General features: G+C 41.8%; 1 protein-coding gene across 2 annotated transcripts; it reads left to right on the forward strand.

The window, feature by feature from the left end:
* Positions 1-39,474: 39,474 nt before the first annotated feature.
* BRINP3 (BMP/retinoic acid inducible neural specific 3) lies at positions 39,475-231,099 on the forward strand (the record flags this gene model as incomplete). Of its 2 annotated transcripts, XM_082287579.1 has the most annotated exons (7): positions 39,475-39,710; positions 136,036-136,226; positions 146,513-146,703; positions 164,511-164,616; positions 167,781-168,017; positions 190,180-190,402; positions 229,983-231,099. In XM_082287579.1, the coding sequence occupies 7 exons, from the start codon at positions 39,475-39,477 to the stop codon at positions 231,097-231,099; spliced, it is 2,301 nt and encodes a 766-aa protein (XP_082143705.1). The 2 variants fall into 2 exon arrangements, with proteins under 2 accessions (XP_082143705.1, XP_082143706.1); XM_082287580.1 differs by lacking the exon at positions 136,036-136,226 and having other exon boundaries at positions 39,590-39,710.
* Positions 231,100-288,358: the final 57,259 nt, after the last annotated feature.

Consider the following 288,358-nt stretch of genomic DNA (forward strand, 5'->3'; position numbering starts at 1 on the left):
ACGTCCCAAACTCATTTTTTTGACCCTCTGACTGAAGGGGTAGGCAGGAAGCAAGAGCAGCTCAAGCACCAAAAAAAAAAAGGGAAACCAAGTGAATCTTCCCGTTTGAATCGCAGCTCACTGATTTGTACCTCCCTTGCCTAAGCACCGCCATCACCGGCAGAAATCTTCATTTCCACTTGAGTTCCGAGGGAACAAAACAAACCATTTAGGAACAGCATGTGAATTGGTGAGCTGTCAGGTCGCAATGAGTGTTTTGTTTGCTAAACATCCATTCAGAATCTCATTACCCCAAATGAGCTCCACCTGCACTCCATTATAGCAGCTTTATTCTTTTGGGTTTTTTTGAAGTGTAGGAAAATTTCACCTTATCTAGAATCGAGTCTGTGAAACTGTGGGCGATGGTGTTAGATGGGCCAGCTTAAATGAAGGTTTAGCTCGGTGGATGAAACATGTAACAGGAGTAAAAAAGCCATACATGAAATACTGAATGATTATAAGTAATAGGTCAGAGGCACTTTTGTTGTCAAGTGTCTCCTGACCTTGCTCAGCTCTCAGGCTGTAGAGACTTTCATAAGCTCACTGTATTATTCAAGGTTTTGCCAGGAAACAAAACAACTTTGTCGGTTTTGTTTCATGAGAAGCTGACTAATTTCCTTAGATTCCTTAAAAAAATATCAGGATAGTGGAAGAGGTCACTGAAGGTAAAGAGAGGAGCCCCAAGGGGTGAGCATGATTCCCTCTTTGAACAGGCCATATTCATCCTAGAAGTTTTGAAATATCGAAAGTTGGTGTTTTCAATTTTAACAAATAATTATGTGGCAAGAACTGTCAACTCTCCTCTTATTCCACCTTATTTTCTAAACAGTTGTAGAGATGCTTAAGAGGCTGAAGCATTTTCATCTGTGCCTTGTCCTCCCATTAGATGTTTCCCAATCAGATTTTCTTCCAATCAGCTGTTCAGACCCTAATGACTGTTTTAATGTTCTACCTGGAGAGTATTATTTTCTTTCAATTTTCCACTTGTTTCTTACCCTTGGGGTATTTGTCCTCTCACTAGACCTATTGCAGTGTTTTAGTCCTAAAACATGGCTCTGTTGAAAGGTTCAGAACAGTACCTACACCCTGCTAGGCTGAAGTGTCCTTCTGGAGGGTTTTTCAGTGCGTTACCACGTTTTCTTCCAAATCTTAAAGAAATGCCCCAGGATATTGTTGATATAATTTCCTACAGCCTTGGTGACTCTCCAGCTGCCAAATAATTAATTACTCCCTGATCATAAAGTCATAAAGAAAGCTCTCTCAGATCATTCTCTCTGGTAGTTTGGTCAGAGACAGTACATTCCCAGTAAGGTATTTTAGTCTTGGATAAATAAAGGTTATATAGGAGCCAGCATCACCATTGTGACGCAGGATTCCTGTGCAGCTCAGCTTGAGTGCAATCAAATCTGAAGGGCTTGTGTAAGCCAAGGAAAGAGACTGCTCTCAGAGACCCTGTATAGGCTCTGGCTAGTCAGCTTAACAACTACTTTTGATTATTAATAAGAATATTTGAATTGTTTTCTTTAAACCTGCAGTCATACCCAACTTTTAGAATCTTCCAGTGCAGAAGAAATGAAATTTTTGTTCATCCAAATGCAGCTTTCCCTATACTTTGCTAATAAGATTTTTGCCCTAATCTGTCTGGATCACTTATATTACATATGCAAAAATTCATTAATACAGGTTAGCTTTACACCTGCCAATCAATGCAAATTATATTAAATGACAGGCGGCGGCTTATATATTTGAATTATTGCCACCACCAAAATGAAAAAATATGCTACTTCAAAACAGAGAGAGGACCCATGGCATAGAATAATAGAAAAAGAGCCAAAGGGTTTATTAAATTTGACACCTAATCTTTCCATCAAGCTTATAAAAATGCGACTGCTCTCCAGCAGTGACCTAGAGCATTGCAGCAGCACTACTGCAAGGTGTCGTGTTCTCAGCCACTGCTCTAAAAATGTTATTTTAATAGAAATGGTGAGCAGGTCATTCTTATTTGTTTTGCCATACAACCACATCGCTGCCCTGGACCATCCTGAAAGGCTGCTGCCCTTCAGAGTGTGAAGCACTGGGATAACTCTGGGAAGATGGCCACAATTATAATTAGAAGGCACTCCACCTAATGTCAGGAGGCTAATCCTGTGGTGTCAAGCATTGTGTCCCTGATTTAGCATTGTAGCAGCAAAAGGTACAATCCCACAGCACACCAAGCTCATGAAACCTTGTCAAAAACCTGTTGTACACGTAAAGACCCGGCAATGACTTCTGGGTTTAGTCACATTAATCTCTGAACTGTGTAAAAGCTCAAATTTTGCACTTGCTACAGACAACCCTCATTAGTAATACAGTCAAAATTGTTATATAAAAAAAGACATTGCTGGCACCTCCCGTTTTCTTCAGCACTAGGCCTGCCCTCCCAATGTTCCTCTGTATCCCAAGGCTGGCAGCTTTGGTCTCCTCCAAGGTTTTGGGGAAGGGGGGATTAAGCATGTGCAATTACCACCTCAGACTTTTTCTGGGAATATTGTGATGACTGTGGTGACAGATTTGTTCTCAGTCTCGGAATCTGCCTGAGACTTTCACTAATAATAGTTCTTGGGGTTTTTTACTAGTAGTTGTAAAAATCATGTACCTTGGGTGGCCAGCTGGTTTGTCTAGTTTCAGTGTGTGTAACTTTCCTACAAAAAGCTGATTTTTCCCCATTGTGCTCAGCACAGTGATCATGTGCTAATCTAAACATTTTGGTGAATTTAAATTAGTGTGTTCTTCAAGATTTTAATTTCAGCATCTAAAGTGGGCCAGGTGCTTAGTTGCTTTAATCCATCTACTTCTGTCAAAATCAATTATTCTGATACAATTCCAATGCAGGATTGTATCCACTACAATTTTATCAACCTGTGGTCAGCAAAAAAAAACCTCAGCTATTTTTGCTGAGGGTGGAGATAAGACATTTATTTCAAAGGCTTTCTATTTTTAACTGTGGCCCTCTTGTTTTCTTACCTCTTCATGGATGAGTTTTACGAGCTGCTGGATCTGTGAGCTGAAATGACAAATTTCTACTACAATCTCTGTTAAGTTTTGAGATAGCTGAATGTATAAAATAGTGCACATAAGTACACAGATTACAGACATAATGAGTTTGATTGCTGTGCTTTTCCAATTCCTTTTTCTTTTCTTTTTCTACCATTCCTACAGCATGCATGTGCTACATATTAATTTTCAAACCCTTTAACAGTTACTGCATGACCTTAAAGTTAACATCTAATAGAGAATCTATTTACCTATGTTCCTTACCAAACCCTTCATTAGAATTGACAATTTGGACTCTTCATCATTTTTTAATTAAGCTGCAGGTTTAAAATAAATAAACAGCTGTGTTTTTTCCCATGGAATGGTTGATGACAGAGATAAGAGCTTATGTGACTTTGTACATTGTGCTGATTTAAAAGGTCTCCCTGGTAGTAGCTGTGGTTTTTTTCTCCACTATAAGGTCACGACACAAATATGTTTTAACTTTTTACCATGAAGAGACCCTATTAATGCTAAAGCAACCACCATGAAAGAAGAGCTGGGTTAATACACAGTGGTGTGTGTCAAAGATATACTTGCAGTGCCAAGGAGAATTTGTATTACCGATATTTCTAATTTTTCCTTTGAAAAAACTATGGGATAAATGAATTTATTGTGTTCTTTATCTGTTAAGATGGGTGTTAACAGGTATACACAGACCTTTCTGGTTTGGAAAAGCAGCATAAATATTTCAGATCAGAAGGGAAATCTGAGTAGTTACACCTTTGCTGAAGGTGAGACAAGACACCCATTGCAACAAAACTCTTATTGTTTGTGGCTCGTTTACTTCTCTTATTTTATAAGTATTTCCTATACAACTGGCTCGCCACAACAAGCCTCAGCTTCTACTCTGCTGTCCCATTTCCTCCTAAAGCACCTAATCTGTATGGATAACTTACTCATGGCAGAAATGCTTGGACAAGAACCATGAAGGAACTTAACTTATTCAAGGTGAGATATGGTTCTCATGGTGTAACACAGGGCAAACTATAGGATTACTTATGGGTATTATTTGTCAAGTTATACCAATGAAAAGAAGAGGGGAAAAAAACCCTTTAAGATTGAAACTTATCCAACCAACCCGTTTGTGAGAAATGAGACAACTCTTAAAAAGATTAATTTATTGAAAACAGAAAAATTGAAAAATTACAGAAATCAGAAAAACATAAAAATTTGGGATCCTATGGCTCAGTAGATGGTATGCCCCAGGAGCGCAGGGATATGAGATCTTCTGGCTGAGACAGCACTAGACCTCAGGTAGAGAAAAAAAACTTGCAGTGCTGGGTTGACTTAAAAAAATTACTAAAAGCCCCTTAAAAGGGGTAAGGCTTTTAATGCCCAGCACTGATGTCTCCCACAGGTAGTCTGGAGAGAGCAAGAGGGGAAGAGAGAAGAAGGCCCCTCTCGGCTTCGTCCTTTTTATAGCTTTTGCTCCACCCAGAGCCCGCCCACAGCCCACCCCTTCAGTCCAAGGCGATTGGTGCTTTCCCTTTGATGGATCATCTCCATCCACCAATGGCTCATCGTTGTCAAGGGGGGGGTGGTATCAGTTAGAGATAAGGGAATACAATGCCTTCATTAAAATTCAGGTATTCAGGTTGCCATGGAACTTGCCTGCAGAGTAATGGCTGTGGCTAAAAATAACTGCTGGCTATTAAGACTGGGTGGGGTTTTGGCCTTGGAATCAAAATGCAAGTGAAACACTTACAAAAAGTATTAAAATACATCCAACACACCTCAAAACACTTGTAAAAGTATACAGTAAACACAGGAAAGGTAACTCTTATGGTGTACCAGTGGTTTGTAGCTTGAAAAGGGGCAAGTTTGTGATTTTTAACTGGGAAAATTTTAACTGGGAAGGGTGCAACTCTATTAATAAACTTTAAACAAATGGAAACACTGATAATGGAACTGGATTTTTGTACCTGGGCTGATGGGTTAATTGTAACATTCAATTTAAAAATAATTAACTCAAAATTAATTACTTAAAGCACTTAATATGCAAAGACCAAGCACAAATAAGGATTTCATGTATGACACCGTTTGAAAATTATATTTATGTTACAAACAACACCTTTTTGAAGTTCTGTGCAAACTGAGGTATAGACTTCATTAGATGTCCTAAACCCTGGGCTAAGAAATTGTCTCCAACAAAACTGAAAGACTGAAGGAAATGGGGACAGCAGGCTTATATGGGTCTCCCGAAGGATAAAACCCATTCTGGATGGAGATGAGAAGTGAAGTGCTTAAAGTATTTCCATAGCTTCCAGAAAATATCTCTGCATTTCGAAAGATGACATAGCTGACTAAAAAGAAGGAAAAGACTTTGGAAAACACATTTATTAGGAAAATAAAAATACAGAGAGTGAAATTAAAATGGTGAGCATCACAGTAACTCCTGTCATTTTGGTCAGCTCCTTGCTTGTTTCCCAGAGCCTCAGGCTCCTGACAGCCAATGCTCCTTACCTGCTCTTCTTCACCTGCTGCCTTGCAGAGGGAACAATTTTGCTAAACCCTACCAGAAGGAACATGGCTATAAGTGACGCAGGTCTGAGTCAGGTGAGTGCAAACTCTATCAACCTTATTTCCTACAACCCAGGCAGCCAGCACAGACACTGCTGGGGGTCTCTCCATACATGTTTTGCTGGCATATCCCATTAGCTCACAGACCTGCTGAATGCCATGCTGTTATTTTATGTCATTGCCATGAACTGTACCATTGGCCTCTGATAGTACTGGGTGTTCTGGACTAGAAAAGCTCAAAATAATAGCATGATACAGCCAAAGCTGGGGCTCCAAGGAAATTCTGGGTAAAAGCTGTGGGTCATGCAGTCAGGAAAAGCCAAATACTTGGCAGTGCGAATGAGGCACTTGGTGGATCTGAAAAGACAGATAAAGACATGCTGTTAATCACCAGTCATATCATTATCTGGAATATCATTTAAATGGAGATTCTAAAAGACCAAAGCATGTTCCAGAGAGGCTGCTTTCTGAATCATGTTTGAGCCAATCAGTGGAGGAAAAAACCCCCCAAAACCAACAAAAAACCCCAAGCCCAACCAAAAGAAGCATAAAGAGCAAAAATTTTGACTATTTGTCTCATAAATTTTTGTCTCTAAAGGTTTTCATGTATCTTGCATATTATTTACACTCAGTCCAACACTGGAAAGCACCAAGTAGATAATCATGGAGGAACCCTTTCTGCAAAGTGTTTTCTCAGAGCATCAGAGGCCTTCCAGTCATTAGATGCCCATCAGGATCACCAGACCTCTTAATGACATGGGCCTGGCTTTAAGTTTCTCTGCAGAAACCAGCCCAGCACATTTCTGAACAGACCCTATCAAGTTCCTGAGGGTCTGCACCCTGCCATTACAGCTCCTGTATGGCACACTGCTGCTCCTAAGGTAATCTAAAAACCCCAAGAAGTCGGGAAGGCAGAATGCCAGCAGCTATAAGATATGGAAAAGTGGTAACGACACTGGGATTGATTGTGAAAAAGCCAGAGGTAAATCAAGCCCAGACAGGACTGACAGCAAACTCTGGTATTTGTCTGTCAGTATAAGATTCTTGCATACACAGTGCATTGAGGAAACATTTTGTGAAGAATACTATAAACATAAACCTATTCTCATGAACATGCATTATTATTCCTAGAAGGAAAAAAAGAAGATAAATAAAATTAGGAGACGTTGAGCAACCATAGATTTGGGAGAAAATAGTGAAAGATATTTGTGGTTTCAAAGGTTAGGTTTCTCTGACCCATCTGTGCTGATTGTGTCTCCCAGGACTGGAATTTCTGATGGTCAGGCTCTCTTGGTTCATGCCATTTTTACTGACACTTAGATGCAATGAGTAGGTGCCCTAACTGCTTTTTATGCTCCAGCTAAATAAAATAAGGAAATAGAATTTGAATTCAAAAGAGGAGTGGGCTTTTAAAGTGCACCTGGTCATCACCATCACTTATTGCACTTTCGATTTTCATTGTTGAGCCATCCTGAAGCTCCCAAACTGGAATCCTCATTAATAAAATTAAACAAAGAGACTCATTGTAAGTGTTAGCAGGCTGGCAGTCTACAGTTTTAATCTGTCTAAAGTAACCTCATCTCTCTTCCTGAAGCACTCACGGTGAGGTTTCCACGTCCTTAACACTTTTGCTGCACAGATCCTCTCTGGCCACGCCACACCTTCTGGGAACACGGGACTTTCCAATCCTCAGTGGGCATTATGGAGTCATTATGGTTGGCAAAGACCTCAAACACCACTGAGCCCATTAACCTAGTTTGGGATTCAGATGTCTCTAATCCACAAGTCCAGTAGACAACTCAAAGGAGATTGGAAGACAGGTTCAATGCCTTTGCTGGCTGTGATATGCCAGTTACCAGTGTGACTATAAAATTATATTATAACATGCTCTATATAGCTGAAGGAAGTCTGTCCTGCATCTCTAAATCTTGCCTGCACTAGAAGCTCAGAAATAGTTGTCATTTTAAGGCTCTCTTCAGATCCAGGTTTCCACAGACAGTTATGCTTGCAACCCCTCCAGTGGAGAGAAGCTGCACCACGTGGTGCTTGAAAACTGACGTTTTCAACCCAAACCAGGCTTGGGCTCTTCTGGGTCTAAACTCTGTGTGAAGACAGAGACCATCTTGTTCTTTCCTTTGGAGTAACAATTCCCAAACTAGAAATCATGCTTCTGGAAATGTGATTGCAAGTGGTGTTATGAATCCAGCCACAAAGATAGTATGAGAACCTGCTATCCCCAAAATCCTGCTTGCATGAAATGTGAAAAATGTGAAGTCTTACTAAGAGGGTTCTAAACCCTCAAAGACAGGCTCCTTACCGTGGAGGAAATATGTTGAAGTAAAGGCACAATTTCCTGTTTTGTGTGGCCCGTGTATACAAAAGAAGACAATCAACTGCATGGGTACCAGGCCCTCTATTTGTCTCCTCTCTTTTGAAGGCTCCATTTTTTGGCAGAGTTTGGACTTTTTTAAAAAAGGGAGTGAAAGTTGCTCTTCAGTCTGAAATTAAAACAATATTAACTACCACCTCCCCAAACACCCCAACTCCCCAAACTGCTGTGATTTGCATGGAGAGGGAAAATATTAGATGATCACCTCATGTGCTCTCTGGTGCACCTCCTTCCCTCAAAATCACACTTGGAGAGAAGCTTAGAGTGCTTTGTAAATTTTCAGCCTATCACTGTGCAGGTGGTGTCATTAGGATTTCAGACTAGAGGCAAATTATCAAAGCTAATAAAGTCCTAGGGAATATTCTACTGTAGTTCTCTCAGTGAGAGCTGAAGAAGCTGCCATACAAAGAACAGAGGACCTCTTCTCTCTTGTCTTTGTATTTAGTTCATTACCTCCATTGAAAGCTTATGAAATGTACTTGCCAGAGTTTTGGGTTTTTTTTCCCCCAATAATACCTTTAAAATATAGTAGAACAGACTCTCTTTACATATTACAGGCTCTCTAGTTGCACATAGATTTTGGCTATGCCTCAGAAAGAACTCAGGCATATTTTTTGATCCATTTCTCTTCAAGAAAGCATATAAGCACCTGAGCAAAGGCAAAAACACAGGTAAGTTTTATAAGAAGAATTAGGCAAACTCAAAACGTGAACTGAGCAAAGGTGTCTTTTCATGCAGTGACGAGTTCATTGGGAAAGTCAATTCTCCTTCTGCTTCACTCTTCCCTCTTCCTTCAGAGAAAAGGTGCAGACAAAGCTGCCCATCAGCAACGTTGGTGGTGCCTCCGTGAAAATGTATTTAAGAAAGGGAAAAGCTTCTGGACAGGCAGAGGAGTGAGGGAAAAGATTATGAGAGACAGCCCAGCAGACACTGAGGTCGGTGGAGAAGGAGACAGAGGAGGTGTTCCAGGTGACTGAGATGAGAAGACAACAGTAGAGCAGGGAAAAAGTGTGAGGCAGAAGGAGCAGCAGAAAGGAGCTATTAGGGACCGACCACAACCCCCAGTGTGGTCACAGCATCCCCCTGTGCTGCTCAGCAATGCAGGAGGAGGTAGAGGGGCTGGGAATGATGGAGTGAGGTCCAGCATGGGAAAAAGCAGGAGGAGAAGGTGCTGTTTTAATTTTTTTGTCTTCCTTTCTGATTTATCAACTCTTATTTTTAACTGGCAATAAATTAAATTAAGTTTTCCCAAGTTGAGTATGCTTGGCCCATGAGAGTAACTCATAAATGGTCTCCCTACCCTTATCTCAACCCATCCAGCTTTTTAATCTGATTTTATCTGCCTGCCCTGTTGAGGGGACGTCCCCTCCGAGGGGCAGTACCAATGCATCTCTGATCTCTGCTCTCTGTGACAGTGACAGGACTCAGGGAATGGCTGGAGCTGTGTCAGGGGAGGGTTAAGTTGGAGATCAGGAAAAGGTTCTTCCCCCAGAGGGTGCTGGGCACTGCCCAGGCTCCCCAGGGAATGGGCACAGCCCCAAGGCTGCCAGAGCTCCAGGAGCGTTTGGACACTGCTGCCAGGGATGCACAGGGTGGGATTGTTGGGGTGTCTGTGCAGGGCCAGGGGTTGGACTGGATGATCCTTGTTGGTCCCTTCCCACTCGGGCTATTCTGTGATTCTGTGAGTGGAGTTGGCAGGGTGGACATCTGGCAGTTGGTCAAAGCCAACTCACCACTAGTATAAATTATTCCTGGGACAGGAGGCACACGGAGCAATTTCTGTGTGGTTTGTGTGTCATTACTACCGGCTGCCGTGCTGAAGGGCTAGGTCATTGTGGATGTAGGTACAGACCTTGCCTTTATGATGATGGATTACCAAAAGATGTTTTAAAGAAATCTTTCTCAAGCTACTTACAGAGTAGGTTTAATATTTGTTGAGAAGAGGGAGAGTTTGTCTCCAGGAAAAGTTCTCTGTGACCAAATAAGCCTGTGTTTAACGCTGGCCAGAGACATCAGTCATTACAGTGATGTGTTTCAGGAGAGGAATCTTTAAATAACAGTGGACCATATCTGAGTAGGATGAGAAGAATTTTGGATGTAGAGGTAAATTTTCATGGAGGAGCTAGCAGGATCAATGTGCATGTCCTTTAGCTAACTTGAATGAAAAATCCTGTAGAAAACTTGTCAGGAAAATGGTTTTCATTTTCCAGCACTGCAAGATGTTGCAGGTGATGATGCAGTAATCACTGTGCAATAAGCACATTCAGAAACAGCATAACTTCAAATTACTGCATTGTTCCAAGTGCTGATTTGCAAATGGAAAATACTCCCAGTACTATTATAAACAGCAGACTCACTGGCAGACTATGCAGAAGAGTTCTTCTTTGCTGCTTGCCAACTTTACAGCCCCACAGGAAGAGAAATTGGCTAAATCACTGTAAAGTGCACCACAATTACCTGTGACAAACGTAAAACATTTCTTTATTTATTAGTGTTGTGGTTTAACCTCAGCTAGCAACTAAGAACCACTCAGCTGCTCACTCACTCCCCAAACCCTCCTGTGGGACAGGGAGAAGAATTGGAGAAAGGTAAAACCTGTGGGTTGAGATAAGAACAGTTTAATAACTGAAATAAATTAAATAATAATATAAGGAAAAGTCCTTGACTTAGGGTAAGGGTCGCTGAGCAAGAACCAAGCCATCAGTGGGTGATTCACATTGTTCTCATTCCAAAGACAAAACACAGCACTGTACCAGCTACTAAGAAGAAAATTAACTCTATCCCAGCTGAAACCAGGACAATTAAACACTTTTTTATTAGCTGCTGTATGTGGTACCTTGCAGAATAAGACCATCTACATGCAAACATGAACAAAATGAAATGCAAAAGAATGTCTGAAGGACATTTATCTTGTATTTCTATAGAAATTGTTAACATTTAAAAAAATACCCTAATATCTGGTGGCCATCAGTCCATATTGTTAAGTTCATTTCTTCACAGGCTTCTGAAAATGAAGGGGACTTTTTATTTTAGGAATTCTGCAGTTTGGAAGAAGTGGAAGATTTGAGTAGTCTTGGGTTGTGGTTTTATTTCTTTTTTTTTTTTTTCAGTTTAATGGCAGGTTTATGTTAAGTACAGTTAAAATGAAATCCTTGAATGTATTTACAGCTGAAGTTGTAAATTGCATTTACAATTGAAGTCAACTGATTACAGTTGAATGATTTCAAGTTGGCAGGGAAATGCCTGGTAAAATCTGTCAGAGATTGGCCAATAGAACATGAACATGAACATGAACACAAACATGAACATGAACATAAGGAGTTTTCCTCTGACCTAGAATTAAACTTCTGGTTATCAGGCTTAATTCAGGCAGCCAGCAATCTGCAAGGCTGGGTTCAGAGGATCTGATTCAGCAACAAGGTTCTGTCTACCCAATGTGGTTCTGGAAAAGAAATATTGAGAAACCCAAATATTCACTGACAACTGAGACTACTCGCTAATGTTCTGAATGAAAAGGTGTCTATGATAAATGCTGTTACCCATCTCCTGAAGCTGCTCTGCCAACCCCTCCCCAGTTCACCAGCCCCACCCAGACTTCTTAGCAAAACTGCAGCAAATGAGGACAGCTGGGCCTCCCTGTTTCTGTGAAAGGCTTCTTTTTGTGTGTGTTCAGCCACAGGCAGAGTAGCAGGAGATGTACAAACTGTGCTCAGTTATCAAGGAAATAAATGACCAAAGGAAAGGGCAAACACAAACAAACAGAACTCACCAAGCAGAGGAACATGGTGGTGATTGGCAGCTACTCAGAGATTGAAACACTGCAGCAAACCTCAGCTTAATATCAGATCTTTTTGCATGAGAATGTACTCCCACCTTCCTAAGGGTTTGTTCTCATTTTCTGTGTTTTACTACATTTATTAGGAACATAGAAAACCATTTATTTAACAGACGTTGAGATTGGTGAGAAAGGAAAGCTTCATGGAGCTGCAGTATTTGGCAGACAAGACCATTCTGTGCCAAAAACTCCACAACTGCTAAGGCAGATCGGCTTCTCCATCCCCAAAGCTGATCCTGGGGCCTGTGGAGAGTTAACTGGGTTAACAGCTCCCCCAGCTGCTCCTTCACTCCTCCTCACCTCCCTCCCCACCCCAAAGCAGGATGGGAGAACAGGAAAGGCAAAAGTGAAAAAACCTCATGGATTGAGACGAAAAGAGTTTAACAACTGTAAAAAAACTACCCCAAAACAACAACAACAAAACTAAACCAAAACCCCCCGCTGATGCCAAGGCAATCCCTGACCACCTCCCACTGTCAGACTGATGCCAAGCCAGGCTATGAGCAATGGCTGCTTGGGAAATTGGGGATGTCTACTTTTGTTAGGAGTGACTTGTTTTGAAGGTGTGGCAGTAGAGGGGTTTTTTAATACTCCACTGCTCTTTTTTTCCTCCTTTTGTGAAAGGAAAATTCATTTCTGAGAATTCTTTTAATTTTTTTGCTGTAGAACAAGATGAATATCCTTGCCTTTGGCTTTCTTATTTTAATTGTACAGAAAAAAATGGGGTTTTTTTGCTAATTCACACATCAGAGAAACTGTAAATGTTTTCTTCCTTTACTTGTGGCAGCAATTTTTTTTTTTTTTTTGCTATTATGCAAGTCTTTTCATTAAAAACACAATAGTGCTGACTATTGACTTTGGAAAGGGATCATGCTAAGGTTATTTCTTAAGAGTAGAAAATGATTGGAGCACTAACAGTAAGGTACAGTTGTAGAGTATAGACTGGTTAAACCACACCAACCACATTTGGATTAATACACATACCATCTTCTAGCTCCAAAGTCAATTCAGACTCTCTAAAAAAAGCAATTGCCAATATATATGCTGGCAATTAAATAGATACATACTGCCAATTATACACTGACAATTAATTGCATGGTAACTTCCACGTTGAGAAGACCTTCAATTTCCTCTAGACAGTCCAAATGGTGCTCAGTGAGAATGTCTCCTCAAAGTTGTTTAGTTGTTATCCTGTAGGGTTTTTTTTTTTACTCAGCCCTTTAAAGTGCACAACTAATGGGAACACTGAGATTATCCCATTTTAATACATTTTGTCAGTGTTACTTTTCATGTCTTTATCTGAAAAAAAAACCAAGCAAGAGACCAGATGTCTGCTTTCTTAGTGCCCAAACAGGAACAAGACAGTGTTCTGCTGTGTCAGAGTTATGCCAAAAAGTGAATGTTATTTCTAGGGTTGAGCACAATCAAGACAGCTATCTCGAAATGGAACGTATGGCTTTTCTGAACCAGGTTCCGAGATTTCATTTACTTTCTCTCCGATCTCCTTTAAAGAAATGCAACTGGAACGTGGCTCTCTGGTAAAGGCACTTTGCAACACTTTAGAAGTACAAATTCCTGCTGGTGTGTGATTCTGCAAAAGGCATGCTAAAGACACGAAGCCATCCTTGTCTGCTGAAGTTTTAAATGCGTGCTTACAAGCCAGCCGATTCCAGAGTGCTTCACAAAATCCACGTGGGCTTTGTGCTCTACTGCTTTGACGAATGGAGACCGTAATCAAATAAATGATGGAAGAGGCTTTTTTTTTACTGCCTCCTTTCCTTTGTGACTGAGAAGAGAAGCTGACATCTGCCTACTCTCAGCGCCCAGCAGCTGGGAGGCAGTAGAAATGTCAAAAGGGTGATGGCTTCTGCTGACAGCACACATACCTGTTGTGTGCCATAATGACTCAACCCAGACTGCTGCAAGACAAGAACTGTGGAAAGCAAAAAAAGAGGAACACACAGTTTTATACAAATATTGCTTATTTTTCATGCTGTTATGTTTGAGTTGGAAATTAAGCAAATGGAGTTCATCCGTACAAATTCTTCATGCTTTTTCTATCTCATTAACTCCATAGCCTGGGCAAATGACAAATGCCTGTAAAATTGCTGTATTTTGAGTGCAGGCTAGAGACTGGAAACACATGGAACAGAATGTGCAAGGAACTTTATTGTTCTTGTTCACTGTCATTAGTGGCCATGTAGTTTGATTCTTATGAGTTAATGACACATAATAACAAAGGTTATTTTCAAATCTTACTACAGATCTCTTGCTCAGCTCATTTCTGTGGGAGATAACCAGATTTATTGAGATAAGGCAGCAGATGTTATTCAGGGAATGACTATCAAATGGAACCAATATCTGTAAAATAATCTATTTTCCAAATGCAAATTGTATTGTCTACAAGTTTTTCTTCACAGCACAGCCACTTTGTAAAACTCTACCTTTCTATTGTGCAATTCCTTGACACTGCAAAGCATCAACTGAACTTCACTTGACTCCATCACCCTTCCAAAAACTCAATTTTTTCTGAACGTGGGTCTTGTTCTTTTACATGTGCCACAGAAAATTCATTGAGGGGTCTTCTACTCATTTCAACTCTTCTTCTGTCCTACACTGTTAATTCAAACACATTTTAGATCCAAACTCTCCAGGAAGAAACTTTTTGTGTTAATACCTTGCCTAGTCTGGAAGGGACTCCTTTCTGACTGCACAGAAGTAACACAGCACCAGCTGGTAGGATTTTTTGCTAAGTCTGTGTGCCAACACCAAGGTCAGGTGGGACTAAAACCCAATAGAAGATGCACAACTTCTTTATTTAAACACAAGCGCACTAAAATTGCACCTCGATTCCTCTATGAATCTGCTGAGGTCGGTGCTTCTCACACTGCTTGTAGAGTCAATGCTTGTGGGACAGAGGCCTCCATTCTGTGCCCATCATATCAGCTACTGGAAGTACAGATTATACTTCTTTCAGAGGGCAGTCCTCCCTGTACTGGGCTACTACAGAAACTGAATAGATTTTTCTTAAGAAAAACAAGCATTTGATGCACAGGAATCTCCACCACAACACTTCAACATGGTTTAAAATGCATCTCCTCCTTTGCCTTTTTCTCCACAAGTATTTCTTGAAATTAGCAGAGACTTTTGTGATTTTTCTAAAGTCCAGTTAGCAAGAAGAAATACCTGAACACATCAGAGGATATTTTAAAAATGGCAAACCCATATTTTTTGCCTGCATGGCCGTTCGTCATTGAAACATGGCCAAGATATGCCTGAACTGAAAAAAACAGTGATAGAGTCAGCAGCATCTTGCAGCACATTGCTATTGTCACTGTCCCATGGATTTGAAGAAAATTCATTTTCTGTTGACCTTTTTCTTAAAGTGCTGGGAACATTTCAAAGTCACCTGATTTTGCCTCTCACACTGTTTGATGGCAGTCATCACTTGCCTTATGTGCTAAGAATTAACAGCTATAAACAAAGGCCATCAGAGGACAGCCATGAAATCCCTCCATTCCTTCTTAGACGTAGTTACTTCTTCAGGCTGCTGCGCGTATCTGCAGTGCAAGGGGAGAACCTCGCAGCACCCTACCTGGCACAGATGACAGCAGCTGTGAAGATTCAACAGACTGGCCTCAAATCTTTCAAGGATAGGGGTCAGGAAGTTGGCAGCCCCTGGAGATGTTCATGCCTCCACATCTCATGTGCTATTGTATCCCTCCTAGATGTATGTGTCTGGCTGTGTCTGCTGAGTTCACATCAGCTGACAGGCCTTGCAATTAATACCTTCTGAAAGCAGTAGAGAAATACCACCTCTTCAAAGAGGTTATTCTGTCTCACAAAACTGGTCCTTCAATGACAGCAAGAGCCTGGAAAAAGCCCCAGCCTTTAGGTCTGTTCCCTGCTGCCAAAGGAGAGGGCAAGTGAATAAGCAAAAATGGTTTATTTCTTTGAGATTTGAGGAAAAAAATAAAGAAATTCTACAGAACTAGTTCATTTTTTGTAAGTGAAATGCTGGGAGATCCTAAAAATAATCTCCTCTGCAAGTGAGGAAAAACTCAGCGGGTATAATTTTATTCAAGTGAATCATATATCTGTAAAAGCAAAAATACATGGGTGGAAATATGTTGGTGGACAACAAGCTGACCATGAGTCAGATGCACCTTGCTGGCAGCAACAGCAAAGTGGGCCTGGACAGGGATGGACCCTCACATTGTGCTCATCATGCTGCAGCCACGTTCACAGAACGGTTTGGGTTGGAAGGGACCTTAAAGGCCATCTATTTCCAACTCCCCTGCCATGGGCAGGGACACCTTCCACTAGAGCCTGTGGAAGAAACGTGGAGCGCTGTGTCCAGCTGTGGTCCTCACAATTTGAGAAAGAAGCAGAAAGATGGGAGAGGGACCAAAGCAAGGCCATGAAGATGATCAAAGGGCTGGAGAACCTGTGAGGAAGCATGAAGGACTTAAGCCTTCTTTCCTTGAAGAAGAGAAGGCTTGGGCAGACCTTACCACAGCCACTGAAGTGAGTGGATCGAGTGGCACCACAGCAAAGTGCAGAACACAGCACGGGGAGTGTCCTGATCTGGGGGGACCTTGGAGCTCTGCGAGGAGGTGAGTGGGCTGAGCAGTATCAGGCAGTAAGAGAGAGAGCAGCTGCTGGAATCACTCCCCACATTCCCTGGCACAGGCCCAACATGCAAACCGGACACAGGATTTGGGGGATTCCTGGTCCCTTCCCGACCTGTCTGAATACAGTGACTTGAGGGATTGGGGCAATGGTACTAAGTTCCTGCCTGACTGTGGTGATTTGACCTTGGCTGTACACCAGATGCCCACCAAGCTGCTCTAGCCACTCCCCCTTTTGATACCTTTTCCTGGTCTTAAAATCAAGAGTCATACACGGTTAGAAGGGGAAAAGGGATTTTACCTTGGTATTTATTTTAAGGATCCTTAGGTGCACACGTCCAGGTCATATACATTGAGATGCACCCCTCTGAGAGTGTCCCCAAAGATCTGGTGTAACATTATAGGTGTTACTAATTAGCAGATCTATCAAAGATTCCCCAATGAGAGGCTCGAGTGAGCCCCACCCCCCCCTCCCCAGGGAACCTTCTCCTGGATGGTTCTATCTTGGTTTACAGAATGTGTTCTGGAGAGGACCTTGGGGTCTGGAGCACACTGATCCCTGGCTACAAAGCTTCTAAAATGTTGAGTCTCTCAGCTTGACAAACAAGTCCAAGAATGTAGGGAAAAAGCACTAAGAATACAGAAGTTGTAAAAAGGTATAACAGGGGTATAAAAGAAAAGGCAAAAAAATCTTCATGGCATCACTTCCAGCTGGACAGTGGAGAGAAAATGAGATGGGAAACAACTCATAGGTTGAGATAAGGCAGTTCCCAAAGCAAAAGTGAAAGGTCATGTGTTCTCAAGGAAAGAGAAATCCCAAAGATTTTATTCTCTACTTCCCATCAGCTAGCAAGGTCTGGCCTCCTCCTGGGAAGCAGGACTCCAGCACATGGAGCTGTTGCTCTGGAAGGTACATGGTGTAAACAACACATCCTCCTCCCCAGCCTTCCTCCCCCACTTAGCTTTTATCTCTGAGCCGATGTCATATGGTCTGGAATATCCTTTCGGTCAGTTTGGGTCAGCTGGCCTAGTTGTGTCCCCTCCCAGGATCTTGGCCACTCCCATTTCCAGGTGGCAGGGAATCTTGAGAGACAGTGCTTAGGCTGTGCCAGCCCAGCAGTAGCCAAAACTGGTGTGTTATCTGCACCTTTCCAGCTCCCAAAGCAAAGCACAGCACTGAGGGCTGCTCTGGGAGCACAAACTCCAGCTCAGCCAGACCCACTACACCAGTGGAGTAGAAGCATCTCCTCTGTGACCGGGTGTCCCTGATAGGATTATAAAGCAAAATTCAAAATGTGGCATGTTTGTTTCTATAATGAGCAAATACAGGGCTTGTTTAGATATGCAGGTCAATTTATGGGTGCAAACAGTAGCTAGAAATGAAATTCATGAATATGTGAAATGTTGGTTCCCAAGCAAAATAAGAACTCCGGACCCAGGCAATTAAGCATTCCCTATGTTTTCTGGATAAATATGCAAATTTGACATTCAACTCAGACTTCTAAAAAAAATTTCACCCAAGTTAAAACACTGAGAACACAAGCGGTCCAAAGCTTAAATCTTTTTGCTCTAACTTTAATTACTTACCATAATTTCAGTTAAGGGCAAGGCACTTTAGTAGGTTATCATTTTTGCTCCTCCCAACTGTTTCAAAAGTCAAGTACAGTTTCCCCTGACAAATCACATAGTGGATGGAATTTTTAGATGGAGAATTTACAGCAGAGTAGCATGCAGGGAATTCATTATAGCAGGGAGAAGGAAGTCACTGCAAGAAGGTGTCGGTATTGTTTGCATAATAGGTTTGCCTGTTGCAAACTAAGGATAACTACTGAGCTGCCTTAATAAATTACATGCATTTCTCAGTAGCTAAAGAGAAGCACTTAGAAGGTTCTGGAAGAAGGAGGACCAAAAGGCTGATCATATGAAGTAGAAAAAAAATGTTAAGGGATAAGTTCTTAAAATGTGTTTATCAACACAGACACACACTGCTGTTAAATGCAGATTTACAGGATAAAGGACTCTAATGACCCATAATTCGGGGCCACAAGGCTTTTGGGAAGGGACAGTTTGATGTGCCACTCCCCCCTCACACGATGCTGCTGCAGACAGGGTCCCAATCTGGATTTAGCAATTTTGGTGGTGATGTAAGTTTCTGCCTCGTTCAAGTACAGTTTGTTCCACTGTTTGTGGCTTCGGTGTACTGCCCTAAGATGAGATTTTATAATATCATATTTTAAGGCCATAGATTATTAACACCACTGAACAAAAGGCATCCTGGTCCTCTACAACCCTTTAACTCTGCTTCAGAATGATTTTAAGGGCTCAAGTCAAACTGTGGTGGCAATTAAGTCTTGGAGTTGACCACGGGGAAATAACTGTGTTGTAATTCCAAAGTAACTTTTTTAACCTTTAGGTAATGAGATTTATCTCTTCTGAGCAGCCTCTTCTAGTGGAATGTGTCCCCACCTGTGGCAAGGGGCTGGAATTAGATAATTTTTAAGGTCCCTTCCCAACTGAACTATTCCATAATTCTATGAGTTTATGAAGTGAAGAATATCAGAACATTCTTATTAAATTTAATGTGGAAAAGAACCATAAGAGTTGATACTAGCTGAGGTAACCAAGTTGTCCTGCTCTGTAGGTGAAAGAAGGTGGCAGGGAGGGAAAGGGAGCACAGTGAAATAAAGACCAGACAATGTCCACTGCACCTCTGGATGCTATGAAATAGGAACTCCGCCTTATTGTGAAGTGTCTGAACCAAAGGCTAATGAAGTCAATCTCTTTTATTGGGAGGGTGAGGTTGGTCAGACTCAAAATCCTCCTTGGCTGATTTAAGCTACCTTTGGTGTGAAGGTGCTGCAAAGAAAGTTCAGCCTAGGACACCACTAGAGAGAAGAAGAAACCTGAAGGGAAGAGCAGAAAGGCATTAACATACCAGCAAATCTCTTTTTATACCTTTTTGTGTGTCTCTCTCACACACGTGCAATATAAAGGTCCAGAGGATGCTGCAGTACCAAACACTGCCATGAAGGTGCTGCTGTCCATGTGGACCCCCCCCGGCGCTGTTGATCTATCCCAGCCACACGCTACCTCTGTCCTTTGTTTTCTCTGAGATTTTATCAGTCATAGAAAATGGACAGTACCCTTATTGAATGTCTTGAATCCCAAGTCTATTTGACAGTCATTGCAGGCTTGATGTGCAGCAGTCTCTGTTAAGAAACACAAGCTTTACATAAACAGGCTGACCTTTTTAACCGGCATTTTGTCAGGAGGAGCTGAAGGGGAGGAGATAAGGCAAGAGAAGGGGGCAGAGGAGTCTTTGCTACCTGTTGCTGTAAGAGAAATCACATCCTGAAGGAAAGAGACCTTTTGTTTTTGTAACTGCATGAAGAATCGTATTTATCTCTACATATTTAGCAGCGACTACACCTGCAATGTACACTGCATTTTTTTCGTTACAAACCGTATCATCTTTCCTTCACTCCTTTTCTTGCATCCTCGCTAAAGAAAAAAGTCAAAAAAGCCCCAAGCAGGGTAAATCATTGCTAAGATCAGCTCACTCCACAGTTCTTTAGCATAAAAACGATTAAATATGCTGACAGGAAGAAAGCAATGTGATGCCAGAGGAATCTCGGGTTTCTGCGGTTTCCGAGTTTTCCCCAACAGATTCTGGAAACATAAAACTGCTTACAGAAATAACTGAAAGAAGACAAAGAGCCTCTTAACCAAACCCCAGAAATTACCATCTCTTTAAAAGACCACATGGAGCACAGCAGAGAAGTGCTGGTGATCACTCCACATTGCCCAACACACACGTCACGTACCCTGTGTGGCTACTGTGCCTATTGATCCTGCTAAGCGTGGGGAGAACACAGCCATGCTACATTGCAGGGGTGCCAAAGCTCCGTGCTGATCTGCACGCTGCTCCCTGACACGGGCTGGCTCTCAGTTTACTCGCGCTGAGCTCTCAGCCCAGCTACAGCCAGGGAAAAGCATTTTTATTAGCCATGGACGCGTGTCTGCTTACAGCACGGGTGTAGAAGAGGGACCAGCAGAGGGGAGGGGGACATACATCAAGCTCCATAAATGCTGGCCCTGCCTCCCTCTCCCCCACACACCTTCAAATTCCGCGCACATTCCGGAGCCACTGTGCGAGGAAAAGGGTGATTTTTCCACCGAGCCAGGTTGTTATTTCCATACCAAGAGCCTGGAAGCATCGAGAAGCGGGGGGGATGGAGGGGAGATGCTCCGCTTACCCGGGGCAGGAGAGGGACACGGGTGATGAGCAGGGACATTTCCGCCCATCGTCTCTCCCCTCTCCCCCGCAGAGGTTCCTGCGTCCCCGCGCAGCTCCCAGCAGCCGGTTCCCCGCTCAAGGATCTCTGCAGCCCTTCCGTGCCGGGCTCGGAGGGAGAGAGGCGCCGGCCGGCGAGGATGCGGGGCGCCGGCGGGGAGCAGGGCTGCAGAACATATAAAATAAAAAGATGTGAAACAAAGAGCTGGCCGAGGGTGGTACGTCCTTACCCGCTCCGTATCGCCGCCGTGGCTCGCTGGATTGCGGGTGCAGGAGGAGGAGGAGGAGGCGGAGGAGGAGGCGGAGGAGGAGAGGCTGGTGCCGCGCCACCCGCAGCCCGCGGGCGCGCCGAGCCCTGTCCCCGCCGTGCCCCGGCCCCGGGAGCTGCCCCCGGCCCTGTCGCCGCCTCCCCCGCGGTCTCGGCTCCCCGCACCCCCTCCGCCGCTCGCCCCCGCTCCGAGGGAGGTCGCGGAGCCCGGCAAAGCCCCGGCCAGCGTGGCTCCCCGGCCCCCGGCCGCGGATGCCGGGATGAGCCCCCGGCGCTCTCTGGCCCTCCCGGCTCGCTCCGGCCTCCCGCTCCTCGGTGCGGTCTTGTCTGTGTTCCACCCGCCTGGGCAAAGCCCCTGTCCTCCTGCCTGCGGCTGAGATCCCGCAATTTGTTATTCTTTCCTCGAGAATCGCTTCCATCACCACCAAAAAACCCCACATCTACCCCAGCAAATCCCATCCCTCTTCGCAACTCCTCTTGCTATTCGGGTTTGCTTCCCTCTCTCCTCCTCCTCCTTCTCCCCTCCCTCTTTCCCCCCTTTTGGGTTTGGAGCCTCTCTCTGCCCTGCACACACACACAGACAGGCACGCACGGTGTAAATGGGTTGTCACACTCACAGAACCGCTGCTGGTTCCCAAAGTCCCCCCACCCTGCTCAGCCTTCCTCTAGCTTGAAGCCGCCGATCATGGACTATATGCTTGGAGCCGGGATGCGTTTTATTCACAGCCGCTTCGCCTCCTGCAATTTCACCCGGTGAGTAGGTTTGATCTCGCGTTCAGGTGGCGTGTTTCCAACAGGAAGGACACCAAAAACAACAGGGAAAAATTAAAAAAAAAAAAAAAAGGAAAAGAAAAAATAAATTTTAAAAAGTATTGCTCCCCCTTGTTCCTGAACGGGCTGGCTGCACTTTCTAAACTCGAAGGAATTAGGAAACACCAGTTCTCTGCCCACATTCATTCCCAGTCACCGCGCTCGGCGCTGATTGCAGCGCGCGCCGCAGCATCGCTTCCAGAGCCTTCATCGTTGCACTGCTTATTCATCACATTTTATTCATGTTTCCATCAGGCATGGTATCTGCTCCATTCCCTGGTTTAACCCTTGCAGACGAAGCCGCTGCCGTGGGCGCTGGAAGGGCTCAGTGCTTCTCCCCGTGTCGGGGAAAGGACAGGATTGCTGCTGGCAGAGGGAGCCGTGAGCGTGCCTGAGGAATGTCTGGGAATCTGCGGGGGGGAGATCAGGTGGAAAAGTTCATCGCTCTTTCCCCTCCCCTGAAGAACTTGGACAGGATTGGGGGTGGGGGAGGATTCTCCAGAAGAGATAGGAAAGGATTTCCAGACCTAATGTCCCGTCGCGTGTGCCGGGAGGTGGCAGTGGCCAGGCGGCAGCGGTGGGGGGGGCCGGGGGTGCGGGGGAGCAGCGGGGTCGGCGGCCGGAGCTTCTGTCCTGCTGCGGCCGGAGCTTCTGTCCTGCTGCGGCCGGAGCTTCTGTCCTGCTGCTGCCGGGGCTTCCATCCAGCCGCTGCCGCCGCTCGCCCCGCACCCTTTCCTCATTTCTCAATCCCATCGCTCCTGGTTTTAGTTATTACTATTTTCGGGCATGCCTGTATTTTCGGCTGGCCAGAAATTGGCTCTTGAGGAGATCAGGATAGGAGCGAGGCGTCTTCCTCACAGAACGTACGCCCACCTGTACATCTACCTGACGCAGAGGTAGATGGTAGAGGTAGGTCTCTTGAATCTTTTTCTTTGGAAGAAAAAGAGAGAAGAACCAAGGGAAATAAGCACCTTATGTTTAAGAAAAGGACAAGCGCCCTCAGAGTGCTAGTTGTGGGTGATACTTCCAGGGTTTCACTGTCTCTAATTAGAGGCAGAGATCCACCCACGGTCAATAGCAGAAGGTAGGGAGGAAACAGGTTATCTCTCGTGGGGAGGTATTGACGGGGCTCCGTGTAACTCTGGCGTTTGGGTGCAGGATAAGTGTGTGCGTGTGTCTGTGTGTGCGTGGTCATGTCTCCAGAGCAGTACATGAAGACATCACATGTGAGCAAGGTGCTAGAGGCTTGCAAGCAGGTAGAGACGCCAATGAGAAACAACAAGATCCGAATTTATTGCCTGGTGGCAAGCAGAAGTGGGAAAAGACCAATTCAGTGCCAGAGTGTGCTCCCCCCCTGTTCTTCCCTCCCTCCATCCTCCTCCTCCCCGCCCTATTGCCCCCCCAGCCGCCAAATTGCTGGCTGATGTCTGGACAGGAGTAGTGAAAAAGCCCTTCAAGCGTGGATCCAAAATCCACCCTTCCTCCAGATCCTCTCTTCTCCTCCCACCGGCTCGAAGCCCCCATGCCTACTTTTCTCCTTCCAGCAAAGCGTCCTTCCCCCGGAGCCTCTACTCCAGCAGGTTTTCCCATTCCCGCTGACTTGCCCCTCTGCCCCCACCTCCTCCTGCCCCGGCCCTTTCCATAAGACCGAGGTGATTAACCAAATCCCAGACATTTCTCCTGAATTACCCGCCTCTGGCGCTGCTGCTGCCGGGATCCTCCCGCACCAGGCTGCTCAGGAAAGTTTCCTTGCAGTCACATCCCCTTCCCTCCCTAGGAAGGGAGTGGGTTTCAAAACCTCTACCTGATTTTTAATCCTTTTTCCCCCCCTTAAACCTTTAAAAAAGAAAAAAGAAATAACCCAAAACAAACCAGCAACTCCTGAGGGATTTATGTAGTAGTGGGAATAGCTCAGCCAGTGAGCATCGCCTTGCCGTGCTGCTCAAATGCTACCGCTCTGCAGAAGAGATTTATGTGCCCATCAGCAGAATATTTCCCGGGTTTAAGAGCACTCGATATTCCCTCTGCTGACGGGGATGGGAGATGGTAGGACGCAGGATGAGGGCAGCGGAGTTGTTTAGCTCACAGGCACTGTGACGGATGGCAGTAAAACGGTGTCTAGGCAGTAAAAGTGACACAGGTTGGGCCGGGCGGCATTCCTACACTCAGCGGAAGGCGAGGGGACGCACATCAAACCCTTTGCATACAACACCAAATAAATCAATGCAAGTAACGCGGGCTTAATGGGCGATTGCAACAAGCGAGAGTCGGGCATGGCAAATAGAGAAGACTCCCGTTATCCTTGATTTCCAGCATTCCGCACTCCCAGCCCAGGGATACCTTCTGCTCGCATGGGGTTGGATGACTCAGAAAAAACAGAGGAATAGCGGGCAGCAGCCGGGCGGGTTTTGCTTTGCCGTAGTTGATTCTTCTGGTACCATAGATTGGCCGTGTGGACATACCGCCCGAGCCTCCTGAGAGAAGGCTCCCAAACATCTTTCTTCCCTGTATTTAGACGTCCAGGCTGCCTGCGTGCCCGTGTCTGGCTTCACCGCCAAGGATTACCTCCATCTGCCCTGAAGCTGCGTGGCTTTGGGACTCCCTTTTTGGCCGGGAGTTAATTTCCTAGTCTCCCGTACTGGCGGTGGCAGACGGACATCCAGGGAGGTGGCTCTGGCACAGGGAACACCTTTAGGGATGCGTGTCAGCATCCAGCCCGCCTTCTCAGCCGCCCGGGCTTCATCTGCCCCGCTCCCCCGAGCCGCGCGTGTCCCCCCCGGGGCAGGTCCCGGGGGCAGGGCCGGGAGGGGCCGCTGACAAGGCGGAGGTCGGGGGGAACACGCCGCCCTCCCCAGCAGCAGGAGGGGCTGCTCCGGCTCCGGGCGGAGCGAGCACCGGCAGCCGGGCGGCAGCGCCGGTCCCGGCTGCGGGACCCCCCTGCTCTCCCCCCGCCGCCCCTCTCCAGCCTCTCCTCATCCTCGGCAGCCGAGGGCAGCTCGTTTTGTGGGGGAAGGAGAAAACACGCCCCCCTTCCTCCCCCCCTCCCCGCCAGGGAGCGGTGCGTGCCCCGCAGCCGCCAGTCCGTGCGGGGCCGCCCGCAGAGGGAGCAGAGGCTTCACCGCAAAGAGTTAACGCAGGGCTGCAGGGTGCTCCAGGCTGGAGTCCTGTGTGCGCCTCTGAGATGCACCAGCCAATCCTAGAGACAGCAGCGAGCTAGATGTAGCATGCTGTACGGAGGGAGGTGAGGAAAATAGGGTCTAAACTGTCACCGTCCATCGCCAGGCAGACCTGCTTTTTGGGCTACGGTTTCTGTGCTACTTAGAGACCATCATGCATTTAAAAAGGTAAGGGCTTTGTTACCAACAGTCTGTGTTGTGATTCACTGCCGGATTCAAGTGCGTTTTCTGTGTAGCTTTCATTTAGTGCTAAATTGTGTAGCGCAGAGCGGGAAGAAAGTGGAATGTGGCATGATTTACTGTTCGGGAGACGTTTTGGGAGACTACGTCAGCTTCGAGTTGTAACGATTTCATGTAGAGATTAAGCAAGTGAATGCATGTGAAGTAAAGTGAATTCATGACTGGCAGAAAAATGAGATGTATGTGATAAGAGAAGGATGTTCTGTTTTAGCACCAAAATCAGTTATGGATCCGTATGAAATGAAGGCTAGTGTGAGATAGACCTACTTTTGAAAAAATGTGGAGAGTAATTCAGAGGCATGTATCTGACAAGCAAGTCTGACAGAAAAAAAGCAAAAATAACTTCTTTCCTAGGAAAAACCCCATGCCTAACTTTATTTAAATACAACATCACAAAAGAATGCTATAAAAAGAAGTGAAGTCAGAACCTTACAGAGTCTGTATGTTCAGAGATGAGTGACTCTGACACATTAAGTGTACAGAGATAAAGCTAGAGTGGCCCTGCTTACATTTACAAGATATAAGAAATAACTTCAGAGGAGCAATCCGTTTAGATATCAGACTTTACAGACTGCTGTCATTGCTCAACTCCATCCCTGTGAGGAGTTACTCATTTTAAATAGGTGCTCCATCAGCTTTGCCATAAGACCAGCTTTGGGAGCAGAAACATTTGACTGGATCTCTTCCTTTCTGTACCCGAGCATAGCAACAGACCCTCGGTCTCAGATGCTGTTGCAGTGCTAATCAGCCGAGTTCCATCAAGAAACTACCCACAAATTCTGGCCTCCAACCATTTTTCTCTCTAAGGCATGTACATGATTTAAGCAGGGGAGGAATGAAAAAAAGAGATCTGTGATATTTTCTGTAAGCTGATCCACCTCCAGTGAGAGCAAACCTCCCCAACAGACGCTGAGTTCACCAGAGTCGTGTTTGGGGTGCTTGTTCACGAAATGCTGAAACCCTGTGAGTGAAAACGTTAACTAAGAAACATGAAAACAAGCAGCTGAATGTTTTTACAGAGCTCAGTGCAGAAGGCAGCATTTGTACAACAAGCCAACAAAACAACTTGAGAATATTCAAGTGATGTAATCATCCCCACTTATCCTTTCCTATTTTTTCCTACAACTCTCCGAATGCCTCCGTGAAGAATTAATTACAGAAGTCAATTCATTGTTTACACCAACATGTCCAAAAATTAACTTTTTAGTCACATAGATTGCTGTGACTTTTCATTCCTCTCAGTCCCAGGCAATGATTTATGGGACTAAAATGTTTTTACTTCATTTGTATTAACTCAAAATTGAGCAATCATATCTGATTGTGATCAGTCTGAGTAATTTCTTGCTTGAGATGCAACAACCACTGAAAACAAAAGGAAGGTCTTTTTACCAGCATGCTTGCTTCTTCAGCAGTTCTTGAAAATCTAAATGGGAAATTGGATGATCAAACTACTCACCTAAGTTTTCCTCAGAAGAAAAAGAGTGGTGGGAAGTATTAGGTGATAGTTTCTGGCAACGTTATTTTCTAGCTCTCAGGCATAACTCGTGCAGCCCGTTCTTAATCCTCCCAAAGCTTCACCTCTCCTCAGAACCAGAGGCAGACATTTGTTTTTACTCTCCTGAAGCACTCGTAATCTCGTATGGGAGCAAGAACACCAGAAAGACACTTTGACAAACAGAGCCCAACTGCTCTTTGAGAAAGGTTGTGCTGAAACCACTGTCCTGTTAGAGCTGCAGGTAGTAGATTACAGCCAGTCATGCCATGGGGAAGGTGTCTAACTTCTTCTTGATCTCATCCCGTACCATCATAAGAGAACATTTTTTGAAAACAAATTTGCAACCACATTCTCTTCATAACATTGATTTCCTTTTTGCTCAATATGTGTGTGTTCAGTGAGGGCCTGATCTTGGACAGTTGAAGGAGATCAGGACATCCCTATTAACTTCAATAAAAGCAAGATCAGTTTCCAAAACAATGTTTTGGAGCGCAAAGTGAACTTCAGATTTAGAAGGAAAAAAAGTGAGCATCATGGAGTTACATGCTGCACACTGAGCAGTGGGAGGCTTTGCACACCTTGAGTCAAATTGTATTAAAATACTAAAGAGCTGAAGAATTTGTAACCTGATCTTACATTGGTCTAGGCCTCAGTGCTTTTTCATAATTGATAAAGCAACATTTTTCTGTATGAAGTTGAGGAACGCTGAGAGATCCCCACTGAGCTGCAGGTAATCAGCAGCTTGTGACTCAGGTCATCACCCTGCTGAAAACTGCAATGTGAATAATTTGGTCTTCTAGCTTTGAAGTTAATAATGGATATGTACCCCAGTTTGTGTGCATACACAGATCCAGTTTATAGATACATATGCATACATAGACATAAATATGCACGATATGCACTGCGCATCCCTCCACACCCACGGTCTGTATAATCCCTTTTTTTGCCCTGGCTCACACCACAGGAACGATTATTTAGCCCAGTCTATTTCCCATCTCCCACAGAAAGTCTGCCCCTGCTCTGTGTGCCACAGAATAACGTGCTGACGAGAGGGAAGGAGGACACTCTGCCACACCAGAGCTTTTCAACTTCAACTAATGAGCCTCTCACAAAGGCCACGGATTTTGTTCCACCTTCAGGAGAACATTGACCAAGCAATATATTTTGTTAGCTAAATTAAGACTATTAGACTGTAGTGGTTTCTCTTATAATGAGGTGGGAGCGTAAGGCTCGTGTGTCAGACACCTTTATTCTAACAGTTACGTTAATGGGGAAGAATTCTGCTCACTTGCAGTAACACCTTCACTGCCACATCCAGCAGCACTCAATTAATGAGGAAAGTGGTTTGTAAGGCAGTTATTGTACATTGGCAAGTAAAGGATGTAGATCTGGGCAATCAGAGCACTGCTCTACACCGTTAATCCCATATTATTCATGACTACTGAGAATTCTGTAGAGCTAATTTAGCTCTTTCAGTACTTACAAATCTACTGGAAGTAACAAAACCACCTGGTTAAGTGAACATGCATGACCACTCTGAAGTCAAACGGGATTATTAAAGTCCATTAGAAATGTTACTTTTTAATACCTTTTTTTTTTTTTCTTTTTTTCCTTTATTTGAAATCTGTTTCTAAGGAGGCTTACCATCGCTGGTGAAAAGCACTGTTAAATGCTGAAAAATGCTATCATGGATGGAGGTGGCAGCTCAAGTGGATATTTTTATTTCACTGTTTTTCACCTAAAACATTATTGATCCCTATTCATTGACAATTTGCTGGACAGAGAGAAACACATATAGGTTACAACAATTTTAATATTGAATAATTCTCTATGGTTTGTGCTTAATGTGCTGCCCTAAAGGTTAAAATTGCTGTATTTTAGGGCAGAGAAGATACAGACCTCTTCTTCTCCAGGATGTGTAGCTGCCCAGCATTTCTTGGATTAATCTCCTTATTCCTTTAGGTCTGTACCAACATTTCTAAGGAAGATGCTTGTTTAGATAAAGCAGGAACGTTTATGCAGGTCAAGACTCATCCTGCTGCCAGCCTCTGGGGACTGTGGATTTATTTCACAGAGAGCCATTAGTTGGTGATGTTCTCTTCTTAAGTCGCTGCTCCTGTGGGATGCAAATCTGACTCATTGGCTTAAAAAGTAGAAGCTTTAGTAACTACCTAAGCACCCTTTAAGCTCTCTGTTAGCTTGAGTTTATTAGATTGATTCACATTTGTTGAAGAGATGGTAGTGGCTTTTTTTTTTTTTGAAAAGTACTCTTATTCATAAACCAGCTTAACTTCTTCATACTGGCTTGTCTTGGCTGGGCCAAGTCTAGAACGTTTTCTCAGTCTTTCTGGAAAAAAAGAGGTTATAATAAAGAAAACTGATGATCCTCATACTCAAAAAGACTGCAGCGGTCTGTAATTCCTCATAAACTGTTGTGTGTCTCTCATTCAGCACTGCAAAGGTATTGCTGAAAGTTTAAAGCTCCTCAACATTAGCTGAACAAATTTCTGCGGAATAAGAACGTGTTTTGCTATGAGCTACAGCAAGAAATAGTGATCATTTTGTACTAAGGTGGTTTTAGACTGGCTCATATCTAAATTAAAACAGTGGAGAGATAGCAATTCCTGATGCAAACACAGACTTTCACCTCTTGTAGCATGGTGTTCGTAAGAAATACATCTTTTAGCAGACAGACTTTTTTTCTCCCCTCTAATTTTGCAATTTCTTCTAATCTTGTCTAAAATCAAGTCTTGCAAGGCAGCGCTGGTGTTAGATTTATGTAAGATAGCAGGCTGCCCAGTACACATAGCATAATTATTACTTGTACAATCAAGCTTTATCCATCCTCAGCTGCAATTAGACCCACACTGGCTTGTTGGAGCTTGAATCTTTGCTCAGTCAGCCATAAAGTCCCTACTCTTGCTATAAAAAATTAATAGCTGTAACATGAACATTTAAGAGGATCTGGCTACTGCCCATGCAGTGGCTACAGGCTTGGAATGCTGCGGGAAAGGGACGGTAGAGAAATCATGCAACAGTTTTGAGCAGGATCAGCTGTAGAACCATGGTCTCTTGAAGCTTCCATGAGTCCTGCCTTGGGAGCTGGCACAACAGGTGGTGTAAATTTGTTGTTTTTTTTCCTGCTGGAATAAATAGGTTGAAGATGAGGAACCTGAAGGGAGTTTTAACCACCCATTTATATCAGCTGAAAACCATCTACACCATCTGTGAAATCAGCTGTAAAATATGCTATGAGATCTGGAGTACTTTTCTCTGAAAGGCATAATAGAAGGGCAAAATAAAAACATTACCATTCTATTACATATCCCTGTTAAGAAATAAGATATATAAAATAATCCATTCTTCTTGCAATGCATCCAGAAAAGTGCATTGAAAGAAAAATTTCATGATGTTAGATCTTTATGGATGTTTTTCTTAACTACTGGTCTGAGTTGTAACCACTAATTTCCACGTGGAAAATAAAACCAAGAAGAGTGTAAATCCTCGATCAGATGCAGCCTTAGCTAAAATTAAAGGGCTACATCCCATGCTTGAGTCAGAGCCTCCAAACTGAGAAATTCATTCTTAGAAATAAAAGAATCTCCAGCCACATTATTTGTGGATTAGGTCAGGTAATATCTGAGGGGATGGAAGTACGTGAAACTAAGCTGGATTTTGTAAATGTGTCCCCATTGCAATCAGTACAGTTCATTGCTATTTTGGCCCTCTTCTTAAGTCCAGGGAACTGCTACACACCGTCACTTTCCCCCTTCATTATTGTACAAACAGTATTAGCACTCCAACAGCTTCAAAGAAACTTCTATTTTTGCCTGAGACTGACAATTCCTTTCCTCTCCATCCTTTTTCTGAGCATTTGTTGCAAAATCTCCAGGAACAGAAATTTTAAGCAGCAACAAAAATAGTCAGCCGCTCTGTTTGTGGAATAATCAACTTCCTTTTTATTTTATAACATTTTTTGCCATCCAATAATTTGAAAGCTTTCTATAAGCATTGGCTGTTCAGGCTTCACAACAGAAACTGTCATTGCAGAAGGTTAAGGGACTTGGCAGGGCTCATACAGTAAAATCAAAGTTGTGCTTTAAGGTAGCTCAGCTCCAAGCACTCTCCTTCCTCTCTGTAACCTGAATCTTCTTCAGTTCAACAATCTGTTGGCGAGCAAAGTTTCCTCCCACTCCATCCCATTTTAGCCCTTCTGCACTCATCAGTTATATTTGGATTTGTCCTCGGGCTCGAAAGCCTCTAGAACCAAAGCTTTGGTGTACAGTGTGTAAATAGCTGCTTCCTCCTGCTCTGGATGGCAGCAGCTGTAAGAGCCCTGGGTTTCAAAACCACTACAAGGATGAATTAAAAGAGGAAAGGGCTGTTTGTTACTCTGGAATGATTTACTGGGTACAGCTTATTTACATGTGTCTTAGTCTCTTCGTATCCTGCTGATACTTAGCTGTCAAATTGGGTCAGAAATCTTGTCTGGGGACTAAGAGTTATGAGTGAAAAGGAGATATGCTGGCACTAGTGTGTCATGACTGTTCAGTGCTCATTTATTACTTAATTTTAGGGTGTAGTCTTTACAGATCCTGAGAAGCAACTCGATTGCCATTAAAACACACTCAACGAGAACATCAGAGTAGAGAATACTGGATGATTAGAAGTTAAGCATTCCGTTTAAAAAAGAAATCCAGTAAGATGGAATGAAGGTTTCTAAATGTGTGTCTCCTGTTGAGATTTTCTTCAAACTTGAATGCTCCAGTATGAAAAAATCGTATGTCACAGCAATACATGTCATTCTGTGCCTGAGGAAATGCTGGACCAGAGCCTCTCCTAAAGCTGTTACTTTTCCATAGAGCCACTCCCAAACTTGTTCTGAGAGAGCTTGTTCTGTTTCCCTTCTAACACTTCTCACACCATCAGATGTTTTAGCTGAAAATTTTTGGACAGTTTGGGAGAATGTTTAGCATAACTTGTGTAGTGGAAGGGTGACTTAAGACTGAAATGTCATGCTGAGTTTTCATGCATAGAGATTTTGTCCATGTGCACTTGTGGACTTGCAAAGGTGAAGGTTTCATCCTCTGTGGACTTCTGTGATTGGAAAAGTGCAGTCATCAGCCTGGAGCAGACTTCCAGCTCTCAGAGCAGCAGGTTTTCTGTGCCTTCGTGGCATCCTGCCTGTTGGTCAGTTGAACCCCAGGGCTCAGCCAGGGTCCTGCTCATCCATTCCAGAAATCAGCTTCATTTAACTCCTCCTGTGACCGATACCTGTCATTTACCAAGAATTTTGGTGCTAGCCCACATTTAAAGATGAGGAACTTGAGACACTTGAGGACTTGGGTGGATTTTACAAGATCATGGAGTGAAAGGAAAATGGGGAATGGCTTTAAACTGAAAGAGAGTCAATTTAGAGATTTAGATTGAACATTGAGAAGAAATTCCACCCTGTGAGGGTGGGGAGGCCCTGGCACAGGGTGCCCAGAGCAGCTGTGGCAGCCCCTGGATCCCTGGCAGTGTCCAAGGCCAGGTTGGATGGGGCTTGGGGCAGCCTGGGCTAGTGGAAGGTGTCCCTGCCCGTGGCAAGGGGGGGCACTGGGTGGGCTTTAAGGTCCCTTCCAACCCAAATCTTTCTGTGGCTCAATAATTTCTCCCTTTCAGTTTTTCACCTACACAGCCCCACCAGCACCACACAAGCTGGGACTGGAGGTCCTGGAGCCCCTGGTCAGCCCCCAGAGATGGCAGGAGACCCAGATAAGGCTGGTCAAGGATATTGAGGCCTTTTTTGTGCTCTCAGAGCCTTGACAGGTAATATCTTCTCCTCAGCGGGCTCCTTGCAGAAACAGATTCACTCATTAAGGCTGAAAGACTGCAGCGACAATTTGGGGATGCTGCTTTACATCATCAACTAAAACACATAAGGGTCCATTTGCACAGGAGGATGAACTTAGATTAACAGATCTAGAAAGTGCCTGATGGAATTTATACATCATGATTTGGGCAGCAAAGGGAAAAATGAGGTCTTTTACAAATATCAGACATTGAAACAGTTACCTCGGTACGCCTGGCAGCCAGCACATACTTCTCAGGCTGAGGAGGCTGGCACTTGCTGCACTGGGAAGCAGCAGAAAGCACATGGGGACATCAGCTGAAGGCTCACAGGTACTTGCAGGAGTGAAATTCTGCAGGGACAGAGCAAATACCGAGGCACGCTCTGTGGGCAAGAGCTGTAGCACTCATCAACCAGCCCTCACAGACAGACCCGAGACGGCTGCAGAGGTCAGGCTGACATATATTCTCTCTTTCTGTGCATGCATTTTCTGTTCTTTTCTCTGAAGACAGGGATGAGGAAAAAATAGCAGGATGAGAAAAAAAGTAGCAGGATGAGGAAAAAAAAAATCAGACTCTTATTTGTTGTTTATTTCAGCTGTTGAGGACATAGTTACAGGGGTCTTGTGCTTGTCTTCAAGAGGGGAGAAGAAAGCTGAAATCTGGCAGTGGATGAAGCCCTATTCGAATAAAGGAAAGATGCTGATTTAGAGTACATGTAGTAAAAACTGCTACCAGGACCTGCTATGAAGACCACACTTAATCTTAAGCCTGAAATGTAAAACTCTCCTAAGCTTGTTAGACATAGAATTAATTTCTCCTTTCAGATTTCTTTTTGGATTATTGTAGCTCAGAATGAATACCAGAGAACAAGCTGATCCAATCCCCCTCCAGAAAATCATGTTGACAAACATGGCTTGTCTATCCAGGTGCCTTCTAATTTTTCCACAGTGTCACACACCGTCCCCTGCAGCTCACGTGTGTCAGATCTGATGGCAGGGAGAGCTCGCCATCCTCCACCCTGGTCCTTCTCAGCAACCTGGGCCAGCTGGCATTGGAAGGAGCTGAGCTTTAAGATCTCTTCCAGCCCAAACACTTGTGGCTCTATGGTTCGGTGATTCCAGTGCCCCAAATGCCTGTTCTGTTTCTTTGTTCTACCAAAGGCACCTGTTGGGTCTCTTGTTCCTGCCCCAGACATCTGGTGGGACTTCAAACTGGCAGCTGACTATGACCACAGGACAGAGCAGCCCACCTCAGCTCACAAGTCCTTTTGCTGTCCTTCAGGAAGTACAGCTTGGGAGATGTTTTTTCATGGATTTGAGTATCCTCCTTTGAAGAACAGAACCTAAGCCCAGAGCAGAGCACGACTGAGATACTTTTGGCTCTCTGCTCTACCCTCCTCCTCTGTAGCTGATACTGATTGCAGCACTTTCTGCTCTTTTCTTCCACAGCACATCATCAGCTTCGTGGCTGTTTCATTTACACTGGGCTGTGTGAGGATTCCATGGGCAGAAGCCTCCTCGGGTCTCACTCATTTAAAATTGTTAGCATGAGAAAAATTGCTTCTCAAAAAAAGAATAAGAACCGCTGATGATAACGCAGTAGGTCCTGTGGTGCTCTGCAAAGGTGGGCAATACGATCATCACACTTCAGATGGGGGAGTGAAAGCAGAGACACATGAAGTGATAAACCCAGGGTCTTGTAGCAGATAAGAGCAATCTCTGAGACACAGACTAGTGCTTTATTCTTTATGCAAAATGTCTTTCCATTTTTCAGTGTCAAAACACCTTTGAAAAAAAATGGTCTGGACTTATCTTGCATTCTCTGAGCTTCACTGTTTCCCATCCAGCTGCAGTGAATCAAATGTTGCTCCTTGCCATTGATTCAAAGTTGCAGCGTTCCTGAGAATTTTGTGTAATAGCTAGGAAACAAAGAGTTTGCTCCATTCCTGTTTTCCATGATGTGCAGTCTAAAAGAAATATGAGGAGTACTCTGCTACACCATGTATTGTACTTGATCAAAAGTAGTAACTTTGAAATCCCTAAGGCTTGTGAGGAATGGAGGCATGGAGTACCAAAACCCTCATAAACAGTAAAATTATGACCTGACTGAAATCCAACTGCCTACAAACAGAATTGGATATATTCCTCTCCATCTGTCACCAGATTTTGTCTTTTTTTTTTTTGTTTATTTTTAAAGGATATGTAAGTAATAGTTAATATTTTGATCAGTTCAAAGAAAGCCAAACTTTGTGTTTTGCAGAAAAAAACCACCATCTTAGATATGTTAATTTTCTAAAGGTTATAAAAAAATTATTTATTACTTTCCTTTGAAAGGAAATATCTGAGAATAACAGTCTTAAATTTTTATTTCATCATTATGGGAAGTTACAGCCAGGAGAACCCCAATTCAGCATAGAGGATTCTCAATTTCCATGGAGAGCTGGGACATATCAGCGTTTTCTTGGAATTCAAGTGAACATAAAAACCAAAGGACTTCAGAGAGACCCTGGTCTTCTTCATTTTCACTGACAGAAGGGGATCTCTGTGGGATCTCAGACCAAGGCCTCAGATGCATCTCTCAGATTGCAGGGTAGAGAGAAATATTAAAAAAAAACAAACCCAAACCCAGTCTTATTAAAAATGCCCGTAAATTTGTGCAGTTATTTTATTTTGATTCCTGAGAACTGCAGGTAGATGTGGCCCAAAAAAAGTTCCTGCTGATGCCTAACATCAACTTCATTGACCCTTATGTAAAAAGTTGCTCCACTACTGAACCAGTAATGACCAGTTTCGAAGCTATATCTCTACTGTATATTAACACATCTGTATTATACTTGACTCTCACCTCTTGGGAAATAAAAGATTACATGCACTGAGGTAACAATAGATTATTATTTTTTTCTTTTCCCTGAGAATTTTTTTCCCACAATTTCCATTTTAGAAAGGTTTTAAAATTACAGTTTTTTTTTTTTTTTTTTTCCTTGAGCATTGCTGTGCACACATCTGGGCTGGCTCTACATTATTCTGTGTATCTTGGTATACATTGTTTATTAATTAATGTTCTGCAAGCAAGAGAGCTCAGCCTGCAAATCAAGCAGACATTTCAACCTGCACTCTTTTAGCTTAGTATCTTAGTGACGTCATAAACTACCCAACGTAATTATATACAGTTTTAATCTTTTAAAAAATTACCTACAAAAGAAAGACTGAATTTGGTGGGTTCTGCCCTGAAATACCATGACAACAAAAAGACCACAGATGCCCTGTTCTTTTGTTTGCAGCTGAATCTTGATGAAATTTGTCCCGGTGGCCACAATGTTTGCACTGCTCTTGCCAGCTCTGTGTTCTCACGTGACATAAATACATGGATTTTGCCAGGCTCCAGAAGCTTTACATGTTCATGAGAGGTAGGACTTAGCTATGGTATTCCCAGAAGATGCTGAGTCAAATTCACTAATGCCAGTGAGGAAACAATAGGTTTCTAATAAAGAAGAATTTAGCCTGTTATGCTTCTCCAACCCACTTTAACCTCAGAATTTAGAAGAAGGACCAAAAGCTTCACAGCATTTGCAAATGGTAGCTGGGTGAAACCATGGGGATAACAGAAAATAGTTGTGCAGAGCATCTGCACCTGAGAATTGTCCTTTAAGCCAGCACCTCAAAGGGACAGTTGTTGACACGACAGTTTTAATCACAGAATAAATATTGCATTATTTGCTCTCTGTATAAGGTATCCTCTACTTGAAAATCCACCAGCTCTGTTACCTAACAGGTCTTTTAGTGGCCAAGCCCCACCCTTTGTCTACCACGAATTTAATACAGATTGTTCTTCCCTGGAGTTCTGTGATGGCTTTGCAGCTGCAAACTTTGTATGTTCCCTACGCCTGTAACAGTCTTTAGAAAATGTTTTCAGGGCATTTGCATTCATTAGAGAATTTGAATATTCAAGATTTTAAGGTATTTCTGATACTGTAAGCTTTGCAAAAATCCTTTGGCTAGAATTTTCTAAATTATCTTTTAATAGGAAACACACATTTAGATGCCTCTAAACAGCTTAACCCCTCCCTTAGCACTGTTTTTTTTTTTCAGGCTTCTGTCCCTTGTTTGTTAAAGTTTCCCTCTCAGGGGTGTTATGAGAATTAATGCAATGCAGAATGATTTTACAACGACTGGACAACAGATACAAGTGGATAAGTACCAGTTACAAATACACATGTGATTTTTCTCTCCTTATTTCTCTCCTGTATATTTACAGGAAAATACCTCCATAGATCTTTAAAACAAGGAGATCTTTAAAAGAAGATTATTTTCTTCTGTACCCTCACAGGTTCTCTGCAGGTGTTTTGCCAGTGGTTAATTTATGACACTCTATGAGGTGCAGCATTAAGCCAAAAATAAATTCCTGGCTCTTCACTATTCCTTTCCAACTGCTCGTTTAGTCTAGTTTTAGGAAGATGCTACATATACACAGTAATTCACTTTGCAATCCTATTATTACCATTTTGAATTCAAAAGGGCCTCAATTAGTCACCATTGCAGTTTAACAGCCTGAAACACTTAAGTGTTAACAAGTACCTGAAAAAGCAAACTCCTATCCCTTCTCATTTAATCAATTAAGCGAATTTTTCAAAAGAAAAGTTAGAAATTTTATAACAGCAGTAGGTATGAAAATTGAAATTCTCATTACACTCACTTTCTGTAGCTTCCACATAATGTCAGAAAATTATGCCCAGGATCTTCCCTGTCTATGCTAAGGATGATGGAAGGGAATGAATATGCTGTGCAATATATTTTCCCCCTATTAATGATAAGAAGAGACAAAAGCATTTGTGGATTTTTGCTCTGCTGTGATGCAGAGGCTGGTCTGGCCCATCTGGAAGTGACTGGAATGTTTTCTTCATTTACACTGAGGTAGTTTCTAGCAGGAAATGGGAACCAAATGATCATTGTGGCTTTTATGGGCCAGTAGAGCAATCTAAGGCATTTCAGTTTTGCTTCAGATCTGTGCAGACTTTCTCACACAGTGGGAGGAAGGTTATGCAGCAGTGTAACCTCAAATACATGAATTTCAACCTGTGAAGGAAAAAAAGAATCCACCAGTCTAGGAAGATGATGCTCAAACTTCATAGAGTAAACACAAATATGCAGACTGTTTTTGCATGGTATTGATGGCTTGGGAGTAGAAATAAAAGTTTGAGAGTTCTCCGTTGTAGACTCCTGGAATCTCATTTTGAAAGGATTTATAAAATTAATGCAATCTGTGTTTTATGGTCAGAAACTACTGCATGGCTGTAACTGTTTATGGTTACAAGTCAGTGTCTTGGTACATGCTCAGCATTAAATATGAGCAGGGTCGTTCTTTATACATTTACTGTTTGCACAATCACGTCCAAACCATGTTACAAACAATTACACCACACAAAGCCTGAGTATTTATCTGGTTGTGTAGACAGATTATTATATTCTTAGACTGCAAATTCCTGTTGGTTCACAAGAACCTCTGTGCTCTTCTGGAGGCAGTCAGCTTCCTGCAGACCCTTGACAATATTAATGTCTCACATACATGCACAGAGCATATTCATTCAGTGACACAATTTTCATTATAAAGGACGGGGGTGCTGAGTGTGCAGTTGCAGGACTGGTCTCTTGGAAGTATCCTTCTTGTAGGGTGCACTTACAGACCAAATTACTCATGGGAAGGAAAAATCTCCCACCAAGTTCCAAGAATCATTGCAAAGGGCATGGTAAAAATGTCATGATGAGTGCTGATTTGAGTGAATGTGGATCCAACATTTTGTTCCCTGTAAACTCATCAGCTAGAAAAATTAAAGCTCTCACATTCATATGTTTTAATTCATTCTGTGCTGTTTCACCTTAGACTGAAAACTGGAACTGATTGCTTGTATATATTTAGGAATCTGCATGAACTTTGTTATCTCTGGGAATCTCATGGTCTTGCAAAGATGTTTTAATGAAATCTCTACAGGATATTAGAAACATTAGCCCATTCCACAGGTATGGGGCTGAGGTACAGAGGGAAACTGTGGCTTGTCTTCACTGAGCTCCTACATGCTGCAATCAATACTTGATTTACGATTGGGCACCCAGAAAAAATTGTTTAGGCACCATTTAAAAAGAGTTTCTAGGCTGATCCATTGAGTTGGAGTGATTTGGACTGAAAGTAAAATGCTGCTGTCAGGGATACTAAAAATTTCGGTGTCTGGAGTTGGAGTAACTCACTTGAACTGATCAGTGTGGGCTCTTGGTCAGGACAGTCTCCTCTGTCCAGCCGTGCTGGTTTGGACAGAACAATGTGGGTCTGTTAACTACACTTTGCAGTGAAGACAAACCACAACGTAATTTTCCCAAGGACATTAAAAGAGAAAGCAGCCTGGGTTCTTCTGAATCTCACCTGTTTTCTGTCCAGTGTGTGAACTGTGAGCTTATGTACAGACATTGCTGAATGATTTTGTACTGCTGCTAACAGACAAGAATCTGATGTTGCATATTTTTCATTAATGACTAGCATGAATGGGAAAAAAAAAAAAAAAACAACAATCCCTCCCCTGATGATTTGTGAAGATTTCCCTTCAACAGTAAATATTATCGCTGATGATGTTAATGAAGACATTAGTTTCACAGCATTTGAAGTACTGAAACACTCCACTGTTAACTAGCCTAGTGGGGTTTATGCTAATGTAAAATATAATAAAATAGAGGCCACTATCTCTTTAAGCTGAAAGAAAGGAAACTTGTTTCTACTTCCAAGGGATGCCTAGTGTGTGCTTATCTAATTGACTGTGTATTTTGTCTAGGTGTTGAGGGAAAGCTAAGAGAATGAAGGCTCTAAGTCCCCAGTGGAAGCATGATATGGCGATGCAGTGCTGGTGCTGAATTGTTCTCTCTGATGGCTCTATGGGAGTGGATAGCACTGAGTCTTCATTGCTGGGTTTTAGCGGTTGCTGCTGTCTCGGATCAGCATGCCACAAGCCCCTTCGACTGGCTCCTCTCTGATAAGGGACCCTTCCATCGCTCACAGGAATACACAGATTTTGTGGACAGAAGTCGACAGGGATTTAGCACAAGATACAAGATTTACAGGTATGAAGCAAAGGGAAAGCAATTACAGAGGTGCCATCTTTAGAAGTTGTAAATTATCCATAAGGGTTTCCTTAAGGGAAAGTTTCAGTTGTGGGAACAAATCCATAGACACAAAACTCATTGCTGAAATATATGCAAGGCCATATGCAAGGCCACTGTGTGTTATGGAAATGCTGCTTGTGTTGTTTCTGTTTTGTTTGAAGAACTTTTGATAATTGATTTTGTTGCTCTGAAAAACGTTGTTGTTTACTACCCACCTTTACTCTGTCCTAGTGACATAGTCAAAAATGTTCTAGGGATTCAAACGCCACCTTTGGCTGCAGAGGGATCACCTTTGATCATGCATCAAGTTCAATTGCTTTCCATGGGGCTCATCAAGACTTAAGCTGAGGCTTTAAGAATGAAATTGTGCCTCTGCATATGCTGCTGACAGAAGAGACTTCATGGTACAAAGGAGGGCGTTTCAAAAGCGACTCAAAAATATTTAATGTGGTTTTATGCCAATGCTTTGAAAAGGGTGTTCTCTTCCCTCAGGAACTGAGGGATAAGAGCCACTGTGTATTTTAACAGAGGTTGCAGGTGTTTGGTCCATCACAAATCTCAGCATTAGGCTGGCCCAGTTCAGGCCAAGAAAAGAAAAAAATGGGGGAAGACTTCAAAAGTATAGGTCTGCTTGAGAATTTGGGCCTTGCTGTGGAATTGCCTCAATGATATATTTGTAACCTGTGAGTCTCTTTTGAGACAGTGCTGGTGAAATATCTGCTCAATCATTTGCAACGGGTGTAACTCAGTAGCATCCAATATTATCAAGGACGTAGGGAGGAAAAGGGGAGTTCAGTCTAATATGAGTGACCTAATGGCAAGTAGAGAGAAGGGGACAAATGAGAGACCAGGAGAGATTAAAGACTGGGAAAATAAATCTATAAGCAGAGATACTTTTCACTTCAAGTTGTGACAGACCCCTCCCAACAGCCAAAAGAAAGTGAGGCAGCAGAGCAGTACAGGGCAGATTTTCAGCTCACCTGACAGCTGCCCGTCCTACAAACACAGCCCATATTGGTATGGGAAGACACACACTGATGTCACTGAAAAGCACAGAAGAGTTTGTGCAAATGTCATACCTATTTCAGGTTATTATTCCCTAGTGATACCCAGTCCTTTAGAAGAAGGTAAGAGGGATATATGCCTGTATGTATATTTAGTTCACTGTCCAGTGGCCTGTGACAAAAGTGCTGGCCTAAGCGTGTAAAGAATTTATTTTTAAGGGGTTTGCTTTATTTTCCTTTCCCAAATGCATGCAGTAGAGGGCACTCTGTTGCAGGTCAATTTTGCAGTGGGCTCCTTTGCCATAGACAGAGAAATTAAACACATTTTGAAAATAAAGTGTGATTTGGAAATATGCTTGATGAAGTGGCTTGTCTTAACAGAACAGCATTGCCCAATATTTACTGCATTTTAAAAGCCAGCTGTCAGGACCAATAATGTAAAGCCAATAATGCAGAGACTGAGGCAGCATATTTTATTCCCATTATTCTGTATTAGTCAAAACTGAACCGAAATTATCTTGCTAAAACATGAACGATGGAATTGTATTTCATTTGAGCTCTTACAATCAGGTCCTTGAGAATTTTTCTCCTCTCAGCCATCATTACAGGAACATTGTTAAGTTTCACAGATCTCTAATCACATTGCTAATATTTATTTGGGTTTGTGCATAGGTTTCAATTGACTTTAATTTACACAATCCCACAGAAAATGTTTCTCATGTTTAGTTCCATTCTCTGCCTGTTGCCTTCAAGTAATGAGCCAGGAAGTCAAAAGAGGCACAAGCTGTACTTTTTTTTGATTTTGCCCTCCAAAAACAAATCTTATTGTAAAGTTTCCTCGTAAAATATGGTCCCATTAGTGAGCAGTGCAGAACACCGTGACCTTGTTACAAGCCACACACTGTAAATTTAATCCCTGTTGCTTTTCTATGAGCTTTCCCAGGCTATAGGACTTGGAACCTAATTGTCTGTTCATTCCCTCACCTGTCTTTTACCTAATGGAAGCAATCCCTCCGGGGCAGGTCCTTGTTTGAAGGGAGAGGTAAGGAAGAGGAAAGCACCTGCCTGCATGGACTCAGCCATATTAACAAGGGAGAAAGGTGCTGACAGAGCCCCTCCCAGTCCCTGAGCTCTTCACTTCAGCCCTTGAACCTCACACCTGACACCTGATATTTAAAGATTAAGGATGAAGGGAAGTCTTCTTCCTTCATTTTAGATCCATACCAGGTCGAAATCCACGGGGCTGAGGAAGAGTGGGATGCGTAGGGTGAGGGACTCCAGGGGATTGTGTCCCGTTTGAACCCTTCCTGGCAGGATGCTGGTAGCACAGTGGGGTCAGACAGAAAATTACTGAAGACCCTTTTTTTTAATGGCACAAATGTGGCAAGTGGGCTACCTGAAGGTAGGTCTCTCTTCTGGGGAAGGGGCTGGCTCCAGAAGGACTGATGGGGCTGCGAGCAGTCACTGCTCTCCTCCTGTGTCTCCAGACTGACAGCATCCAAGCCTTACACAAGAGATGACCATCACAAAAAACCCCATCAAGTCCTGTTGCCCATGGGAACCAATTTAGGATGACCAAGCTCACGCTGGGACTGTTTGTCTACAACTAACAGAAGTGAAGCGGCCTTAATAAAAATAAAATATTCCATGTTATAATTTAAGGTGTGTAGCAGGAGATTTCAGCACGAGACTGCCGCCTGATTTTTGCTTTCCAACAATGGAACAATTATTCAGTGACTAGAATGATATTTTGATTTCCCCTCCATTTGCAGTCTCAGGAGAGGCAGTAATGATGTGGAAAAAAAATAAGATCTCAACGGAATCTGTAATATCCTTAAGATTTTATTTCATTCCCTCATTAATAACATTCTCTATTTTAATCAAAAATGTATTAAAAAGCAGCGAATACATGTTATTCTGCTTTTGGTTATATCAGGCAATGCATTTTTCTGTAAATACCAAAGTTAGAGGTACAAAGGCCTTTGTCTTGTACCACTGTTTGACACTGGTTTGAATGGGACCAAGGTCACACACTGCAGGCCCATGAAAGATATAGAATGATTAAAATCAGATAATAGGACAGAGAACTGGAGAAGCAGCCAGTAGAGAGAACAACCAAGAGTATTAAAATGGAACTGGCTTGAAGGAAACATTGTCATTATTTCTCAGCTATTGAGTAAAACAATGTTGTGATAATTCTTCTATTTCTGTCACTTGCGTGGCAGGAGACAGACTGATTTTAAAGTTTAATTTCACATATGGCAATTGTTTTTAATAATACTCAGTAGGTTTACTTTTTTCAGTTCTTATTTTACATAACCTGTTTCCATTTAAAATAGATGTAGTCAAACTTTTAGCCTAAAACAAGAAAATTGATCACTCCATGGACTGTGTGCTAGCATTTCTATTTTCATGGAATCCCGGACTGGTTTGTTTTGGAAAGGACCTTAAAGATCACCCAGTTCCCATGGGCAGGGACACCTTCCACTAGCCCAGGCTGCTCCAAGCCCCATCCAAGCTGGCCTTGGACACTTCCAGGGATCCAGGGGCAGCCACAGCTTCTCTGGGCACCCTGTGCCAGGGCCTTCCAACCCTCACAGGGAAAAATATCCAATCTAAATTTACCCTTTTTCAGCTCAAAGCCAACCTCTCTGTTCGTATGTCAATGAGGCAAAAAGCAGCTGCTCTGTATCCACACCCTCTGGTCACTGTAAACCAGTGTTCATTTGACCATGAATCTGTTATAAATTGTAGGGATGAAGCCATAGATTTGCACCAAGGAACGCAGTGATTAACTGAGCCAAATTTCTAGTGAGAGGTCTTAACTTCAGCACATTTTTTTGAAGCATAAAAGTTATGCTTTCTTTTAATCTCCATATCTGGCTTTCGTAGCATGAAACCATCATGTGATAAAACCAACTGGTGCATCAATTGTGGGGATGTACCAGTAGGAGAATCATCTGCTACCCATATTTTATTCTATCTATTAAAGTTCAGTTATGTTCATGGGCAAACAAGCTGCCTCTCCCTAAGGCCAGGAGTTTTCAGTGTTACAGGACAGACCTGAAAGATGCAAATATATATGAAATAATGTTTTAATCTGGTATTGCAGAACACTAAATAATTACAAGTGGTGTTCTCGACATTGTTATAAGTTGGAAATGGTGGGCTGGTTGTGTGGATTATGTGGCAGTGTTCTATTCCCTCTAATGCTCCTGCAGGAAATTTGATAATTGCTGCAGTTTTTGGTGGTATTCATTGTCACTGATCTATGAAGAAAAACACCAAGAAAACACCCGGATGGCTGTTGAAAACCTCTACATTCATGGGAGTTCTATGTCAATATTTCATGGAAGGTGGCTCCTGTGGTTAGCATCAAAAAGTATTTTGGCAAGGAAAACCAAGTTTACAATTTGTCATTTAATACACAAAGGAAGTGCTGTGCCTCTTATGTAAATCAGCTACCCAGACAAAGGAATTTTAAATCCAAACAGAATGAGATGAGAGGTTACCAGGATGGAAAGAGTGATTGTGAAATTATGCAAAGTACCTACATTGTATCAGAAGAGGTAATTTCTACAGAGATAGGGAAGTATTCATGCTATCAAATAAGGTCTTGAGGAAATCTCCTCAGGGATACTGTGGAGTTTTGTTGAAGCAAAATGATTTAAAACCTGAAACAGATGTGAAAAATCAGGGGAAGAAAGAGCCTCGTTCTTTCTTTTAAGGTGGAAATACTTGGTAATACTTAGGGGGAAAATAAAGAGAGCTGAAAGAGGACACAATTCCTGTCAACAGAACACATATTACAGAGTGAGATGAGCTATCTAAACCAAAAGCCATCACTGTCTTAAAATCAAATTGGTATAAATAGGCTATGAATAAATTTTGGGTTGCTTCTTTAGAAAAGGTTCCTAATCATTAAAGAAATTCTGGGACATACAAAGTTGCAGAACCTTCCCAATCCTATGTCTAGGAGGAAAGGGTTATAAGCTATGATACACATGAAAGTGGTTGAAGTTTTAGTACCACTGACATCCCTTTGGGGCAACTGCACCTAACAAATGTCCAATACTACTCTGCAAAAGGATAAAAAAGGAATCTCCTGAAGAAGTGAGTACCTCTCAGCAGCATGGTATTCATGTGGCTTAAGAAGATCCCTTTAGAGGTGGTTTTAAAAGGGATTGTGTCCATGAACAGCTACAAAATTAGAAGCATTGGAAAATGCTATCAGGATAAAGACAAGAACACGTTGGGTTCCTCTCCTATGTTCTGAATCCTCTGGTGACTGAACCCATTGGGCAAAGTGAGCAAGACTCAGACTGTAACAGAACACTCATAAATACGTTTCAACTCCCATGTGTGAACTTAAGTAGGGCAAACATTAGTTGGTTTTGTCATTTTTTTATTCCCTATCAAAATATTTTAGCCCATGATTCTCACTAGACTTCTTGACACATGTGACAGACAGTGTTAATAAAACCCTAGGGGGTTCAGTTGTGCAGGTACACAATATGCCCTGAATTATAATTTTCACTCCAGTGTATGGTCTGGAATAACATTTCCTTGTGCTCTTCCTGAGGTTGATTTGAACAGGTTAATTTGGAATTTGAAAGCATGGAGAAGAACTAATAAAGGTCTTCTGATAATGGTTTTCAATACAAGTGCTTTGTGAAATGGAGATGTCTGTCATCACACCTTTTGAATGTCTAAGGGGGTGATTTCTTGGTGCTGCTATTTCCCATACATTTTGACCACACTTTAGAAATCAGCATCACTGACATTTTCCTGGAAGGGGCCATTTAGTACTGGTCAAGTATCGGAGCTTTTGCTTTTATCCAGTACAACCCTTTCTTTGGAAATTAAAATAGCAATGTCTCATTGCTCAGACATTTCTCAGGAGTGCAGTTTCCTTAACAAAAAGCATCACTCACAAAACCCATAAAAGGTGAGGGAGATGGAGCAGGCTGCATCAGGGAAAGGAGTGAGGCAGATTAGTACTGCAGAAGCTGAGGGAAGGAATGGGCTGTAGTCATCAAGCTGTAATGGATGACAGTGGGGTGGCCTCCAGCAGGTGGCTCAGCCAGCTGGTCAACCATTGCCTCCAGCTCCCCAGACCCTTCATGTGCACAGAGTTACTGCCAGGCTGTGGAGAACTGGGGTCACACCCAAGAGCAGCAAGTGTATCTTCCACAGCTGCCATACCAATAAGGAGTAAATAGCAGGAGGGGTTCTCTCTGCCTTTCCCAGAAATTCACTCCATCGGTACATTGCTTCCGGTCTGTGTTGTAATTGGTCAGCTTCCTTCAGGGAATATTCCATTCAACTTGGTGGATAAAATGCACAGAAGTCAGGTGAGTCATCATTCCCAGAATGTTTGCAAAAGGCTGGACTGGGGAATGCACGAAGGCTTCTTTTTAAATCCAGGGGCTCACAGGCTGGTAACAGGGAAGAGCAGCTCAAAGAGAGGTTTTGGGATGGTAAGTTGATAAATTTCCACTAGAAAAATAATATTTGTAGCCCAGTACATTTTTAAGAATGTCTGGATCTGAAAAACATCAATGAGTTTAATTTTGGATTGTGATACTCTTTAACAGCCTCTCTTATTCTAGTTAGCTGGGCATAAAAAACATGACACCAGTTAAATAACTAGGTTTGGTGAAACTGCTTGAATAAGGGCATACCTGAGCAAAATTAAAGCTTTAGATGACCACGTTTCCAGGTCTAGCAACACCTGGATAATGTCCTCCAAAATCATTGAGTTTCCATCCCTTTGTTCCAAACGCAAATCCCTTTCATAGGAAAGCATTTTTGTTTTAATTTTAGAGCCTAAGCACATATCAGGTCATGATGCTTTACAGTTAGCAATTCCTGTTATCAATATTATATTAGTTTCTTGGTCTTTACCCAGGGGATTCTCTGGAGGGTATGTTCTTGTGAAAAGGTGGAAATAAAGGAAGAGAAATTTCAAACTGAGAAGCCATGCATACAAACAAAAACCTTAAGAACATGTTTTCAAGTGAATTATAACCAGAGCCTAGTTTAGTTTAGCCAGAATATTAAGGGATTGACAAGTCCCTGGACTGGAGGTTCACAAAGGTGAAGGAGGGTTTGGCCATCTCCAGTAGCACTGGGAGAATCAGGGGACTGCTCAGATGGATACCAGAGACATGAGAGGTGCAGAAGATGAAGACTGGACACTTGTTTAGGTCTGTGCTCACAATCCCAGTTGTGTAAAATATTCCCAGCTGGGAATATCTCCATATGCATGGATAAATTATATCTCCATGGGCAATAATGAAAGAGTCTGAGCTCTTGTGGGTACTTGTGGCTCAGGAAAAGGCCAGACAGAAATGAAGGCTCAGAGATGGACAGGAAGATAGGTAGGCAGCTCTGATTCCCAAAATGACCCCGTCTTTCCAGCTCTCTTACATCTGTGAGCCAGCGTGGCAGAGAAGTCATCTGGTCTGGGTAAAGGACAGCACTTTTTACTCAAGAACAAAGGAGAAATCATTTTTGAGAATGATCCACAATACCAGCCCTCAGTCCATCTTTGAAGATCTTGGAAAAAAGGCCACATCCCTGGAAGTGTCCAAGGCCAAGTTCCACAGGGCTTGGAGCAGCCTGGGCTAGTGGAAGGTGTCCCTGCCCATGGCAGGGGGTGGAACAAGATGGGCTTTGAGTGAGTCTGTGAAAATCATGACAGCCCCTGAAGAAACAGTGTATATTTAAGTGACTCTGGCTTCCTACAGAATCTTGCAGAACGTTCAGAATACCACGAGTGATTTATCAGAGAGCCCAATTCTACAGGACTCAAAGGCCTCTAGGTTGTTTTGCCAAGGACCAGACTCAGACCTACCCTGCATCCCCTCACTCCACTTGGTTGGCTCAGTATCAGCCTCCTGGGCTTCGAAGCAAGGGTGGAGCTTCTCTTGGTGAGACACAGCAGCACTGGGCTGCGTGCTGGAGAACAGTGCTGGCTGTGCCAGCAGGATTAGGGGCGTTCTCAGGAGTCAGTTTGACAAGAACACAGGCGTGTTTCAGCTTGGCAACAGAGGGAAATATTGATGCCAAGATTGCCTTCTGTATAATATTTTTTTTCATAATACACTGCAGGAGTCTGTGTTTTGACAATCTCTCTTTGTATTTGTTCGGTGTATTTAATCAAAGATCCTGAAGAAACTCAAATGGCAAGGAGAAGAACAAATCTTATTTTTTTGTAAACACTATTATAATCTATTTCTGGAATATACCCTCTTTCAAAATCCAATATTTTAAGGATAATTATTAGATCAAACCTCCTACTGATATGTTTCCCAAGAACAAAGAACATTTATTTAGAGAATATGGTGTGTCATCATTTCAGTTAGTGAGTTCATGAATCATTTAAGTTGCCCTAAAAAAATTAGTATAATAGAGGCTGTAACTTAATGGTTTCATGCAATCACTGAAGTAGTGTAAAAGCTGTTTAACACTAATAACAGATACATTCTTCAGTCAGCAGGGTAGTCTGTCAGGATTTTGCACATGAAATCAGGTCATTTTCATTAATTCTTTGAAGATTTTTTGTTAATTTGGTCTTTCTTCTTTCATTTGCCCTTCCTTTTCATTTTTGTTTCAGTATCCCTGCTGGTACTATGAGTGATGCTCAAGATGTAGAGGATATCAGACGCTGATGACTTTCATAAAGGAGAAAACAATTACCAAGACTGCTTTTAGTTACTGAAAAAAAAGAGAAAGATTTTAATTTTTATTTCTTGAACCAAATTCTCTGTGCTTTTGTTTTAACCCCCATGTTGTTGTTTTCTCTTACTGCTGCTAGGGCAGTAGCTGTCTCCAAACAGAATGGCTTTCAGGTTTCTCTTTTTGACCATATGTTGAGTCTATACGGGTGGCATGTTGTACCTCACACAGAGAGAAATGACTGAGTAGCACAGAAACCTCCTCTGAATAAAAAGCCAGTGCTATTGATTGGAATGTGTGACTCTTTGTACAGAAGGGCATTTGTGCCTTTTCCACGCAGAAAAAGAACAACTGACACCGAATGTGCTCACTCAAGGATTCTTGTCATTTTCTTCTACTACCGTTAAGTTAAGGTCGTGGTCAATATCTCTGAATCCAAATCTTAGTTGTGCTCCAGCTTGGATTGATTGATTCTACAGGTTTTCACAGTCATTATGCTGGTTGTGAAGTTAGTTTTTGTAGCTGCAGATTCATTTCAGCAGAGACCCTTGTGAAGAAAAGCAATACTTCAAAATAATGTCTTGTTGCTCGATTCTGCCTAGAATCCCAATATGATTGTTATGGATAACAGTGTTCTTAAGGTCATTAATGGCTCTGTAGCTCAATTCATCTTCTGATGCTCTCAATTTCTACCTTATTTATGCAGCTTGAGAAGAGAAGATACTGTTACTGACCAGACAATTTGATATATACAGAGCTCTGCAAAATGCACACGCAGAGCCCACCAGCAGCTTAGAAGTTGTGTATGCTGGTCTCGAGAGCATCCAAGAGATAAAGTCTGGCTTTGGGGAGTGAATGCTAATTTCTCCAGGGAAAAGCACATCTAGAGGTTTTGCCTTATACGAGTAACATAATTTAAAATCAAAACAGAAGAGACACTCTACCAAATATTCAGAAAGATAGCAGAATCCAAGACCAGAGGAAATGTAATTGATTAACCTAAATTAAATGTGTTTCAGCTAATTCTGAACTGTATTCTTACAGTTCTTGAACTGTAACTAATATAGATTTCTTCCCTATATCCTGACTGCTAGCAGTAGGATTGGATGCTTTACTAGGAACTCAAATACAACATCATCTTTGCTTCTTGATAAATATGCTGTAATAATAGAAAATAAACAAAGACATCGCTTTATTATCAAGTCACATCTTATTGTATTTTATTTAAACTACATCTTTAGCCTTTTACATAAAATACTGGCTACAGATTATAATAATAATACTGAAGGCTAAACCTCACACAGCATAAACAATCTGATAACCTGCATTAACAAACAGAATGTAGCCTTCTGTCTACATTTCATGTATTTAACCACGCAAAATAAATTTTAAAAATAATTAGTAAATTCAAGTGGTTAAAAATGAAGGACTTTTAGTGAGGTCTCTTGTTATGAAGAACTGTTCATTTCCATTTTCCTTTTGTAAAACAAACACTCAGCTGGTGATGCTCAAGTGGCTGTGATTGAAGGAAAACTGGGGGTGAGATGAGGCTGTACAAGTTGTTCCTGAGTTCAGGAACCCATCCTGAGCCTCCTCACACTCCAGAAGCCCTTGGGAGCGATTTGACTCCCTCAAAGGCAGAACGGCACTGCAGAAAGTCCTCCACAAATTAGAGAGATGGACAATCACCAGCCATGTGGACTTTAACAAGGAAGGTGCTGCCCCTGGGACAGGGCAACCTTGGCTGTGTGTATGGACTGGGGAGCAAGAGGCTGCAGAGCAGCTGTGGAAAGAGTCCTGGTCCATGGCCAGTGGATCTGAGTCAGCAGTGCCCTGGTAGCCAGGAGGGACATCCCTGTCCTGGGGGGCACCAGGCCCAGCAGCGCTGGTCAAGTCAGGGGGGGATTGCCCCGCTCTGCTCTGCACTGGGGCGGCCTCACCTCCAGTGCTGGGGGCAGTTTTGGGTGCCACAAGATAAAAAAGATACTAAACTATTAGAGAGCATTCATCCTTGTGAGGAGTCACTGAGGCCACTTGGTCTGTTCACCTGGAGGAGACTGAGGGGAGATTCATCATGGTTACAACTTCCTTGTGAGGGGAAGAGGAGAGACAGACACTGATCTCTTGTCTCTCATGACCAGGGACAGGACTCACAGGTATGGCCTGAAGTTGTGTCAGGGGAGGTTTAGGTTGGATATCAGGAAAGGTTCTTCCCCCAGAGGGTGCTGGGGCACTGCCCAGGCTCTCCAGGGAATGGGCATGGCCCCGAGGCTGCCAGAGCTCCAGGAGCATTTGCACAATGCTCTCAGGGATGCACAGGGTGGGATCGTTGGGGTGTCCTGTGCAGGGCCTGGAGTTGGACTCAATGATCCTGGTGGGTCCCTTCCAAACTTCTAGATTCTGTGATTCTGTAATGATGCTTTTTGGTAGCAAATCACAAGGCTTGATAGATTAGAATAAGTGGAAAACATGTAGACTGTGGTGCTTGCTATTTTCCAGATGTCTAGAACCCAAATATTGGTGATTAATGTGAGAATGAATCAGTGCGAATATGAATGCATGTGTTTATATATATTCATGAGTATATATTTCATGTGTGTGCATGTGTGTGTGTGTAGAGGTCTGTGTATATGTACATACATAAATAGAAATAGATATGGATGAGTTAAATAAATCAGCCTAATGATTCATCTTTTCACAGTGAGAAGAACACAGTTCATTAGAAAGAAAAGATTGTATCCTCTGCAGTCTGGTGTCTGAGTAGGAGCCTTTGGCCAAGACATTAATGAAGTTTGCTATGGACACTTGCTCATGAATCAGTCATCCAGAAAATCTTTGTAACCCTGGTAGTGCCAAAAGATCTTTCCTGATTAGATCCTTGTATTAAGATGCCTCTGGCAGAAACATTCTGTCAGATCTTGCTGCATTTTCTCATGCTTTTGGTCAACTCTAGATTATGTCTTAAACTTATCCATTAAATTTTAGCTGTGGCTGCAATAGAAGACTTCTGAGAATCTGTAACTGAAACATATTAGCATGAAACTTCTTTTTCATACAGGGGCTACTATGACTTTGCTCCATTTTTTTCTCTGCCTTTCCATATGATTCTGGATATAGTTAATGAAATTAACCTTGACAATACAGAAAGAAAATAGGTATGTACGTGGCTACAGAAGCTCTTCATTTAAATCTCAGTTTTCCATAGATTCCTTGTGTGATAATGTCATGGAAAATTCATATGCTATAGATTTTCCACCTGTATCTTCATTTCTGGATCCAGTGTGTGCTCATGTGTTAGCAGTGCTAAGAGCTGTCAATATATGTTTGATAAATACTACAAGTGGTGCACAACTCCAAACTTCCAAAGAATCTGAAAGGAGTTGGTGTCGAGTTCAGTGCCTAGGCTGGGTGGCCAAGCTGTGAGTAACAGCATGTGAGTACAACTCACAACAAACCTGGACCCATCCTTTCACATGCTTCTCCAGAGGCTCCCTAGCCTCTGTTTCATTAGCAATTCCCACAAAATTCCCTCAAGGCCTGCTTTGTACCTTAGACACCTTTCCCATTTCTCTCTCTCTCTCTCTTTTTTTTTTTTTTTTTTTTTCATTTTAATTGCCGTGAAATTTGATTTTCCTTCTAGTAGAACTATTTCTCATGTGGTTGACTTCAAAGGTGCATCTGTTTATTTAGGATTTTGCTTGATGAAGTAATGGTTATGTCCATTTTTACTGTTGACTCCTTGGCCTGGATGAGCACAAGTGTGTTCTTGTTTACTGGTTCTGATGTAGCAGTTCTGTGTGACTCGGGTATGTGTTTCCTTGGCACCCAAACCATGAAGGAGTGTTAGAAATCAGTATAGTACATCAAACTCCCTGACACTTATTCTTTCAGAGAGACAAAAACAATCAAAAAACCGAAATCAAACTGTCCAAAGTTTTTTTTTACAGTGATGGTCATTTTCCCATTCTATGAGATTGGTAGAATATTAATAATTTAAAAAGGAATTTTAACCATAGTCATTCATTGGAATTTAGAGATTATTAACAAGAACATTTAAACTTAAAATGTTGTGAAGTAGGACATTAAAATGAAAGAAAAAGAATTGTACTTCTACTTTTAAAAAACATCTTCATGTACCAATTCTGCATTTATGGGGGGACAAAGATATACAATTTATAAGTGACACTCATTTCACTCTATTTCTCTTGTCTTCACAGTTAAACCATGAGAATTCCAAACCATGAGTGGGTTTGCAAGATGTTATATGGTTGTTGACAGCAATAAAACAGTCTTCATGTAGTATTTATGTTAAAACAAAGTGGAACTTGGCAGGTTTCTACACCAAAAAAACTGAGGTCACAGGACTCCTGTCTCTAAATCAGCTTAAATCTTTGGAAATTCCTGTGTAAGGCTGATATGCATGAGTTAACATTCCTCTCTCCCTCAGAAGCATTAGTTCTGTCATAGTAACTGGGAAAAACCAGTAGGGAAAGGTCAATTTTAGTTAAGTAAACTTGGTACTACCTCAGAATTTAGTCAGGGAGCAGAACTTTTGAGAGTGGGTAGGGTGGAAGAGAGAAAGATGCACCTACACATTACCAAATGAATCTGTGGCTGATAGCTCTGTGGGAACAGCCTTGTGCCTGAGATGAGGGGGTTTTATCCTTGCGAATTACGCACTTCCCAGTTGTGAAGAAAGGCTTGTGCTTTGCTTCCCTGTTGTGATGTGAGACCATCCTGAAACGTGGTAACCAATCAGTAATTTCAGAAGGAGCTAGCCTGTCAAGAAACATCCCTTAAAGCCAGAAAACAAAGGAAGATGGTGGTGGCCGTCCCATGAGTGGAAAGGCCGCTGGAGCAAATGCCTGCTAACACTACTGCAGAGTGCAGGGAGAGGAAAGGGGCTCCAGCTTAACACCCACAGGGAAAATCTGGGGAGCCAGCTGTTCTTTGAGTGCCAGAATGAATACAGGTGGCTTTTCCACGACTTCCTGTCCCCTGCTTGATGGCTGGGTCTGGCTGCAGCTTACCTTGCAGTCAAGGCATTTGTAAGATTTGTTTTGGCACTCACATTAAACTCTGCAGGGACATTTCTGGGTGTGCCTTTTGTGATAACATTATTTTGCCCGCTATGGCGTATGGTCATCAAATGTGAAAATAGTTTTAAAGTGATTTGTGGCTTAATATGTCTAGAAATGGGTGAAACTCATTTGAGGATGTACAGTAAGTTCAGAAATAGATACACTCATCTGCCTGTAACACCTCCCTGTATCTGTAACACCTGCTACCAAAATGCTGATTCATGACTACCACTTTTTAAGGAACCAGGTTAAATCAAATCGAGAATCAGACTACATGGGAAAGATGGTATTCTTGACTGTTGAGGACCACTAATTGCCATTGACTTGAAAAAGCACCACGGAATCATAAAAATCACAGAATGGTTTGGGTTGGAAGAATCTTAAAGTCTATCCCATTCCAACCCCCTGCCATAGGCAGGGACACCTTCCACTAGCCCAGGTTGCTCCAAGCCCTGTCCAACCTGGCCTTGGACACTTCCAGGGATCCAGGGGCAGCCACAGCTTCTCTGGGCACCCTGTGCCAGGGCTTCACCACCCTCATAGGAAAGAAGAATTTCCTTTTAACGTCTAATCTAAACATACTCTCTTTCAGGAGCTGGGACATTTGTGGGACATTTGTATTCTTGACAAGTAATGTCACAGCTGCATGGATTGAACTTTTTTTTTATGTATACAGCTCTAAATCTTCCCTCCTGCCCCTCTCAAAAAAAGACAGACTTATTTCTGTTTAGAGAAATGAAACCGAAATTTAGTGATATTTCATCATTTTTGCATGGGCACTGCTAACAGCACTATGAGCAGCTCACAGAAATAGACTACAAAGTACACAGGGCTTTTCGTTTGGTAAAAGCATTTCTATTAAAGTTTGGGACATTGGATATTGTATCCAGAATTCATATTACATTTTACTATTTTCTCGTGGAAGAACATCACTGTTACACCCTGTGTTGCTGCTGGGATGTACTACATTCATGGAATCATTTGTTCTTGCCAGATCAAAGCAACAAGGTCCATTCTCCCTCTAGTCTTTTCTCATGAGACCGCAGCTGGCACTACACTCTGGGGTCCTCAGCCTGAGAAAGACATGGACCTGCTAGAGCTGGTCCAGAGGAGGCCACGGAGATGCTCTAGGGGCTAGAGCCCTGCTGCTCTGGAGCCAGTCTGGGAGAGCTGGGCCTGTTCACCTGCAGAAGAGAAGGCTCCAGGAAGACCTTACAGCCCCTTCCAGTGCCTAAAGGGGCTCCAGAAGAGCTGGAGAGGGTCTTTGGAATCACAGGACAAGGAGGAATGGTTTCCCACTTCCAGAGGGCAGGGTTAGATGGGATATAGGGAAGAAATTGTTTCCTGTAAGGCTCTGGCACAGGTTGCCCAGAGAAGCTGTGGCTGCCCCTGGATTCCTGGAAGTGTCCAAGGCCAGGCTGGATGGGGCTTGAAGAACCCTGGGACAGTGAAAGGTGTCCCTGCCCATGGCAGGGGTTGGAACTGGATGAGCTCTAAAGGTTTTCCAACCCAAACCATTCTGTGATTTTTATGATTCTCAGAACAAATGCAAGAAGCTGGGGTGGCTTTAATTCTTCAAGCAATCAGACTATATCACCAGTTTTCCTCTGCACATTTAATACTAATCAATACAGTTCTCCACAGTTTATCATTCCATGAGATATATCACTGAATATCTCACCTGTCTGGTCTTTGCAAAATGCTCTATGGAAATTGGCCTACAACATGTAACTCAGAATCAAAACAGTCCCTATGTTTTCTGCTTGCTGAGTTAAATTATTCTCCTGCCACAAGGTTTGGTAATACCTTTTAGTCAATGCTGAAAAAGTAAGAAAGGAGCGAAATGAATGACTTCACATTACAAATGCCTTAGGCAAAGACACTCATGTTATTTACCCTTTGGCTATTACCAGGTCTTGAAAATCAGGAATCATTCTATCTCTGTAACGACATTACGCAAAAATGACATGACCTGTGAATTAGTCTTGTGGGGTATTAAACTATCTCAGATGAAGCAATCCACTTCTTGTTAAAGCAGGGGGGCTGAACTGACAACCTACAGAAATTTCTGGCTCTAGACTAGCATGAAGTGGTGTGTTGATCTCCATTGTAAATTGACGGGCATACACAGAGGGAAATATATAAATGTGTCCACTGTGGACTTCATGCTGAGACTAATCCAGCAAAAGGATTAGGATTTGGGATTTATTTAACTCCTTTCTAACATAAAGAGTGATGATATTTTTGTCACTGATAGCAAATGGTGGAATTTGGAACAGTAGTATGGAGATTTAATTCCCATGCTGTGAAATGAGGAACAGTCATGCTCCTCACAGGCAGAAGCAGAAGGTGAAGGCAGAAGCCTTCACAACCAGTGTGTTCAAGGACTGTACATTTACTTTTAATGAGATCAACTACCACTGAGTGCTGTAGAAAATTGTGGAGGTGCTGGAGGGTAGGAAGGCCCTGCAGAGGGACCCAAACAGGCTGGATGGATGGGCCAACACCAATGGTGTGAGGGTCAGCAAGGCCAAGTGCCAGATCCCTACACTTGGTCCACAGTAATCCCCTGTAGCTCCAGGCTGGGGCAGAGTGACTGGAAAGGCCCTGGGGGTGCTGGTGACAGAGGCTGGACAGGAGCCCAGGTGGGCAAGAGGCCAGTGGCCCCTGGACTGTGCCAGCCACGGTGTGGGCACAGCCCCAGGGCAGTGCCTGTCCCCTGTGCTGGCACTGCTGAGGGACCTCGAGTGCTGTGTCCAGTTCTGGGCCCTCATGGCCAGAGAGACCTGGAGGGGCTGGAGCATGTCCAGGGAAGGGAACGGAGCTGGGGAAGGGGCTGGAGCCCCAGGAGCGGCTGAGGGAGCTGGGAAAGGGGCTCAGCCTGGAGCAAAGGAGGCTCAGGGGGGACCTTGTGGCTCTGCACAAGTCCCTGACAGGAGGGGGCAGCCGGGGGGGTCGGGCTCTGCTCGCAGGGAACAGGGACAGGAGGAGAGGGAACGGCCTCAGGCTGGGCCAGGGGAGGCTCAGGGTGGATTTTAGGGAAAGTTTCTTTACTGAAAGGGTAGTCCAGCCCTGAAACAGGCTGCCCAAGGCAGTGGTGGAGTCCCCATCCCTGGAGGTGTTCACAAGGTGTGTAGGTGTGGTGCTTGAGGACATGGGTTAGAGGTGAACATGGTGCTGAGTTGATGATTGGACTTGATGGCCTGAGAAGTCTTTTCCACCATTAGCAATTTTATGATTATATGATTTCCCTAAGGTATTTCCAGGTTGGTTGAACGCCTTTTTCATACCAAACAAAATTTTAAAGCATCATTTTCACTGAAGTCAGTTATATAATTAACTGTTTACTAAAAGGAAATAAAACTTTGATAATAGGTGTGAATACATGTGTGCAGCTTTGGGAACCAATCTTGAGGCAGAGAGGATGTTAAACACACACACACTGTGTTCTCTCTGAAGTAGTTCATAGTCATTTCTGTTTTCAGCCATTTTTTAAATACTGATAAGCTTAAATGAGCAGTTTCACCTCCTTTTTGTAATTTTTTCTAATGTGCTCATGTCATGCTGTGTAAGTTTTCTCCAGGGTGGTGGTATTTGTGAAAGGATTAGGTTTATTCTGTATCTCTTCCCACTCTGGTGCCAGGTGTATTTGATGGTACAAAATGATTTTTTAAAATTTCAAATCGGGCAAAGCACAGAGTAACACATTCCTTGCTATCCAATGATACCCTGAAAAGCAAGTGAAAAGCAAATTCACCTTTGTCGTTTTACTGCAGTGCTTGTTCCCACTTTTTTAAAAATTATGTTTTATTTTAATTTTCCTCTGTGCTATGGCCATCCCACAGTTGCCGTTTGCAATGGGAAAAGTGATTGAATACTACAGGATGGGAACTGTCCAGTTCTGCTTTTGGAGAAGTTAGTCAGATGCGTCAGATGAATAGCACAAATTCTGATTTTCCAGTTATATATTTAACTGGTTTTGTAGGATGGGTGCTACTCAAGTGGAAATATTCTTGTATCTCACTGCTAAAGCACATGGCATTTTACGTTTTCACATGCTTTGATTTCGTGATAAAGTACTAATAAAGGTAAGGTAAAAAAGCTGGCTGTGGTTTTTGTATTAATTGCCAATAGAAAGTGGCCCATGTAATCTTTCCTATATGCTAAGCCACCTCTTGCTGTCAATATAGACACAATTCACCAATCAGCAGCAATGAAATTAATTGTGTATTTTTGTTGCAAATATTTCTAAGTAAGCATGTCCAAAGTATAAAAAGCACAATTAAAATCTATAATTCAACGATCTGGGTCCATTGGTAGAAGTACAGCCACATTTTAAATGAGCTTTAACAGTTTAATAGCTCTGTGCTTCAAAGAAAAGTAGATTAATACAAATAGCCTGCAAGGAAAGATAAAGGTTCAGATCTCAGCAATCTGTAAAACTTTGCATTTCTATGGAATCCAATTTCAGGCTGCACAAATAAAGTTAAGAGGATGAGTAAACTTACTGCACAGAATATTTTGTTATCCTAACTATTGTTGCTCATTGAATTAAATTTGATCATTCTGCTGAAGTTCCATTTTTGCTTCATATTCCTCATGACACAGATATGTTGTGTCTTTGATGTTCTCTAAATGTCATTGAGGCTAATGCCATATCAATTAAATATGCTGTTTAAGTACTATTTTTTTTCACTAGTCAATCACTGACATTTTCTCTACAGCTTAGCATTAGCATTCAGAAACAGATTTTCAAAAGAACCTCATCTTTTCAAAAGACTTCAGTCCTTGGTGTGACATTTGTTTATTTAGGTACCTAAGGAGGGTAATTGCTGTGCTGAAGAAGATGGCTTACCAGTCTCATATTAACTAGGATGGTTCCACTGTCATCAGTGGAAAGTTGTGTGAAGAGTTGATGTGTTTAACAGGATTATCCCTCCTGGTTTGGTTTAGTAGGTTCAGATCCTGACTGCAAAAACTTTGGGAGAGAGAACGAAAGAGGGACAAAATAAATAATGATGCGAGGCTGTGAAAATATAAGCAAAAAGCTCAGTCTGACAGGAGGAAAGCTTGAGGGTTTTGTGAATTAGAGGAGTTTAATACGTGGGACTGAATTACTTCCAGGAGGTGGTAAAGTGCTGTGGCTTTCATGATGGGGTAGCAGGAAAGGAGTTTGCAGAACAACAGCATTGATACAGGGTGGTGAAATTCCAAGGTTCTTAAACAGAAGTGAGGGAAAATTTACAGGTGATAAGTTCAGATGATAGATCTATAATTGAATTCAGAAGGTTTCTTGCTGTATATTTTTTTGCATAATATGAAGTGTATTGGTTCAACTTAATTTTATACAGTTTATGTCATCCTGCCTTAAGTAAATTTTGCCACCGGGTTGTGGTGCTGGATGACATTATATCTCTCACCTAAACCCAAACAATTTTCTTTTATAAGTTGCTAAAATGTTACTTTCTGTGTTGTCAATAACCAATAACCAAGCCTATGAACCCTTGGTGTTGGCTTCTGACAGTGGCACAGACAGTGATGCACCTGCCTTGCTTGCAAAGAGATTTCTTGACCCAATGTCAGGTGTGGAAGAAAGCAGAATTCCTATTCATTCTGGTTTCTAATGGCATACCCTACATTTCAGCAGCTGGAATTGCTGAAATTAACTGTTCTTTAAAGATATGAACTCATAGTTACTGTGGGTTTTGTTATTATATTACATATTACCTGTTATAGGTATTATGATTTGTACTTATTTTATTTTAAAAACCCCAATCCAAAACCAAAAGCACTCCAGTTGTGTGGTGATGTGTTTGTTTCCTTACTTTCTTTTGGGGGCTGTTTTTTTATTTCTCAAACATTCTGGACAGGTCAAGAAATATTTTGGAGAGGAGAAAAACATTTTGGCTGAAAATTTTCCTGTTATCTACTTACCAAACCTGTGCTTCCTTTAATTCCATGTTATAGATGGATCTCAGGAAAAATGTCATCGCTGAAAGGGTTGTAAAGCATTGGAACAGGCTGCTCAGGGAAGTGGCAGAGTCACCATCCCTGGAAGTGTTCAAAAAACATTAGATGTGGCACTTAGAGATATGGTTTAGTGGCAGGCCTGCCAGTGTTATCTTAATGGTTGCACTTGATTTTAGAGGGTTTTTCCAACCTTAATTGTTTCAGGATTCTATGATTCTGTATTTTAGGGGCTGTGCTCTGTAATGCATCTCGTACCAAGGGGGTAGGGAGCATTCTGCACTGACTGTGCAGGAGAACAAAGGCAGGAGAAAGTCCTGCACCTCTTGCTCTACTCCTTAGAAGAAATTGGCCCGTGGGAAAGAGGGATTAAAAACCCCCAAGAATAATGACAGCTAAAAGACAGCGTAACAATCTTTTCTATGTACATCAGTGAATATGTGTTCAGCTAGGGATTGTGTAGGCTTTGAGTTTTTGGCAAATGGGTTCTAGAGCTGGATTCAGCTGTTTTAGTTGTAGAGGGGACTGTGGATAGCCTGATTGGAGATCTCACAGTAAAGTTTCCTCATATGGTGTATTTTTCTTCCTCTGATTGGGTGTAATTGTCACTGAAAAGTCGATCTCTGTTCTTACACTGAGTGAAAGTGAGCTGGGCTATTCCTAACATAGACATTCATTTGTAAGTTAGATTAGAGATGAATTCGTAGCACAGCTAAATAACTGGGTGCATTAAAGGCAGATTTGTGGGTTGCCTGACACTGGAGCACAAGCAGATACAACAAACCTGTCCTCCTCTGCACAGGATGTGTCTCGTAAGGCCAACGTGGGCTATAAAGAGAGAGCTCTGCCAACATGCAACGCCTCATTAACTGAGACCAATCTTAAAAGATTTATCTTGAGCTTTCTTAAAATGAGTTTTGCAGGTCAGATCTTTTGGGAAGAGCAGACCTGAGGTGTCCCAGACTTTCGTTAAGAAGATGTGAGGACAAACAGTAGGTTTGTTTGATTTGTGTGAGATTGGTGCTGTGCTGGGGACTAACCAGGTCAAACAGAAATTTTGGTCAATTCAATCAAGCTTTAGAGGTGCAACTTTACTTTTTCAAGACAGTGGTTTTTTCACTGTTTATTGACAAGCTGTCATGGTTTTCCCTGTGAGAAGCATACCGACAGCTTCCTAGTCACGTGTACTTGTTCTGGAATTCATTTGCTGTTTTGAATGGATGTGTGTGTATCTGCATACACATACATATATTTTTCCAACATCCTCCCCTTGTAGGATGCTTTAGGTGGGCTTTGAGAGCATCCTGCCTTCATATTTACTGTTACAGTGTCCTTGGGTAAACGTAAGAAAGTTCTGGACTTCTCTGAAATTAGCTGAATACCTGAAATATTCCTGAACTACCCTTTGTAGTAAGCATGTTTGCATGTATTGACATCATGTTTCTGTGGCAGAGGGGTACAAAGGGAAGCAATTTCGAGGGATGCTTTACATGAACTTAGACTAGTGGCTTCATGTGATAACATCAGCAGCACGCTAAACACAACCAGATGAAATGCAAACTTTGGGAAGTTCCTGCTCTGGAAACATCTCAGAAAACAGTATTGATTCACATCTGTTTCATCTGTTTGCTTTAAAAAAGACATGTAGAATGGAAATATATGGTGTCATATCAGAGGCTGAAGCTGAGATGTTCCCCCTACGTGAAGAGTGAATGGTCAACCTGTGGATTTTTGCGTGTTCATCTGTTCTCAGTCTCCAAAAGTCCAAAAAATCATAGTGGGTCATTAGCCAAAGTAAAGAACTCCTCAACATTAATTCATAAATACCATCAGGTACTGTAAAGCATTTCCTCCAAAAAACCTGAAGTCAAAAACTGTGCCAATGTCACAGCTTTGTTGAACTGCTTTAGGTACTGTCAAGACTGACATTTCCTTTGGAAATCTGGAAAACATAATCAGCTCCCTGACTGCATCTCTCTCTTTATGGAACTGACTAAAATGCCGGGAATGATCTAATTCAGAATGTCAAATATTCAATGCTGATAATTCCAACAGTTATAGAGCTTTCCTCCAGTGTCCTTCTGCCATCTAAAAGCAAAGTTATACTGACAAAATGCTGAAATAAATGTATTAACGTTTCTATTTTCTTTGTTAAGTTAACTTCAAGTAAGAAGTTGAGACAGATAACACACAGACAGAAATAGTTACAGAAAATCCCAAAGAAACCAAGTTTATTAAAATTTTCTTTCTTCCAAATAGTCAAGCTGGTGGATGCCAACCACTGCATTATGCAATGGTTTTAGTTCTACCTGAAATGAAAAGGGAATATCACTATATAGCCACAACTTCAGAAGTGATGCTGCTGTAACCTGTTATTCTCCCCCAAATCCCTAGAAATAGATTCTTCTCTGTAACCATTTGGATGCAGCTTCCTGGAGGTTTTTCTAAAACATACTTTCACCTAACAGTTGAATTTAAATATAGCCCCTCTGTTGCAGGCTTGAGGGTTTAAGTGTCATTTCAGTGTAACAGTCAGCATATGGTGCCTGGCGCAGGGAGAAAGAAAATTGAAGTCGAAGCCAAGCTGTCAGGAAGCTGCTGCATGTCTCCAAGACAAACTGCAGAGTTTCTGCAGAGCTTCAGGGCTCCTTTCTGATATCTATATCTATATCTGGCACTTTTGGAGTGGTCGCAAGGTGTCCTTGGAGGGGAAAGATAAAATTACTCAAAAAATCTGGTGTGCTGGCATAGGTAATTAAAAAGTGGTTAAGGCTATTACTGCAACTAGTGAGCAACTCTTTTAAACTGCAAACTTGGATGGAGGAGAGGGTTTTGAGTAGAGGGATCCCTCTGAGCAAGGCTCATAGGTGTGCTTGCCTATCTAGCCTCCAGATTTCACAAATGTCTTAGCAACAACAGGTGAACGGCCAGATTTCACCCAAGATGTCCTTTGGTTTTTCATCTACCTTCTCTTCTAAGGCAGTCTTTTTCCTTATCTGCTTCTTAGCACTTTGGTTTACTTAAAAAACCTGGCTTTTAGCGGAGAGAGTAAATCCAGCAGAAGGGATGCAGCTCTTGTAAGGGAAACAGCATCCCTACAGCTTATCTCTTGTGCAGACTGGATGGCACGGGGTGCCCAGAGAAGCTGTGGCTGCCCCATCCCTGGAAGTGTCCAAGGCCAGGCTGGATGGGGCTTGGAGAAACCTGGGCTAGTGGAAGGGGCAAGGGGTGGAACTGGATGAGCTTTGAGATGCCTTCCAATCCAAACCATTCTCTTCACAAGTTTTAATTCTGAAACCACATGAAAATTTTCTCAAAATTATTTCATTTAGGCAATCATTTGAAACATTGTCTTGTTGAGAGAGAAATATTTCTGTATGAACTACTCATAACTCTCTCCTAAATATTTTTTTCCATTTCTCTTCCTGGTAGTTTTGAGAATTACCTAATTCACATCAAAAAGTGTGAACTTGATACGGTGTAATGACTAGCAAAAGCAAACATGTATATGAAAGATGTTCTGAGATTCTGTAGAGGTTTAGGTTGTGAGAAGTAGCCACAATTCTGATCAAAAAGTAATTAAAATCCTAATTTCAGCTACCCTCCAGAGAGACCAGTATTCTGCCTGCTTGTGTTAGTTCAGATTTTCATTCTGTAAAACTCCTGTAGTTTGATTTATTTAAGAATTTTAAAAATCACATCAACCAAATAATCTCTATTATTAATATCTACAGAGAAAAAAAAAAAATAACATTCAAGCTCTTCCCTCTTTTTTCTAAAGTTATATACTAATGAAATATGAAAGTGAAATGAAGTCTTACATGCTGAAAATGTCCTTCATTTTAGGGAAGCATTTTGCTATTAATTCTCGTGTTGTTGAAATATTAACACACTTCTTCTAACTGTTGTTGCACGAGTCAGTAATCGGCACTACTCAGTGCTATATTCACCCCTGTTGTTCCTGGGAATGAGGTAATTATGGTGATACTTGGGAATAAAAAAGGTGATTTTTGTAGGTCATTTCTGACTGAACTGCTCTACTCTAATCTGGTCTAATGAATTTGCTAGACAGACTTGCCTTGCCTTGCCTTGCCTTGCCTTCCCTCTCCCTCCACATGTTACTGCTGGGGGCTCAAGGACATGAAGAATGGGCTTTTCCTTAGAAGGAAAAAGGCTGGGGAATGATTGTGGGACCCTGAAGGTCAACACCTGTACTGACAACAGGGGTTTGTTGTTGACTATGGGGCCTTCTTTTTGGTAGAACAAGGAGCGCTAGAACACATCAAGAGATGGAATCCTCCACCCTCTTCCTTTCCCTCCTCTTCCCAGTCTCCCATTCACTCCTCACTTACCTCTGTGTTATGGTAGCTCTGATGCCAGAGCTCTGGCTTGGGATGGACAACACCTGGGCAACAGCTTTTGAGTCAGGATCACAGGAAAGATGGGCAGGGGATGACACTGCAGTGACAGTGACTTACAGACCTCCTGGTCAGGGTGAGGAGCGAATGAACTCTTCCTTAAGTGACTCAAGGACATCTGTGGGTGTGTCTGGATCACACACCCTGGTTCTCAAGGCATGCTTTAACCTTTCGGACATCTGCCAGCATGGTGGGACACAGGCAGTCGAGGAGACTTTTGGAGGCTGTCGGGAATAACTTTCTGTTAGAGGTACTGTGTGGATCAACAGATGTGGCTGCAGACAAAGCTGTTGGTTAATCAGGATGTGCTGTGTGGCAATGTGAGAATTTGTGGCTTTAAAGGCCACAAATATTCAGGTTCTGGAGGGGAATGAGAAAAGAGAATAGCTGAGTACAGACCTTGTGCTTTAGGAGAAGAGACTTTGGGTTATTCAGGGAACTGGAAAGATTGCTGGAAGACAGAGGAGCTCTGGAAAGTTGGAAAGGCTGAGAGAAGACCATCCTGTAGGCACAGTCAGGAAGATGAGTGGAGGTATCAGGGGACCAGCTTGGGCAAGCAGAACCGTGACAGAGCTTTAAAGCAAGCAGGCACTGCACAGGAGGTGGGAATAAGAACAAGCTGCCAGTGAGAAACTTAAAAACTTCCTTGAACATGCAACAATAGTGTTAGGAAAATGAAAGATTAGGTGGAATATAGACTTGCAAGGAAGGGACAACAAGGGCAAAAAAAAAAGAGCTCATTACAGGAGCAACAAAATGCTGCACAAGGCAAATTTGGACTCACTGCTGTATGGGACAAGTGATTTAGAAACAGAGGCACAGTAAGGCAGAGATACCCAGTCTGCATCTGTTGTTATCAACAAGTTTTTCTCTGCCCCTAAACTAAGTGAAGAGGTGCAAGGGGGGAGAAGAGCTACCAAGAGAGGATGAGGGTTGTCAGGAATTACATAAGAAAACCTGGATCATGCAAGCCCATAGGACCTAGCCTGGTCCTGAATGGGCTGGATGGTGTCCTTGTAAGGCCCCTTTCTTCTGCTCTTGAAAGATGGTGAGAACTGAGGAAGTTCCATGATGACTGGAGAAGTAAAAGTTGAACTCATCTTCCGAAATGGCTGAAAGAATTATCTAAGTAACTGATGACCTTGGTTGTGATCAGTGGGAAAATCATGGAGTGAGACCTCTATGAGCACATTTCTGGGGACATGATGGCCACATAAGGTGGCTGGGAATAACATGGATTGACCAAGGTTAAATCATGTCTGACCCACCTGATAACCCTGTAGGGAAGCGACTGGATGAGTGAATGAGGGCACTGACTGCCCTTTACCTCTGCTGTAGTGAGCCTTTGGTCAGCCAGCTTTCGATACTGCAGCCCAGATGGGAGGACAATCACATGGACAACAAACACAGCTTGACTGCTTTCAGAAGGTCAAGGATGAGGGGCCTCATCCTGTTACAGTCTGCTTGTTAATGGGCTCACGGTATTACTCCACTGTGAGCCCATTAATAACCAGGCAGTAACAGGGCTCTGCTGTGGAACCTGCCCTGTTTAACATCTTATCAATGACACAGAGGGTGAGACAGATAAGAGTACGAGAGCCAACAGCTATAAATTGAAACAAGAGTGGTTCAGATTATATGTGGGGACAAGCTTTTTCTCCATGAGGACAGTTAAGAACTGAAGAGGTTGCCCAAACAGACTGTGCATCTTTGTCTGATTTCAGCAGGAGAGTGGACCAGTAACCTTCTGAGGTCCCTTGCAGCCTTAAGCCTGTGATTCTATGACTCTTATAACATTGCTGAGCTAGTGACATGGCACTGACTGCCACTGCAAATGTTCAGAGGATATTTTTCTGTCAAATGTCAGCTTTTCAGTAAGACTGAAAACCTCAGCTGTTCCTTGTATGGCTTCCCCTCCAGACCTTTCACCATCTCCATGTCCCTCCATTGGGTGCTCTCTAAGAGCTCAAGATCTTAAAATGTTTGATGATTAGGCCAGTACAGTGCCATGATGGGGAGAGGTGAGGTATTCATCACCAGAGGACATTGAGTGTGAGGTGAGCACAGGGAATCCTTCAGCAAGATCCATGACACTGTTTTCAACAGAAAGCACTTTCAGTTTTGGGCAAACAACAGAGGAACTTCTCCCCTAACCCCTCCCAAAACACAACAAGCACCACTTCTGTCTTTACAAAAACAGAACTTTTCACGAAAGAAGGGAAAATGAAACTGTGAGGAAGATGTACATTCTGTCTATACTTCTAACTGATGAAAAGTGTTTTCCTATAGAAAAGAGTATAAAAGCAGAAAAACCCTTGTCCAGCTCCATTGTTCATTTCTCGCAGAGAAAGGATATTCCACTGTATTATCTTCAGGATATTCCATTGTGTTTTCTTTATGTATGGCTCAAATATATCTGCCTTCTGGGATGAAAAAATAGGCAGTGGTATATGTATGTATTCTGGGAGATTTAGCCCTGTGGGTATAAAAGAGTAGGCTCAGATCTTTCTGCATTCAGTTCTAGAAAAATGCTGATTTATACAGCTCATTAAGGGACTCAGAAGTAACTGCTAACTGAGAAAATATGGGTGACTAAGCTTATATACCTTTGTTTGAAATAGATTCAGAGTCCAGGGCTTAGAGTGCTTTTTGCAACTGAGAAAACTTATGCCCAAATCCCTGTTTCCTTATAGATTCATTGTGTGACCATGCACAAATCCTTTAGCCTGCTTTTCCACAGATAAAACCAATTTCCTGCCTCACAGGAATCTGTCACAAGGAATACATGTAAATGTGCCCAGGTACTATGACAAGGGTAGGGGGTGTGGAAATTAACTGAGCACCACTTTTGCTCAATCTGAACTTGTTTGGCCTTTCTCATTTTAAATTTAACTTTTATATAGGTGTAAGGGGATTGTTTCCAGCATGTGTGCATGTGTATCTTCTCATCTGAATCCTCTAGAAATGAAAAACATAGTAGGAGGCTGTAAAAGTGATTATAAATTGAGTTTATGATGAACAAGTTTCACTTCGGCTAGCACAGAGGGAGGAATTCCACTTTTTCAAAACCATACCAACCTTTCGTGGCTTAGTCCTTGGTTTTACAGCACTGTTGGGATTTTCAGTGTACTGCAGTGTCTTATGTGTGTTGTAGGTGTGATTTCTGCTCAAGGTGTTCTTTGCTCTTTGTTAGAAGGAAAAGCAAAGTGATGGATGAAAGATTTAAGGACAAATCATCCAATCCTTTCACCCACCAAGAGGTAGGATCTGGTTTCCACGTGATGTCCTTTTGAGATGTGAGCTGCAGATGTGTTTCTAAAACAGCCCCACACAGATCAAGATCTTGCAGCAGATGATGGTGAAGTACAGCATCAGAAGGCAAACACAAATATCAGAAAAGTCTGGTTAAAGTTTTCCCTGGACTAAAAGGGAGAAGAAGAAAGGTTTATCCCAAAAATTGGAAGCTTAAAGGAACAAAGGATTACTGTGGATTATCCAACAAATATGTTTCCAATGTACCTGGCCACAGAAGAATTTGTAGGCATTTACTGGACTCCATCACTACATTCAATGTCTTTTAGCTGCAAGGAAAAATTAGATTCAGAGTGCTAAATTTATGATTGGACGTACTTAAGAGAGAGCCTGCTGTTCAGCCATGGTTCCTGGGATAACATCGTTCACTCATAGGGGAAGGAGGAATCTTTAATGTTCAAATTGCGAGGCACCACTCACTGCCCTACACTGTACGAGGTCAGATCAGAGGAATTCCACAGTCCCTCTTCACCTTAAAACATATGGATATGAGAATCCCTGAAATAGTGGTGCTTCTTGCCTATAGATCATCCCCATGTCTCTAGAAATGAGGGGACAGTCTGTGCAATGAGAGCAGCTGCTGCACATTCCATATCTTATTATAAAGCATGTTGAACTTACCTTCCCTCCACTATTGACACTGCATTCCTCACTGGAAGCACCACACAGGTGTTCTCTGATTCTCATTTTTTCCCCATGAATCATTTGAGACTCTTCAAGACACCTGGGGGCTGCCACCATGTGTTTTTATTTCGGTGTGTTAAAATAGGGGAGTCAACAAATACGTATAAAGCACTAGAGGCAGGACAAATTTGGACAATTCACATCCAGTTCTTTCAGTGTGTTCACCTTTTGAATATCTGCTTGTTCGACCCAGCAAAGGTGATGACAACTGTAATAAAGTCACTCCAGGAAAGTTTCTCTCATTGATCTACTTGGACAACAAGGACCAAGATTTTGCAGCACAAGCTCTTAACGACTTTGGAGGCAGTCAGTGGAAGGGAAAAAATGTGAATAAGAGGTAAGATACAAATGCAGTTCTTCAGGAAGGTGGAGAAGATTGGCACGTGGCTTTTGTAATTGCCATCAAAATTTGGCTATTTCTTCAGCAAGCCTAGTAGATGTGCAGAAACAAAGCTGGGTAAGAAAATATTCTCCCATGTTAAAAAGAGATTTCAAATACTGGACTGAACAGTTTAAATATAAAAGTGTTTGTGAACAAACAATCCATTGAGGAATTATTCAGTTCAGCTGAAGGTCTTTATAGCTTTTTTAAAATGTTGAATTTTGACTTTTTCACCTCATTACTTGCACCGTTTTCCGGATGATTTAGGAATATGCTGAGCAAGAAAGATCCATGTGGGATGCAATAATCTTCTCCCTTGTGCACGACCCATCATTTTTTCCTCTATATTTGTTTCCTCTCTTTTAGCAATCCACTAATCCACTAGAGGATCTTCTCTCTTGTCCCATTGCACCATGGCTTCTTTAGGAGATTTTGGCTAGGAAACTTCTCTAATGCCTTTGGAAAGCTGAGTGCTCCAAGATGAAAGTGAAGCTGTTTCTGTTTGGATAGAGGAAAGAACACCCTTCCTCTGGTAATCCCTTCCAGAAGAGCTGTAACGGGACCAAGCACAGCCAGTGTCATTACTACAGCAAAATCATCAAAGCCTGCCCATTTTTCTCTCCATACTGCAGTGGTATCCTGGGACAAATCCTGCCACAGGCAGAGCAACTATTTGTGCCTCACCAGAGACCTTCTGCCTAGCACTCCCTGCTGCTGTTGCTCAGACCCTGTTCCTACTTTGCCAGTGCCTTTCATCACAGCTCGCATCCTAAGCAGTCATAAACCTTTATCAGCTGAACCCACACAATCCAGGTTCCTGGGTTTAAATCCTGAACCAAACCAAGGGGTCAGAGCTAGGTGAGCACATGTCCCCACAGCCCACTCTGATCACATCTGTCTCATTTAATTTGTAGCCTTATAAGATTTAAGCTGTAAATGAGAAGTGAAAATTGAATTTCTAGTGTTACTCAGTAGGCAGGCCAGGTTGCCTGTGGGCTTGGTAGCAGATGTAAAGTCAAACAGGCCTCAGCACCTCTCCAGTGCCATTTGTGGTGCACAGGAATCCACATGACCCTCAGAACACCAACAGTGGTACCAGCTGTGAACAGAGAAAGAAATCAGAAAAGCTTTCATGGAAGGTGGGGTGTCTTTCTACTCCAGGAAATTTCCTGGTAGTAGTCTTGGATAGTACAAAGAAACTACACTGAACAACTGCAAGAAGCTATAGTGGAAAACACCTAAATATTTTCTTATATAACCTTTGATCCCGGTTTAAAGCTGGTATGTGGGTTTTCCACAACACTGGGAAAAGATTGCCTTATGACAGTTTATACAGACTGTTTATAAAGGCTGAATTATTCTCATGTTTTTATGCAATTGATTTTGAAATGTCTTTTAAAAATGAGTCAACTAAACCCCAATTTTGATGCCAAATTCATCCTTGGGAGATCATGCATTTTTTCCAAAGCAAAGCATTTGCTTGTGTTGTATCAAAATGTCAGCTCATTTTTATTTTGCATGTTATCCTCAGTCAGAATATTATTTATACGGTACACAATGATCTCACTGGATAGAAATGTATTCCATCTCCTGGATTTGTAAATGAAAGCTGTAGTTTGGCATGAGCTGTGCCAAAATTCTTGTTGTTGCTGTCTTGTGCCTTTTGCTGCCTCCAAGGGGGTAATTGAGGCATTAAGTTAGTCATGTATTGTGGATAATAAAAAGCAAAGATCAGAGGAATTTTCCAGCTGCTGCAGCATCCTGTGAAGTTTTTCTTTCTCATGCAAGCTTGCTGAGAAACAGTTTTAGCTTTTTGTAAACCAAGGCTTTATCTCACAGCTGCAAACCTGTTGTCCAACTCTTGTTTTGGTATGTTGGAGAAAATATTTTGAATGGGCATTGTGAAGCCTCCACCTGTCATTCTAGAGGGTGGTTGATCGAGGGACCAATCGTATCATGCTCTCTTGCGGACCAAGTTATATAACCCAGCTTGTAATTAATAAAATAATTCCATTTCTCCTTGGACCCCTGTCGTGATTCTTGCCTCTTCTTGGTACAACAGAGACAATGTATTTAAGATATCATAGAGGCAGGAGAGAAGGCAAGAGTAAAGAAAGGTTAAAAAAATGAGACCCAGGGATTTCTTGGGAAATTAATATTTCATCTGAAAAGCAGCAGTGCTCTCCCAAGTTCAAGAATCTGATGTCTCCACTGGGAGTGGCCCTTTGATATTGTCTATTGTCTGTTAGCTTGCCAAAACTGATCAAATTATTCTTGAAGTATTCAAGGTCATATTGGACCAGACCCCAGGCAAGCTGGTCTGGTGGGAGGTGTCCCTCCCCATGGTAGGGGGTGGAACTGGACGGTCTTTGAGGTGTCTTCCACCCCAAACCATTGATGCTGAGATTCTGCATTGTGATTCTGTACAATAAGATGTTTGCATAGCTCTGGGGCACAGAATCAATGACAAAAATCGTAAGGAAGGAAGGAAGAGTCCTGGCTGCTTTGCTGAGCATAGAAAATGCTGCATAAATGCTCCGTCTGTCTATCAGCCTTCTGCCCGTCTTGCTTCGATGGGGAAGCGTTGCCGAATTCATTGGATCGTTCCACGTGCTTCTGGTGTACGTCACAGAATCGTACTGTAGAATCATCGAATGCTTTGGGGTGGAAGGGACCTAAAGCCCATCCTGTTCCACCCCCCTGCCATGGGCAGGGACACCTTCCACTAGACCAGGGTGCTCTAAGCCCCGTCCTTGGACACTTCCAGGATTCCAAGTCCTTCACTGGAAAAAGAAGGCAGGATATTTAATAGCACAAGAGATAACACACAACTAGATCTGTGGAATATGCTGTCACAAGGTAGTAGAAGGAGAAATACCTCTGTGAATATTTCTGAGTAACCATGACAGCTGTACGTTTTCCAGCATAGGCTTGACAAGGCTATGAGGGTTCATGTTTCGATTTTTAAACTGGTAACCAACTGGGCACTGAAGAAATTTGCTTCCAAGCATTGCACAATTAAGCCTTCTCGGTTGAGTGCTGAATGCCTTCAGCTTCCAGGGAAGCTGAATACCTCACAGGCTTGCATTCCCTGCCAGATGCTTTGTAGATGTTAATCCACCCATCTGTGAACCATCCACTCTGCCCCAGCTGGAGGTGGGATGCAGAAAACACAGGGAAAATAGCCTGTTAAACCACGGTCATTTCCTATACTTGCACTGAAATGTGTGGCAGGACAGAGCAAGGAAATACATTTAGCAGAGTAACACGTGTAATTTATTTCTGGTTTTTCTCCTAATATTAACATTATAAATTTACTGTCTATTCATTGATTTTATTTAGCTCACGCAGAACTTTTGAAAGTGACAGACTACTTAAAAAATCATTCTAAATCATCAAAAGAGCAAGCTTGGCAGCACATACAAACTCCCTCCTCTGGATCCAGTTGCTGTGTTTCAAGGGCACTGCCAAGAGAGGTGCTTTGGGGAATGAGAGAGGAGAGTACAAGGGAAGAGTACAAAGTCATCCTCAATTCCCAAAAAGCTTTCTGTCCCAGTAAGAATCCCAGCCAGAGGTAATCCAGGGCTCTTACTGAAAAACTGAAACTGAAGAGTCAGAAATAAAAAATTATTTGATTTTTTTGCCAACCTGAGCTTGGTTTCAAGTTGCAGCCTTGGGTGGGGTGAGTTTCACCTCACAGCTTTAGCTCCAGCAGGAGGAAAGCAGATAAAGGGTCTATCAGCGGCCAGTTTTCAGTAGAATATTTCACAGATAAAATATTTGGATTTTGAATTATCATCAACTTCCAACCTTTCACAAATATTAAGCTTCATTCAGACTACCTTATGACATGTCAGCAGGTGTGTTAAAGGAGCCCTTGACCTTGGAGGAATTAATGTATCACTAAAGCATATGACTTTCACTGCAACTGGTAATAGTTATCCTTTTTGCAGAAACCAGCTTTTAAGATATTTTTCATCTTTCCTTTCACTCTCTTCCTCTGAAGCTTTAGAATTTGATATCTGTCCTCCTCTAGCTAAACTTAATATTTTTTTCTGGGTGTTGAGATGAAAATATACAGATTTTAAATAAGAAAAAAAGCTGTTTACAAGTTTTTAGATTTCCCTTGGTTTCCAATCTGTGCTGCAAAAAGCAATGAAGCTTGCTCAAAATATAAAACACCATTTGCCTTGGACATCTCACCTCCATTTAAAGTAGTTTTGCACCTGTCAGTGAGGTCATGATTAAAAGCATATTCAAATTGCCTTTTACAGAGTACTGTCACAGCTCACTAATAATCCTCCCCAGTCAAGCAAGGAAATTCATATGATGTTTTCCTTTTTATTTCAGTAGAAATTGGGAAATGGTGTAATAGGTTATATACTTTAATGTCTGTAAGTCTTGCAGCTCATCACGGCTGTAAATAACTTCATTGTTTTTCCATTATTTTTCCATTCCATTTATTGCCCCTTCTGAGAACTGTACAACACACAAGTGCCCCTAGGAGTTTGTTGAATGCTTATCAGATATCAGGTAAAGTTGCTGCTCTACCCTTTCTGGCTGAGAGCTCTGATCCAGGCTGTTTGGAAGACTGTAGTAGGAAAACATTCCTGTAATGTTTACATGTGGGACACGGGGAAGAGAAAGAGGAGCCTTAGGACTGAGCAGAGCCATAGCTCAACACTCTCACTCCTTTGGTTTCCTTCCAAATAATGATGGACTAAAGGAAAGATCTCTCATGTTGCAGAACTGACCCCACGGTGGGAAGGGAGGAAAAGTGGTGTATCCCCTTATTCCATAAAATATTGATCTTGTTAGTGAAAACAAGCATCTGGATAGGCTGGAGAGCCTTTGGGAAATTATCAGTATCTGTCCATGAAAAATAGAAATAAACAAACTGATGAATAAGGACATTTGCACTAGAGGAATTTGAACAGGCTTTCAATTTCTTATCTTCATGGCAGATGATTTCTTTTCTTTGCCCTAAACATGTATACTTTTTTTTTTAAATCTGACCAGCCCTTTTTCCTTTTTCTAGCCTCTGGTAAACACAATTGTGAGCCTATAAAATCCCTTTCTCTTTATCTTTTATGGGGATGCAGCAGTCGTTTGCAGCAGCTCCACACATTTTCAAGTCGGTAAAAGTGACACTTGTTCTAATGTAATAAGCCTAGAAACTGCATTTATTTAAGCAGTTAATGACTCTTGCTACAGTAAGTTTTCATTAGCTTGTTTTTTATTTTCATTCTGTTTTCGAGTCCCCTCTATTGTGCAAGGAATAATGAAGCTTGCTACCACGGCAGAGGCTTTTGATTTGCTTGCAGGCAGCAGCAGTTCTTTGAATGGCCTAAAGTTGCACCAGGAGAGGTTTAGATAAGCTGTTAGGAAAAAAATTTCACAGAAGGTGTTGTAAGGCATTGGAATCGGCTGCCCAAGGAGATAGTGGAGTCACCATTGCTGGAAGTGTTCAAAAAGCACGTGGATATGTTCCCTGAGGAACGGTTAGTGGTAAATATGGTGGTTGGTGCTGGGCTGGTGGTTGGACTCTATTTTAAAGGTTTTTTCCAACCTGGGTGATTCCTTGCCTCTATGATTCCATGAACATCTAATTCTCTGAATCTTCTGCACCATAGTGCCTTTTCCAAGGTCCCATGAGTACGTCTGAGGTCAGCCAGGCACAGCCAACATTAAGAACCCCTTATATTCATGTAAAGGCCCTTGTTTTGCAGCTCCTTGGGAGATGATGACAGTCTGCAACATTCAAGGGCTTTGTCCATTGAAGCACAACCCTTCTTCTCATCTGAAAGCTATCACATTGCAGATAAATTGGGGCTTTTTTGCTCTTTTTTACTCTGTCTGCTTTAGCTGGGGTACTTAATGCAAAGGCTGGTGTTGTGACCCTCCTTTTCAGTCATCTCCTTGAACCTGACAGTGGCAGGTCCTGGCAGGGAGGCCTAACACCTTCCCTACTAACAGTTCCTCATGACCTCAGTGCCTCTGGTTTGAAGGCTTGTACATCACCAACAAGTCAAGCAAGCAAATGAAATCCAGGAAATATATAAATAGAGAGATGTGTAACCACAGTAATAATTTGTATGAGATGTAGAATTCAGCTGACTGTAACTCAGCTGCCTCTAAATCAGCCTCCCGTTCCCTGGAAGAAGATTTAACCAGCCTTTACCTACATACACTGCTGAAAAGTCTCGACAATTATGTAATGATTTTACTTTCTAGGCAGGTAGAGCTTTAGTTGCTGCTTGTCTTTATAAAACCTCATATACTTCAGGGCTTCCTGACAGTTCAAAGCAGAGCATTCTTCATTAAATGCTCTCTACTTGGGAAATGTCCTCCAAGCCACTCAGATTTTGTGTCTCTCAGAAGCATTTATGCATTTCTCTGTGCCTTTGTGGGATTAGATTGCAGGATAGAAATATGTCACGTCAGACTTTTAAAAGCATTTCTTTAGCTTTCAGGTGTCAAAGAAGACATTTGTTTAGGAAATGAACAGTGGACATAATAAGAAGTTTTCAGCAAGTATAGCCAAGAACCATATAAATACTGTTACAAAACGCAGTGTGAGCTGCACTGCAAGGTCTCAGCTTCAGTTTTAGCCATACTGTGTTTTCTCATCAAAACAAGGAGCAAGAAGTAGGTTGTGAATCAGCGACAGCGTTTCCTAAATTGACCTCGCCTTTGGTGCCAGTAATAGAACCGGGTCTTTATTAAACCACTGAGTGCTCATGCCTCTTAACGTGCCCAGCTGGACCATGTCTTTTTAGGCACTTATGCTATTTACATCACAGTGGCAGGACATGTGAAAAAAGTCCTGGGGCCATGCAGCTGCCATTTCTTTAAACTACCACAACTCTGGCATGTTTAAGACTTTAAACAAAATGTGTTTTATTAGGTTCCCTCTGTGTTCAGACTAAAAAAAATAAGCTGACACACCGGACTTGAGTGCAAAAGACTCCAGTGTACCTGCTGGGATGGAAGAATCTGGAATATAAGAGATGAAGGAAACACTTGACCGCCTGGGCAGTCCCAGCTGCCACTCCTGGGAAGAGCGAGCAGCGTGGACAACCCACTTCTTCCACATGCCAGCAGGGAGGAACATCTCCCAGGATTGCAGAGGAAGGACTTACTGCTTTTCTTGGTGAGAAAATGCCGTTCTCCAGTGGGCTAGAGGCTCTGAAGAGAACTGATATCTGAGACACCAGGAACTGAGAACGATTCAGCAAGTCACTCAATGTGGGTTTATGAATAAAGCTACCAATCAGCCAAATTGCAGAAGATGGGGCAAAAATCAATACTCAGTAGCATTGAACTATTGCTGTAATAGTTGTCAACACTGCAGTTATTTCTTATTATAGAGAGAGAAAAAAGTGTTTGTATAGTTGGAAAAATCATCCATAGAAATAATCACACATGACTGGAAGATAGATGACCTGTAATCTGAGTGTCTTGGCCAGAGGGTTCCTTGACACTGCTTGACCCAAAAGGCACAGAAATGTTAAAGGAAAGGGATGGGAGCCCCAAAGCCTGGCTCCCTCTCCATCCATGAAGCTTGTTTTCCCTTCAGCTCTGCACTGAGAAGCTGCTCTTCCTTTCTTTTCCTGCCGTGAACTGAAACACTTCTATTTCATGTCGGCAGCAGTTTCACTTTAGTGCTGGATGAAGTGATTCAGCCATGGGGCCTACATGCACCTTAAAATTTTTCCAAGACCTTAATGCTATTTTGTATTTTAAAAGCCACCACACAAATGAAAATTGTTTTTCCATATTAATCAAAGTCAAAATAGTTACTTACTTTCGTTGCTTTATTCTCAGTTGAGAAAACACAAACAGTGAAAACTTTAAATAGTGCTCTTCCTGAACCAAAAACATGGTGTCTATATCAAGATGTTCTGTTTTTCTTGTCTCTTTTCTTCACATTTCAAGGTACTATCCCATAATAACATCATCACTGTCTGTATTATTAAATTAGCTTGAGCCAAGACAGGGCAATAGGTAAGGGATGGTTCCCTCTGCCTCTAGTAACTAGAAAATTAGAAAAAAAATGCTGCTTTTGTTAAGAAATAATGAAAATTATTTTACTTTATAGTATAAATTAATTGAAAAAATAATACATAAGAAGGTTATAAGGTTAAATTGTACCTAGTACAGAAGGGGAAAAGAAGTCTCTTGATATTTCATATTAACAGAGCAGAAAAAGACTTGGTTTTCCTTTTCCTTTTAAGATCAACACAGATATTAAAGTGCATAGCTACAAGAAGTACACAGATGCAGGAAGTATCTTGGGTGTTACTAGAGTATTTCCAGTGTGTCTTGCAGCATGTGCAGCATATCTCACAATTCAGGTTAAACAGGATCACAGAAAGCAAGAAAAGCAGGCACAGCAGCCTGGAATCTGCCCTGACACGTGGGCTGTGTCTGCGAGAGTGTCTTGGACCGGCTGGGTTTCAGTCACCTTCCTGAGGGGATTCTCAGAATTAATTTTTGGGATCCTGGAATATTTCTGTTAACTTGGGATTTATCTCTAGGCCAATGAATAACTTTGGCTTCATGGCTAAAATTATTTTGATGAGACTGAATGAATTGAAACATTGAAGAAATGTGTGTAGCAACGTCCTTTATTTTAAAAAGCTGCGTACAGGTTTTATAAGTTCTGTCTTGCAATGTTGTTTCATTTTAAGAAGACAATGCCTATATCTGTGCATGTGGATTTTATTTTAAAACTGATTCTTATTTACTTGTATTAAAAAAAAAAAAGCAGGAAACATCTTTTTCCTCTCCACAGTTCCAGTAGAATCCCCAGACATTATACTGGACATTATAAATGACATTGTTTTCTGCTGTAGGACAAGTTTCAGCTGGGACAAAACCATAGGATTGCAGGGGCAGCTCTTTATAATGGAAATTTCTTTAGGTATGAGGAGGTTACAGAAAAGGTACACTATACAGCTATAATATACCATCCAAAATGTGTTCCAGGTAGTATAAAACAAAGAGAAGAAATTACTGGAGAGTGGATGAACAGGGATGTAAAATGCAAGGCCTGCAAGGACTGTTGCATGTTTTTTTCATTTAATTGCACTATGTCTTTAATTTCCTCATTCTCTGTTAGACTTTGGTTATTTTTATGGTTTAGTCTCACTGCAGTAACTAGTGGGTGATATTATAAAACTGGAGTGTTTAACAAGAAAAAAATGAATTATTATTATTTTAAATGTGCAGATAAGAGGAAAAAATGTGTTTAGTGACAATAGAAATTCAAAGGATTCTGGTTTTGGTGTTTGTTGTTATATAGATACTCTTGCAAAGAGAATTGCCATTTAGAAAAAAACACGAAAAAAAATCAGCAAAAGTCAATGTTATTGAAAATAGTTCTATTTTAATTGTATTCTCCTTAATGAAGCAATTTTCATTTCCAGAAAAGAAATTATGTTCTTAGAAAAATAATCTTTGCTATCCAATATTGGCAATATTGCAAAGCAAATTTTGGATATGTGATAATTTTTGGGGATACATCTTTGGATACAAATGTCTTCCCACAGTTTGTATGACCTTAATAATAAATGCCTGAAATTTAAAGACATTCTGAAACTGTGGCAGATACCTTCCTATAGAGAACAAAATGTAGCCTGTCATTTGTCCAGGATGAAAGATACCTTCTTGCTTTGGTACTGAAAGGCTTTGAAAATTAGCTGCGTTCCACCTTTGGAAGTGAAGAGCCTGTGCTGGTATTTTTTGGACTAATTACAGTAACATATTTATATTTAGATTAGATTATCTTAGAAATCTTTCCCTGTGAGGGTGGGGAGGCCCTGGCACAGGGTGCCCAGAGAAGCTGTGGCTGCCCCTGGATCCCTGGCAGTGTCCAAGGCCAGGTTGGACAGGGCTTGGAGCAGCCTGGGATAGTGGAAGGTGTCCCTGCCCATGGCAGGAGGTGGCACTGGATGGGCTTTAAGGTCCCTTCCAAACCAAAGCATTTTGTGAGTCTGTGGTTCTGTATTTCTGTTCATGGGCCTTCAGGTACAGTAGAATGCATCAAAAATGGAAATATATTTGGAAATGCCTTGTGGTTTCAGGGGAAGAAGGGCAGGAAGTGGTGACACACCAAGTCCTCTGGTGCCAGAAATCTGAATGCCCCTTGCCTTTGCTGCTACATCCTAGAGCCACGCTTGGTTCTCTGGTAGAAAGGTGTGAAAAGCACAATGTAGAGCTCTGTAGCAGAAACTCTGCTGTCACAAGCTGGGATGTCATCCTGTAGCACTCTGCATTCAAGTGAGATTTGATGGACTCATTAGGACTGGGTTCAGCTTCTGGAACCTGCATTGCATTTCAGCTTCTGGAACTTGAATGCCTCCAAGTCTGGAGGTTTTTTTGCTTGAGTGAATTTTACAGGGTTTTGCAAGGAACAGAATAAAGTCAGAAATGCTTTTATCAGTAAAACCTTCAGTAACAAATATTCGTTCCTTCTAAAATGCTTATTCTTTCCTTCTAAAATGCTGTGCCTTGGTCAGGGAGAGCCAACTGATCAATTTTGAAAGGTTTTCTTCCCTCCTGTGTTTGGACTACTGTCTGAACTCTCTGGAATGGTGCTCAGTGCTGGCACTGAGATTTCTGCCTGTGTAGCTCATTTCTGTGCACTGAGGTGACAACACAAACTTTACTGGGGTGCTCATTAATGCACAAATCCTTCTTGAATGCACATTAAATTTTCCATGAGACAAACATAGCACTTACCATCCCATATACAGTGACAAGGGTTTTTTCCTATACTTTGTGGCTGGCTCTATTAAACTCCAACATTTCTTGACTAATATTTTTATATTTGGAAGCAGAGAACTTTGTTATAAACTTCTCTGTGTAACAGTTGGTTACAAATTTGTTTAGTCTCCCTTGAGATTTCCAGTGATATGTCAAGCACATTTTGGATATTTTATTTGAAGGTTCTAAAGATTCAAAATTCTAAATATTAATTATGAGTTAATTCTGAAGATCTTTCTCATTGCTTTTGAGATAGATTCCAAAGTTTGCTCTTACTGGAGTCTGCCATGCTTTATTTTGAAGGTCCAGAGTCCTTAAAGCCATATCATGATTCTAGTCAAGACAAATTTATACAGATTTTATCTTTTGAAAGACTATTATTAAATAAGTTTCCTACCTTTTTTTTTTTTTCAATATTTCTTTTTAATTAGGAACCTTTTTTCTATACCAACACTGTGTTTCATCCTACTGCACCTGTAAGTAGAAAGACATTTGGCTTCTCTCTAAAAGATAGCCAAGACAAATCTCTGCTTTGTGGATGCTACTAGGATTCCCATCCCATGATGACGATGATGAATTTTCCTTTGTTTTATTCCCCAGCTCCCTCTTTGTGTTGTGCTTTTGTAGGAGAAATATATAAACGGAATCTTTGGAGTGAGGAAGAGACTGAGAAAGCCAGGAAAGAGTTACTTTCAGAGGGAACCAACAAGTGAGTTTCAGACTTTTATGACTCCAGGTGGAAGGCATCCCTGCCCGTGGCAGAGGTTGGATTGAGATGAGCTTTAAGGTCTCTTCCAACACAAGCCAGTCTGGGATTCTGTGATCCCATAGTGGGAAACTAGAAACATGAAGGAGACAGCCAGACTATGGAGGTGAGGGAAATCCCTTGAAGATCCTAGGGCATTTCTGGAGGGCTAGGACTCAGTGTATCCATGTATATCTGTTGAACTGGTAGAATTAAAGTCAGGAATCGATAGAAAGCAATGCGTAATTTTTAATTTCTATCTTACCTTTTCCAGCTGCTTAGAGTTTTTTGTATTTGAAAAGTTGGAGGGTCTAATATTATTTATTCATTTCTTAGATCTTGAGCTCGTCATTAGGAGCAGGAATTTGGTCCCTTGGGGTTGTTCAGTGGAAGAAGAGGCCAACACAGCTCAGTCACAGAGCTCTGTGCAGCTCGGGGTCCCGTGACACTTGGCTAATCCCACTATTGTGGGATGGCTTGCTCTGAAGGCAGGCTTGGGCTCAAGCAACTGCTTAGGCTCCTGCTGAAAGACATCATTAATTTTCAGGATGAATTGGAGCATTGCAGGGATTCTGGTTTTTTGGCAAGTGCAACTAACATCCCTTTCTAAATCCGAACAATATCACAGTGTGTGCTCGCACAGGCTGGACTGGCAGGGTATTCTTAATGGTGAAATAACAAAGAATGAAAAGTCATCCTGCAGCAAACTGTCAGGACAAGAGGAAATGGCCTAAAGTGGTGTCAAGGAAGGTTTAGATCAGATATTAGGTAAAATTTCCTCACAGAGAGGGTGGTCAGGCACTGTCACGGGCTGCCCAGGGTTCAAAACGTGTGGCACTCGAGGACATGGCTTAGTGGTGAACATGGTGGTGGTGCTGGGTAGATTTTCCAATCTTAACAATTCTCTGGTTCTATGAAATGTAAACATAAGAAAGAGAAGAAGAATTTAGCTGCTTTCAAGGCTTAAAGCAGCACCCAATCTACTTGTGTCATAAAGAGATAAAAAGGGGCATTTTCAGCAATGAGACATTGGTCTCATGTAATTTATATTCATTTTCTGTTTCTGCATGTACTTTGCCTGTGCTCCAGAAAACACGTGAGTTTTCCACAGGCAGCATTGATGGCAAGGTTTTATTTCAAGAACAGGCCCTATGCTATTTCCTTACCACTTTTTATGATAATCTCTGTTTTGATAAATGAATAAACACTAAACTCCCCAGTAGGCAACTTTCATCTGTTTGAAGGAAGTGTTGCTTGCAGGTTCACCATGTCTCTCTTTTCTGTACTATTTCAAGTACTTATCCTGAAAAGTTTTAATTATTTCTAGCAACATATATTCTCTGGACATTTATTGCTGTTAAATAGTTTTTAGAGGATATTCCTATCATTTTCCTTTCAGCCTGCATGAACAGTAAATATCCCTAGCAGAGCTGCTCTAAATCCCTTTTTTCTCCCCCTAAATATGTACTTTCTCCAGAGCAGCTGATCTGCTCTTACAACATCACTATTTTTATAAATTCAGCTCATGGGTGTCTAGTTTCAAACACTGCAGGGGTTTTGTTGACCACTCTACATTGCAAACAATTATTCTTTTCTATGGACTCATTTAGAAAGGATTTCTTGCTTTATATACACTTTTCACTTGATACCTTTGAAATTATTGTGATAATGTCCCTGGGTCTCCTTGAGAGCCAGATTTGATACCCTGAAACACAGTGAGTAGGACCTTGCTTAGCCATGGCCCACTGAATTATTCTGATACATCCCATGACTGGAAATCTTTCTGGGAAAATTGCTTTCCTTCATAGCCCTACAAGAACTCAAGAATCAAGGCAGATAAATCTGTTATCCCCATCCTTGGTGGTTTTCACCCCTCAGCTGAAAAAAGCTCTGAGCAATCTGGTCTGACCTCAGAGCTGCTCCTGGTGTGGGCAGGAGTTGGACTGGAGACGTCCTGAGCTTGCTGTGATCCTGCTGACACAATCAGCACCTGCTCATAAAAATAAGTTGTGGATTTGGGTTTTTTCTGGTTTTTTTTTCAGAAAAAAAAATGAAACCACAAATGCTCTGCAGGAGTTTAACCTTTGAGTTATTTTCATATTTTCACATCTATCTCTGTAACTAATTTTTTTTTGTAAGAATATTTTTTCCCCCCCAGTTTTTATAGACTGCATATCAGGGGCTTTATTTTACTTGGGTCTTTTCTTCAGTCTTTCATTCATGGATTATCCATGGTGCCAGTCACACCTGTATAAGAAGGTGTGATGAATTTAGCATTAAGCTTTCATTACAAATGTGGCAGCAAGTGTGTAGCGTGTTGATGACCTCCCCTTAGGTTTTCAATGCTCAAAATTGTTCCTAAGTCTTGCAAAATCCTCCCCTTTGAAAAATTTTAAGTTACACAGAGAAATGTAAATTGACCTTGTGACAAAAATAAAAAATTGATTGCAAAAAAATCACTGTAAAGCCAGGGTTGACCTGTGTTTGTTTAGAGGTTGTGTCATCAGCAGGGGTCTCAGACAGGGAACTCTCAGGTAGCCTGGGTAAGCTTCAGGATCTCTTCTCTGTAACTTGTCCACCCACCACTGATCACCTGGAAGCAGGATTCAGAATTAATGTGTAAAACACCTTTTGCTTTACAAGATTCACGAGTTTTGTACTGTGGTAATCAATTCTTTTTTCCTTTAATAGAATTTATTTTTCAAATTTATTTCTTCTATTTTATGTTTATCATTTTGGCCACATCCTTTTTCATCTGAGATTCTGAGTGTCTGTATTTTCAGGCTGTTTCAATTCCCATCTCATGAGTGGGTGTGAAGGGTCTGAGCACGTGGCAGCCATGTGGTGCCCTACTCTCAGAATCCCTGCTTCAGAATGGTGTCATTACACAATATTTACCTGCATGAAATTTAAAGGAATCTGTCTTTAGCAAAACACATTTGCAACTCTGGCACTGCCATTTCAAGGTTTTCATTGAGAGGAAACATGTCTTTGGGGAAAATTGCTGTTTCTCAAGTGTCTCTACTATCTTCAGTGCTCCAAGCAAGCCCAGTGTGGAATTTTGGGTCACAAAGCAAGTTCCACCAGGTGGTGATTTGCTTCCCAGCACATGGTTTAATTAGACTGCTTTAGTTTTGTGTTTGATTGATACTTTTCACAACTGGAATAAGGAGGAAAACTGCAATTTATTTATACCTAGCTGAAAGAAAAGTGGAACTCAGATTTAAGGTGTGAAAGGTCTGAACTTGGGAAAAGTCATTGTTCCAGTGCCTGACCACCCTCTGGGGGAAGAACCTTTTCCTAATATCCACCTTAACCTCCCCTGACACAGCTGCAAGCCCTTGTGCAGTTTTAAAGTTTTCCATTCAGGTATTTATTCCAGCATACATTTCCCATTTCAATGGTTTCAGAGTTCTGATGTTATAAAAATTAGATTATAAAAAATCCAAATATTTGATGTAATAAGTAACAAGAATCACAGTAATCATTAAGGTTGGAAAAGAGCTCTAAGATCATCTACTCCAACCTTTGACTGATCACCAGAGTCATGCTATGAGATAGATTAAATAAAAGCCAATAAGAGACAGATAAAAGATTGTGAAGATCGTAGATAGCAAAGTTGATTAGGTTTTCACATAACAAAAATGCACCAGATGAAGTAATGTATTTAATTTAATGAAAGTGGGGCTACAACCATTAGGAGACTGGGCTTGTAGTTTGGAGCTGATCTTTGCTTCTTAATATACTTCTAGTTGTCATGACAGAGGCTTTACCCACCATCCCTGGCTCAGCTGCAGCAGGTAAATACTGTTTTATTACCCCTGAAATTAAAAAAATATAACTTTGGATCTGTATTTTATCAAAGCAGCTGATTTCATATTCAGGATTTTTTTTTTTTTTAACCTTCAAATTTATGGACTTTCTAGTTTCTGAGGATTTAAATGTAATGAGTTTTAGAATCTGTTATTATAAACACAACAAATTATTCACAGGATAATGGATGGAAAGTGATGAATTACCGGAACATAAATCTGTAACATTCACTCATGGTGGGAAATAACAGAGGAACGGCAAGGCTGATTTATTACTTGCTGGTGTATCTATTCCTGTTCGTGAGTGTTAAAACTACAGTACATAGAAAAATTTAATTAAAGTTATTAAAATGAGAAAACTATTTTCTGTTTTCCATTCCATAGCTGTAAAAGTTTTTCATTTGCTCATAAATTTAGGAATAAGTGTAACATTCATCAAAGTGTAAAGAACGATGTTAGACATAGAGCTTATTGTAAATCTCATATTTCTTCAACAGAAAGGATAATATGTGTCAGAGAGTGCAAGAACTCTGAGCTTTAGAAAGCCTAGCATAGAAAGAAATCATTTTTCATAACTATCTGAAATCCTCATACAGACAAAATGCATTCAATCCATTTGGATGTTAAAATAATACATATAAAATTGGCATGATGATTTTATTACCTGCTTGAGCCATGGCTCTTCTGTACATTGGAGAAATTGCCTCACAATAAATTTCAGAACCTCTTTCTTTACTGTGTTCTAAATTCTCCCAAAAAGCAAGAAAAACCAACAGTGTTTACTGGGAAGGAACAAGATATCCTTTATTTGATGCTCCAACATGATCCAGATCTAGAGGAGGAAAGACACTTGCAACAAAATCTTTCCAAATCCACTACAATCACTTTTCTATCAGACTATCCGAAGAGATCGTGGGGGAAAAAAATGAGTTTAGAAATGAGTTTCTCTTTCCTTGATGAGACTTTATTCCCTGACACTTTATTTTATTGATTTCTAACCTTCAAGTAATTTGAATGGGTTTTGCAATGAACCAGTACAGAATCTCACTCAAAACAGCAATTCGTTTTGCTCAGGGAAGGGAAGTAAAATGGGCAGTTAGACCAGGTTTCAAAGTCTGAAGTAAAAGCCAGGCCAGTTAAGGTTCAGCTTCTCAGACAGAGCCCAGCTCTGATTGGTTATCCAGAGTTCAACTTCAGCTCAGACTTAGGGAATGTTTTGCCACTTCAGGAGTTTCCAGCTCTACTTAAGAGTTGGAGCTTTTGTTCTCAGAGAGGGAATTTTTCTGCTGAGCCAAGGACACAAACCAGAGTTTAAATTCAGAGCATTCTTAGGGCTGCCTGTACTCCTGGAAAGATTTATTAGCTTCTAGTAGCAGCAGATAGTTAGCCAGGCTGCATTGGCAGAGTTCCATGGGGAAATGCAACCGATGGACAGCCTGCAGAGGAAGAAAACCATGAAAAGCTTGACAAATCCAGGCAAGATCAGTGAGCTGAACAGATGAAATAAGATCCTAACGAGTGATCAAAAGGCAGTGTTAGCTCATACCTAAAGGAAGGCACTTGAACAATCTCCTGTATTTCCCGGGAATGTGTGTTCCTGTGGTGTCAGCTCCTTTACAGCTCATGAGAGATCAGGGTGGTTTCCTTAAAGCTGTCATTTTAACAGAGCAGAAGAGGAGAATTTGAATCCATCTGATCATTTCCCTTGAATCAATATACTCTTTTCTTTCCTTCTTATTTCCTTTTAGATGTTTCCTATAGTTTAACCTTCTAAAAAGTCTCTCGCTCTACACCAAAGACTCTCTTTGTGTTCAGGGAAGAAAAATTCTTCAGAGTGGGGTAAGGAGGAATAGCTCACATAGGCAGCCAAGAAGAAAAGGGGAAGAAAGTCGTGTGGGTTGACAATAGTAGAATAAAAATGGGGAAAGCATCTGGATTGATCCTCAGCATTTCTCATCTGATGAAGTGAAGGTTTTGTACAGACGGCACAGCTGTGAGAGCTGCCAAAAAACTTCACATATGTTGAGAAGGAACACTGAGACAACCACGTAGAGAGAACCTATGGATGCTTACTTATATATATATAAATATGTATATTTAAGTAATAAAATAGGAAGTTAAAAGGGAGTTGGAAAAAGATACGTTTATCATCCCTGTTCCTTGGACGGATGCAATGAAGCACAAAGGTCATATAAAAGCTCTCTGGGGATTAAAATACTGAGCTCCCATAGGCCATATGTTGAATCAAATGCTTTACTAACATGATACCTTTTCTTCAATTCAATAAAGATATTTAAAGCCTTTAAACCAGTGACAGCAACACACACCGGACAGGGAATCCCAAGAACCTCTCGGAGTACAATGCAATGTTTTAAACGGAGTGCTGTGCCTTGCATGCGTCCACCTGATTTAAATATGTTCATTTGAAGAGTATGCAAACAGCCTATTTAAATTTCCAAAATGCTCTACGGTTTTGCAGGCCATAAAAGCAGTTTTATTTAAGTACAGTTTTGCATCGTTTGCCAGAAATAATTCCTACCTGAATATCTGGGCACTTCTACATCATTAGATGCTTGAGGAAAATGGTTAGTTTAGAGCAGTAGGATAACAGAAATGGAAGTAAACTTGTATAGGAAGAAATGCTGACCAAGCTTTAGCTCAGTAAGAATATCTACATAAAATTCGGATAGTGCAAGTTGAGCACAAATGGCTCACTATCAACACAGAGATTAAGAATTGGGTTTTTTTCTTCCACAATAAGAATTCGAAAAATCTGAGATAAAATAGCAACAAAATCAGGAATTTGAGGCTTTAGGTAACTTAGAGTTGCATGAGTTCACGCAAATTTGTAATTAAAGATGAAAGAGAGAAATCATTAGTTTTGGTGTCATTTCTGTTCCATCAGATTTGCCATTTTCCAAGGATAATGAGGGATGGACATGCTCTCCTAATAGTTCTGAATTAAACACCTGAAAAGGCAAACAGAAAATGAGTCATGATGCTTTGCCAAATAACTGGAGCTTAAATGGTGAATTCACTTGGTCATAAAATAATCTGGGATAAAATATTCATACACAACCTTTTGGGATGCAAGTTACCTTAAAAACAAAATAATTGGTGTATCCAAATTTCTAAACCACTAATGATACCCTCAAGAACAACAGGGAAAAGCTGTAATTTTCACAGAAAGTTTCTTAAAAGGAATAATTATTTTCATTTCAGCATCATTTCTATTTTAGTATTGGCCCATTAAAAAAATTGAAAAATAAACCACTTTTAGACAAGCTACTGTTTGGTTTAGCTTTCCATCAGAGATTGTGATCAGGGATGTAATTCAGAAATAAATCATGAGCTTGCAGAGGGTATGATGACTTGGAAGTGTTCTGTGCTATAGCATTAATATGTAAATAAAAATATTTGTGAATATGTGGCAGTAGATTGGCCAACCTGGTGAGGTGGACTTTAAGCTAAAGGTCTTGAGGGGCAGGGTTCAAAGTGTCAACACTCCGGTCGTTGCATCCAAGTGGGAAATTAGCCAGGCCATCAAGAGCAGGAACAAATGTTCCTTCACTTCCTTCCAAGATGAGAACCAGGAGAGCTACACCTCGAGTGAATGTGTGCAGTGCATGAAGCCCGGGGAACCAAGAGGAGGAGCAGGAGCTCCATGCCCTGTTGGGAACTGATGGTGTCATTAACACTGTGGGACCACTCCCGTGAACAAAGGATGGCTGTGGATGGCTGTTGGGTGCTCCGTGAACACAGGGAGGGAAGAGAGGAGGAGGGATCGTGCTCCACGTTAGGCAGAAGCTTGAATGTGTAGAAGTCAGCTGTGGCAATTGTTGACTACCTCACAGTGCTGGTATCACCTTATTGCATGACTCTGGGTCAAGATCAGTGAGATGACCTCCAAGGAGGAATCTTGCAGTAGGCATCTGCCACTGACCTCTAAACCAAGATGAGAAGGCCAAAACAATATTGGGGTCACAAACCAGCTGGAGATTCCAAGTCAGAACTACAATTTAATAGGAAAATTAAGATAAAGGCAGAAAACACTGGCTTAAACAGACAGTCAGGATACAGCCTGACACCCTGTCGGTGAGGGTGGTGGTAGCAGTCCCATTAAATGGTGGCTGCAGTCCTGTTGAAGTGATAGATGTGATTCTGTTGAAGCAGTGATCCTGTAGAAGGGTCTGGTCTTCCTCTGAAGGTCCAATGGTGGTTACGTAGCTCTTGTACTCAGGGAATCCAGTAGGTCAGGGCTGCCTGTGGTGTTCCAAACCTCAGATTATATCCAGGTAGGAATGTTTGGTTCCTTCCCCTGGGCGGAGCATCTCACCAGGGGATGATGTAATTTTATGAGTCAGGCAGTGAGGCTTGATGGCCCATTAGCAGAAGATACCTCCTGGAGGGAGTTATCAGAGATGTATCATGGAAGAGATAACGAACACTGCCCCACTTATCTTAACATCTTACATAGATGGTGATAAAATACATACTTTTGGTTACATCTTACATTGTAACCTAAGACAGCCACTTAAACAAGTTTGGGTCAACAGGACCTGGTTCTTATGGGTGACTTCAACTATGCAGACATTTATTGGAAGTAAAATGCAGCAGCTCACATGTCAACTCATGTGACATGCAGTTCCTGGAATGCCTAGAGCACTGCTTCCTCCTACATTTTTTATTTTTGCCAGCCAGAATGAACTGCTGCTGGAATTGCTACTCCCTAACCAAGAAAACTTGCTTTGTAGTTCCTCAGTCAGTGATGACCTTGGCTGCAGTGATCACAGCATTGTGGAGTTTGGGATCCTGATGGCTTGTACTAAGACAGAGGATTTAGATTTTAGAAGAACAAAGTGCAGCTTGCTCAGAGCTCAGTTGGGAGGGATTCTGTGGGAAGATTCCCTGGAGGATAAAGGAACTAGTGCGTGCTGGGGTTATTCTGGAACATTCTCCTGGAAGCACAAAAACATTTATGTCTTTTAAAGGGAAGGGGAGCAGGCAGAAGAAGAGAATGCTCTTGGCTTTCTGTGAGCTTCTGGGTCTGCTCAAATCTAAAAGAAAGTACCAGAGATGGAAAAGCAGTCACATACCCACTGAGAACTTCAAGGGCATTGCCAGGGTGTGCAGACCTGCAGTTAGAAAAGCAAAAATCTCAACTCAAACTGACATTGGCCAGAGATGTCAAAAAACTACAAGAAAAGGTTAATCAGGTTCATCAAACACCAAAAAAAGCTGAAAAGATGGAGGTTCTCAACACCCCCTTCACCTGATTTCCACAGCACTGTTGGACCCCAGTCCTTGGAACACCAATCCAGGCTCATGCAAACACAGACCCACCACCAGTGAAGAGTTGGCATGTGAACTATTAGAGGAGCTTGACCCTCATAAATCCTGAGGATGTTAAAAGGGTTGGCTGATGTAATTGTGAGGCTGCTCCCCATAATCTTTGGGGAGTTGTGGAGGTCAGGGGATGTCCCAGAAGACTGGAAGAAAGTTAATGTCTACAGGGAGGGCTTAAAGGAGGGTTGAGGAAATTGCCTGTCCATCAGTCTTACCTCGTTCCCTGGGAAAGTTAAGGAAAACCCACATAGGTCAAGACAAGTCCATTTACTCAAGGAAAAGCCAAAGGCTGTGTGCAACGAAACAACAAGATTTTATTCTCTATTTCCCATCAGCAGCACACAGCCATAATTCTTTTTTCTGTGTACCATCCCAGAAATTTCTGCTAAGAGCTAGATTCTGATACCCAAGTTCATAACAATTCTATATTTCATAGGTGTTTCTCCCACCTACAAATACATATGTTACTTAAATCAAAACACTACTGAGACAAGTAGTATAAGTGTTATATATTTGATTGACAGTGAAAAAAAGCATCAGGAAGTGTCTACCAGCTTTCTGCAGAAACTTAAGCCTGTGATATCAGCACTGTTTTTATCACATATCTAAACACAACCCCATACCAGCTATAACGAGGCAATTAACCCCATCCCAGCCAAACTCAGTACAGAGAGGCACACGTCTTTTACAATGGTGAAAGGGCTATGGAAAACTTGTCCTTTCTGTTTTGACACACCCAGTTGCATGCCTTCTGTAGACCATCTAATTCAAAATATATATAGTATAGAGCAGCATCTGTTTCTGCCTTAAACAGACACATATTGAGTGGGCTCATGGTTGCATAAGGCTGCAGGAGAAGTGAGGTAGATCAATACATGGATTTGTGTGGGAAAACTATTCTGGTTTGGATTAAAAGCAAGCTGAAGTTATTGACAACATATAAAAAGTAAATAGGATATAGACTGGACACCATTTGTTTTCCCAGAGCAAGCTTACTAGAAGCTATATGAATTCCAGACTTGCTCAAATTACATTCATTTGGAGTTGTTTTCCATCTGGAAAGGAAACATTTGCTTTTAGGTGTTTTCCTCAGCATTTTAGGATTGGCTTTTGAGAGTAGTAGACCACTTTCCCCTCGCAGGGTTTAACTTAGCCCCTGATGGCATGGCTGTAGTGTAGTGCAGTGGGTCCTTGGGGCTGCTCAGCTGCAGTTATGGTCTCACACTGCCTAAATTGCTGGGGTCAACTAATGAAGTGTGTTTCGTTTTGATTGCCACTGTCATCCCCTTGGTGAGGAAAGAAACAGTGCTGGAATGCTCTGCTGAATTATCCAGAGTCTGCTTGTTCTCAGAAGTGATTAACACTGAGGTTTTTATAATCTCTTCACAAATTTTACTTGTGGGAGAAAAGTAGCTGAGAGAAGCTCTTCAGTGAGACAATGCTGATAAGTGGCCTCCTAGATAGTTTTGTCCTATTCTCCAAATTTGCTTTTAGCCATGCACCTGATTCCAGCAGGACTAGGCTTCAAATTGAGACTGGGATCGTGAACACTTGATCATGTTACACTTTTTGGTACAACCAGGTCTGTTCTCTCGCCTCGGGGCTGACGGGTGTTGCTGCTATGTCCGGAGTACCTAATCATGCCTTGGAAAATCATTAGCAATGAGTTCCTGATTAGTGACTGACCCATCTGTAACTTAGGAAACACGTAAAATTGGACATATCTTGAAAGCTGCTGCTGATGTCACAAGGCTGGGTACATCAATATGTTGGGTGCCATCAGGATTTATATTGTTTGTGCCAGAAGGATGTTTCCAGATTGAAAAATGTCCAAATGGTAATGAATTGGAGGCAGCAGATTTCATTCATTCCACTAAGAAAAAAAAAAGTAACTGAAGGGATGGACAAGGATTATTTTGATGAAATAGTCCTTTCTTGGCTTCTTTGCTAGAGAAAACTTGCCTGAAAGCTTGAGAAACAGATTAACTAAAAGTTAAAGGCTCTCCTCTGTTTTTGATTTTGCTTTTTATTGAATGACTTTTTAGTATGTTTTGAGACTCTGCTCAGACACAGAGTCACCTGGTGACAATCCAGTAAAGATTTACACTGCTGCAATTATTATTGAACCAGTTACTAAAGAACCCAATTATTGTAATCATTTTATTCTCGATTACTGGTGAGGCTGCTCCACTGAGTCAGAGTTAGTTCCAAAGACAGCGATATGATTACACGCATTTTTACAGGTAATTCAGCCCATTTCGTGTGCCTCAGGGTTGGCATCTATCAGTTGAAACTGCTGGCTTTGATTGTGAGAACTATGGAAGGTTTTGTTTAGGACTTTTCCACGTCTTTACCTCGTGCTCCTGTATCAACAGCTGAACATCCATGATACAAAGTCTGTGCTTCATGAGCTCACTGTTTTGGAAATAGATGTTCCCTGAAATCCAAAAAATTCATCTTGCTCTGCTTCTAAAAAAGTACTCACCATGATTTTTCCAGCTTACCACCTCACTAATTTTGTAGTCTCTTTCAGCTTTTTCTGATTTCTTTGCAGTTGTGATGATTTTAGAGTGTCACATTTAACAAATAATTTTATATTTGGTTGTTGTTATTCAGCATCTCACGTACAAGTACCTTATCAAGAGGGAGAAATATTAGCTCAGGTCTGTGTATAGACACAGCTGTTTTGTATTTTTGTTCAAGTTCTGAAGGTGAGGCTTTAACAAGTTCTTCTGAAAAGAAAAAGAAAATCCTCTGCAAGCAACAGGGTTTTCAAGAATAGCATATCTTTCTCCATTAAAGCATGTCAAGTCTTATCTCAAGTGTATTTCTGAGTTTGCCACTTTCCATTCTTGTTCTAGTGTCACTGAATTAACCTTCTATACACAGTATGATCTCAGAATCAAAAAGTTGTTAAGACCTTGAAGGTAAAACACTAAAGATGTCATATATCTTCAGAGAATTGCTTGTCTGAATGGACCTGTCTTCCTTTTTTTCTTTTAAAGAAAGGGAAAAGTACATTGTAAAAATACTGAGCTTCCTAGTGGTGAATCCTGTCGCTGCTCCATGCAGAAACCAAACGATCAGCTGTCCTGGAAAATGGGTTGTTCTCACATTAGCAGAAGTGTCCTGCTTCAGACTGAGTCCATGCTCAAAGACATTTGGAGTTGCCTTAACAACTACTAGTCTTGTTTTTAAATCTTTGCCTTGTGAAGGGGGTACAAAAAAATGAAGAATTAGTCCCCAAAGTTCTCTTTGTGCCCTCTCTCATTCTCTCTGCAGCTACTGCTACTACCCCAACTTAAGTAGTCTAAAGGAATGACTGGCTAAACCTTTCAATAATTTGGAGCTAAGTGTTCTGTCTGTGATAGAAATTAAAAGTGTGCCCATTACTGCAGCATCTCTCAGTCTTTAATGCAGGCAGCTGTGTATTACTCTGGCAGATTGGCTACTACTGGGAATGACTTACAAAGGCACAGGCAGTGGCTGAGTGGCACTATTATACTTGAGATACGTGAAATTGTTTATTGCTAAAATTAGCTAAAAACACCAAAAATAAAAAGAGAAAAGGACTACATCTCATAAGGCAACAAGGAATGTAGAAGGCTTGGTTCTCAAGACGGTTGAGGAAACACAGATAAGTCACATTTTTTGCTTTCTGTTTATATTTGAAGTTTGGATTGGCAGGAACTCTTTGACAGAATTGACAACTTTGGAATCTCATCACTTTGATTTCTATCACTTTTTCATTCCTATTTCCCTTCCACCCTGTAACAGGAACTTCAACACGAAGTGCCACTAATGTGATTGCCATGTTGGGTCACTAAATCCCAAAAACTGGGCTGAACAAAAGTTATTCCAAAGCTTTGTTTTTTTTCAAGTACGGCACTAAATATTACCATTCACTTGCTCAGAAGAGAGGGAAAACAGGAGAGGAACTCCAGCAGAAGACATAAGATCCCTGACAGAAACCAACTGTATGGAAGGCTGTACAAAGGCAAATAATTTGAAAACTTTGCCCCTTATATTAATATTTCCTTCATAGTTTTTCCTGAAACATCATAGATTTTGAAAGCTGATGCAAGGTTATTGAAATAAAGAAAAATGTGTGTAATACTTTTCTGTAAACTGCCAGCTAAAAAGAAAATTTCTGCCTCCATGAAAAGGGGACACAAAATTAATTACTTAAGCCCCATTATTCAAAAAGACTGAAGGGTGGTGAAAGCACACATTTAGAACAAGTTTTCTTTGAAAGGGTATTTCAGTGCCCAAGTTTGCCATTGCTGCTACGTTATGATTGAATATTAGCTGTACAAAATTAAAAGACTATCAAAAGGTGTCAGAAGTGCTATCACATCCCCTGGTGAATAGATATCTTACAGTTTTGGCCCTTTTTCAAACAGATGTCTAACAAAGTGATCCCAATATTGACTGCTCCAGCTAAGGCAAATGTTTGCAGAACTTTGAATCAGAAAGGAAGGATTACGGGTTTTCGTGCTCTGTGATAGGCACAGGAGATGACACATGCAGCAACAACCTCTTTTTCTCTGTATTTTGTCATCCTTGAATTCCTACAGTGAGTCATTAGCATTTATCACATGGTTTTCTTGACCTGGGCACCTCTATTCCAGTATTTGGTCTGTCTCCAAAAACACACAACTCACGTCTTGCAGCTGAAGGTTACTTTTGTAAAAAATCAATTTATATGTTGAGATCTTGCGTCCATAATAAAGGTTGGTCACAAGAATAGGAAAAATTCAATTGAGGATTAAAGCTGGCTAAAGTAAGCTCCATATTCCTGAGAAATTATATTATTGAGCATTCCCTTGCAGTCCAAAGAAAAAATCTGTAAGGCTGGGCATTCCTGTGGGCACAACACAGAAATATGGCACGAAGGTGAAAGGTGCAGCTGAGCCTTAGGGGTGGGTTTGGAGCAGGGTCAGACCACAGTGTCTTCCACAGTTCCTTCTCCAACACACGTAAGCCCAGGGCTGCACTCAACTGAAGGGCTTCAAGCAGTGGCTTCTTGCCAGTTTATTCTGCTTAACTAAATTCTTTCGCAGCTGACTTTCTTCTCCTGCCAGAAACGGTAGAAGGGAATTGAAACAGAATAGAAAAGAAGCTGATCCTGAATATTGTGGTTTATTTTATTATTGTGATTCATTGAAAGAGACAGAAAGCTTCAGTTTGGTTTAATTCTCCCTACTACGGATTTCTGTCAATGCACACACCTGCCCCCCCAGCCCAAAACACTTTTTCATTATTTACAAGTGACGGAGTGCACATCATAATTATCCCTTTATTTGTTAGAGATGTGACCTAGTTGAGTTGAAAAGCTGTTTCCACTTACACAGACAAGCAGAACTGCCCTGGAATGTTTATGGAAAAATCTGGTGTATAGAAATGTTCTCACTGTAAACATTTTTCTTCAAGAAACACCCAGATCAAAACTGTAGGCTTCTAAAAGATAAAACAGGCCCTTAATTCTTTCAACATAGTTGTTGTAAATCTGTGTGGTTACTTTTCCATACAGGACTACAACCACATTGAAAGGAATCTTCATGATATGGTTTAATGGTCATGGTGGGGTTCAGATGAAGACTGGACTTCATCATCTTGGAGGTCTTTTCTGGCCTTAATGCTTGTATGAAGTGTGGTAATGAAGCAGTTGTTTCTGGGAGTCAAAAATTAAAAGCCACCATAATTTTACTGCCACCATAAATTATTTCTTCCCTCCTGCAAAGTGCAGCATTATGCTGCAAAATGCAAACGTCATGAACATGGACTGAGCTGATGCTTTGGACAGGATAAAAGTGTTTCACCCCATTTAAAATTGATTATCATGTGCCTAAGGGTACAAAGATACAGATCCACAGTTTAGGATACAAGCAGGCAGCGTTCCTCCAAAGGGAGAATTCCATAAGTTCAAAGCTTTGTCCATCCAGCTGAACCAAGAGCAGCTTTCGTTTCCTCATTGCTGCATTGCCATGTTTTATTCCAGTCACACTTGCACAGAACTTTCACAGTATTCCCTTGTTGTCTGAGATAATTTACTTTCAGCTTGATCTTGAATAACTGGGCAGAGCTGGTTCTGTTCATCTGTGAAACAGAAGGTGTTACATCAGCGCTAAAAGTGCTTATGGAAGGCAAACACTGTGGAAATACCATCAGAAATATGCATGCAAGGGAGTATTAGCACTTTAATTTTCAGCTGCTGAAGAATCCCACGTGAGCTTTTCGGGTTTTTTGAGCAAGGGGAAGTTCTGCTTGCTTCCTAGGAAATTCCCAGATGCTCACAAATGAGACAGGGCTAAACTATATTGCAGAATATATAAGTTGTTGCTATTTTATACGGATGGAAATTTGAAATTGTAACTGTTCAGCATAGTCTGTAGGGAACTGGCTGGTGAAAGGGCTTTGTGGACTCCTTGCAGACCTGCCTAAGGCAGTAGGACACGTTAAATCATGTGTTTGGTTGTGGTTTTCTTTTTGTTAATATTTGAGCACAAACATGTGCTTTATTTACCTCAAGGGGTACCATGAAAATTCCCCAACAGTCCTTTTAATTTAAACTGATGAGAGAGGAGTGAAAAGACAGGTTTTTATGATGCCAAATTTCTGCTATGGATTTTGTCCTTTTTATTTTCTTTCCTCTGTTAACTGAGAGAGAGCAGATTTAGTTTAGGTATTGGGAAGGAATTGTTCCCTGTGAGGGGGAGGAGGCCCTGGCACAGGGTGCCCAGAGCAGCTGTGGCTGCCCCTGGATCCCTGGAAGTGTCCAAGGCCGGGTTGGATGGGGTTTGGAGCAGCCTGGGCTAGTGGAAGGTGTCCCTGCCCATGGCAGGGGTGGAACTGGAGGGGCTTTAAGGCCCCTCCCACCCCAAACCCTTCTGGGATTCTATGACACCAGTTTTATCCATTTCTACTTCCACTGCCTTCCTTCCTCACTGCCCACATCTCAGCTTATTTTATTTCTCAGTACAAAACTTTGCTACCTCTTCTTCTGTTGTCCTTCTTTCTAATTTTCATCTGCTTTGGTTCTTATCATCAGAGCCTTCCTCTCCAGTGCTTCATCTTAGATTGTGGCTTTCTTTGAACTTTGCTTCTGCCTTTGTTTCTCATAACAGAAGATTTGGGGTCATATTCATGCAAATGTTCCTGGCAGTGGGGGGCACAAGCTGATCTTCATTAGGAAGAGAAACTGGAGCCTATTTTTTTAATACATGGATAGATACCTGTTTGATATGGTATTGGAAAAGAGGGAAATGAGCCCCTGTTGATTTTGCAGAATTATATCTAAACTGAAATTCAAAAGGTACAAAAAGTTCCTGCAACTAAAGCAAGAGAGTTCCATATGTGAAACAACTTTCGGTGATGCAATTTTAAATAAAGTCTACCATATTAAAAAAAAACCAAAAAAAAACACCAAAAAACAAAACCCAAAACACCTCTTATTTGTTTCCCCCACAACTTTAACATTCTGAACAAAATATTTCATTGCAAAATTAGCAGCAGGGGTGTTCATAAGGAGTAGTTCTTTGGACATGTTTGAGTGGGTTGGTTATAAGTTACATAATTTTACCTCAGCCTTTTATGTGAATTCATGTGCATTCCAGCAAGCCATGCATGACACTCACACAGCACATGAGCAACAAGCTGTCCTGGAGTTTTGGGAAACTAACACTTGCAAGTTTGCACAGGGAGAGCCCAACTTTACTCCTCAGACAACACAGAGCTTAAAAAAAAGCCCTTCCACTCCTGCACACTTAGATGTAAATCTCAGCCATAACCTGGCCTTGCTTGGTATAAGAACGGGGCTGTTTCACAGCTGATTTTCTTCTAAACCCAGGGACTTTCCACTGAGTAGATCCTTACAGTTACATTTTGGAAGATACTGTGCAAAGGAAACTGCCTCAGCAATCATCCCAAATGATTTATGGGATGTTCAAATCCAACATGTCTCTCATTCACGCTCTGCCTTGATGCAGATCTGTCTGAGCAGAGTGCGTGCGAGCAAAGTCATTCCCATGCACTGTAATAAGGCTCCACATCCCTCCAGGAGCTTTGAAAAGATGAGGGATACTTATCCCATTTTTATTCATTGATCCATCCATTCTTGAAGCAAAAGATATTATATTTCACAGCCTCAGCCACAAGGACCTCCAGCCTTGCTGAGGAATTTTTGGAACCACTGACTCTCATTTCCATATGCTGGGGAGAACAGTAGAATGCATGAGATTAATATCTCAACTTAGCAAAGCATTTGATATCATAGTTCACAAGAATTATTCTTGAAAATAATCTGTCTTGGCTTGACTATGACCCTTTGGAGGAACTAGTACTTAAAAATGCTTAAAGGTGATTGTCTATGAGGATGTCGCTGACCTAGGGAGCAATCATGTCAACCTCAGCCCCCAGAACGAAAATAAAAACAGTGTCATTCGTGGAGTCCCTTATCCTACTCGAGGGAGGAAGTTTAGAGTCAGTAAATTGTTTGAAAAGTGCTTTGCTATGAGTGACTGGGATATTTTGGCTGACATTCTGCTTTTCAATATTATCCATTTTAGGCTTACTTGCATATAAATACACCCTGGCTTATTTTCCCAAAGAGGCCTCTGGGTGCATTTCACCAATTAAAAGAATATTTTATAAACCATTAACAATACTCTGCCAACAACTGGCAACACTTACTCAAAGCCCAACTGAAATTAAAGCTGCTGTGGTGCCACTAGTGAAGAGCAAATGCCACCCACACCCTTTTATTAAGTTTTGATCCTTCATTATCACTTAGAGGAAGAGAGACCAGCAGATGCCATTCTGATGGGCACTGATAAGTGCCTGGGTGAAACACAAATGCCATGGAAGTGTTAGATGGGTCATTTTTGTGGAGCAGAAAGAAGCAAGAATAGACTTAGATACTAGATTTGCTCCAACCCTGAAGTAAAAAGGTTTTGACCACTGAGAATTATTTATTTATACCTAGTTGCTAGCTTTTGGGTTTTCTGGCTTTTGTCTGTAGTGATGGAGAGAAAGGCATTCATAGCCATAAGGCTGATCATTTTCAGGAGCTTCTGTTTTCCAAGAATTTCCTCTTCCCAGAGTCACCTCTTCCCAAAATTCCCTATAGCCCATGTACAAGCTGGAGAATTCTGAACTTGAAACTTAAAATTTAGGCTGAGCGTGAATTTGCCTTTTCCTGGGGCAGTCGAGTTTGATGCTCTCTGGGCTGTTTTAGTGATTGAGATAAATTTTGTGCAGCTTGTGCCTTGAAAATGATAGGAACTATCAATTTAATGAGCAGTTGCACTTACTACAGTTCTTTGCTTTTTTTTTTTGTGTGTGTGCCATGATCAAGTACAGCACCAGGGTCACTAAACTGTATCTTTATACTTTAATTGCGTGTCCACATTTGTGATTGACTAAAAAATTGATAAATTGGACCTCGTAGAAAACAAATAGCTTTTAAAAAAATGCTCCAGATCACATTTTCTGTTTGTTGCCTTATTTTCCCCTGCAGCAAAACTCTGTGCAGCCCTGACAGCGAGAATACAAGGTCAGTGGAGATGCTGACATTTAATGCCTGTAGTAAACATTTCAGCATACAGAAAGCAATTATTTACAGCTTAAGCAGTGAGAAATTACAAAGCTTGTCTTTAGACCTTGTGGCTTCTTGGCTGGTATTTGCAGAGGTGATGTATACACAAAAGGATTTCTTTACTGCTGTATTTTCTTTATTGTATTCTCTCTAGATGTTATTGTGCTGAACTTTCTGAAGGCTAATAGCTCACAGAACACCATAAAAAGTGGTTATTTAGCAACACTTCTGTGGCTATAATACTTTTCTTTTTTACCCTCTAATGCACCTTTCTAATAACTTCCAGCTGAAAATACTGCCCTTATTTCCTAAGAGCTCCTCATGTTTACTAAATCACCAGTAGGTATTGTTGTTTTTACAAACCTCCTCACAAAAGCAGCCTGTAAAATATTATTATTTCAAGTAGCAGTTCATGGGAGCAGAGCAGTTCCTTGTACTGAGCAGAAGAAATCATGTAGTAGAATACAAACTTCTTATTCTTTTAAATAGTAAGGTTTTATTAGAAGCTTACATAGTTTGGGTTTTTTCTGTGAGTGGTGTGTGCTGTAGTAATATCTTACAATGCCTGCTGTGTTATGTGTATTTCACACTTTTAGAAATTATAATGCACTTAACTAATGCATTCTTTGTAAAATTTGAATTTAGAAATAATTTTCTCTACAAACTCAAATTATTATTGCTTATTATGCATTGCTATTATTATTATTATTATTATTATTATTATTACGTATTTTAATCCACGATATCATGGCAAGTACCAAAGATGAGCAAAATGTGAATTTAAAACTGTAGCAGTCTGCACAAGGAAAAAGACACAAAGGATAAATGACAACAGAAAGTGACAATAAAAAGCTGAGCACAGCAGGGATGTTGTGTGGTTACAGTGCCTGAGAACCCATCAGCGTGACACAGGCTGCTAAAATACAAGAAAACAGGAATTAAGGGAACTAAAACTTTTTCTAGGTAAGAAAGTGGTATCTAAAAAAAGCAGGAAGGGTTAGGGAAGCCAGGAAATTTGTGGCTCTCTTAAACACTCCATGTTAAATTCTCATTATGAATTTGGGGATTTTTTAGCGTTGTGGTTGTTGGATCTTTGTTGGCCATTCCCAGAGGCCCCCTCCTCAACAGGACATGAGAATGAGATGAAAAAGCTCGTGGGGTGAGAGACACACAGGGAGACCATGTACCAACTACCAGGCTAAATTAGGAAAATTAATTTCGTTTTTTGCCAATTAAAATAGAGTAGGAAAGTGAACACCAGAGACAAGAACTCTGAGACAGTTTTCTGAGAATATATTACTGTTTTGTTCAAAGAAACTGTGATTAATTCTTGTGTGTGGTCTGTTCCACTCCTTCTTTCTTTTCTCTCTGTCAAGCAACTCCACCATCCAAAAAAATAAAAACCCCTCCAACAGTTCCTTTCCTTCCAGCTCTTGAAAATTTTTGAGCAACCACAGTTGTTGGCATTCCCCTTTGGGGAAATAGAGGAGTTATCATCCTTCAGCTTCAAGCAAGACAATCTGGAAGTCTAGAAAACAGCTGAACTGCCCTTGGTACCTGTATTTGGATTCAGGCCTGGCTTCCCAAGAGTAGGTGACCCAAATGGTCAACTTGGGCCCTCAGTTAGCATCTTAGATGGGCAAGTCAGGCAATTTAGGTGAGGAGATAAAATATCTGAGCTCCTGTAAAGGTGTTGTGAGCAACTTTTAGTCCAGGTGCCTGGCTCAGTGATACTCTTGCAGCTCACAATACATTCTACTCCTCCAAGAGTTATGAGCTTCTCCTTCATATTTATTTGTACATGGAGTTATAAATTTCTGATCTTATTTCTTGCTCGTGGGATAAATTTTCTCCCTGTGCATTCTTATTCATGCAGGCTTTCATTTGATCCTGCTGTAAGATTCTTTCCTCCTCCTCATGTGCTCAAAAACTGTAGCCACAGCAGTTTCCATGGCCGTGGAATTATGCAGCTGCTTAACACTCCTGTCTTTATTGTTGTGCTTATTCTCCCTCCCAATGTAATCCCAGGGACAGGAGTTATGACACTGGAGTCTTTTAAATCAGCAGTGTTAACACAAGAACAGTTTGCTCTCCCTGCAGTCAGAGATCCAGAGGCAAAGGGTGCCCTGGAGCCGGGCATGCTCCTGTCTCGTGGGGCTGCTCTGCAGCTGATGGACAGAAACCACCTTCCATGCTGCATTTTGAGCATTGTGGAAGTGCAGTACTTTAAACTGCCACCTAAAAAAACCCAGCCAACAGACTGAGCAAGTTATTTCCACTGCCTTTAATTATGCATAACTGTTCCTAGAAAGTTGTCTTAAAACACATCCAGTGTGACCTGCAGATTGCTTTTCATTTTCTTGCTGTCATGGACGCTTCATTGTGCCATCCTCCATTCAGCTGGCTAAAAAGAATGGAAATAATGCTTTTGGATAAACAAAGATGCAATTTCACCCTCCATCCCTTTGTCCTGCCCTTGTTTTTCCCTTTTTGAGAAGCAGCTGATCTGATCTGTCGAGGTCACGCACCGGGAAGTACGAAATGCAGGTGCTGGGAGGTGTCCAGAAGCCTGGAAACATTTCTTTGTACCTCAGACAAATTGTTCATTTAGTCCTGGGACTGTTTAGCTCTCTGGCTCCTGACATTTTCAAATGACAGTAGTAAAAATGAATGTGGTGAGTGGAGTTGTAGCTGCTGGTTTATGTACTGCTTGAACAGGGGTTAATGAATCCCTTTTCTGCGTTGTGAGGTTATGAAGTAAAGCAGAGAAAAGGCTTGTGGAGGTGGAAGAACACTGAATAACACCAACATCATAAATAAATTCCTAAAGTAGGATTGGTTCTATCTTCTGAGCTAAATTTGATAGCATAGTACACTTCCTCCAATGTTAGGAGAAGGGGGAGGCACATCCAAAACAGTATTAAAGGACACTGAGAAAAGGCAGAAGTTGAGGAGGACTTGCTTCAACTCTCTTGTAGTAAACCTTAAAGAAAATCTTTGACAAAAATCCATGTCTAGTCCACCATAAGAAGTACTAGCCTTCCAACAGGAAAAAAAGAAAATCTACAACATTAAGAATTAAAAAATTACTGGGAGGAGGAAAGGAAGAAAAAATCCTGGGAGAAAGATTCTCCACTAGCTGCCATACTGATCTTTATTTTTACCCCATGTAACCAGCACCACGAGCTTCAGAGAACCTGGTGCACCAGAGACACAGACACCTCTTGTAAATCAAAGGTGGTTTAATGAGATTTAAATCAATTTGGAATTGAAAAAGTTCTTTAATGCTAAACAGTTGGCTGTCCGGGTACATCCAGGATCAGTACTGGTAATACAAGGGGTAAACAACAGTAGTAAATAAACAAATAATAAATGTACACCCCTAATTCCCTGGAACTCTTTTACAGCTGATCGAGGGAGCTTTAATCTGACACCAACAGACAGAAATATGTTCCTGTTCCTCAGCAAAAAGTGAAACAGCACCTACAGAAAGGAATGAGTGCTTGGGAGGAAAGTGCAGCCAAAGTGATAAATAGTAACATTGTGATTGCGGGATCTGGAGAATAAAAATAAGCCCCTGTATTAAAAAACATACTCAAGAGAGCAAACCAGATTTTAGGAGTTTATCCTGAATTTTTATATAAAATAGAAATAATCTTATAATAGAAAATATCTACAACTTCAAGGAAAGAACTGAGGAAATGAAGGGGGAGCCCTGTGGGGTTTTGTGTATGAAGAGGCAGAGAAATAACACTATTTAAATCGTCCCTTAATACCAGACTTACAAGGGTGTGGGGAGTTGTTCCTCTTTAAAAACAAGGGTAAAATAATGCATTTGTAGAAAAATTTGGTATTGCTGCTATGGTAAACACAGATCAATCAAAGCTTACTTGTCCTATTCATTAGACATATAGAAGAAAAAATCCCTACTACTCAAACTGCAAAAAAACCCCAAAATAAAAAGCTCTTTTTAAGTTGTATCTGTTTGATCCTTGCTTTTAGTCTCTTTAGATTTATTTTTTCTGGTTTATAAAACCATGCACACAGGTGACTGAGCAATTATTTGTATGACCAAGCTCCTATAAAGCTTGTAAAAGGACTGAAGAATAATTATTTATGCACCCCGCGAAGCGGAGCGGTAATCAGAGAAAAAGTGACTTCATATGCAGTCTGCATGGGTTATAAAGGGATTTCCGTGTTTCACCCTAAAAAGCAGAGATAAGTGATGATCTTTTCTAAATATGATAAAACATATGTTCCTGGTTTCTTTGTGAAAAATCCCCGGAAAAATATCAGGAGGTGCCATTTTCCTATGTTGTCATTAACACTGTGAAATGAGACAAGTGGTTTCTTAAGGAAAATATTGAGACTTTTTCAGTGAAATCTCAGTCTGTTGAAATTCTGTAGGAATACTGGGCTTCAGGGAGCGGGGGAGATCCCCTTCCCCCTCAGTGGCCACCCTGGTGGCTCAGCACCCATTCCAGGGGTGCAGTAGCTCTTGCACAACTGGGCACAAAACCTCCCAGACTCCTCTTTTAGCCCCTGCCCACCAGTTCCCCACGTTGGTTCTACCCCCAGTTACGTATTCTCTCCTTCTCTGTCTTGAGCTCCCCTTAAATTGATCACTTGTCCCTGGTTTCTTTTTCCCCACAGAAGTTGTTTTTCCTATACCAGCACACAAATTTAGAAGGTTTGACAGCATTTCCAGGGTAGTCCTGGTGTTGCTGGCACATTGCCCTGGGTGCTGCTGGCCTTTCAGACTGTCTCCACAAAATGTCCCCAGTGCTCCCTTCCAAATATTTCTAAAAAGTGCCTTTCTCTCCCATAAATCCCATTAAACTCCTGAAAATCTGGCCATTCCTAACATCATTGTCTGTAATTTCTTTTTTCTTATCACTGTGCTCTTTGTTACACCCAGCAATTTCTCATGTCATTCCTTGTAGTTTCCCAGGGTCTGTTCACTTCTCAGGTCAGGGCTTAGTCCTTTACCTGTGTGCCCAATTCTACAGATTCTTTGAAAATCTCAAGTTAAAAGAGCATTAAAACCAGAAAAAAAATTGAAAATTAGAATTATTATTAAATTTTAGTATCTTTTTCCTTTATTGCATAGTATTACACTTACAAAAAATATTTAATGGGTCTAATTTGATAATAAAGTTACCAGAAAATTTTTTCATAAGTCCAGTTTGATTTTCTTCCTTGTTACATCCTCATGCTGTAAGAAACCTCAGAACAAAGTGCTGCAGCAGGAGGCTGCATGTCTCCTAAGGATATAACCCAAAAGTAACCAAAAATTCATGAATCTGGTAAAATATTGATTTTATTACATGCAGTTGCCATCATATACACGACAAACTGATTTAAAAATGGACAAAGCCCTCCATGTGTGCTGTATATCCTGGCTGACATGGCAATAATAACCAAGTACACTTTTAGTGCAGCTAAATGTGATATTCCAGTGGTTCTACAAAAGCCACACACTTTGGCACAGCAGAAAAAACTGGACCCATGGCTCCCCAAACTCTGTTCTGTCACATCAATGCCGAAGAGTCAATGACCTCAGCGTGACCAAACACCTGATCAAAAGGGCTCAAATGTACAATTTGCAACTTCACAGACGCTGCACGATCAATAATTTGAAAACCACATGTGTGACCTTCAAGATGAACCCAGAAAGACAACGCCTTTGAGCTTCTTGGCACTGGATTCCCACAAGGACAGGGCTGGATTAATGAGCACGCTGTGCCTCGTGGCTTGTCACCTCTCAGCAGCAGTGCTTGAGCCATTAGCTTGCAAAACGTTCCCTGTCATCCCAGCAATCTATAGATGCTGTTCCCTTGACCCCACAGAAACCTGTGTGCGCTGATCATCCCATCAAGGACCAGTGCTGAGCCAGGGGTTTAATGCTGTCACCTCCATCCTGCACGCAGAGGCATCCCAGGGACCTTCACCCTGGTGCACCCTGCCAGGGATACACATCAGTCTTCCTTGGTGTTACAATGTCCCCAACATGCCCTACGTAGCAATCACGGGAGGTTTTGCAGCGAGCTTGTAACCAGTGACTTCAACAATGCCTGGTACGTGGGTGAACGTTGGAAATGTTCAACCACCACAGCAGATTTTGCCTTGAATTTTCCCCAACAAGCTAGGGAAAATGGAATATTGGTCTCTTCTTAGGCTATCAGACCAACAGGCATGAACTGCAGTGACAAACCTTGAGCTTTGGCTGATGTCCCTGTGGGGCCCTGTACCTGGATGCACAGACAGCAAGCCATGTCTCACAAGAGCTGGTTTTAACAATATTTCAACAAGTAAAAGCTGTTGAACTCAACGCCACAGAAAAGAGGTCTGGGCTTTTGAAAAGCTCCAAATCTGGGTTCTGCTCAGGCACCTTGTGCCTGGCAGTAAGCTCAGAAGGTAATGAAATGCCAAATCCCTAATGTGAGAAACAGGTAGTTACCATGTGAATGCTGCCCAGATGGTGACCATCCTTCTACCTGTGCTTTAGCCAATTTGTATCTGTGTATACAGCTCTGACAGCTATTAAGTTCTCTTAGCTTTAACACTGGTTTTAGAATGCATTTAATTTTCATACTAAGAGACCCAAATTGATGATGTGGGATGGAATCCAAAACGCACTGAACTCAGCAGAAAAAAAAAAAAAAAATCACAGCCTGACTGCATCTTGGAACTAGTAATTAGTGACTGAAAGTATTCTATAGCTGGCACCACACTCTTTAATAAATGCAGTAGAGTGCTGGAAGGAGAGACATGGACAGAACTGCACTGCCACGTGTGTGATTCTCCTCCATTTCTTGTCTTGGCTTATTGGGACTAAACATGATTGAATGTGAGGTGGAAGGGATTCTGGTAGGATAGCCTGCTTCAGACAGCTCATCACAGCAGGAGGTTTAACATCAATATACTGTGCAAATAAACACCTTTGTAAATGGAAAACAACCACATTTCCAGTCTTTTTGTTCTCCGGGGCCTCAGCTGACAGGCAGCACTTTGGCTTCCTTGATGTGGAGTAATTCATGCAGTGCAGCTATACTGCTCCTCATAACCAGGACGGTGCTTTCAAAAGGTGCCCAATACTGCAAAATTTCCCTTTTCACAGCCCCGGGAGCCAATAAAGGCTGCTCACAGTCATTGACAGCATTTTTTCGTATTATCACGTTGAAATACAGAGTCATAGAATCCTATAATCCCAGACTGGTTTGGGTTGGAAGGGACCTTAAAGCCCACCCAGTGCCACCCCCTGCCATGGGCAGGGACACCTTCCACTAGCCCAGGCTGCTCCAAGCCCCATCCAGCCTGGCCTTGGACACTTCCAGGGATCCAGGGGCAGCCACAGCTTCTCTGGGCACCCTGTGCCAGGGTGTCCCCACCCTCACAGGGTGGAATTTCTTCCTTGGAGCCTTCTCTTCTCCAAGCTGAACAGCCCCAACTCAGTCTGTCTCTGTAGTAGAAGTGCTCCAACCTCTCCCATAATTTTTTTTTAATAACTTATATTATTTTATTTTTAATGCTTGTGTGCAGCATATCCTGGTTCAAAAGTATTATTACATATATTGCAGGCTAACAGGCAAAGCTGCCCCGATTTCTTGGCCAAGTGGTATAAATCAGTTCTCTGAGTCACTGGGTGAGCTGGCCCTTGGAGGACTCTGGATCTCTCGGGCCAGGCCAGGCTTGGTTTAGTTTTCTGTATAAAATCCATTTCAATTAAAAGCCTTGCTGACAGTAGCACCATTATTCAAGCTGGGAAGAGTCATTCCATGCTGATAAAATTGGATTTCTTTGTCACAGTCTTTCAAACTCTATCTCCACAATGTGTAGCAATTTTGTACAGAAAAAAAAAAAAAAAGGTGATTTAATCCGCAGTGGTTATTGCAATTACAAATAGTGTTCACAAAACTGAACAGAATTCATAATTCTCCAAAGCTTCCCAGTGCCATTCAGCCACAGCACAGCTGGGGAAGAGAGAGTGCTGAAGAAGCTGAACAAAATAACTGATTGGGGTGATCACAATGGGAGTGGTTTAATGCTGCCACCCAGCAGAAATTACCCACTTCCTCCCCCTCGGGGTTTGCTGGGAAGTCCCAGCACAAGCCACTCAGCTCTCACCAAGCAGGCCCAGCAGTAGGAAGGGGAGAGTCTGTAAGGAAATATCAAGGTATCGCTTCCCATGCGTCCTCTGGAGCCTGGAAGTCTGAAAATGTCCGCAAAGTCTGTGCCAAAGCTAAAGGAATACAGATGGAAGAGTGACAGATTTGGGCATTTGAATAAATCTTGTAGATATTTGTGGCCATTCCTGGAATACTGATCTCAGAACTGTAACTATGTAATTTGCAATATCATGGAATCATGGAATAATTTGGGTTGGAAGGGACCTTAAAGCCCACCCAGTGCCACCCCCTGCCATGGGCAGGGACACCTTCCACTAGCCCAGGTTGCTCCAAGCCCCATCCAACCTGGCCTTGGACACTTCCAGGGATCCAGGGGCAGGCACAGCTTCTCTGGGCACCCTGTGCCAGGGCCTCCCCACCCCCACAGGGAAGAATTTTTTCCTAATATCCCATCTAAACCTGTGTCTTCCAGCTCAAAGCCATTCCCCCTTTTCCTGCCACTCCAAGCCCTTGTCCAAAGCTCTCCAGCTCTCTTGGAGCCCTGTTAGGTGCTGGAAGGCCTCAATAGCTTTACCCCAGGGTCTTCTCTCCTTTGGGCTGCCCAATCCCACCTCTGCCAGCCTTTTCTCACAGGAGAGGTGTTCCATCATTTCACAGCCATGGGTGCCCTTGCTAGTGGGGTTAGCTTTACATCTGGGCGTGAAGAACCTCCTTTGCTTCAATGAAATCAGAATCAAAATATGCTTCTAAGAACAAAGTAAGCATTCATTAGGATTTCTCTTACCTAACTGGCCCTTAGGAGAGCAAGGTGGGAGCAAGCAGGCTCTGCTGATGCTACTCCCAGCAAACGAACTCTGTGGGATGAGTTACCTCATAAACTCCATTTTTTGACGAATTTTTCACTCCTTACACAGATGGAGCAGTAAGCAGGGGCAGTGAGGAAATGCCTGTAACTTCTGAGAAGTACCAATTGTGTGCTGCTTTCTAAAGGAAGTCATTGAAACTGCGAGGGTTAGTATGCAAGGTGCAGAAGATGTTGAAGAGGAAAAGACATGCTTATTAATTATTATAATTATATTAATAAATCTTCCAGGAAGTTGTGCATAAATATCAATAAGTAGTATTATTTAACAGGATTATTTCTCTTTCTCTCATAACCTTATCTGGAAATGCAAACTGACAGAACAGAAAATGAAAAGACCAATTAGATGGGGGGAAAAATGCGTTGCCATCCAAACACTGAGCTCCTGTCATTTCTTAGCCTTCGTTAACGAGCTCCTCAGCTCACTTCCTCTCCCTGCTACTCCCACAAGTTCAGTTCAAGCTTTTTCAGAGTTGCAGAAGTTCTTCAAGCTCTGATTGATCTGCAACAAACATAAAAACAGGTCAGAACCTTGAGTGTCTCTGAAACATGCACTTCACATAAGCACAGTAATGCTACTAAAAATAAAACTTTTTGGGATCATAGCAGATATCTGAAAGATTTCTGTTTCTCTGAAGAGTTACAGAGACTTGAGCTCTTGTTCCAAACGTTTTAAACATTTGAGGGACTCTGAAAGCAGCCATTCTTCTAGAAAATAAAAACTTGTGCAGAAATGATGCTGGGATGATTTTTCCCTTTGTTGTAGCTGTGCCACAGCCCTGTGGCACACGAGCGCCTGAACACGAGCTGTGCACGCATGTGCACACAGAGGCACCTGTGTTACAGAGCCCCCACCCCACTGTGCAACAGCCTTCATCTCTCAACACAAGTACTTTAAAGTGCCTTCCTGAACACTTTTGCTGCTTTGAGTCTTTTTTTAGCTTACTGCAAACTTTGTTAGCACTGCTATTGAGTTTAGTGAGGCCAGAAACCACCTCCCTTCTCTTGGATACGTGGGGGATGAGGATCTGATGGATTCAGCTGTCTGGTTTGATCAGGGTTTCCACACTGAAGCTGAGCTATTTGCATTCAATGTCACGAGAACACCAGTCCTGCTTTTCCCCTCAGACATTGTGGAAACCTCAGTGTTACAAGTGAAATACCCACACCCCGACAGCTCACCAAACATGCTCTCCAAGAGTACAGGGCATATTTGTGTTCTCTAACCTTGTAACGCACTTTTGCCATTTCCATTTTTAGTTTTTGAATCGGCATTAGCGGTGGTGGAATTATCAGATGCTCTTCCCAGCCGTAGTGGTGTTAAGAAGAAGGAAGGAAAGGAGAATGAGAGAAAAAAACCCTTATTGGAAAGAGTTTTTGAGTTAACTCTGTCCTCCAACACTATTACAATGTGACAGGAATAAGTGTATATACAGTCCATGTGCCTAACACTAGGAGTGAAGGTCAAATTGTGAGAGTGGCACTTTCACCATCCTAACTTTTGCCACCTAAAGGGAAAAATAAGCCCCCACTAGGAGGGAATTTCAGACAGGTACAGGACACCTGGCTCCATGCTTGTGTCTGCCAGTGGATTCCTGAACAGTCATGGTCACTTCCCTTTATTAGTATCTCACCTTTTTTAAAGTGTGAGGTGCTGGTGTCACGAATACTAAATTGATTGGCCAAATAAGAATAAAAGCAGTTGAGGATGTGGGAGGAAGGTCAGGATTGATACTCACATTTGCGCTGAGGGGTTGTCTCATTCAATACTTACTGATTTCCTAGTAACTGAGCTTGGAAGCACTCTTCCTGGTGTCTGGTGTAACATCTCCAAAAAAACGTGTTAAACTTGTCGGCACCTCAATCCTGCAGAAGGAGAGTGACATAATTATAAGAACATAATTTTTATGAAAGAATATATCCCACCTGATATACCCTGCATAATTTCAAAAGCACCAGCTTTTCTGCTTCAGTATGTCAGCATTTCCATTGAAACCCTCATTTTAATGGGAATGCTGTTCATCTGCAAAAAGTGTGTTCTAAGCAGAAAACGGGAGCATCCAGGATCAAATACAAGCACACTGCCATTTAAATGAGTTTCAATAATTTTAAAGAGAGTCACTTGCCTTTTTTTTTGAAAAAACCATAACCATTGGAAATTTCATTTTAATTTTTAAAGATTTGTTAAATCTTGGCTGGAATTCCAAATGGTCCATAAACCTCTTTTCAGAGAAATATCTGCTACCAGGGAATGGAATGGGCTTGGGGAAAAGATTTATTAGACCTGCTTGATGTCGCTAACACAAATCAGGAAGTAGTGACACTCTGAAAATGCAGAATTCTGGGGGGGGGGGGGGGGGGGGAGGGCAGAAATATCTCCAAAATACAACCTAGTAAAAGGAATGAAGATAATTGTCTCTGATCCTGAGATGCCACTGGGAATTTCCGAATGGGCCCCAGGGGATGTAGGAGCACTGATCTTCAAAGGAAGTGCACATAGGGCTGTTACAAATTATGTAAGGTCTGATAAGGAAGTTACACGGTCTGATAAGGCAATTATCTGGGAAAATACCATCCTTAAATCCAAAGCAATCCAGAAAGGCACTTGCAGGCAGCTTTGGCAGTGTACTTTGGCCCGTCTCCATGCACTCCTAAGCAGGATGGGAGGAGGAGAGGGGGCTTGGTTCTGATTCTGGCATACAGGACTGTATAGACAGTACAGATTAATTCATTGCACTGTCACCTCGTGATTTCCAGCATGTGGCTGCCCTAGAGAGTGTGGATATTACAGTTGTACGTGACGGGCTTAGCTCAGAACTCTCACGTATTTGAGTGCTGGAGAGTCATGGTGGCATGGCAAGCCAGAGGAGTTCAAAGCTGAGGCAGCACCTCCAGCTGCACCTTGGTGTCACTGGATCCGCGTGATCCCGACCTGTGTGGGCTCCATCTCCGACCACGAGGCCAAGAATCACCTCGTGCACAGAATGGAAATGCTTCAGAGCCATCCCAGCTTGTGTCTCAGCACAAGCGTGCTCATACCTTAGGTATGCCCTTCAGAAGTGTATTTTCCCTTAGCTACAGCCATCCCAGAACAAGGGCTATGATTGCAAATTTAGTGGTTTCTTTAGCAGGAACTTTTCTCTGAAACGTACCCGTTAAGCGTCTTTCCTGTGATTTGTAGCAGCTGTTGTGTCTCCATGCCAACTGATGGGGGAACAGGGGAAGGACACGCTCAAAGTCATCTCTGAGCTCTGCAATATCTTATGAAGAAAAGCTCATGATTATAATGAGAAAAGTAATTCCTCGCCATGAAAGCTGACTGAGAGCAAATGGAGAAAAGTAAGACTTTCAAGTAAAGAAAACCTGAGTAGGATTATCACCCTACATGAAAAAGGTGGAATTGCTTTGGAGATGAGACCATCCTCCTGCCTCCTGAGATCAGCTCCTGGGAAGGGCTGAGAATTGGCTGTTGTGAGTAATCTTTGTGCCAGTGCTTGTGGGGTGATAAAAGGCACGAGGATTTAAAGTAAATTTCCTCGCCTGATAAATCCAAGCCTTTCACCTGGGGAGAACAGTTAATTTTTGTCAGAGGCATGTGTGTAATTGCCTCAGTGCTGAGGCGAGTGGGATCTGAGGCAATAACAGACGAGTCCTAATGGCGAGAGAGAGCAAGGAACTCTTCAATGTCTCCATGAAGGCACAAGTGTTTCAGAAGCGCAATCAATAAGGCACAAGTTCTCTGCCAAACTAGAAGTATTGTGACAAGATGGACAAAGAGAGCAAAACAAACCTGGGGGAGGACGAGCTCACATTGAAGCAATGACACGGTTGCTGCATATGCAGCAATCTCAGCACATTCTCAGCTGTGTCGCCGTTGTTATCCCAGACAATGCATTTAAGTATTTGCTGCAATGCTATTTAGCAGATGATAATGAAAGAGTGGGAAAATGTACATGAAAGAAGATGGAAATATCTTGTTCCTCCTCACAGGGAAGCTATCAAGCACAGAAACAGGGAAATGACACTCAGAGCTCTTCGCCGCTTTCCGTTGTAAATTGGGCACTGGGGGAAAAGGACAGAAATTCCACTGAAGTGTAACAGAGGGTAACGTTCACCACCATGTGTCAGCACTGCACCCAGGGAATGCAGAGGGATGAACTGCAAGAGGCACCACTTTTAGAAATTTATCTGTCGCCACTTTCTACTGCCGAGCAAAATAATAATAAATAAGAAAATGTTGAAGGCAAAGAATGATGTCTCTCTCATTTCAGCTTCAAACAACCCTAGCTATATGTATCTCCTTCTTCACTTCTCTCTGTGGTGTCTGCACAAGGTCTGGAATACTGAGTAAATTTAAAATATTTTTGTGGACAGATCTACTACATAAGAGAAGGTTTGAATTTCTAACTTTAATAACAGATGTGAAGGTGATTGGTCATATCAGATACCTGCTGAAAGAATTGCCTACACCAATGGATTTTTGCTACATTAAAGTTGTCATGAATTTCGTATTCACCCCCTAAGCTGAATTTACAGGGTAATGAAATAGATGTACACACAGAACATGCAGGCAATATAATTGTGATGCAAGGTGGACACAATCGAGTGAGCTTCACTGTGGTCTACAAGTTTTGCCTCAGCTTTGCAATTTGAGCCTAATGTGACTGATGCATTTAGATTAATGGCAATTTGAAGGGTTTTCTTTTTCTCCTTCTCAATGTTAAAATATGTCCAGTATAATTTTATCCATTTTGCATCAAATTGGGTGTGCCTCTCCTTTACCATTCAGAAGTTGCTGGACATCTTTAACTCAGAAATTAACAAGTCAACAACTTTGTAAGCCCTTCCCTTGAAACAAAACTCCTGTGATGCTCTGTGTACATAAAAATTGGTTGCTCCAGACAAAATGGAACTAGGCAAAGGCGACAGAGTCTTACTTTTCCTGGCTGGCAGGTTTGCTCATTGTCAGGGAGCTTCCGGAGGACATTTTGACCAAAATCTTCTCACTTTTATCTACTTATGGTACTGCCTAAGAAGAGGTGTGAGTAGCACTGAGAAATCCTTCTAACAACCCGCAGTTCAGATTGCAGTGAAGAAACGTCCACATTAACTGGCAGTGACCTTTCTGTGTCAACATTCCTGCACTTTGAAATTCGAGCGTTTCTAGTTCTGCCTTTTTTGCCTTTGATTCTGACCTGGTACAGCTGGAACTAAATATAGATGTGTAAGGTAAAACCCATGATCACTGTGCTTCAAATGTGCCTTTCAACTTGCCTGCTAGAGGCCTTACAAATTATGTCGTGCACCAGTAGTCAGTGGGCAATAATCGCCTCTCCTCGGATTAATTTAGGATAAGGACACTTTCATTTGGGAATGTGTTGTATTTAACACCATCAACCTTTTTTTTTGAGAGACAATTTCCTATCATTCACGTATCTTGTAGATGCATATTTTTTTATCACTTTGCGGTAGTGGCACTATATTTGTAAAATTAGACAGAAAAATATTTTGCTTTTACTTATCAGCGCTTATTTTACTTATTAATAGAATAAATTTCAGTTGCAGCATGCTGTGATGTCTAATTTTATATAATAAACCTTGCTAATAATGTAGCTTAAGGTACTGGGGCACTGCTGAAATATAAATAAGAAAGAAGAACAAATCGTATCTGAAACCAGCAAGGCTGACATAACCAGAGGGTAATTAAAAAGTCATTAGTTGCTTTTTTAGAGTCATCTGAGGTTATGGTTGATAAAGTAAAAAATTAACATTTGTGTTCTGAAAATTGATTAACAAACAGATACACAGTTTTCATCACAGAAGATCAAACTGTTGGTTAAAATCGAATTTCTTATGTACTTCACATAAAAAAAGATCGTCTATTATGTTCCCCTCTAACAGGAAAAACTGGAGTCACGTGCAGTAATGCATGGGGTATGGCTTTGGCTCTGGTCCAGTTCTCCATAAATTCTCATAGATCAACAGGAATAGACAAGTGAGCCAAACCCAATGAAGCTAATTTTAGATGGCTGAAACCAACACCATCTGTATATCTGGCCTTGGTAACTTTCTATTGATCCAATTCTTCCAGGATGATTTGCTGCCAAACGCATAAGGAAGCTTTCCAGGTTCAGAGCGTGCAACGGGAACGTTCTGGATTCATGTCCTTTGAGGGTTTCAGATGCTGCAACTTTCCTTTGTTTTTGGTTGAACAACCTTGTGTTTGTTGCAGGGAAACGTTAGTATCCATTTCTTTGCACAGTTCCAGAAAAGAAGAGTATCAATTTAAATTATTTTCTCTCTGAAGGCACGGAAACAGTTTGAAGTGGACAGATGAGCGCGTTCCCCATGCGGTTCAGCTCATCTATACATCTGCTTGCTCATCCCACTTATGTTAATCCAATAAAAGGAGATTCATGCAGTGATCCCAGTTAACTGGCACTCTGGCTGTGGTGTCAAGCAGATACAATGAATTATCCCCAGTACAAAATACTTAGGAAATATTCTCACCGCATTCAAACATTGAATCAGCTACAAAAGTAATCTGCTACTGGACATGCTGTGAACAAAAGGAACTCGAATCGATCAGACATTGATTGTGAATAATTTACTCAAGTACATCGTTTTAAATCAGTTTTAAGACCAGAGGGCTAAAAATACCAGCTAAAATTTTTGTGGCTTGTGGATTTATTTTCTGTCTCTTCATTTACTTCAGTGGGCTTTGTATTGAGCTCTCACAGAGCAGACTTACATCAGACATCATGGAACTTAGGGTCCATGATCCTGTTTTTAATAATGGTAGTTATAATGCTAGCACTTGATATGAAGAATAATTTGCATCTACTAACTTCTTTTCTCTGTTAAATTCTCTAAATATAGTAAATAAGATGTTCTAACCTCTTGGGACTGTTAGATTTTATGACAGACCTTGGTTTTAATTTACTTTCAGAGCTGTGGGATTGTCAGCAGAGCTCACCAATGGCATTATTTGTCCTGAGTGTAGGTATTTTAGTGTATCATTAAATTACATCTCCTACACATGCTACATAAACCCCAAATATAGATACACACTTCTTTATACCTACTACAAATTAATAAATAGGCCCTTTTAGATTAATTTTTTTCTTTTTTTTAGTGACTGTGTCCATTCAGGATGAGAACATTTCACCCGCTGGTTTTTCATCAACGCTGGGTAACTTTGCTTTTGCATATCATTATTCAGTGTCACAACTGCTTGCCAACAGTATCAGAGGGGCTGGAATCCTAAGGCTCAAAATATTCTTGCACAACATCAGTGTCCTGAGTATATTTATCAGATGCTCAATAAGCCCAGAAAGTTGCCTTTCTTTGATGTTGGTATAAACACCAACTTCTGCCTCATTATTGAGGACACCTCCCAGGGCGAGGCCTCCAGTGGCTCATGGCAAATTTGCATAACTCCAGCAGGTGCAGAACAAACGTTCTTCACTCCCCATTCCCCTGCCATTTCTGAACTAATCATTGTTTACTTCATTAGTCGTGCTTCCAAACTTGTATTTAGAAGAATACTGCTTTATTGGAGCTATTGAAAGGATTTTGATGGCTCATCCTTGTAAAGATGCCTTGGGGAGAAGTTAGATATTCAAATGTCTGGGTGTAGATTAAAACAAAGGTGAGCATTTACAATTTTTTATACCTATTTTTGATTGTCTTTAATCAATTAAGTCAAAAGCCAGGTGGGAGATGGAAAGGAGAAAGAGAATTACAGACAGTTTGCATATTTACTCCTTACTGAAGCAGATGCTGAATTTAGAAGACCAGATTCTACCTTAAATTAAAATTACTCCAATTTTAATCATTCTCTTTGGCATATTTTAAGTGCTTAGGGTTTCCAGAGGGATGAATTTCCGTAGAATGTTTCTACTCTTTGATTTATCTTGATTAAGGTAAGACATGGGCAAACTAATCCCCCTCAGGCAATAGCAAGTTCGTTGTTTTATGATCCTTTGCACAGGTCTGCCGTGCTCCTGACTTTTGCCATTACTTCTGCTTGTGTTATGCAGAAAGGGAAGTTAAAAGCCCTAAAATATCCAACATTTTTTTCCTTATGGTGTCAATAAACTTGTCCCAGAAATGTCCCACGTATGGGTGTGAGTGTTTGACCAACAAAGTGCCAACCACTTGCGTTGGCTTTGACGTGGCCTGAGGTCAAAGACCTGCTGCAATCAAGGGCAGGTAGAAACCAAAAGGGCTCCAGCAGGCAAAGGGATTTACTGCTGCCTTCTTATTCTGCCTGTCTTGCACCTTCTATTTGAAGAATTCGCTTTTGTTCTGGACAATCTGGCTACAACAGCTACAGCTGCAGTTTAGAATGAATTTCAAATAATTGTACACAATTATGAAAATATAACAATGTCAGGCATGCCCCCTAACTTCAGCTCTGGTGCTGGGGATAACACACCTTTGCTGCTGTCAGCAGTCTGACTGGCAGCTCGATGTGAGACGCTTAAACCAACTCATCCATCCATCCATAGCCATCTGCGCCTTCCCAAAAATGTTCAAGGCACGTGTAAGTGATACAACTTACAATTTTGTCAACTTTGATTACTGGCTATTTTTTGTGGTTATTAATACATGGCTTAGATCATCCTATGATGCCACCTTGCTAAGAAATTGTGCTGGCAGGGCCATATTCCTGTCTCATTATCGGAGTGAAGCTCAGAGGCCCAAGTACATCTGCACAGAGATACAGGTAATTACCACTGGAGCATCTCAAGGAGAACAGAAACAATGACTTTTTAGGGGCAGCAGGGATTGCTTGGAGCCACGGAGGCTCCACTGCTGCATGGAAGTGAAATAAGGTCCTTTAAAATCACAAGGGAAATGGAACCTCTATGCTACACAGACCAAAGGGCATCCCCATTTGAAATTATTTTCTCAGAAAGAATATAATGCTGGAAAAGCCATTTAAAATCCCATCCCAAACGTCCTTTTTCTGCCATCACCCTGAATGGCATTCTTGCCCCCAAACACACGGTCTTTTAAAACAACCCCCTGGCCAAGCATTGCTCTCTATAAGTGCCCGCGGGAAACTCCTTATTCCTCCCACCTGATTCCAGCCATGCTTCCCTCAGGAGATTCACTCTACAGGCAGCTGTGCTGTCTTGTGATGAGAGCAAAGTTATCAGCTCTGTTCTTGTTCCCCAGACAGAGGCTCTGGGTCACTGTACTTTGTTGCCCCACAACAAGGAAGTGCACTTTGCCGTGTGGAATCTCCACCCCGATGCTGTTTGTCCATGAACAGTGACCGTGACTGGCTGAAGAGAGAAGGAAAATACTGGCAACCCCTTCAAGGCAGTGAGGTGTAAAATCTTAGAATCTAGAGAGCAAAATGAGGGAAAAAAGAGTGGGTGAATAGGTTCCTCTCCAAGTTTTCCTGGTTTTCTTTTACTACATTCTATTCTTTCTGAGCAGCAGCTTATAAAATCCTACTCTTCTTGTACTGAAGAAAGGCATTAATTAAACTCCCAGTGCAGACATTTCTGATTGCAGAGTGGCACAGAACTGTGCTTTCAGTAATATTTTACAGATACAGGTATTGTGACTTCCATAAATGTCTCAATACTTACCTTTTCCAGCTGGGAAAACTGAGGCTGGAAGGGGTCGTTCTCTATGTTTAAACAAGTGCAATTGGTGGTGGCCATATGAGACTCTTAAAACACATTTTGTTCTTAAAATCCCTAAAGCTGCTTCCCAAACAACATAAGGTCAGGTACACACTGATTACACACGTAGTTTGTATCCTGGAACACTCGCTAGAAAAAAGAAAGTATTTATTCTGATACAGTGTAAATGTGTAAGGACATAAAAAACCTTCAGAGTAGGCTTAGTTCCCCATGAAAATGAGATCAGAGCTCAAATGGAGATGCCAGGTCTTGTCCACTATGCAAAACCTTTCCAGTTTTGTCTGAACAAATACAGCAGAAAAATATTTTGATTAAAAAAGCCTGAAGAGTATTTAAGGCAAATAGAATCTTAAAACAGCATTTCAGTTCCACTTTCCCAAGATATTATCGTCGAAGATCTAAGGCAGGGAGTTCCTGGAATCTTCAGCACATCTCTGGTGCTTTCACACTTCCTCTTGTACAGCTCACTTGTAAGCCTTGTAAATGTTTAATGGAAGATCAATCCCCTCTGCTTCCAGCGTGACAGGAATCCTGTTAGGGATCATCGCAGCCACTCCAGCACTCCCAAACAGCTCTGCTGCTGAGAGCAGAGCTCTGGGAAGGCTCTCCCCCTCACCTGGGCATTGCTGCTGCTTATCCATGCTCAACTTTTGCTCTCTCCCTGCAGCACATTCCCGTTACATCAATGTCTCCCCTGGAAGGGCTGTTTGTCCCCCCACCTCCAGCTGCCAGGGCAGTGGCCACCCCTGAGTTACTGAATTTTGCTGAATTCCTGACAGCAAATCGCTACAAATGCCGTTTATAAAGGACCCACGGAAAGCCTGGAAGTGCTGTTTCCTGATAAACAATCCTCCAGTTTGCAAGAGGCATTTTCCCTTCTGTTCTCCTTCTCACTGAGGACATCAGCTTCTAAAGAGTCACCTGTTCTCAGCGTGTTCACCCGAAATAATCCTTTATAAGGATTAATCCTTACAGGGTTTATAATAAGGCTCTATTTTCAGGAGTTGCCTGATTGCTGTGAGCTGCCAGGGAGCACTTTGGTCCGCAGCAGTGATGTAAACAAAATTAGCACTTTGCATAGTCATGCTTCAAGCAATTACAGAACAATGCAGTAGAAGGTGCAGCAACATAACCCAAGCAAGAGTTGAAGGAGAAAAAACACTTCCAGTTTTGTACTGGGGGGTTTCCCTCAAATCCCACAGTGATAACTGTTTGCCTTGCAAGGGCAGGGCCAGGCAGAAAGGATGCCCTGTTGTCCTGGACAGGACTGACCGTTCCTCTTCCTGTAGCTTCAAACACAAAGAATCCCATGGTTTTGGGGACAAGTGGCAATTTCTTTATGAGCACTGCTATTTGTATGAGTATTCATCATTCCTTCCCCTCCTCTTCTTGGGAGTGAGTTGAAATGATAATTCAGAGTCTTGATAATAATGGCATCGATTCACATCAGCCTAGAATCTGAATAATAATAAAAAGTTACACTTACCTGTGCTTTTTCTTATTTTTAATCCCATGAGGATAAAAGTATACATTATATTACTTTCAATTGCCCAACTTCTCTGTAATTAAAATGTCATCTCTCGGTGTCTCTGAGTCAAAATGTATCAAAAATACACATTTCTAAACGAACTTACGAAAAATATCAGTCCAAATAAAATTATAGTTGATTAAAAAGTAATCTTGAAATACTTTTAATATCACTGAAACAAAACATTTCATCTAAGCATGGTAAGTCTACTGAAATGCTGAAACAGGCAGCTTCTACTGCATATTTGACATTTTCAGTGAAAATACCATTCTTGAGTACAGCTCTAGACTACAGCTCCACTCTGGCATTTTGGAATCGTTCTCCTTGCATACTGTTCCATCCACTACATGACTGATCCTTCACGAAACATAGCAATTACAATTAGCACTTCATCATTTCTTTTATTGCATATCCTTGTATCAACTTGCAGCAAACCTGCCTATTACTGCAACCCCACTGTGTCCCACAGCCGTAGGGAGGAGGAGGGGAGAAGATCCAGCAGGCAGGAATTGTGCAGCAAGATTGATTTATTTAATTATTTTACAAACTCTTTTATAGACTTTTTTCCTCATAGTCTAATTGGACAAGGATCAGCCACCCCTTGAGGGTGATTGGCTAAAATCCTGAAACATCCATTGTCAAAATATTTTTCTACTGTACCATAAACAAGACTTTTCAAGGTTGCAGGTGTTTGGTTGTTTCCATAACTCTGCTGCCTCTTCTGTGAGAGAGAAAAGTCCCTCATGGGCTTAGAAAATAGCAAGAAAAGCCTCGCTAGCAGCATTTTTTTTATCTACACCTGCCTTGCATAAAATATAATTAAACCTGATTCTTTTGCTGACAGTTCCTTATTTTCCTTGGTGAGAATGTTTCTCTACCTTTTCAGGAACTACTGAATTGGGATAGCACAATAACTGCGAATACTCTTAGTTTGTGTATTGGGACTCACCAACAGACCAAGACTAAAGCATGTACAGGCAGTGAAGGTGCCCACAGAACTAGCCTGGAGCAAAGGAGGCTCAGAGGGGACCTTGTGGCTCTGCACAACTCCCTGACAGGAGGGGGCAGCCGGGGGGGTCGGGCTCTGCTCACAGGGAACAGGGACAGGAGGAGAGGAGGCAACATCAAGCTGTGCCAGGGAGGGTTTAGGTTGAATATGAGGTAAAATTTCTTCACAGGAAGGGTTGTCAGTCCGCGTCCCTGGAAGTGATGTGGTACTTCAGGATATGTTTTGCTGGTGACCACAGCTGTGGTGCTGGGTTGATGGTTGAACTTGACCCTAAAAGCCTTTTCCAACCTTAGCAAAGTCGTGATTTTATGAAAAAGCTGTCAGTGCTGGCAGATGCTTGCAGTGGAAGTAGGAGATGGGAGAGGGTGGGTGGAGGTCAGCAGAGAGGGAGCTGTGGCAGGTCACTCAGCACCAGTGCTCTACTCAGATTTGCAGTTCTGCACTGGCAGAAACGTGGCACTGGCACCCAGCTCTCGTTCAGCCTTCTTTGCCCCAAATAAAGCTTGTTTTCCCTAAGCGAGCAATTGTTAGTCTCCTGTTTCTGAATAACATTTCATATGTTATTGGATTTTCGTGTTCCTCGATAAAATCCAACTCTGCAACCTTTCCCACTAAGGAATTTCTTACCCCTTTTTTATCTGCTTGTTATTTTGAAAAGGATTGAGACAGATATTTTATTTATTTTATTTTACTTTATTTTATTTTAATTTGATTTAATTTAATTTAATTTTTATTTTATTTTATTCTTCTTTATTTTATTTTTTTAAATTTTACTTTATTTTACTTTATTTTATTTTATTTTATTTTACTTTATTTTATTTTTTAAAATTTTACTTTATTCTACTTTATTTTATTTTATTTTGTTTTACTTTATTTAATTTTTATTTTATTTTATTTTATTTTTTATTGTATTTTATTTTCTTTTCTTTTATTTTTAAAATTTTATTTCTATTTTACTTTATATTATTTTATTTTATTTTATTTTATTTTTTATATTATTTTCTTTTACTTCATTTTATTTTATCTTATTTTAAATTCATTTCTCTCTCTTTGGGGGCTGTGATTGGGATCTTAGCAGCCCTCTGGCAACTGACGTAGCTATTTGGTTGTCGCACATAAAACCTTCTTGTTTGATGTTAGAATTTTTAGAGATTGCAGTGGATTTTCCAAAAATAATTAGGTGGACTTTTTGGAAATGTGTCATATTTTACCATATTTCTACTTGTGTAGTTATTTGGTTTTATATGAAAATAAATATTTTCATAAAAATAACTTTCACAAAAAGTTATTTATTTTCATATCATGGAAAAGACCTCCAAGATCAGTGAATCTGACCTTTGACTGAATCCCATCATACCCAGTAAACCACATCTCTTAGCACCATATCCAGGCATTTTTGTAGGGATGGTGACTCCACCACTGCCCTGGGCAGCCTGTTCCAATGCCATTCTTTTAGTGAAAATATTTTTCTTCATAACCTGGACCTCCCCGACACAACCTGAGGCCATTTCCCCTTGTGCTATTGCTAACTGCCTGGGGAAAAAAGGCTGCCCCCCACATTTTGTGGTATTTTCTCTTTTTTTTTTTTTTAGCATTGTACCTTACCTTTCTCAATTTTCAACCTCTTCTCTGGTTTCTCTAAACCTTCCAAAGTACTTGCCAGGGCCCTCAGCTTAATTTTGTCTGGGTATTTCATGAAACATGCTTTCTATCCTTCTGCTCAATAATAAGAACTTTTAAAAAGATCAGGTTCAGGATAATCTCTCTAGGATCCTTCCTAAATTGATAATGCACCAGGTGCAACAAACCCTTTGCAAATCTGGGTTCCGCCGAATGACTGGAATCGCTCTTTCCATGCTGAGATACACAAACCCTCACTATTTCTTGAGGCTGCACATGGACACTAACAGGTCGAGTTCCAGCCTGAGGGACTCTCAGCTGGCCCGTAGCACAGAGGTTTTCCACTGCCTGGGGATTTCTGGGGCTACAGAGTTCCTGTGGCCAAGGAGAAGATGGCAGAAGGCTGCAGTGAGCTCTGCGATTATTCCATGCCACAAATTTCTCTCCTTACGTGAGTTGTAGAAGTGCAGTTTGTGTATGCAGAATGCTACAAAAATTCCGCTGGAAAACCGCAATTTGCACGGTTAATATTTTATATTTTTTTGTTGTTTTCTCATATGCCAAGTTGTACTGAGCTATGAAGCAGAGAATAGATTAAAAATTACAGTGTAAGTGAAAAGTATTTGATTTATAATAACTTTAAATACTTTCACCTTTTAACTTTTCTTCGGTTCAGTATATTAATTTTGATGAGACACGGATGTAAGATGTGGAGGGTATTTTTTCCTGTAATTTCCTTCAATTTCAGAAATTTCATTAGTTATCGCAAGATGCAGCAATACCACATAGAATAAGACTTACAACAAAATCAACTGTTTTAATAACAAAAAAGGCTTGGATTGCTGCAACTCTTTTTATTTCTGTTTCAAGGAAAAATCAGAGAGGCGATGAAATCACCTGCTGTCCCAATTAGCATTTAAATAGTCCCTCTTTGGCAGCGAATTTCTTGTGCTTATTTAGGTTAAAGAGGTGAAGAAAGCCTTTGTTCTCATCTGTGCAGCTGCTGCTGGGTCAAGTTTCTCTTGCAAGGGTGCAGGGATTCATGGCTATGTCAGAATTGTTGGATCCAAGACCACTTCCTAATTCTTCATATCAGACCGTTTTTCGTCTCATCCAGATTCAGAGCAGGATGTCCATGAATTTTCCTTGTGCTTTAATTAATTTATTTATTTTAAAAGGCTCAGGATTTTCCCCAGAGAGGCAACAGAACGTGGGCTCCACGTAACACATCTCACTTCCAGGAGTAGATCAGATGAGGGCCAGTGCTCTTGTGGGAGTTAATTTCTTCTGGAAACCTGCTTTTCTACCTTTTCCTCTGTGGACCACTATTGCTGTGGACCTCCCCCGGGCATGGATGCCTGTGGGCCCTGTGGGAGAGGAAGAATTATCACCGCTCCGAGGTGATCCTGTGGCAGGGGGAGATAAACCTCAACCACACACAAGTGTCAGGTTTGGGATGAGCAGAAAGCAGAGGCATGAAGAAGGTGGTTCTACTCCGTGTGTCTGAGCAGTTGCTTGGAGCTTATGGCATGGTGTTTGAGCCCCTGCCAGAAAATCAAAAGGAGAGATATTCCTCACATTTGAGATATCAAAATTGAGATATTCCTCAAAGCAGAGGAATATCTACCTCTGCCTCTTCCTGCCTGACAGAAGTGGTGTGGGGGTATAGGGAGGTTGTGGGTTTATGGCTTTGTTTGTTTGTGAACTTCTTCTTACAAGGAACCTCTGGCAAGGACTCTCATGTCAGGGAGATTTCTGTTTCTGTGCTGTTCGGGTATTCACTCATTTTCTGCTCTCTTTGACCCGATTTCACCTGGCCCTGGGTTCAAGGGGGAGGGAAGTTCTTCAACACATGTGGCACAGCAGCTCTCTGACCTTGTGTGAAGCACATCAGGAATCAGCACGGGCTCTGCCAGCCTTGGTCCAGCTCAGAGAACATGAATTATCTGCACAGGTTGGTGGCTGTGGGTTTCTCACTCGTACAGGACAGCCTTACACAACTCAATGCACCAGCAGCACAAAGTGAGCATTTATCTTGGTGAAGGAAAACTTTTAGCCATGCTGTCTCTTGTTCCCACTGCTTGCATGCTGTGAGACAGGAAAAGCAAACCCTGGTGTTATGTAGTTTCTCCCTCGTTTTCAGTGGGATTATTTATGAATATGCTGATCAGCTTGCTCCTGCAATTTGTCGATGTATACATTTCCCCCAGGAACTGAAGCTGGGGGTCCCTTCACACTGATCACTGCCAAATATCAGATGGCAAAAATGCCTGTTTTGTTGCGCCATGAATGGTATTCAAACTCAAAGGGCAAGATTTTGTAACTGCTCACAGGACCCTGTGTCAACAGATTTGCCTTGTGCACTGCCATTGTCCATGAGTACGATATAAACAACCTCACTTCTTCTCACACCTTTCATCTAATGGAACATATTCTTATTATCTACAAAATACTGGACTATATCTAATGCTTCATCTCGATTTAGGAAAAGCTGCAGAGGTGCACTGGTGGTTTTTTTCCTGGCAGCATCGCAGAGCTAGTGTGCGCTACAACCAAACAAAATCCATCTTGGCCAAGACACTAAGAGCAAATGTTAACTTTTTTCTGGCCAAAACTGAATCCCTGGTAATTGCTCAGCATTGTTCCTCACACAAAGAAGTTGGAGAAAAACACCATCATGTCTGTTGGGCATATGGATTGGGAAGCCAGTTAATCTTGGCTTTATTTCTAGATCTGTGTAGCTGTGTTTCATTCTGTTTCTTCCTAAGCAAGCTTCCTAGGAAAAACCTAGGCCTTCATTATGCTAAACCAGGGCAGAACAGCAGTCAGGACAATGTGGTTGCTATACCATGGCTAATAATCTGAAATTATTGGCTAATCAACCTCAAACTGAAATATACCTAGAAGACAAGTAATAATCTTTACGCTAATTTTAATTAAATTATTGTGCCTCTCCTTTTTTTCAGCTGGCCTGCATAGCTTACGCTGCTCCCAAATATGTTAACACTCATGTTCCAGGAAAAAAATGGAAGAGAAAGGCAGAGTGACCCTGCCCACAGCTAAATGCTTGGGAGGATATATCATGTATCGCTTCTCCTGGCTGTAAAATATGTCCCTGGTCTGCAGTTCTCGTCCCAGCCCCTGCTGGGTGCATAAAGTCTCAGTTCCCCCCCAGTCCGTGTCAGGACTCGTGGTATTATAACTAAAATCTACTAAAAGTGTAGATGATAATTATGTGGCGTCATTAATACCAATTTTATCCCCCTCTGGTGTTAATATCCCATTTGAAATTTTCCAAAATCACTTTTATTTTTCTCTCTAAGACCTCTTCTACGAAGGTGCTGGGAGTGACAATGAGATGAACTCAGAGGCACAGAAATTTTACAGTAATGCATTTTTAGTTTTTATATTTTACACAGAGCTTCATTCTATGTACAGCTTATGAAAAAAGCTCATATTTGGACTCTGTAGAGGGGTTAAGTATCTTTTTCAGGATTTTTAGTGTAGTCTGAGCTTCAGAATCGGTCTAGTTGCATGCAAAGTGTGTTAACTCTCCAATGGATGTATTACAAGGTACATTACCAGCTGGCCTACCCAGTTTTATATGATTCCCAGAGAGCTGAAGGTTTTGTTTCCATGTCTGCTTCCCCACCTTGTGTAATTTCTACATCCCTATCACTCAGAAAGGACTGAAAGAGGGACCAGAGGGCCTGGACAGGTTGGAGAGCTGGGCCGGGGGGGAACCCCATGGATTCAACAAAGTGAAGTGCAAGGTCCTGCACCTGTATCCCAGATACACCAACAGGCTGGGCAGAGAAGGGACTGAGGGGCAGCCCTGGGAGAAGGACTTGGAGGTGCTGGGTGAGGAAAAACTCCCCGTGAGCTGTCCCTGAGTGCTCCCAGCCTAGAAACCTATGGAGTCCAGGGCTTATCCAAAGCACTGTGACCACCAAGGCGAGGAAGGGGATTCTCCCCCTCCACTCCGCTCTTGTGAGACCCCACCTGGAGCTCTGTGTCCAGTCCTGAAGTCCTCAACATAAGAAGGACATGGAAATGTTGGAATGAGTCCAGAGGAGGTCACCAAGTTCCTGAGGGGACTGGAGCACCTCCCCTCTGGAGCCAGGCTGGGAGAGCTGGGAATGTTCATCCTGGAGAAGAGAAGGTTGTGTGGAGACTTCACAGCAACTTCTAGGGTCTGAAGGGGCTGCAGGGAAGGTGGAGAGGGACAATTCATCAGGAGTGACAGGACAAGGGGGAATGGCTTCCCACTGCCAGAGTGTAAGTTTAGGTTAGATATTAGGAAGAAATTGTTCCCTGGGAGGGTGGGGAGGCCCTGGCACAGGGTGCCCAGAGAAGCTGTGGCTGCCCCTGGATCCCTGGAAGTGTCCAAGGCCAGGCTGGATGGAGCTTGGAGCAACCTGGGCTGGTGGAAGGTGTCCCTGCCCATGGCAGGGGGTGGGACTGGGTGAGCTTTAAGGTCTCTTCCAACCCAAACCAGTCTGGGATTATAGGATTCTATAAAGTAAGATAAATATAGGCTTTGTTCTTTCACAGAACACATTTAACACTTGACTGTTTCTGTTGCAGAAGTTAATAAGTGAAGTCCCATCCAATGCTTTGATTTAGTTAAGAGCATTAGGAAGCTCTGTGTTTATAATCTGGAATTATATTGACAATTTTCTTGCCCTGATTCTCTGTTTAGCTCACCGGTGCAATTCCTCTGCTTCTTTAGAGATATTTGCAATTTAGTCCACTGGAAAAAAAGAAGAAAACCAGGACCATTTTTAATAAACCACCACTCGAAATTTAATTTGGAATTAGGACAAATAGTTTTCCTAACAGAGAAGCATCCTTTGCTGTGGTAGAAACATTTTTATACGCTGAATAAGAGTTCTTGGCTTTATTTTTTTTTTGCATGCACATAGAGATCTGAGCATTTCCTGCCACCAGTGCAACAACACTTACACAGGAGGAGAACATTTAGATGCAAAGATCATCTGCACATTCCCCCAAGAGATAAGCCATAAACAAACAAATAAAACACCAAAGTATTTTCAGGAAATATTTTCGTTTGCATCCTACCGCTCTCAACAATTTGAATTGGTACAGACAACAGTAGTGCAGTTGATATATTTCACAATATCAAGGCAGCATTTATGCATGTGTTTGTGAGATTTACACCTGTGTGAAGCCAGTCTCATCCCAGAGTGTTGGTAGAAACAACTGCCTTTATAAATTCAAGTGCAGGTTAAGTAACTGTCATCCATCAGTGCTGTAAATAGCACTGCTGGCATCAAACTGGAGACAAAAAGCCTCCACTTTGGAAGGATAAACTTCTAAATTGAATAGAAAATGAGCCAAATAATCTGCACTGTAGAAGGTTAAGTGTATACAACATTCTTCCTGGAAAAGGAACAACTCTGGGCTTTATCTGCAGCTTCGTAAATAAGGCTTTGGATCAGTATTTCTTTGAGAATCTGTTTGAGACGATTTCCTTTGTCTGAAGCCAGCAATTTGGGTACTTTTTCCCTCTTTCAGGCAGTCAGGTGTTACATCAGCTTTTGTTTTGAATAGATGGCAATTTGGTCTCTGTGGCACCAAGCAGGAGCCAATCCTGAGCATCAGTAACATCCCAGAAACAAGCAAGCACACAGCTTCCAGAGGCTTTAAGAACTCATATTCCCTGCCACACTATCCAGGTCATAAAGTTTTTTGTTTGGCTCTGGGTACCGGGTAGAAGGAGGTCATGGCTGCTCACAGCACTGCCAGAATTCTTAGCCTGACTGTGCCTCATTTTTCAAATGAGAACTAAGGTGAGTAAGAGCACTCCCTTTGAATTTTAAATCATCTGCCACGGTGTGGGTTTGTCTGTATGCCTCTCCATTGCCCAGTACTACAGATCAATTTGTAGCTCTGAAACAGAAATTGTAAAAATGGTAATAAAAGGCATTTCAAAGACTTTGAGACTATGAGCTGTCGCACATAATGATGAGGAATTTTAGCAGTTTGTGTTTTCCCTGTGATTCATCTGGGTGTATCCATCAACACTGAATCTATGAATCCTCTGCTCTGTTTTATTTTCTCCAACAGATCTTTATGCTGATTCATCCTTCATAAACTGTATTTTCATGTGTTGATTTATGCACTAAAACACTTCCACAGATTCAAATTTCTTCCTTATCTCTACAAGAAACATGGTTCAATTCTTTTCCTTTTTAGTCAGGACAAAAAGAGAAGGAAGAATAACATGATTTTCATGTTGATTTTGAAGCAGGATAAGGTATAGCCAAATCCCTAAAGCCCAGCCCCAGTGAGAGCTCCAGAGACTTTTGAGTTTCATTTTCTTAGGATCCAGAATCATTAAGATTTTTCCTGTACAATTAACTACAGGGACAGGACCATAATATCAACTGGCTCTTAAGCTAAGGCAAAAAGACTATAAACAGACCTTTTTGGTTCTCTTTCTCATAACTGTTCTCCTTATTGTGCCAAAATTAACTCTTTTCCAGGGCAATCTTCTTCATTTTAAAGGTGAACTACTGTTTTAGCTGTAGGCAAGATACCTTGTTCCCTGAAAGTGAAACAGTCTTTTACTCCATTTACAAAGTATGAATTTTTCCTCGCATTGAGTTTCAGGCAACATTGGCTTTCCTAACAGTCACAGATAAAATGAAAATGAAAATAAAAAATAAAATAAGTATTATAAAATAAATAAAAATAAAGTGGGAAAAAAAAAAAAAAGCAGCAAGAATCTTCCAGTCAGAGAAATTTTTTGGATTTCATTTGTCTTCTGCCAGTCTAAACAAATGCACCATTTTATCAAACCTGTTACCTGTTTAGTTAATAAATGATTCCTATGGGCAGATGTGAACTGGGAGAAAAGGATGCTTTGAGCTTGCCAAACTCTCTACTAGACTGCAGAAGGACTGGATTACTGTGAGCAGTGCATATACAAGGTGTTGGAAACTCTCTTGATACTGTCAAGGGGAGAAGGAACAACTTTCCAGTCCCTCTAGGGCATATGACAAACCACGAAATCAATACTTTTTGCAGGAAAGAATAAATAATAATAATAAATAATAATAATAATAATAATAATAATAATATAAACCAGTGAGAATGGATTATTGTAATTATTTGGATGGACGACTACTTGTGACTCCAAATATGTCACCATCTCACCTGCAGGCTGTAAGCCCAAGTTGTTATTATCATTTTCACAGGATCCCAGACTGGCTGGGGTTGGAAGGGGCCTCTGGAGCACATCCAGTCCAAGCCCTGCTGAAGCAGGGTCACCAGAGCGGTTGCACAGGATCACAGCCAGGCAGGTTTGGAATGTCTCCAGAGCAGGAGAACCCACAGCCCCTCTGGGCAGCCTGTCCAGTGCTCTGCCACCCTCCAAGAAGAGAAGTTTTTCCTCATATTTGGGTGGAAATTCTGTGTTTCAGTTTGTTGCCCCGTGTCCTGTCTCTGGGCACCGCTGGAGGGTCTGGCCCCATCCTCTTGACGTTCGCCTCTGAGATGCTCACATGCGCCTACAGGCCAGAGAGTATCTAAGAAATCCACCCCCAGAAATATGAAAGGGATGTAAAATCCATTTCCTCCTTACTCAGCCTGTATGAAACACCTCCCAAGCACCCCACTCGTTTTTCCATTTGAGATGTAGTGGAGGCAAGGGTAGGTTTTATTGGGAATTCTCCCATTCCTCTCTGCTCCCTGGCACTACCTTCATATGCAGAGCGAATGAATCATTTGCTTGGGATGTAATCCTTTTCTTACAAGCCTCTGCAAACTGGTGAGACCTTACAAGATAATTCACCAGTTCCTCACTCTTAGATGGTTCATACAAACACATTTCAGTTCTGCAGTGTTTGTGCTCAGCCTGCAGTTGCTGTTTAACCCTTGTGTCATTTGCAACATGCTCCTGGTAAGAGCGTTTCTACTTTATTCTGTGCTGCTTGGAGATTGAGCTGCCTCTGAGGCAGGAGGGAAATCAGGTTTAGTCATTAGGAACTGCTGGTTTAGTGCAAATACCTTTGATGAGTATTGGTCCAGCTGAATATGTGGATGGTGAGTTCCTGAATGAATGCCCACAGAAGTGTTGGGGAGTCAATCACAAGCTATGGGTAAAAGGCAAACAACGCCACAGGACAAGACACAGAAAAAATTCCCTCTTGGATTTCATCAGAGGAGGAATTGTTCAGTGCATATGTTACAGAGGCTAAGTATCAATCAGACATGCACAAAAGGAAAGCCACATTCCTTCCTCGTGTGTCCCTTTAGTGTTCATGACAGGTGAGAAGTTTGAAATCACTGATGTCACAGCAGCTGACACAGTAATCAGATTACGAGTAGTCATAAAAAAGAAATATATCCAGTACATTCTAGGCATAGTGTATGTACTTTTTATTAAAATTCATTAATATATTGCCACGTATTTCATATGCATAGTGCAAGAAAATAGTGAAGCTGATACTGATGAATTCTAGTTCTGGAAGTAGAATTTCAAATGCCAGGAAGTTGATAAGGCAAAAAAGGCATAGAAAGGAAAAAAAAAAAAAGACTAGGATGTTTCAAAGGAATAGCATATTATGATAAAAAGAAGTCCTACTGATACTGCTTATTCACTGTAAGGTAAAAAGCAATAATATGGAAAAAAATGCATATGTTCAATAAACTTTTCTGGTTTGACCTTGGGAAAATGTCAGACAATTACAAGCACGAAGTTAATGAAGAAATACTTTCCATTTCATCGAGGGGAAATATGTTTAAAAGGAGCTTGTTATATCTTGAATGTCTTTCTTTCTGATCACCACATGTAGACAATTGAAAATGTTAAGGGGCAGAGATGAGATGTGTTCTGTACTATCAGGCCCTGCTGCTTTTCCTCAAGGGAGGTGGTTCTGTATACTTTGCTCACATTGCAATGTTTTTCCCTATTATCCTGTTTCTATACAAAGGTGGATGTTTTTAGGAGGCTGCTCAGCCACAATATAACTTATATATAACTTATATAATTCCCTTCTTTTTCACCTTGGATAGAAAAATCAACCATAACAAGCATTTAGTAAAGGTTGTGGCAGATTGTCCATTGTTTAACTGATCTTCGTAAGCTTTGAAAGTTCTATGACCTGTGCTGGTAAGGAGAATTTTTTCCCTTGACAATCTGTGAATAACACAGTCTTGGACATTACCTGATTCTAGATCTGTCCACATCTGGGTGAATCCTCTCTTTAAAAGTAATTTTTATTTTTTTTCTCTAGCAAATATTTTCTGTACTTCCTGTTTTGGAACTGCTTGTAGGTAGAAGTTTAATATAAAATGAAACTACTATCATCTCATCTTGGCCTTATTTAAGCCATGGCCTCAGGCATTAGAAATACTCAGGCTTTTGAAGAAGGGAGGAGGAGAAAAACACCATCTATTCTCTCAATGAGCTTTCCTGCCAACAGCAGAACTTGCAGCTTCATGGGAATACATTGGATTCAGGCTGGGAATACATTGGATTCAGGCTGGCATTCCAGCCCATTCCAGCCCACACTGGCATTCCAGCCCATTCAAAGCAGTCATGCCCTCACCATCCAAGAGTGAAGGTGTCTCATTTAGAAGACATTAAGAGAAAGGAACACAGAAGAGTTCTTTTATGTTAGAAATTATATGAAGAGTTGTATTTCCAAGAGTGTTCTCCACATTATGCCACAATAATATTCAGTAACAGTTATGCTTACCAGCAATAATGTTGACTTTTAAAACACAATAAATTACTTAAAATGAGGCCTAACATTGTTAATTTTGCCTGGGTTCTGTTTTGTGTGTGGGTGACCTTAGGAGAGACTTTTGTAGTTAGGAAGAATCCATCAAACTCACAGTAAATCTGTTTATGGCTGATTCAGTAACTGCAGTGGAAGAGATTATATTCCCAGTTCAAATCTTCTCACACTGCCATTTTAGAGTACAATGGCGTTTTTAAAATTTCCTTCATCTAGATGTTTTATAGAGAGCTTTCCCTATAGCTCCCCATGCCATAGGACTTAAAATGTATTGAAATGAATACAGGGATAGAAGCAAGTGCGTAATTAATGTACACATTTGGAAAAAAAAGCTACGGCTTGAAACTCATCAGAGACATTGGCAGCCCTTGTTGGCCTCTGCCCTAGGATTCCTTTCAGATCTACTTGCAATTTAAGCTTCTTTGAAGAGAAAAATTTGTCCAAAACTTGTATGATAACTTTACTAACAGGTCTTTCCTGTCAGAGCACTAATGGTTTCCTGAGATTAAACATCCCTCTCAATGTCATTCATAGAAGAAATAGCATGGACATGACAACTGTATTTTAAACTGTGCTTCTTTCCATCCCACACTGACTCTCTGGCTGGTCATTCTTCAACCTAGCATTCCCAGCAGAACTACTGGCAGGAGACAGGCTGTGGTCCACCTGGCCAGGATCAGCACTGCTGGGCTCCAGGGCTCCCATGGCCACGGCAGCCAAGCATCCAAGGGTCAGATTTGTGGCAGCACATGCAAATCCACGGCTCTGATAGATGGGAAGATGGAGAGAATGTTGCCCATGGCCTCTGGCACTACTTATGATAATAACATGATTCCATTATAGGCTTCATCCTAGGAGCCAGACTGACTGATTTCCTCTCTCTTGCACAAGCCTGGGAACTCTGAGCCATCATCCTTCTCCACAACAGGCTTTGCCTGGAGCACTAAAGAACTCCATCCAGTGAGCAGCATATTGTTTGGGCTGGAATTAGATGGGCAGCACAGGGGTGCCACCTGCTATTCCCTCCCCGAGAGCACCATGGGAACTGCTGGCCTTGGCTCTCACACAGCAGAAGAAGAGGAGGAGCAGGAAAGAAAAAGCTTCTCGTAACTCCAGTGTTTGTTCTCGGTAGAAAATTGGTTTTCTTGACCAGCAGCCAGCATTGATGCCGTGCTATTCCACGGGAGGTGTTCTCCTGATGAATGGGACTCAGTGACTTTGGAGAGCAGTGTTTTCTCTGCTCAGAGTAAGATTGGTAACTCCATCAGGCCTGCTGGTCTGCCTTTGGCCCTGAGCAGGAGCATGATATCCAAAGGGGAATAATGCACACTGGGCACAAACCAAAATGTTTGGGGCTGGAAAACTTCTGTTAGAGACACTGCAAGACAAACAGGTAAAGAAAGGGGTGACGAGAGAGGGGAAAAGCAAATAGGACTTGCATTGCTTGCAAAGTAAAATTAAGATTAAAAAGGAAAATTATATGGATAGGTATGTAGACATTTTTATGCATCATATAAAAGGAAGATAAGGATGTGATTTTCCTTAGAGTGACATGGCTAAAAGGGAAATCACCTCTATTTTAGGAGCTACTAATGATCCAGAAAGCATTTGTGAAAACCTCCTCTCTCAACATGCTGGAAATAATGCACCACAACCTCTCACCCTGAACTCCATCCCAGCTTTTACCCTGCTCCTACACTTTACTCTTGTAAATCCAGTTCCTTCTGAAGTCTGAAATATTTCCTCAGCTCTGGAAGCTGCTCATCACTTCTCGCTTGTCCAAAGCCAGGTATCCCTACTCCTGCAGACAGGCAGACACTTTTAGTGTCCTTCATCCCTATTTTATCTTCAGAGATGAGCCTTCTTCTTGTCCATCCCAGTGGGTTTAGGTCTTCATCTCTCCATAAGCCAAAATACTTCATTTAAGAAAGACCTCAGCAAATGGAAAAGCTGTTTTCTAAAATCTCTTAAAAGCTTCAGCTCACTCTGTGGCAGAATTACAAAACTGTCATCTTTTTAAAAGGGTTCCATCTTCCAATTCTACTCTCCCAGACTCCTCAGCAGTGAATTTCAAAGGCTGATTACTTGCTGCACTAATAAATGTTTCCATTGATATGTTCTGAACCGAAAAAGAATGACAAAACTTTTACAAAAGCATTTGCTTACTTCCTCTCTCAACATACAGCAAAAAAAATTCTTTCTGTAGCAAAAACTGTGCGAGGAACTCAAATTTGCTTAAGCCAAGCAAGTTTCTCTTAGTGCCAGAATAACCCAGTCCCTGGATTCAGTAAATAAAGGATTTGTAGTAGGTCAGAGGGAACCTCAACTTGGAAATTCTTCTGAATTTGTTATGGATGAGGCCATTGTTTCCAATTCAACTCTTCCAAGAAAGGATTTGCTGCTTGTGGAGCAGGGCTGTAAGACATAATATCTGATCCCACTGTGCACAGAGAGGCACCAAGGAAGGCAGTGGGCTCAACCCAAGGGGATTCAAACAAGAGCTGTAACTACTTGCACAGAATGTGTCTAATATTCAGAATTTTTTTTCAGTTGCCCAGCATGCATTAAGAGCCCAAAAAATTGGGAACTGGAATTGGCAATGTTCAAACAGAAAATAAAATGCACTCTCTGTGGTTAAACACCACAACAGATTGTTGGGGATTGCTAAGAAATCCTCAGAATTTAAGTCAAGATGAGATGTTTTTCTCGGGGGTCAGTTTCTTCTCAGTCCCAAAAGTGTTACATGGGCAGCAAGAGGCATTTGGTGAGATTCCTCTGACTGTGCCAAAAAGGGGGCAGGTTGAGGGGATTAATGTGGTCTTCTCTGTCCTTAAATACTGACAATGAAATTCAGATCAAGGGTGGCAGCAAACTGTCTTTTATAAGAATTGTATCTTTTCTGTTAATGTTGTGTTTGAACCTCAGCTCAGCTGGCGAGCTTAGAACAAAAGGTTTCCTCAACGTATAAAATGAATATTTTACATCATAAAACTTGTAATATTTTCTTGGTATCAAAGCAAGTCTGTCTTGCTGGTCTGTTCAGGAACTACAGCTAGCCAATATTTTCTGATGTATTCAAATGAAAAATATGACCAGAAAGCAGAGAATTTAAACACCAAAAATGGGAAGATTTTTTGAAATAGATTTTTTTTTTGGTGGTTTGTTTGTTTTTCACTCAAAAATTACATTTACAGTGCAGGGTAATTCACTGTTTTTAGTGTCTGCATTGGTGCGATCAAGATACACAATGAGGATCTTTTCACTTTACAGGCAAAAAATATTAATGTGTAATTTTTTTCATTTCTCTCTACTCATATACGGTAGTTCCATAAAAGCTGCAAATAGAAGTTATTGGTTTTATAGTTTCCTGAAAGGAAAGGAAAGCTGTGAGAGAAAACTTTAAAACCTGACAACTAAGTTGGAAAAACGATAAGAAAGCGATTCCCAAATAGTAATTTAGGCACACTGGTGATGTGTAGAGTCTTTAAGAATTATGGGGATCTGTTTAACTTCACGCCTTTGACTGGTAAATTGCATTAAATTTCAGCTAAGTTACAGAAATCTCTTCCTACCATCATTCTTCACATTTGTTTTTGGTAAAGAAATGGCACCTGTCTGAGAGGAAAGACAGTTTGGGTCCGGGAGAGAAGGAGGAGGGTGCTGGAAAGCAGAAGGGCTGTACAAAAATGTGTTTATCTGGGTTTTACCAATAACCGTGGACTTCAAAGTATTACAAAAATCCTTGTGCTGAGTACGTGTTCCACAGCCCTGGTCATTCAGCCTCTGGCAACGCTTTGTTTCGGACATCCTCCAAATATTCTTTTTGTGCTGCATCTTTGATTTCTGCTTCTGTGTGAATTTTGTGCGTGAACGTCGCTCTCTGTTTACCTGGGACCCTCAGCAGGATCCTGCAAGCTCGCTGAGCTCTTTGCTTTCCTACAGCCTTGTCTAAGAGGAATCCTGACTGATGTGCCTGCACAAAAGACTCAACTAAGTGGTGCTGAAGCAGAGTCCTCAGGTTGCTTGCACTTAATTCCCGGAGTCTGTAACCAAAACAGCTATTGCTCTATCTGGGAAAAGCCACTCTACTGCCAAAGCTGTCTGGCTTGTCTAGATTTTGAGGACAATGAGTCCTTCTCACTAATAGCTCTATCTGGTATCTTAATTGGTAAGCGAATGAATAAAAGATGTGTTTATTGCTGTGCAATGAGCTTGTTTGTTTTCCCTGCTGTCATCGATTTATTTTGGGGAGGGGAAGGGGACAAGCCTTTGAATTCAACTTATATCCCTCCTACAATTGAAAAGTCATCACTTTTTAGGAATCAGTCTTTCTGGCTGTGTATTTCCTCAAAACGGAGGCCAAAAGTATAGAAAACTGGAATTATCCTGTAAGGTCAAATGTGGTATGACAGTGTTTCTCCAAGTTATTCAATTTATCCAGTTCTGTACCTAAGTGACTTAACATCAAAAGGCAAAGAACATGGACTCTTTCTTGTTACAATTTTAAAATTCACCTCGTTCTAACAAAAATACTTGTTGCCTCTGGTCCAGATTTGGGGAAATCGTTGCCTTCATTTCGGTTTCTACCAAATCTGGATGTTTTCGTGCAATATTCACGTCAGAGGCCACAAGAAACCAACAGAAGCAGCAGCAAGCTAAGCGGCTTAGTTTTTATTTATTTCTTCCCCAACAATTATTTTATTATGGAGCACTGTCTGCACTCTAATAAATAACCCTCGTTGCTTGCCCTGTCTATAACACATGACAGAGTATCACTGTCAAGGCCTCTTGTAATTCCCAGCCAGTCGCCCCCAGCTACTCAGCAGAGCAGAGTCGTTTGCAAATGAAGGACATTTGTCTGAATGACACATTTCTGAATGAGAACTGCTTTGTTTTTGCAGAGAGTTTGGCCGCTGGAAAGTAAACAATCTCGCTGTGGAAAGAAGAAATTTCCTCGGCTCCCCACTGCCACTCGCCCCGGAATTCTTCCGTAACATAAGACTGCTGGGACGGCGCCCGACCCTTCAACAGATCACAGAAAACCTGATCAAGAAATATGGGACACATTTCCTGCTCTCAGCTACCCTGGGAGGTAGGGTGGATTCTTGGAAATATTGGGGACGAGCTAAAAGTGCTGGTCACAACTGTTTCTTTGTAGAGCTGATCCTCCTCCAAACTGCTGGGATGGGCAACTTTTTCTGTGGATCAGGTTTTGTCCACAAGTCTTGTGACTTCTTCTTCTCTTTGTTGGTGCTCTGTATACATTTTTAATGCCCACAAAGAGATCCCCAAGGATCTTTCTCTGCACTGAGGTCATTAAGGAGAGTGACATTTAGTTTCTGTAACGATTTACATAATACCAGGTTGCAGAAGTACCTGGGTCCGTTGCAGTCCCGCAGAAACGGAGCCAGAAAACCAGTAGCAAGTATTTCCAACAAATCTCTTAATTCATGAGACTTTTAAATTGCTTTGTCCATTGGAAAACCCCCATATTGTCACTCTGCCCTTTTTAGAATTAGTCTTCACTTAACCAGTGGGACTGCATTTTCAAAATGGGATGATGGGGCTTTGCCATGTGATTCCCATTAACTTAATGGAATCTGCATCTTTCAGTCCCCACAGACTAATCTGGAAAGGGTAGCCCCATGGATAATTGGGATCCAGTCACCAGATGGATTGAAGAAATCCAGTGAAGAGGCCTAATGTTCAAAGGAGAGCATAAATTGTTCCGAATGAAAGATAATTAGTACCTGTGATTACCCATCCAGGCATTACAAAATGAACTGACATTTTAGAAATGCAGCTCTATCCCATCGTGGGTGATAATATTAAAGATAATTCTGGTGATTGAGTGTCCTTCCAGCAGGACAGGCTTGTCGAAATCCTTTATTCACCTGAGGAATGGTTCTCTTTAATACATTTCATAACTGAATCCTAACCATTTGTAAAGGAGATGAGAGCCTTCCTAGTCTCTCTTGGCTGATAGCTGAGGCCTGTAACAACCCAAATGGCTCACTGGGGCTTCCTTTTGAAGGAGACCATCCTAGAAACAAGAGGAATTTCTATCTTGCTGAAGTTATTTTAAGAAATAAAGAGCTAATTTCTATCATTATTTTGGGAACTAGTACTTCTACGGCATTACTATTAGAATTTTAAGAACGATTTACGTGTGTGGACCAGCAATTTGTCACAAAACCCCCTGAATTTCTTTTAATCACTTTGAACATTTTTGCATGCAAATATACACTATTTATACATGTCTGATTTCTTGAGTGCAGAACACTTGGCACATTTGAATAGAAAAACCAAATGCTGAGGAGAAAGAAAATGTTTCTTAAAATATAAAGCATAATAATTAAAGCTCTGGCTGCAGCGTGTATCCTACTGCAAGGATTATCCAATGGTAAAAATTATTTTGCAGCATTGCTACCTAATTATTAACTAATATAATTATTATATTATATATTATAATGCTAATTTTTAACTAACGTAAGTAGCAGCACCTCCTCAGCCATGTGATGAAACCCATTGTCGAGGTGAAATTGGATCTAACAGCTCTAGGAGAACATGGCCACAGCTGATCTTCACATTCCAAGCAGCACTATCACACTGATCACAAAAGAGCCACGGAGCTGACACCTTTCAGCAAGTCTGGACCTGAGGAAAACTAGAACTTGATGGCATTTCCCATGAAGACATTTGAAAATCCTAGCTTAGACATTCAATATTCTCCCCAAAGCCTCAGGATTTGCTGCAGGGAAGCTGAGGCAAGGTATATTTTTCTCACCTCTCAAAGGCTCTAAAATGAAGTAGCTGCCACAGCCTTGCCCAAATTTCCACTCAGAGGGAGACAGTGTTGACTTCTGGGCTCTGTCACTGCTTAACAAAGTCAAAGGGAGTTTTTATATTAACTTGGGGTTTGATTTAGGTCCCTAATCTCAATTTTTAGGCGTGATTTAAGGCACACCTGCTGCCTTCCATTATCACTGGATGGGTGCTGACTACTTTGGAAAATTGCTTCAATTACAATAATTACAGGGAATTAGTAATTTCTAAGAAAGCTTTGATGAGGTAGCTAATAAACCCATACTTTCCTGGATGTGTTAGTTCTCATTTTCGGGCTGGATTGAATGGGGATTCCCACAGATGCTTGTCCACACTTTATTAACATGTAATTAGATTTTTTTTTCAATTATTTTAATAATCTATGAGTACTTTCCCTTTAATTACAAGTTGTTTTATTGTGAAAGCTTGTCACTTATGCAGCTCGTTAAAAGCACAAGACCAAACGGAGTGTGCACAGTACTTTTATTTAATGAATCCCCAATCATCTGTATTCATGGACAGAAAGGAAAACTTGGCAAATGAACGATGCTGTGATAAGATTTGTGTGCCTCTGTGACCATTTGGTTTCCATAAAGATCCCTTTTTGAGCATAAAGGGAACTCTTGCACATGGTTGTTTGTGATACATTCCCCAGTCTTTATTCACAAACACAGAAATACACTCCTCAAGGGCATTCAGAAATGAGAACCCAGGGAAAAAAAGTTCTATATTTCTTGCTGCCACAAGATAATGTGGAAAGTGACATTTCTCACTGCTTTTATTTCTTATGGAAATTTTATCTCCTTGTGACACAAGCCCAAAGTCCATAATGAGCAGCTCCAAGCTGCATGATTGAAGGACCCCGTGTGACCCAGCAGATCGAGCAGCCAGTGTTACTTTGCCTCCTTTTGTTTCGCATTTATGCTTTTCTCTTTTGCCGGCATGCAGTGTCATGCAGCGACGGTCTGGTTTGCTGGAACTCCACTTCAATGGCTTGCAAAAACCAGCACGCAGCAGTGAGCTTCAGAGCCGGAGGGTGCTGGGAAGCCTGGGGTACCACTGTGGGATAAGTGCAAGGGCACAAACCCCAATCACTCCCACCTTAAAGACGTTCACTTTAATGCTGGTCCTACAGAAAAGGCCATTTAGCAAAGCAACGGAGTTGGTGAGGAGGGTAATTAGCACACCGCAATGGGATGATGGGCTCTTGTTCCAGGCATTTGGGTGAAGTGAGGCTGATTTGGGTGCTTTTCGAGATGGAGATAGCGGCCTTTCCAAGCAAGTCCTCCTTGCAGCTAGAAACAGGGTAACTGCTCTGAATAAACCAATTTGTAGGACAATGCTAAAGCTTCTCATGGGAGGAGAACCCCGTTAGGCAACTGGCTACGTGGTCATCCGAGATGATCCAGGTAGATTTATTTTTGCTGCTCAAGGTGTTCATTAACAAACCACCAATCCATTCAGCTCTCTGGGTCAGGAAGTTGCCCTTGATGTTGTTGAAGGCTCTGTGAATCGGAAGGAGAAGAGGTAGGATGTCGCTGTTGTACCGAGAACGGCGAGAAAACGACACAAGTCCAAGTTCAGGAATAAAATGGCCCCATTTAATTAATTATAAATCCGTTTATATAACTTGGTTCGCAAGAGTAGCATGATATTATGGGTCCCTTGATCGACCACCTCCTTGAGTGATTGGTGGAGGCTCTACAACACCCATTCAAAATAGTTTCTTCAATGTACCATGACAATACTTGAGAACAAGTTTGCAGCTGTGAGATAAAGTCTTGGCTTACGAAAACCTCCAACTGTTTCTCAGCTAGCTTGCATGAGAAAGGGAAACTTCACAGGATGCTGCAGAAGCTGGAAAAGTCCTCTGCTTCTAACTTTTTAGTATCCACAGTAGTTTTGTCTTTAAAACAGGCAGTCTTAGCAGGTGTGAGCAGACCAGCTTGACCCCAGCCTCTCTCTGCTGGTTACAGCCCTGTGAGTGAGATGGTTACACCTCGACTGTTCCACGAGTGCCAGCTTTGCTGTCCCTCGTTAACATTCCCCTGGAGCTGTGCATCATTCTGCCTGCAGGGATGGGGGGAAATTGTCGGGTGGTGTAAAACAGCGAATCTCGATGAATTCCGGAGGATTTATTAGCGCTTACACTAACTGCTGGTATGACCTTTCCTTTCTGTAACACTCTTTCAAGGTAAGATACAAACTACTGGCAAATAAGGGAGAGGAGAGGACAGTCTCAAATGACTGATGAGAGAAAGAAACTTGAAAAGTTTGCATCAGTCACACCCACCACCCCACCCCCCCTCCGGGTATGTAAATTCCCCAGCATTTAAGATTATGGAAGCTAAGGGGAGGGAAAAAACCCCACTAAATGTATTAACTTTCTTTCCTCTCCTGTCTACTTAATGAAGAAAAAAATTAAATCCTTAAACAGATGGTGTGTATAGAATTAACACACACTGTTATTCACTTGAACCATGGAAATGATACCACATCTGGCCTGACATTAATTTATATCGTTTTTGAGCCTGTGCATTTCCATCAGCATCTGCTTAAGTTTGGGAAAATGACCTGATAAAACCCTAATGGTACCTTTGGTGATCCAGACAGGAATAGATTTTCCACTAGCCAGTAGTAGCTGGTGGATTTATTTAGGTGCAGTTATTTAGGTGGTGGCTGAGGTATTCTATTTAATCAGAAACCTTTGAGGAGTTCACAGGCCAAAGACCTTCAGGCCTGTAAAAGATACATCTGTGTGTGTGAAGAGAGAGCTCTGAGTAGGTGTCTGTGGCTTATGCTCAGCTATAGCTGCCTTTGAGTGCTGTCCTTTTATTCCTGTTTCCTCTCTTTCTGACGTGAAGTGATGGCAACTGCTTGGACCACTGCCTTTTCCTAGCACTTCCCAGTCTACAGATGAAAATATGTAACACCAAGGCCTATAATCCCTTCGTTATTCCAAAGATGTGGGTACAGGCAAACAATCCCCTAATAACTGAGGCAGAAAATAGCACCAACTATTTAAATCATATGAATATGTATTGTTATGTATAACAAAATATATTTGCTCCTTCAATAGATGGTTATATTCAGTTACAGTTGTCACAGCATTATTCCAATCCCACGATGTTGATGGAGATGTTAATTTTTAATTTAAATAATTCCTGAATATGTTCTTAAGATGAACACAAAAATTAATTTCTAATTAGAAATTAGAAAATTAATATCTAATTTCTAAATGCCGCTTACAAACTGTTACTTAGGAGTCTAGTTACATCTAAATGGCCACAGATAGGGTTGTACGTCTGGGTAAGTTTCTATATACCTATTTTATTTCATATTTTTTTTTTTAAAAATAGCATGTGTTTCTTAACTCGGGAGCTAGTTTAACTTATAAATCATGAACAATATGTTCCTATAAACCTAGGAAGAATTAAAAATTGAGGTTAAGTTATACACTTGCATATTCCAGGGCTGGTGGGGACATTGTGCCAAGGTCAATGAAGGGTGTGAATGGTGTGAAGGTCAGTCCTCTGCCCCTGCTGTGACTCTGTCAGTGACAGCCTCCACATGGCAATAAAACATCCCGGAGTGACTCTGTTGGTTTCTTGAGGCACCCATTGGGCTACGAGGCATTGTTTTGTGAGCAGAACTGAGTGTTTTCATGCTATTTCCTTTAAACCTGAGAAAGTGAAGCTGACTGTCTCTTGAGTTTTGGGGAAAGAGAGCAAATGCTGCTTTCAGAGCTTGTGAAAAGCACAGCTGGGAGGACTCAGTGCTGAATAATCATGTTTCCTAAGTGTTCTCTGTCATTACTTCTTTTCAGTTCTTAAAATTCATAACCTTGAATAGTTTTCTAAATCACACTTGCTTTCAGCTGATGCCTGGATGTCTTCTTAGCCTGTTTTATGGTGGCAGACAGCAACCAGTGAAAAACAAGATTCACCCGTGTTTTCAGTGTGACAAAAGAGTCTCTTCTGGCATGGGTTTTATTTCCTCCAGATGAACTTAAAACTCAGGTTGTCTTCCCCAAATCAGGGTCGGCGGTGTTACTTCCCAAACCCTGGAGTTCTGGGTGCCAAAGTCCAGCAGGGAGACGGGTTCCTAAGCCCCAGTATGTGGGAATCCACTTTGTCCAGCAAGAGCTCAGTCAGCTCTGACAGATGAAAATCTCAGTGCAAGGTTCTTTTCCTGAGATGTTCTCATCAAAGTAAAACAGCACAACACGCAACCCTGTCCTTTTTCAAGGTTGGTGTAGCGGGTTGAGTTCGAAACCGGGCAGAAAACACCAATTAAATGTAGTGGTTTTGGTTCAAAATATTCATTACTTACTCATTTTCCTTCTGTGAGATAAGAATTAGGAGAAAAGCAAAGCAGGCACAAACCTTAAACAGTTGCAGTACAATGAAAGAGTTTTATTACTAATAGAATTAAAAGTAAAGAGACAATAACAAAACAAAATTAAAGCAAATTCCACCCCCCCCCCCTCCAGCCAGCACTTCTCTCCTTTTACCTAGCTCACACAAGGGATAACAGAACATGGGATGTTAGTCAGCGTTCCAGTTCTTGAAAAGTCTCTCTCTTATGCTTAAGGGAAAAAAGGGTTTTCCTTCAGTTGCACGTGGTTCCCAAACTGCCACTAACAGCAGATCCGCCCGGAAACAAACAATCTGCTGTGTGTAGAACATCTCTCCCATGAAAAATCTCACAGTTCCTTCACACTGCAAAACATGGGCCATCACATGGGGTTATTCATCTTTTTAAGGATAAGTTCTTTTGGCCTGCACACAAAGGCTCTTCTTCGCCACAAGTCTCTAACAGCCTCTTACTACTATAAAGCCTGACATCGGCATTCTTCACAATCTTCACAGGCACACGAAGATACTCCATCCCCCCATGTTCTTCAAATGGATTAAAGAGACAAACAGTTTGTGGTATTACAGTTTCTTACCACGGCATGCAAGAAGGTTTCTTTTAAGCTGCGCGCCAGAATCGCGGCACCGCCCTCTTTTCTCCCGTCGCCATTTCCAGCTCCGTCCCACGGGACTCACTTCTCTTTCTCTCTGACTGACACCGCCATGCTGAAGGGTGTTCTTGTTCAGGCTTTATGGTGGGGAAAGCCTCGCTCCCTTTGTGCTGCTGGCTGCGTGGTGTCTTCTTCAGTTCAGCACGAAGTGTGCTGGCTGCAGACAGGAGGCTCTGCCGGCTCCCGTTGACTCCGCCGGCTCCGCATGGAGAGGAGAGGGACCCGCCGGTCCCCAGAAGCCGCGCTGGATGGGTTTAGCTGTGAGCAGTCCATGGCTGGGTTTAGCTGCCTGCGGCTCTGAGGCAGTTCCCCCCCAGCCACCCAGGGTCCGTGCTGCGGTGTTGGGAAAGGGGGAAAGGGGCAGTGGCCCCGGCCCGGCGGGGCCGGGAGGCTCCGGAGCCCCCACCTCCCAGCAGGCGAGCTCCGACCAAAAGGGGAAGTCCCGCCTTTCTGTGCGGTTTAAATATGTAAATTGTGAGAAGCGTAATTGGTCTTAAAGACTGTCCATCAACTCAGGGTCAACCCAATACAGTTGGTTTCTTTGTTTGTTTGTTTTTGAAATGGGAGTTTTATTGCAGTTCTGCTGTCTGCTCCTGGAGAGCAGGGAATGGGAAAATGCCTGAGATTTTTTTTTTTTTTAATGTGAACAAAATTCAACAAACTCTGTTTTAATAATAAAACTTGGCAGAATTCTGTGGAAGTAGAAGGAGCCCCACCATCTCTACTAATGACTGATACAGATCAATCAAAAGTGTTTACATGAGAACAAGGTGCCGTGGGTGCTCCATGGGCTGGAGCAGTTTTCCTACGGAGACAGGCTGGGAGAGCTGGGGTTGTTCAGCCTGGAGAAGAGGAGGCTCCAGGGAGACCTGGAAATTCCAGAACTTAAGGGGACTTATAAAAAAGAGGAAGAGTGACTTTTTACATGGGCAGATGGTGATAGGATGAGGAAGAAGGGTTTTGAATTAAAAGAGAAGAAACATAGATCAGAGGTCAGGAAGATCTCAACATCACCCTCAGCTCCCTGTGAGGGTGGGCAGGCCCTGGCACAGGTTGCCCAGAGAAGCTGTGCCTGCCCCTGGATCCCTGGAAGTGTCCAAGGCCAGGCTGGACGGGGCTTAGAGCAACCTGGGAGAGTGGGAGGTGTCCCTGCCCATGGCATGGATAGAACTGGATGGGCTTTAAGGTCCCTTCCTACCCAAACCAGTCTATGAATTTATGATTCCGTGATAATGGAACACAAACAACTTCAAAAAAATTTTTAAAAAAATCTTTTCCAGAGATTTTCTGCAGCTTTAAGTCCTTGTTTTCTTGACCCTTACAATTCATTATCTTTTCAGTGAAAAGGTGATTGACCTTGCAAAAGCTACTTTAATCTAAATAAACTAGCTGAGATGTCTGAAAAAGGGGAAAGCATGGAGAGAAAGCTCCTAGAGAAATTTTGCACCTAGTTTGTGCAGCCTGGACTGGTCACTGGCACAATATTCACCCTCTGACTTCTGATGTTGTCTTCTCTGATACCACAGAACTGTGGAATGGTCTGGGCTGGAAGGCCAGTCCTTGGACTGGGTTGCTCCAATCCCCATCCAACCTGGCCTTGGACACTTCCAGGGGCCCAGGGGCAGCCAGAGCTTCTCTGGGCACCCTGTGGCTCCTCACAGGGAGGAATTTCTTCCTAATATCTGTTCTAAACCATGTCTTTGCAGCTCCACAAACAGCTGCACAAAGCCCCCAGCCCCTGGCACAAACCTCAGCCCACTCCATTGCTTTTCATCCCGGAAACCTCTTTCATCCTGGCTGGAATCACATGGCAGGTTGTGACAAGTCAGGTTTTATTGCAGGGGCATGGTTGAATTCCAGCAAAGCTGGAACCTAGAGCGGGTTCTGTTGGCAGATTTCTCTCAGAGGACAGGCCATTAGAGCTTGCTGTGCTTTCCCAGTTCCCTCCTCACGGCAGTTGTGAACCTCTGTCTGCTTATTACAGCAGCAAGATGAAATAAATGGGTGGGGAAATCCTGGTACTTACAGAGGCTGCATTAATTCCCGGTTCTTTGGAGCTTCAGGCAATTAATAGCTGCACTGATGACTTCATGCACAAAATAATGACCCGTTAGGAAACTATAGGAGGAGAAGTGTGAATGTAGTGGTGGATATTGAGTTAAGCTCCAGCTGGAGCAGCCACCTGTCCCTTCCAGGACAAAAGGAACGTACTGGACAAGCCCTGCAGGTCTAATTAGGTAATAAAGCTCCTGTGTAATGCCAGTTTTGCCTCTGTAAGGTCTGAGGGGCTTGTCTGCCCTCTGAATTTCTGAGAGACTGGGAAACACATAACATACATTGGGGAAAAAAGAGTACTCATGTTAAGCAAAGACAAATTTTGCGAGTCAAAATTTGCCCACAGATGTGATCCCCTGCACGGAGGCACACGTTCCTCGCCTAGCATTGCTCACCACCAAAATTAGCTCCCTTTAAAGATGATGTCATGTTTCCACCCTTGGTTTTATCCTTCTACAGCTATTACTTCTTGGCACATAAACCCATCTGAAGTTGGCATCCCATCCTCTGCATGGGCACAGTGCCACTGCAGCAGATGGGTGAGCAGTGAAAGTAGCACAAGTGGCAAGTCAGACCTTTAGCAGGGTAACTTCTTCTCCAGCAACTAGGAAAAGGCACTCAGTGGAGTTGTTCAGCACCTAAAATCCAGGTATAGTGACATTAGTAATCCATTGATGAGCTAAATGCTGAAGAGTGCAGGTTACCAAACACAGGCTCAGAGAGTAAGTGCTTTTGTAGTTATTTTGGACATAAATTTCACAGAAGAAAGTACTGGGTCCAGAAATTACTTTTCCAATTTGTTTTGTGATGTAAAGGGTTTTTCCTATACACTTAATCAAATGAATGAATTCTTGCTTAGCCTGAAACACAGAAAAATATATCCATGAACTAGAGAATAAACATGGAAAATTTACAGTATCTGTAAGTCTGTTCTGGAAATGGTCTTAAGAACTCACTCAGTTAAGCAGGTCAGATTCTTGGTTTTCAATAATCTTACGGAAACGAAAATTTCTGGATCCAACAGTATTTATCCACGTCTCTATAAGGAAGTGAGAAATCCACAATGTAAGATGCCAGAGCTTCTATTTTCTTTTGGAAAACCACCAACTTTCTGAAACCCCCACACTTTTCAGTTGCAGGAATTTGGTTTATGGCAACGGCTCTATCAGATTCCAGGCACTGCTGAATTGATTGGAAAGCACATGGTTGCTCATAACAAGGTGGAACTAGGTACCTTTCTTCTGAAATCAGCTGTGATAGGTGTTGTAAGAGAAGGAAACAAATGAACATCTCAAGTATTACACTGGTTTCATTTCCTTTCGTGCTAACCTTAAACACTATAGAGGGAATGTGCTAAGTGACCTTGGAAATAAACATATTATTTTGTATGTGCTTCGAGTTGAATGTCTACAAAATCTCTCTGTGCTGCTGGACATTGCTGACTCCTGCTGGGCTTCTGTCTCCCTGCTCAGGAGAGGAGTCACTCACAATTTTTGTGGACAAACGGAAGCTGAGCAAGAGGTCAGAAGGAAGCGACCCCAGCACCAACAGCTCCGCGGTGACGCTGGAGACCCTGCACCAGCTGGCAGCCTCCTACTTCATCGACAGGGACAGCACCCTGCGGCGGCTGCACCACATCCAGATCGCCTCTACCGCCATCAAGGTAGGCAGAGCTCCGGGACACACCTCCAGGGGAGGTGCCAGCCTCACCAGCTGCTCCTCAGGGGAAATGTGGTTTGGTTAGTAATTGTTGGCAAAATAATCGGTTTTATTCTCTTTTTTCACCCGAGTCAAAGCATTCAATTTATAATGAAGATGCTAGAGTGGAAGAGGGCCTATAGAGGTACTAGAGGTATTGGTGAAGAATGATACATAATTTGACTGACACAGAAGTGTTTATAGAAGTGTTTGGTCATTGAGACAACCTCACGTACATGTGTGATCAGTAACTCCATTTATAGACGGATTTATATTTCTCACACTTCTTTCTTTTTCTTCTTCTTTTTTTTTTTTTTTTAATGGATTTTGGAGCAGTTTGGAACTCTTGCCTCTGAAGTTTTATGGAGATGCATTATTTTCTGTTAAGAACTAGCTTTAGCACGGTTTGTCAGTCAAAGCACCCTCTGTGCTGACTGCTGCAGGTCACTCCTAGCACTGATGGATGCTTGGCCAAGATCAGTGCCCCAGGTAGGACATAAAGCAACTGCTGTCCTCCTGAGGAGATCTCTAGTTTTATGTTACTCATTTGAAATATCCTCTCCCAGTTCATTTCCAGCACTGAAGGGCAAATAAAATCGTAACTTGCAGTTGAATGTGCAGTAATTATGAAGTTCTTAATGCAAGATGTGATTTAGGATCCTTTCTGCTGATTGAATCTTTCCACTGGTAACCAAGATCTTCACTAAAGGCTCCTGAAACCAGATGCAATTCCCACCTGCCTTAGCTGTTACTCAAATAAATATAAATTTACGTCCTTGAAAGTGCCTTTACTGGGAGAAGGATCCAACCAGAATTTGTGGCTCCACAGCACGAGTTTGGCTGCTGGTCTGTGGAGGACATTCCCACAGTCCCATCCATCCAGGAATGGTGGCGTGGCAGCTCAGCCCAGCTCAGGGCTGGTCACCTGCTGGTGCCAGATGGTGTTTGGCTCTTCAGGCAGCACCAGGGTTTGGTTGATGCTGCCCATCTCATCACCCGGTCTTGGAGGAAGGACTGGATTGGGAGGTTCTGGTGAGGTGGGATTGGATTCTTCTCCCAGGCAGCTGGTGATAGACAGCTCAGGTTGTTCCCGGGTAGGTTCACAAGGGATTTTAGGAAAACTTTCTTCACCTAAAGAGTGGTGAGGCACTGGAAGGGGCTCTCCAGGGCAGTGGTGGAGTCCTCATCCTTGGAGGTGTTCGAGAAGTGAGTGGATGAGATGTGGGCTAGTTGACAGAATGGTTTGAAGGCTGGTGTTCTTGGAGATCCTTTCAACCTTGATGGCTCAATCAATTCCATGATTCTTGCTGCAGACCATGGAGTCACCCACCCCTCTGATCTGACTTACCTTCACAACCTGACTGTTTATCACACAGATGTACAACAACCTTTAAAACCAGGCTCCTTCCACATGCAAAAATTCCTTGTGGGAAGATAATTGATGACTGCAACCAGTGGTAACTCAAGTGACAGAACATAGCAATGCAGAGACAAAACACTGCCTGAAAGAAATCTGCCCCTTCTAGTTGCTGAAATATTTTTAAGAAAATTTGTGTTACAGTGCAAAATTCAACCCCGCTCACCCAGAGTTTACAGAATGAACCTTCTGCGTATCCAAAGATTTCTACAAACACTACAAATGAAAGATTTCTCTCCAGCCCGCTGCTGAGGTGGATGCAAACCAAGTGTTAGTCTACCAGCAAATTTGATTTGGTTAATTGGCGGCAGGAGCCTCCAGGAAATGGTTCCCACATCAGATGCACCAGTGCTGATAAATGAAACCCTGGCTTCTTCCACCGTTTCCATTGAGAGGCCTGGAACATTTGCATGACAAATTTCTACTGTCAGAACACTTAATTGAACAAAAAACCTGTTTCTGTTGAAAAGCAGGAGCACAAAAAGAGCCAAGGAAGGCCTTTTTTTTTTTTGTTCTATAAGCACAGGTTTTTGAAAGACTGCTGTTTTTAAATTGGAAAGCCATCGGGTAAAGTTTTAGATCCAGGGTGTAAGTAGCACATTTGAAGATTATTCATTAAAACATATACACTGACATCCGAGATAGACTCCTTTCCATACAGCTGCTGAATCAGGTCTCCATGTCCCAACGTGAGGGTTGATTTGGGAGAAGTGACACCCTGAAGGACCTGGGGACCAGGGTGACCGTCAGACCCTCCCCTCCTGTGGGGCTGTAGGGAGGAGTGACCCCAGTGCTTTTTACACCACAGACTCCTGAGCAGCTTTTTAAGTCCCAGTGTCACCAAAACTGTGGGAAAAAACACAAAAACTCTCCAGCATAACTTTTAATGTTAGAGAATTCAGGCATTGTTTTATTCTGGACAGGATGTTCTGGCCAGGATGTGCAACAGAAATAATTTCATCCATGCGTTGCTCGGGGTTGTGCAGAGAAAATCATTCCATCACACACGGTTCTTTACTAGATTTTTCACATATTTATACAGAAAAAACTCATAGAAATCCACTGGCTCAAATTGGTCCCGAATTATACAATTACATCTTACATCTTCTGTGCTACTCCTGGTCTGAAAATGCTAAGCTCAGCAGGCCTCGTCCAGGGAACAGAGTCTTTTGAAAAGAAACTTTAATTCCTTTCCCCTGGACAAAGATGAACAACCCCCTGACCCAAGTCAGTTAAAAATTTTAAAAGTTGTATCATTTCCCACACCAGCACCTCCTGTGTCTGACTTGCTCACCGCAGCTTTGCTCAAAGCTTTCCTCTGCACGAGAGATTTGCCAAAGGAGCCCAAGAAAAGGTCTCGCAGCTTGGCAGAACTCCCTTTTGACCAGCATCAAAGAAATCCAAGATAAAGGTATTGGCACCGGTTGAAAAATCCCTAAAATTCTGAAGTAATATTAGAAGTTTTCCCAGTGACATGTAATCATTTTTTGATTGCTGACTGGTTAGCAACAACATCCAAAAAATCATGTTCAGGACCTAGTTAGTGTTTGATACTATCGCTTTTTATTAATTGTGGATGGCATTTCCATATGAAGTATTCTAGACTCTACCATTTTAACAGAGTTGCTTATATTTTAGGAAGAGAGAGCTGAGAGTATCAAAAATGTTTCATATAGCTCATGCTCTTACTAGGATCAACACAACTACCCTGTTGGTAATGCACATCTGAATAAACCAACCAAACCGAAATATTGTATGGAACAGAAAAGACTTAAAAAACACAAATCAAAAGCCCTGACCCTTGCTGTTACATCAGAGCACTCCAGTGCATGAATGAAATCTGCCACTCCAGTTCCTGGACTTCGAAATGAACAGGAATAATTTGCTTTGCTATTTGACTTCTTGTTCGTCACATTTCCTGTGATGATGGGCAATCTGAAGCTGCAGCAGCAGTTAGAGAAGAATAGCACAACTGCTTGCACACCACATGTCTTCTGATTGTTCAGGGATGGTTATCTCGATGGCTGGGACACCTCTAAAATATTATTTGTGAAGAGAAATTCCAAATACCATTTCTTTCCTTCAAAATCACACAACCCCCTCCAAAGCCAATATGTGCTTATTCTTTTTTCCCCCAAATTGGGATAAGCATCTCTTTTACAGGTTAGACTACATCACTCTCACACCTCTTTTTTCTCTATGAAAAAAAAAATTGCAGATTTTCTCCTAAAAAAAAAAAAAAAGATAATTTTTATAAACACACGATATATCTTCTAAACAAATGCCTACATTAATTCTGTGTCCTTTCTTGTCATTTTTTGTTCCTCCTACTACCTGAGACATAATTATCCTTAAAAGTTGCATTGAGGCTGCTGCTGATGGGGGCTCTGCGTTAATCATGCAGACAATACACTGTTTATTCCACATTAAAAGAGGTAACATCACTCCGTGGTAACATTTTCTGACTGGAAATCAAAACGTCCATGGGAAGAGCCCGTAGCTTGTATCAATATTTAATTTATTTCAAAGTCCCTGATACGAACATTCTTCCAATATGATTTTAACAGGCGCATTTCAGAGTGAGTGCTAAGGCTCATGTGCTAAATCAACAGTTTGGAGCCTCCAGGGCCTCACTGGAACCTCACCAGGTGCCTGAGGGCTGTGTCTCATTTGCATCACATTTACATGAACAGACAGCCTGTTGTGTTTGAAATATTACAGGTCCAACGTTGCTTCCTCGACATGCTCATTTTGGAGGTGTTATCCTAGGAAAATCTCTCTTCAGCTGCACGGATGGCTCTTGGTTCTCCTTGTTAACAACCTATTAGGATGATGGGGTGTGCTCTGCTCTGGTCTAACAAAACCCTGCCTGGCCGTGGTGATGCCCACAGCCCACTTGAAGGCATCAGTGGGAGCAGAATACAGATAAAGGCAGCAGATTTCCCCTTGCCCCGTTAATGAGTGATGCTCTGAGCCCCCACCAAGGCGGTGCCGTGCTCCTCTCAGACGACTCCAGTTTGCCACAAGCTGTAATTCCAGCACCGTCCCTAACAAACTTCTGCAGAAACTCCAAACAATGGTGCAGAACACATAAAAACCACCTCGGCTGCATGGTAAATTAAATATTACCGAACAGTCTCACTGCATTCTGCAAAATTATAAACGCAGTTATGTCAGTTACAGCATTGCCATTAATGAAGTGAGGCTGCTCCATAGCTGTCTCTTGGAGGAAACTGCCTTCCATCCCAGAATACACCTCCTTTTGTGGGAGCTGGGCCAGGTGAATACAGCAGAGGTGTTATTGTAGAGTCCAAACAGTTCTGGGACAGCCACAGTGCAATAAAGGAACAGGAGGCAACAGAAGAACAGATGCATAAATTGAATTTTCCACCAGCTATTTACAGCTATTTACAGCCCATTTATTCCATCTGAGTGAGAAAGAATAAACATCCCTGAGAATGTGCCCTGTAATTCCAATTAAATTTTATTGTGCAATTTGCCTTTTACTTTCCCCAAACCACTTTTTTTTTTCCTTTGCTATGAGAGATTTAAGCATTTTGTTTTATCTGAGAAGTTTAGATTACAAAGAACAGGGCTCTATTGTGATGGTAACTATATCTGATTATCTATAATTAACCCGTGAATGACTCATGGTGGGCGGTTAGAGAGGAAACTTAAGTGTAATGAAATTAGTTTCTCACTCAAGACTCAGACTGAAATACAGACCTTTTTTTTTTTTTGGTTTTCCTTGTTTTGTCTGAAAAAGCTTGCTTGGTTCAATTTTTTTTTCCTTTCATACCTCCTTTTTGAATGTGTTTTTCTGTGAATTCAAATAATTGCTGTAATCAAAAGCAGAAATGCTGAAATACCATAAAGCCCTGAGCTTTTGTCAGATTTCTGACAAATTCTAAATCTCAGCAGTGTGCACAGTTTTGTATAAACAGCCAACTTTTGGGAAGCTTTCGAAATCCAGATCTCGAACCCTTCTTGCCCTCACTTTATCCATTCAGTTTGTGGGTAGAATTTAAGACTGCACTGCTGAGAAACCTTGTAAAGGACCAAAGACTGGGAAAAAAATTTGCCCAGCAACAGCTTTAAAGTGTAAAATCACATCTAGAAGCACTGTTTTGGAAAGTCCTGTGATAGCAGGTTTGTATTTATTTCATTGAAGAAATGAAATACAAATGTAAATTTAACTGGAACAATCTACAGAATTAAGAGCCAGAAATTATTAATCCTTATGAAAAATTTGGGGTTTCCCTGTGGTGTAGGTTTGGTGACATGACTTAAGCATGTCAAGGAAAAGCCACAGAACAGATTCTCAAGGACAGGTATTGCTCAGGACCATTATGAAATGCCAAGTTCTCCCCTACCTTGGGAGATCAGACTGCCTTCATACAAGACCAAAGCTTGACATTTCTCCAAGGGGGAGTTAAAAGTTAGGAAATACGTAGGAATTGTGATCTGGAATGTTTTTCTCCCCCGAATTTTCTGTGAGAATTGAATACTTCTGCAGGTGTCTTCAGAAATCTCACTCAATATTAAGAGCTTCACAAACCCAGCTTCCTATTAATATGGCAAAGTGGGAACTTCAAATTTAAATTTGGGTCATTATTTTATCTTGCCAGAAGGACTGGGACCTGCTGTTAGACTTTGGGCATCACCCAAAGGTAGCTAGGAAGTCTCTGTACCATCTTCTACTGCACAGCACGGGATTGGTGTTTGTGTCACTATAAAAATGAAGTACCTGAGGTTTCATGCTTCTTCTTTGTGGAAATAGTTGGAGATCTTTGGATTAAATTCACCATAGGTACAGCAAGGTATCTCGTGACTTCTGTGTGTGGACTGTTCACTAATTTTAAGAATATACAAAGTGAAATATTAGGGATCTATTTCCATATCTTTTTGAGGAATTTAAGGGGATGATATTAAAAAGCCCTTTAATTCATCGGACAGTTGAGCTTTAATTAAACTGAATCTCCAGGGCTGAATCTCCAAAGGTAATGTACAGGTCAGTTCTTGAGCAGGTGTAAAACAGCACAATTCATGTGAGAATCTGGCCCTCACTATTTCAGAGAGAGAGAAAAGAGCAGGGGGGAAATCCTAAAGTATCTAAAGGGGGCTTTCAAGAAGGCTGCAGAGGATCTTTTGAGAAGGAGAAGTAGTGATGGGAGAAGTGGAAATGGCTTTAAGCTGAAGGAGGGCAGGGTTAGATGGGATATTGGGAAAAAATTCCTCCCTGTGAGGGTGGGCAGGCCCTGGCACAGGGTGCCCAAAGAAGCTGTGCTGCCCCTGGATCCCTGGAAGTGTCCAAGGCCAGGTTGGATGGGGCTTGGAGCAGCCTGGGCTAGTGGAAGGTGTCCCTGCCCATGGCAGGGGGTGGCACTGGATGGGCTTTAAGGTCCCTTCCTACCCAAACCAGGCTGTGATGCTGTGATTCCAAACCCAGAGCAGGAAGTTGAAGCAGTAACATTTCACTAATCACTCTCAGTGCCCACTCAGCAGCATCACTGCCACGATCCATCACAGCAGCTGCAGCACCAGGCACTCCCAAGGGGATGTGTCTTAGCAGCCCCTGATACCAGCCACACTCTCGTTATCTTTGCAGCAGGGAGTGCAGAGGAGTAATGACTGCAAGGAGTTACAACTCGTTGGCAACACAGCGTGAGATGCTTTTAAATACAAAAAAATGGCACGTAATAGAGATGCTTGGATAAGCATTTTGGAAATATTTTGGATAACTATTCTTCACTTAATGAAAAAAAAAAAAAACAAAAGCACAAGAAAACAACAACAGAAAAGGAGAGAACACATGACATGACAGAGCAAAATAAATTGAAGGGCTCTTCTATTAGTTATGAGTTTAGTCAAGAGAGAAGAGTAAAAAAGCAGACAGGGAGATGAAGACTGCCAAACCCTGAGCAGGCTATAAATATACATATGTAAACGAGAAACCTTAGCAGCACTCACACAACACTTGCCATCACAGTTGTCAAAAACCTATAAACAATTCACACTACAGTTCCTCAAATGTTCCATACTCTTTTTTTTTTTCCCCCCTCTCCCTAAAAAAGTGAAACTAAAGTAAACAAACCCAGAAGGTGGAGAAGGGTTTTAGTATTGAGAGCTCCACAGTGAACATATTGAACAGTGCAGTTAGGCAGAGCATTCCAGCAGGAATTTGGAGGCACTCAGATTTGTACAGGTTTCAGTTTGATCTTTATTCTGGCTGGCTTGTGTATGGGTTGGGGAACTTCAGCACTCTGCCTGTCCTCCACCCTCTAATTGGCAGCTACTGCTTGTCAGCAGGTCAGAGAATGTCAAGCAAGGACTATAAAATTCACAGAACATTTCCCTGCCTCTGAGCTCTCAGAAACAGGAGATAGCACGTATCAACAGCTTGTATGAGCACAGAGGTCAGATTAGGAAGAATATCTCAGACGAATGGAGACTGCATCAGAAGAAGGCATCTTAACGAATAAGAAAAGGCTGTGGAAAGTTTTCTGTGTTCATCTTATTTTTCCTAGAGAATTTTTGCCGATAATACATTTTTGCATGTTTTGTTGTTATCGTTTATGATTCAATCTGCAATCAGCCCCTTCGAATAAATGAATAAATCTGTTCATTTAGTGTGAAAAATTATCCCTTGCGTGGGAATCCTTCACATCTAACTGACACTGAGAGTTATATCATTGCTGTCTTCTGCACTTCACTGTTATTTTTACCTTGCAGACCCTCTCATGGTGCTTCAGCAGAATTTGCATGTCTGACAGCAAAACTATAATTTAATCTCTTACAAGATAATGCATATAATGCCTCTATATGCTGAAGCAGAGCTGGGTTTAAGAAAGGTTTCATCATTCATCCAGGAGACTTTCTGCGCTGTAGAGTGAGCATTATTCCCAGATCTTTAACGCCTGACAGGTTGGAAGTTTCATCACTGTTCTACAGAGTTGAGAGCAGGACCCAGTGAGTGAAATAAAGGGTGGCTCTGGTTTTGCACAGCGAGGTTCTGACCTTACGCAACGAATAAACACCGCTGACATCAAGGAAGCTTCTTCTCATTCACATGGGTGCCACTGAGAGCAGGGCTTCCACAAGTCAGCCTCACCTACCATCTTCCCAATCCATGGCACTATTGCTCATTATCTCTCTCTGGATGACCCAATTTAGCCCTCTATTTTCCAGGGAACAGTTAATACATTTCATGGGCTTTGGGTGTTCTTCCTTTGAATTTTATTAAGAGTAATACGAAAAGAAATAATAAAAAGGCCTTCTTGTGTCATGGTTATAATAGTTCATAATTTTCCAACATTTATAATAATTCCACCAAATGGAGGATATTAAAGTCTCCCAAATAATATGTAAATTTACCAGGAAATTTAATTTTATCTTCTCCAAGTGTATCTAGAGTCTGGCAAATGAAAAATCATTCCATGTCTTTTCTTCAGCTTTTCATGAAATCCTTAATGTGTAATATTAGGTGATGATAAAACCTTGATGATAATAGAGAAAATGGTTTGAAGAGAACCATTAAAACATTCTTCCTCTCATGATTTAGTCCACTTAAGTAGAGTTTATTCTTATTCCATTTCTCTGTTCGAAATACAACATTCACAAGAATACTGAGCTGTTCTCGGAAATAAATAGCCCATGTTCCTTCAGGCATAAAATAAAATGTGTTGGTCCACTTTTCTTACTTTGCTATTGGTTTACACTGGGGAGGATCTGTCCTTCCTTGACGAAAACATCCCAAACTGGCAAGTCTGCAGTGTGTGACCTGAGAGTTCTACCCAGGCTTAGAAATAATTGTGCATACATATGAGACAAACATTCTGATAATTAATGGGGCATAAGGAAAACATACAGTGGCATATATATTCATTTAATCCAGATATTTACATGCGTAAGATTTTTAGTTGAGAAAACAACTCTTGTCAAAAGGTTTTTCGTACCTACCATACCATGAAAGGAGATGGACACGCAGATATCTGGGAATGTCCTACCTCACACGGCCACCTGCTCAGAAACAAAGCAAAACCTGCTGGTGGCTCAGGGTTTCATTCAATTCTGAGCAGAACAAAGTCCTTTCAGTTCCACAGGACTCCACACTCCTGATAATAAGCGCTGCTTTCTTTTCAAAGGTTTCCTCTTCTTCCTTCTGAACTTCCCTCCTTCCCTAGATTCTTATGCTCGTAGGAACTCTGGCTCTCTCTTTTTCTGTTTTTTGATGGAAAAAATGCACTTGCCCTTATCATACATCATTCTTTGCCCTCGCCATCGTCTCATCTATGTCAGGTCCAGAAAGAAATGAATAAAACCCCTTGGACAAGATCCTATACTCTACATTCTAAATATTTTTTCCTACCCAAACTAGGACACATTCACGTATGTTTTAATGAACAGGTCTTGATATTTCATAGGTCTTTCTATTCCCACGAATCAGGATGATGTGAAGGATTTTCCAGCTGGGCTCAGCAGTCTGTCTGGGTAACGTTGCTCTTATAGCCTAATTCTAAGGGCAGTCTTCTGTACATTAAAGTATCTCTTCCTGTTTAGTTCATGAAATAACAGTGTTGAGAATCACTGGGTTCTCAGCCAGAAGTTTCCATATGAATGAAGCAGCCGTATGAAATGAAGTTTAAAGCTTCAGTATTAAGTTGGTTTTCTTCTCTAACACAAATTTAGCGAAGCTTAATTCCCTTTGGCTTGAACAACTGATTGGGATTTAATGATGAAATTATAGATCAGTTGCAACTGCCTGGTCTGTAGGTAGGTCTGCAAAGATGCAGGAAAACACACTGAAAACCGGTCGGATTAAATTAAGAGTTTAGTAAAACTGTAAATTGAGAGTTGGCTGTGACAAAGGGACAGAAAGGGCAACTTGTGTTACAATCATTTACCAGAGGGAATAAATGGGTGGGAAGTAATGAGGATATAACCTAAAAATAAATCCCTGCACACATCTCTGTGAGCCAGGCAGACACCCACGTTATGGACACTAATGTGATTTCTTGTGAGAGCTTGGGATGGCAACCCCAGGAGGGGGAGTTTGATGGCCAAATCAAATGGACATGAAAAATGTCCTGCTGCAGATGTGACCACGAGTGAGGAGCAGGGTGATCCCAGCTGGAGTGCCACAGACAGCACAAATAACTCAGGAGTTTCTGGGCAGGAAATGTAAGACCTGGAAGCAGCTTAAAGCAGTCAATTGTTAGAGATGTTGCTGAAAAGAACATTGCATCTAAGTTTTAGAATTGCACAGAAATGGATAATCAAAGGTGAAATCTCTATGGAAAATTGAGTTCTTAATTAACCTGACCTTGTCATTTTGATTTTTAAGCTTCAAGACTTTAAATGCCTTTCGTGTTATTTTTAGCACCTAATGTTAACCTGTCACATTTTTTCTTTGGCACAAGTTTGAGGGTTTTAAAATTTTTTCTTATTTCTCTTAAAAATAATATATGCATAATTTTAAAAACTGACCACATTAAAGGTAAAACGTTCCCAAATTATCCAAAGATATTTTTTATATTTACAAAGAGGATCTTTTTCCTGACACTTCAAAAAGAAGAGGAACATTTTAACTTTCCATCCTGATTCAGGAAGGACTATATTTTTTATTCATACTTTGACAACATAAGGAAAAAAAAAAATATTTTCCATTCAACTGCAGTATTATTATGACTAATAATATCTGTGAGTCTTATAAACAGGCAAATCATCCTGTCTTCCCGAAACTAATGGGGACACAGTGAAAAGTCCCAGTGGCCTCAGCACTGCCTGTTGGAACTGGTCCATGGAGATACAAACCCTGTTCCCTCTCCTCTTCTCTCCCTCACTCTTGGGAAGTCCTTGCATGGGATTCTGCAGTTGGGTTAAATGTAAGAAGACATTTAACATTTACAGTATGAGCCCCCAAATTTCTTCAGAGCCTTTTGTCCTTTATATAGTAATGGGATTATGTTTGGAAAAGGATGGAAAGTTGGGAATTGGGTTTTTCTTAAGTAGGCTTCTTTGCTTTTGCTTTCTGCAGATACCTTGAGATTTTTATGAACATGAAATATTATTTTAATTTGTATCTGTGCTGTTGTCTCTGTTTCTAATTTTATCTTTTACACCAAATATATAGATTTCATTTACTGTTTGTTGCTCAGCTGTCTCTTTTAGGCAATAAAAGCTGAGAAAAAATAGTATTAGTGTTAATTTAAGTAAGATATGGGCGAGCAGAAGTAGCTAAAAGGAGACTGAAACAGAATCCTCCTTTTTTATTACATTTTTGCTAACTCTATTACCTCTCTGTAAGAGAACTTCGCTGTCATCTCTTGCTTCAAGATTAATTAAAAGAGATAACCTGTTCTTCTGGAGATAATGCCTGTCCTCATTCTCTGTATGAGGCTGATGCACCTTTGATTTCTGAAAGTGCAGGAAATAAAGGCTCTGGCTCTGCTGCCCCGCCTGGTTTTCCAGCAGGCTCATTTCCTTGCAAACTTCCCTGTTGCAATCCAGAAGGTGGCATGGGAATGTGGCATCTGACAGGCAGTGGATTTAAAATGTCCTTGAAAAGGGGAAATTGTGGCTGCGATGCCAGAGCTGCCGGTGCCAATATTGTTCCAATGTTCTTGTGGATTCTCCTGGAATTTACAGACAACATATTGCTCCCTGAGATAGTGGGGAACAGACTTGAGTGGAGAGGTGATTGCTCCCTATCAGAGGAACCTGAACAGCCTTAAAAAATCATAGTATTTTTAACAGATGTAACAGCGTAGAATTAAAGTAGTGTGAGTTGATTTCTAGGTCCTGAAGTATTCTGATTTCTGAGGTATTTAATGCTTTATGTGAGGAGAATACACTTCAATTTCCTTGTTATTTTAATGTAACAATCTGGTTCACAGCAAATTCCGGGGAGTGTAGAAACAAAGGAGTGCGAATGGAAGGATTAGACTGATCTCTTGGGAAGCTTTAGTGCTGCATTCAGTAAAATTCAAAGTCGTCTCCTTGCCCAGAAACTTGAAAGAAGTCCCTATTTCCCTTCGAAAGAAGTTGATGGAAATTTTGCAATTATCTCTTTTGCAGAAAGATCAAGTTTACTGTTCCTATTCCATGTTACAGATGACAGAAAAATATGTCAGAGTGTTTCCAGGTCTCCCGAGTTAGTGGGCTCTTCAAATTACAGCACCAGCCCTATGCTGTTAGAAAATGTGTTGAAATTTTGCATGCCTTTGAGGTATTGTTTTAGATTCCTGGCAATTAAAAAAATGATATTGGAAACATGAATCCAACCCCTGACATTGTGAATGCTTCTGGTTTGTCTGTACCTCCTCCAGAAATGTTCATCTAGCCCATAGGGCGAGAAGTACCAGTGCTTGGAACACTCAGAAAATCTGATTTATTTTAATTACACACTCATTAGCGGGAGTTTTTTAATATGTTCAATGACAGAAATAGGGCAGCGGAGCAGCAACTATTGTGTGGCAAAGGGAAGTGCTGGAATAAAGGTGCTTTTGTGAAAAACTGTCAAGCCTGGGGGAAAAGAAAGAAGAGAGTTAGCAGGAGATCCACATCTAAATAGAAAGTACATTTAGTGCCTATTTATTTGATCAGCTCCTTTCTAAGGTGAAATGAGCATCGGGCTGGGATTACAGGGTGTGGGAGCACGGGCTGCAGGACAACCTGAGGGTGAGGTTGGTAGGAGAGTCATGGAATCCGAACCACTAGGGTTGGAAAAGACCTCGCAGATCACCAGACCCAGCCATCAGCCCAGCACCACCACCGTGTTCCTCAGGAGAATCCTGAAGCCTTCAGGTTTCTCCCCATTCCACACTTTTGCCCCGTGCTCTGTGGGCACAAGCACTCAGAACAAACCTTCCTCCCTCACGCAGGTACGAGGAGTTTGCTCTAAATCCTTATTTGAATGTTCAAAGTGTTAAAGAGGTTTGTGAATGCGAGCGCAGCTGCCTGTTCTGCAGTGACCAGCACTGCCTCATCCTCCTTTGTGCTGCTTCAGTTGTCATCCTCAGAAGCCAAATCCATTTTTAAAGAGTGCTGCTGAAGAGGACAGTCCTTTATGCAAGGCACACACCACCTCTGCATGGGCACTTCGTTAGGAATATCAGCTACGTGCGCTTATAAGGACGTGCCAGGAGCAAAATCTCCACAGAAACGTGTTCCCCTTTTATTGGGGAAGTCTTCTATAGGCTTAATTACCATGGACAAAAAAAGCAGACTGTTTCCCAGGGAAATACTACCCACTGATATCACAAGAATTCAGCCCTGCTTAAGTGCTAGGAGGTATGTTCTCAGTGCACTTATAATCGGGTCATTATCACCATGGTTATGAGATTTAACTGACTGAAAACTGTAGGCATTTGTCTCATTAATGCCAAATGTTAGAGTTTATTTCTGGGAACTGAAAACTCTGCTGCCCAGGGAAACCTGTTCTGTGATAATCTCTGAAAACAAGGTGCTGGAGAACATCCTGCCTGCTTCGTGTCAGATGATTTCACAGGAGTTTTGTTACTGGTTCTTAGGGGGTTTTGGTTATTTAATGACTTTGTTCTGTCATGGTTTGCTTTGTGAGTTAATGTTCTTTGTGGGCCACAGGTCGTGCAAAGCAAACGTGGTTCTGGTGCTCTCGGCACACAGTCAGTCACTTCTGGACCATGCTACATCTCAGCATAATCTGCATTTCTGTTTTATTACCTTTCCCTCTCCTCTTTTTGCTTCATCTTTTTTTTTTTTTTTTTTTTTAATACGCTTTCTGACAAAACAGTTTTCAGCTGTGATCTTGGGACTGAACATAGTCACACTTCTCTGCTTGGAAGATAATTAAAGACGTGCCATTGCTTTTCCAATTTCATTCCTATTGTTTCCGAAACAAAAAATGTAAAATCATCAGTGACATCAGTAACACTTGGATCAAACCAGAATTAATGTATTTGTATCCTTTTAAATTTGTTTTTTTTTTTCTTCTCTAGTCTGCTTTGCTATCACCAAAGTTACCCCAAAATGTCCAAGACCAGGTTGGATGGAGCTTGGATCAACTTGGTCTAGTGGAAGTGCCCCTATGGCAGGGCTTGGAACTAGATATTCCTTAAGATCCCTTCCAACCCAAACCAGTCTGTAACTGTACGATTTAGGAAAATCTGATCCTTTCATTTGAACCAAGAATTTGATAGAAATTTGAGGCTTTCATTTATCAGTCACTCACAGTTTTTTCTGATTTACAATCTTTGTGGAGTAGGATTTGTGTAGAGTGTGCAATAGCATATGTAACTGCATGACTTTGACCTCTGACTAGAATTGTCATCCATCAAAATTTGAAGGTTGGGTGATTTTTATATTCTTTAGCATTTCTTTTTTTATATACGGAGACTATTCATTTTGAATTTCTTCTTGCAATCTATTTTCTATGCAGAAGCTAAGAGTACCAGAGCAAGGCAGCTGACAGAGGGTGTGAAGGTACCCAGAAAAGTAAAAGAATGAATAATATAAATATAACATTGGGAACTAAAAAATAACATTTAGAAAAAGTCCTTATTTATTGTAGTATTTGTCCAGCATTGTCTATTATTATCATAATCATTATTATTATAGCAATTTTTTATTACTTCACTGCAACAATGATTGTCTATAAGTCATATCAAAACTGCCCTACATAGTTTTCTCCTGAATCAATGCATTTATAAATGCTATCCCTCAAAACAGTGGTAGTCTCTACTTATGTCTGCCATAATTCAGATAAGAGTGAAGAAGCATGAGCAAAAAGGGGCACAATAAGTACAAAGCTCCTTACCACCCTGCCTTATTATGTGATTTCAGGGGGCATAAAAGAGTGACAGGAATGGATAGGAACTCTGAAGTTTGCTTTATAGTTTATACATTCCATATAACTTTATGAAGCTGCATCGCCTTATAGACAAACGCTTGAAAAGCATAATAATAATACACAAACCAAAACAACACTAAAATAAATGGATCTTTAAATAAAGAATTGCACAGATGAATGCTGAGCATAGTATGTCAGAGTAAGGGTAAAATTCATTGCCACATTTACCTGTCTTTTTTTGTCTCCTGGCTATTTCTCTTATTTGATCTAGGGAACACTCTTTGTTATTGTATAAAGAGAACAGGATTCTATATATGGACTGGGGGTACTTCCAATAAAGAATATTTTAGAATGGAATTTTAGACTGCTTGTTGGCAGAGGGCTGAAGGATCACATGTAAATCACAATTGTCATTCCAGCTGTGTCCAACCCAACTCCTATCCCCTTGCAAGAGTCTTTCTACTGATTGAGGATGATTAAGCAAAAGCTGTAGTAAATCTGGTGCTGTCGTGAATATTAAGGATTGCCAAATGTGTGCAGAGAGGACCCAACCTGACTTGGTCCCATTTCCTTGTGCAGCTTGAGCTGTGCTAGCAGGTTAGGTGGAGGCCAGTTCTGTGTCCTCTCCGTGGGCTGTGGCTCTGCAAAGGGCCTCCTGCTCCACCCTCAGGAACACTTCTTCAAAGTAATGGAAAGGTGCCAGGAGCTTGGAATGACAGGAAGTCTCATATATTCTTTGCAAAAGTGCAAGAAGAATGTGAAATCCCAGTGGTTTCAAGAGCATCATGACCCACCCATAGGCTGTGGGCGAGCCAGGTGACCCTCAGCCACATGAACAATCAGGGTTTGTATCAGCAAACCTTCATATACCCCCCAAATCAGACTGTTCAAATAGCCCTCTCCCTTCTGTTCTTTACAATTCACATTGGTTGTCTGGTTGCATGGCTGTATTTTGGAAATCTGCTCCCTGACCCTATAATTTAGGCTTATTCTCCAGGAGATCCACAGGTGAGTATGATACCTGCAGCAATAGAAGATAGAAGGGGTTGTATTCAAAACGGAGGCAGATACCAAATAAGGGTAAATCTGGCCACAGTTTCTGAAACAGTCAAAGGAAGAGAAGTAGGAAGCTCCAGGAGAGTGGCTGAGAACAGTTTGGGAAGTGCATGGCAGAGGGATTGGTTGTACTTCGACAGCCAGTGGGTCTAGGATGGCCACAACTCCCTGCTGTGCCTGCTTGCACTGCTTTTTCTCCACTTTCACCTTCTTTTCTCTGCCTTGTCTTGATACAAAGGAGAAGGAACTACAAACTCATGAATCTTCTACAGCACCCAATGCAGTTTAAAAAATGTGAGATCGTGGTATATCCACCCATGCTAGGGGTTGGGGTTTCTGCGGCTGCCTGCTCTGCTGACCACCTGCCCTGGGCATCACAGCAGTGCCTCATTGCTCAGAAACTGTATCAGGCCCTTCTCATTTTAAACAGAAATCAGCCCTTTTAATTACTTTGTTGATGCTCAAGAATGATACATAGCATTCCAGGAAGCAAATAGATTGCTAACTTCTTTTTGGCCTTTTATTTAAATGTGCTTACTCACCACCTTGCACCAGGGGACATTCAGATTGGATATTAGGAAAAATTCATTCACTGAAAGGAAGTCCAGCCACTGGCACAGGTTGCCCAGGACCATTCCTGGAAGTGTTCAAACACCATGATATGGTGCTTAGGACATGGCTTAGTGGTGTGTGTATCTGTCAGTCCTGAGTTAATGCTTGGACTTGAAGATCTGAAAGGGCTTTTCCAACCCCAGTGATTCCATGATTTAAATAACTGCTCTCTGCCAAATATAAACCTCCACTGTTAAGCCAGAGCTCCGCTTGTGGAGGTTCTGTTTTGATAAATGTAGCTGTGTTTTGGTTCTGTGGCCATGGATTTGGTGATTGCAACAGAGAGAATATCCAGAATTTTGTGCCTAAACTTATCTCAGGCCCCCTTCCCTTATGAAAAAATATCCCACACTCCCACCACTATAAATACTGCTCATAAAGGGTTTTTAATTCCAAATACTGATCTTCTTCACTGGAAAAATCTAAGCTTTTTCCATGATTTTGAGAAAGACTTGTCATGTGCACAAGTTTCAAGAGGGGGAAATCACAGTCCTCGTTTTTATAAACCACATTTGGCAAACTCATTGTAATTCCCACAGCTATGAAAAATAAATTGTCTTTAGTTTTGTAAATTGGTGTGGCATTACAGCATTCTAGCATTGTACTACTGTAGTATTTGTGTAGTATTGTAGTGGTGTCGTGTTTGTAAGGATTCTCTGTGATAGTACTTCCTGCAGTTTGTGGGACTGGTGAAAAATTTGCCCTCATCCTTTTGGCAGTTAAATTGAGTTATGTCACCATAATCAAGTCTGAAACGTATTTCTGGCTGAAATAGAGGGAAACTTGATGACACAATCTTATGAACTCCCCAGTCTGCTTTGGATAATCCAGCAAGTGCTTCTCCCTTCCCTTCCACCAGGTGACAGAGACACGGACCGGTCCTCTCGGCTGCAGTAACTATGACAACCTAGATTCTGTCAGCTCTGTTCTGGTTCAGAGTCCTGAAAATAAGATTCAGTTGCAAGGTATGTAGGTGCAATTTCATTAATTTGTTTTGGGACGGGGTGACATTTATCACGCTATTTGTTTTTTTCTTTCTTCCACCTCATAAAAGGTCATTTTCCTAATTTTTGTGTGTGTGTGTGTGTGTGTGTGTGTGTGCAACGAGTGCATTCCAGACAAAGTGAAGGAAATGTCAGTACCTCGTGCTGCCTTTCGAACAGAAACAATTTCTGCACCCATCAGAAAATAATTGGAATAGCCCTGCTAACATTCTGCATCCCTCTTTAGCATCCACTGGCACAGCTCCTGAACAGCCTGAATTCCCAGAGATTCCACCAAGCTGCGAGTGACATTTAGTGCGCTCTCAGCCTGCTCCGCACATCCTGAGCAGTAGCTCACACCCCGTGCGGTTGTTCCACCAAAATTAATGGGGTTGCCAGAGGAGCAGGATATCCATTCTCAAATACTCTAAATCGGGAGGAGTCAAAGGGCTTCTCTTGGGAATTAAAAAAAAACAAACCAAACTTGGAAGGTTAAAATCTCACTCATCAGGAAAATAGTAGTAATTGTGTAAAAATAAAAATTAAAAATAGAAAGAAGCAGAAAGAGAAAGCAAAAGGAAGAAGAGAGTAATCATTTCTAAATAATACTTTTTTTTCAAAATTCCAGCAGAAGCATTTCCCAACCTGCATATTAGGTCACAAAAATTTTTGATAAGTCCCCCTTTATGGTATTAGGCCATTAATAATTTCTATTTTCAGTTACAAAAATAAAGCATGAGCAAATTATGGCTATGAAAACACCCACTAAATTCTCTTTAATGGATGTATTCGTGTATACCTCTGACTCTACAGCAATTGATTATTAATTTAAAAATTAATTAAAAATTAATTCTTAATTTGCAGTTGGAGGTAGACACACAACTATTTCCAATATTTAAAATTTCCTATATGAGTTTTGTAAATCACTCAGACAAACAGTGTGAGGTGGTTGGTGACATTAAGAACAGCTCTCAGGGATGATGACCTTCAGTCCTTCCTATCCTTCCGTCTCGGGATATTCTACGATTCTATGACTCTTCCATAAAATATCCATGTGTGTTTTCTCCCTTTCCTTTCTCCCCAGAATAGATTAAATCCATAAAAGCATAAAATTATTTCCCGCAGAGAATATTTTTATTTTGTACTAAAAACTTGTCATTTCCACTGGGATGCAATGAATATTTCCAGAAAGATGTAATTTTTGATGGCTTCCAGCATATTTGCTGTGTTTGTCAGTTAAAATTTGGAAAATAATCTTTGCATCTCTCAGGCTGTGGTTTGTTGCCACTGGATTGTCATGTGGAGAAATGTGTTATCAGAACTGTGTAAACTCTTTAATGGAAGAATCAAGCTGGGCTTTCTTTTCCTTTCACTCCCTCATGGTTTTTCACAAGCACACAACTCTACTGCAATATTTACTCAGGCAGCAGCAGAGTTTCACAAATTTTGACATCAGACAGAAGAAAGCACCGTCAGACCAGGTTTCAGCATTTGTGGTATGAGTTTCGACTTGGAAGGGTTCTGAAATGACTGTTACAGCTATAGTTTGGGATATATCTAAAAATAAGGGATAAATCTCTGTGAAATCGTCCAAGTGCCTATGGAGAAGAAACTTGTATCACCAAATACCCAATTCATATGCTGAGAAATTACTTGGAACACAAATAAGCTCCGCTGGTTCTGGTGGGATTATGTTTGCCACAGAAAACAACAACAAATATGAAATAAAAATTCATAATGTCCCTTGCTCTGGCTCTTTGATTGGTTATCACTAATGCAGCTGGAATGACTGAGGCCTACAGGGTTAAAACACTTCTCTGAAATGATGCCTTAGGTTTTAACTTTTATATTTTTCAAATCCTGCACTGCCTGGTGTGTAACTCTGAAGTTTCTTGTAGCCTGTTAATTTCTGCTCTCTCGTGCCAGGCAGACATAACAAAGCCTCTCCAGGCCTGCTCTCCAGGGACACTCAGACCATCCTAGGCCCAAAAAGTGTAAACCAAAAAAGCCTCTAAGGGGGGTAAGCTGAGGGGAATTTCATCGTTAAACTGAAGCTTTAATTGGAGAATTAACCCTGCTATGCAAATGAACCAAACCTATAAAAGTGTGAAGAGCTCATGACCTGGGGTCCATCTTGGCAGTGGCCTCTGGCTCCCCAGGGGTACCTTTGAAGGCCTTTCAGATAAATACCTGCCTTATTCCCTTATTCCTGTTTAGACTTTGTTTCTAGGAGGCCTCTCAAGGTATCAGTAAAATACTCATTCCCATCACTGGGATCTCATAAACAAGGGTCAAGGCTTTCTGGTCACAAACATGAGGAATTTTTCATTCACCTGCTCCCTGGTTCTGACACAGGAGCTGGATTTTGCACCCTTTGCATGCTAAAACTTTAGTAGATTTAAGACTGAGTTTTCTTCTTCGAGGTTTTGTAGCCCTACCCTTCACATCCAACGGACTGTCCCAGAGCAATTTGCTACCAATGCTAGAAAAATAAAAAAAATCAGCCAAATTCATATTTCAAAAATTTCCTCCAGCCCAATTTCCCTCTTCCTTCTTACTTTACCCTACAGAATCATGAGAGATAATCAGTTGTTTAGACAAGCTACATCTTCTTGTGCCAAAGGAAACACGGAAAACCAGCCCAATTTCAGATGGAATTGTTTACACCTCCTTTCCTGATTATGCCGTATCTTTACTCTGTCTCTCAGGGCTGCTTCCCCCTCATCAGCATTTTCAGAATCTGCATTATTGCTGGCACCAAGATTATAATTCAGCTGTGTGATTTCTTGCTGCAAGGCTCTGACTGCTGTTCACTCAGCAGCTCTTCCCAAGGAGAAGTTGACGTTGCCCAATCCCCCTAGGAAGATCACAACAGTAAATATCTGAGGAATATAGGCTACTCATGAGTGGATGGATGTCCCATGCTAAGAGGGAGATGTGAGGAATATGTCTGAAAATAACTATTAAGAAAGGAAAATACATTACGTAGTACAAATGCTGGACAGACGTGCAAATTGTCTTAAAAACTTAATTTATTTTTTGTTTTTCATAATTGTTTGTTTGTTTGCTACATAGGTTGGGGAAGCTGCTTGGCTCCAGAACTCCCTTTGTGTTTAATACCATAATATTTCCTCCGTGTCCTTCAGGTCTTCAGGTCATCCTTCCTGAGTACCTGCAAGAGCATTTTGTGCAGGCAGCTCTGAGCTACATTGCCTGCAATTCAGAGGGCGAGTTCATCTGCAAGGACAATGACTGCTGGTGTCAGTGTGGCCCCAAATTCCCGGAGTGTAACTGTCCCTACATGGACATTCAAGCCATGGAAGAAAACCTGGTCCGCATAAGTGAGACTTGGAACGCATACAACAGTGAATTTGAAGAATCTGGTGAGATTTTTATGGGTTTTTTTCCCTCTTTGGCTGTGTCTCATGGAATGGCTTGGGTTTCAACTGGCCCGATCCATGTTGTCTTTACAACTTGCATGTGCCACGCTAGGTTTTCCTTAATGCATCCAGGTTTGTTTCCTACATCATTTTCACCTGTCCTGATCATCAGAACTTCCAGTCCCATAGAGAATGGGAACTACAGGTAAAATCAGCTTCTGAACAACTGTTTTCACAACTCGCTTGTTCAGTGCTACCAGGAACAGCTGTCTAGCCAGATGGCGGGGAAAGTAAGGAGAGCTCAGCAGACCTGGGAAAAATCATTGTAAAAAGAAAAAAAAATTGAGGGAGATAAGGAAAAGTCAGAAAAAATACAAAAATCACAGGTTTTAATGAGTTGTGTTGGAGAAAGAGAACCAATCAGTAGAAGAGAAAAGGAGGAAGACTACACAGCGGTCAAGGGAAGAGCAGAATAAATATCAAACAAAACTGAATGAACAGTACTTTATAGACATTCATTTTCCTATTTCTTGTTTTATTGTTACTGATTCCTCAGTTCAAGAGAACTGATAATTTCAAGAGACCTTGTATCAGTTAAAATTTCATTTCTACTTTTAACCTGAGCTTTTTATCTGAGTCTGTTTAGAAGATCTGAGGCCCTTTTGCCATCCTCATGCTCACTTTTAGCAGGAGGAGACCAGAACTTACAATATTTCTCCTTGGAGCATCACAGACTTCTCTGACTATAAAATCATGGATTTGTGTTTTGGTTTTGTCTACATTTGGGTGCACTTTCCCAATGACAATTTGGACGCCTTTAATGATTTGTGGAGCCATGCTATCATTTACTCCTTTCCAAACCAGGGCAAGTATATTGACTCTGCAGAGGGGCACATATTTTGCCATATTTTGTCCTATCTTCATGGGCTGTGACACCATTCAGTGCCTGAAGAATATCCTTTGTAGGCACCTACTTAACAACAATTTTAGTTAGGCTGGAAGAACACACACATCTGAGTCTGTGGAGGATTCTTACAGCAAGCTGTATATGGACAGCAAGTTAATTACGAGTTTGAATCGTTGTCAGCTACATTTCTAGTCCTATGCTCAGGTCTGTGACATGACTGCCAGGGGAAATTTGGTAAGAGTCAAATTCTGGGCTTTTAAAAGATTTTTCAGTTCTGCTGGGTGAATCACTAAAATGCCAACTTCACATATATCTGTCAATTTGGTAATTGCTAGTAGGTGTGGTTACTAAGAAGTGTGAAATTTAGGTTATTAACATTGTTAAGACACATGCCACACTCCCCTCTTTAGCCCTTGAAATATTTAAATCATTTTTAATCTAATAAATATACCAAGCATGACTTCCACAACTCAGAGGTAGCTTAGAATATTCCTGCTTTTATCTCACAAAGTGTTTTGCATAAAGATGTTCATGGGAAGATGAGATAGGTAACCTTGTGTGGGTCTACACTTGGACAAAAGGTGGCACGCGAATTTTTGATTGATGACTTTGTCATTGAGCATTCAACCTCATATAAATCAGGTATTACCTCTGAGCAGCTCTTTCAGTGCTGCCACACATAGTCTGTAAGCATTTCCAGCCACACTGATTTGTATATATATATATATATATATTTTTTAGTATAACTATTGGGACATATTCTGCAACATTTGGAGCTTGAGTGATATTTACATGATGAAAAGCTATTAACAAATGTCAGAGTGACCTGATCCATGTTAACAGCACGATCTGGGAACAAAAGTGACCTTTATTAAGGAAAACTCAGAAACTGCTAAACATTTGTCTAAATCAGTGGGAGTCAGCTTTTGAGATAACAGTATACTGCTTTATTCTAATCTATTTATAATAAAAAGTAAATTCACTAGAAAGAAGGCTAGATTATGCACTAATTTCAGTCTGAGCAGCAAGGGGCAAAATAATCCAGAGCACTCACTGCTGGCCCATACAATCTACTATTAATGGCAGAGGAATTAATGAATTAATGAATTTCCTTCTATGACACTGTAAACTCCAGAGCCAACCAAAGGTAAATACAAGATAATTAATCTTTTACCTTTTCTGCCCTCCAAGCCCATTCTTAGCTCACATGTTACAAAATAGTCCTCAGACTCCAGAAATTAATCTTGTCCCCTAAAACAGACCTTTAAGACTTACTGGGTTCACTCGAGGCCATTCACAGTGCCTGTGGTGGGCAGGGTTTAGTTTAAAGAGGAAGGAGTAAATATTCGGTTTAAGAAGGTTTGTTTACTCTTTGTGTTATCTCTCCTTCTGTCTGTTCAAGATAAAACAACTGAGGAGTGTTTTTTTTTTTTTTTGAAGAAAGGATGAGAGGGTTGGGGCTGTTCAGCCTGGAGAAGAGAAGGCTCAGACACAACATCTATAAACACCTAAAAGGAGGATGCAAAGGGGACAGAGCCAGGCTCTTTTCAGTGGTGCCCAGCAACAGGACAAGGGGAAATGGGCATAAACTGGAACTCAGGAGGTTCCCTCTGAACTCCAGGAGACACTTTTTCACTGAGGGTGACCTAGTACTTGCCTAGTTTGCCCAGGGAGGTTGTGGAGCCTCCATCCTTGGGCTTACCCTAAGGTTGACTGGCCGTGGTCCTGGACAACTGGGTCTAGGTGGCCCTGCTTCAACAGGGCTTTGGACCAGGGGTTCTTTCCCATCTCAGCTATTCTGTTGCTCTGTGATCAAAGAATTGTTGTGGTTTCCACATAGAAGGACTCTGCTCTGCAATCTGGCCTTGCTGGTAGAGACAATTCTCTCCTGCGCCACCCTGACTGCTACAGGTTACATGACCGAACACATTCCAGTCCACAATGTGCCGTTTATCCTCATGTGCAGATTGCACTTCACTCGGGCTCCTCTGGCACTTTTTAACTACTCAAATCCCATTTTGAAGGATGTGCAGCAGTATATAATTTATCCCTCAGTAAATTTGTCTGCCTTTTTCATCTCCCTAGCTGCCCTCCAGCAATAAATACTTGATCACTATTAGCTCAACGAGCTTCGTATAACCCCTTAGTGTCAGGTTATGTACTAAGATCTTAAAGAAATTACATGAGCTACTTCAAATTGTTTACTCTGAACCATCTGCTTATCCTTTATCAGATCTTGTGGCCTCCAGACTCTACTAGTCCCCAAGAAAATGAGCAGCTGTTTCCTTATCAAAAATCCATACGAAAGCTGCTCAACTTTTATTAACAAATTTCATTAGTTTCTTGAGGCATTTGGCTGAATTACTGCGTAAGAAAAGTCCTCCCTGAGACCATCGTTCCAACAAGCCATGTTCTTACCGCTAACGTGCGGCCTAAAACATCACCTCTAATGGAATCAAGCAGCGTTTCATCTACCTTTCCTGACGTGCATGAAAGTAGCCTTTCACTGGAATTTGTAGCCTGAAAGCACAGCTAGATGATCCAGTTCGACCTGCTGGCAAAGGTCAGAGGTCACCAAGTTTCCCTGAGATTTCAGACTGTGGAGTCCACCCATGTTAGATTAAGGCTGTGCAGTCTTCACGAGCGTCCCTGCAGCCCTCCTCACCTTCTCGGTGTTCAACTGTTCTTTGATATTGCCAATTTTCTTGTTCCCCTTCTGCCCCAATATAGGAGCACCTACTTGTCCAGGTGCTTCATCCTCCCAGTGAACTCAGCCTTTCCATTTCAGGAAAAAGGTTTGACCTAAGCATTTGAATGCAATTTTTTTCCCCCAAATAAAGAGTGTCAAAATATTCCTTGAAGAAATTCTCACATTTTGGAAGTAGGTGGGACTTACACAGCTGATGGTTGCAGCAGTGCTGAAGATAAATGGGGATAAAAATGTTGCCATGTTACCCATCGCTGGTTTGGGAAGATTTTGAGAGTGTCTTGTCAGGAGTTAATATACAAAGAAACCAATTCTGACACACAACACTGACTGGTGATTTAACATTTTCCAGAGTTCATGACCCACTGCTCTAAAACACAGGGAAGACAAGAAGAGCCCCCAAACCATCCACAGGCTCTGGATTCTGAGAAGGATAAGACCATGATCACACATTGCCTGTGCCATTATCTCGGTGTGGTTGGCTGCTGGGTATCCTTAGAAATCTGAACACTTTGTATAAACACTTGAAATGACAGCAATTTTCTTTTAAGGTGATCTGGTTGTTGACATTGAAAGAGAATTTACAGCAGTCCCTGTAGTGACCTAATTTCATTTTTCGGAGTTAAAAAGGCTATCAAAATAAATAAGGACATGGATGATAGTGTTGCTCAAACAATAGAAAATGGCAAACTGCATTTTCATAGTTTCTTTTTTTTTATCACTAGCATTTACCAGACCTCCTGGAAACATGAAAGTAAAATCTTCCATGAAGCATTTATTTTCACATATCTGACATGCAACGGCAGCTTGTTGCCTTCTCCCTGCATATTTCACAATATGCTGAGCAGTGGATTTTTTTTTCCCCACCCCCTTGAAGGCAACAAAATCTCTTTTGGAATATTTCCTTTGAAAGCCTGGGATGAGGAGATGTGCAATAAGTATTATGAGACATAATTTCAAAGTAGCTTTGAAATGACAAACTCATACTTTTAAACATTTGGTTTAAATGCCAGCTAAGGTGGAAGGGAAGAGCATGCCCACCACAAACTGGACAGAAACTCAAAGGGGATTCAGCGGAGCAATGAAATATGTGCCTGTGTGAATCATTTGTAGCCCATTAACTTCAGGGATTTGACTGGAATGTCCAGCACCAGCTTAAGTAGAGCAGAGCCAGAGCCATGGAGGCCCTTGAAGGGTTTGACCACGGGACACAAACACTGTTCACTCCAACAGACATGTGGCTGCACGGACGGAATTAAACATCAAAAGTCACCCTGTAAAGATTTTGAAATGCATCCTTCTACACCTTTAAATGACGAACAACTTCTCAAAATGTCGAGTTTGATTTTTTCAGTCACTTCTGTATCTGCTTTACAGAGATAATTCAAAAGGTAAATTTCAGTATCACGGAAAGTGCAAGCGATGAAAGCACAGCCAAAGTAAATTGATATTAACTCTCACATTAATATTTGCTGAAACTATTTTTCATTGTCCATCTATCCACCATCACTGCTTTGATTGCAGAGTAGTAACAGAAGTGAATTGCTGGTGCAAGCTATTCTTAAATCCCTGGTTTCATTGGATTTGGATTTTATATCTAATGCATTCCATAATTCCCTAATAACTCTGGGGTGCCTTGCTATTGAGCACTGGTTACCCTTTACATGTACTGACTTAAAATCATGTGAAAAAAATGCACGGTTTTGAAAGGTTCACCTAAAAATGAGGTCTGTTTCTCAGTTAATACACAGCACTGCACAGATGTGAACAAAGTTTTTTTGTTTGCTCAGCAGAGATTGCTTTGGAGACTTGGGAGTCCTGTTCCTCAGTTCAGTTATATTTTTCCCTTTCTTTACAATGATTGAATTAATGATGTTCCCAAAATCCCTTGTATAAAAGAATTTGATTTAAAGGGTTGAAGAAAGTGGGTTCTAATAGAGGAGATGATAAGCTTATTACTGAATTAAATATCAGTAATACTGAAGATGAGGAAGTTCAACCATTCCATTATTTTTGGGGGTAGCATTTGCATCCTACATAATTACTTTTATGCAAAACCTACTGACAGTAATGGGAAAGATCATCTCCAGCATTCCAAAATCTGCAGAGAGATTTAGAGAATTATCCATTTAATAGTGTCATGAATTTATATCTCCATCTTCCAAACTGCAAAATGTGGAAACCCACCATATTTTGCTGATACACTTTCCTAGCTCTCGCTTCTCCTTCAGCTCATATTTTCCCAAATGAAGTAAGGCCATGCTGTAAAACACCAACTTTGGAACAAGAAAGGCTCTTTCCACTAAGCACATCTGCTTCTCAGATCTGTGAAACTGGTTTAGGAAAGCCAAGCACAACAGAAGATTGTGCTTGCCTTTGTGGTCACACAGTCTTTATAAAACAGGACCGTGCCCTCACTCCTGGCTTCAGAAATGTTCTGCTGTTTCTTGTGGAGGACACTGATCCCTTGTTTTTTTTTTCAGTGAGAACAAACCACTTCACTTGAAAACAAATCACTTTGTGATACTTCCAACAGCCAGGCTGCAAACTGTTGTAAAATACAGCAAGAACAAGACTGGAAATGAGCATTGGCTCACACCTGGAAGTGCAGGTGCTCAGGGGAGAATTCCCTACACTCTCTGCCAGCCTTATGTATTTGTTACAGATGGAAAGCATTGCTTTTGTGATTGCTGAGGCCGTAAAGAAGCTGAGAAATAGGAATTCTAAGATTGTTCCAATGTCAGAGACACAGTCACATAGTCAATCAGTACACCCACCCATGGCAAGTGATCATATTTGATCTCAAAATCCACACAAATGTCTTAGTACTTCTCAGAAAAGAGAATTTTAGTCATCATTCTTGCATGTAGATACTCCTAGATGCTGAGCACATAGCAACACAGAGCAATACATCTGTTGAGTTACTTTTTCATTCATTTTTTTTGTAGCAATCAAAAAATATCAGATACAGCTGGACTTATTTAATTTGCTAAAAATATACTGATGCTTAAGGAAAGCAGGTGCAAATCCAGGCCATTAACAAAATATAAAGTTACATATTTAGCTTAGATTTAAATAGACTAAATTTGAAGTTAGAAAAAAAAAGTAATGTAAATAAATTTAAATAGATTCTCCAGTGCTGAAGACAGAAACCTTAGACATGTGATGCACAGGATGCATTATGAGGAGAGCCAAAGACAAATTCAAATCTTCAAGATCAAATGTGAATCACAACACAAAGACACAGGAAACCTGGGGGCAAGAAGTTTGCACCATCAGATAAGTACTAGCTTTTTCATCATTTCATACACTATTGTCAGCTGCAGTTCTGGAATCATCTTAACTATGGATTATATTAATATCTCCAGCAGTGCATTAAGGAATGCAACCAGTGGAACAGTCGTTCTCCTCCTCTTCATCAGACAAGCATTTTAAACTCTTGCTGTGATTAGAGTGCGTCGTGTTCTCTCTGATGCACAGCTCCAGCCAATCTGCATTCAGTCCATGAAGTTTAATCTTAAAAATCCCTCTATATCTAGTCAGAAAAATCAAGTGTAACTTTGTTTGCCATCCCAATAAGGGCCAGATTTTTGCTATTCCTGTGGCAACAAACCCTTTTTTAAAACAGCTTTAGCAGAAGAGGATGCCATGGGATTCCTTTCCACTGCCCCTCACTGCATTCAAATCAAGGTCAGCTGGCTGACATGTAAAAAGGTAATTCTTCCCAGCAGCCAAGCTTGTAGATTGACATCATGGAGACACTGAGCCAGGTTCCAGCCTTCTTCCTTCTTACCAGCAGTAAAAATGACAACCCTAAGAGCCAAAAAATGCCCTCAATAACTCCTGTGTAAAAATACAGTGATGTTGTCTTAAAAAATTTCAGATCGCCATTTAATCTTTAGCTAAAAATTGTCTCGGCATTTATAGTGTTCCCCGTGGTTCTTCTAGGACAGGAGAAAGGGAAAATAACCACCCCCCTCCCCCCCCCCAAAAAAAACCCCAGAAAAACTCCCCCCAAAAAAGATCAGCAAAAATCCCTCAAAGAGAAACTACATTCTACGACAGACACTTTAAAACACAGTTAATGTACCAAATGTCTCATTTATACTGTTTTAAGGCTTCTTAAATTACTAAAAGGAAGTAAAAGGGCAGCAGGCATAATTTGGAAATGTCAGTTTAAGCAGAGATGTTGTGTTGTACACTCTGATCAGAAGGAACTTATTGCACTTATGATGGAAAAAAGGGGCCCAGAGTGATTTTCAGACTTGATGTCGAGATTCCAAACCTTAAATAATGCCACAAGATGACAAGGCTTGATTTGGCATCACAGACAGATTATAAATTCACAGGCCCACTTCATCATTTGCAGTGAAGGCAGTTTGCACTAGAAGTCCTCTCTTACTTAGTCCAGGGACATATTCCTGCTTTTCCAGCTGCTGTGATTCAAGTAAACTGCATGTAAAAGGAAGATTAAAAATGAGATCTGGAATTCAAACTGAATACTGGAGGGTTTCTTCAATTTATAGACGCAACCAATCCAGCCTTGCTGTCTAACTAGCTTTGTTTCTATGGGTTTGGGAGGATGCCCCTGCAAGGGTCCTGGCAAGCTCCTTGCACAGAGCCCATGCCAGGTGTGCCCAGGCCACTCAGCACAGCCTGGCTCTCTCTGCTGACCAGGACAGACCCATTGCCATGCAAAGCGAGTCCCATTTGAAATCTCAATTGAAAGACTCCTTGTGAACAGCCTGAACTGACTCCCTGGCAGTTGAAGGTGCTTTTTAATCACTGAGAATAAAGACTTCAATCAATATGGTTCAAACTATTTGCCCTGAGCAGTAGCGCGGTGGTTTCCTTTCAAACACCGCTTTCAGCTTCAGGCTCAGGGCCAAGAAAACTTAGCCCCCTGAGTTCTTAATATAATTATTGTTTTCTCTATTATCTGGCAGGGGTGTTAATTTGCCTCCCAGTAATTAACTTCCCTCTGTGGTTGTCAGGGAGTTTAATCAATAACAGGAGCAGATACACCAAGCTGCCATTCCTTCTGTGACCAATACTCCCCTACCCCACCTCTTCCACCCCTGTGGAGGTGTCATTTTTTTAACAAAACGAACAGGTGGGATGTGCATAATTCCTTTGGAGAGTCAAGGGTCTCAATTGTTCCTTTCCTACTCCAAAAATGATGGTGCAGCCAATATAATTGCCCCTGTTCCCAAACTAAAAGCATTATACAGCTCCTGCTAAAGCTGCACCTGGCAAATCAACTTATAAAGGTTTTACATGGCATTGCACTTCAAACGTCGTGGTGACATTGTAATAAGAGGAGGAGCAGAAGGCTTGATCTAATATAATTCTACTTATGTCCACCCTGTACAGGACATAATGTAATTCTCTTCAAAGCTAGTGACAAAATCCCCTCGTTCTTGGTGGAATTCCAATCTGCCTTGGCAGCTTTGGGCTTTCTTTATTAAGAGTGATGTCACTCTGTGGCCTCTCTTTCCTTCTAGGGCAGTGTTGTCTGTTCTGATTCATAGCTTCTTAAATCTTCTCCTGGAACAGCTTAACACTGGTTATTTACTTCAGTGTGTTTTCCAAGAACATTTTTCAGTTTCACTCATTCTCTTCCCTCCTTTATCCTCCTGTGAATCATTACATGTTTATTTACCCTATCCAGTTTTCAAACTGCAGGAGCTCCCAGAATGATCAATTAAGGTAAATTTTGGACTGACACAGGTTATATCTATATCTACCCATAAGGAACATGTCTTATTCATTAAGTGAATTTATAGTTCTGTTGAAAGATAATAAAGGACATTGGGACATCCATGTTGCAGGACCACTTCTAAACCACGTTGAAGTCATAAAAATGTTTAAAAAAAAATCCAAAATAACCCATAGACAAATTTTTGAGACATTTTTCTTTAAAGCTCACTGTGAATTCCAAGGAACATCCCTTTGAAGGGTAGTGATAGAAACATTTTTAAAGGAGTAACGAACCAAAATCACACCTGAAAGCAAACCTGACAGGATGAAGGGAATGTCCTTCAAACTCTGGGACTTGCAGAGACAGCTGTGGAGTCTGCCTTTTTGGATTCTGGAAAGGGAACTTGCTGTCAGGGTCATATTTAGATTGACAATAAGAAACAAGTTGTTTCGTTGTAGGAAATGTGAGTCCTTCCAGCTCGTAGCAGAGTCCAGGCAAGGTTGTTATCTCCCTCCCAGCAGAACTTCTGAATTAATCCACAATTATAGGACGATATTCTGGTTTCACTACCCATTTTGACTGCAGTTTTTTCACCTTTATGTGCTGCCAGGAGACTTTCAAGGCTCATGAGAGAAGGATTTTTGGTCTCCTATTCCTATAAGAGGCTGACGTTACCAGCATTAACCCTGTAACACACGTACACACACGTGTGTTTGTAGATTTATACACATATGTAGCATCTATCAAAGAATCACAGAACCATTCAGGTTGGAAAAGACCTTTAAGATGATCAAGTCCAACCATCAACCAGCACCACCACCCTCTTCACCACTAAACCACGTTCAAACATTTTTTAAACACTACCAGGTTTGGTGAGTCCGCCACTGCCCTGGGCAGTCTGTTCAATGCTTGGCAACCCTTTCCACAAAGAAATTTTCCTTGATATCCCTAATCTAAAGCTTCCCTGGTGCAGCCTGAGGCAATTTCCTCATGAGGCTCCTCAGAACTATAGCTATAAATGACTGACCAGAGGATCTCTGTTCCCCACCAATTCTACCTCCATGCTGACACTTAGCCCTGTTCTTTCTTTCTTGCACAGCACAGGGTTGAGAGGAGCTATCCCTGCAGCATTCCTCACTTCAAAAAGAAATCAGCCAAAAAACCCAAACCCCACAGATCTACCCTCCTGTCAGAATCGCCCAAATTTGCTTCCCTGAGGCTCCTGTAGCAGTTGGATTGTTCCACTTCAAATAGTCTGTCCAAAAGGAGGTGTGGATCTCCTTTCCTCCTTGAAAAACAGAGACCGTATCTCTTGCAGAAAACACACATTTCCTTCTTTCCTTTTGTCCTTCAGAAAGTTTAAAGGAGAAATCCTTTACTTTGGAGAGGGAAATATTATAATTTTCAGGAGAGCTGGCTGATTTGGCCTAAATTGGAGTGAGAAGGGGAAGGAAAATTCAGATTTACTATCTCTTCTCTTAAGAAATAAGGTTGTTTCCAGCTGCAGTCTTCTGCTTCTTTGAATTCGATTATTTTCAAACATATATTTCTTGGAACACAGCTGCTACTTCTTTGACAAATTGAGTAATGCATCATGAAGAACTAAAATTCATGGCAACATAAACCCAAATATATGTTCATTTTACCACTTTGTTTTCTCCAGGCTTCTGAATCATGGTGGGATATTTTAAAAAACATCTATCTTTTATAAATCTCTTTAATAACATCTACACAATATTGAGGCAGCACTTTAATGAAGGGCAATCACATCCAACCATTTGAAATGTGGGTCCTGTGGTTTATATCCTCTCAGGCTTCCAGCTTTGTGCTTTCAGGTCTTGATTTACAGCTGACACTGGTATTTGACTCACCATCGCATTTATTGCCCTGATTAAAATCAACAAAGCATTGTTATGGAATGGGAGTGATCACATGGTGGTCACACTGCTGGAGCAGCAACAGCTTTTCACAAACAGTACAGGAAAATGTGGGATACAATGGGGATTAGGAGATCCTTCCTACCAGAACTTTCGCTCCTTACACTAATTGCAGCTCCCACTGAGGGCACCAAGGAGGATGCTGTTGCCTAGAGCCATAGGCAAATTTATTTTTAGTATTTGTAATAAATGGCAACAATTAAATTTGGGGTCTGTTGTGCTAATTGCCCTATAAAGATATAATAAGAGCCAGGCTCTCCTCTGAAGAGCTTGCAGTCTAAACAGCAAAGTCTGTTGAACTGCAACAGAGATGAAGATTTATATACAGAATATTACAAAATATAGAGACAGCTGCTTTGAATAAACCAACCAGGAATAATCTTTCAGTAACTGCAAAATTATGGTTTGTTGGGTTTTTGTTTTGTTTTTTTCTTTTTATTTTAGGAATGCAGTAAAGCATTTAACCTTCATTTTGAAATGTTTATTCATTTTTAAAAATTTTTTTACTTCATAGCTTTGATGTTATAATAGGAAACTAAAGGTTGACATAACAATAAAAAAATTCCTATTCTGTCAGGGTGGAGTATTTTGACTGACTCAAAGCAAAGCAAGAGAGGAAAACTTGCCAACATTCCTATTAGAGGATTTCAGAGGAATTAGAAGCATTTGGAAAATTTTAGAAAATTTCTAAAGATTTTAGCTAACCTTGGAATGCTAAAAATCCTCTCACAAAATGGTTTTTCTTTTCTTTGCACAGTTCCACTTGAGAGCCCTCTGGGTGGTGGCATGAATAGCTTTAGCAGCTTTCCTTGGCTGTTGTGTGTGATTAACTGGCAGCCTTCTTTCCAGCTCCTAACCTGTAAGAAAAAGCAGCCAGTATTTATATTAAATAATAGTCTTGTTTACAGCACCAGCAGATAATCAGCCCTGAAACGGACACACAGCAGGGCTGGCTGACTTTGCTGCTCTGTGTCACCTTTTCTGGAGGGAAATAAAACTTCTGGAGCTACTGGAGATATTTCCTAAGTGTTTTCCAAGGAGAGCTTCTGGTCTGAATATTCTTGTTGGTCCTGATTGTTGCTGCTTTCCCTTATGCAGTATTATCTGTTTACTTTGGCTTGCTCTTAGAAGGACTCATGCCAAAGGAAGGCTGGAGTCATATTAAAACCAGGTGTAGGCAAATGATTAGCAGAGACAAGGAGACAGGTTATTTTGAAGGAAAAACACATTACAAATGAACTAAAACTGCAGCTGATTTTTTTTTTTTTTTTTAATATAAAGTTTTGGGTTCCTTAAGTTAAACTTTAGTTTTACTAAACTTTACTATGAAGTTTTCATCTGTCGGGCAGTAGTCTGGAAAGGCTTTATTACAGGTATGGCTCTGGAATATTGTCTTGTGGATGGGATGGGGCTCAGAGAGGGAAGAGCACAGCTGGAATGCACCAGGAGCCACACAGGGCTCAGGCCTGTGAGGAGAAGGGGGAATCTTTCCTAGGAATACACAGTGCAGGGTGACAGCAACAGGAGCAATGGTAAAAGATGGGACATGGAAATCCACCTTGGGTGTGCTGCTCAGATGCACTCCATGTGTGAAATTAGTAGAATGAGGGATGAGGAGGAAGGCAGTTGCCTTCTCTGCTATGGAGTCGCCTGGATGTATGGAGCTCTGCTCTGGGATGGACAGCAGGGATGAGAATTTGTGGGTCAGGGTCAGAGGAGAGGCCAACAAGGCCTCTTTCAATTCAAGGATGTGTCGGGATCACAGACCCTGCTTCTCGTGGGGAACTTTGGTCTCCCTGACATGTGCTGAAAGACCAACAGTGGGACACAAGCAGTCAAGGAGGCTGTGCCAGTTTGGCCAAATTTAGAAATACATCCTCTGAGAGAAGGCAGGCCACAAACCAGCCCTCCCCCACCGGGTTCAGGAAAAAAGAAACTTTTTCCTCGAAGGAAAGCGAAAGAGATAAAAACTATTTAACAAACACACGGGAAAAGGATAATAATGATGAATAATAAAATCTCTCACTGTGGAGAAAAACCTGAGAAAGTGTTTGAGTCCTCCCTTTGGTCTCCTGGGAGCTGGGGCTTGGCCCAGGGCCAGGCCCTCTGTGCTCCGTGGAAAGTCCTCCTGATGTGCTCTGATATTGAAGCAGTCCAGTGGAAAAGGGAAAAAAAATATTCAAAATTCCAGAAGAAAGTCCAACTCTCAGTCTCTCTCTGGAGAAAAAAGCAGCTGAAACACTGGCCAAAAGCTGACTGGAAAGCAGCAAGCCCGGGTGCCTCCTCCCTCCCCTGCCGCAGTTGGGAAACAAACTATCTCTGTGTGACCTTGAACAAACTGCAAACTGCTTTGAAAAAGTTTTGCTCAGTTTTTCCTTCCCCCTCTCAGGCTCAGTTTAAAGGCATAGAAAGGCACAAAATTAATTCCTGGGCATAGGGCAGGGATAGGGGATACACATCATAAAGTCACCCCAAGACAGAGGCTTTTGGAGGTTGTCAGCAATAACATCTTGATCAGTCAAAAAGGGGTGACACAGAGATGGACTGACTACTCCCTAACAAAGAAGTGCTACTTGGGGGTGAAATAATCAATGGCAGCCTTGTCTGTAGAGGACATGTGAGATAGTGGTGGTCAGGATTTGGAAAGGACAGGGTAGGAGAGAAGCAGAATTTAGACCTGGGCTTCATGAAAGAATTCCCAATTCTGGGAACTGGGAGGAGGTGTTCCCTCTGAGAAAGCTCTGAAGACAAAGGAGCTCTGGAAAGCTGGCCAGGCTTTAAGACAGCATCCTCAAGCAGAACTGTCCATTCTGATGCTCAGGTCACACACTGGGATTTGCTAAAATGGGCAGCTCACAGCAGAGCTACAAAGCAAAAAGGCAGCAGCACAGGAGGTGCAAACAGGGACAGGCTACCAAGGAAAAAGTCAGGAACACTGCCCAGGCATTCGGAGACAGTGATGGGAAAAGCTACATCCAGGGCTTGCAAGGGACACCAAGAGCAACAAGAAAAGCTTTCCTAGCTGGAGGTAAAAGATTGAACAAGGAATTGTGGGCCTGCTGCTGAACAGGTTGAGGGATTTAGGGATTTGCTTCAGAAGTACTCAATGCCTTCTTTGCTCTCAGTCTCCACCAGCAAATCCTGCAGGTCCTTGAGCTCGGGAAGAGGAGGCACCAGCAGTGAGCAAGGGAGCAGTCAAGGGTTATTGGAGAGGGCTTGACCCCTGGCAGGCCATGGGAGTTAACAGACTGCACCTGGGGTTTTGAGAGACAGCTCTCCTTGCTTTGGAAGATCATGGAGACTGGGGAATTTCCCTGATGACTGGAGAAAGGCAAATACTACACTGATCATCAAAAAAAGCCTGAACCGGTGGTCCAGGGAATTACTGACTGGTCGGATTCACTTTGGTCATTGGGAAAATCGTGGAAGGAGGAGAACTGGGAATTTAAGGAGTGAAATTGAGCACTGGAAGAAGGAAGGGCTGGGAGAAGGTGGCTTTAATTTAATCTTTTTTTCTCCTCACTATCCTACTCTATTTTTAACTGGCAATATGTTAATCCTCCCAAAGCTGAGTCACTTTTGCCCACATCTGTAATTCATAAGTGGGATCCCCTCATCCTTATCTCAGTCTAGGAACTTTTCCATCTTATGTTGACACCCTGGGGAGTGAGAGAGTGGGGGGCATCTGGCAGCCAGCTGAGGCAAAGGGAGAGCAAAGGACATGAGGGAAAAGATGGTAGATCATCTCTGACCCATCTCATTCTCTCCATGATAAAATGCTGCTTTATGGATGAGAGGAGAGCAATGGGTGCCATTTACTTCAGTTTTAGCAAGGCTCTACACATGGAATCTGGCCCTACAACTGGATTTTTACCCATATTTGTCCTTCCATCCACAGCACTGTATCTTACCCTGGACACCAGAATGTTGTGGGAGACAGAGTGCAGGGTTAGAGGGTTACATGTCCTGTCTGGAAAACTTCTGGCAAGTGCAATACAGCCAGGGTCTGTCCCAGATACAGCCAGGGTCTATCCCAGGACTTGTTATCTCTACTTTCTTTAACAGTGACTTGGAGAAACTGCACTCTCATCAAGTTTGTAGATGTTTCCAGTTTGAGGGAGTGAGACAGAAATCTTCAAGGTCAGGGCTGGCGTACAGGGGGACCTGGACAGGCTGGTGGATCAGGACAACAGGAACCTGGTGAAGTTCAGCAAGGAAAAAAGGAAAATCCTGCTCTGGACAGGCAGAGCCCCAGCATCATTTGGAGCTGGATCTGCCTGGCCAGGAGCAGCTCTGCAGGAAGGTTCCTGGGGCAGAGGACGGAGTGCCCTGACAGTACCAAGGCCACATTGTGGGTGCTACGATGAAGGTGAGGGATCAGGAGGTCAAGGGGGGGATTAGCCTCAGTGCTTTTTAGCCCACATTCAATGCCGCATCCAGTTTGGGGCTCCACAGTACAGGAAAGACATCAGCAACCTGGAGGGTGGTCAGGGATGTCCTCAGAGAGGTTGGGACTGGAGAAGCTGCCCTGAGAGGAGAGGCCCCAGGAGGGGTTGGTCAGCCTTGGGCATGGAGACTTTGGGGAACTCAGAGCAGCCACCTTGTCTGCAGGAAGGGGAAAGAGAGAGCCAGGCTCTGTGTGGTGAGAGACAACAGGCATAAAGTGAAATGAGACAGATTCACACTGGGGATATGGGGAAATTTATTCTCCACGAGGGCAGCTGAGCCTTGATTGCCGCAGTTTCCAAATCCTGACTGGACCAAGCTCTGAGAAAGCTGATCTGATGTCAGAGTTGACCTGCCTGAAGCACAAGATCGTCTCTCCTTAGACTACAGACTGCCCAAGGAAATATCAAGCCTGACTTAACATCTGATCCCGACACTGTGGTTTGAGAAGCGAGCTGGCTTCCTAAGGTAGCAGTGCTTTGTACAGAGGAGTGATCATCTGCAAGTCTCATTATGGGAGTGAGAAAAGAGGGAGCACAGTGGAGAACAAGAAGGCACTCGAGCTAATTTCGAAGTTGTCTGAAGCACTCTCACTTGGACCAGCCCATCAGACATCACTGCTTGTTCAGACAGCGTCACACCCTCACTTTAACTAAAGGCCAGGCCATTTGTGTCAGCTCGCCTTAATCCCACTGTAACATTTTGTTAGAGCCAAAGCAGAGCAGTTTTTGCACGAGGTATTACTCACTTCTAGACTGTGATGGCACAGTTTTAATACCTCTAGAGCAAGCTAAGGAACTTGATTAAAAAAGAGGATGCGTGTACGAATGACAGATGTGTAGATTTTTAAGGGAGAAAAATGTTTCATTAGAGCCTCATTTAGAGAAATGACAAAACAGCCCATTAAGGTTGCTCTCTAATGGTAGATTTTGACATGCCAGTGTGATGTAAAAAGGGGTTTTCTCCTATATATGTATTTTTACTGAACTTCATTGAATGAAAAAAAAACCTCTAAAGTCCAAAACCTTATTAACATTAGAGAATACATAGACTATATATAATTGTGAATAGTATGTTTCAGTCACCAAAAGATTCTTAAATTTTTTCAGCTATTGTCAGGCTGCTTCTGCTCAGAGAATATAATTGCTTTTTCAAGGTTTGAATATTGTTTAAAAAAATTAAAATTGATTTTGGGTAGATGATGTAATCCACAATTAGACAGGGTTATACATTTACTGAAACACTATGCTCTAATTTCCAATGTAAAGGTTTTGTTTCCATATGATTATATTATTTCATGTCAGGTAAAATGGCTCATCAGAAAATATGACATTAAACCAAACAACAGAATAAAGCTTGATGGAATGTCATCTCCCCAGAAACTGTAATTTCTGGAGACTGAGAGAAGGTGGCTGAAATTTCCTGTAGGTTGCTTTGCTATGAAACTATTTTTTTCTTAGCATATCACCAAATGCAGACTCTTTTCAAACTGTGTTTTATGTTCTCCTAGACTGCACGTAGATTTTCACCTCACCTAATTACTGTCACGTGTATGTTGTCATCAATTTCAGCCGTAATAAGAACCAGCAGGGAAAAAAAAATACAGTATTCTCTTTCCTTTGATAGAAATCCATGTCAAATTTGAATTTTCCTATTTCCTTAGGAGTTCTGGTCTTCCATAAGCACATTACTGAGACCTCCCTAGACACAAGCTACGGCTGCTGTTTTATCCCCCTGCTCCTTCTACCCTGACTGCAGAGGCTCAGGCTCTTCCCTGCCTTTTTGAAGGAGGAAATTGCTCCAACACTCTTAGTCCTGAGATAATCTCTGTCATACTGATTGGGGAAACAGTGCCTATAGGATTTAAAACAAAATTTTAGGAATGGCAGTTTGAAAGCTCAGTCGTGGACTTGCTCTGTTTACTCTAAAAGGAAACAGGAGACCAAAGTGCAGCGACATAATTTGGTGTTTCCACATTTCCAGCATTACATTGCTGTCAGATGTCAGCCTGCAGCACCTTTAACAACCTGCTGTTCTGAATCCCCGAGCAGGAATAAATCCATCGACTTCCAAGGTGCTTCCCAAGATCCTCCACAAGGGATCTTAGGAAACAAGCTAACCCACGACATTTTGGCAGCCTGGAGAAATTGCACAAACCACTCGGCCTCAGCTGGAACAAAACCAGAAGTGTGCTGTGTAGGTGAGGCAGTCTTGTACAGACCTTGTAGCAAAATACCAGGGAAAATAAAAATATTCACAGCAGAGAAATCCTGTTCTCTTCCAACAGTGATCAGGCACACTTTTCCCTTGTAGCAGAGCACTGTCAAACCCTTGGATGAGGCTTCCTGGATTTTTCTGGCCTTTGCCAGCTCCGTCTGCAGAGCGGTAATTACTGCACTCAGCACTCAGCACTCAGCCCTGCTCTGACACCAGATAACACCCCAGTTACATCTCTGCGGCTCTGGGTATTTCTCACAGCCTAAATATGTCTGATATTCATTGGATTTCAGCAGTAATATTTGCTCCCATTATGATATTTCTCATTTATTCTTTCCCACTGAAATATGGGATGCCATTTCCATCTCCAGGCACTGTTGACACGAGGAAGATTTACCTGGCAGAAAGGGGGAGGTGAAAAGAGACACAACCAGCCAGAAAATGAACTTGCCTGACCCACCATATACATATAATGTTTTACCTTTTTTACCTTATTTGCAATTAGTTAAGGATATCTAAAATCGTACTGCACGTATTACCCATGTGAAAATAAAAGAGGAAGTGCTGAAATCAGATTTTATGTGGTATCAAGAATCATGGTCTGTTTTTTGGGGTTGTCCTGTGCAGGGCCAGGGGTTGGACTCAATGGTCCTTGTGAGTCCTTCCCAGCTCAGGATATTCCCTGATTTTGTGTATTAAAGTATCAATTTCTATGGCCCCCAGGCCCGTAATACTGGCTGTTAATCCTCAGGAATGGCTGGCACCGTGTGTTGATTAGAGTGTAATAGTCTAATCATCTCTCAGTGTTAGGAGTTCATGTTGTAGTTTCACAGATCATGAAATGTGTCTGTTTAAGATATGGGCACATTACCTTCTTCCTTCCTTTTTTTTTTTTTTTTTTTTTTTTTTTTTTAATGCAGCAGGCACTGTGTAGCCATGCTCATTTCATCTCTGTCTCTCCTTTACCTGCGTTAGGGAGCTCATTAGCAGGATCAGACAGGGCACAGGGGTAGTCAAAGACCATGTTTATTACGGGGAGAAAAAGAAGCATTTTCTTATTGGAAATGCTGTTGCACCGCAAGTTGGGGAGCATAAAACCGCCCTTATCACTTCCAAACACTGCATGGAGCAGTTGTTAGCTGAGCAGATTAGTGCCATGGTGCAGAGGACAGCAAAGTGACAACGTTTCTTAAATAAGTGACTGGAGCGATGTGAGGGCTGAAAAGGCATCGTCTGAGCCTATTGTCTCCTGAGGGAGTTGCCTTTGTTTTGGCTTCATGAAGCTCGTTTTTAGCAGATATTCCAGCGTCTCAGAGGAACAGAAGGGAAAAGAGACCTTAGGAATTAAGCAGGTAGTCAGGAATGTGGCATTGGGATCTAATCCTCCCAAGGTGTCCGAGTATATATTTATATACACATATACACCCTTAATCCTGTAAATCTGGTAGAACTTGTCTGATTTTTACAAGCTGCAGATCTGTGCTTTGTAAAGGACAAATCAGCTCAGTTAACCTTATTTCCTAGTAATTATTATTTTTTTTTAAAGACCATTTTTTAGTATTTTTAAATCTTCACCAAGCCAGTGGAACTGTGGTTCCTTCAGACAAGCCAGACATAACCCCCTGTCACACCTTCTGTGCAGACCTGGGAGGCACTGGAGACTGGGAAGGGCAGTGTGAGGATGTCACTGAACTCGGGAAGGAACGAAACTCTCTGACACTGAGCTGTCAGCGAGTCAGGCATTCCTTTATTCTGGCCAGGATGTGCACTGGAAATCATTCCAACTACACATATCCATCACAAGACTTCTCACATATCCATATATTTATGGAAACAAAGAATTCCTTGGTTCTACATTACACAATTCTTTCCATTAGTTAGTGTGTGAACTTCTATTGGGTATTGATCCCTTTGCCTTTAATGCTCATTTGGCCCAGTTCTGTGGTTGCTTTAGCATTCTTCTCTCACACAGGGCGTCTCCAGCTTTGCCAGGCAGTAATGTCTGTTTATCTCCTCCATATCTTCTAGATTCCCAATGCATAAATTTTAAAATCCCAGACCTCCGAGACTCCCTTTTTGTTTGTTGAAGCTTACCAGGCCCTGCCCAGCTAGACCCAAAGCCTCGGTGGTTTAAAGATTAAACCAACAGCAGAGCCCGGCTCTGCTCCCCCTTGGCAATGGTTGACAAACCCAAAACTAAAGCTACTTGAAGCTAAAAAGAAAATTATGTCATTTCCAATAAGGAAATGGTAAAGTTGGACGGGGCTCTGAGCAACCTAATCTAGTGGAGGGTGTCTCTGCTCGTCGCAGTGGGGGTTGGACTATAAATGTCCCTTCCAACCCAAACTACTCTGTAGTTCTAAGGAAGGAATAATTATCACTTGGGAAGGAGAAAACGGAACTGTTTTTCCCCAAACTACACTAAGATTCACAGAGATGCTCATCTGGCAATGTAGAATTTATTAAATATTCCCATTAATTCAAATCGTTAGCTGTACACCCAGGAATGGACATTCCTGATGGTCAGAGGATAAAAACCAACTCAGACAAAATAAAGGAAGGGAAAAAGCAAAAGATAAAAGGTTCCAAATAGCTGATAAGAGAAAGAAACAGTTCCTTTCCCTCAAGCCCTAAGGACAGCACAGGGGCTGTCCTTCAGGGGAGAACAACTCCTACCCAAAGAGGAAGGCATGAGGGCGAAGTGAACACCACATTCCCAGAGGAATTATTAAAAACACTTTGTTAAACATCAAATCATCATCTTTGCTCCTTGGCCTTTCATTTTTTACCTTCCAGAGGACCTTTCAACGCCTTTTGTTTTCTCATGAGTCTCCACCCATCACAGAAAATACTCTCCTGAGGTGGGACTGTTGTATTCCATCACCAGCCTGTGTCCCTCAGGATGAGGTCAAGGGCCACTACAGCTTATTTACAAAAGATTCTTTTTTTCTCCACCCATAAAAAAAGAAAATATTTTTGCCTGCTTTGTGTAAAAATGTTTTTAAAAAGCCTGAACTAAAGCTAAACCAAAAGACTTATGAACAAGGACAGTAATGAAGTATTCTTTGATGTGAGCAGACGTTTTCCCCAATCAACCCTCTCCCACGAGCAACCTAAAATTACACCAATGTTAAATATTATGATTATTTTCATTTGAAGAGGGAGGCTACTTCAGGCAGTGGGATCTTTGCTTTCACATAGCTTGCTGAAGTGTAGACTATCCAAAAGGAGCATCTGGCAGGGTGAAAGCCAAACTGTGGGATAAGTGACTTTGCTGGAGGAACAAGCTGAAAGAAAAAAATGGATTGTGAAGGGTGGGAGGATAGCAGCAGACAGGAGGGCAGGCAAGGAAATCTACTGATATATGGGAACAAGAAAGAAAAAGGATAACCATGTGCATTCCGGGGTGCCACTCATTTTCACATATTTCCCCAGTATCTCGAGCCCTTTCAACAGAAGTTTATTTAGGTTCAGAAGTTATGAATCATTCCACCTATGGAAACTGACTCTCTGATGAATAAAATTCTGTTAATAAAACTCTGTCTACACATTTTGTGTGGACTGAGCTACCAGAAGAAGTCACAAAGCATGGCATGTTCACAGTAACAGTGACCTTGTGACTGAAGAACTCCTTTCCACCACTTTAGAGTCAAAAAGAAGTTATGGGAACATTTTTGAAGTGTCATAAAATTTTGAAGTACCACAAAATGCTTTGAAAGTCTCCATTTTAATTGTAAACACTTATGAAAGTCTAATTTAATGGCTTGTGTCAGGTGAAATAACATCTATATAAGAGAAATGGCCTGTAAAATCACATTTACTTGCATGTCCTAAGTACTGGAATATACTTCTTTTTAAGACAGTTTCTGATGTTCTTCAAATGAGTCAATAAACATTGATCATTAAATGCATATTTGCTTTCACATCCCAGATCTGAAGGTAAGAAACTCTGATCCTTATTTAATCTTCATATTATCCAGGTTGAGAAACAAGGACAAGGCTTGTATTTGTTTTAATATTAATTTAAAAATGACATGAATATTGGATTTTGCTGGCTTCATTCTAGTATTACCAATAAAAATGTAGTCAACTTTCTAGTCTGCAAGAGTTAAAATGTTCAATTTTAAAATTTCAAAAGACCGAGTTTATGAAAATTGGTTCAAGCAAAAAACAAATTAGAAGTTAATTTCCGCTGCGAGAATAACCATAGCTGCATAATTAAAAACTATTAATTATTTGGTTTTTTTCAGATGAATTCAAATTATTTATGAAGAGGCTGCCTATGAATTATTTCCTGAACACATCTGCTGTGATGCATTTGTGGACAATGGACTCTAATTTCCAACGCCGCTACGAGCAGCTGGAGAACAGCATGAAGCAGCTCTTCCTCAAGGCCCAGAGAACGGTGCACAAGCTCTTCGGCTTGAGCAAGAGGTGCCACAAACAGCCACTCATCCGCATGCCAAGGCAGAGGTAAGGAACCCTCGAATCTGGGGAAATCCAAACTGCTCTAAGGAAGTCTGTGAAATCCCGGGAAATCCAAACTGCTGTCTTGGCACTAAAATCTCCTCAAGGCCACGGAAATGGGAATGGTACGGGCACAGGGTACAGTCCTTGTGTTTTTAGGAGTTGAACAATCCCAGCTTTCCATATCACTCCATTCCTGTTTTCCTAAATGCAATGGGAAAGGTCAGAATGAATCCTGATGTAGGAGGCAACTTAGAAGAGACATGAGCACAGATCCATCCCATTTGGTTCGCCTCTGTTTTACAGAGCCGCGTTTTCCACGGCACTTGGCCAGGCGTGACAATGCCAAAGAATTGTGTGCAGAATCCTGAATAACTGCTCTGGAGCAAGCATAACTATTTTAGGAACTTTGTGGGTCATTATACAGTGTATACTGCACACAATTGATTTCTCGTCTCGTTTGTCAAATATGAATTAGATTGGAAAGGATGCCTGAGGAAAGAAAATAGCAGAGTTTCAGTCCTTCTTAGAAATAGAGAGAGATCCTGAAAGCCAGCTAATCAAATCTATATTAGCATAAAATGGGTATACTCGATTGCTGGTCGAAAATTGCTTTGTTGAAATTAGCACAGTGACACTACAGTAAATCTGAAATGAATGAGCATTTAAGGACATTATTCTTCTGAGCACAAGCACTGTGGGATTGTCCAGTGACTCCTGCATTTAGCACGTTTCTCCATTGATTTTAAAGAAATCTAGCTTAGGTTCAGTGTTCCAGAACTGCCAGGGATACTTTACACTCCCCTGCTTTCGACTCTGCTGCTGCAAGCAGAAGCACCATCAATTCCTCTTTGCCTTTCGGTGGCCCTCCCCCTTCTTTCAGGAGGCAGTGCTTGTGGTTTTCATGCCCCCCTTCTTCTACATATTGTGCTTTGCGCTCTCATCTGGTAGTTGAATGTATTTTTCACTTGTGGGGGCATTTCATGATCAGAAAACATTCTGCTAAGGGAGGTTATATAACCTTTCTAGAGCCTTGTATCCTCTCGGGTGTGTCTTGGGCGTGACCTGAATGAGCATCCTGCAAAGAGATGATTCACCATGAACCTCTGCAGGAGACCAGAGCTTCTTAAAACACAAGAGACAATCCAGGCTCACTTTCTTCCCCACCAAAACTGAATATATTTCAAATAATTTAACATAATCAGGTCTTCTAAAATGACCTCCACAGGGCTTTCGGGCAACGTTTGGTTGCCACAGATAATGGCAGTGATAAAGATGAATGAGATATTTAAAGTTGCAAGGATTGATCAAATACAGCTTTCTCGTTATGTCAAGGATTTTTTTTTAAATGCAGAACTTGCAACTTAATGATTTATGTTTTAATATAAAGATGTGGCACTGTGCCAAAAAGATGTGGACAGGCTGGGAAAGGTCCAGACAAGGGCCACAAAGATGATCCCAGAACAGGAAGCTGCTCCATTAAGAGAAGCTGAGAGACTTGGGTTTGTCTGACTGTGAGAAAAGAAGTCTGAGGAGAGACCTTATTTCCATGTTCCAGTATTTACAAGGGGACACAAAAAAGATGGAGACTCCTTTTTTATAAGGAGTCACATGGAAAAGACGGGGGGAAATGGGAACAAGTTACTGCTGGGGAGATTCCGAGTGGACACAAGAGGAAAACGTTTCACAATGAGAACGATCAGTCACTGGAATAACTTCCCCAGGGAAGCAGTGAATTCCCTAATGTTGGGCACTTTTAAGATGAAGCTGGACAGGGTGCTGGGCCATCTTTTCTAGACCATGCTTTTGCCAACAAAGGTTGGACCAAATGATCCTTGAGATCCCTTCCAACCTGGAGGCGATTCCATGATTCTACGACAGTAAATGTTGCTAGCGATGAGCCTGCCTCTTTCACAGGGAGTTGCACCAGGCTTTCATGGCAGTTTGATTTTGCAGTGCATCTCGAACTTAGAAACACCATCACTCACTTTTGAGTTAATTATGTCTCATTTTAGTGACTACCCTAAATTTTTTTTCTTGTCAGTACAGAGGGAGGGCGTATGATGTAGTGATGAGCAACAGATGACTCAAATATCAGTGTTAAAGGCAGGCTTGGGAATACTTTGCCAGTGGGATACGTTTGCTAAAAGAGACAGTTTTCAAAGGTTGGATTCCATCTGACTATCTGGGAAAACTGCCTTCTGACATGCAGGCTTTTATGGCTGATAAGAAGAGCTTTAAAATGAGAAGTGAGGGGAAAAGGCCAAAAGAAACTGGTTTAATGTCCAAACCTGTTTTAAAAAAAATCTGATAGATCAAGATAAAGTATTGGATAAAGGAATATCAGTGGCGAAAATACCAAAGGGAGAAAGAAAGCAGAACTTTGACAGAATAGTTTTCAGATATTCCTCATGACAAGAGTATATCTAATCCAGATAAAATACTGAATTTTTAATACCTGCCAACGGGTAAGTGAATGGCAGTGTAGAATGAATATCCGAGTAATGCCAGGGAGAAACAGGAGCCGTTGCTCAGGCTGTAACATCAAGCATTTCAGCAGACAGTGAGTGGAATAAGAGAACCAAACCCCAGGACTAAATTTTCTTATGTTCAAGAGAAGACAGAAATAAAAGCAGAAAAAACATCTTCGTGACCTTCAGGGTCCCTTCCAGCCTAAGCCAATCTATGATTCTGTGTGCCATTGCCAGTCTAGGTTTCAAACAAACAAGAAGGGGGAATTGGAACAAAATGTCATTCTTTTCCAAGGTTTTCTAAACATCTCCTTCAGGTTAGTGTTTGGGCTCTGCTACTGGGTGAATTTTATTATGGAAAGAGAAATTAGATTGAGTTAATGAAGATATAAACACTATTTTTGATAGTACTTTTTGGGCATGCGTCTTTTCAGATACAGATTAAAGAGGCAATGCTTCAACTTTTAGTAAAGGTCATGGTGCTGGCAGTGAGTAAAACCAACTCTGCTAATGTTTAATTCTACACCGAGTTTCACTAATCGACAGAATATTTGTATAAAGGATTTTTAAAGGAGTGTCTGGAGAGTGAGGGTTGGTTTTTCTCTTTCATGAAACTGGGAGGTATGTCCTCAAAATTTAATATAATTCATCAAAACACTCTCTCAGACTGGAGTTTTACAGAGATTTATCTATGTGGTCTGCCAGAAATCATTTGGTCACGCCTGAACGAGCTCCTGCATATGGTCAAGGTTATCATTAATTACTGAAAATACTCATCTCTTTTCTCTGGCCACAACATTTCTTTCTTGAACATGAAACAAATTGTTGCCTGATTGTTTTAAATGGGACTTAATTAATGAGTTACACAGAATTCCTTGCAACTTCTTTCATGTCTCCTGAAGACCAAGACACTTAGTAATCATAATACTAAATTACATTTATATTTAAATTTTCTAATCCTGAAACCAAAATACCATTGAATCCTCTCCTTACACCATTGTTCACAGCAAAAAAAGACTCAATTAACCTGCAGGTTAAAGGAACTACATTTCCATGTCTTCTTTTTGAACACAGTTTATAGTTTTCAGCTAGAATAAAGTACAAATAGTTTTCTTTCAGTTTGTACTTGTGGTCAGAACAATTTACTGCAGCACTTTTGTGTACAGTGCGGGTGGGCACAGGATTACTATTTTTATTTTATTCTGTTCACTGCAAATCTTTTCAAGTTCCAGATGTTCTGCCCTGCTTTTAAGCTTGCTTTCATTACCATGAAACAGATGATTGGTCCTTTTCCTGAAAGTTAGATCATGCCAAGACACATCAAAACCCCTCATATTTCCATTGTGGCACTGCTGAGTGTAACTTTTAAAATTCACCTGAATCAATTGATCAGTCTGTAATCAGTGGAATAGTTAGTGGTTGTCTTGAGTTCAACCAAAAATACCAACTAAAATTCGAAGCCAACGAAGTGCAGAGAAATTGCTATGTAGGTAATCTGCTCCCATGTTGTGTCTAAGGATGGACTAACAAAACAGTCCATTCCAAGTGACAAAAACAACACGAAAAAACAATGCACTCTGAAAAAGAAACGTGTTCTGCAGAATAGTACTACCAGGTGAGCTTCTGCCTCCATGAACTTGAGGCTCTGCTGCTTCAAGAGGCTGAGGTGATTATTTCTAGTGTGTTCTCACCACATTGACACATCAGGCTTAAAACCATGGAGTATCCTTGTGTTTTCTTGGGCAGAGTCCACTGCATGCGCAGCAATGGTTATCCCACTCGAGGGCCAGCTCCTGCTGCAGTTTTTGTGCAGCAATGTGGTTGAGAGATGGCACAATACATTGTGCTTTGCAGGGATCAGCAGGAGCTGTAACACATGGATGGGAGGGTTGTTGAGCAGTGCAATGAGTACAGCACATTTGGTTTGCAGGAATCAAGCTGAGGTGCAAAACACGTGTGCCCTGAGCTCATCTTCTGCATTTCTGGTTAGGACCATGAGCTGTGGGGAGCAATGGTTAATCTTTGGAAGGGATTTGTTGTGGAGTGCATCTACCCTGAGAAAGGACTAAACTGGTCATTTAGTCCAAGCTCTGGATTCCAGCAGCATCTTCCTCAAATGAGGTCAGAAAGTGAGTGCAAGTTTCCTCACTGGCTTAGGCTAAGCCTACTGACTCACACCTGCACTGGAGGGTGACATCTGTGAGCCATCTCTCACTTTAACATCACCCTCAGGTTGAACCTTTTCATTTGAACCTTTTCATTTGTCAAAGACAAAATAAGTGGAGGGAATTAGTAAATATCAATTGTACTGCACAGGGCCACTGTAACTCACATATGGCAAGGGAAGGGAAGTGGTGAAGCAGCAAGCAAAGTTGTGGTTATACAGCTGTCACTGTGTTATGGGGAGGGAAAAGGGGTTTTCTTTCTGTTTTGGTGAACACAGCAGTAAGGTTTAATTTCAAATGCAATGACTGTGCTGAGAAGCTGAAAATCCCAAAAACAGAAGACCTGATGCTACCCTTGAATTGCTGTCAGTGAAACCCCTGATGTGAACCAGAGCTAGGGGTGTGCTGGCACTCACATCCACCCAAATCATGGAACCAAAGTGAGAGGACTGGAATCCCCATGCTTGAGAGCATGAAAGAAATATAAACTGTCTTGGTGGAGAAGGAGAATCTTCCCTTTCCCAAATACTTTTCAAGAAGGACAGCAATGATTTCCCTGATTTAATATCCAGCCATTAGTGAAAGACATTGAAGAGAGGGGAAGCTTTCATTTCTTCCTTCAGAAGTGCCAGTTTAGAACTTGGTTTCATTCTTTTTGTGTCATTCAAATGGGTTCCTTCACTAATCATCCTTTTGAGTGAATACACTCAGTACAGGACATTGCTGTAGGTAGGAACCTTATCTGTATGCACTTTAAATCATTTCATAATGAAAACGCATCACTTAAGGCCTAATTTAATCAGGACCATCTGTGATTTAATAAAGACATAAACAAAAATATTAAAAGAAGAAATGTAATGTAAATACAGCAATAAGTCAGTGGGAAAAAATTGCATCTTCCTTGCATAATAACTAAATGGAAACCGGGTGCAACAATCTGCAAATGAAGATTATCAGCATCTCAAGTAAATAAGAATTTCAAACTCAGAACACCAAGGTATGGCATGTGAACAGAAAAGTATGGAGTTTTGAAGAGAATGTTAGTATTGGAATCTTTGAAAAGACTGGATGCTTAATGTTGCCATATAATTTACAGGGAAGGTGATAATTACACCAATAGTTGAGACACTTTTAAAAAGGATCTCATTCTGGTAACAGAAACTGAAGACAAATACAGACAAAACTTCTTAATAACTTTATAAAAGTATTTTAACATATAAAACCCCTATTTCTGGAAGGAAAGCCATTCTTGGCAGTTCTATGTTTGAAGCATGTCCTTATCTCCATGAAGGTTATTTTTTTTAAGAAGCATACTCAGAAGCTAACATAGACTTAGAAGGAGTTCATCACTAGAGGCAGTGAATAGCTACATCAAACAGAAGAGCTTCAGAAAGAATTCTGCTGTTTAAACCCAGATTTTTTTCTAGAATTTCCCCCAGAATGCACCACAGGCAGCTATGAAAGAAGGAAGAGCCAAGAATTTGCATTTTCTTGTTTTTCTCTTATTTTTGAATTTCGCGTAGCAAAACATTCACATGCCCTAGAAGCACTGCAAGGCCTGAATACTCTAAAAACACTTTGGAGAAGGGATTTGTGTCTTAGTCTTCTCTTCAGTCCATAGGGAGAAAAACAGATTTAAACAAGATGACTTTTTTACAGCATCTGTAACACAGTCCATCAGAACACTGAGGCCTGGAAACCTGGTTCCTTCAGAATGCTCCAGAATGAAATACATAAGAAATAAAGAGGGTAGTGCAGGTTAATCCCATTCCCTCAGGATGTAAGGCAGGATTAGTTCCTTACATCCCACAGTTGTTTATCAGCTACTTCAGACTGCTTTGCTGTGAGTGTAATTGATTCATGGGTACGACATTACTAAGGAGTAAAATCTTCCACCAAGGAAGCCACAGAGTTCAAGATATGAAAGTTTCACCGTGCTTCAGAGACTTTTTTCCTTAAAGAACATTTGTGGCATTGGATGCAAGGGGAAAAAATCTAATTATCCATCACTTAGCAGGCTGCTGGAATGAAGGTGACCAGTGAGTCCAGAGGAAAATGATGTTTTAGAAAGGCAGTGTAAGACAGCAAAAGCTCCTCTGGATGGGCTGGGTTTACAATGATTCTTCTGAACATGAGGTGCTAAATAAACAGTATTTTGTCTGATTTCAGAACATCTTCTTTAATGGAGGACAAGGATCATGGAGATGTTTCTAAACAAAAGTGGTTCCAAGAAAGAACAAAGAAAAATGTGTCATTACTAGTATGTTTAAAAAAAAAAAAAAAAGATTTTTACTTTATCTGCTCCAATTAAGATATTGCATCTGGGAGTTAAAAATGGATTTACAAATTTTAACGTAAAGGAATGCCTGTCCAGTGGAAATTTAGATTGGATCTGACATGCCAGGTGCCCATCTGAAAGTCGCATGGCACAGACAAGGAAGGTGATAAGATGAACGTGTGTGAGATAAAAGGAAGGTCAGTTTGGTAGTGGTTGCTTTACTAACCCGAATACTAAGCGTGCATCTGCTCTCAAAGGAAATGAAATGAACCGCTTTGAGGTGATACCTTTAATTGGATCGGGGATTAGAGTTATTTAAAACCAACGTGACATACATAAAAATGTGATCTGGAGCCCTGCAAATAACAGGTCTGATCACAAGGAGGAGCAGAGATAAACTCTTGTGTACACATGTGTTTTCACTCGTGGTTTAAGAGCTGTATAGACGCAGGGCAGCCTGCTCTTGGCACCTGTCCCTGGAATACCTTTCCTCTCAAGGAGATTTGGGGTTCTGATGGTGCAGGACTTTATTGCACATTCCTAGAGGCTGTTCTTGACCACCTGCTACCCATGAAAATTTTTCCAGCTGCTCCTCAACTCCACTTTTGATGTTTTTGATGAATAGAAACATTAGAATGAAGTAATTTCAACATGTCAGACAGTGAAATGAGTAGAGAGAGTTTATATTAATGTCACAGGGCAGGAGTATTCTGTGCATTATGTGCAGTATGTGCAATGAAATCACATTTCCACACCAATGTTCTGTCCTTTTCAACTGTAAACAACTTACCAGTGCAACTGTCCCATGAAAACAGTGTTTTGGCCAGCATAGTTTACATTTTGTCACGGAATGTTAAAAAAAGAAAATCATCTCAGTAAGATTCATCTGGCATGAAAGCTGTTATACCAATACAGTATGACACATGATTTAATGATATTGAAGATATATGATATAATGCTGATTTAACATTGTAGGGTGTTGAGTTACACCTTGTTCTGAGGCTTGCAACACTAAAATATGACTGCTGAATCACTGACCACACGGCAAACAGCCTACACTTTAACAGGACATAGCAGATGTGACTTGTATTGCCCACACATTACCTATGACTGCTGGATATTCAGACAACATTTCAAAGGAGTCACCATTCAGACCTGCAACAGCAGAACATGACTCAAGGAAATCATCTGCTCAAGAAGAGTGATGTTCTTGTGGGATCACTTCTGAGAGTGACAGGGTGATAAGAATGGAAATCACATATTCTGCTGGAACACGAATTTCCCCTACACAGTCCAGTTCTGAGAAAGTGGAAAGTTGGGCTCAGCTTCCACTTCTCCATCATGAAAGAGTTTCTAGAGTGTCCATTTATTTCAGATCTGCTGACACTAATTTGCTACCACTGGAAATTGCCTCTGTCCCTTCCATCTAACAAAACATCTCTTTGTTTCCCACCCAAATGTCCAAACTTTCTTTTTTTCCCCCAGGTAAATTTTGTAATTCAATTGATCCAACCAACCTGAAAATTTGAAAAAAATTAAACACAAGGTGCTTAAAATAACATTTTATTTTATAGATGTGTGGTGTTAAAAAAAAAAAAAGAAAAAAGAAAAACATGGGTTAAGAAAAAGCTGCTAAAGAATTTCAGCTACAAAGTATTCAGCACATTTAATCCCCAGTGTAAAAGCAAAGTACTGAAGATCTTGCTTTTGGCCTTTTGGCTTTTACTGTGACCAAACTGCTGTAAAGGACTTTTCCTCAGGCCAGATTTAGAGACATCTTAATCACCTATCCACATGAATCACTTGCAGAGACAACATCAGAGCCAGCACTGCGGTGACTCAGAAGGCTTGGAAGTCTACACTTTAAAATAATTACTTGACAGGTGGATAGATCCTGGCACACATTTCTGGACTTGGCAGCTCCTGTTTGCCCCTGGCCTGGTGACCATCTGTCTCTGCGGTCATGACATGTGACATGGTGGCCATGAGCCTCTCTGGACAGCACCCCACCACCTTCAGCATAATGTACTCCACCAATGCAGCTGGAGGTCAGGCAAGGATACCAGAGGGGTATTGGATCTTGGAGCATCCTGGGCTTCAGGCCATCCCAAGTCCAGACAGTCGTAGTATCTTCCAGATTTCCTGCATAATAACAGCATATTTGAACAGGGGGATCATAAAATGTATCATAAGGGTGTATCTTTTATCATTTACGAGTTATTAAGTGAGGCATGTACAAACTAAGTAAAAATGAGCTTTGTCTTCTTCATCACTCCAATATAAGAAAGATCTAAAGCTGTTGTAGAGCATTCAAAAGAAGCCACGAGGATGGTGAAGGGCCTTGAGGTGAAGCCATATGATGAGCAGCTGAGGGCACTTGGTCTGTTCAGCCTGGGGAAGAGGAGACTGAGGGGAGACCTCCCTGCAGTTACAACTTCCTTCGGAATGAGAGAGGAGGGACAGACACGGATCTCTGCTCCCTGGTGACCAGGGACAGGACCCCAGGGAATGGCTGGAGCTGTGCCAGGGCAGGCTCAGGCTGGAGATCAGGAAAAAGTTCTTCCCCCAGAGGGTCCTGGGGCACTGAACAGGGAATGGGCATGGCCCTGAGGCTGCTAGAGCTCCAGGAGAGGGTGGGATTGTTGGGGTGTCTGTGCAGGGCCTGGGCTTGGACTGGATGACTGGTGGGTCCCTTCCAACTCAACTTTTTCTGTGATTCTGTGGTCAGGAATCCTCTATGGAGCCACCAAAGCCCCTCAGTCTGTAGCCAGCACAGTCCCACAGCCTGGCTAGATCCCATCTCCCTCGTTCTCTTTTTCCATTGTGTCCCTTCACAGTGACAGCCAGGGTGTTTGTCACAGTGGGGTCCCAGCCCAGGCTGCCACGAACTCTGTAACATAAACACTTGTCTGTGCTGTTTGAGGGGAGAATGTCTCCTCTGTGGGGAGATGGTACTAATGCAAAGCACTAGAAAGCTTTGACACAAGTGCAGAGGAAAAAGGGAGATGAAGGCTGGACTTGTGTGGATATTGCCAGGCATATCCATATTTCAGGATTTTGTTGCTCCCATGCCTTGCTTAGACAATGAGGTCTCTGCTTGTCAGGTCAGGTTTGTCAACACTCTGAAAATGAGCTTTGCACGATCAGAATCAGAAAAAAAATCTCAATTAAACAAGCAGAGGAACTGTGAGACATGCATTGACATAGAAATGAACAGAGACTAGTGAGTGTCTGATATTCCTCACCTGGGTTAAGTCATATGCGATTTACTTTGTGAGATTGCTCAGAAGGTGAGGTACTAGCTCCTCAAAGGGACATCAAACACCATTCTTTACCCTTCAGGGTTGTGCCACAGGTCATCTTACCTAAGGACATATATTTGCTTTGAACAGATAAATTTGAAGATTGCATAGACAGGTTAGATTAAATATTAGGGAGGAATTCTCTGCGAGGGTGGGGAGGCCCTGGCACAGGGTGCCCAGAGAAGCTGTGGCTGCCCCTGGATCCCTGCAAGTGTCCAAGGTCAGGTTGGACAGGGCTTGGAGCACCCTGGGCTAGTGGAAGGTGTCCCTGCCCATGGCAGGGGGTGGAACTGGATGGGCTTTGAGGTTTTTTCCACCCAAACCAGGCTGGGATTCTGGGATTCCAGGACTCCGCTCCTTAGCACTGGATTGGTGCAGGAGGTGCTCAGCAGCCGCCTCAGTGGGCTGCAGGTCCCCTTTGCCCGAGTTCAGGAGGATTCTCCCTTTCCCTTTGCAACAGCCTGGCAAACACGGAGCCTTTCAGCCCACACCATTCCCCCTCTGGGCGAGCACCAAGACATTCACAGCCTCGCAAGGCTGCGTTGCCACCCCACGTGCTGCAGCCCCTGCCAGGCCTGCTCAGGGAGCCCAGGCAGCTCTGCACACATCTCCTGGCAATTGCTCATTTGGGAGCAAGCAGGAGCCGCACACTGCACAGACACACCAAGCATCTGCTTTGCTCTGAACCCCAAGGACAGGCAGTGTCCAGCGTGGCACTCTGGGCCATCCTGGACGTTTCAGCTGCACACTGGCTGTTGCCAAGCACGTGTCCTGCCAGGCTCCTTGTCTCAGGAGATTTTCACCGAGGCAGCAAGAGCTGCACTGCCAACTGCATTTTAGTGCTGCAGCACCTCTGGGGGCACCTGCCCCAGCGAGTGAGATCCAATGTCCTGGCAGCAAAATCCCTGGGTGCCTCACAAGGAGTTCCACAAAACAGCCTGGGAGCTGCTCCCCTGCACAACAGGGACTTGTGCCACATCTCCTTGCCATGGCTGAGAGCACTCCTTCCTGCAGAGATCCTACAGAATCATCCCTGCACCAGGGCAGCTCTCGGCGAGGAGAACTGCACCCAAAAAAGGGGCTTTGGCATCAAACAACCGCCCTGTGCCCCAGGAGTCACAAGGACTTGCTGTCCCCGCATCCCTCCCGGCCCAGGCAGCGCCTTTCTCCTCTGCCCCACCCAGCACACACTGCAACGCCCCAGAACCAAAAGGCTTCGGGCTCCAGCATTTCCCCCCAGATCAACGACTGCAGTGCAATGAAAACAACAAGCACTTCTGATTTATCAATTCAATCACTTTATTCAATCATTTTATTTCAATGAAATCATCTTGTCTATATCTAACCTGCTCTAACTGAGCAACAGCTACAGCTCCACTGCCTAAGGAATATATTCCAGAGGAACATACTCCAGACCAAGTGCTGAATAAGATTATCTATCAGAAACAAAAAGAGCTTCCTACCCCTTTTCTTTACAAATTAATGTCCAGTTTAAACCTTCAGAGCTCTTGGCTTTCTTATGCCACTACCTAGGCTGAGCCCATTTGTAATTTATCAATTAAATAGGAATAGAAGGCATGATATTGGCCTTTATTCTGTTATCTAAAACACTAGCAGGGAGCTCTACTAACATCTACCCCTACTTTCCCCTACAGACTTTATTCATTCTCCCAGTTTTGCTCCTCCAATCCTTGGGGCAGCAGCTACAATGGCCCCTCAGTCAGGAGCCTCCTGGCCCTCCAGCAGATCGACACTGCCACTGAGCTTGGTGTCGTCTGCCAAATGACTGAGGGTGCCCTCCATCGTCTTGTCCAGATCAGTGAAGATGATGTCAATGCCACAGTCAGGATTTTGGTTACTCAGACCAGAACCCTGACTTGCTTTGGCACTTGCTTTGCTGTGTCTTGTTTTCTAGTCATGTCTGTGTCCCAAAGAAGAGAACCAGGGTCTGTCTTTGAGGACCTGCCAGATCAGTGAAGGTGCCTTTAAACCCGGTTGGTTGGGGAAGGGCTCCTATCCATGCCAAGCCTGCCAGTCGGATGCCAACAGCTGTGACGGATGCCTGGGACAATGCAAAGGCATTCCAGATACTCCAGTCAAGGCATCCACTTTGTGCAGGGCCTGGCTCAGGTGCCTGTGCACAAACACGCGCGGTGTGGGGAGCACAGCAGAGGGAGGACAGATCCTTCCAGTGCTCATTGCAGGGCTCATCCCTCCGTGGGTGTTCCACCATTGGCAGCACGGAGCCATGGTGGGACGGCCTCTATGCCTGGAGCACTGGAAGGAGGTGTCTGAGGCTCCCGAACGCCCTGCACAGAGCCCTGAACACCCTCCTGAAGGGGGACGGCCTCGGCATGGGGACAGCTGCAGTTTGGTCGCTGCTTTGAGACCATAACTCGCTGGGGAGGGACACTGAGCCGCTGTCTTCAGCAACGCTGCCGCTCAGGTCTCCGTCTTCGGCCCAGGCCTCACATGGGAGGGGCCCTGAGCTGCTCTCCTCCTCGCTGCTCCAGCTCAGGTGCATGTCTTCGGCCCATGACCCGCACGGGAAGGAGCCTGAGCCACTCTCTTCCCCAATGCTCCTGCTCTGCTGGGTGTCTTCTGGCCATTCCTCACATGGAGGGGACCCTGAGCTGCTCTCCTCCTCACTGCTCCAGCTCAGGTGTGTGACTTCTGCCCACTTTGTGGACAGCCCTGGCAAACTCCACACAGACCTGAGCGTTTTGGAGCGGGACCCCTCCTCAGATGGTGCCTCTGACAGGCACAGCTCTGCTTCTGCGCCTGCCTCCTGCCCATCGAGATCTTCCAGCTGGCTGGGCGAGGGGCTGGGGGAGCTGCGGTCCATAGCCGGGTATGGGGTCGAGGCCCTTCTCCGGCTGTGAGGGGCTCTGCTGGGCAGAGCTGGGGCTGGGCCTGTGGCTGTGCACGGCTGAAGGTTCCCGTGCTCTGCCCATGCCTCGCGTGGCCTCAAAGGGGGCCTCTCTTCTTCACTTCCCCAGCTCGCATCTGTTCCACGTTCTTCTTCGGACAGCTCTTGGAGGCTGTCCACTTCCAAGTCTTCCTCCAGCTGCCCTCCCAGCACTGCCCCTGCCTCCTGCCAAGCGACAGCTTCCAGCCGGCCGGGCCAGGGGCTGGGGGCGCAGCAGGGGCTGTGCGGGGCAGCTGCCCGGCTCTGTGCCCCTGCTGCGGGGGCCGCTGCCGCCGTCCCTGAGCCCGTGCCCTGGTCCAGGTGCCGCTGTGTCCCCGGCTGCTGGCCGCGTCGCCGGATCACAGCCGCCACCCTGCTCAGCATGGCCCGGGAGCCGCGCCGCAGCGAGTGCAGCAGAGCCTGTCCGCAGCCCCTGGGGCTGTGCGGGGCCGCTGCCCGGCTCTCTGCTGCTGCCGCCTGCGCGCCAGGGGCAGCACAGGAGTCACGGTGCTCCTCAGCTTCCTGCGGGGCTGCCCGTGACTCGCAGCTGCGCCCCTGCACGGAGGAGGCCGAGGCTGAGCACCCGGCACTCGGACAGCGGGGCAGGGGGCTCAGAACCAGCTGCAAACCGGCTGGAACCAGCTGGAACCGGCGGGGACAGGAGTGTGTAAAGAGTGCGGTGACAGAGCTGTCACACAGCTCCTCGCAGTGACAAATCAGCCACTGCAAATGGAAGCCGTGGATGTGCCACAGCTTTAGAAAAGCTTGTTTTCACATCATGCACAGCTGTAGAGTTGTAGAAGGCATCACCGCAGGCTGAAATTTATTTATAAATAATTACAAATGAAAAAGAATTGTGGAAAATGTTCAAAACAGTCCAAGAACATCATTGTATTGGTGTTTATTACGTGTGATAATTGTATACTCAGCCGAGAATTCCCTTCTAAAATCAGCACAGAGGGCCCACTGAAAAATGCAGAGGCGCTTGCACAAGGAACATGGGCAACACCAAGTTTAGGATCAAGACCTGGGATGTGAAAATCCTGGGCTCATTGGGAAAAGGGGTTTCCTTCCACCACAGTTAAAGAATTCCATCATTTGCCCCTTTATAATGCAGAGTAAACCACAGGAGAACTCAGATGGTTCAGGAGGCAAAGGAAAAAACTCCAGAGATGAGCTATTGGAATGCAGTTTAAAGAATGGCTGAAATGTTGACATAGCTCCAATTTCAATTGGGAAATTACAAGAGGAAATAATGGTGAATATTCCAGTGAAAGAGGGCAGGGTTAGATGGGCTGTTGGGAAGGAATTGTTGCCTGTGAGGGTGGGGAGGCCCTGGCACAGGGTGCCCAGAGAAGCTGTGGCTGCCCCTGGATCCCTGGCAGTGTCCAAGGCCAGGTTGGACAGGGCTTGGAGCACCCTGGGCTGGTGGAAGGTGTCCCTGCCCATGGCAGGGGGTGGCACTGGATAAGGTTTAAAGTCCCTTCCATCCCAAACCATTCCATGAGTTCATGAAAAGATTTATGCAAAGTTTCATATGACTGATTCCTACCAGGGTGTTTTTCAATTTGCAACACAAAGAGAGAAATAACTCATATATACATAACTCAGCTTCGTAATTATCAAAAGTTTATAATTCTTTCTTATTTACAATCTATTATGTCTTTTATAAACCAGAATTTAGTTAATTTTTGGTGTAATATATTCTCTTTATTCTCTCATATGCTCTTGACAAGAGCAAAATAAATTGATAGAAAGAAGCTGAAGGGTAAAGGGTAGGGAAACATTTGATTTTTCTGAAATTGAACTGTTAGATAAGAATTCAGTTTGTGCATAATTACCATGGATACTTTCAAGTGTAATTTTGAACAAAAGCAATAGAAAAAACTATATACAAGAGTATTTAATTTTTTTAGAAACATAAAGAAGCCTCTGCAAAATTAAAATTTTCAAATTAAGAATTCATTACTGGTATCACGTGTGTGTAGCTATATCCAGATTGGTAAACACAACATACATTGATCACCCCGAGGAGCAATATCAGCATCTCTGCTGTCAGCAGTGATATGACACCACTGCCTTTGCCCCCTCCCCTTGTCCTTCTCCCTTCCTGCCTTCCCCAGTTTTGGAATGAATTTATGTCTCCCAAGAGGTGCCAGGCAGACAGCCCAGGAGCATCCAGTCCTCTGTGCTCCTGGAGGGACAGGAATGAGCAGCAGGTCCAGGCTTGCTCTGTCTTGCCAACATACGTCACCTTTCCGTGGGAGGGGTCGCGGCTGGAGGGGTGAAGGCAAGCCCGTGATAAACAATGAGCCCAGGGTTATTTTATTCTCTGCTGGCTGTGGTGTGCACAGGTGTCACCCAGGGACAAGCTTTGCTGCTGAGGGACTCACCTCATCTTCTGTATTGCCAGAACATTTACATCCCTGACAGATTTCTTACAAACTCCACGTAGCTCCAGGACTGCACCCAGAGACTCTGACAAAAACAAACCGGAATCCTTCAGTCCCAGGTGGTTTGGGTGGGAAAGGACCTTAAAGCTCATCCAGTTCCATGCCCTGCCATGGCTAAGGGGATACCTTCCACCAGACCAGGTTGCTCCAAGCACCTTCCAGCTCTGTCCTCCCTATCCTTTGTTATTGTACAAAAGGCATAGACTTGCACTGATGCAAATTCCCCATGTTTTTATTCTTTTGGAGAAGTGCCACAAATATACCCCAGAAAATGAATATAAAGCACTGTGTTATCAGTAATATTCTTAAAAAAAAAAAAAAATCAATTTGAGAGTCATTTTTAGGCAGGAAACAGAAAAGCTTCAGGCTGAGAGGATGCAAATGAATTTTATTGCACCAAAAAGTGAAGGAGATCAGGGCCTTAAAGCAACCTTTGAAATGAAAACAAGATTGCCTTTCTGTCAAGTTTCCTTCCTCCACATTGCATCCCAACCAGTGTTTTGGAATTAAACAGTTGTCTCCTTATTCTACAACTGCATAATGACCAATGACAAAGAGAAAAATCAAATGTCCAAGCCAGTCCCATGGCTTCAACCCACACCTCTGCAGGAAATGGCAGGAGGGGCCTTTTTCCACAGAAGGGCATCAGAATTCATACGAGGAACTCACAGAAATCACACTCTGGGATCCCATGTGACCTATCCCAGGAAGACAATGCTGATTCAGGACATACAGTCTGTTTACCCTTTGTTTTGGACCCTGGGACGTATTAACAGGATACAATCAGTGTAGTAGTTTAAAATGGATGAGCACAGATCATTACAAAATCCCCCTCAAGCAGCAGATAACACAGCAAAGCTGCAGAAGGCATTAGTTCCAATTAATTTGTAAGGAATTTATCCCGGTCAGAATATTATCAGACTTCTAGAAACCCATCTTTGAAGCTATAGGTGATGGTGAGTATAAAATACTTATCTATTGCAAGGAGCAGAACTAATGGCACTCCAGACAAAAGGTGACACTTGCTAATTTTCTAACATAGTTATATTTTATTATCTTTAATAACTGACTCCTCTCAATTGTTGAGATATTAAAGTAAGAAGATAGCCCAAACCAAACTGAAGCCTTCTCTGAATTCTGCTAAGAATCACTTTCTCTTTGCTTAATTTGGAATGAGTCGATTTGCTTTAAACTCAAGAAACTATAAATGTAATTACAACCTCTACAGAAAGGCAAGTTTTTTTTTTCCCATTGTGAAGCTGCCACCATATTTACCACAAAATTTTTCTCCATGTTTTTGTTATTAAAAAAAACCCCAAACTTTAGGTTTTTTTAATTTATTTTCCTATATGGCTTTTTAGTCATTCAGATTCTTAGATAATTAGTTCCTGCCCTACCCATATGTCAGGAAAAAACTTCAGTATGCCTTCAAACTTCTGCTGTTACGTAAAAGTACAGCAAACATCAGCATTTGTTGTATTAATTGAAATTAATGTATGTCTTTGTGTTAAAAAAGAAATTTGGAATGCAATTAACTTTTTGAAAGGCATTTCCTTTTACAAAGCAATTAGAAGTCTCTGTCAACATGGCTTAGACTTTGTTCATTATATTTCCATTCCCTATTTTGAACAAGATATTTCCAACAGGATCCAAAATCAGGATCAGTATCTTAAACTTTTATTATGTTGTTGTGTTGTTTGTTTTTTTTTTAAATCTTCCAAATTTAAGGAGCTGCGTGTTGATAATTAAGATGAAATCCTAAAAAATTCTTTAATTTGCCTTAGAAGAGCCCAAAGGCATTGTGTCCTTGGAACTGTGCATGTACTATTCTACAGATTTTTGAACAAAGCTGCCTTAATTTTGGAAAAAAATAGGAACAATAACTGATGATTTTTTTAATGTAAGTTGATAGCTTACCATCTGTGTAGATTGCTTCATCAGTGCATTATCTGCAGCAAGCACTACTGGGTTGGATCATTCCTGGAGTGATGGCTAAGATAGAGTATAAATATAAATGAGACAGTTGGCAAATGTGTCCAAGATGGGAGCAAGGCACTGGGAAATGGAAAGCTGAGCTGCTGACGGGGCTGGCCCAGCCTTCCTTGACAAAACTTCAGTTAAATAAGCTCTGAGCAGAGACCAATGTAGCAAATCCCAGGCCAGCATGCAGACTTTCTGTTTCATCAATTTAGCCCTCGATACCTCGCAAAACCCTTGAGCAGCAGTTTCTGTCTTGCTGAGTCCAGCCCACGGTTTAATGAGTCTTGCCACTGGTATGAGGTTGTTCAACATTAAGTGATTTTTTCTTTCTTCTGCTGGCCATCTGCTGCATATTCCTACTACTCCTCTCTGGATATCCACATTTGGATATAACATCAACCGTGTGGAAGAGAAAACATTTTACTTGTGGATGAAGAGATGAGCAAAAGTCCATAAAAGCCAGAATCCTCAGCTTCGAATGATAGAAGTAGAGAAACAGGTTTCCAGCCATGAATATTTAAAAGGAAGTCTATACAGAATGTCTACATCTGGGTTTCCAAGTGTTGCTGCAACTTAGGGTTGGATTAACTTCAAAGACAAAAATAGACCCTCTGTCCGTGAAAGGCAGAATTTCTCTGCACTGAATGGAGATTAGTGTCCTGCCACAGAGCAGTGAAGCTTTATAAAGAGGGTTTCTACAGGAGGCACCTGTGAATCTTGGCAAATAATGACTCCAGGGCCTGTTTCTTCTTTTTTTTTTGGCTGAATAGCAGACAGTCATCTGGTTATAGAGCTCTATAGACAAATTCAGATGAATGGTGCCATGCATTTGTGAATTCCATGACATTGCAAGGCTCACAATCTATGGGATCACACATCTCACCCGAACTTTCAAATTTATTTTACAAGAAACCTATTTAATCTCTTTCACCTTTGAAGTTTGCAAGAGCATTCAGTATATTCTTGTTACCCTGTGTACAACAGTGATAGTGAAATGGAACTGATATCCTGTGTCCATGAAATTTTTATGCAATTCCTGGTTTAAATATCTAATCCTAACAGTAAAAACAACCAGGAATTCCTTTGCAGATCATAATCCCTAATACTTGATATAAAATATACAACCCTGTGCACACGAAATCATATTCATATTTACCTATGATAAAAGAACATTTGCAGAACTCTTTCTTTAACAAAAGTATACAATTTTCCTTCAAATTTGTTAAGTAGAATTTCTTGAGCATACAAGTTAAGATGCACCGAAGTTTGCCTCTTAAAAAAAAAAAAAAAAATCATAAATGGTTTCTCAAATCCACCCTCAGGAATGTTATAAAACTGCCCTGACTTGTGGTTTCTGCTTTTAGTCTTTGAGAAGCTTTGTTTTAGGGGGGTACGTCACAGATTAATCCCTCCAAGTCATGGAACTTTCCACACTTCGGAAGAAAAGGCTGTTTCACATCATTTCCAAGGGTCTGATGGGAGGTATTGCCTTGATGATTTAGAAGAAAATTGGTAAAAAGTAATAACCATTTGCAGTCATTTTCTCTCTTCCTGACCTTGTGGTATAGAATCATGGAATCATGGAATGGTTTGGGTTGGAAGGAATCTTAAAGCCCATCCAGTGCCACCCCCTGCTGTGGACAGGGACATCTTCCACTAGCCCAGGGTGCTCCAAGCCCCGTCCAAGCTGGCCTTGAACACTTCCAGGGATCCAGGGGCAGCCACAGCTGCTCTGGGCACCCTGTGCCAGGGCCTCCCCACCCTCCGAGGGAAGAGTTTTTCCTAATGCCTAATCTAATTCATATCCTTTTCTTTTAGATCTAAACTCAGTTGCTTGCTCACAGTTCAAACCCAACCATCCTGTCAATGCTTTCAGCTCCAGGAAAGAAGTGAGCAGTTCTAAGTGCCCTTTGTTGTCCCTCTTAGGTCTGCAAACTCCCACAGACCTTAAGACGAATTTCATGTCTTTATTGGCAATATCAGTCTAGCATGAATTCATGCTTGTGAACCCCAAATAATCTAATCTCTTGTCGCCGTAACAATGTAGGTTTACCATGTACTTTTATTCATGCTTAGTAGCCTCATGGAATAGAACAGATCCTAAATCAGTTCAGATAACCTGTAAAGAAATAGATTTATTGAACTACTTTTGGGTTTTTCTTTCGTGGTTAACAAGTTGTGTACAGGTCTGGAAGCTGTCACCGTGCTGAGGTTTCATTTGCTCACCTAGAGTTTTAGGCAGCTCTGCAAATGTTGTTGACATCAGAAGGTGCTGAATTACCATTTCCACTGGAGGAAAGGAAAAGATTGAGTGCTTAATTTCTTGAGAAGATAGCTTTTAAAATGCAGTTAAGGTGTGCAACTGCCAGCACTAAGGCACCTGAATGGCAGCAACACTTTGCATACCTTTAAGCTGTAAAGTAAAACTGAGTGTGATTAATGGGATGGCTTTGCACATAACAGCACAGCTGGGGATTATGTTATTTTATATTCATCTTCCAAACTCCCATAAAAGTAGATGATTGTAGCATAGCACTTGTGAATAGTTACATGATGACTGGAGTCTTAACAGCTCCCGTGTTCTTACAAAAGGGAATGTACTGCCTGGAAACTCAGTCCTCCTCTGCGGAATTCACCCTTCAAGGAGGATGAGGAATATAAAAAGCTGGAAGGCTGTTTAGGGGACATTGGGGTCATCATAAAAATATTGGAGGAAGTGTAAATACTCGGCTGAGCATGGGAGTGCATGAAGAGAATCTTTGCTGAACTCCCGTGGCCCAGGTGGGCTGTGCAGGAGTGAGGGGCACGGCTGGGGGCACCTGGGGCTGGGCACTGGTGACCTGAGCACCAGAGTTACAGCTGTCACTGTTCCCTGAGCCCCAGAGCCATGGCGAGAGGGGGAAGGAGGTTTTAAGGAGCACATCTGAGCCTGAGGATGTGCCCCAGAGTGTCCTGGTAGTGGCATCCATGTGGGGAGCTCTACACCAGCACCTGGATGGATTGAGCAGCAAGAGAGTGGTTAGAGGGATAGAAGTTACATAGATACAGAGGAGATATACATTAATGGAGCTGTGAACAGCTCTGCATAAAAGGGTGTTTGACTTATGGTTCTCATTGCCCACTAATTACAAGATAAAAATTTGCAGCCATCTAAACTGTGCTGAAACCCAGCTGGAGTTAGAATTGCTGCCATGTGTTGTGTGAAAACCCTATCACAAAGGAAGTTTTTTAATGGCTGTTGGCATCAGCTGGAAGATGCCCACTGATCTCATGGCATAAGAATCAGGGTTCTCCTTTAGAGTGACTCTAAATTAAAATGCCTTTTTATAAAAAATCAAATTTTCCTTGATTCATAGTCTTTGATTGTTTTACTTATGACCAGCTGAGTCACAAGAAATTTCTTATTGCTTAAGTTTTTCCCCATTCCTTTTTGTTATTTGTGAGAAAATGTTAAGTTTACCAGTAATTAAATATTAATACTTCAATTTCATTAATTTTAACTGTATCCATATCTAAAAGGATTCAGGTTGATTCCAAAGAAGGAGTTTTATTGATTTGCAGAAAATCTTGCTCTCAGTCTGGCAGATATCACAGAGATAGGGTACAAAGAATATTAACAATAAGTAATTCAAAAATTTCTAAAGTTTCTTTACACAAAAAAAATTTACCGAGTAGGATTTTAGCAATTTAAAAAAGAAAATTACTTTTAATAGAAGACTAATACTCATTAAATCCACTTTTCTGTACTCTGTGTTCTTCTGGATGTATGTTAAGCACCAGACCTGCTGCTGACATGGCCTCAGATACCAACTTTCCTGGAATAATTTTTATTTTCTCACTGATCTGTTACACTTCTGGTGAGTGAATAAGAGAAAATATTAAATGCATTTTAACCCCCTCCCTAATTTTCTGTGGAAAGTCTCTCCTTTTTTTTTAGCTGTTTATTTGTAAGCATCTGGTATTGCAGACATTTACGAGGCGATGATGGTGTACTTAACTAAAGCTAAACATGGAACTATTTTCCACACATTACTGCAGTGCCATTTCTGGGCTCCTAAAGTTCTTAAAAGGGTAGATCCCACTAGGAGAAACATAAATTTAATAACAAATACTTAGCAGGTCAACAAGAAATGAATAATAACAGGTGACATTGCTTTACCTCAAAACAAGTAGGAGTAATGTAAATATACCAACCTTAGCAAAAGCCTTTGAAGGATAAATAATGTAAATGCATATTAACATGTTGTGTTCTATGGTTAAAATGTATTCTGATTCTTTATGCTTTTAAAAAATATCTTGAAATAATAGTTGGAGGGTTTTTTTGGAAACCTTGGTTTTAAAAAAAAATATTTAAGAAAAAAAAGCAAAAAAATTATTCAAAGAGAAAATAGTCCTGTAAATGCTGAAACTAGCAAGTCCTGTTCCCCTATAAATTAGCCTCTCATTGCTGAATTCCCATGTGAATCTCTGGATTATTTGGGCTCACACTGCAAATTAACAGTTTCTCCATTCTATGGACTATCTTATTTTCATAAAACTCCATGTTCTTGATAATTCTGACCCTTTCCAAATTTTGCAGATATTAGCTGAGCGCTTCCAGAACTTCATAGGAATGGTAGACAGCACTGCTAGGCAATACTGCTAAATGAGCCTTTTCCCCTCGGAATCCAGGTGGGAACCCATGCAACCTTAAACCAACACAAGCACCAGTGGTTCTTTTGGGGTCCCAAAGGAGAACACTTCAGTGGCAGGGAGGTTATCCTAAGTCTCAGAACCAGGAACCAAGTTATGAGGATTTATCCTTAGTGAGTATCCCCTTTGTGCCTACACATTTGAGAACTTCTCTGTGTTCATATGTGACTGCATTTTTTCAGAAAATCCCCCCAGTTTCAGAGAATTTACGAACATCTGTTTGCTGTAAGGTCTCAGTTAATTACCAGCACCATCCTCATGGATGGATTTTCACACGATCTCTCCTGGCCTTTGAAGAACATCAAGGAGGTGTGAGTTTCACAAGCAATTATGTGTAGATTTAGGAGTAAACAGAAAGAGCAAGTGTATCTCCACACGAGTACAGAGTAACTTGAACAGTGCTACAGCAAAACTACTCACCTCTACAAGTTCTTGGGAATTGAAAGGAATGGTCCATCAAAATCTGACACATAAGTGGTTAACACGGAATGCAAAAGACCACTTGAATGAAAAACAAGCTTAAGAAACCATCACATCCAAGAAAATAAACTGTTAAGTTTGAAGGAACAGGTGGAATTGGGAAACTGACAAAGTCCCTCACAAAGAAGAGAATGTAGGAGCAGAATCTTAATCATCTTTTTCTTTAATACTTGCAAATTGAGCCGTCAGGCTAGGGTTTGGCAAGCCAAAAATGTAAGAATCATTTTGTCTATCTATAGTAAGTTCTCCAAAGTAACAAACAAATTCCCCCCTCTGTATACCTAGTGATCTTGTGGAAAATTGCAGATTTAGCAACAGATGGCAGGAAATGGAATTTGCTGTCTTATCAGGACAATAAAGCTGAAAACAGTTGGGGTAAACTTGTTACAAAGGAAAGAAAATCTAGCGAAAGAAAATAGAACAGATACTCTAGTTCACATTTATAGATTCTATTAAAGACAATCTGTTTTTAATTGGAGAGGGCTCCTGAGCCTGAAAATGTAGTGTCTGAGAAAGTATTTGCAAGTTATTGTCATGCAGAACATGAGTGCTGCTCATGCACTAAATTAGATTCACTGCTCAGTGACTCCACTCCTGTAGTAGCAAACCAGGAGAATCATGAGTGGTGTCTGAAACAGCATCTCCACCAATCACTTACCTTGTAGTGGAGCCTGAGGAGAGAAGCTGATTATTTCTACAGCTCAGCTCAATCACTGCTGTTCAAAGGTTCTGAAAATGTACTGCACAGGTGACTGGTGCCTTCAGCGTGGCTCAGCACACACTGGAAATGGGCTGAAAGTCTCCCTCAGATGAACTGAGACATGGGAAGTTCATGAGGCATTTTCAGTGTGAGAGAATGAAAAGACAAATAAATAAAAGACTCCCAGTATCTGGATAGAATGCAGGGACAGCCTGGTTTTAGGGGTCAACCCAAAAATTTACACTTCTAAACTTTGCATGATTTCTCTTCTCTTTGGTTTTTTTGTTGCTTTTTTTTTTTTTTTTTTTTTTTTTTTCTGTTTTGAGGTTGGTATTTGATAAGGAAAGGAAAGGGGAGGAAAGATGTAATGGAGTGCTAGTTCTGAGTTCACTGTGATGTGACCTCGTGCGACCCACAGAAGGAGCTTTGGGTCTCTTTGTCATTGGCATGGTGTCCTTTGGGGGCAGAAAGTCTCATCCATCAATCACTTCTGAGAAAGATCTCTCCTCAAGGAGGAGAAGGATTGCAGCCATGTCCAGTGTCTGAACCAGTCACTGGCAAAAGGAGGAAAAGTCATCTTTTATCCATTCCCATCTATCTGATGTGGGGACAACATGCTGCTTGCACCCTCCTCCCAAATAAGAGAGCTGCTCCATAACTGCTCTGGGTCTGGAACTAGAATAAGGCAATTCCCAGCACCATGTAAGCGGTATATTTCCCTCAATATTTGCTGAGTTTCCCTAGCAAAAAGTTTCTGGACCATTTTTCATGTCTTAGTAATAAATCTCCCTGTGATACTTAGTGGACGACCTGGTCACTGTTATGTACAAGGTGTTCATAATTAGCACTTTGTTTATAGAAGATATTGCCCCTCTGTGCTCCAAAGAGATCTTATATAAGGAAAAATAAATAAATAAATAAATAAATATTTTCAAAAAACAAAGCAAACAACCCCCCTCCAACCAGAAATTGAAATTAGTCAAGAAGAAAATAAAAGAAAATGCTTTCCAACATTGAAAAGATGGTCATTTTCCTGCAGAATGGTGTGAGAGTTGAGAAAGGTTATTTTTCTTTTGGCTGCCACAGTTCTAAAGCCAGGTTTCTGCAGCGGGCTTTTGCACTTTAGATCATCTCTTCTTCACTTCGTGTCTGTTTCGTCTGAAGTCCAGTGGTTCTGTCCCTAAACTGAAGTGCCCTGACTCCAAGTCATGATTCATGCTTTAGGAAAGGCCACAGGAATTATGTCCCTGAGGTCTGCTGGCAGAATTTAGCTCATCTTACAGCTGCCTGCCTTCTGCTCCTGTACGTGAGGACTGGACTTGGCTTCAGGAGTACCTGAAGGATAAACACCGAGCTTTGGGGGTGGGGGATTATGCCTTGGCACTACACAGGTTGTTTTGCACTCCATCTAATGGATTTGTGTTTATGTGTTTTGCACGTCAAACAGCATTACCTGAATACAAGCTGCCTAAAAACATGCTCAGGTTTTTCATGGTGCAAACCATAAAAAGGAAAATATAAACTAGATTAAAGAGGTCAGAATTTAAAAGGTCTGTGAAACAGCCTCAACAGCCATGATCAGCTCAGCAGAATATTTTAAGTAGAAGAATCAATCAAATTGCAGATCAGGAGGAAAGCAATGACCCCCCTGGCAAGACAATGAGGCTTTCTCCCACAGCAACCCTATTTTCCTCTTTATAATGGTTATTTTTACCCTAATATCATCCTCAACTAGAAGATGGGAGATTGTTGAGATCCTCAAGCTCTGGGATTTAGTAGGATGCATTAAAGATTATGCCATGACAATTCAAATTTTCTCCCCCATTACAATCATTTAATGCTGGGAAACAAAATGGCCTTTGAATACCCAACAAACCTTTATTTCTGGCGCTGAGGGTAGAGCTATTTCATTCAAGGGTTCAAGTACCCATTTGTGGACAGGGAGTCTATGCAGCAATTCAGTCCTGTGTGACAAAATAATAATTGCATATGTTTCCATAGAAACTAAAGACAGCCAGTGGAAACTGCTGTGGAGTATTAAAAGAATTCAGCCAAGTTTTATTTGAGTAAATAAGGATCACTTGCAATATACTGCCGGCTACAAGGACAGGTAGTAGTCTTAAAATTACTTTTAAAATTACATCAGTGAGCAGGAGCTTCTGTGGTTTCTCACAGAGCTACAGGCTGGCATTAAAAATATTAGGACCATGTAAGTGATTGATTGTGAACGCTCTCAAGTTAAAGGGGTCCTTTTTGCCACTGCCTTAATTTTTTTTTGGAGCAAGCCCATAGCAAGGTGAATTAGATAGATTAAGGGAGTAACAGGCATTCAGATAATAGTAATGCTTGACAGAACTACATTGCAATAAGCAGCACTGATTGTAAAACTCCTGCCAGATGTAAAGCCAATGCTAATTTGCTGTCCTTTTACCACAGACAGTTTGGGGTTTGGACAATGAGTATTTGGCTCTTAAGAGTAAACTTCAAAATCCAAGAAGGGAGAAACATTTGGTCAATTTTTCTCTAACTTTCTGGGGATGTCAGTCCTGGCTGTAAACAGCCCTGTGAAAAGCACTGGATTGTGTGTGGTTCTGGGCTCCTCAGCCCCTTTGCTGTGGGAGATGGATGGTGTGGCCAAGGCAGGGTAATTACTCATCGAGGTGAGAGTGTTTGTGCTGCAGCCCTGTTTACCTTCCCGTGACAGACCCTCTTACCTTTGCTGTCCATCAGAAGCACCACGAATTGCAGCAGCTTGGGAAGAGGGAAAAGTCATCAATGATTGGATGAAAGGCACGTTTAAAGAGATCCCACCAAAATCTGCCTGTCCCTGCAAACTCCCCTTTGGTATAAATGCTAAGCTGCCTTGTCCACTGGAATCCGTGTAAAAGATACTTCCAAACCCCATGTGTTGGACAAACAGGAGAAATCATGGATGATATGTTTGCCTGAGGACATCAGTGCTATTTTTGTGGCTATTCAGTGGTATTTGCTGGGCACAGCAGGGAATCTTCTGCATGACAGAGGGACTGTTAAAGGTCCAGACTTGTATTTCAGCTCGTGGCTCTGCAGTTATCCCCCTCCAGCCCTCACTGTCCCTCACCACAGCTCTAAAACCCCTGTGAGCACACCCTACAGCCCGTTTCTATTTATTTTGTCTGGTTTGCACTCAGATTGGGATCTCCTCGAGGCAAAGACTCTTGAGGCAGATTGGCTTTTTCGATGTGGATCGTGTCTTCAGGCTTTTGTTGTCACTTCTACTGTAAATACAATAGAAGGTGCAGTATCATTTGTAGAGTGTTGAGAAGAATGGATGGCACCCTTTTGGGGCCATTTTGGTAGTGCTCTTACCCCAGTAATGAAACATTTAGAAACTATCACTATGACATCCTTCATGTTTCATGACCTCTTTCACAATCTTCAAGTTTAACCAACCTTCATGAGCTTCAAGAGCTTAAATTGCAAAGATATTGAACTACAGGTGGTGTAGAATCTGTGCAAGGTGGTAAAGAAAATGAGCTCTTTGCCATTTCTCTGTCCTCAGCAAAAAATTCAATTTTATCTCTTCGTCATTCATTTCCATTAATTAGTATCATCATCATTCCCCTAATGCCATCATGACCCTTGTTGCCTTGGTTCATTTACAACCCCTGAGCGTGTGTTTGGGAGGACTTTTTTTTTTTTTCCAGGGGATTTTGATAGCTTTGTTTTTTTTTTTTTATTTTCCCCAGGTGGAAGTATCTGGTCTTTCTGGAAGGGACAGATAAACCTTTCAGAGAGTGCCTAGAGTATTAAGGAGGAATGTGTGTTGTGTGTATATGTGTATATATATATGTGTGTGTGTGTTTACATACATATATATACTTATATAAACCAACCTAGAGACCTTGTTAATGATCGAATTCCTCCAGAGCCTTCAGTGCCCCACTGTGGTTATAATCCAAGATTCTTGGAATGACTCTGTGGAGAATGCTAAATATCTCTTAAAGCATGTACCATTGCAGCCTCTGAAATGTTATATGCCACTTGTCAGAAGAACAGATTCTCTGACAGATCTTTTTCTCTTCTCCTGCAAGGAAATCTTGTCTGCTCCAATCCACTTTTGGTTATGGATGTGAACACTTAGGAATTCTTTGGGAAAGACAAGGTCCTTAAATTAATTCCTTCTGTAGCAGCCTGTTAGTTTTACTAAGGAGGAATTTGAAGGGGACTGGCGTGTTGGGTATTTTGTTGGCTATTTGTTGTTGTTTTGGATGGGCTTGTGTGTGTATTTTTAATTCTATTCCCTTAAATAAAGATTGCAAGGTATTAAGGAAGCTGTTCTGCATGGGGAGATTTTCTTTCCTCCCTTGACTGTTACGGCATATAAAGGCATACAGTGCCAGCAGGGGATGAACTCATCAGAATGAGATTACCTACGCAAATAAATAGCTTTTCAGGAGTAACATGGTCTTTTTCTCTTCAGTAAGAGTTGTCACTGCTTCAGGGTGTTGTTCAGAGTTCCTGTAGTTGTGCAGATCACAATTCCATATCTTCCAAGGTGGGACTTTGGCCCCTCACTCTGTTATCTCTACTAATTTTTCTGTGATGTAGATTAACATGTAGAAAGCTGCTCTTTTTTTCACCCTTTCTATCACCTTCTACGTTGCATTTCAGGCTGTGGGTTTGATTGCTTAAGGAAGACAGAAATGTCCTAGGAGATGCAATCACTTGGTGTTTGTTATAAGCATTACTGCAAGTCTGTCTCCTAATTTATATTATAGACATGCAATGTTTGGCCATTTATTTTAATGCTTTCCCCGTTTATAACTGTGACACAAGTGACATCTTATTGCAAGTATTATACATTATTAAGTGAAGTGAAATACATGTTGTTTTTAGAACAGCAGGATCCAACTTTTCTAGATAGCCTCTAATTTTCCTTCAGGAATTTAAGGGTGTCCTTGCAATTTATTCAAACATACCATGGCAGAAAACCAAACCTCTCTTCTGTTTTGTGCCTATATTAAAATTTTAAGGGTTTGCTCAAAATTATAGCTATTTTCAGTTATTATAAAATTAGAGAAAACAGCACACTGATCTCAGAATCTTATTTTGGTTTATTTTGTTTAATAACAAGATAAGTGAGGTATGAATACAGAACTTGAGTTTTGTATTCTTTAATTAAAACCATTACTCTTGTCTGGGAGATCCTTGCTTTGCTGTAATGCTTCTGGTTCTACACAATGGAAGAAAATGACAGATTGTTGCTGTTGATATTACAGTAGCTTTTAGGGATAACTACATTTATAATCCAAATAGGAAACAGCAGGGAAAAAATAAGGATCATTATCAAAGGAAAGAGCAAGCGACTGGCCCATAGTCATCATCACACAGAAATAAGCCAGGAATAAATGCAGATTGTCCCTAGCTCCACATTTATAGCTGCCACAAAGTTTGCAGAAACAGATTTTCATTTTTTGTTTGTTTGTTTATTTTATTGCAGTAATTTGTATCTGGGAAAAAGGATGCCTAAAATAGAACTAAAGGTCCTGCCTCAAAATCAATAGGACAATGGGAAGATGTAATGGTCTTGTATCAGCTTCACAGATGTAATCATGGACTTGCCTCTCTGCTACTGGCTGCTAATGAGGCTCTTATTTTACCTGGAATAATGAGGTTTAATTCTTTTAATTCTTCTTCTGGTGCTAAACCTCTTTTCACATCCAGATTCACCTCTCACCGTGGTTAAAACTTTGGATGCTTTTGTCAGCAGCGGGGTTTTTGTGGGTTTATTATGGTTTAGTAACCTTACCAGTTACCCCTTTGCTTGATTTTTAGTTATCCTGCAAAATATTGGAAGGCTTTAGCTCAGAAACGATCTCCAGTCTCTGAGCTTTCTGGTTAACTCCTGTTTTCAAGAAAATTCTTCAAGAACATGGATGCTGCTTCCTCCTACCTGAAGTGCAGCCTTAAAACACACAGCATTCTGTATCATCTTCAATAGATTTTGTGATCTGCTACATTATATACAAAGACCTTTCAGTCAAGGCTACTTTTTGATTAATTCTAGAATTTCTACTGCCAGCTAGAGCTGCTGGTACATCTTGTTATTGTTGCCAATAGAGTTCACACAAACAATTTAGAATTTCATTGTGCGTTTGGCTTCAAGATCTTGAAAAGGGAGTCCAGTTGGTCTTAGTAGCTGCTACTGGCTCCCTTCCTTCTAGAGATTAAATATTGGAACTAGGCTTATGCCAGCTATATGTATATTAAAATTCAAAGAACCCCCTGAATTAGCTACATTTACAATTCCATCTTAAATTATTCGGTGAAAGGAATTTTCATTTCAAAATCCTATGTAAGTTTTCTCCTTTTTCTAAGTGAGGGTGTTCCTTCACTTCTTTCTTTGTTACTCCTGCCTTATGGGCTGCTGATCACAGAGCAAAGAGCTGCCAGTGGTCCTTGCTCTGCGTTAATGTGAGCATCTTTTAGAGCTAATAAATCCACCTGGGAGGGAAAGGCTGGCAGAAGTGCAGGGGAGTACACTGGGCAACATCAATGCAGACTGAGACATGAATGGACTTCTATGAAATATGCAGAGAGGCTTTTAAAGAAGGCCTGTAGTGAGGGGACAAAGGGCAGTGGTTCCAAAATGAGAGAAGGTAGATTTAGACTGGACATAAGGAAAAATTCCTTTTAGGGTAAGGGTGGGGAGGCCCTGGCACAGGGTGTCCAGAGAAGCTGTGGCTGCCCCTGGATCCCTGGAAGTGTCCAAGGCCAGGCTGGATGAGGCTTGGAGCAGCCTGGGCTAGTGGCAGGTGTCCCTGCCCATGGGGGAGGATTGGATTGGATGATCTTAAAGGTCCTTTCCAACCTAAACTGTTGCAGGATTGTCTACAGAAGTGTACACAGCATTATCATACCCAAGACAGGGCAGTGTTTGCTTTCAGTTTGTCCAATACTGTGATGTTTCCACAGTTTTCCTTCACACAAAAGAAGATGATTACATTGCAGTAAACGTGGCTGTTACTTTTCTAACGCCTTAAATGCCTTAAAGCCTTAAAGGGGTTTATTAACCCGACTGTCACAGAGGCATCTAGTTAAGCCTTATAATAACTTCATACATTTTTTTTATATTTATGCTTCAAGATACGTCTGGAAAATGCCACCTAAAATTGCAAAACATTTGTGGCTGATCTGTGAGCCAAGGTCAGTTTTTCCCAGGTCTAACACTATGAGCACACTCACACATTGATGCACGAAAGCTGAGAGGCTCCAAGAAGCACACACTGCTTGGCTTGTTTGGTGGGCTTTGGTTGGAGTATTTTGGTGGGGTTTTGTGCATGTGTGCAGCAAGTTTCTTCCTCCTTTACATGGAAACTCTTATTTTGCCTAACAGCTCTGATTCCTTTCATTCTACAATTGACTGCATTAATTAATTTTCTGTGTGTTTCCTTTGTCCCTGCTGCCCTTTGGATCATTATTTAGTAAAAGCTTCCAAAGCTTGTCTCTGATTTGACTCCTTTTATGTAAATATTTGGTGCTGCAAAGCAGTTTGATGCCCAATTAAATATATCACAGTGGTCATTATGATTAGAGCTGTGTCAAAAAAAAAATTATGGGTATATTTTCTTAATATATATTTTTTTAATAATTATTCTTTTGGGGGTGTGTGTGGCAGAAATGTTTCAGGTTAGAAAAATTTTACTGTGGGAATTATAAGGGTGTAACATCAATGTAGTTAAAGCTACCAAAGCTTTGTAAATCAATTCATAACAGACCAACTAGAAATACCCTCTGAAATATTGCATGTTTTAGTGCCAAAATATTGTTTAGCTTGAAATATCATGAAACCCATGGCAGTTTTTTCTATGAGATACAACAGGTTTCTACCACTTAATGTAGGGGGTTAATTCCTCTGCTTCTCATAATATAAAGACTATCTGGAATTTAAAAGGAAGAACATGTATTATTGATTTTAAAATATACGGCACCAGCCCCGAGGGCCCCAGGCAACAGCTGCAGAATGGTGGCACGAGGGCTAGAGGATCTGGAAAGACTCTCCTTAAATGTGATTAACAGGGAGAACAAGATATTTTACCTTCATAATTCAAAGCAGATTCAGTTTAGATTGTGAATAGCCCCAGCAACATAATCCAGAATCATGCTCCAGGTTCATTCCGTCACCACAGGGCAACCTCACACTGAGACAAGTTTCTTTAGTTACTGCATCCACTTCAGTGCTGGAAGCAATTTTAGCATGTAGAAATAATATTTCCATTAAACTTCCTCAGCTAATTAATATCTTTTCTGTGTATGCTAACAGGCATCCCTTAGGTAGGGCTTTCTCTTTCCTTTATACACATTTAGAAAAGCGCTGTAGTCCTTCCCTGCTTTACCCTACTCTTTGTGTTCACTGTGGTCCACATAACCCAGACCTTTTGGTCAGCCTTAAAGCACCTGGCTCAGGTAGAGCAGGTACCTGAAACTGTGAAATTGTGAGATGTGAACTCAGAAGAGCTGCACTGCTCCCCTTTGCCATCTTTTGGAGTGAGATTTGCAGCGTCACCAAGAGCCTCACTGCCATACCTCAATTGTGAGCACAGTAAAATTATTTCAGACGGGTTTATTTGAGGATGTGAGGATGAATAAACTAAAAACATTCAATCTTCTAATGACAGAGGGACCGAGGGCACCCTCAGCAGGATTGCAGGTACACCAAACTGAGGGTGCAGTGACACCCCTGAAGGACAGGATGACATCCAGAGGCACCTGGACACGCTCCAGGAGTGGCCCATGAGAATCTCAGGAGGTTTAACAAGGGCTGCATCTGGTCAGGGCAACCCCTGGGGTCAATCCAGGCTGGGGATGAGCAGCTGGAGCAGCCCTGGCAGAAGGATTTGGGGCTGCTGTGGGTGAGAGCTGGACCTGCCCCAGCCCAGAACCCCCCATGGCCTGGGCTGAGCCCTCAGCATGGGCAGCAGGGAAGGGATGGGGATTCTGCCCCTGTGCCCCTGTGCTCAGGTGAGAGCCCACCTGCAGAGCTGCCCCAGCCCTGGGGCCCAGCACAGGAAGGACCTGGAGCTGCTGGAGAGTCCAGAGGAGGCACCAGGATGATCAGAGGGATGGAGCAGCTCTGCTGGGAGGAAAGGCTGGGAGAGTTGGGATTGTTCAGCCTGGAGAAGCTTTGGGGTGACCTCACTGTGGCCTTGCTGTGCCTAAAGGAGCTGCAGGAAAGATGGAGAGAGACAATTTCCAAGGGATGGAGGGACAGGATAAGGGGCAATGGCTTCCCACTGCCAGAGGGCAGGGATAGATGGGATATTGGGAAGGAATTGTTCCCTGTGAGGGTGGGGTTGCCCAGAGAAGCTGTGGCTGCCCCATGATCCCTGGAAGTGTTCCAGGCCAGGCTGGACTGGGCTTGGAGCAATCTGGGCTAGTGGAAGGTGTCCCTGCCCATGGCAGGGAGTGGCACTGGGTGGGCTTTAAGGTCCCTTCCAACCCAAACCATCCTGTGGTTCCATGATTCTCTGATCACTCACTGCTCTTCTGGCTATGTGCAGTTGGTAGTTTTACCCTGATTCCTAGAAGCAAACCTCATTCAGATAAACACCATTATCAAATTAAGTGGCAATTACTGCTGTTGTTTTGAATCACATCACAGAAGGAAGGTACTTGGGGTCTGATTTGTCCTTCCCAAGATGTAAATCCACCCGATGGAGAGTAGGACATTGCAGAGATGTCTGTAAGTGCATTTGGTGTTGATGTTGCTGTCTCACAGATTTATACTGGACTTGGCCTCCAAAGGAAGGGAAAATAGGTAATGGGTATTTTACTGCCTCTCCTCTTCTTGTTAAATTGTCTTCATTTTTTTACTTAGCATCTGCCTCACTGAGTACTCATCATCTGCTACTGAGCCATCTGATGTACAACAGATGTTAAGCACTTAGTGAGGCAGAGAAGGAGGTAAAAGTGTCATATCATGATTAAATACTTGCTCCAGCTATTCTATAGGGTGTCCACAGTGCTTTGTTCTTACATTTAATGTTACAGTGTGCTGAACAGGAGTAGGCACACGGTCTGGATTAAGCTTGCAACTGCTCCAGTAAAAATAATTCTGTTTTTAAGTAAAGTTTTTTTCATAGCAAGAAAAATAATTGCAAAATATTTTAAATGCACTTTAGAATTATGATTTGTGTTTCTCATTGAGATTCTCGTCAGAAGCTTGGCTGATGTTAATTGCTGCATTAACTTCCCTGGGATTACCATATTTTTTACCGTGTTTGTGTAAAAGTGAGATTATCTGGCAGGCTTTCTTTACCCTGCAAGCATTCCAGCTGAAAGCTGGTGCAGTTTATATGGCAGTAGATTTACCAGCGGGAGTCTCTTCATCCTGCAACAGTAGCCTGAGCTAGTAGCAGAGCAGGAAACGAGGAGTTGGAGCTGGAGTTGTTATTGAACCAGAATTAGTTAACAATCTGCTTCCAGGTAAATTTTGAGGACTGAGAAAATTAGTGGAATATTGTTGTGCACCACTACGTGCTTTCATATTCACATATTTGATCAGACGAGTTCAATAAGGAGGGAGGAGTTGTTCTTCTGTGAGAGACGTGATCTGTGTGAGCAGGAGCTCTTTGCAGTCACTGGTGAGATTCAAACCCCAGAATAACAGAGACTGAGTTTGGGGGTCCTAACTAAAAGGCAGGACTTTGGGCTTTGGATGGGTCACCTGGCTCAGTGTTCATAACTCAGAGCAGCAGCTCGATGATCTATTTCCTACCAAGACAACAGGTTTTCTACTAACAGGACAATCAATCAATATTCGTGTTTTCATAGAAATTCTGTCCCGTCTTAGCACTTCTTTTGTACTTTTGTGCTGGTTTTGAAAGGTTGATTTCAATGACTTGATATCAATAAACAAAAGAAGTTTTAAAAAATTCCAAACAGTTTCCAGGAAGGTGTAATTCATTATATAATTTGACAAGTATCCTATACTTACCAAGTATCATGTTTAATTAAACTAAAAATTACTTTACTTCTGCAGTAAAGTTGTGATTTCAAGTGTATGAATCACTAGAAATAGCTCTTAATTGCAAATTATCACGTAATTTTGCATAATGAGGAAGGCACGGGTATTTCAAGCATTCCGTTTTTATTTGAACCTCAGTGGAGTGACTGGGAATGTTCTTGCTGCTTTCACTAGGTTTGGAAGCCGGTTCTACATCCCAGTGTTTGGAAAACTAACTTCTCAGGCCAGCATATGTAATTTTCTAAATCAAATAATAATATTTTCTTTTGTTAAAAGAATAACTGAAGAGCTCTTCCAAGCCTCGCTCAGGGCTAATTGCCTTAAGTTTTTCATTGATTTCTATAAACAAGAAGGAACTGCTCGAGATAAGCAGCCTTTGTCACCAGTCCCCCGTTAATACCGTGAGAACATAAAATATGTGAAAAACTGAATAAAGGCAAAGGAGCACTGGGATATGTAGGGAGCATTTGTGGTGGGGATGAGGTACCAAGCCATCCCACAAGGACCAAACTTCAGGGAATACTTTCTGCCCTTCCCCTGTTGACATCACTACTGCCCTTGGTCTTCTTCACCATGAGATTGACCAGCTCATTCCCTGCACTAATTCCCAGATAAGGGCTGCTCTCCTGAACAACAGGATAACTTCTGTTTCCTGCCTCCCTCACTTCCTTCAGGCTTGGTAATTGCCCACTGTGCAGTCAGAGCAGCCAAGGCTGCCACCAGCTCTCGCGTCCTCAACCCCTTCGTCCCTACTGAGGAGCAGCAGCCCCAGCAGAGCAACTGCCCTGTTCTGCCACGTAAATATTTATCCTGACTGCATTTCCTGGAGCTGTGTCCTGTCATGTTACCCTGCCTGACAATGGCACTGGTGCGGGAGTGGTTGAAGTCCCCCTGAAGGTCAGCACCTGTGGTCATGTTGCTTTCTCCAGTTGGTTACAGAAGGCTTCATCCATTTCCTTTGATCTTATGGTGTGAAACAGGTTCTGACAGTGTCCCTCTCACTGGCCTCTGCTCTCATCCCTGCCCTTGAGATCCTGACCAGTCCATTGCTCATTCAGCAGTGAAGTTTTAGGTCTGTAGTCTTCTTTTTGTGGGGAGTGCAGTTGTTCCCCTTCCAGATGATTGCACCAAAGAGTCTCTGTCCACCCACCACACCTCTGTGATATCAAGGAAGTCACAGTACTGGAAGTGTGCCCAAATCTGCCTGTTTCCCACCCAAATCCATGTCCAGGCACAGAGAAGGGGCCCTAGGTGTACCACTTTCTGCACAGAATGAGTCACAGGACCACGGAACGCTTTGGGTTGGAAAAGACCAAAAGATCATCTCGTTCCAAGTGGACGATGCAGTTGCAAACCACGCTGAAAAGCCTCTCTCCCTGGATGCTTTATTCCCCAGCCCCCATTAGAACTCCAGCCCCAAGCTAACCATGCTTGAAGCCCTTGTCACGGGGTCAGCAAGTCTGGCACTTGAGATGTCACCCCTCATCTTCTCTGAAACCCCCTCTGTCCCCAGCTGCCGCTGTCCTCAGAGTGGCTGTGGGAGCCTCAGCTGCATCAGCTGCTCAGCCAGGTGTTGACCTGCAGGATGCATCTGCTTCCAATCAAACCTTTCCCGTGGCTGCAGGGTCCAGAATTTATCTGATCTTTAATTTCTAGGAGAAAAAGGATGATTTCATAATGACATGCCAGTGTGAATTTATCCAATTAAGGATGAGTGGCTTAAATAAAGTAGGTATCGCTGGCATTTTATGTACTTTCACATAATTCACTTAATTTGCTCTACTGGAAGCAAGAATTTACAAAGAGTAACAGTATTCCTTAATGAATAATTTTAAAACAAGCAGTTAAATAAGGAAGTAGATTTTATTTTTTTAAATAGACTATATTTGTTAACTAATCAAAGAGAAGTATAAGCAGATTCTTCTTGAAACCTCTCTGGTTAAAAGCAGGTAAAAGGAAATCAAAACAAGGCAATAATATTAGAATGTTATTGTTTTGAACTTCCTTGGAATAAGGAGATAACCTCCTTCCCTCTAAAGTTGTTGACCTCTTTGCAACTGCTAATCATCAAAGACATAGCTGTTTTAATAAGATAGATGCTAACTTACAAACAATATAACTAATTTATAGAAAGAAACTTACTTAATTGTGCAGCTTGTAATTTCATGCAGATTTTTAAACTGCTGCTTCTAATCCCTAAGAGAATAAAAGGAGGAAGGTAGGCTGATTAAAAATGAAAAAGAACTGAAAAGAAGTGACTTTAAAGATTTTGCTCCTCATAATCATGGAAACAGTAGATTGTATCATCAATAAAAAAAAAAATGTTTTAAACACCATGTGGCTGGAAAAGTGAGTAACCCAAATCAAAAAAAACCCTTGCCAGTAAATTAATGCTGCTGGTCTTCCGAGAGTGCCGAATTCCTCACCAGCTGTCCCTCTTCCAGCCACCCCTGCTGACTGGGAGAATTCCTTCCCTGTGTTCCCAGTTCCATTCTCTCCTCCACTCTGAAGTAATGCCATAGTTTTCACTTTTTTCTCTGCTTAGTGCAGCCTGCATTCCAGATACTTTTCCCAGCCAACCATGCAGGAGTTCCCTCACAAAACCTCTCCTATATGAAAAAAACTGATGTGCAGAGCACTTTTTGACTTGTTTCAGTGCCAAATAATTATAAGTAGTATTGTCATATATAAATATGAAAAATTGTAATGCTGTTGACTAGATCTAAGAGGAAGAGAAGGTACATGAATCACAAAAGGGATCAACTTAAAGCTGGAAATTATTTTCTTGTGTGGTGGGTTTATCACTGCTCCCACACACCCAGCCACTCTCTCATTCACTGCATTCAGTAGGAGGGGAGAAGGAGATAAGATAAAAGAGCTTTTGAGTCAAGATAAGAACATCTGGCTGGAACCAGCTGAAACTCTGTGGACCCAGCTGTGGCTTCTTCCTCCAGAGAGCACCACTGTGCCTTGCTGACAAAACCATTCCAGTGACACCCAATCCACCTCAATAAAGCAACATGCAAAACTTCACTCAGAAAATCTCTTCAGCTGTTTATCCTCTACTGAGGTGAGTCCAAAACCACAGCTGGAAGCTCAGAGCTGCTCTATGTAAAGAGAGGTTTCCCGAAATGTGCTCTGGAAATGCATTCCTGATATGTAACAAAACTTTTCAAAGGCGTGGACACTTCTGTTCCCAACAGAAGCGGAAGAAGCTGCTAAAGGTCACAGTTACAAACCCAGTCTACATCAGTGGTCATGTGGTACCCCCTGGTAGTAACAACACCAGCAGAAAACTTGGAGATTAAAATGCAAGTGGTACAGCCTTGGAATCTGCCCAGTTTTCTGTCCAGTGTGCTAAATCATAAGCCTTTATGAAGGCCATTGTGAAGCAAATGGCATTAGCCAAAGGCTTAAAGTAAATAAACCACACTTTTGTACCTTACCTCCAGTAGCTTTCGGGACTCAGCATCAATTCTTAAATAAGCACAGAGAAGCACAAAGGATTAGGGAGAAGCTGCAATGAGAGGCCTTTGAGAGGCTGGTTTCCCTCCTTTGGAGAGGACCTGCTCTGTTTTGGTTGCTGTGGTGCCCATGGGGTTATGGCAGCAAACAGAGCTGAGAGACCCAGGCTGGCAAGAGAGTTCAGCCCAGAATGGGCACCAGGGTCCCACACACCTGGTCTGGCTGGGACAGCCCCAGGCTGCTGTCAAAACAACCCATACGAAACACACAGGGACTTCCCATTCCACCAGGGACAGCTTCAAGATCTTAGTTTTGGGGTGACTTTTATTTTGTGAGATTTGACCTTCTTCGCAGAACGGACATGTTAATTTTTAACCAGGAAACAGAGGAATAAACTGGCCAGAATGCTTTTGCTTGACTCTGACTTTCAAATAAGCACAAAGAAGAATAATGATAAGGAGTGCTTATGTTGTGCATGTTATTGTATTTACTTCTGCTTCTGGAACATACCTAGAGCTATAGGCGTATAAGCCTCCAACTCTGAACAACCAAAATTCCTGCCCTAAAAAGGGAAAAATTAGGAAGATTTAAAATGCCACCAGAGTGTAAAATGATGTATTTTTTTTACTGAACTTTATTTTCATGTTTCTAAAAAGTCAGGCTTTGAGATGCCATGGATTTCTCCTTGAGACAAATTCAGATGTGACTTAGAAGTAAGTCAGGAGTAAATGAGGCTCTTACATTTTCTCTCCAAAACAATGTAATGAAAGGGGAAGAAGCTGTACAACTATAATCATTCATGTGGCAACAATAGATCTGACTGCAGCAGGCAAAACAAGTTCTTTAAACCGTGTGTTGCTGGGAACAATAGGAGCTGAAAAATGCAAAGAAAGAAGATCATTTTTCCATGTAGTTCTTCTGTTCCCATTGTCTTTCTTCTAGTGACTGTGCCTCATCAGCCTAAATTGTTGGTTTCAGTATGTTTTCCCAGTGTCATGTAGGGTATTAACTGTTGCTCCTAGTGAAACTGAAATGAGATGACAAGAAGAACATTAAAGTGATCATTTCATTTTGTCCCCAAAGATGAAAAGTAAACACAGCATGCTCGTGCATGTAGAGATCCTGTAGAGATTCTGTAGTGCTGGAAGTTATCTGAAGAATCTCTGTAGGTGGGGAGCAGGGAAGTATTGCTGCTCTAGGAAAGAATTTTGGCTCACTGTCTATAAATCAGTGCAGTTTCAGCCAGTGGAAAAAAAAAACAGCTTCATAATAGAATAGAGGGACAGTAGAGTTGTGGACACTTAAGATACACCCAAAGCACTTCTTTGGTCAAATAGAACACACAAAAATAATCTCAGCTGCATAGGATTTCAAGATGTTAATCTGAAGACAATTACAGAAAATGGCTCTTTGTCAGGCTTCCTTGACAGAGACCCAGAGAAAGCAAACACATAAACCAAATGTTCCTGTCATGCCCGTGGGTTTATAAGGAAACTTTTCTTAGGTGATTTTGCATTGTTAAGGGGGCAATTTATACCTGTATCTGTCTGACAGCAGATGCTATCGTACCTTAATCTGACACTAAAACCAGCCTTATTTTTCTCTTTCTGATGAAACATAACAAAGTATGTGTTTGTTGTGTGCAGGTCTCTCTTTGTTAAAATAAGTTATTTTCACGTTGCAGGTCTTCCAACTATTGGCTCAACCGCATCCAGTCGTTTCTCTACTGCAACGAGAACGGGCTCCTGGGAAGCTTTTCTGAAGAGACTCACACGTGCACCTGCCCCAATGACCAGGTGGCCTGCCAGGGGTTCCTGCCCTGCACGGTCGGGGACGGCCCCGCGTGCCTGAGCTGTGCCCCCGACAACCGCACGCGCTGCGGGAGCTGCAACGCCGGCTACATGCTGAGCCAGGGGCTCTGCAAGCCCGAGGTGGCCGACTCCACCGAGCACTACATCGGCTTCGAGACGGACCTGCAGGACCTGGAAATGAAGTACTTGTTGCAGAAGACGGACCGCAGGATCGAGGTCCACGCCATTTTCATCAGCAACGACATGCGCCTCAACAGCTGGTTCGACCCCTCGTGGCGCAAGCGGATGCTCCTGACTCTTAAGAGCAACAAGTACAAGTCCAGCCTGGTCCATATGATACTGGGCCTCTCTCTTCAAATTTGCCTGACTAAGAACAGCACCTTAGAGCCCGTCCTTGCTGTTTATATCAACCCTTTTGGGGGCAGCCACTCTGAGAGCTGGTTTATGCCTGTGAATGAAAATAATTTCCCAGACTGGGAGCGGACTAAACTGGACTTACCCCTTCAGTGTTATAACTGGACGCTGACTCTGGGCAACAAGTGGAAGACATTTTTTGAAACCGTGCACATCTATTTGAGGAGTCGAATAAAGTCAAATGGTCCAAATGGCAACGAGAGCATCTACTATGAGCCCCTGGAATTTATTGATCCCTCAAGAAATCTGGGCTACATGAAAATCAACAACATCCAAGTGTTTGGCTACAGCATGCACTTCGACCCAGAAGCGATTCGAGACTTGATTTTGCAGCTGGACTACCCCTACACTCAGGGCTCCCAGGACTCAGCACTTTTGCAGCTGTTAGAGATTCGGGATCGTGTAAATAAACTCTCTCCACCCGGCCAACGTCGTCTGGACCTCTTCTCTTGCTTGCTCCGTCATAGACTCAAGCTGTCTACCAGTGAAGTGGTGAGGATCCAATCTGCTTTGCAGGCCTTTAATGCCAAATTGCCAAACACAGTGGATTATGACACAACCAAATTATGTAGTTAACCATAAATGTGAAGCACAACACAAAACCTTGAAGGAGTTTTTACAGTGCTTTTGTGGAACAGTTTATGTTTGGAAGAGTAAATTTAAATTGTCTTTTCAATATCTGTCTTATATCAGTCAATACTGTTGGATGGCAATTTACACACATGAACTTGCTGAAAATGAATATATTATACCTGCAGTTTTGGTTTATGAATGAAATAAATACTGACACCAGTCTAGAAGACATTCTACTTTTTACAATAAATTTCATTTGTAATTTTATATGTTCCGTGGCAATGCTTTTGTGCATTACATCCTCTAGAGGGAACATAGAAGGAGACCAATAAAATTTTGTAGCTGAACAGTTATTACAAAGAAACGCTGTGGGATTCTCTTTTCTTACACAAAAGTAGTAACTTTGATACACTTTTGTGTGTGTTGAACTCAGGAGGGGTAGGTAAAGAGAAGAGATTGACTCCAGATTTTGGGAGAAACTGTCAAAAAGTCAAAGCCATAGGATTTTTTATTTTTAGGATGTGGATCTAAGTGTTCATGCTGGCCTGAAGTGACAACTGTAGCGATGCTTTACATGCTCCACCTGAGGCTTGTCCTTCCCAAGGTGCTTGATGTGACACCCAGGCATCAGAGTGATCCCATGGAGTGTTTTAGGATGGGCAGGAGGTTGGAACTGTGGGATGCACAGCGGTGGAAGGCTGCATTAGCTCTACAGGAGACAGGTGAGAGGCTGTCTTTGCAAATGATATTACCCCTGTCACAAAAGCAACCATCTTTTCCAGCCAAAATGCTTTTCAGAAGTCTCCCCCTGATCCTTTGCTTTGCATATTTACCAAGAGAATCGAGCATGAGCACACATTGCCTCCTCCCAAATACATGCACTATAATATTCAGAATTCTCTGTTCTGAACTGCTCACCTAAGTGCAACCATGCTGCTTAGATTCAAATTAATGTTAAAAATTTCCCTGCCAATGCTGCTGTTTAGTAGGTGGGTACTTTTTCCCATTATTTTCAGTGGAAGGTTTTTCAGTTTTTAAAACATATCCCCTTTTACAGATACAGGACAGCCAATGAAATCCAGTTTATAAAGCTGACAGTGCAAATTATTAATGAAACAAGATCAGTTACCGAAACTAATTAAATGTGAATGGCTGTGGATCAGAATTAGGTTCTTTGCTACTTGACACATCCCAGCAGAAAAAAAGCACATCTGAGACAGCAGGAGCTTTTGCTGCCTCTTGCAAGAGAGCAGAACAAATGGCTGGACTGCCAGAAGTCCTTGTTAGTAAATACAGGGTAAAATGAAGGAAATTGATACAAAGTGGTTCGGTAGCACCTCCTTACATCCAGTCTGAATCTGGATCACAGATTTAAAAGTCAGTTTATGTTTTTTAAATGGGTAAGAATTACATAAAAACCCATCATTTTATGGGCAAGCACAGAAAGCAAAAAACCCCATTTCATTCGTGCACAATTTTAGTTCAGCCAGACTTCAATTCACTTCAGTGAAATTCACTTCATTCATTTCGATTTGTTATGTTACAATGCCTTTTGAGTTTAGCCTAATCTGAGCTTAAGGTGCACTCCTCACTTCCAGCAAGACCCCAGCAGCACAGGGGAGGCCACGCCTTATCAGTGAATGTAGACAAGGTGAAATGCAAGGGCAGAAACTCTTCAGAAAGCTAGGGGAAGTATTTTCCTTAGTGATTCCTGTCTCTCCTGACTTCAATAAATATTTATCTGCTTTACTATTTCACTGCCACCCATTTGGATAATTCCTCAGACCTTCTGTATACTAAGAAGTCACTCAGAACTAAAATTAGCATGGTTTTTTTTTTTTTTTTCTGGAGGAATTAACCTCTAGATGAATTCCTGTTTGTTTTCCTCTGACAGCTTTCTTCTGCTGATAAATAATGTATCTCAGCCCCTCTTCTACATGTCCAGATTTTGGCTTGCTCTTGCATTAATAAGATCTTCCCAGTTAAAATTGTCAGTGTTCCTGTTTTCATCTTCAAGTCTTTCTTTTGCTCTTTTTTTATGTCTTTGGCAACTATAACAACTTACAAATCAGATAGTTGGATTTTGCTGCTCAGTACCTTGTGTAGTCTGTTCAAACAAATGAAAGACTCTGATGTTATAAAATGAACAAAAAGCAAAAATAAAAATCCTCTCCTGCTTATAGAAAGTAAAAGTTACGATGGAAGTGTGGGCCATGATGAAGCATTTGCTTCCCTTCACTAAGGAAAAACACCAATTGCCACAGTAAATGATCTGAGGTGTCTCCCCCCACACCTTTCACCCTCCTGCTTAAAATTTTCCCCTATGACTGTTTTTGCTTTCTTGGCTGAGTTGGATTTGGGTTTTTTTTCTGCATATCTTTCTCTGCCAAGATTTAAAGTTCTTCACTGTGCACAAATACGTCCCTAATAGAAGGTCCAGATCAGAAGAAGCCCCAAAAGTGGGACATCATTAAATTATTCTACAGCATGTTCATTGTGTTGGACTGGACTAATGGAAGCCACTAGCTTTGTGCCAGATTTCCTAGCTCACTAGTCACGGACTAGTTTTGGATTTTGGAACCTGTGGGCTCATGGAGTAGGGAGAGTTTCTATTTTACCAGAACTGGATTCTAGAAAGATAAATATGATAGGAAAAACCCTGCAAGTATATAGTGAGAAAAAAAAAAAGGCACAGGTTTATCTGGTTCTCAAAGAGGAGACCATGGTATTTCCCTTTTGGCATCTTTTCCAATTGGAATCTTTATGTGTTCTCAAAAAAGAACTTCGGGATGCTTTTTTTAAAAAAAAGGCAAGTCTGGGTAAGTCAAATCAGGAAATGACTTGATCCATAAGAAAGTTTTGTAATAAGATATGAACCCAATGGTGGAGGAGGAAGAACTGTGGCTACATCCACGTGTGCTCATTTCCATCTGGGCACTGCAGATAATATTTGGGGTGATCAGATCCTGGTGCTTCCTGCTGGCATTCACCAATGCTGTTATTACCTGCCATCATAAACTGAAAAAAAAACCAAACCAAGGAAATTACGGTAATGGAGAATCACAGAATCATGGAAATGCAGACTGGTTTGGGCTGGGAGGGACCTTACAGCTCACCCCATTCCACCCCCTGCCATGGGCAGGGACAGCTTCCACTGTCCCAGGTTGCTCCAAGGCCCATCCAACCTGGCCTTGGGCACTGCCAGGGATCCAGGGGCAGCCACAGCTTCTCTGGGCACCCTGTGCCAGGGCCTCCCCACCCTCCCAGGGAAGGATTTCTTCCCAGTATCTAATCTAAACCTACACTTCTTCTGTTTAAAGGCACTCGCCCTTGTCCTGTCACTGCCTGTGTACCTGTACCCATGGAATGGCATGATGGCAACCCAGGACAATATTCAGAACAAATTCTAGTGACTACAGGGATGATATCCAGATAGTTATTAATTAGAGCACAGTCATCCTCTTGCTTAAGTGAAGGCTTCTCTGGCACAAAACCCTTCTAACACTCTTTTCCAAGCAAATCCAGTTCAGATCATGTCTGTAGTGTGGGAGCCAAGTTAATATCCAGAAATTCTATCGTGGGAAGAGACTGCAGTAAGGATGGGGCACCTATCACCTGGGAACCAGAATTAGGTTTCCCAGACTGATCTAAGTCTCTGGGTGACAATTCAGAATGCAGAGGCTGAATTGAATCATATTAAAAGCACAGTGAACATGAATGGACTTTCATTTCTCTCATTGCTTGCTGAAAAAAATATAGGCAGGAAGAAAATGTGTCCATATTCTAGTGGCTGGAGGTGGAGAGAGGTGTAGCCACGTTTCAGGGTCTTCCTTCCCAAAATTTGAGGGAGAGCCTTTGTTTGCAAAGGTATGCATATGCTGACTGCATTTCCTGGGAAAGTGCTTATTCGGCAGGTACCTCAAGTCAGCAAAGAGGCAAAAGCCAAAAAAAGTCAGTTTTCCCAGGCTGAGTAAGCAGCTTGTGCAGGAAGGAGGACAGAGAAGGCAGGAGGGGGCTGAAACTGTCGGAAGGTCTTTCCTCTGAAAACGCAGCACGTATTCCAGGGACAAAAGAAAATGTCACAGGGAGGAAAAGTGATCCACGCCCTCCTCACTGCTGTGCTGGCAGCAGGCAGGCAAATGGGATATGGTGAAGGATCAGTGTTTTACAGTCCCGCAGCCAGTGTTTCTTTGGCAGGGAGGGGACAGAATCTGAGCTACTGTGCCAGCACAGGCACCCCTGTGAGTGGGATCACCCTCTGGATGGTGCAGCCAGGGCTCCTGCCAGGCTGGGTGGAGTGCAAGGGAGAAGCCAGGGAAAAGTAGAGAGAGGAAAGGAACCAAGATCTCATTTGAGTAGGCTTTTAAACAAGCAAGAGAGCCTGTATGCTGCATTACAGATAAAAGCAGAGGCCAAGATCTGCCTGGGTGTGGGTGAGGTTTGGGAACAAGGAATGCCATCCTTTTTAATGAGAGTCAGTGCTGGGAGATGTCACCACCAGAGCAAGTGCTGAAGTGCAGGATTCACTGGGACGCAGCAGGGCAGTTTATGGGGCTGCATGACTGACTTTGGGGTCTACTCACTCAGCTTCATTGTCTAAGCATGAAATCTACTCCAGAAGCCGCACATACCTAACACTTTCTGCATACACAGACCACAGGTGGAGCCACCTGCAGCCCTGGGTCACAGTGGATAAAATGTCAGCTTATCCACACAGCAGAGGAGTGCATGGATTTCTGATATTTTAGGTTCACCAATTTGGCAGCGTGGCCACACCAGAGATGACACTGCTTTGGGAGCAAGTGCACATGGGAGAACAGGGTCATACATTCTTTCTTTCCCTCCCAAGCCAACAACAGCAAGGTGTGAATTGTGGCTAAAGAAACAGTTTTACCTCCCAGAAATGGTGAAACTTTTCTTTCCCTGCAGGGTTACTCCTTGGATGTTAATGTGCATCTAAAAGTATCAGCATATCTTGTCAACACACTTATATGTTCCCCTATTTTAGGGCACATTTAGTGCAATGTGCAGATATGAAGGGGAAATACAAGAAATGCCAATGTTGGTGACAATAGGTGCTGCAGGATTGCCCACTCTCTGGGCACACCTGCACGAGGCATTGTTTGTGTGCCTGTGATCTGCTCTCAGCACACAGCAGACAGAAAAGAGCTTAAAACCACCTGGGAGGCAGAGATAGCTTTGCTCTGAAAACAATGCTCCCCTAAGAAGGACTAATCCAGAGCGTGACCACCTTTGAACACATTCCAAGAGCTTTCTCTTTTTGGAAAAGGGCTTTTTGCCAATTCTCAGCTGACAGGGAAGACAGAAGAGGAGGAGTAGCACAAAGCGAGGTATGTACACATCAAACCGCGATTCTTCGGCGGGGAGAGAGGGGAGAACAAAGTGTCTTTGAAGCGCTTTGGGATCCCATCACAGCTGTGTAATTTGCTCCAAGAACATTTAGGTACCACAGGGATAACAGAAGACCAAAAAAAAGCAAAGATCAGGTACAATCGCTGAGCATGAGCATGACAGAAGAAAACCCACCATAACTAGTTTTGAACACACAAATTTTTGTCTTACATCTTCCACTCGTTCTCAGCAGAGAAGAAACTTTAAGGATTAAACAGGAACAAGAGAATGGCAAGAGATAATTCATGGTGTAAACACGTGGAGCTTCTTTCATGTGCCCTTTCCATTGGGGCCCCTCATGTCTCCCTCAGTTATTCCCTTTACCTGGTGTGTGTTGGGCCGTAACTCCTTTGCTACAAAATGAAGGCATCACAACGTGGCAGAACTTTATGGTTGTGTAAGATGTCCAAATAGTTTTAAATAGCCATATGTCCTGCTTATCATTATAAATTTTCCAAGTAAGTCCTTCCTCAGCATCAACCAAACCAAACCAAACCAAACCAAACCAAACCAAACAAACCCCAAACAACCAAACATAAAAAGACACCCCCCAATATAATATAGACAATTTCTACAGGATTAGACAGTAATTCTACCATGTATCAGCTCTCTGAATTTTTAATTTTTTTTTAACTGGTGTTGTAGCACTGTCTTTCTATTAATTTAATTCCTCTCTTGCTGTCCAGTGCTTAATGTTTCCCTCCCAGAATCAGTATTTCTGAAGGGACTGGTCTGACAGCTTGAGATGTGAAAGTTCTGGTTTAACAGCAGGACATCAGAGAACATCACAGCTACCTTTTTAATATTTAGATGTGTACAGTTAAGGTGAGGACTGTGCTGCTAAGCATTTTAAAATGCTGACTTGTCAGCACAAAGTAGAAAATGGAAATTCTTAGCTATGGATTTTATCCAGGCTCCAAACATTAAAGCCTCTGGTCAATCAGAATTTAGTTAAAAACATGTAGAAGTACCAAGCATTTATTTTCATACATTATTTCTCAGCTTTAACAGACTCAGAGAGCAAAATGAACACATGAACTGACTGAGATTGAAAACATTGGTGCTATTTCTAATAAGCCTTTGGTAGAATGGAATATATTGATGACAATTTTTTTTTCCTTCATTGGAAAGGCACTATTCTGTCATATTCTCTTAGAATAAATTGGAGTAACTACATTCCTTCACTTCAACCCAGATATATCTGAATTTTTTGGTGTGAATATTTACTAAAGTAGCTGGATTCTACACACACACATACACACACATAGTCATTGAACTGCCCAGTTTTTTCTTTAAGAGACAACTTTTAATGTCTTTGATAGAGTTGAGAAAAGCTATTCTATAAAGAACTTTGGCACACTGAGCAGTAATCCCCCTGGCAAGTGCAGATATTTGACTTTCAGGTTAATAGATGTCATTTCCACCTAAGCACTGGGGGAACAGGCAATTCTTGAGCAGGTGAAGCTGCTTTGTAAGCAAGTCCTTTGTCACACTGCTACAGGTAACACACGTTGCAGGTGGCTGAAGCCATCCCTGCTCACATGGAGGCATCCAGCTGGTAAAACTTATGGCATCTGTAATGAAGGCTTTAAGACAGAAAAAAGCCTTTCTATTTGCAGTAAAGCTCTGAAGGGCAATTTGGACATCTCAGCAGCCTGCACCTGTCCATCAGCAGTCCAAAGGTCCAAGGTTCCCAGCCTAGGTTAGATGTGTAATGTAGGGCAATGTGAATAATCAGCCCAAAACTGCTAAGGCCATTATTGACAATTCCTTTGAGCCTAGGGCTGTTTTCTAGGAAAAAAAATCTGCACTGCAAGTGAGAGACAAAGAGCAAAAAAATGAACAAAAAATGAAAGAAAAAAAAAGAAAAGAAGAAGAAGAAGAAAAAAAAAAAGTTCAGAAGTGATTAAGGCCCACATTTAGCCACAGCATGGAATCATGGAATCCCAAAACGGTTTGGAATCCCAGAATAGTTTGAGTTGGAAGGACCTTAAAGTCCATCCAGTCCCACCCCTGCCATGGGCAGGGACACCTTCCACTAGCCCAGGTAGCTCCAAGCTCCATCTAAGCTGGCCTTGGACACTTCCAGGGATCCAGGGGCAGCCACAGCTACTCTGGGCACCCTGTGCCAGGGCCTCACCACCCTCCCAGGGAACAATTCCTTCCCAATATCCCATCTAAACCTAACGTCTGTCAGTTTGAAGCCGTTCCCCCTTGTCCTGTCACTCCAGTTCCTGATGAATTGTCCCTCTCCAACTTCCCTGTAGCCTCTCCAGACCCAGGAAGTTGCTGTGAGGTCTCCACACAAGCTTCCATTCTCCAGGCTGAACACTCCCAGCTCTCCCATCCCAGTTCCACAAGGAACTCCATGGCCTCCTCTGGACTTGCTCTGAAATTCAGCAAGGTGTGATGCAGCTGTGCCTGGAGACCGCAGCACAGTCACACCTCAAGGAAACATTTTTAACACATTAGGAGAAAATGTAAAACCTCCTTATGAAATATGATGTTTGGATTTATAACTGAGTTCCCCCTGGTAAGTTCTGGGAAATTTCCCTAAATCAAATTAAACACAGGGAGCTCAGCTGGCCTCATAAATCACCTGTCTGAACCAGGCATGCTTCAAGTGATGCACGTCCAAGTCAGGAAGCGTGACAATAAATTTGATGACATGAAATGAGCCTGTTAGGCCTGGATAAAACTGTCAACAGGCACTTTTTGTACCTTTCCTAGACAACTACAAATGAGGCTTGTTTTTGTAAAATGCTGGATGAAGTGTCCACATGTGCAGCTACAGCCCCATTGGATCTTATTCACGGCAATGAAAAGTTTTCTGCTCAGAGAATTTTGGAGGTTGCTCCGACACTTGAACCTGAAAATGTTCAAATGAATATCAGGTCTTGGATATCTCCTTCTCCAATGTCTGTGCTAGCAGGCAGGAGGGAACTAAACAGGAGTGCAGTGTGATTAACACAAAGATGGGGAAGGGTTTGGAGCATCTCTCTGGTGAGGAGAGACTGTGGGAGATGAAAAAACCAGCCCATGGCAATTATTAGTTGCTCCAGTTATCATTCAAAATCTTGTTAGAGACAACAATAAAACACACATTAAAGCAAAGAATTAGTTATCAGCATGTTAGAAATCTTACCAGAGTAATCAGAGAATTAATATTAGTTCAGAACAAATTGTTGGAATAAAAATAAAGAGTAGAATACTATTACACTAATAATAATAATAATAATAGTAATAATAATAGTAATAGCAACAGTAAAGATAATAGTTAAACTCATTTATGAGATGAATAGCTAACTCATCTAATAGCTAAACTAGTGGCTTCAGGCAATAGTTTGTGGTGGGAGGAACATCAAGTTGTCAGTATCCTATTTGCTTTGCTGGAGAAATAGGATGTGACACATTCCCCACCAGCCCCCAGGGACAGGCTTGGTATTTTCACTTGTTGTCCAACAATTTTGTCCACTTTTCTCTTCCTTCATCGGTGTGAAGGTTCCTGCCATAAGTGAATTCACTGCACATGGTGCATTTTGCATAAGTTAAATATTGGGGATTTGTTCTCTTTGTTAACTCTAAATTGATTTTGTCCAGCTCCAGCTGGAATACGCAGCACAATATAAACACCTATGTCTGGCTGACATGGTAATAAAAAGAAATAAATGATATACTGCAGCAGGACTTTCAATGCTCCCCTGGTCTACCCTATTAACCCCAGAGGACACATTAAAAGCCCAGCACAGTTTCAGGTTTTTCAGTGGGACTCTGATGGCCAAGTTTCCATTTAGAAGGATGTTGGCTTGCCTTTGTTTTCATTTCCAGAGTGCTTCATTAAGCTCACAAATGTTTAATTAAGTTTTATTAAATGCATTAAGCTGAGAGTTAGGAGCTGCACTTTGCACACTGGGTGAAATGGACTCGGTGGAAAAAGCCCATTATCAAGAGTGATCAAGATTGATCTGTGAAGGCTTAGGCCAATTTGTAGCTAGAGGGAGGCTGCTTTTTACTTGCTGCTTATTTAAGGGAATTAATCATACAAGTAAAAATAAACCACTGTTTTGATTAGCCACTTTTTCTCTTTCTTTCTTTTACTATTTTTTGATTTCCTTGTAGCAAATGTCTGTTCTACCTGTTAAGAGACAGGCTGGACTGACTCCCTTAGGAAGTACTGATGTTTTGCCAGCTCAGGGATTTTACTGTAAGGCTGATGAGACCAGATTTGTTTTAAAGTCCAGGTCTTGGAAAGCTGTCATTGAGTGAGTCTTCATTATGTGCACACAAAAACCTCCATATCCTCAAGGCTAGAAATAATTGGTGATATAATGGGAATATTGTGGGGAATAGCCTTCCAGGTGGCATGTCCCATGCCAGGCTTGAGCTAGAAGAAAAATCCAAAGATTTTTAAGCAGCCAAAGCCTTCTGATATATAAAAGTTTCTGAGAAATAAACCCTCAAATTTACCTGGCTGACAAAATCCTTCTCACTGTCTTTGCCCTGGTTACAACTGACATCTGTGGGTGAACCTCCCTGACTGGAAAAATTAAAAACAATACATTAAATTAAACAAATGCTAAATCACAAGGCAGTCTCATGCTTTTTAAGCCAGATTCCAAGGATCAGATGCTTGTTGTTTTTCTCATCATTCTTAGTATGTGTAATTTATGCTAATATATAGCCCTGATTATTGGTGTTTTGTTTTTTTTTTTACTTGGAAGCTTACAACTAATCAAAGAACTGTTGCTATCCTTGGCTGAACTTTAATTTTTGTACTCAGAGAGTTGTATGTGCCACAACATCTTGGCTCTTTGAGAAGATACTTGTTTTGGAAAAGAGTAAAGTCAGCGTATCCACCATTTTTGTCTTTGTTCCTATGTGCTTTATGCTAATTGAAACAGAACCTTAAATTGAATTAATTATTGTATCAGTTGGGCACCAGATCTGCACCAAACAGAAGAACTATTTAATTTGTTAGTGAAACTCTACCATACCCCTGCTTTGAAAAGAAACAAAGAGTGGGGAAGGAATTGGGAAAAGCAGCCCTGCAATATCCAAGGGAGAGAGGGAGGGGAGAGGGCGCTCCAGATTGCCCTGCAGAGTTTGGGGAGAGCCTGGTGGGGCAGACACCCACAGTGCAGACACTGAAAGCCTCAAGGTGGGTCAGGGAGGGTCAGGCTGGAGATCAGGGAAAGGTTCTTCCCCCAGAGGGTGCTGGGCACTGCCCAGGCTCTCCAGGGAATGGGCACAGCCCTGAGGCTGCCAGAGCTCCAGGAGCGTTTGGACAGCGCTGCCAGGGATGCACAGGGTGGGATTGTTGGGGTGTCTGTGCAGGGCCAGGGGTTGGACTGGATGATCCTTGGGGGTCCCTCCCAGCTCAGGATATTCTGTGATTCTGTGAAAACCATGATTAATCAGTAGGTCACTTTGCCAGAAAGCTTAACTCTAGTCATAGAATCCGAGAATCATGGAATCATTTAGGTTGGGAAATCCCCATTCCTTAGATCCTAGTGTCAAACAAGCCTGTGGACAGCACTGACATGGCTCAGTGGGACACCTTTTCCAGGGGGAGAGAAGGGAAGGGTGAACCATGTGAAGTAACTCTTTGGCCTGTTCAGAACCTCCTCACAAGACCTGCTCTTCACGGTCCAGACTGAAAAAAACTCACAGAACCTCAGGGCAGAACTTGCAGGAGCACTTGGCATTTTGTTGAACTGTGTGGCGAAGCAGTTGTTTACATGGCTTTTAGCCATTCTGGGTAAGAAGTTGTACTGGGAGTAGGGGTAGCTTGGCCAAAGATAAACCAGAATTTGGGCAGAGCTCAGCTCTTACCTCCTCCCCTGACCTCGGAGAGACTAAGTTTAACCACATGTGACACATACGTTTAGGTATCAAGACTGCAGAGCCCATTTGTCATGTAAAACATATCTCATTTTGGCTTCTAGACATTAAAACCTGCAGTTGATCAACACTACAGTCAGGAGTACAGACTTTGGAGCCTTTTGCATTGTGCTTCAGGACTTACAAACATTTCTGCAGCATGACATTGTTTGAAAACACAAAAAGCAGTTTACACAGTGCATCTCCACCCGAAAATTCAAGAATGACATAATTTGCAAGTCACATAGGGTAGAAGACATATGGTTTATATACATAAAATATGTGTATCTTTCCTATCCCGCACCTTACATCCTACACCTTGCATCCCACAATTATTAAGATATCTCCAGGTGGCTGACACTTGAGCTAAGCAGAAGGCATTAACCTGTTACCTTTTCGTCCTTGTTGACTTTTTCTCAGACATTTTTGGATTAAGATTTCCAACTCCCAAAACAGTTGGGATCTTAACCTAAGGACTGCAAACACCAAGGGGTGAAGCAGAGAGCACGAAGAGCTTCCATCAGGTTCCAAATGAGAACCTGAAGGGGTGTGGGAGAGTCAGAACCTATTAGAGACACCTCTGCTTGTGAATGTTGTTGTATTTAAAGCTGCTGCAACTGGAGCAAACACGCAGGAACTCCTCTGCTGCTGCTGCTGCTGCTGCTGGAGGCTGGGAGACCTGCACACCAGCACTTCCTGGCTTTCACGGGCACTGAATTCAAATTCCAAGGAAGAGTCTCTCACTTTCCTCTTCCTCTATGAATCACTAAGCACCATTTGAGCCTGCAAGTCTTGCTTGAAAGAATCTGCATTAATTACTACTCATCAGCCTTAAATATGGTGACAGCTCCTGTTGGCAGCACTGTCTATTTTGTGACCACCTTTTCAGCTCTGCTGTCAAATGGAGATTTTTTTCTCGTTCCCAAGAAAACAACCTTTCTCTGTGACCAGCTGCTGAGAATAAACCTCCTCTCCCTCCCCTCCCCAGTCCTGAACACGCCATCCTTATTTCCTTGCCAGTGAAATTCTGTCCTTATAAATAGGGCTCAGGCTGGTGTTACAGACATCAAATTTTAGGCTGCTCAGAGGACAGAAGGTCTATACTGCTTCTCTGGTTTTCCTCTTGGTAGATATTGTGATCCATCTGTCAAAATGTTCATAATTTCCCATGACTGTCTGTGGTTTCCCTCTCTACAGAAATGTTTCTTGTTGCAGAGGTTTGTTTGGAATGCTCTCTACCAGCCGACCCCCGGTGAAAATCCTTTCTGATGGAGATGTTATTTAACATTTTTTTTTATCGTTTCTTGAGTAATCAAAGTCTATAAAAAAAGAGCTTGGCAAGCTATAAAACAAAACGTCTTCTACCATCCCTTTTTCATTAAAAAAAAAAAATTAACCTCTCCCAATTTTCAAATAACAGCACCCAAAAACCTATCAATATAGCTGAAGAAGAGTAATTATTGCCTGAGGAAAAAACCCCAGTGCCTGAATAAGACACCTCTGAAAGAGAAGAAACAAAGACTCATAGAGAATTAAAAGGTTTCAGAGCCTAAACAGTAGAACCCACAGCCATAAACACAATTTAGTGTAAATGGCTTCATTTGCGCAATAAAACCTGAGTCTCTAAGTGAGAGAAGTGAGAGAAGATTTAGAGAATAAAGAGGATGGAAGGGAGGGAGGTAGGAAGGGAGGGAGGGAGGAAGTAAGGAAAAAAGGAAGGAAGGAAAAAAGGAAGGAAGGAATTCGGAAGGAAGGAAGGAATTCGGAAGGAAGGAATTCGGAAGGAAGGAATTCAGAAGGAAGGAAGGAATTCGGAAGGAAGGAAGGAAGGAAGGAATTCAGAAGGAATTCGGAAGGAAGGAAGGAAGGAAGGAAGGAAGGAAGGAAGGAAGGAAGGAAGGAAGGAAGGAAGGAAGGAAGGAAGGAAGGAAGGAAGGAAGGAAGGAAGGAAGGAAGGAAGGAAGGAAGGAAGGAAGGAAGGAAAGAAGGAAGGAAGGAAGGAAGGAAGGAAGGAAGGAAAGAAGGAAGGAAGGAATCAGAGAAATTTCTTTTAAAACAAAACAAGGACATAATAATTCTCTCTTCCTCTGCTCATCTGCATGGGTACAGTCACAGATGTGTGAAAACAGCAGGATCATTTTTTACATTTTGAAACCTTTAGCCTCTGTCCTAAACATCCTGTGCAAGTAAGGAAAACCCAGTAGTACGTCCAGTGACTCAAACTGCCCTGATTGCTCCTTTTAAGTTCCTAAATAATGATGCAGAGATCAGAGCTATAGATCAATCCCCCTGGCAAGAGCAATTGGGACAAGGAAGGATACTTATATGAGACCAATTACCCTTCTTTTTCCTTTTGCTGGCAATAATGTCCAGCAGTCAGAGTACATAATTTGACATATTCTTCTTTATTTAAGTTTCTATCACTTTCTGCACTTGCTTCCTATTTTCAGCCACTCTATCCTTTGTCTTTGTCCTAAAAATACTTCACTTAGAAGTATGAGCAGGAATCCCCCATATGTCATTGCTTGGCAGCAAATCCAGAAGAGAGAACCCACTCAGAGGGAGTAACAAGGAAGCAGCATAAGACACCCTAATCCTGAAGTACTTTTGTTTTAACGTGCTTCTACTGAGAAAACTGAGAATTTAATTTGGGCTTTATTACAATGCTGCATCATTAACTTCCAAACACCTCTAGAGCTTTTCCATTTCCCTGATTCTATTCTTAAACCTGGAAATAGACTGCCTTAGCCTTGAGTTCAGGTGCAGCTTGTACCTCAGTCTCATGCAGCTGTTCTACTTCTCTTCCTTTAGATGGATGTCCTATTTTTCCTCCTCTCTTCTTTTTTTTTCTTTAAAAATTTTTGTTTGTTTGTTTCTCAAATGTCTGAGGTTAAATCATCTGTACTAATTCTCATTTGCACAGTTAGCAAAGGGCTGAAGGAAGAGGCCAGTCGACAACTATGTGAGCAACAGAGATGGTTAACGGAGAACAGAAATAAATTTCAGGGATGCCTTCCATTCTTTTTCATTCCACGTTGGAGAAGATTTTAAACCTTCAACGTCCTAAACCCCAACACCATTTTGCAAAACTTAGACTTTGCTGGGAGAGTTTTGGTTTTCATTTCATCTTCTCCACCACCAGTTATTTTTACCAGTACTACTACAAGGACCTCATAAAACTTTCAGTGAGAAAGGCTGTGTCAAAACAGAGAGAACTCCACGAGGTATTTAGCTTTCAATGAAATGGATTTTTCTGCTGCAAACCACATTTTCTGACTCGCCCTGGTGAATGAGAACAACTGCCATGGATGTCTTCTGTGGGAAGATTTAAGAGAGTGTGCGTGCCACATGTATATTCACCTTAGTAACTCCTTGTTCTTGTAGTAACAAGATCTTTCTGATTCTCTCACCAGGCTCTACATCATCACCTGAAATGGAAGCTGGGTGTCAATGCCAAGCTCGAATCAATAAAGAGCTCAAGTACCTGTAGTGGTGCCAGAGGTAATGTTTCAATTAATCTTTCAGGATTAATGTCTGCTTCATTTCCAGGAAGTCCAGAGGGGTACGTAATGGACCCATTTTGTGCTGGTTGAATAGGATGAGAAAAATCTCGCTTCTGTAATTTGGATTACACAACTGCAGGAGGATTTGGGTGGGAGAAACACCACCCTCAGCCAGGCTGAGGATGGGAAAGAGCAGTGAAAAGAGCAGTCCCTTTTTATTCTCTTTTGCAACCAGGCAGAAAAGCAAAGGAAAATATTGTGCCTTCACTGTGGTACCACCAGCAGCACAGAAATTTGCTGCAAATTCAGCCTGAAAGTAATCACTGCCCCTGGTGACTGGTGGATTTGTTGGAACTCTCAAGCTGATCTGCTGTCAAGCTCAGGAATATTTGGAGTGGCATCTAGCATCCAAATCTCTTGGAGAGAGGGACAATTGTTGAAAACTGTTGGGCATGTCCAAGTCCATGATGGTGTCTGCAAAAGCCTGGGCCCTGTGAGCTCTATAATCAAAGATATAATCAACTCATGGAGTTCTGGAATGGTTTGGGTTGGAAGGGACCTTAAAGCCCATCCAGTGCCACGGGCAGGGACACCTTCCACCAGATCAGGCTGCTCCAAGCTCCTTCCAGCTCCGGCCTCCCTGTCCTGCAGTTGCTTTTATGGGACTCAGGAGATTATAAAGTGTCTGTAGAGGATGGAGAGGGAGCTTTCTCCTGGCATTGTTGAAAGCACCGCTATTACTTGGTGATTTCTTCCATTGTGAACAAAGGAGTGCAATGATTGTTTGCCTGATGCTCAATTGTGGTTTTGTCAATACAGAGCTCTCACTTGCCAACAACTAAGAAAGTATCTCATTAACTCTTTTTTTCTGTACTATTAAACATACTTGAGTCTCTCTGCTCTGCTGTTAAGTGAAATAGCAGGAGGGCTCCTTGTTACTTCATTCATTGTTTAGCAACAAAGCCCTGTAGGGGTTCAAACGAGTGGATGAGTGGCACAAGAGGCCCCGTTGCTCCAGCACAGCCCCCTTGTCACAGCAAAACACTCGAGGTGCTGCCTGCGAGCAGCGTGCTGGGGCTGCCACTGTGCAGTTCAGCCCTGGGGGCTGTCGGGGCTCAGCAATTCAGTGCAACCCATTGTACAGCCACACAAAGCAGGCAAATGCATCCGGGGTGGAAGAACTTCTCTGCAATTTCATGTTGATCCATAATGAAGGCTGTTCATCAAGAGTAGAAAACTGTGCGTTTCTTAAAGTGTTTAGAGTTCATTTTTCGAGATCCTGTGTATTTCTGAAGAAGTCACAAATGCTTTCGGGGCTACAGCATCCCTTAGAGTCTCTCAGCCTTCCATTGCTTTGGGTCTAAAACCATGACAGACAAAATGGTTGTTTTCTCAAATATTTATATTTAAAAAAGAAAGAAAAAAAACAAAACAAGGAAATTATTTGATATAATCTGAGAAAAAAAGAAAAACTTTCAGAAGGTACCAGAATCCACCAATGCAAGAGTAGCACATAGGCAGAATATTCTTGCTTGAGATTCATTTCCCATCTAAAGCTGTTTGGAGTAGATGCCAAAGCCTGGCACGTGAATGGTTGATGGGGGGAGCTCGCAGAAGACACACAGACATTTGTTGAGAGGATTATTTTGCATGATGCATTTCCATGGGCACAGGAAGCTTTATTAAGAACCAAACTCATACCAAGGCTTCCTTTCAACACCATGGACTCCTACAGCAGCTCTGGGCCATCGCATTTTCCAGCCTGCAGTCTCAGGGTCTCTGTCAGAGGTAAGTAAGCAATCAAATGTGTTTTTGAAGTGGTGACGTGCTTGTGAGCAGAGAGACACTTACACAAAAGTTCATGAAAGCTGGTTTGGGATGAGGGATTGATTTTGCCTATTTTTTAAAGACCTGTTGAACTATCGTGGATGTTTTTCTAAAGCTCTGTACAGCTGCTCCCAACTTCTGCTCAAGGCACTGACATTTATGAACATTCTGAATTCATTTATGAGTTCTGTACATGAAGTGCTCGAGCTCAGACTCATCCTAACAGGAATATGAGTGGGGTTAGGAGCAACCTCAGATGTTTAATTAGCAATAAAGAATAGTATCTGAAATACAGAAAAAATCTATCATTACTTGTGGCCCAGCTTGAGCATTTTGTGCATTTCTAAAATAGTTTTATATGTTTTTCTAATTTAGCCTTAGCAAAATTTGGCAAGTCATTAAGAAAAAATAATTTGGGACTGGCACCATTGCTACATCTAGAAGACATTTTACTTTCGTTCATCCCATCAGTCAGGGTGAGACACAACCCTAAGCCTACAAATGATCAGTAGTAAACCCCAAAACAATCAAAGGAAGACATCAGTTTTATTACAGTGTCTTAAAAATATGTCTAGAGCTTCCTAGGGTGTTAAATAGTCACTCAGCACCTATCCCTCTCTGTCTTCACAGGACACAGATTTTCTTTCTCTTTTTGTGTGTCCAACTGATGAAAGTATCTCACGAATGATTAGCTGAAAGCACCTGCAGGACATGGAAGACTTGAAATGAAATCAATTAACTGATATCTGCAATTCATGTTAGTAAGTTTCAGAATGCAGTGATGGGAGAGAGAATGATCTGTGTGTTCCTCACCCAGTGCCAGTGTTTGTACAACCTAGGCTGGAATTCAGCTCAGTCCCACAACAGCTTCACACTCAGAATCCCCATCAGGCCAGCAGCGTTTCTTCACATTTCTGATGCTGCCATCGACACCAGAATGTGGCCACAAGCACTCGTAGGAAACTCAGTTATGAGGCAGCTCCACTGTAGTTTGCAGCCTGAAAGGCAATAAATGTTTCCTCCAGAACACCTTATAAATTCTAACTCTCATGAATAACAATATTATCACTGCTGGATGAGGAAAAGCTAATAAATTTTAACAATAAGCAAAGCAAAAGTGATGCCCTAAAACCCAAGTGAATGAACTGTTTCAACAGAGCTGGATGAAAAGCAAGAAAACATCAAGAAGCATAAAACCAGGACTTAAAAATTTGGGTTACTTCAATCCTCCAAGAACCAGTAAGCTTCCAAGTTGTCTCTATTTTACGAGAATAGAAACCCCTCAGATCCCATCATACACATGCAAATGCAGTGTTGAACAAAAATATTGACAGTTAAATACCAAGGATGCTAAATCGTATGTAAAAAAGGAAAGATTTGGTGATTTGAAAGCTTAAGAGTAATTTGGTGATTCAAAATCTCTAAATATACATAGTACCTCATGCTACATTAAACCAAACCCAGTGCAATGTACCCCCACTGCCAAAAAATGAATTACTGAGACCTCTTGGGAGAGATAAGGCTTATCCAAAATCTGCCAACAAACATGCATTTACTGTCCCACTGAGCCTCCATTGCCAGCAGGCCATGGCACCATTCAGATGAAGCACATAGGGGGATAAACAATTCTTTTTTTGGCTTGTTGTGTGCCGTCTCTAAAGGTTTATCTCCGTGCTTGTCCATTCCTGTGCACTTTACAAGGCCATAAAGCCCAGGACACCCGGAGTAGCAGAAAATGGGGCTGCTGGAACACCATTTATCCCATTTTCTTCCAGCAAGGCAGCACTAATATCCAAGTGCAGTTGCTGGCAGAGGGTGGTCAGGCTGCTTTGTTCTCACAGAACTTCAATGCCTGAACCTCCACAACTCTCCTGTATAATTTATTCCAGTGCTCCCCAACTCTTACATGAACCAACCAAACATGGTTTTAATATCGAGCTGTATCACAAAAAGATTACAGTTTAAGCCCCATGTTTCTACTTTCTTCACCATGGACAGGAAAGTGGATCATGTCCTTTCCCTTCGAAGTTTGTTACAGAGGCCATTGTTTTCCTTCCAGAGTAAATATGCAGGAGAAAGTTACAGAGAATTAATGATCTCGTAGTCCCTCTAAGGACTTTGAAATAATCCAGGTAGCTCTCACTAAATTAATTATTGAATTTTCTCTAATTAAAAATTGTTCACAAGAAATGGCTCCCAACAACAGAAGGGAACCTCGACATGCCTGGAGAAAAACTGTGCCTGCACCTGCAGTGCTTGATCACCAAAGTATAGTCAGAGGAACATTTAAAAGGCCTCACGAAAGCCAAAACAAAGCTGCTCTGCAGGTGTAATAAATTTTTTTATTGCAGTTATTCGAGACAGATTTCCTTAACTTGTGACTAAAAATGTGCCTTTTTCTCTCACTGCAAGATCTGGAAATGATTTGCACCTAGTGCAGGCTACCACTCCTTTTTTGTCTCAGTCCCATTGCCTGTTTCAGTGTTCCTAGCACGATTTCTTTAGGAATTCTTGGTTTTGTGTGTGGTCAGCATTAGCTGAGTCCCTTAGCAGGGAAGGGACAAGGGCAGAGTGGGAAAGGGGAGGATAAAGTGGTCACATTCCCGAGGCTACCAGAGCTCCAGGAGCTCTCAGGGATGTGCAGGCTGGGATTGTTGGGGTGTCTGTGCAGGGCCAGGGGTTGGGCTCCATCACCCTCATGGGGTCCCTTCCAGCTCGGGATATTCTGTGATTCCATCCTATGATTCCAAAATTTTTTCTTTAGCTCAAGTTGTGCAAGAAGTGCTGTGGTGCAACTCTCTGGACTTATAGCTACTCAAATTATGGGCAGAATGAATGCTCTGCTCCCACCAAAATTTGGGAATCCGGTCTTAATGTTATTGTTCAAGGCTGGAGCAGCATGGGACCAACGCTTTCCTCAGGCAGTACCCTGCTACAAGCAGTAAAATTTTATTCTTTTGCCATTGCTGGTGATGCCATGAAGATTTTTTGCCTTTTCTTTTAAACCCCTGTTATACCTTCTTACAACTTCTGTATTCTTAGTGCTTTTTGCCTACATTCTTGGACTTGTTTGTCAAGCTAAGAGACTCAACATTTCAGAAGCTTCATAGCTAGGGATCAGTGTGCCCCAGACCCCAAGGTCCTCTCCAGAACACATTCTGTAAACCAAGATAGAACCCTCCAAGGGAAGGTTCCTTGGGGAGGGGGGCTCACTCGAGCCTCTCATTGGGGAATCTTTGATAGATCTGCTAATTAGTAACACCTATAATGTTACACCAGATCTTTGGGGGCATTTTTTGCAGGGTGCATCTCCATGCATAGGACCTGGACGTGTGCACCTAAGGATCCTTAAAATAAATACCAAGGTAAAATCCCTTTTCCCCTTCTAACTGTGTGTGACTCTTGATTTTAAGACCAGGAAAAGGCATCACTGGTACAAATACAGCCAGAACCATATTGGTTCCATGGATTTAGAGAAGCGAGACCTTTCGGAGTTGCCATTTTTTCGGAACTCATTTTACTATTAAGCAACACAGGGAACGGTGTAATGTATGGCTCCTATCCTCAGACAGAGGGGCTCACAGGAAGGGTGAGATTTAGACATTTTGAATTCAGTTTGAATTCTTTTACTATCTGTAGAATCATAGAATCATCAATGCTGGAAAAGACCTCCAAGATCGAGTCCAGCCTGGTCCAGCCTCCACCACTGGGAAATCAAGAGCAGGCGGCTCCAGCTGAAGGGCCATGGCTGTAAACATTGAGGCAGTGCTTGGAAATGTTGCAAAGAATGACACCACCTCTGTATTTAAAGAGCAGGAGAGTGCTTTTCAATTCTTGTTAAGAGAGGAACGATGTCTATATTTGACTGCTCTAACATGGAGAAAAGATTAAATATACAGATAAAGATGGAAGCAATGCAGGCTGGCAGTTTCCTTGTAGTAGCCAGAACAGATGCATTTATTCAGGTTGAGGGCACATTGCCTTTTTATGTAAATGTTCATACTTCTGACATGAAAAAAAAAAATTTAGGAAAAATTTACATGAATAACACTTTTAATTATCCTACGTTCACTGTTAATTTAAGTACTTGGTGTAAGTGGTGCATAATTGACAAAAGCTTATTTTGTTGCTTTAGCTACACGACCTTTCCTCGAATACATGAAAAAAGACATCCAAAGAGAGACCAAGCCATGAAGTTAAAGAATTACATTTCTTCTTCAGTTTCAGGAGAGTTACATTTTCTTCTAGGTGTTTAAAACAGACTACTTTTAGGCTAAGAGTGGTGATAGATTATCTGTCATTGGGTGTGAAAAGGAAAGAAAGGAGCCAAAAATACTGGGGGAGGGGGGGGAAGAGTAGACTCATAGAATGACAGAATCATTATGATTGGGAAAGACCTCGAAGACCAAGTCCAACCTCAGATCTAATACCACCATGCCACACATAGCACAACATGCTGTGTGCACTTGAAGCACCAGAATATTGGTGTCTGCTTTCTAACCTGAATTTCTCTGATGCTGCCATCATATGGAGCTTCTCCTGCAGGAGGGCTCCCAAGGTCTGCAGTGATGCTGTTCCTGAGGAGCACAGCTTGCACCAGCTCAGCCACCATCGTTTCCCAGCAATATCCCAGCTTCTGTGAATGGAGACCTCAGGCAGCAGTGGCTTCAATGAGATGCACAAATCATTCTGTTGGTTTAGAATCCGTATCTTCAAGAGAAACAGATGGAAATATTCACACCAGAAATCCCATGTTTTATATTATAAACCCCTCAGTCCCCCTTGGGGAGAAGCTGCAGCTTGTGGACCTGTTTGCCAAGTCTTCTGAAGATGTGAGGCACAGCTACAATTTAGATTAGTCACGAGCATTATTCTGGCTGAATAAACCCCAATTTAAGTTTATTGCCTAGCTCAACTGGAGCAGACCTTTGTGAATCAGCACCAGTTTGCAGGAACATTACCAGCACAAAGGTAAGCTCTTACTGCTGCCCCATTCCTCTCTGTAAAGAAAATGGTGGTGGTTTTCCCTCACGCAAATTATTTGATCTTCTAAAAAAATAGCATCAGTAACCATAAGGTATTTTTTTCCTGCCAATTCTCTGTATAAATGTGCATATTAAATGTGTTGATTAGCAGTTCAGATGAAAAAATAAAGCACAAGTTCTCAGTCTCCAATACTACCCTACTAAAAACCTTTCAGTAATTGGAGTAGGCTTAGTAACACTACTACAAATGTGTAAATCTCTACTTGATTGTTCAAATTCTTCCTGAATTTTTTCTGTCTTAAACACATTGTCAGATCTGGTTAAACTAAATATTGAATTAACACAGGGTGTGACTTCCCTAAAAGTTGATGGTTACCAGTTCTAATCAGGAGCTTTCACGTTTCCATGTGAACAGAAATTCTCTGTTTACCACAGAAATAAGAAATTCATGTTGAAAATCCCCCTGCCTTTGAAAGCAAATGTATATTTGCTAGAAACCTCTCTCCTCTTCTAAAAAGAGCCTGATGAAAAGATATATGAGTGCTATGAGAAGATATTCCTGCAGAACTGAAAGATGTAGTTTTTCGTGCACCATCAAATTGCCAAAAGCTGTCAGCGGAGGTAAATATTATTTTAACAAGTGTCATTTCATTTTCAACTGATTTAGGCAATGGCTTTAGAAGAATGTTTAGAAAAGTATTGTGAACTTGCATATACATTTTATATTCCATCATGATTGTTCAGCAAGTAGTAAGATAGTAAAAATGATATATTGGAATAATATAGTAACAGTGTGGGAATGAATGGCTCCAACTGTGATATATTGAATATTTTGTGTATTTCAGATGAACATAGATACAAAAAGATGCTCTTATCAGTGCAGGAGAATTTTTTTTGTTATTTGAAAAATATATGTATTGACTCATGATATCATACTTAGCCATTAAGTCACAGTATGCACAGATACTACATTATCAGATAATGTAAAAAAAAAAAATCATTAAATTACAGGGTAATAGAAAAATACCCTATTTTCAACCAGAACTTCTTCAGAGCTGCCTAGCCATGGGAGTTTCATTTTGCAGAAGGCTATTTTAGCGAGATCTTTCATCTGATCTGAAGTAATTTATTTTCCAGTGAGAATTTGAAGGAAATTACATTCTGAGCAGTGTCTGTAATTCCTATGCACAAGTGATCTACAGGAGCCGGGGAGCTTTGTGTGCTAGAATTCCATCTGCCTCAGGGCATTGTTTTGCAGAGCTGCTGCTCCACGTTTTGGCTTAGACATATCCCAAAATATACGAAAATGCATTCAGAACTTTTAGGTTTCTTGGTAAAAAGAGAACCTTTCAACTTTGTTAAATCGTGCACATCTGGATTAACAAGAGTTACAGGCATTATGCTTTAGGCCTGACTGAAAATACTTCCAAGTCAATAGGAGCCATTTCATTGGCCCTGAGTGGGGTTGTAACACCCACTCGGCAAAAGTAACGCACCTTGAATTGAAGATGCTCATTGTTTCTTTTCTTTAATCATTAGATAACTTCCACCCACTGTATTTGTCTGTTCATTTCCCTGTGTCCCATCCTTGCACCCTGACTCTTCTGTTTGCCCTCCATTCCTCACAGGTTTCATTGGGATTTTTGCTCATGCATGACTGGTATATTTTTTTCCCCTTTTTTCCTTCCCTTTATAATTAATGTCCTATGATTTATGAGTAACTCAAGGAGAGAAAACTTCACACTCTTGCTTTCCTGGTTTAGAAGCCTGATAAGGGTAAAGAAAGAATAATGGAGGCTGCATAATAGGTAAGAGAAACTTGCTGTGAACTGAAAAATGTGCAGATGTTCGCAGAATTAATATCACAGAAACACAGAATATCCTGAGTTGGAAGGGACCCACCGGGATCATCAAGTCCAACTCAAGTCCCTGCATAGACACCCCAACAATCCCACCCTGTGCCTGATAGCATTGCCCTTTCCAACCTGGGAATGTCATTAATTAGGCTATCTATAATAATAGATAATAAATATTTAATACATTTTTTAATTATTAAATTTTGGGTTTTATTTATTTTAGTTATTTATTAACTGACTCAATGTAAAATTATCTTGTTAAGAAAGGAAACCAACAGCAAAATATTTAACTGCAGAATAAAATCTAAAATCGTTTTAGTAAGAAATATGTGGATTTTAAAAATTTTTACATTCTTTTTCTTTTCTTTGGGCCTTTATGTTGAAGGGGACATTCAACTGTAGCTGCTCAGCAGCAGCAGCAGCAGGAATTTGTGACTGAGGAATTGATCTGGGATGGGCTGGGAGATGGACCCAAGGCTGGGCTGGGATTTCCTACACTCCCAGTATTGGTGTTGGCTCATGGTGCTTCTTTACAGTCTCCTTGTTGTGGCAATAGATCTCTGTTCAATGTATGGGGGTTTTTTATTTGTTTGGGGTTCTGTTTGATTGTTTGTTTTAGGGTTGTTTGTTTCCTGATTTTTTTTTAAAAATTTACATTTAAATGCAAGTGTATGCTTAATTCACCTCAAGGGCTAAAAATAAATATTCCCAGCAGCAAATGCAGAGCCTCTCATTACATTCAGAAATGGAGACATGAACAGTAAAGAAAAGAAGGTGGGATGTTTTCCTCTGCTGTCACTTAAAAAATCTCTCATCAGAAATAAGTAAAAATTTTTTAAAAGATTGAAAATATGCTGCTTCAACATGAGACTCTCTCCTGTCTCCCACTTAACTTTTCTGCCTCAAATGTTTTGTCCCATTTTTCTCTTTCCAAAGAAAGCAAAATGCTCTTTTCAGAAAGACAAAGAAATTAGAATTCCATTCACTGCTGTAAATGGGCTTGCTTGGGGTACTGAGGTACTTTTCCAAAGTAATATGAAATGCATATGAAAGAACCACTGTAAAGGTAATAATCTCTGGAAAGGCACAAATGGTCAGGCACATACCATAAACTTGGATTTTTCCCCGAGCACCAAATTTACAGGGTGAGATACACTAAGTGTAGATGCAGCTTAAGGTCAGGAACACCTCAGTGTTTTCTTAAAACATATCAGATGATCATATTTTAGTTAGTTTAGTTTTTATTTAAATTCCTGTAAAACCAGAGGAATGAGAAATAAAGAAACAGGAATAAACTGTGAAAAGCAATTATTTATGGAGTTCAATGTGTGTATTAAATTCCAGGAGCACAACTCAGGATCAAAACCCAGGATCAAAGCTGTAGTTTCTGAGATGTTTAGGATTCATTCCAAGCAGTATGGAAAGACTCTCTGGAACAGTCCTAGTCTCTATTTTTAGGATCACTGACGCTAATCTTTCTAGAGGTATTTTTTAGTAGTTTTATTCTGGCTATGTATATTCCTCTGCACATGATTTCTTTCAGCAATCAATCCAGAGAACACACAAGATAGGTTGATAAAAATAAAAATAATTCAAACTAAACAAATAGCCTGGAAAAGGAAAATTTGGAAAATCGTGTAATTTGGTTAGGTTTGTATCAATTTATAATGGTAAAGGCTTTGTTTTAGCATATGTTTGTTTAGTATGATTTAGTTCTGACACAGGTGAAGAGTGTTCTCATTTCAGATGTTCATTAAAAAGAATTTTTTAAAAGTAAGACAAATTTTCTCATTTCATCTGTAAGAAAAGTGGTTCTTTCATTGTTACAATACAAAATGTTATAGTTTCCCCTGGGTATGTGTTTTATGTACTTAGATTGCTCTAATTGAGTATCCACAGTAGGTGTAACATTTGAGTTCAGCTCATAGATTAGGGTGAAAATTGCTGTTATAATTATTTTATATGGATTCTTTGGTGCCTAATACAGTAGTCTTCTTCAATAGGACATCACTTCATCTTTTGCCTTCTTTCTTGCCACCTGCTTTAGCAAGAACTTAATCCTCTTTCAAAAAACTTCTGAAGTTTGTCCAACAGATTACAATATTTTACAGACAAGGGAAGTCATAAACACCAGTACAGAAAGGGACAAGGCAGTGAAATAGGTACATTACCAAAGATTTGAGAATGTTGCTTCACCTTCGCCTCGTGATCCTGACTGTAAAAGCACAATGAGGATTTAAATGATTAAGAAAAAATCCCAACAAAACAAAAAAATCCATGAAGCTTTCTTTAAATTGCCTCTCATTAAAAAAGTCCCAAAACGTAACCTAAAATTTTCACTTCTAATAAGTAGTAGAAATGAGGTTAATGTTATTATTTTGTTTTGTTTTCTCCTGCCTTGTTTGACAGAATCACCATTAATGTGTTTAAATAAAATTCTAAATGGAAAAGAAAAAAAATGAAACTCCAACTTTAATGCTTCTACCATAGCATTCCAGTGACATTTAGGAATCTACAAGACCCTTGCAAAAATATGGATGAACACACAGCCTTCTTGGCTTTTAATCCAGAGACTAAAAACATAACACACGTGTATTGCCTTTTAAATCCATATATTCTCTCGTTGGTCTTCGGTAATGAGAGGAACAATAGATGCAGCGTTGATAAATTACAACAGTGCAAATTCCCATGTTTTCCTCATCAGTTATGCATCCTGGGAAAAGTTTGTGTTGCAGGTCCCACCAGGTGGGTCACTGTGTCATGGGGGTACAGCGAGGAGGAAACAATAAAGACCAATTAGGACTCAGAAATGAGCTATTCCTGTGCTACCACCCAAACCACATTGGGTGCCTTCAGAATCAGTGGAAGTGGCTTGTCCTAACACTGTGCAAATACTAGAAAGGCTTTAGAGGTTCTGCATTCCCCTTGAGGAATGCTCCCAGGTTCAGCCCAGAGCTGTGTTTCTGCTGGGGAACTGATCTCTTTGCTGCATTTAGAATCTCCTGCCTGTTTTCCATTTAACACAGCACTGCTGTCTGATGGAAACCTGTTTTAGCCCAGAGTCCTGGTTCAGTGCTGTGTTTTGGCTCTAGGATGAGAACAGTGTTGATCCCACACTGATGGTTTGGTTTGCACAGACTCAGGGATATTTGGGCTTCTCCTGCTGCCCTGCCAGCGAGTTGGCTGCAGGTGCACAAGAGGCTGGGAGGGGACAGAGCCAGGATAGCTGATCCAAGCTGGCTGGAGGGATATTCCCTACTGGATAAGATCATGAGGAACAATAAAAGGTGAGGGGAGTTACAGCCATTACTCAGCTGGGGATCAGCCAGCGGGTAGTGAGGGATTGCATTTTGCAGCACTTACTTTGTGTATTCTTTTTCATTATCATTATTACCCTTTCCTTTTCTTTCAAACCATCTCTTTCTCAAGCCATGAGTTTTGATTTTTTTCTGCTTCTGTCCCTGATCCCACTGAAGTGGGAATGAGTGAATGGCTGTAATGTTTAGCTGCCTGCCAGGTAAACCACAACACCCAATATGGGGCATGAAAAGTTGAGATAAATCTGACCACAGCATGTTAGGAAAAAAACAACCATTCTTATAATAATTCATTTTATTATTTAATAGTTGCTGGTCACAATCTTTATTTATTTGATCTCAGACTTGCTGTGCTTATTCCCAGAGTTGTGGTAGGTAGCACCTCACTTCCTGTAAGTGTTCCCTGTTTATGTACTGTTTGGCGTCCCTGGGGGCTGGATTAAGGTTATTATTTTTCTGTACTGTGTAACACTGGCTCATGATATGATAAAATTACTGGTTGTGACACTAATTTGGTATTTGTACTCAGCATTACCATCGCCTCTGCATTTCAGGAACCATCTCTTGGGAACTAGTAACAGTTTCTCTCTGCACCTTTTCTCCTCAGAGAGCCAATCCATGGGGGGAGTCAAGGGAGGACACTTCCTTCCACTCCCTCACCTTTCCCTTCTCCTCCAAGCTGGTTGCAATGGCTCTTGAGAATTTTGGATATACTTGGGATGTTGAACCAGCATATTCCTATTGCTGTGCTTCCTCATTCCGTACACCTGATCCTCATCCTTCAGAGAACTGTGAGATAGGCAAAAAGATTTCACCTATAATCCCTGTGGGACAACAGGTCCAGTAGCCTGCAATTGCAAGGCAGGGAACCAAGCAGCTGGGATCACTTTCTGGGGAGTGGGGCAATGACAAACTGATTGGAAAAGGAGCACTGGAGGTGACTGCTGCTGGGGGTGAAGGAAGGTAGCCCTTTAAAGAAGATGCTGTGTGCCACCCAGGCAAGGGGACCACCATGGGCAGAGCAGCAGAGAGGGAATTGGCTGTGCTGAAGGTGTTCACGATGACCTGGACAACGAGCAGTTATCCAAAGACACAGATAGAGTCAAGTGCACGTGATCCATGAGGCAAAGTCCATATGGAGGACACTGTCACTGAGTGTGCCTCACTGGAGTCATGACATGGGCAGGGCCAAACGGAGGGACAATGGGCTGGCCAGCCCCAGCAACATGGAGAAAGGCTCTTTTCCTCCCTACACCCTGTCTTGGCTGTGGAGACACTGGCATGGGAGTTCCAGCATTTCCCACAGGATATGTCCTGTTCCCCACCTGTATGGAGCGGCATTTTGGCTGTCAGGAGTGAGCGTTCCTCTGCTCGAGGAGCTGCTGTGGATCCGTACTGAGAGCCACGCTCTGGATTCACCTGTGGGACCATGGAGAGGACATGAGGAACTGGGATGAGTCATGGCTGGGAGGGTTGCAAAGAAAAGCCATCACAAAGGTGTTTCTTCCAGGAAAACTGCTGCTCCAGCTTCCAGAGGGTGGTTCCTCAGACAGAGTAGAAGGGCTGATATCTCTGATCTTAATAAGGGTTCCTTTTCCTTTTCCTTTTCCTTTTCCTTTTCCTTTTCCTTTTCCTTTTCCTTTTCCTTTTCCTTTCCTTTCCTTTCCCTTTCCCTTTCCCTTTCCCTTTCCCTTTTCCTCTTCCTCCTTTTAGACTTTCTTTATCTCAACCCAGGAGTTTTACCTTTTTTCCTGATTCTCTCCCTGACCCCATCTGGGGGGAATGAACAAACGAATGAATGAACAGCTCTGTGGGGTTCAGCTGCCTGCAGGTTAAACCACCATGTGGAATATTGCTTATTTCTGTAGGAGCAGTGCCTTTGGCTTTTTACAATGTTTAATATTTATATAACAAGGTCGTACAGACCTTATTCAAAATGATCAACAAAGAAATGTTTAAAATGCCAGGAAGTTTTTGAGGTTAAGCATTTGAGTTCCATTCCTGATTTCATACTTCTTCTGCTGAAGAGGAACTTGAAGCTCTCAGTTTGACAGAACTTTGACTTCAGTTTCTCAGTTTCTCTCATTGCAGTACCAGTCTGCATTCTTTTCCTTCGTAATCAGGATCTTTACGAAATCCATACCAAACAAACTCTGATTAATATTTCCTTATAGGAAAGAAAAATAATAGCAAAAAAAAATGTCTTGCCTGGGGCCCTGTTTAACAGTGATAGCACTTTCCTTGATATGTATGTACAATTGCATTTTCTAATGCAGGACCAGGAAAATATTGATCTCTCACCCTAAATCAAACTCAATGATTATTTTCATGGAACAGAACACTTAGAAACTAAGATACTGCATTAAATTGGTTAACCATTAACAATTCACCCTTTTTCAGCCACGTTCTTTACTCCCACTCTAATTTTGTAGCACAGGTGCACTTGACAGGGAAATGATTTTTCACACTCTTGTTTGACATACTTATGCTGGGAAAACCTTCAAGCGTAGCTCAAGCCAGAAAGGCACTGGGGGATGTTCCCTGAGCAAAGCACAACTGGAAGGAAAATTAATAACCCTTCTTTAGATGAATGCAAGCAAGGACAAAATTAAATATTTTTCGGTGGAACAGCTATAAAGGAGTGATTCAATACTTCTATACTATTCAAGGACCTTTAAAGGGCCAATTTATTTATTGTTCAGTAAAAGCTGAGTGTGGCTCACTGCATTGAAAGCAAAACTTCACATGCACTGGCACAAACTGAAATTCCCTCACAAGCTCAGCCTACGGTTCCAGTTCAGACAAAGTGCCAATTGACTTAAAAAGCAAATAAAAAATGCTCTTACCCCTGTTTTTGGTATAAGAAGGAGCAATATTTTACAAGGTCTGTTAAAGTAGCTCCTGGTTCCTGGTGCAATATTTCTGACATCTGTTATTTCAACGTGATGTTTCCATTGGCACTCTAACCCTTCAGCCAGCCATGAAAAACTGAAAAATGACTTTGTGCAATCGAAATGACAAATACAGATCTACAGGATCAGCCTTCGGCAAGAGTCAATGATCATAAATCCCATGTTTCCATTGTTTCCTTGAAAAATTTATGGTGTAGTTTGGCTTGCTTTTCAAATGAATGCTGAACACATCGTCAGCAGAAGGATTCCAGAGCCCTGTAAGCAATAACCCCTGGGTTTTTTTAGATACTGAAGATTTGTCCCAGTGGGAAGGTTTGGAGTTTTACACAAGCTTGTTGGACAGCAATTTATTGCTTTATTTAGGCTCTCTATTGTGTTTTCAGTGGGGTTTAGTTATTTATGATTTATTCTATACATCTAGAAAACCTCTAGAAGAGGCTGCTGAACCAGAGCTGTGTCATTCAATACAATATGGAGGTTTTAAATCACCACTATTCTAGGATTTCTACACAATAAGAAGCAGGCAGGGAATATGAATATGAAAATAAGATAGGATTTTCCTTTGACAGGGAAAGGGAAAAAAACCACCCCACAAATAAAACCAGGAATACTCCTAGATTTCATTTCTTGTCTCTTCCATATTCATATTCATAATCCATGTAAACCAAATCCCTTATCCCCTTCATGTTTAATTTCTCTGTGGATAAAACAGAAACAATGCAATTTCCTCTGTCCCTACTGAGGAAGGAAGGAAGGAAGGAAGGAAGGAAGGAAGGAAGGAAGGAAGGAAGGAAGGAAGGAAGGAAGGAAGGAAGGAAGGAAGGAAGGAAGGAAGGAAGGAAGGAAGGAAGGAAGGAAGGAAGGATGGATTTGGATTGTGGGTGTCTTCACGAACCCTCCACTTCTCTTCCTTTGCAGTGACACAGGGAACTCCCTTATCCCATCTGCCTCCTCTAATATCACACATGAGATGAAGCTCAGAAGAATTTGCAAGGTACTCAATAGCTTTTGTGTAAAACAAACCTGGTCATGACCTTCTCTTTTTGTGTTTTTAGATTAAAAGCAGCACTGAAGACTAATTTTAACAAATCAGAGGAGCACATTTAAACAAGACATTTTGTGGAGCTGTTTTCTGTGGTAGGTATTCACACAGAACCTGTTACCCAGGATGGAAGTAATGACATAAAGGAAAATATTTAGATCCATATTGAGAAAGGTTCAGCAATCTTGACCATGCCAGATGAGGACAATTTTTTAACCTTATCAGTGCCAGTTCTTTGCTGTGAAAGGCCTCTCCTGCTTAACTTGACATCTTACATTGTCTGAGGAGCCATCTGACAAATTTCTGATGATCCATTCCCTCTTCCATAGCTTCTGAGATTAGAAAAGGAATAGGAAAATTATTTCCATTTCTTAATGAGGAAATTATAAATGTAAACAAAATTGTTCATCTTAGAATGAAATTGTGGAATAAAACCCATGCCCTTTTCCTAGAGGGTTAGAGGAGGACTAACTCTGATTTTCCCACCTCCTTAAATACTGGAAATTTTCAAAATGTTAGACACTACAAAGAATAGCATGTACATAGATGGTGGTTTTTCTTCTATGCATGAAAAACGCTCAAAATAATAAGATCAAAAATGTTACAGAAATGGACACAGTAATAAAACAACTCATTTCCCACTGTGAACTGGTAGGGCCCTTTAAAAACTTTTTAAAATCTTGGCAGATTCAATTCTATCCCTTTCTCAAAAGCAGTGAAAAAACATGCACTGCTTAAACCTTTCTGGTGATTCGTATGAGCAAGGAAAATGCAGAAATATTGTTGTTCAGAAATGTAGGCAGAAAAGTCATCATCCTGGTAGCTGGAGAGTTGGATTTGCTGAGGGCTCTGAAATCCTGCTAAGCTTATTTCTTCTCAAGAAAGAATATTAAAACCAAAAGAAGGATCAGTAACTGTGCTGGAGAAAATATTGGTCCTCAGCAGCAGCAGAAAGCAAAGAACACACCAGTAGAGAAAAACTTATATAAGAAAGTCACACGAAATAAAAATTGAGCAGAAACTGCAGTAATTAGAAAATATTTTCAACCATGCTTGCTCTACAAATGCATTTTGGCAAGATCTATCCTGGAAATGAGTTGTCTGATCAAGGTTAGAACCCCAAAATTCCTAGGACTTCTCTATTTCAAGAGGGAGGATGAAGCAGAAGGCACAAATTGCATAAAAATGGGAATTATTTTTTGAGTGACTTGGCACCACTTTTAAGCACATTATAAATTAAAACCACTTATGTCTGCATAAGTCACTTGTTTTAATGGGCTGCTGCTATCACTCCTGAATGTGGTGTGTAATGGGGCACTTGGGTTTGGTGTGACTTGTTTTATATAAAAAAAGGGCAAACAGGCTACACTTGGAAAAGCAACAAACAGATGAAATTTGGAAGGGATGGGTTTTCTTCCAGGGAAACAAATTCTGTGTGGTGATTGAACATGGAAATGTAAAAAAATAACACACTCAGATTATTGAAACTTTCACACTCACATGTCTCTCTGTGGATTCTAAATCCAGAACACAAAGTTTTCAGCTGATTATCTCTTTAGGCACATAAAAGGAAGTTTAATCCTTTTTACTTCATTTTCATTACTTCATTACATTTCATAATCCTTTACTTCATCAGTTTCATGGGAATGTGTGGAAGACTGAAACCTAGAGGGGGTTCTACAGGGAGCCCTTCAGAAATTTTTGCATTATGGGACGGGATGATTAAGTACATTTTTTTCTTTTAGGTTTTTTTTTTTCATTTTCTAACATTTAATAATATATAATATGTAATAAGCATGGAATGCATTATATAACATAGACATATTAATTTTTTACCTATTCCTGCAAATGTAATTTAGAAATATCTACATAGGTTTCCTTCATTTAATTCAATGTAAATTAGAAATGCAAACGATTATGCTAAGGCTTATAGTTACTATAAATATTTAATGGAGTTCTCAATCAACCCCTTATTTTTTTAACTAGCTGGTGCATACCACAGATAGGATTTTACAGAACAGCTGATGTGACCTTTCATTCCCGCACTGATCTGTAAATCTAGAATAATCCATTTTCATGCCATAAGCAGATGTTCCCTGAGTGTGGGTGTGCAAACCACTTGTCCCAGTGGCCAGTTTGAGGTGGGCACATTTGAGAGGCCTCCACTGACTCATAGCAGGAGATATGCTGAGATACTCCTGAATTAAACACAACAGAGCTGCCTATCTGGGCTGGTGTGCCAGCAGAATAACCAGAGGAAGTTGATTCTGGTCGTGTCATTAGAGCTCACACAAGCACTTGCCATGCTGTAGCTCTATTTAAAAATTATACAGCAAACAACTAAAACAGTTGGAAAGGGGAACAGCTGCCTGCATCAAATACTGCTAGTCTTTGATACCAAACCCTCTGAACAGACTTTAATTAGGTGCTGAGATTGAAATCTGTGCCCTTGGAAGGGTTGGTGTGTGACACGTTCACAGCTGCTCGTGGGGAGCACACGTGGACACCCAGACTGGTGTCCATGGGGAACAGCTGCCAATGAAGCCTTTGGTGACCAGGCCCAAGTATGGAATATGGCTGTCAGCTTTCTGAATAAATGGGGCTTTATGTCCCAGTCCCACTGGTGCTTCTGAACTGGGATGATTGAAACCAAGTGGGACACCCAGTGCCTGAAGGAGCCAACAAGAAAGATAGAGAGACTCTTTGCAAGGGCCTGGAGTGACAGGACAAGGGAATGGCTTCCCACTGCCACAGGGCAGGGTTAAATGGGATCTTAGGAAGAAATCCTTCCCTGTGAGGGTGGGGAGGAGGCCCTGGCACAGGGTGCCCAGAGAAGCTGTGGCTGCCTCTGGAACCCTGGCAGTGTCCAAGGCCAGGTTGGACGGGGCTTGGAGCAGCCTGGGCTAGTGGAAGGTGTCCCTGCTCATGGCAGGGGGTGGCACTGGATAGGCTTTAGGGTCCCTTCCAACCCAAACCAGTCTGGGATTCTGGGATTTATGTACAGATCCCACTGGTGCTTATGAGAGGGAATGAGCTGAAGGCAGGCTGGGATGTTGCCTGTGGGTGAGGACCAGGGTCCAGCTCAGTGATCCAACTGATCAGGGCTGCTGAGAGTCTCAGGTCCTTGAAAGTGGCCTTTGGGTGCAGCAGTCTATTTCTTCCACTAATCTGGGGGAAAAATAAAAAGCCCTGTGAACGGGGCAGGCTTCACAACAAAACATCCTCCCCTGGCAGGGGCAGCCCTTCATTCTCAGCCTAGTGGCCTTTTTGGTCAGCAGGGGCCTTGTCATTCTCAAGGCCTTACAAGTAAATTTGAACTTTCCCTTCATTTCTGCTAATTTTACTACATCTGAGTAGCTTATTAAATTAACTTCCTCTTTCCCCTGATAATGCTAACCATTTCCTGTCTGATGGGTCCTCTCAGATGTAGCAATATATTGCCTACAGCAATTGCTAAAAGGCTTAATAAATATTTCAACCCTGGTGAGATCCAAAGGCCTCACACTAAGGTGGGAATCATTTGTGGTGGATGCTGTGGAAATACAGAGCAGGATTTCATAGAATCACAGAATTATTAAGGTTGGGAAAGGCTTCCCAGACCGTCAGGTCCAAGCTGTGACCGATTCCATCTTGTCACCCAGACCAGAGCACTGAGTGCCACGTCCAGGCCTTCTTTGGACACCTCCAGGGGATGCGGATGTCACTGAATATACTGACTTCTAGGATTTTCCTTTAAAGTTTCCTCTGTGCTGCCTTTCTAGACTATTTATCCAGTCAAAAATAATATTTCTGTTTGAAAATGAAAGTAATTTTGATGGCAAATATATTCTACCTGACAAACCTCCAAAGGGATTCTCTGACAATGAGTGTGCTTCCTTGTAACTGATTCCAGGCACAATTTTCATATTCTCTTCTCTAACAAACACAGCTCTTAGGAGCACTTGAGCATCATGACATCTTCCTTAAGATAACGATATAGCCAAAGAAGGGAAGATGTGCCTTGCAGACTGCAGCCTACATGGTTTCCATAGAAGATATTTAAAAGACTTTTATTTGCTTCTGCATCTTATTATATCAAAATCAGACGTATAGGATTCTTATTATTTTAAACAATACTGAGTGTAAAGATTAAGTTGAATTTGCAGGTGATTTCTGCAGTCTGACATAGGGATAGGCAGTGCTCTGTGCAGCAGAGAGCTGCCTGATCTGACAGGTTAGATTGAACCTGACAGGTTTATTCGTCAGGAGAAGGCACCATGCTTGGCACATTTAGAATCTCACTAGTTCTTACCCACTGCCACAGCCCACAAAAGCACTTGGCAATTACTGTGGGTTAAAATAATCAGTTTTCCATTACCAGTACTGTAAAATGGGCCAGTTCTTGAATAAATGCTGTGCTGGAATTAACTTACAACAATCACTGTAGTCTTGCCCTCGTGGCAAACAGAAGCTACCATTTAAATACATCACACAAAAGGCAAAGTCTAAGGTTCCAAAGACTTAATTCCCAATTTAAATATGGAGGAGCTGTGCTCTTGTTGTAGGAACAGGAAAAAGACAGGCTTCCCCACAGAGTAAACCAGAGCAGGTTTAACTTGTGTATTTCAACACGCTGGCTTTCTTAACTGAGCTTTCTAAAGCACTCTAAAACTTGGCAACATGAAAGTCTGCTCCAAACCATCCTGGTATAGAGCACTAAATAAATGGTTTAAAGAGCACACTAAAAAATCTTGTCCCTGTGGTTGAGGATATGCATCAGTAAGTTCCAGCTTTAGCCTACTATTCCCAAGGCAAGGCTATTGCTAGAGAATTAAAATACTGCAGTATTACAAATAACAGTCCCAGGACCACGTATCATTTTTATTTGCATTTCTTGCAGCCTTCTGGCATCTTATTATCCCCCTGGACACAAGGCCAGTAACCTTAATGAAATACCAAAAGATATATACAATTCTAGCACTCCTAGTTTAATAAAAAAATGCTTTAAACTTCTTAGTGCAGAGCAGATTATTGGCTGTTTGTAAAGAATTCCACCTGGGAGAGCAGCTGGTGCATCAGTGAACCCAGTGCCCTTGACTTTATGTGCTGCCCATTATTTTGGGAAGCAGTCCTGAGATACAAATAAATAGCAGACATGTTTTTGGAGCTACTACCAGGATTAATAATCATTAACTGAGTCTCAACAGCTATCCAAACACTTCACATGTATTGCTCAAAGTATTCCCCCCACCTTCTGTAGACACAGACATGGAATCACAAATCGTATTTGCTGGGTCACACCAACTTTGGTGTGTGCAGTTCGCTTGGGGGAGCAGAGCTTCTTCCAGATACTCTGCCTGAGCTTCTGAGGAGCCAGAGGGAGTGGGATGGTGTAGCGGGTTGAGTTCGAAACTGGGCAGAAAACACCAATTAAATGTAGTGGTTTTGGTTCAAAATATTCATTACTTACTCATTTTCCTTCTGTGAGATAAGAATTAGGAGAAAAGCAAAGCAGGCACAAACCTTAAACAGTTGCAGTACAATGAAAGAGTTTTATTACTAATAGAATTAAAAGTAAAAAGACAATAACAAAACGAAAACAAATCCCCCCCCCCCCCCCTCCAGCCAGCACTTCTCTCCTTTTACCTAGCTCACACAAGGGATAACAGAACATGGGATGTTAGTCAGTGTTCCAGTTCTTGAAAAGTCTCTCTCTTATGCTTAAGGGAAAAAAGGGTTTTTCCTTCAGTTGCACGTGGTTCCCAAACTGCCACCAACAGCAGATCCGCCCGGAAACAAACAATCTGCTGTGTGTAGAACATCTCTCCCATGAAAAATCTCACAGTTCCTTCACACTGCAAAACATGGGCCATCACATGGGGTTATTCATCTTTTTAAGGATAAGTTCTTTTGGCCTGCACACAAAGGCTTTTCTTCGCCACAAGTCTCTAGCAGCCTCTTACTACTATATAGCCTGGCATCGGGCATTCTTCACAATCTTCACAGGCACACGAAGATACTCCATCCCCCCATGTTCTTCAAATGGATTAAAGAGACAAACAGTTTGTGGTATTACAGTTTCTTACCACGGCATGCAAGAAGGTTTCTTTTAAGCTGCCCGCCAGAATCGCGGCACCGCCCTCTTTTCTCCCGTCGCTATTTCCAGCTCCGTCCCACGGGACTCACTTCTCTTTCTCTCTGACTGACACCGCCATGCTGAAGGGTGTTTTTGTTCGGGCTTTACGGTGGGGAAAGCCTCGCTCCCTTTGTGCTGCTGGCTGCGTGGTGTCTTCTTCAGTTCAGCACGAAGTGTGCTGGCTGCAGACAGGAGGCTCTGCCGGCTCCCGTTGACTCCGCCGGCTCCGCATGGAGAGGAGAGGGACCCGCCGGTCCCCAGAAGCCGCGCTGGATGGGTTTAGCTGTGAGCAGTCCATGGCTGGTTTTAGCTGCCTGCGGCTCTAAGGCAGTCCCCCCCAGCCACCCAGGGTCCGTGCTGCGGTGTTGGGAAAGGGGGAAAGGGGCAGTGGCCCCGGCCCGGCCCGGCGGGGCCGGGAGGCTCCGGAGCCCCCACCTCCCAGCAAGCGAGCTCCGACCAAAAGGGGAAGTCCCGCCTTTCTGTGCGGTTTAAATATGTAAATTGTGAGAAGCGTAATTGGTCTTAAAGACTGTCCATCAACTCAGGGTCAACCCAATACATTCCACCCCTCGCTTCTTAAAATTTACATATCCAAAAGTTACTTAAAATAGCAAAACCAGAGCTAAAAGAAAATAAATTACATAAACTTCCACCCCTAGAATATTTACCACTTCTACAAAGCAAATTTCTTCTATTATTCTTCTTAATTTTATAACTTTATACTTGCTCTGCTTATTATTTTCTCTTAATTAATCTTCATCTCACAGTGCCCATTAATTGCCCGCATTCTCCACCATTTAATGTAGCGGGTTGAGTTCGAAACCGGGCAGAAAACACCAATTAAATGTAGTGGTTTTGGTTCAAAATATTCATTACTTACTTATTTTCCTTCTGTGAGATAAGAATTAGGAGAAAAGCAAAGCAGGCACAAACCTTAAACAGTTGCAGTACAATGAAAGAGTTTTATTACTAATAGAATTAAAAGTAAAAAGACAATAACAAAACAAAAACAAATCCCCCCCCCCCCCCTCCAGCCAGCACTTCTCTCCTTTTACCTAGCTCACACAAGGGATAACAGAACATGGGATGTTAGTCAGTGTTCCAGTTCTTGAAAAGTCTCTCTCTTATGCTTAAGGGAAAAAAGGGTTTTTCCTTCAGTTGCACGTGGTTCCCAAACTGCCACCAACAGCAGATCCGCCCGGAAACAAACAATCTGCTGTGTGTAGAACATCTCTCCCATGAAAAATCTCACAGTTCCTTCACACTGCAAAACATGGGCCATCACATGGGGTTATTCATCTTTTTAAGGATAAGTTCTTTTGGCCTGCACACAAAGGCTCTTCTTCGCCACAAGTCTCTAGCAGCCTCTTACTACTATATAGCCTGGCATCGGCATTCTTCACAATCTTCACAGGCACACGAAGATACTCCATCCCCCCATGTTCTTCAAATGGATTAAAGAGACAAACAGTTTGTGGTATTACAGTTTCTTACCACAGCATGCAAGAAGGTTTCATTTAAGCTGCCCGCCAGAATCGCGGCACCGCCCTCTTTTCTCCCGTCGCTATTTCCAGCTCCGTCCCATGTGACTCACTTCTCTTTCTCTCTGACTGACACCGCCATGCTGAAGGGTGTTCTTGTTCAGCTTTACGGTGGGGAAAGCCTCGCTCCCTTTGTGCTGCTGGCTGCGTGGTGTCCTCTTCAGTTCAGCACGAAGTGTGCTGGCTGCAGACAGGAGGCTCTGCCGGCTCCCGTTGACTCCGCCGGCTCCGCATGGAGAGGAGAGGGACCCGCCGGTCCCCAGAAGCCGCGCTGGATGAGTTTAGCTGTGAGCAGTCCATGGCTGGTTTGAGCTGTGAGCAGTCCATGGCTGGTTTTAGCTGCCTGCGGCTCTGAGGCAGTTCCCCCCCATCCACCCAGGGTCCGTGCCGCAGCATTGGGAAAGGGGGAAAGGGGCAGTGGCCCCGGCCTGGCCCGGCGGGGCCGGGAGGCTCCGGAGCCCCCACCTCCCAGCAAGCGAGCTCCGACCAAAAGGGGAAGTCCCGCCTTTCTGTGCGGTTTAAATATGTAAATTGTGAGAAGCGTAATTGGTCTTAAAGACTGTCCATCAACTCAGGGTCAACCCAATACAGATGGGCATGGAGTGAAGGCAGACCCTGCAGGAAGAAGCTGGGGAGAACTGTTGGGGAGGATGAAAGTTTGGTAAGAAAGTTTCACAGATATGTAGGCTTGGCAGAAAGATCTCTGAATGTAGAAACTGGAGATGAGATAGAAATGAAAGCAAGTTTTGATATAGAGTAGAAGATGTTTTGCTGAAACACTGACCACTGAATAACTGAGAAGGCAAAGGTTGGAGATGAGTTGGAAGGAAATTTTTAGGAATAGGACAAAGGTATGTGACTACAAACAAAGACATGTTTTTCACCAAGTAAATAAGTCTCAAGAAGAGCATAAGTAAATAGAAAACATGTTTTTACCAAAAAGAAAGATATGGCAGGCAAACAAGAAATGTTGATGTAGCACGAAGAAGAGATGTCTGAGAATTTTCCACTGTAAGCTTAAATTGTAACTTACTTACTCTTGTGATTGGATAAAAATGACTATAACATAGTGATGGTAGTAGCTATGATAGGCTATAGGCAAATGTAAAGGTATTGTGTGTGGTGCTTATTGGTTGTTATGTGTTAAGATACTCAGCAAAGAAAAGTATATAATGCTTTGTAACTTGAACAGAAAGCAGCTTCAGGGATGCCCACAGCTGGAGCTGGCAGCTGTAGGGCTGGCTCTGGATACCCACTCCCTGAGCTGCTGTAACTTCACCTATGCAATAAACAGCTTTCAAGAGAGCCGCCTGAAGTTCAGACATCCTTCGTGAAACTTTCTCCTATAGAGAACAACTTTAGGTGTGGGAGTCCTGCTTCCCTCAGTCTCTCAGTGTGTCTTCAATCCAGCTCTGGGCTCTCCCTCACGTTCTCAAAGTGCTCAGAAAGGTTAGAATTCATTCCAGCAGCGACTACAAACTCACCAGCATCAGCTGTGGGAATAGTGAGAGGCTCAGACCCTAAATAAGTTGGAAGGTAACAGATAGAGGAATGACAGGGGAAAACGACGAGAACATGGAAATATTTCCCTATTAATTATGCCTCAGTCCACTGGAGCCACTGTGCAGGTTGCAGAGAGAGGTGTCACTGCTGCTGTTCTTCATTTCTTTGTTTAGCACCTTGTCTTGGAGGCTGTGAGCAGATGCAGCATCCCCGTGGCCTAAGCAAGCTCACCACAAACCCTCTGCCTTCCACACCACAAACCCTCCACCTTCAGTGTCCGATGGAGCAGAAGATCTTCCCGTGAGCTGCTTGTGAGTTATTACAATTTCGTGGCCGAACATTTCCAATAAGTGATTCTCTAACTTCATGGAAAAAAGATCTCATCTTTCTTAAATGAGCTCTTCCTTCATCATGAACGATTTCCCAAGCTCTGTTCCCGATGCCCTGCGAGTCACAGCCAGCACACCAGTGACACAGCTTCATTCTTTTGATGAAGTCTTTCAATAATCACCTTTGCCAGTAGGCACTTTCTTTTTCCCCCCACAGATATTCCATTCTTTCATTATTTTCTGGATTAGGACCAAATTCTCTGTCAGCCAGGGTTTTCCAGGATCTCATCTATAAAACTCTGAATTAGCAGACATGATTCCAAATGAGGTGTTTGATACTATCATTCCTCCAAGAGCATTTCCTTGCCCCTCCCTAACAAATTTCAAGAGTCATTTTATGATATATTGTCCTTTGTTAGCACAACAAAGTGAAACCCTGCAGATTTTAACCCGCATAGAGAAATTTAAATTCTATTTTTCATTTTATAACCTTTTGCATGGAAATTATTTTCTTTTGCAAGGGTAATGCCCATTTTAAGCACTTGGCACTGAATTTAGAAAGGCCCTGGAAAAGAAAAGCATGCTTTTATAAAACTTACAACAACCTTTAGAAAAAAAAAATGAACATAAAAAACGGATTTTTTGAATAACGAATTATTTCTGGGGAAGGCTAGGAAGCTGATTTGTTATTCAGAATGGATGACCTACTGCACTTCTTCACAGTGAGCATGGAGAAAAATATAATTGGGCTTCCTAACAATGGTATTTAGCATCAATATACAGTTAGAAGCTTCATTACTGAAGCTCTGGGTGGAAGTGACTTGGTAGCACTCTATCAGCATAGTTCCCTTCTACACAACATTTTGAAGTTAACTGCAAAAAACCAGAACAATTCAGTGCATAAAAAATCTATTAAGGCTGTACAATACTTGAATGAAGATGTGTTTACAAAGGCACTCCTCAGAACAAGGAATATTTCCCTTTATTCACAGTTCAGAGCGCAGAGTCGGTGCATTCCTGCCCCATCTCCCACAAAAATCAAACGAGGTTTTCCTCTCATGTCCTTGACTCTGCTTGGAACTCGGCCTTCAAAGCGCACCCGTGAATCTCAGTGTTTAAAAGAATGTGTAACTGCTGGCTTTAGCATTTAGCCTCGTTCATAAAATACACAGTCTATAACCTATCCTGTAATTTAAATGCAAATAATATTTAAACAAAGCTAATCTGGTGAGCTTTTGTGTGTAGAGTGATGTATGGGGTGGAGCTGTTTGAGGTGCAATAGTTTACTGCTCTGAATTCCTTTTCACATCAATCATCTCTCCACATGCATCAACAATTAAAATGGTTCATGGCTGCAGGGACTATGACAAACTAACTTCATCATTTAAATGCCCATGCTAGTACCTTTGAGCATAAGAAGCTGATAGAAAATGATAAAATGTTAATTATAAGTTGTAAGCAAAACGTGGTGCCTCTATTCATCAGTGACCTGCTGATTATAAATAGAGCTTGTTTGTACAGCCACCATACATCCAGCAAAACGTGCTGGGGGTGGAGGCTGGGCTTATTTAATGTTTTCTGTATAAATCAGCCGTGGCCAGCTCTGCCTGTTGCCAGGGGAAACACATTTTTACTTTGCTTTCCCATCTTATCACAAGGATATAATCGAGTAACTGTCCCTCCCCCCAGAGGAGATATCAAAAAGTTAATCAGAAAAGTAGAATCTTTCATCCTTTCCTAAAACAGGCTCGCAATGGGTGTGTCATGATGAGCCATTCCTCTCCAGGCACTTCCTGCTCCTGTCCAGTCAAAAGGGACTGCTGACACTCATTTTTCCATCTTCCAGATGGCTCCTCAGCTCTGCAGTGTCAATTTAAATTGGTGCTGACACAACCCAAAGAGTGCATTTTTTCCCCCCTGTCCTGCAATCAGGGTAGTGATTCTGAATTGTGTTTAAAATGATTCTCCACTTTCCTCTTCCTTGGCTGTAAACCAGCTCTCATTATTTTAGAGTACACTGTGACCATGTTATAAAAAATATCATGAGTCACTTAGATGGTCTATTTTATTTGAACTGTAGAAATGAACTGCAGAAATGAACTGCAAAACTGTAACACGAATTAGAGAGCTAGGAACATATTTTTCTTAGAATGTAGCCCTAGAATGGATTTTTTTTTTTTTAAAGTAGAAAAAGTAGGCTTGAATGTAAGTATGTTTATACCTGTTTTCTATAAAGATAAACTCATTTGCTACAGGACTATTTTTCTGGTGCATAATTCCATGTGTAGTTATATAAACTGATACTAAATCTATATAACAAGGTGACCTTTTTTAATCCCAAGAAACACCTGTGAAGTAATATTCTATAAATTTGCCTTATTACACCATATTTTAAAACCTTTGTCTCTATTATTGTTTTTAAATTAAACTGGCCATTGCCTCAACATAGATCCTTGTTTAAAAAGGCACATTTCTGCCAATAATCACTTCCCTTTTCCTTTTTTTCCTCCCGTTTTTTGTTCTACAACTACTTTCCCAGAAGCTGATCAATACCTGGAATATTCGCACTTCCACGCTGCCAAATCCAAGAACTGTGGGTTACCTGTGAGATTTGGAGCAAAATCATGACCCAGTACGGAGCAGCAGGAGTTTTCAGGCTCATATTCTTACATTTGTAACAGAGACAAGAGCAGTGGGAGTTTGGAGAAGAACAATGAATAAGCAAGAAAAGTCACTCTATGGCAAAGCACCGTGTCAGGACAATGTAGAAAGGAAAAGGGAGCTCAAAATGAAACGGAGAGAAAGCATTCCTTTGCTTCAGCCTCAAACAGAAAATAAAAAGGCAGAAAGCCATAGCAAATCTGAAAGTGAAATGTATCTGGTGATTATAGAGATGTTTCTTTTAATCATTTTCTCGAAGTTCAGTACTTTCTATGAGGAATATATACAAAATAAAGCCACATTTTAAATTTTTAATACTGCCAAGATTTTCAGCTTAAGTGTTTTGAGGTCATGGTTTCAAGGTCTCTGAGTTGTTTGGCTCTTGGATTCTTTGGAGAAGGAAGCCAAATTGATATGGTGGATTCTTGCTCTGTCGTTGCTGCTTCTTCCTTGTTAGCCTGACTTACAAACCTGGTAACAGCAACTTGTTCAAAATATCTGCACAATCCATTGTCATCTCAGCTGTGCAGAAGCCTGTTCTAAAATGTCAAGGGAAAAGTAACTTCCACAAGTCCTGACTCCTAATTTTAGCACCAACTGAGAAAACCTGATTTTCCTGATGTGGACTCAAATGCAGGAAGGTTGCCTAGAAATGTAAAAGCTTTGCAAACAGAATAAATTCGATCACAGAAAGATGCTGGGATATATCCAGTGTCATGTAATTGTCCAGGGTCCAGCCAATGGTGCTGGATAACAATGCACTGGGCTTGGACATGGAATTTGTTATTGTTTAGGCTGGAAAGACAAATGTACCCATTGCATGAAGACTACCCAGAGTAAGTCCATAGCAAGAGCTCACCAGTCTTCTTGGAGTAGAAGGAAAAGCAGAAAAGGTGAGAGAGCCTGGATCACTTTGGAATCATGAATCTGACCCTGTGTCATTGGCCATTTTTCCTGGAACATTTAGTTTGGAGAAGAGCATTTTTGAGCATGTTACATGAACCACCTTGTCTTTTGTTGATACAGAATTAGATTTGTTGCTGTTACAGGTGAGTTGAAAATGAAGAAATGGGTAGTTTAAAATGCAGTTAAAGCACAGCAGGTGTTGGGGTGTTTTTAAGCATTCTGAAGTCAAAGAGGATCATGTGGATTCTGCTTGGATGAGATTACCATGCAGAGCAGCAGCTTTTTCTTTCTTTGTTTTGGTTTGGTTTTTGGCTTTTTGTTTGTTTGTTTGCAATTTTTGTGGGGCTTTTTGTTTGGCTTTTTTGTTTGTTTCTGTTTGTTTGTTTCTGTTTGTTTGTTTCTGTTTGTGGTTGTTTCTGTTTATTTTGGTTTTTTAACACATAAAGAATAAAATATGTACTTATGTTGCCATCCAGCTTCTGCAGTAGAGGATTGATAATTATGTCATTTAGCAGTGGATGTGTTCCAGTTTGTGCCCATTGTCACTGGGTACCTCTGAACTGAGCCTGGCTCTGTCCCCTTTGCACCTCCCTTCAGGTACTGACATTGATAAGATCTCCCTGAGCCTTCTCTTCTCCTGGCTGAACATTCCCACCCCTCTCAGCCTTTCCTCATAGGAGAGGTGCTCCTAACCCTCAGTCACCCTTGTGGCCCTTCATCTGTAGTGCTGGGGAGCCCAGAGCTGGGTTCTGCACTCCAGGCACGGCCCCACCGCTGCTGAAGGGATGTATCCGATCTCTCAGGCTGTTCCCAGCACTCTTCCTAAGGCAGCCCGAGTTGCCATCAGCCTTTCCTGCACGGGCACGTTACTGGCTCGTGGTCCAGTCCTTTCTGACTGGGTGGCCCCCAGCATGTCCTGGGGCCTGGGGTTGTCCTTGCCCAGCTGCAGGACTTTGCATTTCTCCTTGTTGAACTCCGTGATGTTCCTGCCAGCCCGTTTCTCCAGACTGCTGAGGTTCCTCTGGATGGCAGCACGAGGTTCTGATCTTTTGCTGAGGTTGCAGCATCTGCCCATCCTCCAGATCCTTCATGAAGGTGTTAAACCAGCTCAAACCCAGTGTTAACCCCTGGAGTGCAGTGCTGCTCCTGGGCTCTGGATTGATTTTGGGCTGCTGATCATGATGGAAGTTTCTTGGATTTCAGTGCAAATGCCTTCATACCTACAAGTCCTGTTGGAAGGCAGGAAGGAGATTTAAGCAGCATTTGAGAGCAGTACTTGCTTATCTAAGCACACATGTAATGAGACTGCTGAAAAGACTTGGAAGAATTGTATTTTCCCCCGAGTAACCTTTTATGACAGTCACAATATGTTGCTCCCACTGTTACATTAAGTTAATGATAAAGAAAACAAATTCAGAAAAAAAACATTAACCAAAGTCAATAGATCAATCAATTATTTACAGTCTAATGGGGGAAAATTCTCTTTGAACTGAGAAGGATCTATGGCATAAATACAAAAATCAATATGCTGAAGTCATAAGGGAGAGCTGCTGTTTGCAGCCTGCTGAATACTTGGGAGCTTTCCAGAATGAATGAATTCTACAAACTGACTGAATTCCACAGGTCGTGGCCATGATCCACAAGCAGTCCTGGGATTTGTTCTTGTGATCACAAAGTTTGAACATGAAAGGATGCTTCTGCTGCAACTCAATACAACCTGCTCTGGAGGAAGGTGTCCCTGCTCATGGCAGGAGATTGGAACTGGATGATTTTTAAGACTGGATGATCTTTACAGCCCAAGCCATTAAATGATTCCATGAATTCTGACAAAAAGCAGTAACTGAGTAAATTCTTTCCCCCCCCAAAATGCATTCCTCTTGAACTACCCTGTCCCTAATGTCCCCACTATTACTTGTAAGCCAGCTTGAAGTTTTCTTCAAAAGGATAGCAAAGGTTTTTTCACTTGGCACCAGTGTCTCTTGATCTGGGCACCTGCAGATATTGTTATTCCATGATTTCGTGTTCCTTCAAAGCTGACAAATAAACTTGCTTGGGGTTTTGCCACTACTAGCTTCCTCCATCATTTTTCTTCCCAAGCCATCGATGCCTTAAGAGCATCTGCTTTGGCACATTTCAGTGAAATGGAGCTGCAGAGGTGCTGATAATGAGAGAGATGTCCCCTGACATCATTCCAGCAAGCCAGGGATGCCAGACTGATGAAAGGGCTTTGGACTAGCACAGTATCAGAAAGGTGGAATTGCTGAAACACAAAACTGTACCCCGCTGTCACAAGTGCTGACCTGGCAGGGCAGACGTAGCCCCACCTCACTCTCACAATGCCACAGTGATGTTTTTGGCCTCAGGAATTCTTCTGCCATGACAGCAGGTCACCAGAAGGAAGGAGAGATGCACAAAAGCTTTAAATAAGTCCTATGTGACTGCTTGCTTTTAGAAGCCTAACGTTAAAACAGGGCATTACTGATTCAGAACCTCGGGTGTCCTGCACTGGGGAAATTATTTCTGTAAGAGCTCTTAAAAAAAAAATCCTTTTTTTTTGTTTTTTCATCCAAGGCCATCTTTCACATTGCATCTGTGGTTGGGAGGGGTGAAAAAAAGACTTCCTTCTTCACCTCTCCCTCCCAAGAATTTTCAGTAATGCTGAGAATTTATCCACAATTTACTGAGCACTGAACATAACAAATGTTTCTCATATCTGTCTACATCTACGTGTTCAAATTAGCAAGTAAGAAGCAAACAAATCAGCAATTCCATTTTTAGTTCTGTAATTTTTCAAAATAACCTTTAAAAAGGTAGAGTTCTAATGAAAACTATCTGCTTGGCTCTAATCCTGGATCCTTCTTTGCGTTCTACCCCCACTGTGTTGTTCCCCCATTTAATTTATACGACACAATGCTCCATTAGTGACATTCCACAAGACTTTCAGTGAAAGACTGATTGTAAAAATGGGAAGGCTGCGTGTTTTGGAAACAAAATGTAATTGTTAGGGCTTGTGATTGAAGGCTAATCACCATAAACATAAATCCAGGAATGATCAGAAGTGCAATGGCAGGCAGGGGAACCCTAAAAACAGAATGAGTGGAAATAGATGACTCCTTTTCTCCACCCCTCAGGGGCTGCCTGAGGACAGGGACTGCTCTTGGCACTGCTGGGAAACACACCAGCATGAGCCAGGCAAAAAAACTCCCAGGGCTGTACAGGTGCAATTGAGCCTTTATGTGACTTTGTCCCCCAGGATTAAGGATGGCAAATCAAATATATTTATATAAATGAAATAAATGGTTTGTTTAGATTAATGATGATAATTATAATGATTAGACTACAGATCTTAATCAGAATTATTTACTGCACAGTATAGGCAGCTCTAACTACTACTACAGTGCACTATTTGTTGAAGCAATGATATTAAAGCTGGCAGAATCATTACTCAGTAGAGATTGATGTTACTCACCTGTCCCAGTGACTGTGGGCAAATCTCTTTAGCTCAGCCTTGAGGAGTGACCTTGAGGGGTGTCCTCACTCCAGGGAAGAACCTCCACACACATGCCAAGAAAGAGCTGAAGATCCCTCCCCTAAAAATTGGGACTGGGTTTTTACAGTATAAAGTGTTGTGCTGTCAGTCAGATGCCCCCAGGCTGTGCCAGCTCAGCAGCTTTAGATCAGGTGTCAGCGCTAGAACTTTTTGGCTCCTTTGTCAGGAACTCTGGAAACATTGTTCTTTGGGATGTTTAACTTTGGGATGGATGAGTCAGGCTGGTCTCAGCATCCTTCAACCCCCAAAGCGATCCCCATCTCCATTGCTCTGATCACTTGGCAAATAGGGAATTATCCGAGCTCTGTTGCCCCACACACATCCGTCCTACGGGTGCACTCCAGTGCTAGTGAGCTCCAGGTGAAGAACAGGAGCGAGCCATCCATGCTGTTTCCAACGGGATGTGTTTCCAGCTCTGGTGTGTTCTTCCACCTTTGCTAGGAAGCGAAAAGCAGCAGTAACTCAGCACACAGCAGGGATCTGCTGGTGCCTGGTTCAACATCAAACCGTCCCACTGGCACCCAGAAGCTCTTTGGTGCAGATGTAAAACCTCGTCTGAAAGAACCCCCACAGAACTGTGAAAAAGCCTCAGAAAGCTGAGTTCCTGTGGCCACCAGCCCACTCCTCAAACCAGACTCTCCAAATCCCTACAATTCCTGCCTCATCAAGGATTGCCACGGGTCCCAGAGACTGCTGTGGAAGTTCTCCTGTGAGCTACGTTAAACCAGCTTGGGGTGTTGATGCCATGATGGTTTTATGCCTTTTCTTTTATACCTTTTATACCTTTTTACAACTTCTGTATTCTTAGTGCTCTTTGCCTACTTTCTTGGACTTGTTTGTTCAGCTGGGAGTCTCAACATTTTAGAAGCTTTGTAGTTAGGGATCAGTGTGCCCCAGACCCGAAGGTCCTCTCCAGAACACATTCTGTAAACTAAGATAGAACCATCCAGGGGAAGGTTCCTTGGGGAGGGGGGCTCACTCGAGCCTCTCATTGGGGAATCTTTGATAGACCTGCTAATTAGTAACACCTATAATGTTACACCAGATCTTTTGTGGGTGGGCATTGTGGTGTGCATGGAGGTGCATTCGACCTGGACGTGTGCACCTAAGGATCCTTAAAATAAATACCAAGGTAAAATCCCTTTTCCCCTTCTAACCATGTTTCACTCTTGATTTTAAGACCAGGAAAAGGCATCACTGTTGTAGCCCCACTGGATGCCCTCCCCTGTCACAGCAGAACTGAACATTAAAAAACTAATCAGGCATCTTTCAGGCACGTGTGCCAGGCCAGTTCACAACTTCCATTGCACTTGCTCAGTTTTATGAAGGGAGTCTTTGAAATGACTCTCAGATGCTTTTACAATGGTAATCTCAAGACTATTAAGTGATTAATGTGATCATTTGGACAGAAAGTTAAAGTTTGCCAGGCAAAGTGACACAAAATGCTCTGTTGTAAGAGAGATTTCAATTTTACAAAGGTGAACATTTATTGTGCTGTCAGTGTTTAGAAACACACAGCTTTAAACTTGGACAAAAATAAGGTTAAAATGCCTTTTGTAAAATGGCTAATTCCAGCCTGCATGAGTAAAGGATTTTCAGTTAATAGATGTGAAGATAATCTTATCTAGTGCCATGATTCCTTCCTGAACAGATTAGAACTCTTTTACTACTCACACTGTTTGTTAGGCAGTGGATAAAGTAAAAAAATGTGCTTTCTTCAGGATGAAGCACGCTTCCTCCTCAATCCCATGAGTTTGTCAGATGAGGGCATCCTTTGTAGGTTGGATTTACCAAGGGAAAAGCCAGGCAAAGTCATGATACAAAAAGAACAATGATTTTGGTAGAACTGTTTGGTTTTCCTTGTCAGGTTTTTTTTTTTTTTTTGGGGGGGAGGGGTGGGTTCTTTCCAGTTGCCTGCATCAATCCCTAAATATGGCATGTCAGTGCAATTTAAAAATCAGAGATATTTGCACCCTTCCTGTTAAACCCTCAGATCCTGGTCTTGCAGAACACAGCCTTTGAGCTGCAATGCCAGAGAATAATGACAAGCTATCTTCTCAAACAGTTTTGGGTATGAAACCTCTGGTACTTCATTAGTGTTTTCACCTGAGGGTTCTAAAATCCCATCTCTCAAGATTCCTTCTGCAAAGTCTCTTTGAACTTTTTAGCATAAAATGCTAAAATTTGAAAGAATCCCTAGGAAGGTCTTGACAGTTAACTTCTCATGCATATGTGATAAGTACTTTGAAAAATAAATTAGCCTTTTGCCACTCTTGAAGAGGACAGGTTTTTTTAAAAACAAAAGTTAGCTTTGGCAGTCCGTAAGCATAAAACTGTCCTTTTATGATTAAATTTAATTGCTGATAAATAGAAAGGGAGAGAAAAACATATCCCCCCTTTGGCAAACACTTAATAGACATGTAGACTGGGAGAGACTGCTAGAACACATTTACCAGTAAAACCAGCTATTTTTCCCCTTGACTCTTTTTGTTCTGTCTACTCAGAAAGCATTTTAACCAGAAAACCAAACTCTTATTTTTTTCCTTGGGATTTTTCTTTTTTCCTCCCTACACTGATAGTGTAGTTCTTCAGATAGTTTGAAAATGTTTCTCAGTCAGATATTCACCTGGGCTTTTTCTCCTGTGTATTTATTGAGAAATGCCTGGAGCTGAGCTGTGCAGCTCTACTTTTTAGGAGAAAAAGGATCCATTGGCAAATTAAATTTACTCTGATAAAGATTTCAAATATCAGTTTGCAGCAACTATGAAGTACATCTGAGAAGGATGGTGTGTTGGTTTGGTTTTTTTTTTTTCAAATTATAGTACTTTTGAATGTCTCCTGTAGCTTCTGCAACACTTTTCTCAGTAAGTCTTCTAAGCTCCAGATATGCACAATCCTCCTTAGGCCTTTTGTAGGAATTATCACATTACTTAAAAATACGAACAGAAACACAGAGGTTGGACATGCACTTGGGCTAGCAGAGAAAGGGAATTATAAGTAAATCTGTTGGCTGGTTCCTTTTTCTTCTCTAGTTCAGTCCTGCTCTTTTTCCTTCTGTGCCAAAGGTCTGCTCCAAAGCCTGTCCCAGGCAATAAAAGTCTTTCCCCTGGTTTTCAGTGGACAACGCTTCAGCAGTTCAGAGTGTTGCTGATGCATTTACATTTTCTGAGGTAAATTAGTTGCTCGCAGCTAATTTATTGCAGCCATGAAAACCCAGCCACTTTCCAATTCTTGGCTTTTATAGATCAGCTAGCATTTGGGATTGAGGAGATAAAAGCTGCTAAAGAATCAATTGGTTGAACAAGTAGAATGTATGGAAAAAAACATTAGGAAAGCTCAATGATGTACTACATTAACATTAAACATCAATAAGAACAGGGAAGCAAAGCACCAGCAATTCTCTTTTATACACAAGGAAGAGGATAAATAGAACCCAAAGGCATGAGAGATCTGGGTTAGGTCCCTTAACTCTGAAAACAAGTAAGGGAACTCTAACACAGTTTGGCTAACCCTTCTTTTTTTCTTGCACAAGAAAGGAAAACTTATAAATTAAAAAGCTTCAGGGTTTCTTTTATATATCCTACATATCTTGACTGTATTCTATATCACTATATGAACATGATACATATCCACCATCTTACTCACAGTCATTACTTTCAATTTATGGCAGGACAAGCTCTTCTCCATCCCTTAATTAGCAGTAATGAGGTAATGGCAGTGGCCATCTGCTCTGATTAGGGGAATCAGTGACAAGAGCTGCTCGCACTCACCTCGTGTTTGCTCAGTGCTCTGAGGTGCTGCATTGCAAGAGCCCTTCTCAGACAGAGAGTTCCATCTCTCCTGCTTGAAAACACCCGGTGCAAAGTTTTCCTAGGACTTGTTATGTGCTCTCGTGTTTCCAGGCTGGGATTAGAGGAACAGAGGAGCTGCTCAGCATCAAACCCACAGTGCCTTAGCTTTGCCTTCCCACAGCTGCTCAAGAAGCAAAACTCCAAACAACGATTTTGTAAAAATCTTTGAAAATCCAGACATAAATCTCTCTGTATATAGATCTCAGTCTGAGAATGTTTCTCAGGGAAAAAAGGGAGCTCCCAAAGTCTTTCTCCAGTTTTTCACATTCCTTTCCGTTGTTGGCAGGTGTTAACAGACTAAACCTGTTCATAGTTCCTTACTTTGCTTTTGAGTGGCCAAATGAAGTTCAGCAAGGCCAAGTGCTGGTGCTGCACCTGGGTGGGGCAATCCCAGGCACCAATCCAGGTTGGGCAGAGGATTTGGAAGAGTTTTAAGGTCCCTTCCACCCCAAACCAGTCTGTGATCTTGTAAAATTTACATTTTGATGAATTATTTTTCAGTTATTGTAATATATATACGTGTGTATGTGTATATATATATAATATGCTTGATTTAATTGTGCAAGGATTAATGTTTACATTTACATGTTTATATACACATCACATGTAAATTGTACAAGCTTTATCCTTAATGAGAAGGAGATTCCCGCGTAGGAGACAGAGGAGAAGTTTAAAATCTTCATTTCTGTCTCTTAGTGGCTTTCAAAATGTTGAATACTTGCTTTCTTTGTGTTACTTTCCATTCCCTGGTAAATTGGGATAACATTTAACTCCTCTGTAAAGCACTGTGCTATTTATAGCAGGTAATACAGCTTAGGAAGAAACTATGAGGAAAACACGTAGTTGCATTTTTTTGTGTGTAGGCCTTGCACTTCTTCAGCATTCAGAATGCTGGAGAAACTGAAAGGTGATGAGATCCCTGGAGAATCAAGGCAATATGTGAGTTAGTCTTGAATGTGCTTGTTTGGGTGAAAAATGGGGGAAATAACCTTAATCATCTCCCTCAAAAAATATATTTTCTTAGTGATTCTTGATTCTTGTTACACCAAGAGGAGGATGATAACTACCAATTAATGCACCTCAGGTCACAGTTTGGAGCTTTCCACTTACAGATTATTGTACAGATTTCCAGTTACAGTTATTATGACTCTAAACCCGTGTTTGTATAAAAAAAAAATATTGCAAGATCTATCAAGAGCACAGAGAGGAATGTAATTTTTTTTTATTTTTACTTTAGCAAAACAGGTACAACAGGAAAAATAAGACGTGGCATTACCGACTGATTTGTATCACATTATTCCAAGTGCATTTCTCTGGATGTTAACTTCGGTGGCCTGGGTTGCTGTTACTGCATATCAATCATCAATTCACCTTTATTGACTATGGCCATTTAAGTCTCTGAATGACACATGTATAATACATAGGCAACCATACTCAAATGACACATTTACTGCCTGTATTACAGAAGAGAAGTGAAGTTCAGGGACTGTGTGCACTGGAATTGTAACCAGCAAGGTTCCGCTCCACGTGGATGCAAAGTCAGACCTCAAGAGAGGGAAAATCCTTGGTTATCCTATCTGTAAAAGTAGAAAACTTCCTTCTTAGTGCTAGTTTTTCATATTGGACTAGGTTTTACATAATCTGGGATGCCCTTTATCTGTAAAGATCACATTACAAGGGGGAGTCAGTGGATGCTACCATGAAAAATGGAACTCACAGAATGGCTTGGGTTGGAAAGGACCTTAAAGATCATCTAATCCTCCCCTCCTGCCACGGGCAGGGACACCTTCCACTACCTCAGGTTGCTCCAAGCCCTGTCCAACCTGGCCTTGGACACTTCCAGGGATGGGGCAGCCACAGCTGCTCTGGGCAACCTCTACTTCTGTTTCAGTGTTCTCACAATAAAAAAATTCTGACTTGAATCCGGTGTAAATCTATCCCTTGTTGTTTGGTTTAAAACCATTGTCCCTTGTCCTGCCACCTCAGGCTCTGGTAAAAAGTCTTTCATCCTCTTTCTTAAAGCTGTTTTGCACATCGAAAGGCTGCAATAAAATCCCACTGGAGCCTTTTGTTCTCCAAGCTAAGGAACCTCAATTCCCTCAGACTTCCTAAAAATGAAAAAGGTGTTCTTGTCCTCTGACCTTTGTGTGGCTCTCCTCTGGACTTGCCCTGACACTTCTATTACTTCCCTTAATTAATATCCACAGTACAAATGTTATTTATAGATTTGAAGGAAGAACACACACAAATGAATTTCATAAAAGCATACTTACTTCATTAACCACAGACAACCTAAAAGGAAACCAGGATGTTTCCCTGCTCCAGCTCCAAACCTGCTGCAAATTTGGAGAAGCTTGTTCAAAAAAAAGAGATGTCTACGCTCACTCAGAGAACATGTACAACTGTAGTAAAATGTCAATTGTTGGTTCTGAGTTCTACTTTTTATTAATTTTATGGTTTCAAAATTACTTTCAAAATACTCTTACTCATGTAATTTTTCCAAATCAACCACTGAAACAGAGTTAAGTATAGAATGTGGCAACCTGTACTGTTAATATTATTAGCAAACCAAAGTTTCTAGGAGCTGCAAGACTTAATACCAGCTTCTTGCCTGAGAAATATTTGCTATTGAAAAACTTCCAATGCAAATCACTGGAACACCAGGTAAAGCAGATGCCAGGCTGAATTTTTAACAAGCTATGTAGAAACCTTGATATACAGCAAACTCTATAATGAAACAAATGTTCGATGTTAATTCAGGTCACAAATAAAAGCCACTTGATAAAACTTAATGGCAAAGTTGAATTTTAAAGTGCTCTTAGGATGATTAATGCTTGGAAGAACGTATGAGACTGTTCAGTGTTTTAGATGGCCCTGAAAAATAACATCAATGTATGGAAAGTACTTCAATTTCTCCATCTCGTCCTCGAGTACAAACCAGCCAGTTCATGTTTCTGCTCCTAAGTTGATGCTTTATCTCAGTTGATGTCTCAAACATGTTCATTGCTGAAGGGTTTGCACTTGTCCTAGATGAGATTTTTCTCTAGGAAGGCGGCTATAAAAAGCAGGGTTGCATTTTAAAAATAACTCAAAACAGAAGGGTGCACTGAAAACTTCTCTGTTTCCATAACCATGTTAGCCAGCTTCTGTCCTATTGCTCTAAAAGCATGTACAAGGACAGAGAGTTGTCCATTTACCTTATTAAAAGGGATGTGTTTTGGGCAGAATTCATAATTAGGAACCCATTTGAAAATTATTGTCATTCACATTACTAAAAATGGACGTCAAGCCACTGACACTTTGTCTTGTTGATAAATATTTATTTTTTAAATAGTAGACACTGAACCCATTAAATGTACCAGAAGATGAAGATTGAATTATAGTTCTCTGGCAGCAGTTAAGCTGGTGACTGATTTTTGCATCCCTGTTGAACATTAGGCCAGGGGGTACATTTGTGAGCAAGATTTGTGCAGGTGGGGTCAGGATTTGACCCTGGAATATTTACTGTGCTAAGACAGGGAGGAATATGTTCATCAGGTGATATTTCATTAGACCCAGCAGCAACTCTGTCTCTGCAGAACATTTACACTACAAAGGATCACGTGTTCCAGAGGTTACATATTTCACACCACAAAATAATTTATTTCAGTGTGACATAAGAGCTTCAGCAAGTTACGCAACTGCAGAATCTTTTAGAAAGAATAATAATTGGAAATATGAAATAGAAAGATTTCCTACTGAAAATTCTCATGGAAACAGGTCAAATATTCAAAGGCAGTCTTCATTTAAAGAAACCCCAGTCCTCCAGTACAACACAGAACCATAGAATCATTAAAATTGGAAAAGACCTCCAAGATCATCAAGTCCAACCTTATCAACATCAAGAACCCCAATCTTCAACTCATTGCAGAAAGTGCAAAGGGAGAGAGTGGTAACAGATTTACTTTTCCCCAACATATAATATCTTCAAAGGAGGAGAAGTGTTCCCTAATGCTTTATCAATAAGAACATGCCAATTGTTAAATAATATGCTCTCTGAAATTCATGCAGAAATAACACTCCCTTGTGGAAGTGAGGAAAGCCAATCTGAAATCAAATAAACCCCAGTGAGTAAGTAAGAGAAATAAGTTTCTGATTCCACAGGCTGCAAGGCAAATGGTAACCTCAGAAAAAAGTTTGGATAGATTAATTAAAATAAACATCTTTAATATCCATCAGTTAGTTATCTGCTGACTTTGCTTTAGTATTCTCTTGGCAAAAACTTGAATAATTAAGACCAAAACAAGTATCACTTCCTCCTTTATTTGACGTGTCAGTTTGGGCACTATGTTGTTCACACCAGATGAAACTAGATAGTCAGTAAAAAAGTAGAAGCAGGAATCAGGTCATGGGCTGGAATTGCTGCGAACTTAAAATGGGCTTAGACAGAATGACAGAACCTGTCTCTAAAACTGAGATCCAAGTCTTCCCCCTCCAACTGCCACTAAATGTGATGTACACACCCCAGTTCTCACATTTAGGTTAGATATTACACAAGGAATCCTTCCCTGGGAGGGTGGGCAGGCCCTGGCACAGGGTGCCAAGAGAAGCTGTGGCTGCCCCTGGATCCCTGGCAGTGTCCAAGGCCAGGCTGGATGGGGCTTGGAGCAACCTGGGACAGTGGGAGGTGTCCCTGCCCAGGGCAGGGGCACAATGAAATGATCTTTAAGGTCCCTTCCAACCTAAACCACCCTGTGGTTCTACGATGAAAATCCGTGCAGAAAAGGAGCGTTACAGGGCTTCAGAAACTGCAAAAGTGGTTCCCATTTTCGGAGAGTTTAAATTTCCCAAGTGTTCATGAGAAAACTCGTGGGCTGATGTGACAGCGCTATTTTCTGTAGTGTGGTGTCCCACCGTAGAAGTAATTCTGTGAATAAAAACAACGAGATGCTGCAATCCCTTGAAACAAAAATCCTGCTTCTTTAGAACAAAACATAAATTTAAGCAGCAGATGATGCCTTTTTTTCAAAGAATTTGACAGAAAATATTTTCTTGTGTACATGTGAGAGTTTGTTTAAATTGGTAAGAGAAGGATTTAATAAGAACAGAGAGACTGAGTTTTCCTTTTGATTTTTTTTGTTTTATAGAAAGGCACTTATTATTCTAAGACAGGCATCTACTCCACAGTATTCCTGAATTGACTGCACCATTAAAACACAGCAATCAGCTGCACAGTAAAGTGCTATCAGGATACCAAACACTGCAAGTGAAATTAAGCAGCTGCTACAGTGATCATCAGGATTTAGATTTTTGTCCCTACACAAATGAGAAATAAGATAAACATAGAGAAATTAAGAAAAACTGATATAGATCACACTGGCATGATTAGGAATGTGACATTTAGAGCTGAAAATTAGCATATTTGTGATGCTACCTAACAAGAAAATGAAAATATTGCATAATGCATTACCAATATCTGACTTCCCCAGTGGTCTGATGGTGCAGTTCACGTGATGTTTTAGACATGAGGTGTTCTCTGTAATATTTTTATACTCAGATATATGAGCCCAATTAGTTTATTTGACAAGTCACTTTCTTTAGGATTCTGTAAAGAAATAAGTGCTTGTTTGTTTTCGTAACAAATGACAGCCATTATGAGTTTATTCACAGAGACTGTCAATGTTCCTTCAAGATAGTCATATGTGACTTCTAAAACCAAGAAAAAGCTTCAAAAATTTGTCTATCCAAGATTAAAGCATCATTTGGAGTTCAGGAGAAGAAAGCATTATAGGAGCTGATTCTCTCAGAGTTTTCAGAGACTTTTGATTTGTACTGCAAGGATCCTCATTAGGAGGCCAGACAGTCTTACCTCTGTGACAGACACGATGCCAGAAAATCAGGGAATACTCAGAGAGTTTTCTGTCAGAGTCATGAATTTATAAAAACCTTTATGGGTTTGCTGGTTAAGATGCAGAAACTAAAGATACAGAATGTTTTTAATCCATATATTCTGAAAGGTGAAACCATCCAGGTACCAAAGTCTTCTGAAACTTCACTTTCAAGCCAGGAAAGATTTTTTTTTGGAGACTCGAT

Source organism: Coloeus monedula, assembly GCF_965178545.1.
Source record: "Coloeus monedula genome assembly, chromosome: 9".
Lineage (NCBI taxonomy): Eukaryota > Metazoa > Chordata > Aves > Passeriformes > Corvidae > Coloeus > Coloeus monedula.